The 273,890-nt window shown below is 40.2% G+C and overlaps 13 protein-coding genes, 12 non-coding genes and 1 pseudogene across 33 annotated transcripts; 15 read left to right on the top strand and 11 right to left on the bottom strand.

The window, feature by feature from the left end:
* The first annotated feature begins 10,852 nt into the window (after positions 1-10,852).
* On the top strand, positions 10,853-10,958 carry LOC121973884. The gene has a single exon (XR_006109794.1). It is a non-coding gene; the product is annotated as a small nucleolar RNA R71 (small nucleolar RNA).
* A 21,973-nt stretch (positions 10,959-32,931) lies between these two features.
* LOC121971038 (ethylene-responsive transcription factor ERF105-like) lies at positions 32,932-33,800 on the top strand. Its single transcript, XM_042522109.1, has one exon. The coding sequence runs from the start codon at positions 32,976-32,978 to the stop codon at positions 33,762-33,764; it is 789 nt and encodes a 262-aa protein (XP_042378043.1). The 5' UTR covers positions 32,932-32,975; the 3' UTR covers positions 33,765-33,800.
* A 27-nt stretch (positions 33,801-33,827) lies between these two features.
* Positions 33,828-36,001, bottom strand: LOC121971037 (pentatricopeptide repeat-containing protein ELI1, chloroplastic-like). The gene has a single exon (XM_042522108.1). The coding sequence runs from the start codon at positions 35,855-35,857 to the stop codon at positions 33,974-33,976; it is 1,884 nt and encodes a 627-aa protein (XP_042378042.1). The 5' UTR covers positions 35,858-36,001; the 3' UTR covers positions 33,828-33,973.
* A 4,163-nt stretch (positions 36,002-40,164) lies between these two features.
* Positions 40,165-47,669, top strand: LOC121971039 (SET and MYND domain-containing protein 4-like). Of its 3 annotated transcripts, none has more exons than XM_042522110.1 (15): positions 40,165-40,395; positions 40,464-40,598; positions 41,023-41,109; positions 41,803-41,874; positions 42,423-42,633; positions 42,868-42,986; positions 43,176-43,577; positions 43,680-43,814; positions 44,463-44,600; positions 45,561-45,716; positions 45,844-46,077; positions 46,161-46,324; positions 46,403-46,517; positions 46,885-46,965; positions 47,282-47,669. In XM_042522110.1, exons 1-15 carry the CDS (start codon positions 40,267-40,269, stop codon positions 47,495-47,497), a joined length of 2,394 nt encoding a protein of 797 aa, XP_042378044.1. In that variant the 5' UTR covers positions 40,165-40,266; the 3' UTR covers positions 47,498-47,669. The 3 variants fall into 3 exon arrangements, with proteins under 3 accessions (XP_042378044.1, XP_042378045.1, XP_042378046.1); XM_042522111.1 differs by having other exon boundaries at positions 47,251-47,389; XM_042522112.1 differs by lacking the exons at positions 40,165-40,395; positions 40,464-40,598 and having other exon boundaries at positions 41,032-41,109; positions 41,803-41,878.
* A 1,058-nt stretch (positions 47,670-48,727) lies between these two features.
* LOC121971043 (thioredoxin M2, chloroplastic-like) lies at positions 48,728-50,864 on the bottom strand. 2 transcript variants are annotated; one of them, XM_042522119.1, is made up of 2 exons: positions 50,519-50,864; positions 48,728-49,210 (listed from the first exon to the last, which is right to left on the bottom strand). In XM_042522119.1, the coding sequence occupies exons 1-2, from the start codon at positions 50,760-50,762 to the stop codon at positions 48,897-48,899; spliced, it is 558 nt and encodes a 185-aa protein (XP_042378053.1). In that variant the 5' UTR covers positions 50,763-50,864; the 3' UTR covers positions 48,728-48,896. The 2 variants fall into 2 exon arrangements, with proteins under 2 accessions (XP_042378053.1, XP_042378054.1); XM_042522120.1 differs by lacking the exon at positions 50,519-50,864 and adding an exon at positions 50,101-50,504.
* Positions 50,865-59,110: 8,246 nt separating this feature from the next.
* Positions 59,111-61,873, bottom strand: LOC121971042 ((+)-neomenthol dehydrogenase-like). Of its 3 annotated transcripts, none has more exons than XM_042522116.1 (5): positions 61,807-61,873; positions 61,490-61,733; positions 60,207-60,272; positions 59,706-59,888; positions 59,112-59,620 (listed from the first exon to the last, which is right to left on the bottom strand). In XM_042522116.1, the coding sequence occupies exons 1-5, from the start codon at positions 61,851-61,853 to the stop codon at positions 59,237-59,239; spliced, it is 924 nt and encodes a 307-aa protein (XP_042378050.1). In that variant the 5' UTR covers positions 61,854-61,873; the 3' UTR covers positions 59,112-59,236. The 3 variants fall into 3 exon arrangements, with proteins under 3 accessions (XP_042378052.1, XP_042378050.1, XP_042378051.1); XM_042522117.1 differs by having other exon boundaries at positions 59,114-59,620; positions 59,706-59,882; XM_042522118.1 differs by lacking the exon at positions 60,207-60,272 and having other exon boundaries at positions 59,111-59,620.
* A 978-nt stretch (positions 61,874-62,851) lies between these two features.
* LOC121971041 (DEAD-box ATP-dependent RNA helicase 6-like) lies at positions 62,852-77,127 on the top strand. Of its 2 annotated transcripts, XM_042522113.1 has the most exons (10): positions 62,852-63,458; positions 66,381-66,441; positions 67,120-67,354; positions 67,759-67,997; positions 68,202-68,453; positions 68,533-68,713; positions 74,968-75,056; positions 75,431-75,504; positions 75,587-75,736; positions 76,735-77,127. In XM_042522113.1, exons 1-9 carry the CDS (start codon positions 63,202-63,204, stop codon positions 75,663-75,665), a joined length of 1,467 nt encoding a protein of 488 aa, XP_042378047.1. In that variant the 5' UTR covers positions 62,852-63,201; the 3' UTR covers positions 75,666-75,736; positions 76,735-77,127. The 2 variants fall into 2 exon arrangements, with proteins under 2 accessions (XP_042378047.1, XP_042378048.1); XM_042522114.1 differs by lacking the exon at positions 76,735-77,127 and having other exon boundaries at positions 68,533-68,718; positions 75,587-75,730.
* A 1,471-nt stretch (positions 77,128-78,598) lies between these two features.
* On the top strand, positions 78,599-82,468 carry LOC121971044 (E3 ubiquitin-protein ligase RMA2-like). Its single transcript, XM_042522121.1, has 2 exons — positions 78,599-78,750; positions 81,671-82,468. The coding sequence occupies exon 2, from the start codon at positions 81,671-81,673 to the stop codon at positions 82,325-82,327; it is 657 nt and encodes a 218-aa protein (XP_042378055.1). The 5' UTR covers positions 78,599-78,750; the 3' UTR covers positions 82,328-82,468.
* A 7,600-nt stretch (positions 82,469-90,068) lies between these two features.
* Positions 90,069-153,330, top strand: LOC121972768. Its single transcript, XM_042524404.1, has 3 exons — positions 90,069-90,375; positions 152,648-152,926; positions 153,009-153,330. Exons 1-3 carry the CDS (start codon positions 90,069-90,071, stop codon positions 153,140-153,142), a joined length of 720 nt encoding a protein of 239 aa, XP_042380338.1. The 3' UTR covers positions 153,143-153,330.
* Positions 150,785-150,858, bottom strand: TRNAI-UAU. The gene has a single exon. It is a non-coding gene; the product is annotated as a tRNA-Ile (tRNA).
* On the bottom strand, positions 151,510-151,590 carry TRNAL-AAG. Its single transcript has one exon. It is a non-coding gene; the product is annotated as a tRNA-Leu (tRNA).
* On the top strand, positions 152,438-152,510 carry TRNAF-GAA. The gene has a single exon. It is a non-coding gene; the product is annotated as a tRNA-Phe (tRNA).
* Positions 153,331-166,591: 13,261 nt separating the features above from the next.
* Positions 166,592-166,665, bottom strand: TRNAI-UAU. The gene has a single exon. It is a non-coding gene; the product is annotated as a tRNA-Ile (tRNA).
* Positions 166,666-167,033: 368 nt separating this feature from the next.
* TRNAL-AAG lies at positions 167,034-167,114 on the bottom strand. The gene has a single exon. It is a non-coding gene; the product is annotated as a tRNA-Leu (tRNA).
* Positions 167,115-167,921: 807 nt separating this feature from the next.
* Positions 167,922-167,994, top strand: TRNAF-GAA. The gene has a single exon. It is a non-coding gene; the product is annotated as a tRNA-Phe (tRNA).
* A 171-nt stretch (positions 167,995-168,165) lies between these two features.
* LOC121971045 lies at positions 168,166-168,938 on the top strand (annotated as a pseudogene).
* Positions 168,939-191,073: 22,135 nt separating this feature from the next.
* TRNAI-UAU lies at positions 191,074-191,147 on the bottom strand. Its single transcript has one exon. It is a non-coding gene; the product is annotated as a tRNA-Ile (tRNA).
* A 295-nt stretch (positions 191,148-191,442) lies between these two features.
* Positions 191,443-191,523, bottom strand: TRNAL-AAG. The gene has a single exon. It is a non-coding gene; the product is annotated as a tRNA-Leu (tRNA).
* An 849-nt stretch (positions 191,524-192,372) lies between these two features.
* TRNAF-GAA lies at positions 192,373-192,445 on the top strand. The gene has a single exon. It is a non-coding gene; the product is annotated as a tRNA-Phe (tRNA).
* A 145-nt stretch (positions 192,446-192,590) lies between these two features.
* On the top strand, positions 192,591-195,800 carry LOC121971046 (probable prefoldin subunit 5). Of its 2 annotated transcripts, none has more exons than XM_042522123.1 (4): positions 192,591-192,857; positions 192,941-193,044; positions 194,695-194,775; positions 195,562-195,800. In XM_042522123.1, exons 1-4 carry the CDS (start codon positions 192,641-192,643, stop codon positions 195,643-195,645), a joined length of 486 nt encoding a protein of 161 aa, XP_042378057.1. In that variant the 5' UTR covers positions 192,591-192,640; the 3' UTR covers positions 195,646-195,800. The 2 variants fall into 2 exon arrangements, with proteins under 2 accessions (XP_042378057.1, XP_042378058.1); XM_042522124.1 differs by having other exon boundaries at positions 192,592-192,857; positions 194,698-194,775.
* A 330-nt stretch (positions 195,801-196,130) lies between these two features.
* On the bottom strand, positions 196,131-198,485 carry LOC121971047 (thioredoxin-like protein YLS8). The gene is made up of 2 exons (XM_042522125.1): positions 198,199-198,485; positions 196,131-196,619 (listed from the first exon to the last, which is right to left on the bottom strand). The coding sequence occupies exons 1-2, from the start codon at positions 198,316-198,318 to the stop codon at positions 196,311-196,313; spliced, it is 429 nt and encodes a 142-aa protein (XP_042378059.1). The 5' UTR covers positions 198,319-198,485; the 3' UTR covers positions 196,131-196,310.
* A 294-nt stretch (positions 198,486-198,779) lies between these two features.
* LOC121971048 lies at positions 198,780-205,060 on the top strand. The gene is made up of 4 exons (XM_042522126.1): positions 198,780-198,932; positions 199,607-199,742; positions 200,710-200,878; positions 201,638-205,060. The coding sequence occupies exons 2-4, from the start codon at positions 199,629-199,631 to the stop codon at positions 204,838-204,840; spliced, it is 3,486 nt and encodes a 1,161-aa protein (XP_042378060.1). The 5' UTR covers positions 198,780-198,932; positions 199,607-199,628; the 3' UTR covers positions 204,841-205,060.
* Positions 205,061-210,542: 5,482 nt separating this feature from the next.
* Positions 210,543-210,616, top strand: TRNAW-CCA. The gene has a single exon. It is a non-coding gene; the product is annotated as a tRNA-Trp (tRNA).
* A 51,803-nt stretch (positions 210,617-262,419) lies between these two features.
* Positions 262,420-264,726, top strand: LOC121971049. Of its 2 annotated transcripts, none has more exons than XM_042522127.1 (6): positions 262,420-262,695; positions 263,105-263,170; positions 263,265-263,369; positions 263,455-263,548; positions 263,824-263,962; positions 264,366-264,726. In XM_042522127.1, exons 2-6 carry the CDS (start codon positions 263,150-263,152, stop codon positions 264,433-264,435), a joined length of 429 nt encoding a protein of 142 aa, XP_042378061.1. In that variant the 5' UTR covers positions 262,420-262,695; positions 263,105-263,149; the 3' UTR covers positions 264,436-264,726. The 2 variants fall into 2 exon arrangements, with proteins under 2 accessions (XP_042378061.1, XP_042378062.1); XM_042522128.1 differs by having other exon boundaries at positions 263,271-263,369.
* Positions 264,727-265,066: 340 nt separating this feature from the next.
* LOC121971050 (ras-related protein RHN1-like) lies at positions 265,067-269,979 on the bottom strand. Its single transcript, XM_042522129.1, has 8 exons — positions 269,800-269,979; positions 269,646-269,723; positions 269,368-269,535; positions 269,193-269,241; positions 269,041-269,114; positions 267,468-267,561; positions 265,909-266,009; positions 265,067-265,311 (listed from the first exon to the last, which is right to left on the bottom strand). The coding sequence occupies exons 1-7, from the start codon at positions 269,836-269,838 to the stop codon at positions 265,909-265,911; spliced, it is 603 nt and encodes a 200-aa protein (XP_042378063.1). The 5' UTR covers positions 269,839-269,979; the 3' UTR covers positions 265,067-265,311.
* Positions 269,980-270,399: 420 nt separating this feature from the next.
* TRNAH-GUG lies at positions 270,400-270,471 on the top strand. The gene has a single exon. It is a non-coding gene; the product is annotated as a tRNA-His (tRNA).
* The last annotated feature ends 3,419 nt before the right edge of the window (positions 270,472-273,890 follow it).

Raw genomic sequence — 273,890 nt, forward strand, 5'->3', positions numbered from 1 at the left:
CCAATCCCTCTTCATCCGCTCGGCGGCTCGTCCACCCAACTTTCTCGTATGCGGTCGATTCATCGCCTGACATCAAACTCCCGTTCTTGAGGTTCCAGAAGGAGGGGCTTACTATAAGTCGAATTCGGGAGATGAAGTATCTGCTTTTGAGGGAAATGGAACTGTGGCAGTCGGTGCTTCCGCTCGGGAGGAGCGTCTGCTCGGAGGGTTTTGCCCTTCCTATGATCCCGAACGGGAGGCTCATCAGATGAAGATCCTTGCTCCCCATGAGCGGACGCGATTTCTGAGGGAGTACGGAAGAGTGCCTGAGGGAATGCGACGGTGGCTTGAGGTGCTTCCGCTCGGTCACCCGACGCAGATGTTGCTTGTTGCTCCGGCCGCTCGGCGGCTGCTTTCTGTTTTAGCTCCATAAGTTTGGCGGCCCTCATCTCGACCAGAGCGTCGAGTTCTTCCGTCGAAAGCGTCACCGTGTGTTGTCGTCCAGCCTCGTCCATTGTTCCCTTTCGGATGCAGGTGCGTTCCCACAGACGGCACCAAATTGATCATGTCCGAACCAAGGGTCAACGAACGCTGGGGACGTGGCGCTCCCTGCTGGATCCTCGAGTGCTCCGGCGAACCTGCAACAAAACCGAGCCGGGGGGGGGGGGTGTCCCGGCGACGGCCCTCCGACGCTCAAGTCAGGCGAGGAATGGATGAAGAAGGTGGCTGCAGAATGAAGACTCGCGTACCTCCGGTGAAGAAATGGAGACCTTATATAGACCTCTCCAAGAAGCCTGGGCGCGCCAATCGAAGCAATCTCCTGCTTTCGACCATGCCCAGGTATGGGTCTGTCAGAAGGGCATCCATGAGGCCATACCACTACTGTATCAACCTCTCCATGATGTGACGGCAAGATCTTCTATCGTGAAATTCTGTGTACGGCATAATCATTAGACATGCCTCTGCTGACATCCCATATCTCGAGCCGAACGAATAGGCCGCTCGGCTAACCTTTGTATCCTCACCCTTATCCTGGCCGAACGGACAACCCGCTCGGCCCCTCGGTTCCAGCCGGGCAGACGCCCCGCTCGGCCATTCAATCCTCCTGCCTTGGCGTCGGAAACCCAAGCCTGGCTGGGTTATCTTTGGTTCCGCTCGGACCTACTCAGCTGCTCGGCGCGGCCATTAACCGCTTAGTCAGCCCTCCATCTGTCCTCAAGCTGAGATCCTTCAGGAAGTGGATCCCCCATTCTTACCGCCGGATCAAAGATCAAGACTTCTCAAATTTGGCACATTTTACTCTTTTCGAAGAGTAAACAATAATCCTTTTCATTTTCAAAGGTTAATAATAACTTTGAAAATGCTCCTTGAGTGTCAATTTCTTCAAAGTTGGGTTAACTACCCTTCTTCTTAGAGTTGACACTCTCTAACCCATCTATGGGGTAGAGAAAATGCTCCTAGGAACCCAACACCTATTGGTGCTTCTTGGATGCTCTAGGTATTTACTAGGGATAACTTCCCTAGATACCTTCCTAGTGACCTTGTTTGGCTTCTTGGAAACCTTGGTCACATTTTCTAGGTCAACTCTAGGGATAGTCTCCCTTGTGACCTTGTTTGTGACTTTCTTAGACTTCTTAGAAGCCTTAGTCACATTTATTGCAAAAATACTCTTAGGGATGACTTCGCTAGTATTCTTGACTTGACCACTAGACCTAGGGTTAGTTCCATAACTATATGGAACCTTATGGTACGAAATTTCATCCTTCTTAGCCTTAGGTTTGTATCCCAAACCTCTATGGCCATTGGATGACTTTGATACTCCTAGACCTAGATTTTTACCCTTAGACCCTTGTGTCATATTTGTGATTTTTCTAAGGGTCTTCTCTAATTTATCAAGTCTTGACCTCAAGACTTGATTTTTCTTCCATAATCCCTCAACCATAGATTTTTCACTAAAATCATGATTTTTCTTCTTCTTAGGTACATACCTAGAATCCTCAGGGTTCTTACCTAAGTTTCTATCTACCTTTCTAACCCTAGATTGAGAGGTTTTGACATGATAAGTTACATGATTTTCCTTAACGCTATCATGCTTCCTATTTTCATGGTAAATAGCATTAAAATAATATAAATTTGACCTAGCATGCTTTTTACCATTTTGCAAGGAAATAGGCTCAATAAAAGATACCTTCTTTTTTACCTTGGAGGCTCCCCCTTGAGTTGAGCTTCCTCCATGAGCCTTGACGACCTTCTTCCCATTAGGGCATTAACTTCGGTAATGCCCCTTTTGATTGCAAGAGAAGCACACAATGTGCTCCTTGCTCTTCTTTGTTCCGGGGATGGTCTCCTTGGGCTTCTACTTGCCCTTTAATGCCACTTGGCCCTTCTTCTTGGCCAATTTAGGGCATTTGCTCTTATAATGCCCATGTTCCCTACATTCAAAGCATATAATATGATTTTTATTATTAATTGAAATGTTTATACCTTTTTGTGTAGGGATGACACTTTCTCCTTTGGATCCGGAGGTAGAAGCTTCCTCTTGATCCGAAGATGATATTCCTCCATTTGATTTTGTTTGACTTGTGGAGGTGGAAGCTTCTTCATCCTCTTCTTCTCTTGACCCGGATGTGGAGGATTCTTCTTGCTCTTGTTCCGGTGTCAATGAAGATTGCTCCCCCTCAATCCTAGAGGTGGAGGCTTCACCTTCTTCTTCATCTTCATCCTCTTGTACATGAAACAAGGAATATACTCTTTCCTTGCTCTTTTGATTGCTCTCCTTTGAGGATGAAGCTTCTTGGACCTCCTCTTTGGAGGTTGAGCATCTCTCAACCTCGGAGTCCTCCTCTTCTTGGTTTTGATCCATTGAGTCGCCCTCTTTGGATTCTCCTTGATTTGGTACAGTGGAGGGGATCTCATGAATCCTTGCCAATTTGCTCCAAAGCTCCTTGGCATCTTCAAACTCTCCAATTTGCTCCAGGATGTTGCTTGGCAATAAATTGACCAAAAGCTTGGTCACTTTGTCATTGACCTCACATCTTTGGATTTGGTCTTGGCTCCACTTGTCCTCTTGAGTACTTTGCCCTTGGAATATGTGGGAGCTTCAAAACCTTCCATGAGAGCAAACCATTGCTCTATCTCCACCATTAAGAAGTTTTCGATCCTTGATTTCCAAAGATCGAAGCTTGTAGATGTGTATGGTGGAGGCACCCTCGTGTCGAATCCGAGTCCATCTCGGAATTCCATTTGAAGTTGAGCTTCTTGTGATGAACTCTTCGACTTGTAGAATTGCTCCAACTTCTTCACCCTCTAGCTTTGCTTGTTTTGTTTGCCCCTTCCGGCGATGATTGCGGTGAAGAGCGGCCTCGCTTTGATACCACTTGTTGGGACCGAAAAGTAGCTAGAGGGGGGGGGGGGGTGAATAGCTCTTCGCGTGCTCGTCGTCGGCGTTGCTCGTTTCTTCAGAGATATGCAGCGGAAATATAAGAAACAAAATTATACAACGCTAACAAGGATGGTTTACTTGGTATCCACCTCACAAGAGGTGACTAGTCCAAGGATCCACACCTACTCACGCACCCTCCACTAATAAAACCCTCCTTTTCGGTAACTACCGAAGGCGGAGAAGCCCTACAAGTTCACACTACAAGAAAAGGGGAAAGGATACAAAATAAAAGCACAAAGCTTACAATGAGTACAAGAAAACCCTAACCCTAGCTTTCTTCCTCTTGCAATAGATCCGCCTCTTGACTTGGAAGAACCTCCAAGAACTTCAAGAACTGGCGTGGAGAGCTCTGTGGAGTCGCTGGTGAAGATCTGAGCTCTGTCGTAGAAGCGATGCCGAAGGAAATGAACGCCTGCGGCTTAAATCGACGCTAACGGTCGAATCCCGATCGATTGGAATGCTCCCAATCAATCGGGGAGGCTTTGGATCGATCCACAGATTGATCCAGAGCGCCTCTGTGCTCTGGAAAAACGCGTGAAGCAGCAGCGTCCCAATCGATCCACTGATCGATTGGGACCTCTGGATAGATCCACCGATCGATCCAGAGGGGTTCTGTTCGCGGGGACTTACCGGATCGATCGGCCGATCGATTGGGCATGATCCAATCGATCGGCTGATCGATCTAGATCTGCTGGATCGATCCACTGATCGATCCAAATCTGCTGGATCAATCGGCTGATCAATCCAGATCTGCTGGATCAATCGGTGGATCAATCCAGATCTTGGTTTTTACCCAAAACCAAGTCCAAAGCCCCCTAAACCAACATCTACTCAACCATGACTTGTTGGTACATAAGACCTAGCATCCGGTCACCCTTGACCAGCTAGGACTCTCTCACCAAGTGTCTGGTCAATCCCTTTGACCCACTTGGACTTTTCTCTTCTTGCCAAGTATCCGGTCAAACCCTCTGACCTACTTGGACTTTTCTCTTCTTGCCAAGTATCCGGTCAATCCCTCTGACCTACTTGGACTTTTCTTCCTCGTGCCAAGTATCCGGTCAATCCCTTTGACCTACTTGGACTCTCACCAGATGTCTGGTCAACCTTGACCCATCTGGATTTCTCCTGCCTGGCTTCACTCACCAGGACTTTCCCAATTGCCTAGCTTCAACCACTAGGTCTTTCACCTGGCTTCACTCACCAGGATTTTCCTCCTGCCTAGCTTCACTCACTAGGACTTCCTTCTACCTAGCTTCACTCACTAGGACTTTCTTCTGTCTGGCTTCACTCACCAGGACTTCCTCCTGCCTGGCTTCACTCACCATGACTTTCACCTAGCTTCACTCACTAGGATTTCCTTCTGCCTAGCTTCACTCACTAGGACTTTCTTCTGCCTGGCTTCACTCACCAGGACTTTCTTCTGCCTAACATCCTAGTTAGGACTTCTCAGTCAAGTATCCGGTCAACCTTGACCTACTTGGCTCTTATTCAACCAACCTGATCAGACCCTGATCAGAGGAGAATTGCACCAAACAATATCCCCAAATGTACAACTGCATTGTCAAACATCGAAACTCAAACCAAGACTCAAGCTTGGTCAACCAGGTCAGCCTTGACCTAAGGGATATTGCACCAATAATAAGGACAAATGAACGATAACAAAGAAAGGTATAAAAGGGTGCGCTAGGTATGAGGAAAGGCAAGATTCATCTATTTTTCAAATATTCATTTTCTCTTTCTGATTCTAACTTCAGCGTCGGAGGGCAAACAACAGGGACCCCTTCCCTAGTTTGGTTTTATTTTGCAAGATTGAGGTCTTCATCTCGTCAGTAGTCACCCCATCCCCGACTTTCCAGCTTCCTTTATTCGGACAGGATCAATAACCATCCATAATTTACCTTCTTCATATTGACTTAAGGATGAATTAATAAGGGCATAAGAGCGAGTGAATGGTCTTATTGCCACATGAAATATTTTTGGACAAATTTCATCGCCTCATCACATTTTTATTTTTAAAAATATTCTCTATTTATTTTTATAGCTACGGAATCATAATTATTAGCATATAGATATTTCAATTTTCATTAACACTAATAATACTAAATTGAAGCAATTATAGTTCATGGTGGCAAAAGGCGAATACGCTCGCCCCTATCGCTCTTGTCAACTCATCTTAGGGCCAACACAGAGGAGGAAAATCACGGGTGGCTACTAGCCTTTAGAATAGTGACTAGCATATAAGGGAGGTATTTATCTCAGCTTTGTCGAGATTTGAACCCCATACCTCATGGTTGTTGGGGTTGCAAAGTTACAAACATAGTCCCACATTGAAAACACATGGGAAAGATCATGAGTTTGTAAGAGAAAGATATCTCCATTTGGTATGAGACCTTTTGGGGAGAGCCCAAGAGCAAAACCATGAGGGCTTAGGCCCAAAGTGGACAATATCATGTAATTGTGGAGATATCTAAATTCTTTTCGATCCAATAATTGGTATCAGAGCCCGGACTGCCAAAAGGTTTAACCATCGACTGTGCACAAGAGATATGATCTAATTGAGTCATATGGGTACAATATTGACCTCGAACAAAGAAAGTGAGGGTTCCTATGTTTAGATCAAGAGGACCAGACACCAGGCAGTAAGTCATAGTTGCGGCTAGGCAAGGAAGTCCTAGTAGATCGGGTGGACCGAGGGGCAGGAAGACCTGGTGGGTCGAGGATTGGACGTGGGAAGCATGTGGTCCTTTGTTTGAGGGGGGATTGTTGGGGTTGCAAAGTTACAAACATAGTCCCACATTAAAAACACATGAGAAAGATCATGAGTTTATAAGAGAAAGATATCTCCATTTGGCATGAGACCTTTTGAGGTGAGTCTAAGAGCAAAATCATGAGAGCTTAGGCCAAAAGTGGACAATATCATGCAATTGTAGAGATATCTAAATTCTTTTCGATCCAACAATGGTGACAACACCTCATGCGCTAGCCACTGGACTATCACGAGGGGATAAAGCAATTATAGTTCATAACCGTAGATCAAGTGGCTACTTCGAATTTGAGATATTATCCTTTCGGCTACTAGGTCGTCGGTGGATGCTACTCAAAGGATAATAGATTGGTTTGAGCATGATGGTGAGGCGGTCAAGGCTTATGACTCGATCTTAAGAAACCCCTCAGTGCGAACGATGTGAAAGCCCTACATTCAGCCCAATCATATAGTTACACTTTGAATGTTGGCTAGAGATTCGTAATACTATCTGGAGAATCGATAGTCGGTTTATAGACAATATTATAGAGGTGGATAACTATTGACAAAGATAAGACATCTTCCTTTATCTTCTTTGATAACTATGGAGGGCATGTAATAGTAATTTTTCTATGAGGGTCAGTTGGAATGTAAGAGAATTTATAAAAGTGTGTGTGTGTGTGTGTGTGTATATATATATATATATATATATATATATATACATGTCATTGGGGGCTGATCCTGTTGGGAATCTGAGAAGATGGAACTGTCGGTGTGACGTGTCTGGAATGTTGACCATATCTCCATGACCCGGATGGTGAGTTGTCTTCTGTGTTGACCAAGTCATCAGAAGTCCTCTGGTCAACAGTATCTGCCACCAGCGATCGAGTTGCCCCCGTCCCTGGTACTCTGATGCTCGAGGCAGATCCCACGAATATATAAGCAGCCGAATAATAGTAGAACAGTGAAATAAATACGGGATGAGTGCGGTGACGTACCCTGGTCCTAGGGGGCGACCCCTGATGGACCGGTATTGTAACGATCTTGCCCTTTGGCCTCTTGGGCGACCCTTGTGGCGGCCCTTATGTCGTCGACCCATTTGGCGGCCTCTCATGTCGTCGACCGACGACCCTTTGGCCGTGTCGTTACTCACTAGGACTTTCCACCCTTGGCAGTGGATTTTTGCCTCCCCCGGGATTCGAACTCTAAACCTCTAGGCTTAAGTATTAGAGTTTATGAATCCTGGTAACCAAGTGAGATGAAGACGACAGTTTCCATTCTTCAGCATCACACATCAGCACCATTCTTGCCGTCTTCAAGTAAGAAAGTATTTAATTTTCTTTTATGCTTTCTATATTATTTGCAGTATAGAGTATCTGCTTATATGTGCTTAGGAAAGAAGAAAATTCATGTTTTAATTTTCTAAGTTTTGATACATATGCTTAGAAAGAATAGAGACACTCATTCTACAATCTTGCTCCTTTAGTCATGATAAAGAGTTATCTGAACTAACCATTACCCTATCTAGAAGAAAGGTTGTCATTAAACAAATATTGTACCAACATTTAGGGTCATCTAGACAGAGTAGAAATCATGCTCAAAATTTATCTAACATTTAACTCTCTTTTCTCATCTTCTAAACTAAACTTCTACTCTGAAGTTACTACTTGCATATCTAAAACACTCACATACTTCTCACCTGTTAAATTCATTACATCACTTCAAATCATCTTTTAGTCTTAATACATGATACTCACCAAAACAACATATTACATATGCTCATCTTCACTCCTTCATCCACACTTCTGCACTAAAGAGATTACACTACCTACTTCATCATAAAATAAACCAAAATCACTGCCGGATCAACCTCCAATTAGCCTAATAAACCAATACTTAATCCAAGTCATTCTGTGTTCATTGCCTATTAGCAGAACAAAGGAAAACTAAAAGCTTAAAGATAAATCTAACTTTATATATACTTGAAATAAAAGGCAGTTCGTTGCATAGATATATATATAAACTAAAACTGAAAATCTACAACTGAAATGTTTTCATGAAATCTGAAACTAACATGCTACAAATTAATCTAACTCGTTCTAAACTTCAAGACTTCCTCAATTCTGTACAAACACAATCAAAAAAGCGTGCCTAAAGACTTCCTTAAAACTTATCATATCATGTAAAGAACATCTTTAACCCAACAGAACCTCACAAATCTACAAAGAAATATACTTGAAACCTCTTAATCTACACCGAAAATTTCCACAAGCAAGGAAAGAACTAAAATGTTTCTTATCTTCTAATTCTTTTATTATAGAATGCCTCGGCATTTCTTCGAGCACATGGCGTGCTGCTGATCCTAAATTCTGAAATTTAGAGATCCTATCAAGATCTTGGTCTTTTCTTACTTATAGCTACTTATAATCTCATAAACTAAGGCTATCTGTTCATGATACATGTATAAATAACCAAAATCAGAATTGATGGTTTACTGAAAATTCTGGAACTGAAACCCACTGAAAAATCCGAATCTGAATTGCTTAAATTACACGATAAGGAGACCTAAAACTGCACTCTATTACTTAATAAAATCTGTACTGCTCTTCTTAATAAAAGTCTGCACTGATCTACTTAATAAAAATCTGTCCACTAAGATGACAGGGAAATCTAAATTTGAAATGCTAACTATAAGGGTTGTTCTTTTCAATGCATGGCACAAACCGAAACAAGTAGTAAGGCTGTTCGTGTTCAGTTAATTGTAAAAGAACCAAATTCAGCAATGCTAAGAATAAACTGAAAGGCTTTAAAAACATGGTTGTTCATGTTCAATAGTTCTACGCCACAACTAAATCCGGTTAAGGTCTCAGGCAACCTATGTAGGGTTCAGATTGTATAATCTATGTAAAACCTACCTATGAAAAACTTACACCTTTAAAGAGCAATAGAGATCTTTAAGCATGTACAGCATGATCTAAACCGGAGTACCAAACCATAAACTCAAGTCAGAAAATTAAATCCTTTTTCATGTTCAGAACCGCAGTAAGGAAACAGGGAAGCTAGTATGCTACACAAACATCCGATCTGACTACAACCCGGAATCCCTCATGGAGCAGAAGAAAAGCATCATCGAAATCAACCTATGAAACCAAATATGTCAATAGATCCGAAAAGCACCTTAATGTAAAACACTTCTTTGAAACTTACAGGTAGAGACTGAACTACAAGGAATTACATCCACATCAGATTCATGGAAACTCAACTACTGAACAACATAAAATGAATTCCTCACTAATACTCTGAAACTATACGAAAAACATCCTTGATCAAACCCGAGAACCCCAACAATCTGACCAAAATCCGAAAGCCTAAAAGGGAAGAACAATCTTCTTTATAAAACTCACGAAAACCTCAAATTGAACCTATACAAATTATCTTCCTTTCCTTAGGGTTCATGGTAGTAAGCATCAAAAACAAAACCCCTTAAAACATGCTTCGAAATCCAAAAGGAAACAAGAATCCGAAACAAAAAAGGAAACTAAAACTCGAAACTAATTCTCCTGTTCTTCATACTTAAACTCAATCAATCCTTCTCTTCTTTCTTTAGGGCTCACGGCAGCAAACAAAACCAAGAAAGAATCAACAACATAAATTAAAATCCCTAGAAGCAAGCTACAAAAATCAACACAGCAGCAAGCTTCGGAATTCATGAACACTAAGATCCGAAACCTCAAATTCATAGCAACAAAGCAGAAAATTTCGGAACTACTCTTACCGCAGGTGAGTGAGCAACTTACCCTTGCTTTTAGGACTTACTGTTGGTGCAATATCCCTCAGGTCAAGGCTGACCTGGTTGACCAAGCTTGAGTCTTGGTTTGGGTTTCGATGTTTGACAATGCAGTTGTACATTTGGGGATATTGTTTGGTGCAATTCTCCTCTGATCAGGGTCTGATCAGGTTGGTTGAATAAGAGCCAAGTAGGTCAAGGTTGACCGGATACTTGACTGAGAAGTCCTAACTGGGATGTTAGGCAGGAGGAAGTCCTGGTGAGTGAAGCCAGGCAGAAGGAAGTCCTAGTGAGTGAAGCTAGGCAGGAGGAAAATCCTGGTGAGTGAAGCCAGGTGAAAGACCTAGTGAGTGAAGCTAGGCAATTGGGAAAGTCTTGGTGAGTGAAGCCAGGCAGGAGAAATCCAGATGGGTCAAGGTTGACCAGACATCTGGTGAGAGTCCAAGTAGGTCAAAGGGATTGACCGGATACTTGGCACGAGGAAGAAAAGTCCAAGTAGGTCAGAGGGATTGACCGGATACTTGGCACGAAGAGAAAAGTCCAAGTAGGTCAGAGGGTTTGACCGGATACTTGGCAAGAAGAGAAAAGTCCAAGTGGGTCAAAGGGATTGACCAGACACTTGGTGAGAGAGTTCTAACTGGTCAAGGGTGACCGGATGCTAGGTCTTATGTACCAACAAGGCTCTCTTACATTTATAGCTTGCACTTTTTGAATATCTGAGGGAAATTCCATCCAACTTTTGTTCGACCATTCATGGAGGTTCAATGTCACTTGATCGATTAACGAATAAGCTTCATCTACACTTTTGTCCATAAAAGAACCTCCAGCTGATGAATCCAATAAAGTCTTGTCTGAGAAAGAAATTCCCCCATAGAATATGTGCAAAATCAACCATTTTTCAAAACCATGATGAGGGCACTGTCTTTGAAGACTCTTGAATCTATCCCATGCTTCAAATAATGATTCTCCATATGCCTGAGAAAAATTTGTTATGCAATTCCTCATATACACCGTTCTACTTGGAGGGAAAAAATGATTCAGAAATTGCTTCTCCAATTGTTCCCAACTTGTGATGCTTTGAGGACGAAGAGAATATAGCCAAGTCCTTGCTTTATCCTTGATACTCAAAGGAAATATCATCAATCGAACTGCATTTGCTGATACTCCTTCACATTTCACCAAATCACAAATCTCTAGAAATGTCTTAAGGTGCAAATAAGGACTTTCTAATACTTCTCCTCCAAATTTATGACCTTGTATCATGAAAATTATCTCTGGGTCTAGTTGGAAACTTTCTACTTCAATTTGAGGTTGCACAATGGGAGATAAAAATCTTGCGAAAAAGGGTGTAGAAAAATTTCTCATGGTCCTGCTTGACATGTTAGTGCTCATGGATATTCAAGAAGAAAAAGAAAATTATCAAGAATCAAAAACAAGAAATAAAATGCAATATGAAAAGCAAGAAAGCAAATGCAGAATTTAAATTGCAAGAAAGAAAGTGCATAATGAAAACAAGAAAGAAAAGATAAAAGAAAAAAGAAAAATGTTTAGAATAATTCATATGCTAAAAATTGCAAGATATGTTTACAAAAGAAAAGAAGAAAGAAACAAGATCAAAAGAGAAAACAGAGAAAAGTTAGATTAGAGTACTAGAAATCAAGAATGCAAAGTTAGAATTAGAATTAGAATTGTAACAAAAAGAATTGTCAAGAATGTTATTCAAGAAAAGAAAAGCTTATAGAAACAGGATTCTAAAGTTACAACTATGAAAATGTAAAGAAAGAAAGAAAAGTTATGTTTAGTCTAACTCCATTGATAATTCCTAATGTTATAGCGCAGTCCCCGGCAACGGCGCCAAAAACTTGTTACTCTCCGCAAGTGTACGGAAATGTCGCAAGTAATATAAAAGATTATCGTATCCACAGGGACTGGAATAAGCACTAGAAATGTCTCAATGCGAATTAGCTAAACAACTATCCAATCGTTTCAAAAGCAAAGTAAAGGTAAACAAATCTAATATTAAAGATCAACAAACAAGAGTTTAGAGTTTTGGGTTATGATAAAGGAAGATTCTAGAAGTTTCAGTTTCTTTGTAAGATTTCTTGAATGTAAATGGTTCACCAATTCTTATCCCTCAATTGCCAAACATGTAGAAAGTTGCCGGTTCCCTCTTGCAATAGACAACCGGCTAAGGACTGAGAAATGTATCTAAATAGGATTAATTAAACATGAACCTATGTTGTCCTTACACAAAAGTGCACCTATTACTATGCCTTCCTCGGATATCAACGTAGAAGCCCACGACTCATTAATCTATCAAGATACAAGAAGCTAATCATAAAATCCATCCTACTCTCTTGAATATCCCTATTTCCTCTTCAAGATTATCTCTCAAACGTCCTTACACGGGCTTGCACCTGTCACGTGGATCCCTCGGATGATCGAGTGAGAGTTTATCTTTACGAAGTCCATAAGAAATCCAAACAATCAATCAAGAATGAGAATTAAGCACAAATCACCATTAATCATTTAAGATCTAATTGATACAAGCAAGATAATGTCATTGAAACAAGAAAATGGCAAATCCATAAGAGATTACATCAATCCATCATACAAATACTCCCTTAATCCTAGAATACAAGATCTACTCCATGAATCAAGGAAGAAAACCCGAAGAAATAGAGATTACAAGCATTCCTTGAATCCCCAATCCAAGAAAACAAGAAGAGGGGGAAAGAGAAAACTTATCTACGAAGAAGCCTCGTCTTCGGATCCAATCCTCGCTCCGGAGTCGAAATCGTCGAGATCTCCCCTTGAATCGCCGAGAAATCCTCCCAAGATTGGGAGGAAACCACCAAATCTTGCTTTCTCCCAAAGGGGGAGAGATCCCCTTTCAATTCATGAAGAAGGGTTTAAATAGAGGAGGGAATCGGGCGCCACATGGCCCCGTGACATGGCCGTGTGAGATTCACACGGCCATGTCCCCCTCTCGCCAAAGCCGCAGGCGGCTGACTCCACACGCCGTAACCCTCTCGCTCTCGAAATGCTACACTACTGTGGTGCACACGCCACACCGCTTGGTCTCTGGAAGTCTCACACGGCCGTGTAGATCCACACAGCCCGTGCGACGCTTCTGGTGGGCAACTTGACACGGTCGTGCGAGGTTCACACGACCATGTCATCTTCCTCTTCTGTTGGTGCCAAACTCCACACGGCCCGAGCTCCATACCAGTGCAGGGTCGTGTGAGGTACACGGCCCGGTGCTTTCTCCCTTCGTTTCCTCCAATGCATGCCCAAAGATGTAGATTCTTCACCAAATCGACTCCTGTGTACAGAAAATGCACAAAAAGCAGATCTCCGAACCAAAAGAGTAAATATGCTAAAAGGAAAGCTGGAAGTATAAAAATGCATAGATCAAGCATGCTCAAAGTATGTAAATGTGCGTAAAAACATGCATAAAAGAGTATATAATCTACGCACATCAGCAGGAGAAATCCAGATGGGTCAAGGTTGACCAGACATCTGGTGAGAGTCCAAGTAGGTCAAAGGGATTGACCGGATACTTGGCACGAGGAAGAAAAGTCCAAGTAGGTCAGAGGGATTGACCGGATACTTGGCACGAAGAGAAAAGTCCAAGTAGGTCAGAGGGTTTGACCGGATACTTGGCAAGAAGAGAAAAGTCCAAGTGGGTCAAAGGGATTGACCAGACACTTGGTGAGAGAGTTCTAACTGGTCAAGGGTGACCGGATGCTAGGTCTTATGTACCAACAAGTCATGGTTGACTAGATGTTGGTTTAGGGGGCTTTGGACTTGGTTTTGGGCAAAAACCAAGATCTGGATTGATCCAGCAGATCTGGATTGATCAGCCGATTGATCCAGCAGATTTGGATCGATCAGTGGATCGATCCAGCAGATCTGGATCGATCAGCCGATCGATTGGATCATGCCTAATCGATCGGCCGATCGATCCGGTTAGTCCCCGCGAATAGAACCCCTCTGGATCGATCGGTGGATCGATCCAGAGGTCCCAATCGATCAGTGGATCGATTGGGACGCTGCTGCTTCGCGCGATAAGCGCTGGATCGATCCGTGGATCGATCCAGGCATTTTTCAGAGCACAGAGGCGCTCTGGATCGATCCGTGGATCGATCCAAAGCCTCCCCGATCGATTGGGAGCATTCCAATCGATCGGGATTCGACCGTTAGCGTCGATTTAAGCCGCAGACGTTCATTTCCTTCGGCATCGCTTACACGATTCACTCCAGATACTCTCCAGCAATTCCATAGCTCTCTCCAAGCTCCAGATCGCCAGTTCTTGAAGATTCTTGGAGGCTCTTCCAAGTCAAGAGGCGGATCAAAAACAACAAGAAGAAGTTAGTGTTAGGGTTTTTATTGCACATCTTGTAAGATTTTGCTTATCTTGTATTTCCCTTTCTTCTTCTTGTATTGAGAGTGTTGTAGGGCTTCTCCGCCTTTGGTAGTTACCATAAAGGAGTGTTATTCATAGTGGAGGGTGCGTGAGTAGGTGTGGATCCTTGGACTAGTCACCTGTTGTGAGGTGGATACCAAGTAAACCATCCTTGTTAGCGTTGTATGCTTTTGTTTCTTATATTTCCGCTGCATATCTCTGAAGAAACGAGCAACGCCGACGACGAGCACGCGAAGAGCTATTCACCCCCCCTCTAGCTACTTTTCGGTCCCAACAAGTGGTATCAGAGCGAGGTCGCTCTTCACCGGAATCATCGCCGGAAGGGGCGATCAAAACAAGCAAAGCTAGAGGGTGAAGAAGTTGGAGCAAAATTCTACAAGTCGAAGACTTCATCAAGAAGCTCAACTTCAAATGGAATTCCGAGATGGACTCGGATTCGACACGAGAGTGCCTCCACCATACACATCTACAAGCTTCGATCTTTGGAAATCAAGGATCGAAAACTTCTTAATGGTGGAGATAGAGCATTGGTTTGCTCTCATGGAAGGTTTTGAAGCTCCCACAAATTCCAAGGGCAAAGTACTCAAGAGGAGCAAGTGGAGCCAAGACCAAATCCAAAGATGTGAGGCCAATGACAAAGTGACCAAGCTTTTGGTCAATTTATTGCCAAGCAACATCATGGAGCAAATTGGAGAGTTTGAAGATGCCAAGGAGCTTTGGAGCAAATTGGCAAGGGTTCATGAGATCCCCTCCACTGTACCAAATCAAGGAGAATCCAAAGAGGGTGACTCAATGGATTAAAACCAAGAAGAGGAGGACTCCGAGGTTGAGAGATGCTCAACCTCCAAAGAGGAGGTCCAAGAAGCTTCATCCTCAAAGGAGAGCAATCAAAAGAGCAAGGAAGGAGTATATTCCTTGTTTCATGTACAAGAGGATGAAGATGAAGAAGAAGGTGAAGCCTCCACCTCTAGGATTGAGGGGGAGCAATCTTCATTGACACCGGATCAAGAGCAAGAAGAATCCTCCACATCCGGGTCAAGAGAAGAAGAGGATGAAGAAGCTTCCACCTCCACGAGTCAAGTCAAATCTATTGGAGGAGTATCATCTTCGGATCAAGAGGAAGCTTCTACCTCCGGATCCAAAGGAGAAAGTGTCATCCCTACACAAAAAGGTATAAACATTTCAATTAATAATAAAATCATATTATGTGCTTTGAATGTAGGGAACATGGGCACTACAAGAGCAAGTGCCCCAAATTGGCCAAGATAAAGAGCCAAATGGCAAAAAGGGGCAAGGAGAAGCCCAAGGAGACCATTCCCGGAACAAAGAAGAGCAAGGAGCACATTGTGTGCTTCTCTTGCAATCAAAAGGGGCATTACCGAAGTCAATGCCCTAATGGGAAGAAGGTGGCCAAGGCTCATGAAGGAAGCTCAACTCAAGGGGAAGCCTCCAAGGTAAAAAAGAAGGTATCATTTATTGAGCCTACCCCGTTGTGTTATGGTAAAAAGCATGATAGTTCTAATTTTTATCATTTTAATGCTATTTACCATGAAAATAGGAGGCATGATAAAGTTAAAGAAAATCATGTAGCTTTTCATGCTAAAACCACTACACCTAGGGCTAGGAATGTAGATAAAAATCTAGGCAAGAACACTAAGGTCAATAACTGTAAGTCTAGAAATAAAAATGTTCAAGGATTAAATAGAAAACCTAAATCTAGGGATTTGTGGGAAGAAAATCAAGTCTTGAGGTCAAGACTTGATAAAATGGAAAAGACCCTAAAAAGGATGGAAAATATCCTAAAAGGGCAAAATGAGCAAAACCTAGGTTTAGGAGTACTACAAGGGTCATCCAATGACCATAGAGGGTTGGGATACAAACCCAAAGCTAAAAAGGATGTGCCTAGTTATCATAGGGTTCCATATAGGTATGGAACAAACCCTAAGTCTAGAGGTCAAGTAAAGGATACAAGGGAAGATATCCCTAGAAGTATCTTTGCAACCAAAGTGACTAAGACTTCTAAGAAGTCTAAGAAAGTCACTAACAAGGTCACAAGGGAGGCTATCCCTAGAGTTGACCTAGAAAATGTGACCAAGGCTTCTAAGAAGCCCAACAAGGTCACTAGGAAGGTATCTAGGGAAGTTATCCCTAGTGAGTACCTAAAGCATCCAAGGAGCACCAATAGGTGTTGGGTTCCTAGGAGCATCTTCTCTACCCCATAAATGGGTTAGAGAGTGTCAACTCCGATTAGAAGGGTAGTTAACCCAACTTTGAGGAAATTGACACTCAAGGAGTATTTTCAAGGTTTTTGTTAACCTTTGAAAATGAAATGGAATTATCATTTACTCCTTGAAAGAGTAAAATGTGCATAATGGTGGAAAATTGATTTTATCTTAAAATGACATAAATTGGAAAAACCTAGAGAAATACCAAGTTGGGATTTTGGTATTCTCTTAGAAATTTAAGGCAATCTGAGCCTTGATTTATGTGATTATTCTTGAGAAAAAATGGAATATGCCAACATTTGAGGATATGCTTAATTTTTAAGTGGCATAAACAAATCAAGAGAAATATAAATGTCAATTTAGGTTTTGGCATTTCTTTGAAGCATTTAGGGCAATCTAGGTTTAATGTTTTAAGTTAAAACAAGTTGTATATTTTGAGTTAGCTAAGTGGTTAAGGATACTTAGATAGATAATCTAGGTATATTTTATTTATGCTAAACCTAGCCATGATTAGTTGTCCATCATATGCCATGACATCATGTCTATTTTTGCATTCATGTTTTATTATGAAAAATCCAAAAATACCATGTCATGACATTCATACATCATGTAGTTATAGGATATTTTCTTTTGAAAATTATTTCCTTTTGATGTATGCCATAACATAATCATGCATTAAGTTTAAATTCCTTGTAATTAAGGACAAATGACATTTAACAACACTTATTAACAAGTGACATCCTAGGTGGATGTCTAATATCTCTAAAATGCCTAGATAGATATGCATGATCCCTAGAATAGGGCAAAACCAAAATCTCACATCTCACAAGGACCATAAGGTGACTTGTATGTGTTTTAGTGCACATTAGATACAAGTGAGATGTTAGGAAGATGAACAAAACTCAAGATGTTGATTTAGTGCATTTTTTTGAGTTTTAGGTTCATCAGAACACATAGTTATGTGTTTTCCCATCATTGGGAAAGCTAATGTACAAGTCATGTGCATTAAGCCCAAGGAATGTGATGGGATATTGGTTTTGAAAATTATTTTAAAATGCTTTTGAAAAACCTTGGTGAAGGCTATCTTTTGATAGTAATCACCATTGAATAGTTAGACACAAACTTGAAGAAAACGCTAAAGTTATAGCAAGTTTTCAATCTTGTGTCAATCTTTGAAAATATGATGTATTTTCATAGAAAACTATTTTTCCATGATAAAGTATGCCCTAAATAATGTTTACACGAAATTTCATGATTTTTGGATTTTTGTAGAATTTTCTAGGGGTTCTGAAGTTGGCTGAATTTGAAATTCAGCAACTATCAGAGCTCGATCGATCTATGGATCGATTGGAGTGTCTGAATCGATCAGTGGATCGATTCAGAAGGCAATTCTAGCGAGCAGAAGCTCGCTGGATCGATCAGCCGATCGATCCAAGAAGACTGAATCGATCAGTGGATCGATTTAGCAGGGTTAAATCTATTGGAACCCAACTCCAATCGATCGAAGATGCTGATTTTGACTGGGAAAGCTTATTTTCAGCATATTGAACCTATTTTAGTCTAGGTAACCATTCATGACCCCTCAAAATACATTTGTATACATAAAAATGGTGTTTTCATGTTGAAAACAAGGATGGATTGGTTAAGGACGACTAAATTGAAGTTTAGGTTGAGGTTTGTTTCAAATTTTGAACATTTGAACCTCAAAACTTCTAAATTTGGGTTTCCTAAAGGTTTAGGGATTCCAAGTCATTGTTGGTGCAATGACAGAAGTTACCACCATGTCTTTAGGGGGAGAGACTCTTTAAAGACATGAAAACTATTTTTCATGAACCTTGGAAGGTTGGTCAACCTTCTTTTCAGAACATGCTCAAGGTTGAGCGTTTGAACTTTAATGGGGAGTGGATATCCTCATTGTTCAAGTGGTTAAGTTAAAAATGCTCAAGGATGGGCATTTGACTACATTAATGAGAAAATGTAGGGTTGATAATGAAGGGTATGGGACCTTCATTATCGTGTTGATCACAACGAGTGAAGTTGTGGACAACGATGAGCAACTCTTCAGGGGGAGAATGTTCAACATGTGAATTTGTTGATGTGTGCCCAAAGATAGGTCATTTGTTGATGTGTGTCAATAGGGGGAGAATGAAGGGTTTAAGTTAGGACTTCATTACCTAGAGGGAGTTTGCCCTCTTAGGAGGAGAATGAAGGGTTTAACTTAGGTCTTCATTACCTAGTGGCATGAAGGAGGTTGAGGCTATGAGATTAGCCTAACTTAAATGTGGTATTGTCAAACATCAAAAAGGGAGAGATTGTTGGTGCAATATCCCTCAGGTCAAGGCTGACCTGGTTGACCAAGCTTGAGTCTTGGTTTGAGTTTCGATATTTGACAATGCAGTTGTACATTTGGGGATATTGTTTGGTGCAATTCTCCTCTGATCAGGGTCTATCAGGTTGGTTGAAGAAGAGCCAAGTAGGTCAAGGTTGACCGGATACTTGACTGAGAAGTCCTAACTGGGATGTTAGGCAGGAGGAAGTCCTGGTGAGTGAAGCCAGGCAGAAGGAAGTCCTAGTGAGTGAAGCTAGGCAGGAGGAAAATCCTGGTGAGTGAAGCCAGGTGAAAGACCTAGTGAGTGAAGCTAGGCAATTGGGAAAGTCTTGGTGAGTGAAGCCATGCAGGAGAAATCCAAATGGGTCAAGGTTGACCAGACATCTAGTGAGAGTCCAAGTAGGTCAAAGGGATTGACCGGATACTTGGCACGAGGAAGAAAAGTCCAAGTAGGTCAGAGGGATTGACCGGATACTTGGCACGAAGAGAAAAGTCCAAGTAGGTCAAAGGGCTTGACCAGATACTTGGCAAGAAGAGAAAAGTCCAAGTGGATCAAAGGGATTGACCAGACACTTGGTGAGAGAGTCCTAACTGGTCAAGGGTGACCGGATGCTAGGTCTTATGTACCAACAAGTCATGGTTGACTAGATGTTGGTTTAGGGGGCTTTGGACTTGGTTTTGGGCAAAAACCAAGATCTGGATTGATCCACCGATTGATCCAGCAGATCTGGATTGATCAGCCGATTGATCCAGCAGATTTGGATCGATCCAGCAGATCTAGATCGATCAGCGATCGATTGGATCATGCCCAATCGATCGACCGATCGATCCGGTGAGTCCCCGCGAACAGAACCCCTCTGGATCGATCGGTGGATCGATCCAGAGGTCCCAATCGATTAGTGGATCGATTGGGACGCTGCTGCTTCGCGCGATAAGCGCTGGATCGATCCGTGGATCGATCCAGGTGTTTTTCCAGAGCACAGAGGCGCTCTGGATTGATCCGTGGATCGATCCAAAGCCTCCCCGATCGATTGGGAGCATTCCAATCGATCGGGATTTGACCGTTAGCGTCAATTTAAGCCGCAGGCGTTCATTTCCTTCGGCATCGCTTACACGATTCACTCCAGATACTCTCCAGCAACTCCATAGCTCTCTCCAAGCTCCAGATCGCCATTTCTTGAAGATTCTTGGAGGCTCTTCCAAGTCAAGAGGCGGATCAAAAACAACAAGAAGAAGTTAGTGTTAGGGTTTTTATTGCACATCTTGTAAGCTTTTGCTTATCTTGTATTTCCCTTTCTTCTTCTTGTATTGAGAGTGTTGTAGGGCTTCTCCGCCTTTGGTAGTTACCATAAAGGAATGTTATTCATAGTGGAGGGTGCGTGAGTAGGTGTGGATCCTTGGACTAGTCACCTGTTGTGAGGTGGATACCAAGTAAACCATCCTTGTTAGCGTTGTATGCTTTTGTTTCTTATATTTCCGCTGCATATCTCTGAAGAAACGAGCAACGCCGACGATGAGCACGCGAAGAGCTATTCACCCCCCCCTCTAGCTACTTTTCGGTCCCAACACTTACAACCGGAAGGGAGAAATCTAGGGTTCGGGTGAAGCTTCAAATCCGGTGATCCTTCTGTGCTCGCGTGCTCCCCTCGACGAGCCGACCTCAAGGAGGTGAAGAAAACCTCTCGGAAACCCTGGCCGGCGCCGGAGACGATCCCTAGTTCTATCACCTCTTTCGCCCGAGAGCACCGCCACGTGCCGTCACGAGCGTGAGAGGAGAAGAGGAATTTCAAGAGAAATTTTTAGGTTTTGAGAAATAAAATTTAAATCCTATACTTAAGGTTTGAATCGGTTCCAATTACTATAACTTAAATATTTTGAGATCATCTCACTTGGTTACCATGATTTATAAACTCTAATACTTAAGCTTGGAGGTTTAGAGTTCGAATCCTGGGGGAGGCAAAAATCCACTGCCAGGGGTGGAAAGTCTTAGTGAGTAACGGCACGGCCAAAAGGTCGTCGGTCGACGACACTAGAGGTAACCAAATGGGCCGACGACATAAGGGCCGACGGTCGACGACCCAAGGGTCGCCAAATGGGTCGGGTCGTTACAATAAAAAGGCGCCTTTTGTTGTAACGACCCGACCCTTTGGCCTCTTGGGCGGCCCTTGTGGCGGCCCAACTGGTGGCCCTTATGTCGTCGGCCCATTTGACGATCTCTTATGTCGTCGACCGACGACCCTGGACCGTGTCGTTACTCACTAGGACTTTCCACCCCCGGCAGTGGATTTTTGCCTCCCCAGGATTCGAACTTTAGACCTCCAGGCTTAAGTATTAGAGTTTATGAATCCTGGTAACCAAGTGAGATGAAAGTCCTAGTGAGTAACGACATGGCCAAGGGTCGTCGGTCGACAACATTAGAGGTCGCCAAATGGGCCGACGACATAAGGGCCGACGGTCGACGACATGAGAGGTCGCCAAATAGGTCGCCAAATAGGCCGACGACATAAGGGTCGACGGTAGACGACATGAGAGGTCGCCAAATGAGCCGCCAAATGGGCCAAAAGGGTCGGGTCGTTACAATAAAAAGGCGCCTTTTATTGTAACGACGCGGCCCTCTTGGCCCATTTGGTGGCCCATTTGGCGACCCTCGGGTCGTCGACCGTTGGTCCTTATGTCGTCGGCTCATTTGGCGACCTCTCATGTCGTCGACCGACGACCCTTGACCGTGCCGTTACTCACTAAGACTTTCCACCCCTGACAGTGGATTTTTGCCTCCCCCAGGATTCGAACTTTAAACCTCCAGGCTTAAGTATTAGAGTTTATGAATCCTGGTAACCATAAGGGCCGACGGTCGACGACCCGAGGGTCGCCAAATGGGCCGCCAAATGGGCCAAGAGGGCCGGGTCGTTACAGGTATACTGGTTGTAACGCTTAGTTTGTTACAGCGGGTAGATATGATAATGTGTCTTAGGTTAGCCTCCTTCGATATAAAATATAATGACGAATATGAACATCATATATAAAAGGGGGAGCGATAACCTCCCTGTACCTTGGCCTGCGGGGGTGAGCCTTTCTATAGCATGAGGGATCGGATTAGATGGAGAGCTGAGTCGACACAGAATTGGGGGTGATGCAAGTTGGAGGTACCATAGGGATAAGGAGCAGGAACATATCAGCGGCTCGAAGGCCGGAATCATATCGGCTCGCAGGCTGAACACCCTATCGGTTCGCAGGCCGAACACCCTATCGGCTCGCAGGCTGAAGTAGATAAATCATACAAAGCCTAAGCACTTGGGAGGTAACTGCCTGGAGGGTGATGGTTGTGGATGAGGTGGTGACGACTGCCGCTGAAGGCGGTGAGGGTGGCTGTTGGAGGCGACTGTGGTAGTCGCTGGAGGCGACGACGGCGGTGGCCGCTGGAGGCGACGACGGCGGTGGCCGCTAGAGGCAGCTGTGGTAGTCGATGGAGGCAACGACGGCGGTGGCCGCTGGAGGCGACGATGGCGGTGGTCGCTTAAGGCAGCTGCAACAACTGCTAGAGGCGACGACTATGCTCCTCAGCAGCATCAATGTCGGAGGGAGGAGGAGGAGACGGCTGTGTTGTGTATCCTTGAACGATGGCAGTGGCTGCTAGTGAAGGAGGGGGACGTGGCATGCCTCCCTCACGGCGACGATGAGTGTCAGCCGATGGCACCCACCTGGATCTAAGGGGAGGAGAAGGGAGAGAAAAGCAGAGGCAATCTCGCTAGCTGAAGATGGTTGGCGCCAGAGATGCGAAGGAGAAGTGACATCGAGGGCGGGGTTAGCGGCGAGCCAGGAAAAGGTGGCGGTTCAAGACCCAGCCCCTTGTGCTTGGCGGTGGTCGAAAACCAAAAAACCCGAAGCCCCCCTCCTTCTCTTGCATATATGAACAGTGCACTTAGAAACCCAAAACTCTTAATATGTTAAATAACGAAAATGCCTTCCATCTACTCCCTTATTACCTTTGGGCCTCATGAGAAAGAAAAGAAAGAAAAAAAGGAATGTAAACGGTTTTTTTCCCTTTTCAATATTGTATTCCTTGTACAATTTTGTATTCATTAATTTGTTTACAGAAGTCATAAGACTCTTAGGGTGCGTTTGGTTCAAGTCATCATGTATACCCTTGGTTATGTGATTACTAGGTAATCACATAACCAAGGTTATAGGGAATAAAACATAACCAAATGTTGTTTGGTTCAACTTAGGTAATGCAACAAAAACTTGTTTGTTTGAAGGTTTTAATGAATACTCTAGTTTAATATTTTACCGTATTACCCTCAGTTACAAAACCAACTATACATAATATTATTATTATTATTATTATTTATTTTTTTTAATGTTTTTTTACTTTTCTTTTTCCTTGTATATTTTTTTACTTTTTTATGTGTTTTTTATTTTTTAATGTTTTTATATTTTTATATTATTTATATTTATATTTTTTTTATTTTTTTACATTTTTTAAATTTTAATTTTTATTTATTTTTTTTTTAATTTTGAAAATTTTTATAATTTTTTTTAATTTTTAAAAAAAAATAAATTTTTATAATTTTTTTAAAATTTTTAAATTTTTTAAAAAAATTTAACATTTTTAAAAAATTTTATTTTTTATTTTAAAAAATTTTATTTTTTATTTTAAAAAGTTTTATTTTTTATTTTAAAAATTTTTATTTTTTAAAAAAATTATTTATTTTTTAAAAAAATTATTTATTTTTTTAAAAAATAAATTTTTAAATTTTTTAAAACATTTTTTTTACTTTTTTTACATTTTTTAATATTTTTTTTATATTTTTTTCTCTTTTTTTCATGTTTTTTCTTATCGGAGGGTATTTTTGGTAAAAAAAATTCGTTAACCCCGGAATCAACAAAAACCTTAGTTTTATGAGGTTTTCCGATTCCAGGCTACATGACTCTTTTGCTGACGTGTCGGGCATGGAACATTACTTGGGAATCATCGAATACCTAAACCAAATAAGGTTTTTGTTGATAACCTTGGATGGATAACCAAGGTTATCAAGAATAACCCCAAACCAAACGTACCCTTAAAGTGAAGTATGAATTCTGAACATCAATTTCCTCCTTTCTTCTCCTTTGTATATCTTTTAATTAAATCAGAAAATTTATTCTCCAATTAAAATTTTAGTTTCATTAATATTATCATTTATCATTATATAAACCTATAATATAAGTTACCTATGTATTTATATTTTTTCTTCTTGTCCAGGGACGGATCCATAATTTTAAATTTGAGAAGGGAGCCACATATTAAGTGTCAAAAATAATTATCATAAAAAATTTGTATACCCTCGAACAATCTCTGAATTCTCAATTTAGGACTGAAATCGAGGTCAAAACTTCCTAGAAATTACCATCCCAAGTTACATGATGGTCAATGAAATAACGAAACAAGTTTGAATGTAGCTCTGACAGGAAACAAAGGCCAACGACCCTTCTCAAGTTGCGATATTACTTCAAGATTTTGGTATCAAAGTATTAATAGAAAGTTTACGTTTTAGACTTTTTAAATATGTAATAAATTATGAATTTTGGCAATCAACGATGGCACAATCAATAAGGAAAGCAACAGCAATATTTTTAAACAATATTTTTGGCGTGAATTGAAGAAGTTGAAGATGCCTAACCAAGAAAAAATATATCATAAATTAGAAAAGATTTCAATATAGTAATAAACTAACAATATTATTACTAATAATATTTTTATGTAATTAATAAATAAATTTAATTAAAGTATTGATCCGACGGTAAAAACAGGGGACCCCCGTTATGGGGAGTCAACGTCACGCGGAAGTCAAATGACCAGGTGACCGACCGGATATGGGTTGGTCGAACGCCCGACCGGTTGACCGGGTTCTAACTGAAAGCGCCCCAGTAGGAAGCTGGGCCCCGGCGCTCATGGTACAGGATCGTAGGGCCGAGCGGAGGGCACGCTTGGCCGAAGACATGAGGTAGCATACTGCTAACAGTCTCCACAAAGCACATTACCGAGAATCTCCCAAGTAGACCACTATAGGTGTCCGGCTGGACGTAAGACATAGGCTGGCCAGCCGGACGCTCGACCGGGAACAAGGGGAAAAAGACAAGGGACGTCTTTCTCTGACAGCGGGCATTTTCTACGTTTAGGTCATATTCCAAATTTTACGACACGGGGTTTAGCTGTCCCATCGAAGACGTGCTTGGACTGTAGCAGTATGGGATCAGGTAAGCTCACTGACAGGCCCTTACTGGGGTATGGGCTGATGACACGTGTACACCTTGGTATGTGTGCACCCGCTTCCCCCCAGCCCTATATAAAGGCCCTTATTCTTCGCCGGAGGTACGCGTTCTACAACTTTGGGGGTTACTTTTTCACTGTTCGCCTGCCTGACTTGAGCGTCGGAGGGTCGCCGCCGGGAACCCCTTCCCAGCCCGACTTCTGTGCAGATTCGCCGGAGTTTCGTACGACCAATCGGAGATCCACGCCAGCGACTCAGAGAGCGCCACGTGCCCAGCGTCCGTTGATTCAGCTTTCGGACAGAATCAAGTATCATTTATTTATTTTTTATTTAAGTTGTTTCTTCACTTCTCGATTTGAATAATTAAAAAAATATGAATAAATGTTTAGATTTTTATTTAATTTAGAGTGATTGAAATCTATTGATGGTGATGATCTTTTATACTCATGTGTCAATCTTCAAGATTCTGTAACATATGATGACACTCTAATATTGATGGATCAGATTTATATCTAGAACTAAATTTGTTAAGACACTCATTATTAAATAATGAGAATAAAAAAAAACGATTGATATATTAAATTATTTAAAAAAAATAAATTATTGTTATCCGAATGTTTATATCATTTATTATTGAATGTGGTTAATCATAACAGTTACAATTACATCTGTCAAAAGAAAATTTTCTAAGTTGAAATTAATCAAAATTTATTTTGATCAACTATATTAAAAAAACTAATATTTTAATTATATTATCTATCGAGAAAAATATAATTAAAAAATTCATTATACAAACTTAATTAATACTTTCACTTTAAAACTGTCAGGCGAGTAATATTCAACTGACTTTATATTAATTTGAAACATGAGTTTTATATTTTGTTTAGATCGCTTGACTTTATTAGTATTTTATTAGTATTTCCTTTGATATATTATTTGGGATGATAAACTTTATCTATCTTTTAGGTTTTTTTAGAACTCATGTTATTAATACTGATGTATTCAAATATATGTATATTAAATTTGGTGGGCACCATTTTCTGTGCTCGCCTCGGTCAAAAAGCACATATCTGACACCGAAGCAATGCAATTGGTAATGAATAAGAATTTGTAGTCATCTAGTACTTTATTATCATTTTTCGTACCTAATTCCTAATAATATTCTAGACAGTAGACAAAAAATTTAAAATTTTAATAATTCTAATAGAACATGTTATTTTAAAAACTAAAACGTAGATATTTTAATTAATTTTAAAAAGATAAGACATTACGGATATCTGCACATCGATTTCATGATTTCTTTAGGTACAAACTATAGATCAGCAGTAGTTTTTTTTTTTTTTAAATTTTAGGTATTATGAGGTTGAATCGGATAGATTAAGATTCTATTAAAATCTCATATTGAAAAGATTTAAAAAATTATGAGTTTAAAAATAATATATATAAGATATCTTCATTGATATAAGATATTTTGAATAAAATCATGATCCAAATCAGATATCATATAGAATGACATTGAATAAAGTTGAGGATAAACTTAGAACAAATCAGGTTAACTAGATACTTAAAGGTAGATCCCAAATAGATTGGATGAGATCTTTTAAATATAACCCAAAAGTAAAAACTTAACCATTTCATTGCAATTCCTTCACATTTGGATACATTCACAAATTACAAGTTTTATTCATTCCTAAAAAGATCTCAGATTTAACAAAGAAAGAACTAGTTTTGAATCTGAACTCTATCACATGTGCTACTTGGTTGTTTCTCCCGTTATTATAATTAAATTTATTGATCCTGGATCCATTCTTCTCGGAGCTTTTCTTCACGTTTTCATACTTTAGGATTCAGAGAGGAGTGACGCCCAATCAAATTCTTGAAATTGTTGTTTGTGGCGATGCACCTCCAGTATCCTTATCTTTTTCTCTTCCATAAAGAGAAAGAAATAACGAGTTGTTTAAAAGAGATTCATTCAGGCCTTTGTTGAGATTCTTTAGGGTAGCCTTCTCCCTTTGCCCACGCATGTGATGGTAACGGGGTCTGTTTAATTCGGATCAGAAGTAGGGTTGACTTGTCAGTGTAAAATTCAAAGTCAATGTAATCAATGTCAAGGAGTCAACGGATTCACCCATAATAATTGAACGGAGATCGAATATAATTATCGATCGGAGCAAGTAATGTCCAATAAACAGATGACTTCTCCGAGCAGAACGCTATGGCCAGATTGTCAGGCGGTTAGTACGGATCGAGGAATGAGACCAGTGCGCTTGTTCGGTCGGGCGTAGACAGTCAACTGGATCCCGTTACCATAGGGAAGAGCAGCCGAAGCCGATCGAGTGGAGGGGTCCCCAGCCGAGCAACTACTGTTGGCTCAGCAGGGCCGGTAAGAGGGTGCATCGTCTGTTAAAGAAAACAAAAAAACTTTCTCTGTTATTCCAACTAAGATTAGTAGAACTATCACAATAATTATAAACTGAAATGAACAACTAATACAATTTAAAAGAGGCTAACAGGTTTAACTTGGTTACAACCTAGGTGGTTGTTAATCCAAGGCAATTGCAAAACTCCACTAGAAATTTCTCCTTCGTGTGGGCGGAGAAGCCTCTTACAATCTTTGAAAAACTCAGGAAAGACTAGAAAATTGATTACAGCAGTTGTTATACATTTCTTAAGTCCAGAGGTTTTTTTATAGCCCATAGAAAATCTCATTCGAAACTTGAGGGCACCTCCAAAGGACTTGGAAGGCGCCTCCAGCAAAATAATAGCGGATAAAGGTTTATTCGCTATTAACGACCACTTTGGCCAGGTCGAGAGCGCCCTCCATACTCATGGAAGGCTTCCTCCATACTTATGGAGGGCCCCCTCCATGCTTATGGAGGGTGCTCGCCACCTGAAGGTGGCGGAGGCGCCTTCAACCTTTGTTGAGGACGCCTCCAGCAGACTTAATAAGCTCTTTTCGTTCTCCTACTATTCCAATCGCTTGGGTGATTGCGGCCAACCGAAATAGGGCTCACCTTCTCCTCAAGCAAGCTTTTCCTCCGGCTTCTGATCCCTCGAACGTCGCGTACGTTCTTCTCATCCACTGGTGTACTCTTCCATACCCCTTTCGTCCCTTGGATGTATCGAACCTATCGGCTCCCTTCCCGTGCCATCCTTCTCGCTAGCTGCGTCTTCTGCTCGACTTCTTGTGCTCCTAAGCTCCTGCAAACTTAGACACAGAGATTAAAATCAAACATAACCTAACATAACTTCGTTGATCACATCAAAACAATCATGGGGTCCAACAATCTCCCCCTTTTTGATGTGCATCAAATCAAGTTCAAGTTAGGGTAATAACAAACAAGTAGTAACAAAAGAATTTGTAAATAAAACATTTTAAGTATAAAATTTGTAATAAAAGAAATTACAACACTAAGTATGAAATAAACTGATTTATCAAAATTCAGACTTATAAAATAGAGTTACTAAAAATTCAGAATTTTGAAAAAATTATAACTCCCCCTACTACCCCTAAACTTGTACATATTTCTTCCTCTTTGATCATATTAAAAAGAGGGTAAAAAAAAATTGAAAATTTTTGAAATTATGTTTTAGGAAAAAAAACTTGATTTAATAGAACAAGTAAGAGAAATTTCAAATAATTACTAAGTTTGTGAAGATTTTCAAAAAAATTGAAAAAAATTAAATCATTATCAGTTTGTCAATTAAATATTTAATTTAGTAATTGACTTCCAGACTGTAGCGAGACACTAGACCTTCTTGGTTATTGGATCATAAACCACTTCTAGATAAAGCCTTTTAAAAAATTTAAACATTTAATTTTTCTGAAAGCCTTAAATCTCAAGAAAAATATTTAATCTAAATAAGATTTTGGAACCCAATATAAATTCCTTCCTACTAGGTCGATTAAGAATTTGGGAGGTATATATCTTCTGAAAATTCTTCTAAGTTGTCCTTAGTGATGTCTAATATACCAATTTAATCTACTATACTTTCCATACTTTGATTTTTGACAACTGTTCAAGCATGCATGATCATTCAAGCTTTTGATTTGAATTTTTAAATTATCATTTTGTGATTTTAAATTATCTAACTGTCTTTTCAAATCAACGTTCTTTTTTTTTTTTTTCTAATTTTACTAAATCCTTCAAAAGTGATTTAATAAACTAAAAAGAATGCTCGGGTGAATGAGCACTTACCTCATTTACCTTAAGTTGTGATGCTTCCCCTTCATCGCTGCTTTATTCCGATGATTGTTTAACTGAGTAATCAGTTCCTTGATTCATGCTTGGAGTTGCGCTACCTTTTCTCCATTGTTTATCCTCAGGTTTGTCAGTCGGGTTCGAAGAATGTCTCGCCTTGCTAACTTTGCTTTCGATGTGCCTTCGTGAAGTTCTAAAAACTTTTCCTAGAGATCTTTGGCGGAGTCGTAACTGCTGATTCGATTGACCTCTTGAGGCGAAGAACGTTGAGTAGATGGAATTCTGCTTTACTGTTCGCCATGAAATCGGCTTGTTCCTTTTTCGTCCACTGATATTCTTTTTTATCTTTTGGAACTATAAAACCATATTTCATTATTAATAGAATTTCGAAATCTGTTTTGAAGAATACCTCCATTCGGTATTCCATTGTGAGAAGTCTCCCTCGAACTTTGGTGGGTGAATGCTTGTACCGGCCATCGTCTTGATCTTGATGCTTCAGTCGACAGTTAGTCCTTCTGAGACGGTTGGGCTCTGATACCACTTGTTGGCTTAGCGGGACCAGTAAAAGGGTGCAACGTTTGTTAAAGAAAACAAAAAACCTTTCTCTTTTTTCCCAACTAAGATTAGTAGCACTATCACAATAATTATAAATTGAAATGAACAACTAATACAATTTAAAAGAGGCTAACAGGTTTAACTTAGTTATAACCTGATTAGTTGCACTATCACAATAATTATAAACTGAAATGAACAACTAATATAATTTAAAAGAGGCTAACATGTTTAACTTGGTTACAACATAATTAGTTGCACTATCACAATAATTATAAACTGAAATAAACAACTAATACAATTTAAAAGAGGTTAACAGATTTAACTTGGTTACAAACTGATTAGTTGCACTATTGTAATAATTATAAACTGAAATGAACAACTAATACAATTTAAAAGAGGCTAACAGGTTTAACTTGGTTACAACCTAGGTGGTTGTTAATCCAAGCCGGTTGCAAAGCTCCACTAGAAATTTCTCCTTCGTGTGGGCGGAGAAGCCTCTTATAATCTTTGAAAAGCTCAGGAAAGACTAGGAAATTGATTGCAGCAGTTGTTATACATTTTCTAGATCTAAGGGTCTTTTTTTATAGCCCCTAGGGAATCTCATCCAAAGCTTGAGTGTGCCTCCAAAGCGCTTGGAAGGCGCCTCCAGCAAGGTAACAGCAGATAAAGGTTTATCCGCTGCTAACGACCACTTTGGCCAGGTTGAGCGTGCCCTCCATACTCATGGAGGGCGCCTTCCATGCTTATGGAGGGTGCCCTCCACCTGAAGGTGGCTGAGGCGCCGGTGCGCCTCGGAGGCACCTTCAACCTCTGTTGAGGGCGCCTCCAACAGGCTTAATCAGCTCCTTTCGCTCTCTTGCTACTCCGATCGCCTGGGTGATTGCGGCCAATCGAAATAGGGCTCACCCGAATCTAATTTTCGACATTCTCCTCGAGCAGACTTCTGCTCCGGCTTCTCGTCCCTCGAACGTCGTGTTCGTTCTTCTCGTCCACCGGTGTACTCTTCCGTAGCCCTTTCGTTTCTCAGATGCACCGAGCCCGTCGACTCCCTTCCCGTGTCATCCTTCTCGTTAGCTACGTCTTCTGCTCGACTTCCTGTGCTCCTAAGCTTCTGCACACTTAGACACAGAGATCAAAACCAAATAGGACATAACCTAACTTGGTTGATCACATCAAAATAATCACGGGATCTAATAGTTATCTCGCTTGACCGAGCAGAGGAATCATTGACATATCTCTTAATATCCTTATGGGAGATAGTGTCGCCGACACAAGGTATGATCAACATGCGAATCGTACGATAAAAGCTTCCACTACCTCATCAGGGATTTGTATGTTTTGTTAAGACATGATGTCAGAGATACTTTTCTGACATATCCTTTCATGAGAGGGTTGGGAAAACGTACTCGTGCCTTGGAGAGCATGCGCATTGCCCATCCGGGCACTATATAAAAGGGGGGTTTATGTATAGGTGGAGATACACGTTATTCACTATTCATACTTGTACTTGTTGTTGCTTTGTTTTCTTCCATTTTTCTGGTGACTGACTTGAGCGTCGGAGGACCAACGTCAAGGAACTCTTCCCTAATTCGGCACTGACGTTTCTTGTACATCCAATCAATACAGAAACCACATCTTTAGCCCGCCATTTCTATAATTTTCGGAGAGGATCACCCACCTTCTTGCCAACCAAGAGCAAGGTGGAGATGCTTTCAGAGGAATTCTTGCATCATTCTCATTTCCAATCATGCAATAATTTAGTTGTTCCTCCTAGTTTCTGCACCTCATTACAAGTTTCCCATCAAGATCATTTGTCGTGTTAGATTTCTGACCTCCATTGGTGTTTGAGACTATGAACTTCCTGACAAGATCATATTCTTAAAAGGTCAGGTCTTCCATGATGATTGTTAGAAAGTTGTATATATCTTCTACCGTCTGCATACTAATTATCGATCGTAGCATGAATGTCAAAATGCACACCTTTTTCCAGTGAATGCAACCTGTTTTAGAGTTTCAATTTAGCCAACCAAGTCATTAATGATGCTTGTAGTTTTTTTTTTTTTTCCTTTCAGAGACTACAACAATGCTTACTTTGCCAAGGTTGGTGGAATCAGCTTGATCGAGATGAACTACTCGGAAGTCGTCTTTCTTCCTTCTTTTCTTTCACTGCGAAACCCTTTCAAATATTGTTAGTCGTCAACTCCCACAAGATATCATCCACTTTTAAATCACAATTCAATGATTTTTATTGGTTTAATTACAATTCTAGCGATGCATCAAATAAATTATTCGATCTTAGTCTTGTAAATTTTGACCAATCAATCAGACATTTAACTTGCTTGTGGGAAACAAATTCTTGCAACTTAATCTCCCGAGCGTTGACTTGGCGACGCCATCGTCAAAGTTGAAATAATATTCCCATTTCTAAAACAAAAGATCCAAAAAGAATCTAATTTAGGATTCAGATTTATATCATTTTGGTTATTATATAATCAAACTATTTGATCTCGCGTTTTCAACGTATGGAGACCAAGCCGATCAACTTGAAATCTTCCCATTTTGCTTCCTTCTCCTCTGTTTGCCCATCAATTGTCAGCTTCTCTTTGACTGATCTTTCAAAACAATATTATTTGTTGATGGACTCATTATCAAGAGACCTAGCTATAGCTACTACCTCTACTTGCTTTATTATCCTAGTTGATAAGTTAGAAAATAAATAAATCTCTACTATATTTTTTCTTGTTTGTCTCTAAAGATGGAGTCAAGTATATATATATAGATTTATGCAAATGTTTATATAATATTTATATAGATTTCAATTTTAAAATTTTGATCTTATCTAATTTACATTCAGTCTTTAAAATAATGTCCTTAATTATTCCATTTCATTAAAAAGAAATCGTTAAAATTTTAAGTAAAAGCGTACCTGAAGATATTCGTCCCTGCCTTTAAATAGCCAGCGCCTCCGCAAGCCTTTTTTTCCATTCGTGTTTCGTGTTTAATTTCTTCCTGCTTTTGTTTCTGTTCCTTGTTATGGAATCACTCCTCGGCAGCGGCGGCTCCACTCTTGACCTCATTCGCGAGCACCTGCTCGCCGACGTCCCGTTAACTCCGCTCTCCTTCGTCCTCCCCCCTCCGGCGCCTGCGGTCGCTCGTCCCCGCGAATCGTCTTTCTGCTTCCCCGCGCCTGCCGCCCCCATGATCCGCTTCGGCCCCGATCCGCCGCTCCCGCTTCCAGATCTCTGGCCGTCCCTCGCCGTCGCCCTCCCCCGGGCTCGACACCCGGACTGGGCCGCCGCGGGGGAAGACCAGGGCCGGCGATATCGCGGCGTGCGCCAGAGGCCGTGGGGGAAGTTCGCGGCGGAGATCCGCGACCCTAAGCGGCGGGGGTCGCGAGTCTGGCTTGGGACCTTTGATACCGCCGTGGATGCCGCCCGCGCGTACGATCGCGCCGCCTTCCAGATGCGCGGCCGCAAGGCCATCCTCAACTTCCCCAACGAGCTCGGATGCTCCGCAGCCGAATCGGATGCCCCCCTTCCTCCTTCTCCGCCTCCTCATCCTCTTCCAGCAGCCCCGGCTGCGACGGCGGCGGCGGCAGCAGCAGGGAAGAGGAAAAGAGGAACGGAGACGGAAACATCAAGCGACATCAAAATGTCTCGATTCTCGGAGCCGGAGGCGGCAGAGGACCTCCTCCTCTGCCCCTTGTCTCCGTCGATCTGGAACAGCCTATGGGACTTGGAGGTAGATGAGATGAAGAGCGGCTTGTTCGCCGTCCCGCCGCTGTCGCCGATGGGCCTGGCGGCCCAATTGCTAGTGAACTGACCGTGGGAAGCAACTCAGAATTAAATTAAAAATAAAATAAAATACCATACATTATTCAGCCTGTAATTTTATCTAAAAAAATAGTTTTAGTGTCTAATAAATTACTTTTTTAAAAAATAAATATTTTAAAATTAAGGTAAAATATTTTTAAATACTTAATAAGTGGCCTATCTCATTCAGAGGCTGAATTGATCTCAACTTTTGGACAACTACCAGTAGTCTTTACAAGAGCATTGCCCCTCTTTGAAATGGTGGAATCGGCTTCGATCACGCAAGACGATCTCCCGCGCGACAATCTTTGAAATAACCTTCATTGCCTGATGGCAATCATCACAAACCCGCAAATTTTTCACGACACGGATGGTGCTGTGATCCTTCGTGCTGATGAGCCCGAAAGCTACTGCTAACTTCTCGCTGTGCATCGAGAGTGCATTCTCCTTCTCCTCCTCGTCTATCCTTTGAGTTACTAACGTTGTGTCGGGCGCATACCCCACTAGCTTCATTCTAACACTCAATGTGCTAACCATTGCGTAAATCTTTTCGGTTTGCGGGTGAGAATGATCGCCCATGAGGAACTCATGTACCGTGTTATCGACCTCAATCCAACTGCAGCCGGGAGTCTTTACCACTCCATTATTTCGCATCATCGAACTTAACTTTGCCGCATCATCAAATCTACCCATCCTATCGTATAAATTTGCCAGATACACATAGCTGCCGGTGTGCTTAGGGTCTAACTCGAGTATGCGCTGAACTACCCGTTCGCCTCTGCTTGTGTCCTTGTAGATCTTGCAACCACCCAACAAAGCACCCCAGACAATTTCATTTGGTGCCACCCGCATCGAATAAACCAAATCCTCTGCTTCATCAAGCCGCCCAGATCGACTGAGAAGATCCACTATGCATCCATAGTGTTCGACCTGCGGCAAAACTTCAAACACCTTGATCATCGTATCGAAATACCGAAGCCCGGCATCCACCAGACCAGCATGAGTGCAGGCTGATAAAATTCCCATGAAAGTAATGTCATTAGGCCTTAAACTTCGATCCAACATCTTGTGGAACATTGAGATTGCCTCCTCTGAATGGCCATGCATGGCCAAGGCAGTGATGATCGTGTTCCAAGATATGACATCCCTTTCCTTCATTTTGCCAAACACTGCTTTGGCCTCGGCGATACATCCACACTTGGCATACATGTCTGCTAGTGCATTGCCAAGGAAGAGGCTTAACCTCATCGATTTCGTCTCGATGAATCGGTCGATGCACCTCCCGTAGTTGAGGGCACCTGAGTGAGCGCAGGCTGAGAGGACACTCACAAGTGTGACTTCATTGGGTTCCACTGAGTGTGAGTTGAGCATCTGGCGAAAGAGTGCGATGGCCTTTGAGAACTTCTGGTTCTGAGCATATCCCGAAATCATGGCATTCCAGCAGCCAACGTTTGTATCAATTGCCTCGTCGAATATCTCACGGGCTGCGTCCAAGTTGCCTGTCTGAGCGTAGCCTGTGATCATCGCGGACAATGAAATCATGCTTCTCTCGGGCATTTCGTCGAACACTCTCCTCGCCGTGGTTAAATGGCCGCGGGAGCAGTATCCTGACAAGAGGCTGTTCCAGGTGACGACGTCCCTTGTGAGCATTTCGTCGAACAGGGATTGAGCATTATCAGGTCGGCCGAACTTGAAGTACATATCGATGAGGGAGTTGCCGACGAAGACGTTGCTGGCGAAGCCACGCCTGAGGACGAGGGCGTGCGCCATCTCGCCGTCCGAACGGGCGAGAAGACCAGCGCAGGCCTTAAGGACCGAGGTGAAAGTGAACTCGTCGGGGGCGGGGGAGCCGGAAGCGAGGAGGCGGCGGAAGTGGTGGAGAGCGGCCGGGTGGAGGCGGTGGAGGGCGAGAGCGCGGAGGAGGGAGTTCCAGGCGACGATGTTGGGTTCGCGCAGGACGTGGAAGACGAGGGCGGCGTGGCGGGGGTCGGACCGTTCGGCGGCAGCGCAGATGAGCTTGACGGCGACGAGGTTGGGGTCGACGGCCTCGGGGGGAGGAGGGGAGGTGATGAGGCGGGCGTGTAGTTGGAGGAGCTGGCTCATGGTGAGAGAAGCGGCACATTTTAGGAGGAGGATAGTCGGGTGGCGGTGGCGGCGTTGAAGGGCCAGCGGTGGGCGGTAGCGGCGTTCAAGGGCCAGCGATGGGCGGTGGCGGAAGGCGCTTAAGCTAAGGTTTGGAGACTTAACCATAGTAATGTTTTTTTTTTTTGATGAAGTTCATTTTATTAGCTATCATTCATACAGAAATACAACAAAGATACAGAAATAGTCCTCCAAATTCACAGAAATTATACAACCCAAGGACAATGTTCAATCCAGGGATGAAACAAATCAAAAAATCTAAAACGAATCAAATTTTGCACATGAAGAAAAATATGCTCAGAGTTAGGAGTTTGTCCCTTAAAAATAACATCATTGCGCTCTCTCCAAATCCAATATACAGTAGAGCAGAAAGCAGCTCGACGAATCTGAGAGCGTCTGGACTTAGAAGAAGCATGCCTGGAAAACCAACTGACTTCTCTATTCCAACGTAAAGGGGCTCTTTGGATAGAACAAGAATGCAGTATCTTAGTCCAAACCATAGCTGAAAGTGGACAATCGAAAAAAAGATGAGGAATAGTCTCCCTATGAATACCACACAAACTGCAAAGATCAGATGAGGTGACCCCCCATCTGAGCAGTCTAGAACGAGTAGCAAGTCTCCCCTTAATTGCAAGCCAAGCAATAAAACTACATTTAGGGACATGAGAAGAGCCCCAAATCAAATTATACCAAGTCACAACAGGCTTTTTAGGCCTGAAATATTCATACGCAGAAGCAATTGAGTATATACCAGAAGTGGTAAGCTTCCAAGAAATAATGTCTGATTCATTAAAACAAGTGAAATGGGCCGTAATAAAGTCCCAAGCTTGAGCAGTAATAGAATCAATAGGATCAGGTAACTGCCAATGATTGTCATGCCAAACATCAGCAACATAAGCCGATTTAGAAATATTAGCATCAACAATACAGATAGATGGGAATTTCTCAATCAATGAAACACCCCGAAGCCATGGATCAGTCCAAAATTTGAAATGCATACCAGAACCAAGGCAGTAAGAAAACAAACCCTTAAACATAGAGCGAAGATCAAGAAGCTTCCTCCAACACCAACTGGCATCAGGGGGCTTGATTATCCCCCAATAACTCAAGGTTCGAAGCTTATTTGCCCTGATCCAAGCAGCCCATAAACTTTCATAAGAGGTTAAAAGAAACCATATATTTTTACCTACTGCAGCACAGTTCCAGATTGACAGTGACTTAAGTCCCAAGCCTCCTTCTTTTTTAGGTAGACAAACATTATGCCAAGCAACAGGTCTAGATTTGGAATTGGAATTGCCATGCCAGAGAAAATCCCGACAAAGCCTGTCAATAGACTGAATAATCGATTTTGGAAGCATAAAAACAGAACACATATAGACATAGAGACTTTGTAAAACAGAAATCACCAATTGGATCCTACCCCCATAAGAGAGAAGACGAGAAGTCCAGCAAGTAATTCTAGCAGTGATTTTATGAATAATTTTGTCACAATGCTCTTTTTTCAGACCTGAGGATATTAAAGGAATCCCCAAATAAGTCACAGGGAGGGAACCTTCCTTGAAGTTTAACATGGTCAAGATTTCAGCTTTGATATGATCAGTAACACCAGAAAAGAAAACGAGACTTTTGCCCTCATTGATATGGAGCCCAGAAACTTGTTCAAAATGTTTAAGAATGGACATAACTTGAGTGACTGAGTTAAGACTACCACAGCAGAATACCAACAAATCATCGGCAAAACAGAGATGAGTAATTTGAAGAGTACGACATCCAGGGTGAAACCCAAAGTCAGGTGGGATCAAATGGTGAAAACAGCGAGAAAGGTATTCCATAGCAATAACAAAAAGAAGAGGGGAAATAGGATCACCCTGTCTAACTCCCTTTTTCCCATGAAAGTAGCCCTCCAAACCCCCATTAATAACAATGGAAAAGGTGGCAGTTCTAACACATGTCATAACCCAATCGATAAATTGAGAAGGAAAACCTAGATTCAAAAGAGCTTCTTCTAAAAAATCCCATGACACTGAATCGAAGGCCTTCCGTAGATCTACTTTCAGGGTAAGCCTTGGGTTACCATTATTTCTATGATAGTTGTGTACAAGTTCATGGGCCAATAAAATGTTGTCTGCTATTCTGCGACCTTTGACGAAAGCAGATTGGTTCAAAGCTATGATAGAGGGCATAACCTGAGACATTCTAGTAGCAAGGATTTTAGTAATGAGTTTATATATGATAGTGCAGCAAGCAATGAGCCTGTAATCAGTAAGGCCAGAAGGGTTGGGAGTTTTTGGAATAACCACAAGGGCAGTGGAATTGAATTGCTTCAATAGACGCCCAGTTCTGAAAAATTCATCAATTGCAGCAAAAACTGAAGGGCCAACAATATCCCATTCTTTTTTGAAAAAGTAAGCATTAAAACCATCCACACCAGGGGCTTTGTTACTTCTCATACCCATAAGAGTGGATTTGACCTCATCATAGCTTACTGGCCTACAAAGATAGGTAGCTTGCTCAGAAGAAAGAAGCTTACCAGCCTGCCAAATAGAAGAATCAGAATATACTCGAGCATGAGACTCAACTCCCAATAAGTCCTCATAAAAGTCAATCATAGCACGAGAGATAGTAGGATGATCGGAACACATAGAGCCATCCTGAAGACGAAGAGATACAATGTTGTTTTTAGCATATCTAAGTTTAAGGGATTGATGAAAATATTTAGTGTTTTGGTCACCCAACTTTAACCAATCAGCACGAGCTTTTTGTCTGAAATAGCTCTCTTCACAGAATTTTAGAGATCTATAATGAATAACCAAAGCTCGCTCTTGGTCTAAAAGATCTTGATCAAGAGGAGCTTGGTGAAGATTTGACTGCAAATGATTCAAAGAAGCTTTACAGTTAGCAACACGAACAGAGACATCCGAGAATTCTACTCTATTAAGAACACGGAGCTCCTTAGCTAGCAACTTGAGTTTAGACCAGAGCACAAACATATGAGAGCCAGAGATAGGGGATCTCCAAACTGCAGAAACAATCTGGTTGAAATGAGGATGAGTGGTCCACATATTAAAAAATTTAAAAGACGAGGCACGTCGAGGAATCAAATTCCTAATATGAACAATAAGAGGGGAATGGTCAGACAATCCTGGACTAATGACCTCATAATCAGACCCAGGAAACACATCTAACCAATCAGAATTGATTAAGCATCTATCCAACTTTCGCCAGATACGAGACTTGGCGTCCTGGTTGTTTGTCCAAGTGAAAAATGAACCATGGTTGCTGAGCTCAGAAAGACCGCACCTAAAAAGACAAGCCTCAAACTCAGCTCCACAATTTGTTATATGGGCACCTCCAATTCTCTCAGAATTATTCAAAATGGTATTAAAATCTCCCTGCACTAGCCAAGCACCAGAAGTAGAAAGAGCAAGGTCAACCATAGTAATGTTAACTTTATATTTTATGTTTACTTTATTCCAATTTTCATTGCTTAATTTTAATTTAAAAAATAAAAATACAATGTTTTTTAAAAACCATTAACATTTAACAATAATGATAGTTGATTAAATCATTAGTTTTATTTCTATGTTGTGTATTATTATTATTATTTATGTTTGTTTATTTCACTTAGTTTTGAGGACAGTCAAGGCATTAATATATTGTTATTCATTAAATGTTATTTGTGTTCACAAATTCTTTCAATTGGAAATGTTTTTAAGCATTCGACAAGATTAAAACAACTTAAATCGATTAGTTCAATTGTATATGATTGCATAATTTTGTATGGATTAAATTATATTTTAATTTAAAGAATCAATTGTATTGAAAAAATATTGATGTTTTTGCTTGGGAAAAAGTATTTGATAAATAATATGATGATTTGATATTTTTAATTTTAATAAAAATATTATATATTTATAGTACCGTCATTCCGTATACCTATTTTAGGTATACTTTATTTTATTTTTTAATATAAAATTCTCTTCTTATAAATTACTATAATTCTAACTAAAATTATTATGTGGAAATACTTCTATAACTTGATTAATTATATTTTTTTATTTTAATTAGTATATTTTTTAAAATTATTTTAGATTTAATTATATAACTGTCAAAAGTATTTTAATTTTTAAAATATATTTTTAAAATAATTTTATTTAAAATAACTATAAGTTAGAGCAGTGGACATTTTTATATTTACTTTTTATAAGAATATCCTTTTAATAGTAAAAGAGTTAATGCAATTTAGTAGACTGTTTTTGAGCATTTTCTTATCTTCTATTTATTGGCTTCAGTCAAATCTCTTGCGTTTCGCGTGGTAGTTTAGGGATTTTCGCAATGTGCATTTGTATTGTTTGATCGCCGTAGCAGGAATGGAGAGGCTGAAATCCCTAATCCCGGACGACTTGAAGCGGATGATCGGCGAGAGCACGCCGGAGAATTTGACGATCTCTTCTTCTCTGATTCTTGACTTTTTACGCTCCTCGCCTCAGTTTCAGCAAGTAATTTCAGCATCCTCGTCTATTTCTTGAAATTTGTGGAATTTATTTCTGTTAATTCCTTGGTTTAGGTTATTAGGGAATTGACAGATCCTGAACTGGCACTCTGTCGGAAGAACAAGGAAGCTGCTTTGGATTCGAAGCAGAAAGGAAACGAGTGTTTTACCCAGGGACAATACGCTAAAGCTTTGACCTTTTACTCACAGGTCTGTTCTTTTTCCTCAATTCTTTTCTTATATATGATTAATAACGTCATTTTTCTTCGTTAGAATAGTATGCGTGTCTTCTTTCCTTCTTATTATTTTTTAGAATAGTTATGATAGCCCTCGAACACTCACATTTGGGTGAAAACAGATTTTAAACCTAAGAACTATGCAAAAATTTTCAAAGGCCATTACCAATTGAGTGAGCTAGTTGGCACCCTCTTCCTTCCCTCTTATTGTTGAATCAGGGCGGCGTGCAACGTTTCAGCCAATAAGCCATAGGACAGTAACTAAAACTCTTGGATGTGTTACTTTATAATTCAAACTCCACTGAGTATGTTTTGATTATAAAAATAATTTTATTTGATGATATTGATGTTTTTTTCTGAATTTTCCTATTAATACTTTTATTATATTTGGGAAAAAGGCATTGCGTCATGCCCCTGCAAGTTCCTCTGAGATGGATGCAAGTTTGGTTGCCACTTTATATGTAAACAGGGCTTCTGCTATGCATGTAAGTTCATTTTTCTCTCCTTCATTTTAATTGAAGCAAGTTGATGCTGTTAACTTAATAGAACCGTCACATTCAATTTTTAGTTGTGTAGAGTAATATCTAAAAATAACTGCACCTTGTTTTTTATCTATTTGGCTGTCAAGCTTCACTTTCTATGCTATAGTTGTAAAGTTTGTTATATCAAATTGGTTTGCACTGTCTTCTATGGTCATTTTATCATGTCTTAGACCTTGTTATACATCTTACAAGATAGGAAAATAACTGATCCATGGGGCGTTTTTGAACATTTGACTTGTGGGACGAAGGATCCCCTCGAAGAATCATAGTACCACCTGATCAATACTTCTCACCAATTGAATTTGAAGTGTGATGAAATGCTTGGTTCATATGAGAATACTATATATTCATAACAATATTGTCAGTTGAAGCACTCTATGAAATATTCCAATAAAAAACCCAAGGTTAGGCTTATTTACCTGAAGTGTGAACCTTGGAAAAGTTGCCTTTATAGTATTCCTAAATTTTGTTGATAGATTGGTTCAAATCTACACCAGGCTCCATGTTGTATGGACAATCATGATGAAAATAGCCATACATTTTGCAGACATTCATATCTTATGAGCTACGACTAGTTTAATATCCTATCTCATATCTGATAATTTCTTATATCTCTTGATTTTTTTTTCCATGCAGAATCTAGGCCTTCTAAAAGAGTGCGTTCGAGACTGCAACCGAGCCATTGCGATTTTCCCTACTTATGTCAAGGTTGGTGAGTAGAACATGCTTTTATTCTATTTCTTTTGGAGGAAAGTTTACTTTTTCAAAGGATTATGTGCAATAAGGAAAGGTTCATCTAAAATAAATTGCAAATTTTTGTTCCTTCAATAAGTTGTTACTTTTTATATTGTATTATTGTCGGGCATATACATGTATATTTTCATCTATTGCATATTCTGTCATTTTCTGACAGCGCATGTGTGCATTGATGGGTTTAGTACAGTACAACAATTTCACTGCAATAAGGAATCAAGATATAGAAAGAGTCTGATAGATAAGTCATGTCACAGTTGTTTCCTTGTGACCCATGGCATGTTATATGCTACAATGTTTTGCTGAGATGGATATTTTATTGTAGCTACAAGAGCAACATTATCAAATAACCGAATGCTGTCTTTCCTCAGATTCATATCTTTTAATTGCATCAGCATGCAATTATTTAATTTTACCATTGCACTGATGGCCTTGTGGAACTTAGGTAGCAATTTGCTTTTCTGTTTCTATCTTTTCCCTTTTCACTTGTTCTGTGTTAGCAGGCATGGTACAGAAGAGGGAAGGCAAATGCTTCTTTAAAAAATTATGAACATGCCAAACATGACCTAGAAGTTGCTGCCAGTTTGGAAGAGAACTTGTTTAGGAAGAACCAAATTAAAGGCGAGCTGGGTATTGTGTTAAAAGAATCTGATAAGTCAAATGTGACTGCAATGGCAAACAATGGTGGAAAAAATGAGAATGTAGACTCCTCAGGTAAGCATATTATGTTCATTGTGATTTCAACTTTATTTTATTGTATGAGTATCATGCTTACTTGAGATCAGATCATGGTAGTGCAAAGTTTACCCAATGATTACTGCATTGGCAATATTGACGTCATAACAAAACCAATGTAGCATTCAATATTACTTTGTTGATATGTTAGTTTCTAGGAATCTGATTTTTATTTTTATTTTTCAAGGAGTGACAATATTGGCTTTGTGGCAGCTCAGTTACAATCTCTATCACTTCAATGTGTATCAACACCAGATAAAGGAAGAGGACTAACTTTTGGAAATGACATTCCTCCAGCTTCCTTAGTTCATCATGAACAACCTCTTGCTGCGGTAGGATCTTGGTGTTTTCATCTAACAATCATTGGTTATCATGTTTTATTGATTATTCAATTTTCCATGTTCATATTCCTTGATTAAAATAATATGCAATGGTCCTTAGTTACCTATGCACTAACCCATAGAAAAATTCTGATGATGAAGTACTATTGCATCTTCACTGAATATTGACTTGATATACAGATTTTGCTGAAGGCTTACCGTGAAACTCGCTGCCACTTTTGCTTTGAAGGAGTACCAACTGATCTCTTGTTCTGCCCTTCTTGTACCATACCAGTGTACTGTTCTAATTGTTGTTTGGAACAAGCTGTTGGGGAAGAATCATCAAGTAAAGCTGACAATCATTCTCCAAAGAAAAATGTGTATGTAGATCTTGAGAAATCTATGGATAGATTTTCAAGTAATGCCAGAAGTATCGGAGTTAACATGCCCAATAATCACATTCCAGAACATCATCATGAATGTGGTGGTCTGCACTGGTCTGCTGTATTGCCACCTGACATTGTTTTAGCTGCCAGAATAATTGCAATTTCTGTTGAAAAATGGAAGGCTTTTGGGAGGAACTCTAGTCCCTTGGATTATTTGGTGAGTGTTTTTATTAGCACTGTTTTTTTTTTATTTCTCCTATTACTATCTTAGAGATAGTTGTTATCTTGTCTAATTCCTATATTATATTTGTTTCTGTAGGACTTTGTCCACCATTATGCTCAAAATTCTATAATTACTAAGTTGGAGTCGCATGTCTATGCAGTTGTCTTGTTGCACTGTTTGCATCATTTTTATAATTCAGATTTCCCATTCAGTGCGGCTTCTGTTGCCCAGGTGATAAAATGCAACTTACTCATGGTTCTGAATTTTGATTAATATTTTCTGGTGATTGGCCTTTTGAAATATCTGCCAAATTAGATTTGCTATTCAATTGCTAAATAAAGGTTATTTCGGATCACATTCTCAGTGCCAGAACTGGTTCTTTGTTTATTCTACTTGTTTTATATATAAAAACTATTTAATTTAATTCGTAGGTGTAAACAAATATCCTTTTTCAGTAAAAATGTAAATGATGAGCGCTAGTTTGACAATCAGTATGCCTTCATTTGAGCTGAGTAGGATTCCTGGATAAAGAGGAACACAGATTAACATCTTGAGACATTCAATGTGGTGTTTCTATGTATATATAATTGTCTAATATCCTGGAAAAAGGGATACATGAACCAGAATTTAAATCATTTTAAAAAAGGATGACTTGAATCCTAAAATTCAGGAAAATTTGTAAGGATTCTAATCCTTTAATTTTTGGAGACTATTACATCGTGCTGCGATGCTGATATGCAATTTGAGTAGTATGTTTCTTGCTTACCTTTTACCAGTGTATAATGAACAGTTTCATTATTCTAACTTATACAACACTTGATCTTGCTTATTGGATTGAAACCATTTATACCTTTTTGAAACTTCTTTTCATTGGTGCAGTTGGTTCTGGTGATATCCCAGGTTAAGGTCAATTCGATGGCGGTTGTCCATATGAGATCGTTATGTGGAGATGAGGCTTTAGGGAAGTTTACAAATGCTTCAACCTCCAAGAATTATATTACTCAAAGTACTGAACAGGTTTGCAGATTAAATATCCTTGCTATTATTTGCCCCTTATTTCTTGGTTATGAGCTAACTTGTGACCCTTCTGTTCCTCTGTTCAATATAGGCTTCAATGTTCAATCACAATGTGTTTTATTTTTTTCTCTCTCATAAATACAGTTCTGCTTATGGGCAGACATTGTGCCATATTGACATTTGATTGCTCTAGTAAACTCTTTTCAATTATATCATCAAGCGCCTATTCTACTCTGAAATGTTTGAAGTTGTCTAATGGTGTCTACTCTGCTCCACTGGTAATACATCTGCTTACTAATGGTGTCTATCAAGTGAGTTAGCCTACTGATGGAAATTCAGTGATTGTGTGGAAGCATCTTTGAAGAGTTGGTTATGGCCGAACAGATTATGGCCATCCTTAAATCATTCTTATAGAATTTGTTTTTTAGTTACTGATATCCACATTGATTGTAACTGGTCTGTTTAATACATCTGCTTATTTTATTGTGTGTAGTTTTTATTTGTATCACCTATGTGTTACATGGTAAGCATATATGTGCTTAATTGATACTGATATCTCATAGTTCCCTAAAAGTTTGGATTGTTTCTTAAGACAATCAACACAAGCATTATCGGTTAAGCCTTCACTTCAAATGGCCTTAGCCCAGTGACTGAGCAGCTCTGTGTCTGTCAGTTGTAGCAAAAAGGTGATTACAGTCACCTTAGGCGCCCCTCACAGCCCGTCCCTAGGTTATGTGAAGGGAGGTAAATCACGGGGTTAGCTTATAAGCTATGTGTTTGTCAGTAATCTTTATCAAGGATGTTATTTCTGCGAACGAGAAGCAAACATCAGAAAGTATTTTGGTCGATGTTTTATCTTATGTAGTATATTTGCCAGCCACTCGATGCTTGTGTGTTTGGCTGTTTGCAATGTTATTGAATGTTCCTCTTCTCGTACATGACAAACTATTCATTTGACAGGTTAGAGTAGCGCAAGCTATATATACAAAGGGCAGCTTGTTTAACCACTCGTGCCAGCCTAATTCTCATGCTTATTTTATTTCCCGTACGCTCTTTGTACATTCTATAGAACTTGTACCAGCATGGAGTCCACTTGAGCTGTCTTATGGTCCTCAGGTACATTTTAATTTTTTTCCCCTCTTGAGCAATATTCACATTTCCATCCCAGTGAATTTTCAGTGTAATTTATTTTGCTAGCGAATTGATACCGAGAAAAAACTTTGCTACTAACTATTTTCTACAGGTGGGACAGTTAGATCTTCAAGATAGGCAGAAGTTGCTCGAAGAGCAGTACTCCTTCCAATGCCAATGCTTTAGTTGCTCCACAGTGAGCCTTTCAGATCTTGTTATTAATGCTTTCAGATGCATTCAGCCTCATTGTCTCGGTGTGGTCCTAGAAGCTGCTTATGACAAACTGCTCGAGGACAAGTCCTTGCAAGTTTCTAATGGACTTTGCAATTTTAAAATTTCTTTACATGTATGTCGAATCTTCTAGTACTCTAGCCTATAATTCTGGTTGAATTTGTCAAATATGGTTTTGAAGCCTTTTCAACTTGTCAGTTGCCGAGCCATGAAAAAGAAGTATATAGTGTTGCAAGAATGTTGCTTCGTGAAAGAGGTGCCAAGAGTCACTTTGCTGTTGGCCGGTGTTTGAGTTGCGGTTCCTATCGAAATTTGAAGGATTTATCTGCAGCATCTAAAAGCTATGCAGCAAAAATTCAGAGGTTTGACATGTAGCCTCCCTCTTTAATTTTCATATCGACATGCATCTTGGAAAATCTGAAATCCTCAAATTCATGCAGGTTAAAGGATTCTTTGGATTCAGACGAAGTTCCTGATTCTTTTGTTCCAGATATGCTGAATTCTCTTGTTCAGCTCAGATCAGTAAGGCATCCATATAGTAAGATTGTCGCAGAGGTTTGTTCTTCCCACTGACATTTTCTTTCTTCCTCTTTTTTGTACTCGTAAATTTTCCTAGCTACTCGATTTCCGGAATTTTCAAGAATATATCTTCAGCAAAATACTCTAATTGTGTGGCCGTGGAATTTTTTGACATATTAATGTGTAAGAATTTTTCAAATTACTAGCAGAAACATCAGAATGAGTAAATCAAAATCTATCTTTAGCAAAATACTCTAATTGTGCGGCTGCTGAATTTTTTGACATATTAATGTGTAAGAATTTTTCAAATTACTAGCAGAAACATCAGAATGAGTAAATCAACTAAACCATCGGTATTAGGATTAACTTTGTGCTGATAGAAGGAATTTGCACCGTGATGCAGGCTGAGGATAATGTTGCAGAGGCATTTGTTAGAATTGGAGAATTCAAACTGGCAGAAGAACACTGTATCGCTTCCATTAAGGTATTATTTTTTATCCTTGAATATATGATTAACTTGGATACTCTGTCACTCTGCATTACTCAGCAAGATAGAAAATTTCTCAAGATTTTTGATGTTTCAGTTCCTACATGAGCTTGAAGTGACCACAGCAATTTAGTTAGTGTTGTGAAATACTAGATTTAGTTGTAGCTGTTTCAGTTCGACAAGCTCATAATTAGGTCGCTACTTAAACATGTCTCATAGAAAACGTTCTATATTGCTGTAATGTAACATACAATTCAAAGTGATGCGGATCTATATTTCCAGGAAATATGAACCTTGTGTACTCGTTTTTTAGATCCTCGAGAAGCTTTACCCTGCGAATCACGTCGTCATGGGACACGAGCTGATGAAGTTGGCCTCCGTTCAACTCTGCTCCGATGATTACTCTGGTGCATCAAGCAGCGTTGAACAAGTAGAATCCATTCTCTCGCTTCATTACGGATGTCATTTGGATCGTATGTTTCCACACCTGAAGCTCCTCAAGAGAGAGGCTGAGAGATCTGCTTCTTAGACAGATGTCCTTGCTACAAATCCTGTTTTTTAAGGGAATTAGGTGGGGGATATTATCTTGCACAGGCCATTTATAAGTATCATTTTTGTAGATTTTTGTTGAACCAATATTTGTATCTTAAAAAATGGTTAATTGGGTTGGATAACATCGAGTCTGGGTGATCAGTCTCATTAAAATTTTTCATCGGCTACCAGGATAAATCGGCGAGCACTTGTGGCAGGTGATTTAGAAGTGCAGCATGTTTTAGTTGCAAGTAGGGGTGTAAATGAATCGAATCGAGTCGAATATGAAGAAAAATCTAAGGTTTGAATTTGACTTGAATTAGTTATATTTGAGTTCGAGCTTGATTCGAAGTTTGAAAAGTTTAAAATTTTTAACTTAGATTCAGCTCGAATCAGAGTTCGGATTTGAGTTGGGCTTGGAAGATTTAAATATGAACTGGCTTGGAAGATTTAAATATGTTCATGAGCTATTTGAGTTATTGTTCAAAAATAAATATTCTAAAGGCTCAAAATTATTTTATTTAATATATAATTATATTATATTAATAAAATATTAAGATTCCGTGAATTATCGAACTAAATAATTTGGGTTTAAGTTTCATTAAAAAAAAGTTCGAATATGTTTAAGTTCAACTGGAATTCTATTCACGAACTAAATAATTTGGGTTTAAGTTTCACTAAAAAAAAGTTCGAATATGTTTAAGTTCGACTGGAATTCGATAAGTTCAAATATAAATCAAATATTTATCGAGCCGATTTAAAAAGCTCGCGAACTGACTCGATTCGTTTACACCCATAGTTGCAAGCATCCCTTAATTATAAATCTCATTTGAAGAAAAAATCTTTGTAAATACATCGTAGTTAAAAATCGAACTGTGAATGTCTACGAAACAACCGAGCACTCTTAACATTGCACTATAAGCCCGGGCTAATACTTGTAAAAATCTATGCCATCTGAATCAATTTTTTCATTGAAATAAATATGAAAAATTAATTAATTTGATCAATTATGATTTTTTATTGAGCATTAGATAATGTATTAATATTAGTTTGATTAATGTGTTTAGATATATCAATAGATTGATTATAATATATCAATTAACTGATAACATTTTGATTTAATTGATCTGTAGAATTTAAAACTGAAACGAATTGAATAAATTGATTTTTTTTTAAAAAAATGAATTTTTGAATTAGGGGAACCGAACTTTAGAGGAAAACCAGAAAATTGCAAAGCAGAAATTTAGATTTCAGCAAATGCTTCTTACAGCAGTGAGCAATATAACCTGGTTGAAGGGTAAAAGCATAATATATACAGCACAGAGAGCTGAATGCAAAAATATTAATGAAACTAAGAAAAAGACTCCTTGAACCAATTTCAATCCTTGTAGTCCTCTCTAGATGAACTTTTCTATGGATGTGGCCAGAGTAGATTCCGGCACAGCTCCAATCACAGTATCCTTCTTCTCTCCACTTTTGAAGATCATTACAGTTGGGATGCTGCGAATCCCGTATTGATTAGCTATTTCAGAGTTTTCATCAGTGTTGAGCTTATAGCATTTCAGCTTGCCTTCATAAACTTTTGCTAATTTGGCAACCGTTGGCTCGATCATTCGGCATGGTCCGCACCAAGGAGCCCAAAAGTCAACCAGAACTGGAACGTCTGAACCCAGAACGAGTGTCTGCCATGTATCTTTAGATACATCTGCAACTGCAATGTTTTGAAAAGCGTGCTTCATTATAGATAAAAAAAGAAGTAAACATTGTCCATGCATCTTTATGATAACTAGGCACGAATGAAGATGAATTGTGAACTGAGTTCTTAATCCAATTCAACAAGTCTACAAATTTAGCATCACAAAGTTGTATTCTAAAATAAATGATAATTCACATAGGCGTAAATTTGTGCGCGAGTTGGCAATGATAAAAAACCAAGCCTAATCCCCCTAGGTGGGGTAAAAACCATCCTAAAGGTTTTATATAAGGTCAACACCCAGCTAATGAAGAATTCTATGTTTGGATCACCATAATAAAAGGTATCCATTGTACCAAAATACTCTTCTCTAGCCATCAAGTTGTTTCACAAAGCAACTAGATAATCAATATTTTGCATCAAACTTTTCAGAAGTTAACCTAGACAATATCAACACGCTTAAATATGACGACAAACTATCAAGATACCAGATAGGCATATTTCAGTCCGAGTCGTTCCACCAAACAGACAGATAAACAATATTTTGTATCAAAATTGTATCAACTTCAACTTGGAGTATATATACAAAGACACTAAAACATGTCAACTTATAATTTTGTATCAAAATTTTCAGAAGTTAACCTAAGATGATATCAACCCACTTAAATATGCTGATAAACTATCAAGATATGAAATTGGCATATTTCAGTCCAAGTTGTTTCCCCGAACAGTTAGATAAAGAATATTTTGTATTAAAATTGTATCAACTTCAACTTGGACTATAAATACAACGGCACTAAAACATATCAACTTATAATTACATAAGGAAAAGCTGTCAAGAATGAGAAATTGGCAAATTTTTAATCCATCAAGTTGTTTAGGTTAAAGATCTTTTTGAAAAGGAGTACCTGAACTAGAAAATATTCATCACCAGGGAAGGCAATATGTCTATTTGCTTTAGCTATGGAGTAGGAGTTAAGACCAAGAAAGCACCTAAAGATCTTAACAAAATGGTGTGGCATCTTAATGCTGCTTCTGAGTAAGGAGTCAAGGAAGAGGGCAGGAAGCGTCTGCCATGTTCATCTTCCTCTTCGTTCAAGATACGACTTGTGGGAAGCACAAGCACCTGACGAGGAGTACATTACTTCCAACTGCTTCAATCCTCTACTTTAGTTTTTATCAATTTGGTCATCGAGTTCGAGTATAGAATACCAAAAACCTCGCTGAACTTGATAAAACCCTTCACATCTAAAAAAAGAGCTAAACTTTCGAAACCACGACACCGTAATCCAAACCCTATAAGAGAATCGGGAAGGAAAACATTACGCTGGACGGCGGTCTCCTGCGCCTCACAGACGACTGCGCCGGCCGCCCTCCTCCCGACCATCCTCGATCTGGACGCGGCGGCGGCCCTCAGGGGAAGCGACGCGCATCTAAGTCCGCGGAACCTGGGGATGAGCCCCAACCCACGGCCGCCGGCGAGTGGGAAGAGCGCGGCGGCAGCCCTCGGCGCGGTGGTGTGAGGAGGGTGGGAGGGGACGACCAGCGACTCGAGGACTGTAGCGGCCATGGGATGAGGTTCGAGTGCACGGTCGAGGGCTGGAGGCGGAGGAATCTGGGGAGGACGCAGGGTGATAAGACTGGCGGAAGGAAACGCACGGACAAAATGAATGGATGCAGTTTTGGCACCGAAACGAGTGGCGGAGATTGAATCTGCAATATCTAAAACAACCAATCGAAAAGATAAGGAAAATTCTATCAGAAAGTGAAATAATAATACTTGTAAATTTATCTGCCAATATAAAATATATTGACGGGGTGATAGCATGTGGCCTACACATAGTCGTTCGATTTCGCTACCTGATCAAAGGTCAAGCAAGTCGATGTAGCCTAGCACCAGCTCCTTCAGTCAAATCTACACCGACACCTTGACTCGGCTTACTGGATTCCTCCAGTTTGATCTATCCAACATCTTCGATTCAACTTGCTCTGACTCCTCTAGTCCAATCTACTCCAACATCTTGGACTCGGCTGACCTGACTCCTCTGGTTCAGCCTATCTCCACCCCAGAGATTTGGCTTATGTAAATCTCCTTGGACAGCATTTACGATCTTCTCCATGACAATTGTTCTTCGTTGACTTATAAGACCGTGATCTCATCTTTATTGACCCAACTCGACACATTACCCTGTTCAGTTTAGTTATACTTATCCGACAGGTCAGTGCCATTCGGCTCGTCTCTATCGACTCGATCCGACACTCTGCACATCTCCATTCAGTCCTACCGATCCGACAGTATCCTTTTGCATAACTAGGATTCAACGATCTTGCTTGGCTCAACTCCACTGACCCAAGACACTGTGATGTTCAACTCAACTCTTACTAACCCGATGCTCAAGTCTATCTAGCTCAATTATGTAAGCCTGACATCCTATAACCTAATATGATCAAATCCTCTGACCCCATAGGCCAATAACTTGTGATGCCTCACGTATGTCAAAGTTTGTGAAACAAGATGGTGCACCTGCAGCTCAAATCTTCTGTCCCGAAAATTTGCCTGTCCCTCTGTCCCATGCAGATAACGACAATGTTACACAGTGTTTCTCGTGAGAAACACGTGACGCAGACGAACAAGTTACTTTCGCCGAAAACCTCTTTTGCGAAAACCTCTTCGCGACTTGACTTGTCCCTCTCTGTGCCCTAACCTTCCTCCCTCCCACAGTCCCGCTGTACCTCCGAAGCCCTGTCGGTGCGAAATCCCGGCGTCTTCCAAGTGTAGACGGCAATAGGGAGCACCCTCGAGGCCCCGCCCTTCAACTTCCAGTCCATCTCTGTGCCCTAACCCTTCCTCCTCTTCGCGACTTGACTTGTCCCTCTCTGTGCCCTAACCTTCCTCCCTCCCACGGTCCCGATGTCCCTCCGAAGCCCCGCCGGTGCGAAATCTAGACGTCTTCCAAGTGTCGACGGCAACAGGGAGCACCCTCGAGGCCCCACCCTTCAACTTCCAGTCCATCTCTGTGCCCTAACCCTTCCTCACTCCCATGGCTCCCTTGTCCCTCCGAAGCTCCGCCGGTGCGAAATCCCGACGTCTTCCAACTGTCGACGGCAACAGTGATCCCAACGAGGCGTCGCCCTTCTCCTTCCCACCTTCGACAGGTGCAGGCAGCACCCCACCCCACCTTCGAGGGGAGAAGGCAGCACCATCGACGACCTCCAGCTTCATCTCCGCCTTTCCAGTTCGAAGATCCTGCTTCGTCTCCACCTTTCAGGTATGATGGTTCTAGCAAATTCAAATGTATTGCCACAGTTCTTTACTCGATTTATGGCACGTTACAGTGCATCCATTTCTTAATAAAGACTTGGGATCACTCGTGCAATTTCAAGATTTAAGTGCAAAATGAAATAACTTTTCAATGTCATGGGTGCATATGCCAAAGGAATTCAATAGAAAGGCTTGCCAACTTTAGATGTTGCTTGATAAATGCCACACTAATACTTATATCTGTCTTGTCAAAGTAATCAGTTATATTTACTTGATAGATCATCAGTATTTGATTTTGCTAGAAATGTGGTCGGTTCTATGCCATTAGAACATAGAAAGAGCTTAATATGAGATTTTTATTTTGTTTGATTGAGTGACAACATACAAACAGTTTGTTTATACATTTTTATACATCCTTTCCTCTAGGCTATAGCTTCTAGGAGACAAAAATTTGACACTATTGTTGAGGATGTACAAGTTTTTGTTTTTCATATCCGTGCAATGTAAAATTCTCTGAAAAAAATATTGATTTTGAAAAAAATTAAGGATTCACTGAATGGAATAGTTGAGCTCACTGAAAACACTAGCATGCTTACCATAATGAGGTACATCATTATAAGTTGTACATAAATTAGAAGATATTTTTTCCTTTACTTTGAAGATTCAATTTGTCTAATTTCGGACTCTGATGGGGTTCTCTTAATTAGCTCTAATTTGGTTTAATTTTATTTTTTAGGTTGTTGTTGAATGGCATCATCAAGTAACAGTAACATCGACCATACCAAATTTGAAAATGTATAATGCAGGTACTGCGGACTAAGAATATTGGTGCTAGTCTCTAGATCAATCAATAACCCAGGAAGACTATATTATGGATGTAAGCAACATGGATAGTTAAAGTGGGTGAGGTCTGATACTAGACTCAATGAAGACACCAGTAATATACATTCAAGGATGTTGCCAAGAGTGGAGCCAAGGGTAGGAAGTGAATACATTGCTTATCCTGGACACAATATGAGAAATTGGAATGTACCGCTTATCGTCTGGATATTAGTGATGGTGGACTTATTTCTTTTTGTTGTATATTTGTTTTGTTTGTTAGTTGGTTTGGTTTAGTAGTAATGTGACAAAGAAATATAATTATGGATGATATTGACATGTATATTTTTTTGTTTATGGATGAATATTAGTGATGTATTCTTGAGTTAACTTCGTATGTCAACAAATGATGTTATGATATTATCTTTGCTTATCCATGTCTAAATCAGTACTTGTTCTCATTATAGTATTGTATTTTCTAAACTTGTTTCGTTTGAGTGGGGTTTCCTTCGCCTATAGTAATATGTTGCCACTCAATCTAACGATGACAAGCTGTGATTGCCAAGGATATAAATGTATGCAAAATATAGGGTAAACGTTTAAAGTGCTATCACAATTGACACTGAGAATGCAGTGATAGCTTAAACTCGGATGCAATCATCTGATGGTATTGATCAGATTACAACCAATGCAAACTAACATAATGTGATCCTATACAACCATGATACTTATACAATGTAAATTATGCAACCTTATCTTAGTATATTATTGGGACCCAACTCATTGTATTAATATGACACTACATTTTATATCAATGGCTATAACTTATCATCATTATTACTTACGTCTCACCACAACACACTTCAATCTTCATGCTACATGCACTATTCTATCAGATAATAAGATCTGTGACTCTCTCTACACTACTGATACTACAGAGAGGTGCATGCCATCTCAAGCATTGGTAGCTTTCGTCCATATATGCTATACACACTATTCTATCACAAGGTAAATGAGAGTATAAGACCATACTTTCTATATTGACTATGATACTTCTGAAGACCTCGGAAGATGATAGCAAGAAACACTTTAGTTCCACACATCCAACGGTATTTTTTTTTTGATGTACATACTATTGCTATCACTAACTTTCACACAAATATAGAGAAACACGATTCAATCACAACCAAAATTGCGAACTCATAGTTCACGAAATAGCAAGAAATATGTATATTTTACATATGTCGTTTTAGTTACTAGAACACAGTTTCACATGCTTTAGAATGGCAAGAAGACATCAATCACTCTTTGTTGCGTAAGAATAACTCTGCTCCGGCCCGCGAGGTGCAAAAATAAGATATTCACAATTAGGAAACAATTATCTTTGTATACATCAATGCATGCTAATATAACATAATAGAAACATATACCTAATTTGACATCAATCACTTTTTGTTGACGCACATTCCATGTAGTAACATCCACACAATTGATGTCCCTAGAGAGAAAAAAAATAGATGGAAAACAATATAAGCCATATATGGTTCAAAATCAATAGCATAATATCATAAACAATGTTGACTTTGCAAATGCAAAATGGAGCAAAGGATGAAATGCAAAGGGAACAGTTGTTGATGAGATATAAAAACCATAATAGGCTATTTATAGAGCAGAAAAAGGATATACTTTTTCCTTAGATACTCTCTAAATCCATTTAAATTATAAAACAATTAAATATCCATTAGAAGAGTTAGTTTCTTACCATCATTCCCGGTCATTTGTCTGAAAATAACTAATATCAGAGTGAACCTGAGATAATTGTGTTGACAAAAGTGGTTGAAATTGAGTTTCGGCCATACTCAAACCTTCAACACTAGGCATGCTGGATATACTTTCATAATGCTCTTCTATAGCCTAGTATAAAAAAAAAATGATTTAATTCTATATTTTTTCTCATATGAAATGACAACAAATAAACAACACTTTAATAAGAAAGGGGGTGAAACCTTAACAATTGTTGAAGTCTGGTTATTTTTCCTCGCCGCTTTTCTTTTCTTTGAAATCTTATCTAAGCCACTTTTCAATCTCTTACCTGAAACCGATTTCTTATTTGTTTTAATTCCTTTGACTCCAAGAGAGTTTCCTTCGGCAATTTCAACAATAGAGTGTTGAACAGTTGATTCATTAAATTGTAACCTCTCATCCACCATCTGAAACATACTCAACAAATCATCTTTAACAACCTTGTAAGTGTCTTCCCTCTCTGCTGCCTTGGTAACCAGTTAAACATAGAATCCACTCAATTCTTTATATCGCATATTATTGCAAGTTTTTGGATCCAAACTACCTTTGTTTGCAATTGAATCAATAACTCCAAAGTATCCATCTTTTGCTTTTCGGGTCCACCTTTTCAATATATACTCACTTGGGATTTCATGATATTTTTCATCGTAAATACTTTCAAAATATGAGAATACAAAATCCCAGCAAAATCATATTTTCTACAATTGCACTCAATCTTTTGACCCCATGAATAAAGTGTAACTATATGATGGTAACTCTTTTTGTGAGAAGTAACTTTGTATTTTGTATGTGATCCAACATTCTCACAAATTTATATAATAGAATCATGAGATTTGTACCACTCTTGTTCAAAACACTTGTATGCCTCAGGAGTATAAATACTACATGCATGCTTTAAAATTTCAATTGGATACAATAGACATGGAACACTTGTATTTGATCTAAAATAAGCTTTTAACTCCTCATATCGACGATCATCAAGCAGTCTTTGGAAGTGATTGAAAAAGTCTTAAAACTTGTGTTGATAAGTGACGTACCTTTTCAGAATAGTATTCATGCTCTTACTTCTTTGGGTTGTAGTCATATCTGCACAAAACATATGTCGTCCATATACTAAAGCTCATTTTTCTTTTATGCAAAACATACGTCTCAACCAATCACTTGGTCAACATCATGTTCCAAGCTGAAATAAAATCCTCTTCTTCGTCAAAATCATATATACACGAGGCAAAATCTTTAGTAAACTCTTTGAACTCAGAAAAAACTCCACTCAAATGTATTGCCGCATTTTGATAAATGTGCCAAATACACAAACGATGATGTGTTTCAGACCATCTGAAAGTTAAAGCCTTTGCCATTGCTACATCTTGATCTGTAAGAATAGTTATTGGTTTTTTCTCACGCATAGCTTTGGTAAATGTATCAAACAATCACTCGAATGTCAAAGATGTTTCATCATATAATAAAGCTGCACTAAAAATTATGGATTGCTTATGATGATTAACACCTACAAACAACGCAATTGGACGACCTTCATTGTTCTTCCTGTAGGTTGTGTCAAAGCAAACAACATCTCCAAAATTGCCATAATCAACTCTCATCTTAGTATCACATCAAAAAATATTAGTTATCAAATCATCTTCATCAACTTGAATAACATAAAAAAAATTAGGATCATCAAATTACATTTTCTGCAAATATTCCAATACACCTCCTGTATCACCAACTCTAATATTTCTTGTTCTTTTGGATCGCAAGTAGTTGTTGTAATCTTGAGGAATAAAACATAAATTCTCCCTCCCACCAACTTGTTTTACCATAAGATCATGAGATGTTTTTGGGGGGATTCCCACATTACTTGCCATCTCAATTTGTATTGCAGCAGAAGAAGATATATTCCTATGACTTCTGTAGAGGTGAGTTTTGTTTGGACTTGAAAGATAATGATTATGCTCTTTGACAAATTGCTCCACACTCAAGTTGTCATTTTTTCGACAACTAATTTCATTTTAGCCTCACAACCAAATCTTGTTTCAGGACGATGAGATTTCATATAAACATCTCGTTTGTCTTTTCCCCTTTTTCCTTGTGCACAACAACAAAAAAATCCTGTCAACTAATTTACCCGATTTATCATTATGGCTTTTACTCCTTATGCCAAATCCAACTTGTTTAGCATATTTCAAATAAAATTCATAGGCATCCTCTTCTGTCTTAAATTCCATACCGATTTTTGGCATCAATTCTTCTATGATAGATGTGTCAAAATTCATCAATAACATGGTAGAGTCTGTACCCTCATCAATAACATCAAACTCATTATCCCGATAGTCTTCGTTTACATCAAAATTCAACCTACGACAACTCGTAGATTCAACCAACGACAACTCCATGATAATTACCTTGATCCTGAACAAAAAAAAAACAATCAAGAGATGTATATATTTGTTTACACATATCACAATGCAAATTCTACAATGTGATGACAAAATGGTTATAGATAATGGTTACACATCATATTGTAGGGCCATCATGTCAAGAAAACACTGGCTAGAACCAATCAATAATATTTACATGCTATTATTATTCCAATCAGCTCTATGTTACTGATCCAAGATGGGTCGAAATTTCCTATCAATATCTCTGCTTGTAGTAAACCCTTGAGAATTTTAAAAAATGGTGTGGACTCATTTTTTTCAAGCAACACACACAAGATCTAAATTATCAATTAAAGAGAAGTGTGTATGATATATATATAGTATCAGAAGTTCAAATCTCAAATTATAATCTCTCTACATAATTTTGAGACCCTTCTCTGAACATACCTGAAAGGCGGAGACGAAGCAGGATCTTCGAACTGGTGGGGTGGGGTGCTGCCTGCACCTGTCGAAGGTGGGAAGGAGAAGGGTGGCGCCTCGTTGGGATCACTGTTGCCGTTGACAGTTGGAAGAGGCCGGGATTTCGCACCGGTGGAGCTTCGGAGGGACAGGGGAGCCGTGGGAGTGAGGAAGGGTTAGGGCACAGAGATGGACTGGAAGTTGAAGGGCGGGGCCTCGAGGGTGCTCCCTGTTGCCGTCGACACTTGGAAGACGTCGGGATTTCGCACCGGCGGGGCTTCGGAGGGACAGCGGGACCGTGGGAGGGAGGAAGGTTAGGGCATAGAGAGGGACAAGTCAAGTCGCGAAGAGGTTTTCGCAGAAGAGGTTTTCGGCGAAAGTAACTTGTTCGTCTGCGTCACGTGTTTCTCACGAGAAACACTGTGTAACCTTGTCGTTATCTGCGTGGAACAGGTAAATTTTCGGGACAGAAGATTTGAGCTGGTGCACCTGTGTATGATAACTCACAAAGGATGGTCTTCTTTTCTAAAACGATGGTGACATGACCAAAGATACGATGTGACACTTACTTTATCGGAGTATGACTGATATCCCATCATCAATTAATACCAAAGAGGTACTAGACAGCTGTGATATAAAAGGAGTGCACCTGCAATGGAGGTACACGCACACACTCAAAAATCCCCGCATCTTATTTACTGTTCTTTTTCTCCATCTCCCCTATCGGAGATTTTACTTAAAGATCAGAGTGGCTGAGCGAAGACATCCCCTAACCTCCATTCAAATACTCTCTTTCTCTCTTTCCAGCTTTGCGAGCTTTCAAGGCGATCAACCCTCCCTCGGCATTCAGTGACTTCATCAACCTAGAAGACAGTAGACAAACAAACTGTCTGATGACTCGTTCGTCAAAGATCTCATGTAGGAACATATATAATAACTAAATTGTCCCCTCGGATGGGTCTAGTGGCTAGCACATGAGGTATTGCCATCATAAGGTCTGATGTTCGAATCTCGGCAAAGCCGAGGTAAATGTTTCCCTTATATGCTAGTCACTATTCCAAAGGCTAGTAACCACCCGTGATTTACCTCCTCCGTGTTGGCTCTAGGACGGATTGGTGGGGACGCTGGGGACGAGCGTATTCGCCTTTATGCCACCACATATAATAACTAAATAATTAAGGTACATTTTTTTTATGATAATCCAAATATTCAACTATTATGACCAGTTTGGCCTTATGGAAAATTTCCATCAGCCAACAAAGTACATTTGCTCTTGCAGAGAAAACAAGAGTTTTAAGTGTTTCAACATTTGAGTTAATCATTTCATTCAAAGGAGGAAACTTCTTTCAGATCATAAAAAAGCCCTGAGGGGCTTCCATCAGGGAGAATGGCTAGAAGCACAGGTCCCTCAGCTCCTTCTTCAACAGGCAGAACTCCAAGGTTCCAGTTTAGATCTGTCTTAACAAAACCAGGATTGACACAATTGATGCAGAATTTTGGGTACCTCTTTGCGAGGATTCTTGTGTAAGCACTCAAAGCAACTTTAGCGACTTTGTATGCCACCATGTTTCTCGTTGGCCAGACATTTTGGTCCAACTTCCCTTCCTTGAAATCATTCATGAAGGCCTGCACCAGTTGATCCAATCTATCTTCTGAAAGAGTATCCACATTCCTTAGCTCTTCTTTGATTCTTTCGCTGCGGATGTACTGACACGGGGAAGAACAATACAGTAGAGTAAGTTGCAGATTGGAGAAGGGAAAAAGATTGTATATTTCATAATGGACATTGTACCTGCAGTTTCCCATAGAGTGAGGATACATTCACTATCCTTGGTGATTGGGATGACTGAAGCAGAGGGATAAATGCCTCTGTCACTCTTTTTGGACCATAATAGTTTGTGTTGATGCAATCTTCGGCTAATTCATAAGTCTCTACAATTGCATTTGCCAGGCCTGATGAGCTAACTGGCTGCATCTATAACGTTTTCCTCAGAGAAAGAATCATACACAACCAAAGTAAAAGAACAAATGCTCAGAAATAAAAGAAAAATACAGTTCAACAAACCACTTTCAATAATGTTTCTATTTCTTTTCTCTAGTCAATCTGGGGGTTTTATTTCCCTTTCCATTGGAAGACTGAAATTGGTGGTCTTTTGTGTTTTAAGGGTTTTATTTCTATATTGAATTTAGGAAATAAAAAATAAAATATGAAACATAGTCCTAATTGTGTTCCAGTAGTGTCCTGTGTACATGCTTGAGGTGCCTTATGTCTCAAGATATTGATTTGGTTTACCGCTTGCTTGGAGGAATCCAGTAGCTGAGTATTCGATGCTATTCCCCCAATAGCTGCATTATTCACCTGGAAAAAACAATGTCACCAAGATAGTCAAAGAGGAGATATGAAATTCCACCCTTTCAATTTTCATGTTTTCCAAACAGTATTCTTTCAGTAGTGTAAGGGTCAATTCTTCCCTTGGACACGACATTATTTGGCCATCTTCTAACATTAGACTCTACAGTAAAGGGTAAGCGTTAGACAGATTTGATAGATGAATCCCACTTTTTTATACTGTTTTTCTTAGCTTGAATTCCCCTGATGGCTTGGTCCTTCTTCCCATGGGGAATGCCTCCAATAACGCAACGTTTATCTAAGCAAGACTTCCTCATGGGTGACAGATAACCTTTCCCTAAGCTGAACTTTAGCTCCTAAGCATATGCGGATCCTTGGGAGCTTAGCACTCTAGTAGACGACTTTGATTGGTCTACTGAGCTGTCCATTTCTACTGATCCTTGGGAGCCCTCGTTATTGTCCTCTCAGACAACTCCCTGCTTGCTATTTACAACAGCCCTCGTTGTCGTCCTCTCAGAGCCAAAAAATTGTGGCTTGAGCATCCCTAGTTCAGGAGTTTCTTTGAACACAGTTTAGGTGCAAATGTTGCATCCTGGTGGAGAAGCTAAAATGTCTATAGGGCTACCTCAAAGATTCAATACCTGCAACTCTATCAGCAACTACTACTCGTAAAATTGTACGACAGAAATGAAGCTGAGAGAAAGAAGCTCAAAACTCTAAAAACAGAACTTGACAGTAACTGCCAAGTTACAAATGGCTTTATGGACGTGATGCAAAGAACAAAGGTTCTTTTATACAGTTGCTAATAAAGGGAGAAGGAATGCAATTCATACTGAAATATTGAGCACTACTTCTATCTTACTCTACAAGTAGCTATTAGGATGTTCTAAGGTAAGTCCTATGATTATATCACCTTTTCTAATATCCGCTGGCGAGCTAAAAAATTAACTCTGGAGCAAATTGCTGTGGCTACTTTCTGGGTTTTGTTAAGGAGGATATGACAACGCTGAGCTAATAATGTTTCAACTACATATATCAATGCTAACAAAATCCTTGATGACTATAGTACCAAATATACAGTCTAAAATCCTGGCCAATCAGTGGAAGCGTGGGTGTCTCTGCTAATGAGCATGGAAACCCCTAATTGTTCTGATTACACATTTAATTAAAATTTCAGATGATGAGTAACCATCAGATTACAGTAAAACAGTTTTTCTTCTTCTTACCAGTATATCTAGCTTTCCAAATCGGGTATGGATGAAATCCCCCAAAGAAGCGATGCTAGCGGATTTATTGACATCCAGTTGATGGAATACCACATCGGCAGCGCCGGAGGCCTCGAGCTTGCGGACGGCCGCGAGACCCCTCTCCTCGTCTCTGGATGTTAGCACCACCGTGACTCCTCTGGCGGAGAGCTGCCTACATATTTCGAGCCCGATTCCTTTGTTGGCCCCCGTCACCACTGCAACCCTGCCGGAGAAGGAAGTAGAGGGGTGAGATCCAAAGCAAGGATCGAATGGGATTGCAAGGGAGCGATTCAAACTTTTGCAGGGTTGGGTTGTCCATCGCATCGCTTCTTCCGTATCGCATCAGAGTCGCTAGAACTACAAATAGTTGACATTTTTAATTTTTAATTCGAATAAATAAATTTCACCTAATATTTTTTTTTAAAAAATATTCAAATTCAGATAATCAAAAATTTTAAAATTTTACTTTTTCAAAATCAAAATTTAAATTTAAAGTTTATATTAAATTATTATATATTCTAAATTCACCTCAACAATATTATAAAGATAAAATTATAATAATATTTAAAAATTATGACCTTCCTAACAAATAATAAGAGGATCAAAATGATTGCCTCTTAGTACAGAATTTTCAATTGGTATTATTTTATTGGGCGTCTGGTTCTCTTATACAAAATGTTAATGTGAGTAAATACTTTCCATTATTTATTTAAAGTGATCAAAATACCCTATGAATATATAGTATAATAATAAAAAAAATTCTTATGATATCGGGTCGTTTAGTGTGAGCGGTATCATCTTTATAATTATGCCACATAATAATGAAAAAATTATCTCAAGATTGATACAATTGGTACATACATAATTTACTCTAATATATCTTAAAGTTAATTTTTAACCAGTGCAAGCTATCATATTAGATGTTTGACCTCCTCTATATAAAGGGTCTTTGTCATTGTACTAGGATAAAAATCCCTTTGTGATTTACTTATCTATATTTTAACATAGGGTCAATGATATTGGACTACTTGAGATGAACATATTCGATAATAAAATAGTTAACAAAAATTTCTATGGAATTAAATCAATCACCATAAAATTAGTCGATGTAAACTATATATGCGAGATCAACTAAAATAAAAAATTAGGAAAAATTAAATTTGAAATAGAATAAATATTTTAAAGATTTTGAATATGTATTTAAAAATTATTTAATATATGAATTAAGTAAAAATAAATTAAAAAAATATAATTTAAAATTTAAATAGAATAAATATTTGAAAGATTGATTTAAGGGACATTTATATTTTTAAAAAATAGTCTCATTAAATGATGTACAAGGGCATATGTGTCATCCACTGGTCTTCATTCTGGAAGACCTGCTTCGCCATTTCCTTTCGCGGCCTCGTCTTCAGTTCGATTCGAGAGGGATCGAGAGGAAGAGAGATCACTGCGTTAGCGCAGTAAACCCTCGATCTGGAAGCTATTCTTCTCTCGCTTTCTGCAAAATCAGATAATTCCTCCCTTTTCGCGTTTTTTTGGGAAGTTCCCCGATCGCAAAACCCTAGATTTAGTCGTTGCTTTCTGGTTTTTAAGTGTATTGTTCATCTCTCGATTTTTAAGGAGAGATCTTTTGTTGGTTTGCCTTTGATTCGTCCGTCTTCGCGCGGGAGGATTGCTTTGTGTAGAAGATGAATCCTCGTGGTAGATTTCCTCCGCCTGGGATGGGGAATGGCCGAGGAGGTAGCGGAAGTGCAAACCCTGGTTTCTATCCGAGGACTCCTCAGCAGCAGCAGTACGTGCTGCGGAGCCATGTGCACGGGCAGCCGGGCCCGCAGTTCCAACATCAGTATCAGCAGCAGCAGTGGTCGAGGAGGAACCTTCTGGCAGGTGACTCCGGTGATCGGGAACCAGCACAATCTGTTCAATCCGAGGAGATTGATTCTAGGTAAACTAGAAAGCGAGCATTTATGTTTTCAATTCTTTTTTCTGCAATTTGCCAGTTTCAACACTCGCAACTCTTTTGAAGATCTAGATAAATCAATTAGAAGTTACTTCTTTTAGTTCAGTAATTGCTTCCACTGATGATAAGCATATATGTCAGCTATTGATTTTGGTGATTTCTTTGATACTTCATGTGGTATATGCTAAGATTTTGTTTCTATTTGTGCTAGGATATCTTGGAAAGTGTCTGTCACGTGTTTATGCAGTTATCTCGGAAGTTGTATCTTCTCGAGTTGGTAGGACTAGTGTGAACAGTTCATGAAATTAAGTGTTTACTAAACTGGGATCATCGATCAATTCTTATATGATTTGAAAAAAAATTATCTTTTCTGGATAATTGGTAGATCTACCTCAGGAGTCAGGCCTTATGCAATTGATATGATCGTATATAGTCTATAACACTACATAGTTGATTGAAAGAACCCAACAACTATGTGTTGGCCTTCCAATGGATAATCAAGGGATCTAAGGTTCGAGTCTCAGCTATGGCACACTGGGGAGAGTGAGAAGCAGATCCAAGAATGTTGGCTATTTGAATGGGCCTCTATAGCCGGTGGAAAACTTCCGTGGGGCCGGGCCGGTCACCTCCAGGATTAGTCGGTTCAAAGAGCTAGATACCTTAATTAGAAAAAAAAGAACCCAACAAAGTGTGAAAGTTAGGATTTTTTTAGCAAAGGTATTCCTATTTAACGAGTACATAGCTTTATGAATAAGCTCACACTTGATGCTCCAAAATTAGTAATTGACAACCCTTTAATCTTTCTATAAATATTCAGGAGTGGAACAGGGAGTAAATGTCAAAATTCTAAAATTATAGAGGCAATGAACTGTGGAAGATCAAAATTTTTGAAGAGTGGAACAAGGAGCAAAGAAAAAATAGATGTTTCTTCTAACCTATTTCTTTTACCTCCTATTAGTGGCTAATCTCATTTGTAGAGAACTCAGAGAGCGTGAAACATTCTTCTTTATGTCTAGAAGCTCCTTTTCATTTCTCCCCTTATTTATATTGCATTTTCCCATGTTTTCAAATGCTACATTAGTGGGAAAACTTGATCTAGAGAACTAAGAGAAACCAACAAATTCTTCTATATCTCTAGAAGCACCTTTTCATTTTTCTCCCCTTATAATATTCTATTTTTCCTTTCTTTCAATTTTTTTTCTGTGTTTTGAATTAATCAACTGAAATTCGTTTTTTAGTTTGTTGATCTTTGAAATCAAACTTCTTCCTAGCCAACATAATCAAATTGATTTGGATTTGTTATACTTAAATTCAATGCTAATTGATTAATCTGTAATAGTACATTTATTTGTCTACTATATTTGAAAATTGAAATCAAATTCCATGTAGTTTGCTAACATCAGCAATGACTTGCCTAAAGACGTTAGTTACTGAGTTGCTTGTTATATTGTCTAAAATCTAATATCATTTAAAAAGTAAAGAATTTCAGTGGAAGTATACAACAACAACAACAACTAAGCCTTATCCCATTAGGTGGGGTCGGCTATATGGATCCTTTTACGTCATTGAGCTCTATCTCCGACTATATCATTATTTATACTTAAATAAATTTTATCTTATTTTATTGTTACTAATCAAGTATTTTTTAGTCTTCCTCTTTCTCGTTTGATATGCTTGTTTGTCATAGTTTCACATCGCCTAACTGGAGCATTTATTGGTCGTCTAAGTACATGCTCATACCATCTTAAACGTCTCTCGGAGTTTTCCCTCAATAGATGCAACTCCGACTTTCTCTCTAATGCTCTCATTTTCTTATTCTGTCCAATATGTCCACACATCCACCATAACATCCTCATCTCTGCAACTCTCATTTTCTGCTAATGTGCTCGAGTTATAGCCCAACATTCATCTCCATATATCATAGTAGGTGTAACTGCCGTTTTGTAGAATTTTTCTTTAAGTTTTAGAGGTCTTTTATGGTCACATAAAACACCTGACGCTATCCTCAATTTAAGTGGAAGCATATTGGTAGGAATAGAATTTATATGAGTTCATGTAGACTTGCATTTGATGTAAAATGAGTAAGAATCATTTAAAAAGCAAATGAATTGATATTTTCCCTTCACGGTCCACTTATTTTTTCAACATACTTAAAACCAATAGAATTACATTACACTAAAATAAGTATTTTGGTTTCACTAAATGATCCAATATTGACAATCCTATTTGCAATTTTCTAAAATTAGAATAAAGTTTCCAGTATCATCTTCAATCTGGGTTAGCCCCAACTATTTGGTGTTGGGTACATTGATGATAAAACTTATTTCCTTCCAGAAATTATGTTTTGAAAAATTTACTTTATATGGACAAGGACAGTTGGCCTTGACTGCATTTTGAGAAATTGTGAGTTTAAGTGAAGTTAAATATGCAAATTATTTTTAATTTTAGCTAAACAAGCGGGCCTGATTTGCCATTTTTTCTATTTGAGATATGGAAAGTTGTACTGAGATCATTAACAACTTCGACATTTAAGGAAACTAAATATGCACATTCATGACTTAACTAAACAAAACATGATCATATGCTATTTGAATCTCATTTGATCTAATAAGCTCTCAAAATTTCTCAGCTCCTTATTTTTAACTTATGAGCATAATGCTAGAGCATTCTAAGAAACATAAACATCATTATCATGCCATATTTGTCCCAATTTTTTGTGATTGTTTAGAGCATCATTTGTAGCTTATTTTGGTAAGTTATAGTGACTATGGATGGTGGTATCATATAGTTAAGAATTTTTTTCACTTATTTAGTTCAGTTAGGAAAGTCATTGTGTCACTGTCACAACATCATTTCAACACATATTTTCTTTACATTTTAAACTAATTTTATCCTTGTTGATTTCAGTTCCCAAGATTGGAAGGCACAATTGAACATACCACCTTCTGATACACGCTACAAGACAGAGGTAAAGTTTATGTTTTTCTAGATGTATGACTAGGCTAAAGGAATATCATACTGGAAGTTGGTTTCCATGTTGATTTCTAGTTAATGAATACAATGAATTGCTACTATGGTTTTACAAAGTTGAATAGGTATGGATAGTGAAGCTAGTATCTTAGCTAGGTATCCTCAAGCGTTGTCAAGTTAGTATGATAGTTTCCATATTGTAATTCTAGATGTGGCAAGACTATCTGTGTGCTTTTGACACCTGGAGAACTCACAAGAAAAGCCAGCTTGATCTTGTGTTTTGTTGGAGCAGCCAATTGCTGGAACGCCTCATGCTAATGGATCTCCAGTTATTTCAAATATATAAACATAAGTAATAATCTAAACAAGTTGAAGATTATGTATTACATATTAGATGTATTTCTGTACTAATCTATAAATTCTTTTCCTCCCTGATGTAACATATTACTGAATGCATGATTAAAATGTATGATATTCTCTATTCTGCCAGTATATGATATGCAGCACCTTTCTATAATTTTCAAAGACACTCCTCCATCTTGTTTGTTAGAATTGTTTGACTGCCCACATCACCTCATCTGTCAATGAAGCAGACCATGAACTATACATTATGTTATCTTTTGGTTGGTCTATAAGACTATTATGTTAGCAATAATTGTGGGTATATAATTGCCAGGATGTAACTGCAACTAAAGGGAATGAGTTTGAGGACTATTTCCTGAAGCGAGAACTTCTTATGGGCATATACGAGAAGGGTTTCGAAAGGCCTTCACCTATTCAAGAAGAAAGCATTCCTATTGCACTCACTGGCAGCGACATTCTTGCTAGAGCTAAAAATGGGACAGGAAAGACTGCTGCATTTTGTATTCCTGCACTTGAAAAAATTGACCAAGATCTTAATGCAATTCAAGGTCATACTTTTTTTTGCACTGTAGTAATTGTAACTGCAATTGGTTTATATTTTGGCTCAGATATGAGCATTTGTAGTTGTGATCATTAGTCTTCTCCTTGCTCATTTTTCTTACTAGTTGCAAGTTCATATTTTCTATGTTCTCATTAACATCATAGTTTTAAAGTCGTTGTCTATTCTTTATGCTGTCCACCATTTTTGTTACGTTGTTGTGCATTATCTATTCTTTATGTAGTGTGCTTGATCTCCAATCTCCATTGTTGGCACATGAAGGAAATAAAATGCTACACAGAGCCACCTATATATCTCATTAATACCATGAAGCCCTTCATGTACTATACACTAACGTTAGTTGTGTAGTCTGAATGTTTTTTCATCCAATAATTGACAACTTTTGTTATTCAGTTGTGATATTGGTTCCCACTAGAGAATTAGCTCTTCAGACATCGCAAGTTTGTAAGGAACTTGGAAAGCATTTGAAGATTCAAATTATGGTCACTACTGGCGGGACTAGCCTGAAGGATGACATTATGCGTTTATATCAACCTGTCCAGTTGCTGGTTGGAACTCCTGGTCGAATACTTGATCTTACAAAAAAAGGGGTCTGTGTCTTGAAGGACTGCTCAATGCTTATCATGGATGAGGTAATGTTTTGAACTTTGATCGCTAGATTAATTGAGGAATTTTGATTGTTTGAAGATATTATTTTGTTCTATATTCCCTTATCCTTAACGACTATGCTATTTTTCTCAGACATCTTTCTGGTCAGTTTCTTGCAATAACAAATTTTGGATTTTCCCTGTTCATTCCCTTTTCTTATTGGCAAGTCCAAATTTCTTATTTTACAGGCTGACAAGCTTCTTTCTCCAGAGTTTCTGCCATCAATAGAACATGTTATTCAGTTTCTTCCTGCTAATAGGCAGATTTTAATGTTTTCAGCGACATTTCCTGTAACTGTTAAGGATTTTAAGGACAGATACCTTCCAAAACCATATATTATCAATCTCATGGACGAACTCACACTGAAGGGAATAACACAATACTATGCTTTTGTTGAAGAGAGGCAGAAGGTTCACTGCCTCAATACCCTTTTTTCAAAGGTTTATCCTTATTTGGACTATTTTGTTGTTTCAAAATTTTCCTTAGTCTTTGAATGACGGGTTTATCTGTTTTTTACAGCTTCAAATTAATCAATCTATTATTTTCTGTAACTCTGTTAACCGGGTGGAGCTACTAGCAAAGAAAATTACTGAGCTGGGTTATTCTTGCTTCTATATTCATGCTAAAATGTTGCAAGATCACAGAAATCGTGTTTTCCATGACTTCCGCAATGGTGCATGCAGGAATCTTGTTTGCACTGGTATGGTAATGTTTTACTTTGAGTTGCCATTTGTTTTGGTTTGGAATCAAGCATGTTCATTGTTATGATCATAACTGCTATTATCTCTCAGTTTTTTGGCAACTCCATGCACAACCAGTGAAATTTTTGGCTTTATAATTTTCTGCATTGGTCATTGTTGAATCATGTTATCTCGAGTGATGCACGCATGATTTTAAGATCTAGACAAAGGGGAGCAAGAAAAGTACCACCTTGGCTGAAAAAAAGAAGTTTAATGGGAGTGGAAGGAAATTAGGGGGAGCCTTATTCTAATTGTGTTTTGTCCAATATCATGTCTTGCTTTCCCAAGTTTAATGCCTTATCCTCATTTGTTGTCTTCAATTGATCCGGCAGTAAGAATGGGGGACCCACTTCCTGAAGGGTCTCAGCTTGAGAACCGATGAAGGGCTGACTAAGCGGTTAATGGCCGAGCCGATCAGCCGGGTAGGTCCGAGCGGAGTTAGAGCTAACCCATCCATGGGTTTGGGTTTCCGACGCCAAGGCAGGAGGATCGAAGGGCCGAAGAACCGAGCGGGCAACCCGCCCGGACAAAATAAGGGCGAGGGGACAAAAAGGTGGCCGAGCGGCCTATGCGCTCGGCTCGGGATATGGGATATCGGTAGAAGCATGTCTGATGATTAGGCCGTACACAAGATCGCACGATGGAGGATCTTGCCGTCACATCATGGAAAGGTTGATACAGTAGCAGTATGGCCTCATGGACGCCTTTTCTGACGGATCCATATCTGGGCATGGCCCTTCTGACAGACCCATGCCTGGGCATGGTCAAATGCAGGTGATTGCTTTGATTGGCGCGCCCAGGCTTCTTCGAGGGGTCTATATAAGGCCCCAATTTCTTCACCGGAGGTATGCACGTCTTCATCTTGAGGCCACCCTTTTGTCATTCCTCGCCTGACTTGAGCGTCGGAGGACCGTCGCCGGGACACCCCTCCCGGCTCGGTTTTGTTGCAGGTTCGCCGGAGCACTCGAGGATCCAGCAGAGAGCGCCACGTGCCTAGCGTCCGCTGACTCTTGATTCGGACAGGATCAAATTGGCGCCGTCTGTGGGAACGCTCCTGCATCCGATCGGAGACAATGGACGAGGCTGGACGACAACACACGGTGACGCTTTCAACAGAAGAACTCGATGCTCTGGTCGAGATGAGGGCCGCCAAACTCATGGAGCAAAAACAAAAAGCATCCGCCGAGCGGGCGGAGCAACAAGCAACATCTGCGTCTGGTGGCCGAGCGGAACCACCTCTAGCCTTACCGGGCGGGGTGAAAGGTGTATCACTGTAATTCACCTTGTGTATTTTATTTTTTCGACTAAATACTTGAAATGCAGAGATGAAAAGTCAAAGGAGCGAATATAAGGCATTATCATCGTAACGCGAAGGCCCCCGAGCCGACCGGCCGGGAGGTTTATATGGTTACTTGTAAGCAAATAACCCGCGCCGTTCGGCCGGAGTAAATTGGTCGAGCCAAGCGCTCGAGGAACGAAGGCCCCGCGCCGTTCGGCCGGAGGTAAATTGGTCGAGCCAAGCGCTCGAGGATCGAAGGCCCCGTACCATTCGGACGGAGGTATATTATCCGAGCCAAAATGCTCGACGAAGTAGACCCTGAGCCGTTCGGCCAGGAGGGCATTATCCAAGCTGGGTGAAAGGCAAAGAGCTACGCCGGACGGAAGCGTCAAAATTAGCCTTAACGGCCGACGAGCACCGTCGTTAAAAATCGAGAGCCGCGCCGATCGGCTATAAACATCCGCGCCGACGAGCACCGTCGTTAAAAATCGAGAGCCGCGCCGATCGGCTATAAACATCCGCGCCGACGAGCACCGTCGTTAAAGATCGAGAGCCGCGCCGATCGGCTATAAACATCCGCGCCGACGAGCACCGTCGTTAAAAATCGAGAGCCGCGCCGATCGGCTATAAACATCCGCGCCGACGAGCACCGTCGTTAAAAATCGAGAGCCGCGCCGATCGGCTATAAACATCCGCGCCGACGAGCACCGTCGTTAAAAATCGAGAGCCGCGCCGATCGGCTATAAACATCCTCGCCGACGAGCACCGTCGTTAAAAATCGAGAGCCGCGCCGATCGGCTATAAACATCCCGAACGGAAGAACGAATATCAAAGCAGGATACGTGCAAAGTGAGTAGGCTACCTCGCTCGGACTCTATGCAATGTGCCAAGCCGATCGGACGCGTGAAAGAGAACCCTTAAGAGTAGGACTGACTCTAAGTATCAACGTTAAGCAAACAGAAGAATATTATGGACAATGAGTAGGAAAACAAGCAAAGGAGCAGCGTTTCTTTAGAAGAAGAATTTTGCCGAACGGCACGCACAAAAATTTTACATCCGTCGAGCGGATGAAATACAGAAGGTACTCGAAATAACCCGCCTCACTCAGGGTCTTCAAAGCTGAAGAAGGCGTCAGGAATATCATCAATCATGGTCGCCAGGTCGGAGGCGGGAATATGCATTCCCTCGGGAAGGTGGCCCCCTTTCTTCAAGTATGTCATGGTGACCTTGACCGCTTCGGCGAAAGTGGAAGAGACGTTGCCACCGAATTTTAGGCCGAACCTCTCCGAGTGGAGGTATTCCTGGCGCGCGGCTGCTAGGCGACTCGGCTCTCCCTCTTTATATTTTCTGAGTGCCGCTCGGGAAGCGGTTAAGGTGTCTTGAACAGCCTTCAAGTCCACCTCGGCCTTTGTGCGCTCTGCCGAACGGATCTCTCGCTCGGCATTCAGCTCGGCCTCTAGCTTCTTAGACTGCTGATCTAAGGCCCGGACTTCGACTTTCATTTTATCCAGATCAATCGCTCGCCTCTTCCGCCCTTGGCGCTTCACGTCCCGTCCGCTTCTTCACCAAGTCTTGAGTCGGGCCACCTCCATGACGGATCGGCCTTCTTGCTCGGCCTCGGGGTTTGTTTATCCCGCTAACGGACCCCAAACAATTGAAGTTTTCAGGAGACCCTCCATTTCGGCTAGCCCGGCTAGTGGCGATTTGCTCAGAGTAAAGGAAATAATGAAATCGGGAATCAAATAGTGGCATGGAACAGGAAGAAAAATGAATACCGAGTGGCTGCTTGCATGTTGTTGTCGTCAGTTGGGCGTCATGAGGGCGCTTGAATCTGCGGCGTCCTCAAAAGCTTAAGCGGGCCCGTCGAGGTTATTTCGTGAACGGGCTTGAGGGCCGATCGTGGACGATAAATATTCCTCCGATGGGAATCGGAGGTGGTCTGATGGTAGGGTGGCCGGACGGCGCTTCTTCATCGCGGCCGCCTGGCGAGGACTCCCCTATGGTGGAAGTTTCGCCCAACCGACGTAAGCGGCGACGAGTCCGGGGAGGAGAGTCGGTGGGCTGCGCAGGAGGCGATGTCACAGGAGTCCCGATCTGCGACGGCGTGCGATCGGGCGAAGTTACGCCGATCGGCTCATGTGGTTCCCCCTCTTGGGGTGGCGGAGGACCGGAGTCTCTTCGACGTTTTCGCCGAAGTTCTAGCGGTGGATCCCCGGACGGGGGAATTCCCAGCTCGGCGGGAGCCGAGGAAACAGGATCCGCCTCAACCTCTGTTGAAGCGGATGGGGCAGCATCTGTTTCAGGGGCGGACTGCGCCCCCCCTGCCGGGCGGCTGGGGATGAGACCCCGCTCGGCGAGCTCCTTTTTGGTGGCCGCCTCGATCTCCACGGCCTTCAGTTTCAGATGAGCGGTAGCTTTGGAGCGCCACATGACTTCAGCTGCAATAGAAGAAATTAAAATCAGTTAGATAAAAAAGGTGAAGGGGGTAAAGAGTCTCTTACCCATACGGTAGGGAAGATTGGCCCGAACGGGAGATAACCCAAAAATATACAACACCCCCTTGAGAAGCAACTGGTCTATCTTGTATCGCTGACCGGACAACCAGTTCGCTGCATGGAGATATGCCGGGTTGCTTCTGAATTTGCCGAGCTCCGGCTGAGTCGGCACGGCGGTTTGCCATTTGGTTCGAAAGGCTGGCCGCTCAGGAAGTCGGATATAAAAGAAAAACTCCTTCCAGTGTTTGTTGGAGGTCGGCATGTTATCAAAAAATTTAAAGCCTATTCTACTTTGGAAAATGAAAGTGCCCGGCTCGGATTGTTTGGGATAGAAGAAGAAGTGGAATATTTTGGGGTCAAGAGGGATACTGTGCAGCTTGAAGAGGACGACCATCCCGCTCAGCAGCCTAAAGGAATTCGGCACAAGTTGACCGAGCGGGATGCGAAAATAGTTACAAACCTCTACAATAAAGGGATGGGTAAGAAATCTAAGGCCACCTTGGAATTGGTCTAAAAAGAAACAGATTGTGCCGATCGGCGGATCATGTGGTCGGTCAGTCGGGTCGGCTATAATTATTTCATAGTTGTTGGGAATCCCATACGTCCGAACAAGGCGCCGAGCACCCTCCTCATCAAGCCGACTCTCCATGGTCATATACCAGGGACCGTGAACGTAGGTGGCGGGTTCAGAGGAACTTGCCATCTCGGAAGGGCAAGAGGATAGCAAGAAATCGAAAGAAGGGGAGCGAAAGAGGCGAAATGGGCAGGGAAAACCTAGTAAGTGAAGGAAGAAGACTCACTGAGAAGGAAACGGGCGGAAAAGATCACCGGGGAAAAGGTAGCAGCCGGAAACTGGGACTGGATCGTCGAAGGCTACAGCGGCAGAGGAGGTAGACGGAGGAAGCACGAGCAAGCATGCGGCGAAGGGAGAAGACGGAGGCTTTATACTGCCGAGGTTGGTCGGCCTCCGCCGTCGGATGCAGGTCACGAAAGACGAGGCCATCATCCGACCGTCTATTTCAAAGCAATCGCGTCCCATCGTACTAAGCATCGCCGCCACGTGAGAAGAGCCACGTGGCGCCTTGCCACTAGGCGCAATTAATGCGCGTCATACCGCGCATGCTGCGACTTAATGGGAAGGATTTGCGCGATTTTCGAGAAGATTTAGGCAAGCAAACATCCACGTTGAACAACAAGGCATCCGAAACGAAGAGCCGAGCGGCCGAATCCGGCATAAGGGCCGAACGGCTAAAAGGAAGATTATGGAAGCGGCGACCGCCCGCTCGGACACATATAGTCCAGTCAGTCGGACTCACTGCCTCCTTCGACTAGACTTGAAGGGAAGACAATTGATCCGGCAGTAAGAATGGGGTACCCACTTCCTGAAGGGTCTCAGCTTGAGAACCGATGAAGGGCTGACTAAGCGGTTAATGGCCGAGCCGATCAGCCGGGTAGGTCCGAGCGGAGTTAGAGCTAACCCATCCATGGGTTTGGGTTTCCGACGCCAAGGCAGGAGGATTGAAGGGCCGACCGGGAGCCCGAACGGCAGGGGCCAAAGAGCCAAGCGGGCAACCCGCCCGGACAAAATAAGGGCGAGGGGACAAAAAGGTGGCCGAGCGACCTATGCGCTCGGCTCGGGATATGGGATATCGGTAGAAGCATGTCTGATGATTAGGCCGTACACAAGATCGCACGATGGAGGATCTTGCCGTCACATCATGGAAAGATTGATACAGTAGCAGTATGGCCTCATGGACGCCTTTTCTGACGGATCCATATCTGGGCATGGCTCTTCTGACAGACCCATGCCTGGGCATGGTCAAATGCAGGTGGTTGCTTTGATTGGCGCGCCCAGGCTTCTTCGAGGGGTCTATATAAGGCCTCCATTTCTTCACCGGAGGTATGCACGTCTTCATCTTGAGGCCACCTTTTTGTCATTCCTCGCCTGACTTGAGCGTCGGAGGACCGTCGCCGGGACACCCCTCCCGGCTCGGTTTTGTTGCAGGTTCGTCGGAGCACTCGAGGATCCAGCAGAGAGCGCCACATGCCTAGCGTCCGCTGTCTCTTGATTCGGACAGGATCAATCTTGTTATTCTTCTTGAGAAAGTTGTGGTTCAATTACGTTGAGGCAGGAATCTAAAGTGATGTGGTTTAAAATTAAAAACTTTTGGTTTGGAAATATTTTTACATGGAAATTTTAGATTTTACAAGTTTTTTAAAAGTTCTTGGATAGGTTAATATTGTGCATCATAAAGATTGATACACTGTGTGAAATGTTTTATTGATTATTGGAAAACATGCTAATATTTGACTGGAAAACTAGATTGAGCATATTTCTTAAAATGCTAGTCAATACTGAGAAGTTGGACTAATTTTTCATGTTCAATATCTTGGTCTGAATATGCTTGTCTCTTTTGACATGTTTTGGCTGCTGTTGCAGATCTCTTTACAAGGGGAATTGACATTCAGGCTGTTAATGTTGTCATTAACTTTGATTTCCCAAAGAACGCGGAAACATATCTTCACAGAGTATGATCTTGATACTGTGTTTATATTAGCTAACTATAAATGCCACCAATTCGTTTAGAGATATTATAGGGAACATGAACTACTTGTCATTTATTTATTGATTCATCTGAAAACATAAATAAATTACAGACGAACTATCAATCTAAGATGACATTTTTATGTGGCCTATTTCATTTATTTATTTTTATTTTATTTTTTATTTTTAAAGAGAATGACATTTGGCCTTAATTTTCTCCAAAAATACGAGGCCCCAAGTTAGACATTCATGTTTGAATTGATTCATCATCAAACTGGTCGTGCTACTTGACTGTGTACACAAGTTTTTCTTTTGTACTGGAATATGTTCTGCTAGGCTAACAGTTGGGTGATTTCAGGTTGGCCGTTCAGGAAGGTTTGGTCACCTTGGTTTAGCTGTCAATCTTATCACCTATGAGGACCGGTTTAACTTGTATGGTTATTTGTCAATGCACAAGATTCTAATGCATTTTTTCCATTTTATTTTCATGACATGAAAATCAATCTGACTACAGGCATCGGATTGAACAAGAACTTGGAACAGAAATAAAACAGATTCCTCCACAGATTGATCAGGCTATATACTGCCGGTGATCTGCAACAGTTATGAGTGACATTTTCACGGCGAATAATTAGAGAGCTACCTTTAGACATTGGCACATCAAGTATGGAACTTTAACTCTGATATTTCCTCATTCAGATTAAATTAGTGTAGAATACATGTGTCATATGGCTTTCTCCCAAAATAAAGTGATGCAATATAATATAATCCCACTAAAATTTTACAAAAGAGTGATGAAAATTTTACAAACTAGCATACTTGTTTGTGTTACTTTTGAGCTATTGCATTCACGTCCCACTACTTCCATATCATCATATTTTACCTTTAGCAAAATTCATATCTAAAGGCTATTTAGAGGAGCATGCATGTTTGTGGTTGTTGATAGTTAAAACTATCTTGCCAGTGAAAGATACAACTTCTACATAATTGGCTTATTCTATCTCAGTAAATCTCTTTTATGTATTATCAAACATAAAAGATGTCTTAGTTTCCAGAACTCGTTAATTATATCTTAGTCAGCATAATTTATCCAAAGTGGATGATGATTCTGGCTGAGAATATCCCATATTGTTTAGCTAGTTGAAAGTTGCTGAGATTAGACTAAAAACAAAGCTTTTTTTAAGATTTTTAAGTATTAGATAATAAGTAAAACACTAAAGAAATGGAATAAATATTTCACGTTTGAACAACAATTCAATTTTTGGAAGTTCCATGTTTAAACATTGAGGTTCATAATGCAAAATAACATCAAATTCAATTTTATTATATTCCATCTTGGTTATTTAGTTAGTTATTTGTTTCTCTGGAGAATTAGCTTATAATCTGATGCATCTCATATCAACATATCTCAAATTTGCAGCCTATGAATCTTTCTTGGGTTCATTTTTAAGTTTCGCATTGCATTCCCTAGATCTATCCTATTTCCCACTAGTCCTAGTTATCTTATATATGAAGGTGCAACACTCAATTAACTCATTGCTACTACTTGTGCATCATGAATCATGCATTATTGATAGTCTCTTTTTGATGACTTTTGCGATTAACTTTGATAACTTCGTCTTCATGTCCACTTTACCTGACTCATTCTTTGCGCACGCACAGGGTTTCTTTTGTCACCTTGTATTGCTGCCCTAGTTGAATCTGATGGCTAAATGGCGATACTATGCCCCCTCGTAGTTTTGGCTATTTGGCAACTTTCATCATGGCCATTATTAACTTAATATGTTGTTGTATTCAGAAATAGATTCTCTTAGCTCACAGTTTAGGAAAAGGCATTAAACTGTTGTGCATATACTGGCAAAGAGTTGATTGTTGCTTCATGTTATCTGTCAAATGCAGACAGTTAAAGACCGCCAAGTTGTGGATTGAATGGGTAGTGTGTTAAATCCTGAATACCGAAACACTAGAATATTATCTTGCTTTGTAGGATTATGACATAAACCCTTGTTTGAACCTGTTTTTGTTTTGTATTTTGAAGTCCTGTATATTATTTTACTGTGTTTTTTTTTTCCTGCTGATAGGTTAATTGCTTTTTTGTGTCTAATATTCCAAGGAATTGCTTGCTGGGGCATGGGGAAGAAAAATAGGTTTAAGCTATTTTTGTTGCTTTCGAAATTGATTCGACTTGAAATTTCAGATTTCGGAATTGGTTTCACATCTTATAGAAGTTCGAATTCAGGCAACAATCAAGTTTTGTGTGTTTGAACTCTCGATTTTGTATAAGCTAAGGAGTCAGGTCTTTGAGCTCTTGCTTTTGTAAGTTCTAACAAGAGAAATGAAAGAATACGCTGGTATGTTTTCATCACTTGACCAGGTATTTTACTATCATGCCATTCTATCTAACGCAAGGCAATGCAAAGCAGAAGGGTTCAGATACCAAAAACCTTAAATTCTTTCATCATATTTTAAGATAAAATTGCTGTGCGGAGGATATGCCGCATCTCTATTTCACGTTAGCTATGAAATAGAGGTGTCGACATGCAACCTCAGGATGTATCAACTCCGCTTTTGTCTTATTTGGTTTGATCTAGTAGAGTTGTGTCATGCTAAGCACAGCCTGCAGTGTTGACATTAACTTCCCAGAAAATTATAGAATTTTAAAAAACATATGAATTCGATCGAATACATTAATCAATTAGTACACAAACCACTCTCAAATAACCATCATATGAATTCGCTTCAACAGTATGATGTTTGATATTACTTGGATTCAGTTAGGTGCCGCTGCGTACTGGTAAGACTGGCGAGGGTTGGCAACCCAACTAGCCTCCTTTTGCAGGATTTTTCAGTTGAAATGGGAGAACATCCTGTTCAACTGGAAAAACATTGCCCAACAGTTTTTTTTTCCATTATGCCTCAGATCTAAACCAAATTATAACCCACCAAATCAAACCAAGAGGAACTAAACCCAGAAGCCGTGGAGAAATTGGAATCCAGATCCATTCTTTTGGGCGAAGAAGCGAATTAAAGAAAAAACAAGGGAAAATAAAGATTTCGTCTCACCTGTGTCAAGTCTTTGCTTCCTAGGGCTACTACGAAGGGAGCTACTACCAAGGTGATCCTGTGGTCGAGAGATGTACCGTCTAATGCCACCTCGATAGAGATCGGGGAGAAGAAGCGGAGCGAGAAGGGGGAGAAATTGGAAACGGCTTAGGGTTCCGATCGAGGATCGGGAAGAAGAGTAGTCGATGTTCAAGAATCGAGACCGCATTCTCCGTCGCCGTCTTCCTCTTTCCCGTTGACAGAGGCGGTTCTGCGCGCTTCGTTGAAGTGGAACGGGTTTTTATAGCCACAGCTGGATGCGTTAACGGGCCGTATGCAGGTAAGGCACGCTGAACAAAGCCCGGCCCGGCCCGGCCCGGCCCGGCCCGATATTTATATATTTTTAATATTATTTTTTTTAGAAAAAAAAACATTAAAACCTTTAATTAATCAGTTATCTTTATTGTTATTATCGTGTGTAAAGCGAAGCTGGCAAAGAACCGGCCCGCATCCTATCAACCACTCTTCTCCTCATCTCCCATTCGCCGCTTCATTCATCGCCGAATTTCGAACCCTTTTCCTTCCTGTTATCGTCGCACTGTCACCTCTTCTGGGAAATCGAGGAGGAGGAATAAGGTTAGAGATTTCGCATACCCATGACGGAAAAAAAATTCCCAAATTTGAGCTTTTCCGTCATTGTTCTATCATTTTTCTTCAAGAGCAGTTTTCTCTGCGGGTTTCTTATGATGAAGTTATCTTGTTCTTAATACATGGATTTGATTTCTTTGAGGCTGTCGTGTTTTCTTCTGATGATGTCTCTGGGATTCAAGCTCTCTCGTTTGTGTCTCAAATCTCTAACTGCGTAGATTATTTCTTCTTTCAAAAGAATGGGAAAGTTAATATTTCATTTTTCTTCAAGAGCAGTTTTCTCTTTGGGTTTCTTTTGATGAAGTTATCTTGTTCTTAATACATGGATTTGATTTCTTTGAGGCTGCCGTGTTTTCGTCTGATGATGTCTCTGGGATTCAAGCTCTCTCGTTTGTGTCTGAAATCTCTAACTGCGTAGATTATTTCTTCTTTCAAAAGAATGGCAAAGTTAATATTTCAGTATCTGGATTTGTAAATTAAGAGATGAAAATGAATTCAAATCCAAGTGGTGGAAGTCAGTTTTGGTTTCCCATTGTCTTTCAGATCTTCCTTTACGGTGGAGAGCTGCTTTATTGGTTTTGGTGATAGACTTTGATATGATCCAGAAACAAATTTATTCAAATTAATCTTTTCCACTTGAAATTATCTTCCTCGAATGAGTCATATTAGAAATTAAAGCTTATCTTTTCGTTGTTGATAAGACATCTTTCGAATGCCTATATCATGTAGTCCAGCAATCAATCAGTGAATTAATTTAGTAAGTGAATAAATTAAGACCTTTTGCTATTGGAGATCGATGCTTTCAAAATGGTCATTCCCTTTTATCTGATTTCCTAGATGCGTCTTTAGAAGTGACTGATTGTAAATTTACATGAAGAATTTCAGCTAAATAATATTCACAGTTGACTATATTCTTCCTGCATGCTTCAATCTAGATAAGTTCATAGTTTTTATATTTATATCTAAGAATTTTCTTCATTGATGTTGGCAATTTTCTCCTCTTCGATTTGTTTTATTAATCTGTCCTTGAGTGATACAGTATGTACTCATTTTAAACAAAGTTGCTGTCCCCGGGGCTATGGTTCCGCGGTATGATATCTAGGTTGTCATTCAGGCATCCGCGGTTCGATCCCCTGTATTTGTAGGAATTTTTCCTCCAAATGAGGGGCGCAACCAAAGGATATTGGGCTTTTGGGCTGCCGCCATGTGCGCTTCCCGATTTACCTTGGTGGCCAATGGAAAACTTCCGTGGGGTTGGGCCGCTCACCCAGAGATAGTCAATGAAACTAAATAGAACTAACTGAGTTTATTATTTTAAACAAAGTTGCTATCAAGACTAGAAATTAGTAAATTTACCATTCTTTATTTCCCTTGACTAAACGTAACTTCTTTGGATTTTTCTTTACTAATTTGTTTGCCGTAAAGAAACAACTGTTTTCATTAGCTGGGTCTGTGTTAACAACGATGCATTACTTGTTATTGTCTCCGGCACATCAACTTCTCATCTTCCTTGTTCTTATTAGCATCTTTGTTAAACATGATGCTGAGGTCTGATAAGGAGCTAATCCTGTTCTTATTTATGCTTGCTCAGGATTTTTTGGTGAAACAGTTTGATGAACTTAAGATTTAGGAATTTCACACTCTTGACAATTTGTCTTTATTATATTTGAGTGTTTTGGTAAAATCTACTTTATGAACCAAAAAAATTGTGGGATTCACTTTCCTGATAGGATGTCCTCATGTTTGCGTGTCTCAGTATCATCTAGGCCAATTTTAGCACAATTTGATCCACAATATTGTTCCTCAAGCATATTTCTGGTGAAACAACTGACGAAGAATAATAGTTTGGTATACCGAATGGGAGTGGATCCAAATAGGCTGAACTCAGAATCCTTAGAAGGGTCCCAAGTTAGGTATTCGCCTTGAATTCAACTGTTGATTTGTACAAAGAATCTATTCCTTTTTCTCCCTACTTTGATGGCACAAAGCACTGGCTTGCTTGGATTTTGGCCTGTCTAATCCTTGTTCTTGTGGGTGGTAATCCTGATTTTGCAGTCCAGTGGATAGAATTGAATAGATGGCGTTTTTTTTTAATCTATCTCCTTATATAGGCCATTGAACATTGCATACGTTAAGCTCTCCTACCTTTCTAATAGCCTTTCCCATCACTCCATCTTGCCCTCATCAGCCTATCGCTTCTCCTCATTATGATCTCCATTAAATTTTGTCCTAGTGCAGGTCGCTCTCACCTCACCCATTATTTTGCCAATTTAATGTCTTTTCTAAAAATATAGCTGTTTCATGCTGTAAGAAAACCCCACTTGTTTGACTCTTATCTTGGTTTCTAGTGGTGGATATGGTTGATTATCAGTTCAGTAAGAAATTTAAGTTAGGTTTTAACTGAGTTTGAAACTATAGTGATAAAATAGATAATCACAGAGAACCTACTAACATTTACCAATTTTTATATATATTTATGCTAAACCTTAATATTTTGGCTCGGCCAGAACAATTTGTATAGGTTTAAACTGAAGTTGAAGGTAATACTTTTACCTAGCTTGTCAATTAGAAAATCAAATTGATAAACTAATAATTCCATAAAATGATTTTTTTTATTTATTCTTTTGGGTCTGATTCATAGATTTTGAGTTATAAATGCTTACCCCACTTCTTTCATTATTGTCTGATAACTGAGCATCTTCTTGTTCTTATCATTGTTCCATATGTTTCAACGACTTTTCTTTAAGCTAGAAATAGTAGAAGTTAGATGTATGTGACACTTCTTGTTCATCTTTTAACAATTTTTTTTATTTTGCAATTAAAATGACATTTTTGATAGCAAAAATGAGAATATTTAGGGAGTTGATAATTTTCCATAAATTTGAGATTGAGAGATCATACGCTTCAGATGGCAGTGAACAGAGCGAGTGCGAGTTGTGGCCATTGGGAGCAAAAGATGGAGCCAGAACGCGCAGCAGAGGAGCAGCAGGGCGATGACACCGGCACCGACGCTGCCGCCTCGATCGGCGGTTGCTTTGACTGCAACATCTGCCTCGACTTCGCCGCCGACCCGGTGGTGACCCTCTGCGGCCACCTCTACTGCTGGCCCTGCATCTACCAGTGGCTGCAGCAGGACGACGGCGCTGCCCCGCGGCAGTGCCCGGTGTGCAAGGCCGTGCTCCTCCCGAGGAGCTTCGTCCCGCTCTACGGCCGCGGCAGCCACGTGCCCACCGCCGCTCACCGGAACCCGGCATCAAGCGACGTGCCCCGTCGGCCCTCCTTTCGTCACGAGGCCACGGCCGTCAGACTACAGCAGCAGCAGCAGCGCCGTGTTCCGTCTCCGACTCCGCCGCCGCCGCTGCGGGCGATGCACTCGACGTCGGTGGAGGTACTGTGGGGGATGGCGGTGGCGGTGCTGCCGTGGGTGTGTCGTCGGGGCTACGAGAGCCCGTACGGCGGCGGGAGCGCGAGGGCGAGAAGGCGGGAGTTGGCGGTGGAGCGGACGCTGCACCACATTTGGGTCTTCCTCTTCTGCTGCGTCATGCTGTGCCTGTTCTTGTTCTGAGAGCACAACAACCCTCCAATTTGCTCAGGCTTTTGTACATTCACAACCAAAAAAAAAAACAAGCTGAATCTATCTATATGTTCATCTTGATGTATCAATCAAATATTATGTTCTTGATCCAGAATTGGATAGCCTTTCTCATTGCATATATCAACTAGCTTGCAGACTCGACCAACACCAGATAGAGATGACGGACGGGTTGAGAGTCTTGAGAGTTGAGACAGCATGCCTGGCTCTATCGCATTGCGTCGTGCCCGACATAGATTCAGCATGCTTCTCTGTCTTGTCTAGCTCATATAGTTTATCAGGTTGTGTCCTTCAATCGCTATAGATAATTTCACTCGACGCATCAAGTTTATTCATCGAATCCATCACTAGCTTGATTAGCAATTCTATTTATTCAATTCATTCATTCTTTTCTTTTCTTTTATTTGTTTTTTACTTTCTAATTTTTTCCCAACGTTTTAAAAATGTTCTATGTTCATTTTAGCATTTCACTATTATTAGTTAGATCATCCACCTCAGTTAATTTAAACAAAAATTTTATTTTAAATTTTATAATTTACATAAAAAAAATTTATAGTCCTATTCATTTCCTAAATTTATATTTTATAAATGGTAATTTTTTAAATTTAGAGAATAAAAATAAATCTCTAAATATTCAAATATTATTCCCACCCCGTCTCTTCTTCTCTGCTCAATCCTCGATTTTTTATATATGGACAGCTATTTGTGGAAGAGCATTATGAGTTTTTATTTTTTTCTCTCTAGGATTTTTAGCATTTTTAGGTCGATTTCATATTCTGAGTTTGGCGTTACTGGATCATTGATTGGAAACATGTAAACTTTCTGCCGATCTTACTTTGTATTTTTCTTGAAATTTTATTTTTGGTTATATCATTGTTACTTTTTGTATGAAGGTGCAGGTTTTACAAAAGATGTTTTTTTTTTCATTTTTTTTAGAGTTTGTTGACACATCTGGTTCTTTTGCCATTTTCCATTATTTTTGTTATGCTTTGAAGAGTCGTGCTTGTTACGGTTGTGAGGTGTTTATGGAGAGTTTTTATTGTGTGATTATAAAGTTGATCGATTGTGATTTTTAATCCTAATGTAGGTGATCCTGTCCAGAAATTATGTAAGAGGGATCGTCGGATGAGATGGATGGAATGTTGATCGAGTCACGGCGTCCCGAAGGGAGATATGCTGAGATGACTTCTATGTTGATCAAGTCGTCAGAAGTCCTCTGGTTAATGCTACCTGTAGCTAGCGACCGGATCGTCCCGGTCCCTGATTTCTAGGGGTGTAATCGAGTCGAGCCGAGCCGAGTCGAACTTTTGAATGTTTGAGCTTGGCCCGTTTATAATCGAGTCGAGCTTAAGCTTTATTTAAAGAATATATTCATGCCTCACGAGCTTATTCGAACTTTTATTGAGCCTAAACAAGTTTAATAAGTATAAATTATAAATTTAAATATTCATTAAAAATTAAATTATATATTTAGATAAAATTATAATATTCTTATTAAAATTTATAATTTTATTCTAATAAATAAATTTAATATATTTGTCTATATTTTTCATAAAGAGAGGGTAAAATCTATAAATTTAATATCAAACTTATTATTTTTTTTAATTTAAAAATTGATTCATGAGCTTAACGAACGTGTTCACGAGCTAACGAGCCGAGTATTGCGAAGCTTGAGCTTGGGTTGTTTATCTTAACGAGCCTCATTAAACGAGCTCAAACGAGCTTTTATCGAATTGAGCTTCGAATAGCTCACGAGCGGCTTGGTTCATTTACACCCCTACTGCTACCTCGATGCTCGAGGCAGATCCAACGAATATATAAGTAACAGACTAGTACTAGAATAATCAAATGAAGGGAGAGTGAGTATGGAGAACGTACCCTAGTCTAGGGGACGCCCTCAGATAGGACGTTGCTCGAGTTGTCGTGACCGGGAAGAGCAGATGACTGTAAGCAGGCTGAAAAGATGGATCTAACGACGAGGAACCGTACGCGGTGTCATGAAATCGGATGCGACCTCGGCACGCAGACCGAGATAAGATATCAGCACGCAAACTGAGATAGAATACCAACACGTAGGCCGGGATAAGACTTCGACCCGTAGACTAAGAAATGACTTCGGCACGCAGGCCGTGATATGACTTCGGCACGTAGACCGGGATATAACAGCAACAAGAAGGCTAGATATACAAAGCACACAGTCTGAAATGCAACCCTGACTTGAATGTCGGAACACAACACATGAGCGGGATCAACGCATAGGTTGGAACACAGTGCACAAGCCAGATCGCTGCAAATGTCGGAACATAATAACGACATGGATCGAAGGGGCATGCGCCAACGAGAATGGTCCGGAGGACATCGACAACCGCCGGAGCTGGTATCGCCCGGCTGTGGACGGAGTCGACCGCCTGTGAGCAGCGTCGACCATCTGTGAGCAGCATCAGCCGCTGAAGGCAACGTCGGGTAGCAGTGGCGCGAGGAGGAAGGAGGCGTATGGGTCGTCGGCGAGTGTGAGAGGGAGGGAGGTGGTGCTGGACAGGGGGAAAGCGGAGGCGGCAACCCCCTCCCTTGGGCGGTAGCGTGTAGGAGGGAGGAAATGATAGTCGTCTGCGTGGAGAAGGAAGGAGACGACTCGGAGGTGGTCGTCGCCGGCGGTCGTCGCTCGAGGGGGCGACGAGAGAGGGAGAAGAAGCCCCTGGTTCGTGGTGGTGGCGACGAAGTCGTCGAGCAGAAGTTCCCCCGGCGGCAGCGTGTCTTGCGGGAGAAGAGAGGAAGAGGGAGGCTATGGCCGACGTTGAGAGGAGAAGGAAGAGGAAGAAAGCGGTCGTCGCCAACGACCGTCGCTTGGCGGCGAGAGAGGAAGTTGCCCCCCTTTTTTTCCTGTTGGCGGCGAAAAAACCTCCTTAAACCAAACCCATGAAGCCCCCTTTAAGCCCTAAACAGTGGAAGGACGAAAATGCTCCTCCTTCCCCTCTTAATTACTCTTCTGCCCCTAAACCATATTCACATCACAAGTCTCCCCTTCAAGTCTAGTCGAAGGAGGCGCGAGTCCGACTGACTAGACCCAGCCAAACGAAAAGTGAAATCAGTCCTGAATGCAGAGCCCAATCACTAGACTTGTTGTATAACATCAAACGAATGGCGACGAACAGTAAGCACCTAGTAGAGCAACGAATGAGGTGCAAACGATGAACGCTGGGCAGAGCGACGAAAGGAGGTGGGAGCGATGAATGAGTGTCGGCCAGGCCATAGAGAGAATATCGAGTGAATCGAAAGATGATGATCAAAGGTTTCCGAGGGCACAACCAAAAAAATGTCGACCGATTGACAGTAAATCACGACCGAGAAAAATGTCGACTGAACGACGGTAAATCGTGACCGGGCAATCGAATAATGTTGATCTGGTAATCAAAAAATGTTGACCTGGCAATCAAAAAATGCTAAGCGGGTCGAAAGACAATGGACGAGCGGTATCAAACGCGTGACCGATAAGATGTCGACCGAGCGACAGTAAATCACGACCAGACAATCGAACAATGCTGACCTGGCCATCGAAAAATGTTGAGCGAGTCGAAAGACGAAGGGCAAGTGGTATCAAACGCGCGACCGAGAAAATGTCAATCGAGTGACAGTAAATTACGACCGGGCAATCGAATAATGCTTAGCTAGTCAAAAGACGAAGGGCGAGTGGTATCAAACGCGCGACCGAGAAAATATCGACCGAGCGACAGTAAATCACGACCGGACAATCGAATAATGTTGAGCAGGTCGAAAGACGATGGGTGTGGTATCAAACGCACGATCAAGAAAACATTGATCGAGTGACAGTAAATCATGACCGGCCAATAAAGAGAATGATGGACAAGCAGAGCCGTGAGCGCAAGCTAGAAAAATATCAACCAAGCAGCAAATGCGGGGCAAAGCGATGAGTGAGATGCGAGGGACGAGTTCTGGGCAAAGCGGCAAGTGAGGCAGGAGCGATGAGTGTCGAGCATAGCGGTGACTGAGACGCGAATGGTGGGTGTCGGGCAGAGCAACAAGTAAGTCGCGAACGATGAGTGCCGGGCAGAGTGGTGATTGAGACGCGAATGGTCGGTGCCGGGCAGAGCGGTGAGTGAGCAGTAAGTGCCGACCGAACAACAGCGGTGAGCCAAAACGCGAATTGAGAGTACCGGGCAGAGCGGCGAGTGAAGCAAGTGTGATGAGTGTTGGGCAGAGCGGCGAGTGAGGCGAGTATGGTGAGTGTCGGGTAGAGCAGCAAGTGAGCAGTGAGTGTCGACCGAGAGGTCATTGGGCGTGAGAGCATGCTTACTTATAACTCGCGCTGGGGAGAGAGTTTGGAAGCGTGAGAGCATGCTCACTTATAACTCGTGCTGGGGCAAGAGTCTGGAGGCATGAGAGCATACTCACTTATAACTCACACTGGGGCGAGAGTCTGAAATCCCGACCGAGAAGTCGTTGGTCGTGAGAGCAAGCTCACTTATAATTCGCGCTAAGCCGAGAGTCTGGAATCCCGACCGAGAGGTCGTTGGTCGTGAGAGCATGCTTACTTATAACTCGCGCTGAGGCGAGAGTCTGGAAGCGTGAGAGCATACTCACTTATAATTCGCGCTGAGGTGAGAGTTTGGTGTAACGCCTCGGCCCGGCCGGGCCCCACCCAGACCAAATCGGGAACGCCACCAGAATTGCTCATCGGGTTGACGACTAGCTCTACAGACCATCGAAGGTCCTTTTAGCGTGCTTTGTCCTCACTCGCACGCACCCTGGAAAACTTCCTAGGAGGTCACCCATCCTCAGATTTCTCCAAGCCAAGCATGCTTAACTTTGGAGTTCTTAAGTTTGAGCTTCCGAAAAGGAAGATGCACCTTGGTGATATAAATAGTACCATCTAACCTTTTAAGTCATACTTTACCAGAATCTCAGAATCAGGGTATTACAATCACCCCCACTTAAAGACACAACGTCCTCATTGTATAACCACGGATCACACCACAGACAAATCCCAGGATCTCCCTCGCTAGGTAGTGCCCTAGGTGCTCCTGCCATAGGCGTACTCACGGTCGCAAGGTCGCTCTGACGCCTCGGCCCCGGTGGGCCCCACCCGGACCGAACGGGGAACGCCACCAGAATTGCCCAGAATCTCAGAACCGGAGTATTACATTTAGAATCCCGACCGAGAGGTGATCTGGAGGCATGACTAGTACTTGATCTAGAGACATGACCAAGAAGCAATCTGAAGGTCTGACCAAAAAGCAATCTGGAGGCCTGATCAGGAATTGATCTGGAGATCTGACCAGGACTTGATCTGGAGACCTGACCAGGAATTGGTTTGGAGACCTGACCAAGAAGCAATCTGAAGGCATGACCAAGAAGCAATTTGGAGGCCTGACCAGGAATTGATCTGGAGATCTGACCAGCACTTGATCTGGAGACCTGATTCAGAATTGGTCTGGAGACCTGACCAAGAAGCAATCTGAAGGTCTGACCAAGAAGCAATCTGGAGGCCCGACCAGGAATTGATCTAGAGATCTAACCAGGATTTGATTTGGAGACCTGACCAGGAATTGGTCTGGAAGCCTGAACGAGAATTGGTCTGGAAGCCCGATCGAGAGATCGTTAGCGATACTCCGATCTAAGACCGGTTGTGATACTCTGGTCTAAGACCAGTGGTGATAGCTCGACCCCGAATGGGGGAGATGAAGCCCTGAAGTCCATAGAAGCGGAGCCCGTAGCAATATGAGGGAAGAGAGCTTTTATCATACCTGACTGTGGAGTGGTGTCGACCGACCGAGGATCTATCTCGATCCCTCAACTCTCGAATACCCGTGGAGCGAGGGGAGAAGATAATAAACTGAACCCTGATCATCAAAGGAAGTGAAGCCCATAGCCATATAAGGGAGCAGAGTCTGTAGCATTAGAAGGAAGTAGAGCACCGTGGGTGAAAAGAGCGAAGCCTGTAGAGATAAGAGAATGTAAAACAGATGGAGAATGTAGAGCATATATCAGTGATAGAGTGCAACGCCTAGAGTAGTAAGAGGATGCAGAGCCCCATGGTGAAGGGTGTAGACCCTACAGTAGTAAGAGGATGCAGAGCCCGTAGCACTAAGAGGATGCAAAGCCACATGGTGAAGGGTGCAGAGCCTCATAGTAAAGGGTGTAGAGCCTGTAGCACATTTGACTGAGGAGCTAGGCCCCTAGTCCCTGATCGGAGAGTAAAACTCCTAGCCTGTAATCAAAGAGCGAGACCCCTAGATCCTAATCGGGAAGCTGTACTATGTCACTGATTGGGAAGTTGTGTCCCTAGTGTCTGATCGGGGAGCTGGGCCCCTAGTGTCCGATCAAAGATCGATGACCCTAGTCTTTGATCAAGGAACTAGGATCTTACACTTATTAGGGAGGTATAGCAGATCCTATAATCATAAAAAGAGAGCAGAGCCCATAGCGTACCTAATCGAGGTGTCGTGCCAACCGGTTGAGGGTTGGTCTCAGTCCCTTGACTCCCGAATACTCATGTAGTCACGGAAAAAATATAATGGAAAATCTAACATGTCGGTCGACTGAAGCTCCAATTTAATTTCTTGACTCCCGAATACCCGTGGAGTGAGGGTAGAAGATAATATGTTCATCAGGATCCTTCGAGACTGTGATAATGGCAGAGAACCTTCTAACGTCATCCATCTTCACATTCCAGAAAAGGTGGAGAAGATTCCCATAGACGATGTCAAATTGATCCTGTCCGGAAACTGAGTCAGAGAGACCATCGGGTGAGGTGGATGGAATGTTGATCGAGTCACGACGTTCCAGAGGGGGTATACTGAGATGACTTCTATGTCGACCAAGTCGTCAGAAGTCCTCTGGTTAATGCTACCTGCAGCCAGCGATCGGATCGCCCAGGTCCCTGATACCCCGATGCTCGAGGCAGATCCAACGAATATGTAAGTAACATACTAGTACTAGAATAATCAAATGAAGGGAGAGTGAGTATGGAGAACGTACCCTGGCCTAGGGGAGCACCCTCAGATAGGACGCTGCTCGAGTTGTTGTGACTCGAAAGAGCAGATGATTGTAAGCAGGCTGAAAAGATGGATCTAACAATGAGGAACCGTACGCGGTGGCATGAAACCGACTGTGACCTCAGCACGTAGACCGAGATAAGATATCAGCACGTATACCGAGATAAAATAACGACACACAGGTCGGGATAAGACTTCGACCCGTAGACTGAGAAGTGACTCGGCATGCAGATCGAGATATGACTTCAACAGGTAGATCGAGATATAACAGCAACAAGAATGCTAGATATACAAAGTACGCAGTCCGAAATACAACCCTGACTCGAAGGCCGGAACACAACACATGAGCGGGATCAACGCATAGGTTGGAACACAGTGCACAAGCCAGATCGGCGCGAAGGCCGGGACATAATAACGACATGGATCGGAGGGGCATGCGCCAACGAGAATGGTCCGGAGGACATCGACAATCGCCGGAGCCGGTATCGCCCGGCTGTGGACGGAGTCGACCGCCTGTGAGCAACGTCGACCATCTGTGAGCAGCATCAGCTGCTGAAGGCAACGTCGGGCGGCAGTGGCATGAGGAGGAAGGAGGCATATGGGTTATCGGCGAGTGTGAGAGGGAGGGAGGCGGCGCTGGACAGGGGGAAAGCGGAGGCGGCATCCCCCTCCCTTGGGCGGCAACGTGTAGGAGGGAGGAAATGGCAGTCGTCTGTGTGGAGAAGGAAGGAGACGACTCAGAGGTGGTCGTCACCGGCGGTCGTCGCTCGAGGGGGCAACGAGAGAGGGAGAAGAAGCCCCTGGTTCATGGTGGCGGTGACGAAGACGCTGAGCAGAAGTTCTCCCGCGACGGCGTGTCCTGCGGGAGAAGAGAGGAAGAGAAGGTTATGGCCGGTGTCGCGAGGAGAAGGAAGAGGAAGAAAGCGGTCATCGCCGGCGACCGTTGCTTGGCGGCGAGAGAGGAAGCTGCCCCCTTTGTTTCCTGTTGTGACGAAAAAGCCTCCTGTTGTGAGATGTCTTGATTCTCTTGGCTTGTAAATGAATTGAAGTCATTTAATGAGAACGATTAATATTTGTGCACATCTATAATTCTACATGTTCATTTACTTTTAGTGATTTTAACTTTTTTTTTTCATTTGCTCATTCTCATGTTTATATGTTTAATTTTGTAGTTGAGAGTTGACTTAACTAAAAATCATGAGAATCGATCAAGAGTTATGTGTGTGTGAGATTCAACGTTTCGCTTGTGGTATAAGATTCTTTGAAACAATGATATTTTGAATAGTAATGTCCCATGCAATGAGTGAAAGGAGCTAAATGGTTTTGTTGCATGGAAGTTTAAATAAAGAAGGGGAATCTAGATCAGCATCTTCTGTAAAATTTTTTGATCAACATATATCTCAATTATTTCTCTAACTGGTAAATATATTTGTACACATTGATTATATGACAAATTATTTAATTTTTTACATTATGGATCCTTAAAGTCGTGATGAAATTTTCACTCACCTTTTTCAAGATAGATATCCAAATCATGATTTCATGACCGCTATTCTGACTCCTCAAACTACCATGGAAGACATTGGTAAAAAAAACTAGAGGTGTGAATTTCACTCATGAAGAAGATAAAATATTAAATTTGTACTCTTTACAGATTAAGCTGGCCAAAGCTAGCTACAAAGAGAATGAAAACAATGAGTTCGCATTTGGGCAGTGTTGGGAAATATTAAGATATCACTTGCGCTTCTCCTTCTACCCAAGAGACTATACATATGGGAGATGAAGACTTGTCTTCAATGTCTCCTCATTGGGATAGACCATAGGACAGGAAGGCTAAAAAAGATCAAGAGAAGAAGAAAAATCATAAAGAAAAAATATCGAAACAACTAGAACAATGATTGAGAGAATAACCAATCACAAAAATCAACTCCATATTAGAAGATGGCCAAAATAGATATATTGGTAAAAATTAAAAAGGAGAAGATTAGGCTGAAAACAAAAATTTAAAAAGAAAAGATGAAGCAGAAAGACCATTTAATCACGATGGCAGACGAATAAAAAAGAATGTAAAGATTATATTGATGGATATTAGTGGATTGGATGAAGTGCATGTCAATTTGAAATGCATGATATAGTAGCTTGTAAAGATGTACAATGATCTCATGCTGATCTCGATTCTTCTTGCTTGTTCTCGTTTGCACTTGCTGTCACAAAGATGATTACAATGAATTGTCCTTGAAGGTTTCACGAATCAAATCCCTCATGGTCTCGAACTTGAATGTTCTTCTTCGTCATACTTTTCATCAACCCATTTTTCTTTACTTGGACTCTAGAATATATATAGATGAAGGCTGCACGTAGCAGCGGTTGTGGGCAATCTTAGTGTACAGTTGCAAGGCAACTGCGCAACCCATGCACGACTTGTGCACGTGCACACCCCACTACTAACATCTCTCATTTGTCCAAGTCAAGCCACAAAGACCAAATTAGAATAATATCACAAATATCATATTAGAACATCCAACTTATACTTAAGGAAAAGTGATTTGTGCGACAACAAACATACTGAGCGATTGATGCTAAGAAGGTTGTTACACCTTACATAGTCACTTTCTAAACGATCAATGATAATAAAGTTGTTACACTTTATTTAGCTGCTCTTCTAGTGGCATATGACCGCTCTCTAAAAGATATCAATGTCTTGCTATTTACCTAGATTAAATCATTTTTATTAATATGCACATCTCTAATCCCTTATAATTACTAATATGTCAAGAGTATGTTCAACATCTCTAATCAATATAATACAATTATTCACAATCACATTTTAAGTATTCAACAAAAATATGACTGGTCGACCAGTGAATAAATGTCAAAGATATAAATCAATATTAATTCTTCTGTTTTAGTTAGAATCTATTCATTTAATTAGTCGTTTTTCTAATTATGTTCCATTAACCGAATCATCCATGGCCAATAGGAAACAAGCTAAAGTAGTAGACACCGATTAGAACTTTAAGTAGATATCTAAATAGTCACTTAGGATAAGATTAAGATTAACTTATAATCTCAAGAGTTTCACATAGTAGAGAAATAATGATCTATTCTTCTACTACTCTTATTATCGTCATAACACATGTGGTATGAATCATATGGTACGATATTATTCTCTTTACCAAAAAGAGTGCATGCCCTTTTAAATTTCAACATTGTATATATTTTGATCTAGACATACCTAATATTTAATCCTGAATTTAACTTATGAATTCTAATATGACCTTTAGCAGATTCAGTAAATAGTGGGTTCATTGACTTCGCTCATTATTAATATATAATTGATCTCATCTTGACATAATTATCAAGGCGACCCTAACATATGAGTATGTCTCTATTCACAGCTACAAAATTTGTCCTCTAAATAATTGTTTTACCTCTATTTATACTTAATAAATAAAGATGATTATATTAATCCCTTGACGGTCGACAAGAGGGGGTGAATTGCCTAAAATTATAAAAGTACCATTCTCAAAACTTTTGATTGGAATTAAACTAACACCTAATCAAATTAGAATGAAATAAAAAGAGAGTACGAGACAATCAGATTTACTTGATTTGCAATCATAAGATTGATACTCCAAGACAAAGAAACCTCACTACTATTGGTGCAACCTTAGGTCAAGGTTGACCTGGTTGACCTGACTCGAGTTGACCTGACTCGAGTTGTATTTTGATGTTTGACAAGAATAGAAAAGTTCTATTCTGATGTTTGACGAGAATATTGGAAAACTTGGGAGGTTATGGGTGCAACCCTTGGTCAAGGTTGACCTGGTTGACCCGACTTGAGTTGATCTATTTCAAGAAGTCCAAGCAGGGAGCTTGGCACGGGATGTTAGTTAGAGCCCTAGAGCCAATCATTTGATAATTGTATGGACTCATGTATATCATATTCTTGTATATCAATAAAGGCATTTGTTTGGTTATTATACTTATTTATATTAGTGTCAAATAGACTAAGTATAATAGCGTCCTTGAGTAGAAGGTTCATACCTATATCAATCGATTAGTTGAATCGATAGTGAGATGATATAGGGAACACTACTCTAAATCATTCCTAGTCGAGTATTAGCATTCAGGGACAATGTTAATACAATAAGACTAGCATGTAGGTCAGCTCGATGACTTGATCTCACAAGTCATGGATATAGAGATATCAAGCTGACACATGGGTATGCATTAGAGAATGTATACTGAATGACCCGCCATGAGAAAGTATCATGGATCGTTATATGAGTGTCATATACTTTCTCATGTGGCTATTAGTATGACTATTAGTCCTTAGACCTGAAGTCACCATGGATCCCTACATAAGGAGTTATGTACTTTAGTTTCGTCAAACGTCACCCATAACTGGGTGGACTATAAAGGCGATTACTGGGTATATAACGAATTATGTAGAGGGATGTGAGTGATGTAGATGGAATCTATCCCTCCCATATGACGGGAGCGACATCAGTATTCTTGATAGAGTGAGACCACTAAGTGCATGGCCATGCCCAAATGAGTCAACATTAGATGTTGAGCTCATTTGATCGAGTGAGTCTACTTGGAGTTCAAGATTTAGATTGATTAGAGGATGACACGGTCTATGCCTCACATTGATCAATCTAGATGTCTAGGATAGAAGGACACTTGTCATTATTTTGTGAGTAGTCACAATTGGTAGTCACAAGGTGATGTCGGATCTCGACATTCTTGTAACTTGGGTAGTAATGATGTGTTGCTAGATACCACTCATTACTTATGCTCCTAAATGGGTTTAGGGCATTGCCAACGTTACAAGAACCTATAGGGTCACACACTTAGGACAATTAGGTGGAGATTAGGTTCATATGATGAACCAAGAGGATTAGATTCATTTGATGAATCAAATTGGATTAAGAGTAATCCTAATTGGGCTAACTTGAGTTCGACTCAAGTTGATTCATGTGTTAAATGAGTCTAATTTAGATTTTGACTCATTGAATCAATTTAATTTAATGAATTAGATTCATTATATTAAGTTGGCTCGAATCAAATGGTTGGATTAGATCCACCATGGTAGAGATGGAGTCAAGTTTGACTTGACTTGAGAAGGAAGACCAAAGGTCAATTTTGACTTGACCTTTTTGCCACCTCATTGGTGAGTTGACATTAGGTGGACCAATAATGATGTTCCACATCATCATGGGTGCCACCTCATGGAAGTAACAAAGCCACTCTCTTAATGGTTTCATATTAATTGCAATTAATGCAATTAATGTGATTTTATGTTTTCATATTAATTGCAATTAATGCAATTAATGTGAATTTTGAAATGTGGCCGACCACTTGGTTTTTGGGTGGAAAAATTCATTTTTCATTCACTTGTGTGCATCTTCCTCCTTCTCTCTCTCAAGCTCTCCCTCTCCCTCTCCCTCTCCTCCCTTGGCCGAACCACATAGGTGCTAGCACACCTTGGTTTTTGGTCATCTCCATCTAGTGTGTCCGTGTGGATACTTCTAGAGGACCGGCGCTTGACGGTCTTGAGATCCGGCATCATTTGGACGAGCGGGAACGCGAAGGGCATCACATCAAGGGTAAACACTTTTTCCTCATAGATCTAAGTAGTAGATCAGTTTTTGAACTCGTACAAGAAATAGTTTTTCGAATTTTTTATACGAATCTTTGCACGGATCTACGGCTTTGGGTCCTTCTGTAACACCCCTAGAAAGCCTAGATAAGAAAGTAAGGATAATGAGAGTACGAATGAAAAGGTGTAAATATTCTAAGTTAAATATTAAGATGGATTTAGATGATTAAAACTTTATGAAAGAAAAATAAAGTTGAGAGTATAAATCATCTATGCATGATTTAAAATGTATGGAATTAATATGGACAAAAGGAAGAAATATGAGATAATATATATATGTATGAAATATTTATGCATAATGCATAATATAGTAATATACGAATTATTATGTACAAAAGAAAATAAAATGTTAGAAGAGAGATTGAACCTTGGATCTCTTGTAAGGAACATGTATAGGATACCAAAGGGGATAGGAGAATTATTGATAAGGAGAGAAAGGATTAAGTAGTTAAGAATAAGAAAGGATTCTTTCTACTTAAAAGGAAAAGGAAGTAAAAAGAAATAAAAATATACATAAACAAGTTTTGATCCTTGGTTCTCTTGTGGATGCATGCATGTGTTAACCAAGTGGGATAGGAGAGGATATTGTAAGAGGAGAGATAGGAATTTTAATTAAAGGAGAGAAAAGAGAGAAATTAAGGGAAAGAAAAGAGAGAACTCAAAAGGCATTTCTCTAGAATATTCTTGTCATTTAAGGGAGAAATGAATAGGAGGATGGATCAAGTCAAGTTTCCTCCCTCATTTTAGTATAAATAGGCATGGAGGGGTGACTTCAACTTCATCCCCACTCATTCTCCTCCTCTCCTCCCTTTTGTGCCGAGAACCCTCTCCCTTCCTCTCTTCTTCTTCTTGTTGCCGAGCAACACAAGAGGAAGAACCTCTTCTTCCTCTTCACTCTCTCCTCTTTCTCTCTTGTTGTTGCCGAGCAACACAAGAGGAAAGAGAAGCCTCTTCTTCCTCCTCCTCTCCACCAAAAGACCTAGCCACTCCTCTCCTCCATTGGTGCCGAGCAAAGCAAGCAAGGAAGAAAGGTCCAAGCAAGTTCTCAACTCTAGGAAACTTAAGCGAAGAAGGTAAGCTTCCCCTCACCTGTGGTACAAGGCTTTTTATATATTTTTCAGATTTTATGAGGATTTTAAAACCTAGAAACAAGTTTGAGAAAATTCGGTTAAGAAGAGCTTTCGAAATCTAGTGAGGTTTAACTAAGTCTACACTACATGATAGATTTTCTATGCCATAGAAAAGGGATCTTCTTCATGTTTTTACACCTATATGATGCTTGATCAAAGGAGTACTTAACCCTAGAATTTCGGCCAAAAATATTTTTAAGAGGCTAGGGAAATTATTGTTTTACCCAACTAGTACGAGGTTCTCCCTATGAAATGTTAAGGATCATGTATTTGTTTTCTTGTTTAGAAGATAATTGAAAATAAAAGAAAAAAAAAAGAAAGGAACCTAGGAAGTGTTATACATAATGAGAAAGAATGAAATTTATGCTATGTATATGCCATGATATGTGATAGCATAGGAAATGCTATACATAATGAGAAAAGAATGAAATTTATGTTATGTATATGTCATGATATGTGATAGCATAGGAAATGCTATACATAATGAGAAAAGAATGAAATTTATGTTATGTATATGCCATGATATGTGTTAGCATAGGAAATGCTATACATAATGAGAAAAGAATGAAATTTATGTTATGTAAATGCCATGATATGTGATAGCATAGGAAATGCTATACATAATGAAAAGAAATGAAAAATGAAATGCATGAAAGATTGTTAGGGATATGATATGATAGTTATGCATGATAAATTATTTTTGTATGGTTTGTACCAAGGGTGGGCTCCGTAAACGCCCCGGGGTCGATGGAATAAGACTCGGGCCTCGTCAGAAATGGGCTTCTGAATGCCCTAGGTCGATGGAGTAAGACTCGGACCTAGTATGTATGTATGGTAGGGTTCAAGACTTGCTACCTTGGACCTACTTAAGAAGCGCGCGCATTATGTATGTTACAAACCGGGATCCCCTCTAATGATGATATGAATTTCAAGTACTTATAAGTATAAGTTTTCAAATTCATGATGCATTGCCTACATATGTGCTTGAATTATCTGATGATTAGATATTATGTCACGTGATATTATGATATGACTATGAATATGATACCCTTGTATGTCGTATGCTTATGATACCTCGCATGATATTGATATGCAATGATATGAATTCGGTTTTAGTGAGTAGGAAAGGAACTTACTGAGCCATGAGTGCTCATAGCTTACTTTCCTTGTACCGCAGATAAAGAAGCTGGATGAGCTAGAGGAGCAACAGGAGGAGCAGATAGTGATGTGTGTGGTGGTGGCTCGGCAAAGAACGATCCGGACAAATTAATATGATTAGTTATAGAATCAACATATGCACATTTGAACAAATCAGAATATGTGATATTATGCTTAATAAATTAAATTCTTTAAAGTTTTTATTCTTCCGCTGTTATAACTAAAGCATGTACGTAAGTAGTATAAGAACGTAGCGCCACCTTTGGTTGGGTAAGAAGGGTGGGCGTTACACCTTCGGGGTTTCCGCGACGCGAAAAAGCGGTTTTCGCGGCTCGAAGAACCCAACAGTGGTATCAGAGCCACGTGCAAAGACTTGTACGAGTTAGTTTTTGGTTTTTGGAAAACAAAAAGCTTCTGTGATTTTCTGTAAAAATTCAATTTTTATGTTTTTATGGGTAATTTTTCCTTATAGGCGAAGCACAAGTGTCTCGGCACTTGTAGGCTTCGGCTATCGGGAAGAATTTTCCCAAACGGCTTCGTTTCGACCCAAAATCTTTTGGGACAGCGGACTCGGGTGCCTTTAGATCACAACGGAGCAACTCACGATGGTTAGATCGTGGGTAGGGGCACTGCCCCTAACCTCGCAAGGGGATTTGCTCCGCGATCGCACCCGAAATCGCTAAAAACGAACCCGTCGGGAAGATTTTTCCGAAACGGTAATGTCTCGGCCCAAATCGTTTTGGGACAGCGGGTTTAGGCGCTGTTGGATTGCAAAGGAACCCTCGCAATGGTTAGATCGCGGGTAGGGGCGCTGCCCCTAGGCCCCGCAAGGGGATCCGTTCCGCGATTGCGCCCGAAATCGCTAAACGGGACCGCTGGGAAATTTTACTTGTAAAATTGTAAAAATTAATTTTAAAATTATAGAAAATTATGAAAATATATAATTTTGAATTATATATATTAATTTGTGATAGTCATGGCCCAAAGCCCAATATGATTGGTTGTGCTGTAATTCATAATACGGCCTGCGTGCCATGATGTGTTTTCGCGTGTTGTATTTATTTTATTATTCGCGACCTGCGCGTCGTGCCTCGTCTTTTATTCTTGTTGTAAATTAGATTTAGACTCGAATGTAACTCGAGTTTCAAATTGTAATGTACAAATTGGAGCGGTGGAGGGTCCACACGAGACGGAGTTCCGAGGCAGGCACGAGCAACACAAGGTGGTCAAAGGGAGGCGCTTGGAGAAGCTGTTGACCCTAGGTTGACCAATCGATCTTCTCATTGGCTTGAGAAGATCGTAGTAGGGCCATGACTAAATCACAAATAGATTAATTAATTAATTATTATGTATTTGATGCATGTTTAATAATTAATTAATTAATTAGTGCCTTAACGATTAGATTAGATCTAAGTCGTGCACATGATGCACCCTTGCGATTAGATTAGATCTAAGTCGTGCACAAGATGCATTCTTCTCGATTAGATTAGATCTAGATCGAACCAACTCTAAAATGCCTAACCGTGCCGTGATACCTATCACTACCTCGATCACATGTATTGTTGAATCTGCCAAAGCAGAGCAATACATATTATCTTGGTAGGGTACGGAGGGACAATCTTGGTCCCGTCTATCAACGCATGGGTGAATAAAAACTCAATTAGATTGAGTATTCATAGTTACTCGGTTGGATCGAGTCAACTATAGGCATTTTTCCAATAGTTGGAAAGATAGGTCAAAATCACATCTATATTAACTCTCGGGCGTATTAGCCAAAGCTAACTCGAGTTTTAATATAAATGCGGATATTGATTCTATAAACAAGAGTTGCAAAGAGATGTAATTGGTAATCGTTACCTACCGATCATACTAAGCCTTGGGCGTATTAGCCAAAGCTAACTCAAGGGTTAGTATGATGTGGATCTTGTCCCACAAGAATTATAGAATTCAGTGGGAGCATCATTTAATTAAAAGGCCTAATTAAATGATTTTTAAAAGAATATGATATTTATTTCTGCAAATTTTTCTGTTGTAGATAACCATGACGTCAAATACGAACATTTTCTCTCTGCGATCTGCCCTTAAGAAGGACAAGCTCAACGGAGCAAATTTCCTGGACTGGTACAGGAACCTGAGAATAGTTCTCACCCAAGAACGTAAACTGTACGTTCTGGAGCAGCCCATTTCGGAGGCTCCTCCTGCCACTGCCACGCGAGCAGACCGAGATGCTTACAAGTGGCATCAAGATGACGCATTAGATGTGTCCTATCTTATGCTCGCGACCATGAACTCTGAGCTTCAGAAGCAACATGAGTTGATGGGCGCTTACGATATGGTTGAACATCTTTGTCATCTATATCAAGGACAAGCAAGGCACTGGAAGAGGAACTCCAAAGAATACCTGGAAGATCTTAAGAAGAAGAGAAATAAGATTTCTACTTCAGGTATAAATGTTATAGAAGTCAACCTCTCTATTTCTTCATCGTGGGTATTAGATACCGGATGTGCTTCGCACATTTGTACTAATGTACAAGCGCTGAGGAATAGCAGGGCATTGACGAAGGGTGAGATAGACCTACGAGTAGGCAATGGAGCACGGGTTGCTGCTGTTGCTATAGGAACTTATCAGCTATCTCTGCCCTCTGGGCTTGTACTAGATTTAGATGATTGTTGTTATGTGCCTGCTCTTACTAAGAACATAGTTTCAGTTTCTTGTTTAGACAAGAAAGGATACTCTTTTATAATAAAAGACAAATGTTGTTCTGTTTATTTGAAAGATATGTTCTATTGTAGTGCACCACTAATAAACGGACTCTTTATTCTAGACCTTGAGAGCCCTATATATAACATTAGTACCAAGAGGTTCAAGTCAAATGACATGAACCAAACATACCTCTGGCACTATCGCTTAGGTCATATAAATGACAAGCGCTTATCCCAGCTCCATAAGGATGGTTTGCTGGACTCATTTGATTTAGAATCATATGAGATATGCGAGTCATGCCTACGAGGCAAGATGACCAAGACCCCCTTTAGTGGGCATAGCGAGAGAGCAACTGATTTGTTAGGACTCATACATAGTGATGTATGTGGCCCTTTCAATGTTGCTGCTAGAGGCGGTTATAGATACTTCATCACATTTACTGATGATTTTAGTAGATACGGTTATGTGTACTTGATGACACATAAGTCTGAATCCTTTGAAAAGTTCAAAGAATTCAAGAATGAAGTACAGAACCAGCTTGGCAAGAGTATTAAGGTACTTCGATCAGATCAAGGTGGTGAATACTTAAGCCATGAGTTTCGTGACTACTTAGCTGAGTGTGGGATTTTATCTCAACTCACTCCTCCTGGAACACCACAGTGGAATGGTGTATCCGAAAGAAGGAATCGTACCTTATTAGATATGGTACGATCTATGATGAGTCACACAGATCTTCCGACATATTTATGGGGATATGCTCTAGACACGGCAGCTTTCATACTCAACTGAGTTCCATCAAAGGCCGTGATAAAGACACCATATAGGATATGGATTGGGAGAGATGCCCAGGTGTCTTTCATGAGGATTTGGGGTTGTGAGGCTTACGTTAGACGTCAAGTCTCAGACAAGTTAGGACCCAAATCCGACAAGTGCTATTTCATCGGATATCCCAAGGAAACTAAGGGATATTACTTCTACATTCCCAGTCAGCACAAGGTAGTTGTGGCAAAGACTGGGGTCTTTCTAGAAAGGGATTTTGTTTCTAGAAAGACTAGTGGGAGCACGTTCGATCTTGAAGAAGTTCAAGATGCGAACAATAGCACTGATGCCTCGATGGAAATTGAATTGGAACCACAAAGTGTTGTGGATGATGTTGTTCCACAAGGAGTTGAGGAACAACAACCAGTTCAAGTAGACATACCTCTTCGCAGGTCTGATAGGGTACGTCGTCAGCCTGAGAGATACTCATTTCTCTTGTCTGACCATGATGACATTGTGCTCATAGAGGATGAGCCTACCACCTATCAAGAAGCTGTGATGAGACCAGATTCTGAGAAATGGCTAGAAGCCATGAGATCCGAGATAGAATCCATGTACACCAACCAAGTATGGACTTTGGTTGATCCACCTGAAGGGGTAAAACCCATTGGGTGCAAGTGGGTCTTTAAGAGAAAGACTGACATGGATGGACTTATCTATAAGGGTCGCTTGGTAGCTAAAGGTTTCAAGCAGATTCATGGTATTGACTATGATGAAACCTTTTCTCCAGTGGCGATGTTTAAGTCCATTCGGATCATGCTTGCTATTGCAGCCTACCATGACTATGAGATATGGCAGATGGATGTCAAAATCGTGTTTCTGAATGGAAACCTACTCGAGGATGTGTACATGACACAACCTGAGGGTTTTGTAGATCCACAGCATACTAGTAGAGTATGCAAGCTGCATAGGTCCATTTATGGACTAAAGCAAGCTTCTCGGAGCTGGAATCTTCGATTCGATGATGCGATCAAACAGTTTGGTTTCATCAAGAATGAAGATGAGCCTTGTGTCTACAAGAAGGTTGTAGGGGACATAGTTGTCTTCCTCATACTGTATGTGGATGACATACTACTCATTGGGAAGGACATCCCTATGCTTCAGTCTGTCAAGACATGGCTAGGGAGTTGCTTCTCAATGAAGGACTTAGGTGAGGCATCTCGTATTCTTGGGATACAGATCTATAGAGATAGATCTAAGAGATTGCTTGGCCTAAGTCAGAGTACATATATTGACAAGGTACTCCTTTGGTTTGCCATGCAGAATTCCAAGAAGGGATTTCTGCCGATGTCACATGGCGTGAGTCTTTCGAAGACTCAAGGTCCCTCTTCTAGAGAGGAGAGAGACCGCATGGATCAGATCCCTTATGCCTCAGCCATAGGATCGATCATGCACGCCATGCTATGTACTCGACCTGATGTCTAGTATGCTTTGAGCATGACGAGCAGATACCAGTCAGATCCAGGTGAAAGTCACTGGATAGCGGTTAAGAATATTCTTAAGTACTTGAGAAGGACTAAAGAATATTTCTTGATATATGGAGGCAATGATGAGCTAACTGTAAAGGGTTACAGTGATGCCAGCTTCCAGACCGATCAGGATGATTACCGATCGCAGTCAGGGTTCGTGTTTTGCTTAGATGGTAGTGTTATGAACTGGCAGAGTTCACAGCAGTTCTACAACGTTTCCATCTCATTCGAGAGATTATCGATAGAGGAGATGTGAAGATTTGCAGAGTACCTACAGAGGCTAACATCGCAGGTCCCTTGACCAAGACTTTGGCACAGAGGAAGCATGATTGTCACACTAGGTCTTTAGGCCTTAGAGCCTATACTGATTGGCACTAGTGCTAGTGGGAGATTGTTAGTTAGAGCCCTAGAGCCAATCATTTGATGATTGTATGGACTCATGTATATCATATTCTTGTATATCAATAAAGGCATTTGTTTGGTTATTATACTTATTTATATTAGTGCCAAATAGACTAAGTATAATAGCGTCCTTGAGTAGAAGGTTCATACCTATATCAATCGATTAGTTGAATCGATAGTGAGATGATATAGGGAACACTACTCTAAATCATTCCTAGTCGAGTATTAGCATTCAGGGACAATGTTAATACAATAAGACTAGCATGTAGGTCAGCTCGATGATTTGATCTCACAAGTCATGGATATAGAGATATCAAGCTGACACATGGGTATGCATTAGAGAATGTATATTGAATGACACGCCATGAGAAAGTATCATGGATCGTTATATGAGTGTCATATACTTTCTCATGTGGCTATTAGTATGACTATTAGTCCTTAGACCTGAAGTCACCATGGATCCCTACATAAGGAGTTATGTACTTTAGTTTCGTCAAACGTCACCCGTAACTGGGTGGACTATAAAGGCGATTACTGGGTATGTAACGAATTATGTAGAGGGATGTGAGTGATGTAGATGGGATCTATCCCTCCCATATGACGGGAGCGACATCGGTATTCTTGATAGAGTGAGACCACTAAGTGCATGGCCATGCCCAAATGAGTCAACATTAGATGTTGAGCTCATTTGATCGAGTGAGTCTACTTGGAGTTCAAGATTTAGATTGATTAGAGGATGACACGGTCTATGCCTCACATTGATCAATCTAGATGTCTAGGATAGAAGGACACTTGTCATTATTTTGTGAGTAGTCACAATTGGTAGTCACAAGGTGATGTCGGATCTCGACATTCTTGTAACTTGGGTAGTAATGATGTGTTGCTAGATACCGTTCATTACTTATGCTCCTAAATGGGTTTAGGGCATTGTCAACGTTACAAGAACCTATAGGGTCACACACTTAGGACAATTAGGTGGAGATTAGGTTCATATGATGAACCAAGAGGATTAGATTCATTTGATGAATCAAATTGGATTAAGAGTAATCCTAATTGGGCTAACTTGAGTTCGACTCAAGTTGATTCATGTGTTAAATGAGTCTAATTTAGATTTTGACTCATTGAATCAATTTAATTTAATGAATTAGATTCATTATATTAAGTTGGCTCGAATCAAATGGTTGGATTAGATCCACCATGGTAGAGATGGAGTCAAGTTTGACTTGACTTGAGAAGGAAGACCAAAGGTCAATTTTGACTTGACCTTTTTGCCACCTCATTGGTGAGTTGGCATTAGGTGGACCAATAATGATGTTCCACATCATCATGGGTGCCACCTCATGGAAGTAACAAAGCCACTCTCTTAATGGTTTCATATTAATTGCAATTAATGCAATTAATGTGATTTTATGTTTTCATATTAATTGCAATTAATGCAATTAATGTGAATTTTGAAATGTGGCCGGCCACTTGGTTTTTGGGTGGAAAAATTCATTTTTCATTCACTTGTGTGCATCTTCCTCCTTCTCTCTCTCAAGCTCTCCCTCTCCCTCTCCCTCTCCTCCCTTGGCCGAACCACATAGGTGCTAGCACACCTTGGTTTTTGGTCATCTCCATCTAGTGTGTCCGTGTGGATACTTCTAGAGGACCGGCGCTTGACGGTCTTGAGATCCGGCATCATTTGGACGAGCGGGAACGCGAAGGGCATCGCATCAAGGGTAAACACTTTTTCCTCATAGATCTAAGTAGTAGATCAGTTTTTGAACTCGTACAAGAAATAGTTTTTCGAATTTTTTATACGAATCTTTGCACGGATCTACGGCTTTGGGTCCTTCGGGGTTTCCGCGACGCGAAAAAGCGATTTTCGCGGCTCGAAGAACCCAACACGGGAAAAGTCCAAGTATGGAGACTTGGCACGGAAAAGTCCAAGCAGGGAGCTTGGCATTGGAAAAGTCCAAGCAGGGACTTGGCACGGAGAAGTCCAAGTATGGAAGCTTGGCATGTGGAAGTCGGAGAGGGCTTGGTAGCTCGTTCTCCGGAATGTGGTCAGAGAGGGCTCGGTAGCTCGTTCTCTGGACCTGATGGAGTCGGAGAGGGCTCGGTAGCTCGTTCTCCGGACTATGGTCAGAGAGGACTCGGTAGCTCGTTCTCTGGACTGGATGTGGAAGTCGGAGAGGGCTCGGTAGCTCGTTCTCTGGACTAGGTTAGAGAGGGCTTGGTAGCTCGTTCTCTGGACCGGACGAAGTCGGAGAGGGCTCGGTAGCTCGTTCTCCGGACTATGTCAGAGAGGGCTCGGTAGCTCGTTCTCTAGACCAGGAAGGCAGATAGAAAATCCTGGTGAGTGAAGCCAGGTGAAAGTCCTGGTGAGTGAAGCCAGGCAGACGGAGAAATCCTGGTGAGTGAAGCCAGGTGAAAGTCCTGGTGAGTGAAGCCGGGCAAGGAAAAATCCAGATGGATCAAGGATGATCGGACATCTGGTGTTGAGAAGGTCAAGTAGGTCAAGGGAGTGACCGGATACTTGGCACGAAGAGAAAAGTCCAAGTGGGTCAAAGGGATTGACCGGACACTTAGTGGGGAGTCTTAGCAGGTCAAGGGAGTGACCGGATGCTAAGCATGATGTACCAACAGGTCAAGGTTGACCAGATGGTGTGGGAAACTTGGGACTTGGTATTGGGAAAAACCAAGCTCTGGATCGATCTAGGGACCGATCCAGTAATACGGCTGATCGGTCTGGTGACCGATCAGTAACCAAACAGAATGCTTCTGTGGATTATCTGATCGGTCTGAAGACCGATCAGGAAGCAAACAGAAGAGAAGAAGGAGAAAGGCTGATCGGTCTTGGGGACCGATCAGACTCCTCCTGGACCGATCAGGACATAGCCTGATCGGTCCAGGCTTAGCCTGATCGGTCCCCAAGACCGATCAGGGACAGGGTGGACCGATCAGGTTGGAGCCTGATCGGTCCAGACCTAGCCGTTGTGAGTGACAACGGCTAGATCTCGGTCTTCTGTGTCTTCTTCTGCCTTCACAGGTTTGCAGGTTCAGCTATATAAAGAGTCGAGCGACTCTACAGGAACTACTTCTTGCTTCTGCAAGTTCTTCCAGGTTCCTTCTGCGAGCTTTGCTGAGCTCATACTTCTTGAAGCTTTGCGTGAGCTTCCCTGCTACTGGCATCCGTGAAGCTGCTGCTTCATCAACGGACTCCAGACGAGAAGGCAAGCTTGTTTGTTTTACATTCATATTGTCTTGTGATTCTTTGTATTTTGTGTACTTTTATCTTGCTGTTGCAAGAGTTATTGTGGCGAGGTTTCTCCACCCAGAAGGAGTTCATATTAGCCGGTTTTCCGGGGTCTCATCCACCGACGGATTGATAGGATTCGTCCACCTTACGGACACGCCGAGGAGTAGGAGTTTCATCTCCGAACCTCGTTACATTGCTGTGCTTGAGGTTTGAATTCCCCATTTACGTTTTTGTTGTTATTTTTCCGCTGCGCTAACTTGATTTGTAGAAAGAAACGCGAATTTGGGGTCGGCTATTCACACCCCCCTCTCTAGCCGCGACCGTCGGTCCTAACAAGTGGTATCAGAGCAAGGTTGCTCTTCGTCGGATTAACACCCAAGGGAGCACAAGCTAGAGAATGGATGGACTCGGAGAAGACGTCACGATTCCTCCCTTCTACGATCGCGACGACTTCGCGTTTTGGAAGGTAAGAATGAAGTACTTTCTTATGACTAACTTAGTTAATTGGAATTGTGTACAAGTAGGTTTTGTTCCTCCAAGGGATGGAGAAGGAGAAATTCTTGAGAAGAAGAGGTGGACGAAGGAACAAATCCACCAATCCATAATCAACGACGAGGTAACGAAAATCCTTGAATTTTCATTACCTAGTGATATCTTGTGTAAGATAGGTGGATACAACAATGCCAAGGAGTTGTGGAACAACTTAGCTAAGTTCCATGAGGAGAGCACCAATTCAAGTCATGAAGAGGAGTCAAGTGAGCCAAGTAGCTCACATCATGGAGGGAAGGAATTAGAAGTTGAGGGCTACTCAACATCTATGGAAGAAGAGGAGGAGAGTTCTTTTTCAAGATTGGAGCAAGAAGAAGAAGCCTCTACTTCCGGAAGGGATGAAGAAGAAAGCATACAACCATCCTCAACCCTAGGTAACTCACGCAATTTACTTTCAAGTAAATTACATATAATGTGCTTTGAGTGTAGGGAATTTGGGCATTACAAGAGTAAATGTCCAAAGAGGATTAGGAAGACTCCACCGGCACCAAAGGTCAAGGAAGCCGGAGTCCCGAAACGCAAGAGCAAGGAGCACGTGGTGTGCTTCCAATGCAAGCGAAGGGGACACTATAGGAGCCAATGTCCGAGGGGGAGGCAATCTCACAAGGACAAGAGATTGAGCACGTCTATAGGGGGAGCTAAGGCAAACCCTAAGGTAACCTTCAAGGCACATTCTTGCAATTTGAATAAGACACATGTTAATAGTAGTTTTGTTGCAATTGTCAATAATGATAAGCATGATAACAATAGAAATCAATACATGTGCTTAGGTGCCAAACATGTTAGCCTAGGTAAGGACAATTCTAGAAATGCTTACCCTAGAATTAACTCATCTAAGGCTAAGGAGAACCTAGGTAGAAATCCCAAAACAACTAGACATATGCCTAGGAATACCTCAAAGATAAATGACAAATTAAAACTTGAGGTATTAGAGAAGGAAAATCAAGTCTTGAGGTCAAGACTTGACACCTTATAAAAGACCCTTAAGAATTTGGAGAAGTCAACTCTAGGGTCTAAGGGTCAAAAACAAAAGCCCAAGGACATGAGAGGTTTGAGTCACAAACCTAAGTCTCAAGTGGTCAAACCCACTTATCATAATGTTCCATTCGATTATGGAACAAGACCTAGGGCTAGGAAGACCATCACCAAGGTCACAAGGGGAGTCACCCCTAGAGTTGATCTTGATGAGTCCCAAATGGCCAAGGCTTTAAAGCCTAAGAGGGTCATTAGGAGGGTTGCTAGGGAAGTCATCCCTAGTGAATATTTAGTGAACCCAATGAGCTCAAATAGGTATTGGGTTCCTAAGAGCATGATTCCATCACGCTAGATGGATTAGAGTGTGCCAACCTTAATTGAATAGGTAGTTAATCTATTCATGACAAAAGGTGGCACTTTAGGAATTTTCAAGGTGTAATCAAGCCTTGAAGATGAAATTAAAAGTTATTCCTAAGGTGAATAGGATGTGCCAATCATATTTGAGGAATTCTCTAGGGTCAATCTAATTGGCACATAGTGATTTAAAAATCTTTAGTATATGATTTTAGGTCTATTACACTTAGGAATATGGAATTTATGGCAAAATGATCAAAATTATCAAAAATGGCAACTAAGGCTAGAATTAGGTATTTTCTATACCTTTATATATTATTTGCCATGTATTGTTTGCCATATGGCATGTCATGACATCATATTTAATTTATTATCATTTGAAATGTCATGATAGTACTTAGGTTAGCTATATGTCATGCTTTATTTAAGTTTCATACTTTATGACATGACATCATGACATTGACACATGTTTTCACTTATGATATTATTGTATGTCATGTCATCATCTTTTGCATTTATAATCAATTATTTTGATTTAAGGACAAAAACACAATTTGATATGGAGATCAAATTGTTGTTTAGAAAATGCATGAGAACTTAGCCTAAGATGACATAAACCCATATCTCACATCAAAATTAACTTAGATGTGTTTGATACACCTTAGATGTGTGTGAGATATTAGGATCATGAGTTAGGATCAAGGTGCATAGTTCTTGTACCTAGATGAGCCTAATTCGAAATTGAGGATCATAGGGAAAGCTTGTGTACAAGTCATGTACATTTAGCCCTAAGATTGTGGTCCTAAATTAAATGGTTTAAAATCATTTCAAAGTTGATTTGAAAAATCTTGATGAAGCTTTTCTAGTGATAGCATTCATCATTGAGTAAGTTGATACAAAGATTGATTAACTTTGAGTTATTTCAAAATCTTTTGAACTTTGTATCAAGATTTGAAAATGGAAGTTATTTTCATAGAAAACTATTTTTTCTTGATAGTATATGTTATGAGGAATGTATCCTCAAAGTTTTACAATTTTTGGAATTTTCTGAAATTTTCTAGGAGTTTCTGAATTTCGGGAGGAAAATCAGAAATTCTGATATCAGTCTTGTGGACCGATCAGAGAGGATTCTGATCGGTCCAGGAAAGTGTGGATCGGTCACTAGGACCGATCCAGGAGAGTATGGATCGGTCTGGTGGCCGATCTAGTGAAGGCTGATCGGTCTGGTGACCGATCAGAGCGTGCCAAATGCTGATTTTTCGACTGTTGACTGAAATTTCAGCTATGGAAGTTGGTGGTTTAGATTTCTAAAGGTTTGAAACTCTCCAAGACATTGTTGGTGCAATGGTCAAGGGGGAGTTGACCTTTAGGGGGAGTTTTTACTCCTAAAAACTTGAGTGATATGGGATTATCACTAAGTTAATTGTTGACCTTAGTATCAAGGGGGAAATTAAGAGTTTCAATGAAAGGTATGAGACTCTCATTAGGAAGAAACTCTTGACCTTGATTCACTCTTTTTGATGTGTGTCAAAAAGGAGGAGAATGGGAGAATGTCCAAAGAATGTTCAAGGAAGAACATTGGAAAACCTAAGTTAGGTTATCGGTTTAACCTAACTTGATTATGGTTTTGTGAAACATCAAAAAGGGGGAGATTGTTGGTGCAACCTTAGGTCAAGGTTGACCTGGTTGACCTGACTCGAGTTGACCTGACACGAGTTGTATTTTGATGTTTGACGAAAATAGAAAAAATCTATTCTGATGTTTGACGAGAATAGAAGAGTTGTATCTTGATGTTTGACAAGAATATTGGAAAACTTGGGAGGTTGTGGGTGCAACCCTTGGTCAAGGTTGACCTGGTTGACCCGACTTGAGTTGATCTATTTCAAGAAGTCCAAGCAGGGAGCTTGGCACGGGAAAAGTCCAAGTATGGAGACTTGGCACGGAAAAGTCCAAGCAGGGAGCTTGGCATGGGAAAAGTCCAAGCAGGGACTTGGCATGGAGAAGTCCAAGTATGGAAACTTGGCATGTGGAAGTCGGAGAGGGCTCGGTAGCTCATTCTCTGGACTAAGTCAGAGAGGGCTCGGTAGCTCGTTCTCTGGACCTGATGGAGTCGGAGAGGGCTCGGTAGCTCGTTCTCCGGACTATGGTCAAAGAGGGCTCGGTAGCTCGTTCTCTGGACCGGATGTGGAAGTCGGAGAGGGCTCGGTAGCTCGTTCTCTGGACTAGGTCAGAGAGGGCTTGGTAGCTCGTTCTCTGGACCAGACGAAGTCGGAGAGGGCTCGGTAGCTCGTTCTCCGGACTAGGTCAGAGAGGGCTCGGTAGCTCGTTCTCTAGACCAGGAAGGCAGATAGAAAATCCTGGTGAGTGAAGCCAGGTGAAAGTCCTGGTGAGTGAAGCCAGGCAGACGGAGAAATCCTGGTGAGTGAAGCCAGGTGAAAGTCCTGGTGAGTGAAGCCGGGCAAGGAAAAATCCAGATGGATCAAGGATGATCGGACATCTGGTGTTGAGAAGGTCAAGTAGGTCAAGGGAGTGACCGGATACTTGGCACGAAGAGAAAAGTCCAAGTGGGTCAAAGGGATTGACCGGACACTTGGTGGGGAGTCTTAGCAGGTCAAGGGAGTGACCGGATGCTAAGCATGATGTACCAACAGGTCAAGGTTGACCAGATGGTGTGGGAAACTTGGGACTTGGTATTGGGAAAAACCAAGCTCTGGATCGATCTAGGGACCGATCCAGATGTCCCGATCGGTGCGGTGACCGATCGGACGTACTGAATTTGCTGGATTATGACGTGGTCCGAGAGAAGAAGAAACAAGAGAAGAAGGAGAAGGCGATCGGTCTTGGGACCGATCAGACTCCTCTGAACCGATCGGGGACCGATCGGTCCGGCCTGATCGGTCCCCAAGACCGATCAGGGGCAGTGGACCGATCGGGTTGGAGCCTGATCGGCCGTTGTGAGTGACAACGGCTAGATCTCGGTCTTCTCTGTCTTCTTCTGCCTTCACAGGTTTGCAGGTTCAGCTATATAAAGAGTCGAGCGACTCTACAGGAACTACTTCTTGCTTCTGCAAGTTCTTCCAGGTTCCTTCTGCGAGCTTTGCTGAGCTCATACTTCTTGAAGCTTTGCGTGAGCTTCCCTGCTACTGGCATCCGTGAAGCTGCTGCTTCATCAACGGACTCCAGACGAGAAGGCAAGCTTGTTTGTTTTACATTCATATTGTCTTGTGATTCTTTGTATTTTGTGTACTTTTATCTTGCTGTTGCAAGAGTTATTGTGGCGAGGTTTCTCCACCCAGAAGGAGTTCATATTAGCCGGTTTTCCGGGGTCTCATCCACCGACGGATTGATAGGATTCGTCCACCTTACGGACACGCCGAGGAGTAGGAGTTTCATCTCCGAACCTCGTTACATTGCTGTGCTTGAGGTTTGAATTCCCCATTTACGTTTTTGTTGTTATTTTTCCGCTGCGCTAACTTGATTTGTAGAAAGAAACGCGAATTTGGGGTCGGCTATTCACACCCCCCCTCTCTAGCCGCGACCGTCGGTCCTAACAAGTGGTATCAGAGCAAGGTTGCTCTTCGTCGGATTAACACCCAAGGGAGCACAAGCTAGAGAATGGATGGACTCGGAGAAGACGTCACGATTCCTCCCTTCTACGATCGCGACGACTTCGCGTTTTGGAAGGTAAGAATGAAGTACTTTCTTATGACTAACTTAGTTAATTGGAATTGTGTACAAGTAGGTTTTGTTCCTCCAAGGGATGGAGAAGGAGAAATTCTTGAGAAGAAGAGGTGGACGAAGGAACAAATCCACCAATCCATAATCAACGACGAGGTAACGAAAATCCTTGAATTTTCATTACCTAGTGATATCTTGTGTAAGATAGGTGGATACAACAATGCCAAGGAGTTGTGGAACAACTTAGCTAAGTTCCATGAGGAGAGCACCAATTCAAGTCATGAAGAGGAGTCAAGTGAGCCAAGTAGCTCACATCATGGAGGGAAGGAATTAGAAGTTGAGGGCTACTCAACATCTATGGAAGAAGAGGAGGAGAGTTCTTTTTCAAGATTGGAGCAAGAAGAAGAAGCCTCTACTTCCGGAAGGGATGAAGAAGAAAGCATACAACCATCCTCAACCCTAGGTAACTCACGCAATTTACTTTCAAGTAAATTACATATAATGTGCTTTGAGTGTAGGGAATTTGGGCATTACAAGAGTAAATGTCCAAAGAGGATTAGGAAGACTCCACCGGCACCAAAGGTCAAGGAAGCCGGAGTCCCGAAACGCAAGAGCAAGGAGCACGTGGTGTGCTTCCAATGCAAGCGAAGGGGACACTATAGGAGCCAATGTCCGAGGGGGAGGCAATCTCACAAGGACAAGAGATTGAGCACGTCTATAGGGGGAGCTAAGGCAAACCCTAAGGTAACCTTCAAGGCACATTCTTGCAATTTGAATAAGACACATGTTAATAGTAGTTTTGTTGCAATTGTCAATAATGATAAGCATGATAACAATAGAAATCAATACATGTGCTTAGGTGCCAAACATGTTAGCCTAGGTAAGGACAATTCTAGAAATGCTTACCCTAGAATTAACTCATCTAAGGCTAAGGAGAACCTAGGTAGAAATCCCAAAACAACTAGACATATGCCTAGGAATACCTCAAAGATAAATGACAAATTAAAACTTGAGGTATTAGAGAAGGAAAATCAAGTCTTGAGGTCAAGACTTGACACCTTATAAAAGACCCTTAAGAATTTGGAGAAGTCAACTCTAGGGTCTAGGGGTCAAAAGCAAAAGCCCAAGGACATGAGAGGTTTGAGTCACAAACCTAAGTCTCAAGTGGTCAAACCCACTTATCATAATGTTCCATTCGATTATGGAACAAGACCTAGGGCTAGGAAGACCATCACCAAGGTCACAAGGGGAGTCACCCCTAGAGTTGATCTTGATGAGTCCCAAATGGCCAAGGCTTTAAAGCCTAAGAGGGTCATTAGGAGGGTTGCTAGGGAAGTCATCCCTAGTGAATATTTAGTGAACCCAATGAGCTCAAATAGGTATTGGGTTCCTAAGAGCATGATTCCATCACGCTAGATGGATTAGAGTGTGCCAACCTTAATTGAATAGGTAGTTAATCTATTCATGACAAAAGGTGGCACTTTAGGAATTTTCAAGGTGTAATCAAGCCTTGAAGATGAAATTAAAAGTTATTCCTAAGGTGAATAGGATGTGCCAATCATATTTGAGGAATTCTCTAGGGTCAATCTAATTGGCACATAGTGATTTAAAAATCTTTAGTATATGATTTTAGGTCTATTACACTTAGGAATATGGAATTTATGGCAAAATGATCAAAATTATCAAAAATGGCAACTAAGGCTAGAATTAGGTATTTTCTATACCTTTATATATTATTTGCCATGTATTGTTTGCCATATGGCATGTCATGACATCATATTTAATTTATTATCATTTGAAATGTCATGATAGTACTTAGGTTAGCTATATGTCATGCTTTATTTAAGTTTCATACTTTATGACATGACATCATGACATTGACACATGTTTTCACTTATGATATTATTGTATGTCATGTCATCATCTTTTGCATTTATAATCAATTATTTTGATTTAAGGACAAAAACACAATTTGATATGGAGATCAAATTGTTGTTTAGAAAATGCATGAGAACTTAGCCTAAGATGACATAAACCCATATCTCACATCAAAATTAACTTAGATGTGTTTGATACACCTTAGATGTGTGTGAGATATTAGGATCATGAGTTAGGATCAAGGTGCATAGTTCTTGTACCTAGATGAGCCTAATTCGAAATTGAGGATCATAGGGAAAGCTTGTGTACAAGTCATGTACATTTAGCCCTAAGATTGTGGTCCTAAATTAAATGGTTTAAAATCATTTCAAAGTTGATTTGAAAAACCTTGATGAAGCTTTTCTAGTGATAGCATTCATCATTGAGTAAGTTGATACAAAGATTGATTAACTTTGAGTTATTTCAAAATCTTTTGAACTTTGTATCAAGATTTGAAAATGGAAGTTATTTTCATAGAAAACTATTTTTTCTTGATAGTATATGTTATGAGGAATGTATCCTCAAAGTTTTACAATTTTTGGAATTTTCTGAAATTTTCTAGGAGTTTCTGAATTTCGGGAGGAAAATCAGAAATTCTGATATCAGTCTTGTGGACCGATCAGAGAGGATTCTGATCGGTCCAGGAAAGTGTGGATCGGTCACTAGGACCGATCCAGGAGAGTGTGGATCGGTCTGGTGACCGATCCAGTGAAGGCTGATCGGTCTGGTGACCGATCAGAGCGTGCCAAATGCTGATTTTTCGACTGTTGACTGAAATTTCAGCTATGGAAGTTGGTGGTTTAGATTTCTAAAGGTTTGAAACTCTCCAAGACATTGTTGGTGCAATGGTCAAGGGGGAGTTGACCTTTAGGAGGAGTTTTTACTCCTAAAAACTTGAGTGATATGAGATTATCACTAAGTTAATTGTTGACCTTAGTATCAAGGGGGAAATTAAGAGTTTCAATGAAAGGTATGGGACTCTCATTAGGAAGAAACTCTTGACCTTGATTCACTCTTTTTGATGTGTGTCAAAAAGGGGGAGAATGGGAGAATGTCCAAAGAATGTTCAAGGAAGAACATTGGAAAACCTAAGTTAGGTTATCGGTTTAACCTAACTTGATTATGGTTTTGTGAAACATCAAAAAGGGGGAGATTGTTGGTGCAACCTTAGGTCAAGGTTGACCTGGTTGACCTGACTCGAGTTGACCTGACACGAGTTGTATTTTGATGTTTGACGAAAATAGAAAAAATCTATTCTGATGTTTGACGAGAATAGAAGAGTTGTATCTTGATGTTTGACAAGAATATTGGAAAACTTGGGAGGTTGTGGGTGCAACCCTTGGTCAAGGTTGACCTGGTTGACCCGACTTGAGTTGATCTATTTCAAGAAGTCCAAGCAGGGAGCTTGGCACGGGAAAAGTCCAAGTATGGAGACTTGGCACGGAAAAGTCCAAGCAGGGAGCTTGGCATGGGAAAAGTCCAAGCAGGGACTTGGCATGGAGAAGTCCAAGTATGGAAACTTGGCATGTGGAAGTCGGAGAGGGCTCGGTAGCTCATTCTCTGGACTAAGTCAGAGAGGGCTCGGTAGCTCGTTCTCTGGACCTGATGGAGTCGGAGAGGGCTCGGTAGCTCGTTCTCCGGACTATGGTCAAAGAGGGCTCAGTAGCTCGTTCTCTGGACCGGATGTGGAAGTCGGAGAGGGCTCGGTAGCTCGTTCTCCGGACTAGATCAGAGAGGGCTTGGTAGCTCGTTCTCTGGACCGGACGAAGTCGGAGAGGGCTCGGTAGCTCGTTCTCCGGACTAGGTCAGAGAGGGCTCGGTAGCTCGTTCTCTAGACCAGGAAGGCAGATAGAAAATCCTGGTGAGTGAAGCCAGGTGAAAGTCCTGGTGAGTGAAGCCAGGCAGACGGAGAAATCCTGGTGAGTGAAGCCAGGTGAAAGTCCTGGTGAGTGAAGCCGGGCAAGGAAAAATCCAGATGGATCAAGGATGATCGGACATCTGGTGTTGAGAAGGTCAAGTAGGTCAAGGGAGTGACCGGATACTTGGCACGAAGAGAAAAGTCCAAGTGGGTCAAAGGGATTGACCGGACACTTGGTGGGGAGTCTTAGCAGGTCAAGGGAGTGACCGGATGCTAAGCATGATGTACCAACAGGTCAAGGTTGACCAGATGGTGTGGGAAACTTGGGACTTGGTATTGGGAAAAACCAAGCTCTGGATCGATCTAGGGACCGATCCAGTAATACGGCTGATCGGTCTGGTGACCGATCAGTAACCAAACAGAATGCTTCTGTGGATTATCTGATCGGTCTGAAGACCGATCAGAAACAGAAGAGAAGAAGGAGAAAGGCTGATCGGTCTTGGGACCGATCAGACTCCTCCTGGACCGATCAGGACATAGCCTGATCGGTCCAGGCTTAGCCTGATCGGTCCCCAAGACCGATCAGGGACAGGGTGGACCGATCAGGTTGGAGCCTGATCGGTCCAGACCTAGCCGTTGTGAGTGACAACGGCTAGATCTCGGTCTTCTGTGTCTTCTTCTGCCTTCACAGGTTTGCAGGTTCAGCTATATAAAGAGTCGAGCGACTCTACAGGAACTACTTCTTGCTTCTGCAAGTTCTTCCAGGTTCCTTCTGCGAGCTTTGCTGAGCTCATACTTCTTGAAGCTTTGCGTGAGCTTCCCTGCTACTGGCATCCGTGAAGCTGCTGCTTCATCAACGGACTCCAGACGAGAAGGCAAGCTTGTTTGTTTTACATTCATATTGTCTTGTGATTCTTTGTATTTTGTGTACTTTTATCTTGCTGTTGCAAGAGTTATTGTGGCGAGGTTTCTCCACCCAGAAGGAGTTCATATTAGCCGGTTTTCCGGGGTCTCATCCACCGACGGATTGATAGGATTCGTCCACCTTACGGACACGCCGAGGAGTAGGAGTTTCATCTCCGAACCTCGTTACATTGCTGTGCTTGAGGTTTGAATTCCCCATTTACGTTTTTGTTGTTATTTTTCCGCTGCGCTAACTTGATTTGTAGAAAGAAACGCGAATTTGGGGTCGGCTATTCACACCCCCCTCTCTAGCCGCGACCGTCGGTCCTAACAAGTGGTATCAGAGCAAGGTTGCTCTTCGTCGGATTAACACCCAAGGGAGCACAAGCTAGAGAATGGATGGACTCGGAGAAGACGTCACGATTCCTCCCTTCTACGATCGCGACGACTTCGCGTTTTGGAAGGTAAGAATGAAGTACTTTCTTATGACTAACTTAGTTAATTGGAATTGTGTACAAGTAGGTTTTGTTCCTCCAAGGGATGGAGAAGGAGAAATTCTTGAGAAGAAGAGGTGGACGAAGGAACAAATCCACCAATCCATAATCAACGACGAGGTAACGAAAATCCTTGAATTTTCATTACCTAGTGATATCTTGTGTAAGATAGGTGGATACAACAATGCCAAGGAGTTGTGGAACAACTTAGCTAAGTTCCATGAGGAGAGCACCAATTCAAGTCATGAAGAGGAGTCAAGTGAGCCAAGTAGCTCACATCATGGAGGGAAGGAATTAGAAGTTGAGGGCTACTCAACATCTATGGAAGAAGAGGAGGAGAGTTCTTTTTCAAGATTGGAGCAAGAAGAAGAAGCCTCTACTTCCGGAAGGGATGAAGAAGAAAGCATACAACCATCCTCAACCCTAGGTAACTCACGCAATTTACTTTCAAGTAAATTACATATAATGTGCTTTGAGTGTAGGGAATTTGGGCATTACAAGAGTAAATGTCCAAAGAGGATTAGGAAGACTCCACCGGCACCAAAGGTCAAGGAAGCCGGAGTCCCGAAACGCAAGAGCAAGGAGCACGTGGTGTGCTTCCAATGCAAGCGAAGGGGACACTATAGGAGCCAATGTCCGAGGGGGAGGCAATCTCACAAGGACAAGAGATTGAGCACGTCTATAGGGGGAGCTAAGGCAAACCCTAAGGTAACCTTCAAGGCACATTCTTGCAATTTGAATAAGACACATGTTAATAGTAGTTTTGTTGCAATTGTCAATAATGATAAGCATGATAACAATAGAAATCAATACATGTGCTTAGGTGCCAAACATGTTAGCCTAGGTAAGGACAATTCTAGAAATGCTTACCCTAGAATTAACTCATCTAAGGCTAAGGAGAACCTAGGTAGAAATCCCAAAACAACTAGACATATGCCTAGGAATACCTCAAAGATAAATGACAAATTAAAACTTGAGGTATTAGAGAAGGAAAATCAAGTCTTGAGGTCAAGACTTGACACCTTATAAAAGACCCTTAAGAATTTGGAGAAGTCAACTCTAGGGTCTAGGGGTCAAAAGCAAAAGCCCAAGGACATGAGAGGTTTGAGTCACAAACCTAAGTCTCAAGTGGTCAAACCCACTTATCATAATGTTCCATTCGATTATGGAACAAGACCTAGGGCTAGGAAGACCATCACCAAGGTCACAAGGGGAGTCACCCCTAGAGTTGATCTTGATGAGTCCCAAATGGCCAAGGCTTTAAAGCCTAAGAGGGTCATTAGGAGGGTTGCTAGGGAAGTCATCCCTAGTGAATATTTAGTGAACCCAATGAGCTCAAATAGGTATTGGGTTCCTAAGAGCATGATTCCATCACGCTAGATGGATTAGAGTGTGCCAACCTTAATTGAATAGGTAGTTAATCTATTCATGACAAAAGGTGGCACTTTAGGAATTTTCAAGGTGTAATCAAGCCTTGAAGATGAAATTAAAAGTTATTCCTAAGGTGAATAGGATGTGCCAATCATATTTGAGGAATTCTCTAGGGTCAATCTAATTGGCACATAGTGATTTAAAAATCTTTAGTATATGATTTTAGGTCTATTACACTTAGGAATATGGAATTTATGGCAAAATGATCAAAATTATCAAAAATGGCAACTAAGGCTAGAATTAGGTATTTTCTATACCTTTATATATTATTTGCCATGTATTGTTTGCCATATGGCATGTCATGACATCATATTTAATTTATTATCATTTGAAATGTCATGATAGTACTTAGGTTAGCTATATGTCATGCTTTATTTAAGTTTCATACTTTATGACATGACATCATGACATTGACACATGTTTTCACTTATGATATTATTGTATGTCATGTCATCATCTTTTGCATTTATAATCAATTATTTTGATTTAAGGACAAAAACACAATTTGATATGGAGATCAAATTGTTGTTTAGAAAATGCATGAGAACTTAGCCTAAGATGACATAAACCCATATCTCACATCAAAATTAACTTAGATGTGTTTGATACACCTTAGATGTGTGTGAGATATTAGGATCATGAGTTAGGATCAAGGTGCATAGTTCTTGTACCTAGATGAGCCTAATTCGAAATTGAGGATCATAGGGAAAGCTTGTGTACAAGTCATGTACATTTAGCCCTAAGATTGTGGTCCTAAATTAAATGGTTTAAAATCATTTCAAAGTTGATTTGAAAAACCTTGATGAAGCTTTTCTAGTGATAGCATTCATCATTGAGTAAGTTGATACAAAGATTGATTAACTTTGAGTTATTTCAAAATCTTTTGAACTTTGTATCAAGATTTGAAAATGGAAGTTATTTTCATAGAAAACTATTTTTTCTTGATAGTATATGTTATGAGGAATGTATCCTCAAAGTTTTACAATTTTTGGAATTTTCTGAAATTTTCTAGGAGTTTCTGAATTTCGGGAGGAAAATCAGAAATTCTGATATCAGTCTTGTGGACCGATCAGAGAGGATTCTGATCGGTCCAGGAAAGTGTGGATCGGTCACTAGGACCGATCCAGGAGAGTATGGATCGGTCTGGTGGCCGATCTAGTGAAGGCTGATCGGTCTGGTGACCGATCAGAGCGTGCCAAATGCTGATTTTTCGACTGTTGACTGAAATTTCAGCTATGGAAGTTGGTGGTTTAGATTTCTAAAGGTTTGAAACTCTCCAAGACATTGTTGGTGCAATGGTCAAGGGGGAGTTGACCTTTAGGGGGAGTTTTTACTCCTAAAAACTTGAGTGATATGGGATTATCACTAAGTTAATTGTTGACCTTAGTATCAAGGGGGAAATTAAGAGTTTCAATGAAAGGTATGAGACTCTCATTAGGAAGAAACTCTTGACCTTGATTCACTCTTTTTGATGTGTGTCAAAAAGGAGGAGAATGGGAGAATGTCCAAAGAATGTTCAAGGAAGAACATTGGAAAACCTAAGTTAGGTTATCGGTTTAACCTAACTTGATTATGGTTTTGTGAAACATCAAAAAGGGGGAGATTGTTGGTGCAACCTTAGGTCAAGGTTGACCTGGTTGACCTGACTCGAGTTGACCTGACTCGAGTTGTATTTTGAAATTTGACGAGAATAGAAAAGTTCTATTCTGATGTTTGACGAGAATAGAAGAGTTGTATCTTGATGTTTGACAAGAATATTGGAAAACTTGGGAGGTTGTGGGTGCAACCCTTGGTCAAGGTTGACCTGGTTGACCCGACTTGAGTTGATCTATTTCAAGAAGTCCAAGCAGGGAGCTTGGCACGGGAAAAGTCCAAGTATGGAGACTTGGCACGGAAAAGTCCAAGCAGGGAGCTTGGCATGGGAAAAGTCCAAGCAGGGACTTGGCACGGAGAAGTCCAAGTATGGAAGCTTGGCATGTGGAAGTCGGAGAGGGCTTGGTAGCTCGTTCTCTGGACTAAGTCGGAGAGGGCTGGGTAGCTCATTCTCTGGACCTGATGGAGTCGGAGAGGGCTCGGTAGCTCGTTCTCAGGACTATGGTCAGAGAGGGCTCGGCAGCTCGTTCTCTGGACCGGATGTGGAAGTCGGAGAGGGCTCGGTAGCTCGTTCTCTGGACTAGGTCAGAGAGGGCTTGGTAGCTCGTTCTCTGGACCGGACGAAGTCGGAGAGGGCTCGGTAGCTCGTTCTCCGGACTAGGTCAGAGAGGGCTCGGTAGCTCGTTCTCTAGACCAAGAAGGCAGATAGAAAATCCTGGTGCGTGAAGCCAGGTGAAAGTCCTGGTGAGTGAAGCCAGGCAGACGGAGAAATCCTGGTGAGTGAAGCCAGGTAAAAATCCTGGTGAGTGAAGTCGGGCAAGGAAAAATCCAGATGGATCAAGGATGATCAGACATTTGGTGTTGAGAAGGTCGAGTAGGTCAAGGGAGTGACCGGATACTTGGCACGAAGAGAAAAGTCCAAGTGGGTCAAAGGGATTGACCGGACACTTGGTGGGGAGTCTTAGCAGGTCAAGGGAGTGACCGGATGTTAAGCATGATGTACCAACAGGTCAAGGTTGACCAGATGGTGTGGGAAACTTGGGACTTGGTATTGGGAAAAACCAAGCTCTGGATCGATCTGGGGACCGATCCAGTGATACGGCTGATCGGTCTGGTGACCGATTAGTAACCAAACAGAATGCTTCTGGATTATCTCGGCCAAGACCGATCAGGACAACAAGAGGGAAGAAAGAAGGCTGATCGGTCTTGGGGACCGATCGAGCTCCTGGACCGATCAGGCCATAGATCGGTCCAGCTTAGCCTGATCGGTCCCAAGACCGATCGAGGGGGAATGGACCGATCGGTTGGAGCTCGATCGGTCAGTTCTGCCGTTGTGGTGACAACGGCTAGATCTCGCCTTCTCTCTTCTTCGCCTTCACGGTTTGCGAGTTCACTATATAAAGAGTCGAGCGACTCTACAGAACTACTTCTTGCTCTTCTTCTTCTTGTTCTTCCTGCGAGCTTTGCTGAGCTCATACTTCTTGAAGCTTTGCGTGAGCTTCCCTGCTACTGGCATCCGTGAAGCTGCTGCTTCATCAACGGACTCCAGACGAGAAGGCAAGCTTGTTTGTTTTACATTCATATTGTCTTGTGCTTCTTTGTATTTTGTGTACTTTTATCTTGCTGTTGCAAGAGTTATTGTGGCGAGGTTTCTCCACCCAGAAGGAGTTCATATTAGCCGGTTTTCCGGGGTCTCATCCACCGACGGATTGATAGGCTTCGTCCACCTTACGGACACGCCGAGGAGTAGGAGTTTCATCTCCGAACCTCGTTACATTGCTGTGCTTGAGGTTTGAATTCCCCATTTATGTTTTTGTTGTTATTTTTCCGCTGCGCTAACTTGATTTGTAGAAAGAAACGCGAATTTGGGGTCGGCTATTCACACCCCCCCTCTCTAGCCGCGACCGTCGGTCCTAACAACTACTATCTCCTTCTATGAGTAAATCCTCGAAGGCGGAGAAGTTTCGTACAAGCATTGAAGAAAAGAAATGAAAGTACAATGTGTGAAAATGAAAGTATAGTAAGTGTTGTGTTCAAACTAAGTGAATCACGACTCTATTTATAGTGCTCTGGTCAAGTTTATCCATTGCTGACGTGGCAAACTCCGGGCGCCTAGATGGTGATCCTGACACCTCTAGCGAGGCAAACTCTATCTCCATGTAACAACTTCGCAATGGCTAGAAGATAGAATTATTTCATGTCCGAGTGCCTGGACCATTGCTAACGTTGACCTGAAACCTGATCCTGAACCCTGGTGGTCCGGGCTCCCGGACGGTCTAGGCCCCCGGACTAGTCAACCAGGTGCTGACTGTCCGACGCCTTCTCCGATCGTTGGCTTCTTCTCTGATCTCTTGGGTGATGCTCCGACCTTCCAAAGTTGAGCTCACCCGAATCCAACTTTGACCTTCTCCTTGAGCAGTCTTTCGCTCTGGCTTCTCGTTCCTTGGAAGTGTCGTGCACATCTTTCTGACTCCACTGGTGTACTCTTCCGCAGCTTCTCGTCTCTCAGATGCACCAATCCCTTTGACTTAATTCCCATCTCTTCCTTCTTGTCCGCTGCGTCTTCCGCTTGACTTCTTACATTCCTAAGTTGCACACTTAGACACAAGAATTAAAAGACTACATAACCTAACTTAATCTGGTTGATTATATCAAAACTTACTCGGGGTACTTACAGATTATCCATGTGAGCAAACTAATCTTTATGTGCCAACATACTCATCGAGACTTTATCTAAAGTTGTAACAACATATACACTGAGTAGATTATGACATTTTCATACATTCAATTTTCTTTATAATATGTTACATTTACGAAGTTCCAAAGATTCATCTTTAAAATGACTCTTTAAACAATGATTTAGTAAAAGGATCTGTAAACATAGTATGCGTAGGGATATACTCAAGAATTATTTTTTTTCTTGTCAACAATATCCCTTATAAAATTATATTTAATTTCTATATGCTTCCCTTTGCTGTGTATTTAGGATCTTTGGAAAAGCTTGATTGTCACAGTATACTACAACTGGATTCCCACTATACTCAGCAATCTTCAGATACTTTAGGAAGCTTCTTAACCGGACAGCTTTTTGCATAGCTGCTACGCAAGCCACATATTCAACTTCTATTGTCGACATCGCTACACAAGTCTATTTCTTATTGTTCTATGAGATGACACCACCATTTAAAAGAAGATATAGTCAGATGTGGATTTTTTGTCATCAAGGTCTCTTGCCCAATTCACATCTGTGTAGCCCCTTCAAACTCATATTTGATCTTTGCAAACATAGACAATAATATGTTGTTTCTTTGAGATATCTAAATATCCTTTTTACCACTTTCTAGTGTCTCGACTTGGATTTGATTGAAAATGAATAACTAAGCTAACAACATAGTTAATACTTGGACGAGTACAATATAATATACATCAAACTACCAATGACATTGACATATAATTTTTTCTTTATTTTGACTATTTTTTCAAGAGTCTTGGGATATATATTTTTGCTCCAAATAATATCTCTCGCTACAAGTATTTGTTCAATGTTGTAATATGATATATTGAAGTGCTATAACATCTTAGTATATAAGATGTTTGAGATAAATTCAAAAGTCCTTTATATCGAATTATTTGGACAACCATACCCTTACTTCTGACAACATTTTGATATTGTTTCCAACTACCAAAAATGTTATCTACATATAGTACAAGAAATACCACCACGCTTCCATCACACCTTTTGTATACACAAGACTTATCCAGTTACTAAATAAATCCATAGATCTGGATTACTTTGATAAACCAGATGTTCCAAGACCTTGAAGCTTTGCCTCTGTCCATAGACTGATTGAGCTTACATAAGATGCTCTTAGCCCTTTGCAATGAACCCTTCTGGTTGCTTTATATGGATGCTTTCTTCAAAACTTCCATTAAGGAATGCTGTCTTGACATCCTCTTGCCAAATAGATAGAAGAATCCGGATAGACTTAAGCATGACTACCAGTGAAAAAGTTTCCTTTTTCATCAAGCCTTGCTTTGAAAGTTACTACCTTCCTGTCTATCCCTCTTTTCCTATTATAGACATTTTTATACCCAACGGCTTTTACACCATTTGGTGATTCTACAAGCTTCCAGATTTTATTAGAATACATATATTCTAATTCTTTTATTCATTACTTTTTGCCAAGATGCTGCATCTTTATCTTGGAGTGCTTCATCATATGACCGGAGATCAGGTTCATGCCCTCCAGGGACCGAGTCCAAAAACTTTCCCAAAACATGAACCTATTTAGGTTGCATAACAACCCTCCCACTACAATAAGACACTTTCTGTAATTGTGTATCAATTTGTGATACGTGTTGCAGTTTTCTTGTGGTATCTCATCTTGTACAGATGGTACTAGGTTAGACATGTCCTTTATTATTTCCTTAAAAACAAATTTACTTATGAGCACGTGGTTCATTATATAGTCCTTTTCTAAAAAATCAGTCATTGATGCTAACAATTACCTTCTGATTTTTAAGACTATAAACCTACTTTTGTTTATCTAGGATAACTTACAAACAAGTGAAATCCTATCCAACTTATCATTGTTTCTCTTTAATATATGTGCTGGATTACCCGAATCCGAATATGCTTCAAAATAGGTTTTCACCTATTCAGCAATTCTATATGAGTAGAGAGTTCTAACTTGAAAGGTACTATGTTCACTTTAGTTATCAGAGTTTATCTTTAAAACAAATTTGGTAATTTTCTAAATAACTCATCATCTATCTAATTATTTCATAAGAGTCCTTTACCTTCTTTCTACTACACCATTCTGTTGGGGTGTACCAGGTGCAGTTAGTTGGGATTGAATCCCTACTTTTGATAAGTGACTCCTAAATTCTCCCAAGAGGTACTTGCCACTACGATCTTACCATAGTGACATTTACTTTAACATTTCTCCGCATCAGCCTTGTACTCTTTGAACTAATCAAAGTACTTAGTCTTGCGGTACATTAAGTAAATTTATTTGTATCTTGAATAGTTGTCTATTAAATAGATGAAATATTCAATACTACCTCTTGTCTAGATAGTCATAGGATCACACAAATCAGAATGAACTGATTTCAACATATCTTTGACTCCATACCCCTTGGACTTAAAAGCTTCTTGGTTATTTTCCTTCCAAGTAAGACTCGCAGGTTGGAAAGATTTCCACTACTAATGAACCCAAAAGTTCATCAGCTACCAATGAATCCTACTTAAGTTAATATAACCTAGCCTTAGATGTCAAAGATATAATTGGTTCATTTTCGAAGGTTGCTTTCTCTTAAGTTAGAAGATGTGTTATTAATTTCCATTTGTTGCATCATGGGAGTTATTGGATTATAAATTGTCAACCAACATACCAGAATAGATAACTTGCCTATTTTTCTTGATAACAACTTTGTTATCAAAATAGACACAATATCTATTCTATAATAGTTTAGAAACTGAAATCAGGTTCTTTCTAAACTTAGTATGTAAAGACAATTCCTAATAATCCAAATTTTATTCCTATTAGAGAATAAACCTCTCCCACTGCAACAGCTGCTACTTTTGCAGTAGTGCCCATGTGGACGGTGTTTTTTATTTTCATTTAGTTATCGGGTTTCCTGGAACCCTGCAATGAATTGCAGACATGATCAGTGGCTCCCATATCTACACACCAGGTACCGGTAGATAACTCCACTAAACATGTATCAACTAATGAATAAAATACACCTATATTGTTCTTAGTTCTAAGAGGACATCTACCTTAATGTCCAAATTCTATTTCCAATCAATTATAATTGGGACCACTAAGTCTATCCTAAAGTATATCAGCTAGGGATTGACCATCTTCCTAAGAATCACAAAAATATTTGGTTAAGACCAACTCCTTAAAAATCCCCATGAATTTTGTATGCCACGTTAGTGTGGACGTATACAAATTCAAAGAGGAAATTTTATCATTTAATTTTATTATCTCGTCAACCTTACTTTATGACGAATAAAATTAATAGTTGGTCTATCTTTAATCAAATATTTGGTCAAGACTCTAAATTTAAAATAATATTGATTCCTCTAACAATACTATTTAAATTTACCAACACCTCAAAACACCGTGAATTTTGCATGCGACGTTAGTGTGGACGTATACAAAATCAACATTTGTAAGAGGAGGGTTTTACCCATTAACTATCTTGTCAACGTAACTTTATGACAAATAAAATTATCTCAAACACTGGTAATTTTGTATGCCACGTTAGTGTGGACGTATACAAAATCAATCATTTGTAAGAGGGGTTTTAACCCTTTAATTTTATTATCTTGTCAACCTAGTTTTATGACAAATTAATAGTTGGTTTAATTTGGTCACACAAATAATAGCAGTGACTCCGATGGGAAGGATACTATTAGATGTGTCTAAGTGTATACCATTACTTGACACTAAGTCCATTAATAAGATTATGCCCTTTCCGTTGGGGAAGATCACACGCTCTTAATTAACTTCCTATAGTCATCCAAAAATGGAAGTCTGTTCTAGTGATCCGCAAACAAGCTCATCCGTTATGGAGGAAGGCACTCAGAGCCAACGCGCAAGCTTGTTTGCATCACTTACAAACCAGTAATGGAGACCATGGGATTTACTTAAAAATCTCTCTCCCACTTAGTTATTTATTAATGAGGAATTTTAACTATGCTAGCCTACTAAACTTGTAAACTAACATGCAGCACAATATAAAAGCAATAAATAGAAAATCTAATTTTCAACTATTATGGCTTTTATCTCTAGTTATCCTCCGTGTGTTGTCATCCCAAGTGCTGCCATATTTGGCCACCGCCACCGGCTGTCGCATCCATCTTGCTCCTTGTTCCGCTGCGCCTCTGGTCCTTAGAAGGTTCCACGCTTTGCAAGATTCGATCCGCGACATAAATAGAATTTTACAATTTTGATCCTATATTCCATAAAAGGAATGTACATGTATCTAGATCAAAATAAAATCCTAATAAAACTAAATACCTTGTATTTTATAATACAATCATGCACACACATATAAATGCCCTTGACATGTCCAAGGGTCCAATCACACATAAAACTATAAGCCATAATAGTTGGATCCTGCATCCACAAAGTTAGCACATCCTACTATTATCCTGCCTAAATTATGTATGACATGTGCATAATTAAACTAATACCAAATACACAGAGGCAAAACCCTAGCTCTGATACCAATTGTTGGTTGCTACTCGGAAAACCTAGAGGTTCCACTGTACAAAAATTTTGTACAAAGGTCTGAACCTTTTCCTAGCTACCATGTGTTCTTTTAAATTAAATTTTGGATCGCCTGCGGAACTTAACACGTTTGATCCAAAACTTAATCTATTCGTTCTTTTAGGTTTTGACTTGGGTCTCCTGCGGAACTTAACACGTTCGACCCAAATCACCTTAAGTTATTAATTCCATTAAATATTAATTTCCATAATTGGTTCCCAGTACTGACGTGGCGAGGCACATGACCTTCTTGGATATGGGAGCAACCACCACCGACTAGACAAAACCTTTTATAGAAAGGTAATATTTAATTTTCTAAAATAACTTTAGGTTAACCGAAAAGAACAATCAAATCACAAGGAAAAGAAAAAACAAAAGAACACAACATCGAAAAACATATTCGAAATTCTAGAATCGTAAGCCTCTTGTATTTGGTATTATTTCCATAAATAACTAGCATGATGCGGAAAGGAAAAATTACTAGTTATACCTTATAAAAGACCTCTTGATCTTCTACCGTATTCCTCTTCTAACCTCGGACGTTGTGTGGACAACGATCTTCCGAGATGAGAACCACCAAGCACCTTCTTCTTCCTTACAAGTTTCGGCCACCACAATTCTCCAAGAGAAGTAGAGGTCCGGCCACCACCACCAAGCTCCAAGGGATGCAAGAAATAAAACCACCTTTCTCTCCTTCTTCTCCTAGCTAGAACCGGCCACCATCAAGAGCTCCAAGAGAGGTTGCCGCCGGCCATAAGAAGAAGAGAAGAGGAAGAAGCTAGGGCCGGCCATCAAGGAGGAAAAGAGAGGAGAAGAATAATAGAGTTGATCACCCATGAAGGCACCTCTACCCCCTCTTTTATAATCCTTGGTCTTGGCAAATAAGAAAATTTAATTAAAAACTTCCTTAATTCTTTTGCCATGAAAAAGAAAAATTTATTTAATTAAAAACAATTTTCCTATTCTCAATTTACATGGTCGGCCACCATCAAGCTATAAACAAGGAGAGTTTTAATTAATTAAAACTTCCTAATTTGTCTCCATAAATTTATAAAAAATTTCTCCAATAATTTTCCCTTCATGGTGGTTAAGGAAATTTTATAAATTAAAATTCTTCTTTTAAACATGTGGATAATTTCCAAAAGGAAAGTTATCTCTAAAAATTAAAATCTCTTTTCAATCTACAAATAAGGAAAGATATCAAATTTTTTCTTAATCTTTTGTAGAAACTAATAAAAGAGAATATTTAATTTTTAAACCTCTCTTTTAAATTATTATCATGGTTAAAAAGGAAAGTTTTTCTTAAAAATAAAATCTCCTTTCAATCTACAAATAAGGAAAGATTTCAAATCTTTTCTTAATCTTTGTAGAAAGCTTTAAAAGGAAAGATTTAATTTTTAAACTCTCTTTTAAAACTATGATATCCACATAAGAAATAATTTTAATAAAAATCCTTTTTAATATGATGTGGCCGGCCACCTAAGCTTGGGCTCCAAGCTATTGGCCGGCCACCTTAAGGCAGGCTTGGCCGGCCCTAAGCTTGAGCTTCAAGCTTAGCTTGGCCGACCCTATTGGTTGGGTAAGAAGGTGGGTATGTGGTGGGTATAAATCTCTATATACAAGAGGCTACGATAGGGACCGAGAGGAGGAATTGGTTTTGGTCTCCGATAAAATTAAGCATCCCGTGCTCGCCCGAACACACAACTTAATTTTATCAATAATAATTCATTCCACTAGAGAACTATTATTGAACTACGCACCAATCCCAAATTACATTTTGGGCTCCTTCTTATCATGAGTGTGTTAGTCTCCTGTGTTTAAGATATCGAATGTCCACTAATTAAGTGAGTTCTGACAACTCATTTAATTAATATCTTAGTCCAAGAGTAGTACCACTCAACCTTTTCATCATGTCGGACTAGGTCCACCAGGGTTTAACATGACAATCCTTATGAGCTCCTCTTGAGGACATTATCAACCTAGTATCTCTAGGACACGTTTCCTTCTATAATCAACAACACACACTATAAGTGATACCATTTCCCAACTTATCGGGCTTATTGATTCATCGAACTAAATCTCACCCATTGATAAATTAAAGAAATAAATATCAAATATATGTGCTTGTTATTATATTAGGATTAAGAGCACACACTTCCATAATAACCGAGGTCTTTGTTTCTTTATAAAATCAGTATAAAAGAAACGACCTCAAATGGTCCTACTCAATACACTCTAAGTGTACTAGTGTAATTATACAGTCAAGATAAACTGATACCTAATTACACTACGACCTTCTAATGGTTTGTTCCTTTCCATTTTGGTCGTGAGCTACTGTTTATAATTTATAAGGTACTGATAACATGATCCTCTGTGTGTGACACCACACACTATGTTATTTACAATATAAATTAATTGAACAACTACATTTATCATAAATGTAGACATTTGACCAATGTGATTCTTATTACTAGATAAATGTTTATACCAAAAGCTAGGCTTTTAGTATACACCCTAACAATCTCCCACTTATACTAAAAGACTAAGCTGCCATATCTGCTGCCATACATCTGATTCCTAACCCTTCAACATGTCCATCAAAAGCTCTTGCCTTAAGGACCTCTGTGGAAGGATCTATAGGTCATCACCTGATGCAATCTAGGCAGCAACAACTTCTCGTTTATACGATTTCTCGTATTGGGTGGTACTTGCGCTCTATTGTGTTTACTTGCCTTTATAAACTTATGGTTTCTTCGAGTTTGCTACTGCACCAATATTATTACAATAAATTGTAATAATCTTTGGACAAACCAGAAATCATATCTAAGTCTATCTTGAGATTATTGAGTCATTCAGCTTTTATAGCTACCTCAGAGGCTTGCCATATACTAAGCTTCTATGGTGGAGTCCAGAAAATCACCTATGCTTATCACTCTTCCATAGTTATGACTTTACCTCCTAAAGTAAACACAAAACCCCGAGGTTGACTTATTATTGTCCCTATCCGATTGGAAGTCAAAATCCATGCAACCCACAATGACCAAATTAACTGTCTTGTAAGCTAGCATATAATCTCTAGTGCCTCTAAGGTACTACAATATATGCTTTACTGCAGTCCACTGTCCTTGTCCAGGGTTACTTTGATATCTGCTAACTATGCCTTTGGCAAAATAGATTTCTGATCTCGTACATAGCATACATTAGGCTTCCAACAGCCGTAGCATAAAGAACTGCCTTTATTTCCTTTATCTCCTTTGATGTCTACAGAGACATATCTTTAGATAAAGTTACACCATCCTTAAAAAGTATGAAACCTTTCGAGGAGTTTTGCATGCTTAAAACGAGCAAGGATTTTCCGATGTATCAAGCTTGGGATAAGTAAAATATATTTTTCTTTCGATCCCTTATTATTTTGATCTCAAAAATATATACATTCTCCCAAGTCCTTTATATCGAATTATTTGGACAACCATACCCTTACTTCTGACAACATTTTGATATTGTTTCCAACTACCAAAAATGTTATCTACGTATAGTACAAGAAATACCACCACGCTTCCATCACACCTTTTGTATACACAAGACTTATCCAGTTACTAAATAAATCCATAGATCTGGATTACTTTGATAAACCGGATGTTCCAAGACCTTGAAGCTTTGCCTCTGTCCATAGACTAATTGAGCTTACATAAAATGCTCTTAGCCCTTTGCAATGAACCCTTCTGGTTGCTTTATATGGATGCTTTCTTCAAAACTTCCATTAAGGAATGCTGTCTTGACATCCTCTTGCCAAATAGATAGAAGAATCCGGATAGACTTAAGCATGACTACCAGTGAAAAAGTTTCCTTTTTCATCAAGCCTTGCTTTGAAAGTTACTACCTTCCTATCTATCCCTCTTTTCCTATTATAGACATTTTTATACCCAACGGCTTTTACACCATTTGGTGATTCTACAAGCTTCCAGATTTTATTAGAATACATATATTCTAATTCTTTTATTCATTACTCTTTGCCAAGATGCTGCATCTTTATCTTGGAGTGCTTCATCATATGACCGGAGATCATGTTCATGTCCTCCAGGGATCGAGTCCAAAAACTCTCCCAAAACATGAACCTATTTAGGTTGCATAACAACCCTCCCACTACAACAAGACACTTTCTGTAATTGTGTATCAATTTGTGATACGTGTTGCAGTTTTCTTGTGGTATCTCATCTTGTACAGTTGGTACTAGGTTAGACATGTCCTTTATTATTTCCTTAAGAACAAATTTACTTATGAGCACGTAGTTCATTATATAGTCCTTTTCTAAAAAATCAGTCATTGATGCTAACAATTACCTTCTGATTTTTAAGACTATAAACCTACTTTTGTTTATCTAGGATAACTTACAAACAAGTGAACTCCTATCCAACTTATCATTGTCTCTCTTTAACATATGTGCTGAATTACCGAATCTGAATATGCTTCAAAATAGGTTTTCACCTATTCAGAATTCTATATGAGTAGAGAGTTCTAACTTGAAAGGTACTATGTTCACTTTAGTTATCGAGTTTATCCTTAAAACAAATTTGGTAATATTCTTAATAACTCATCAATCTACTTATTTCCATAAGAGTCCTATACCTTCCTTTTCCTACACCATTCTGTTGGGGTGTACCAGGTGCAGTTAGTTGGGATTGAATCCCTACTTTTGATAAGTGACTCCTAAATTCTCCCAAGAGGTACTTGCCACTACGATCTTACCATAGTGACATTTACTTTAACATTTCTCCGCATCAGCCTTGTACTCTTTGAACTAATCAAAGTACTTAGTCTTGCGGTACATTAAGTAAATTTATTTGTATCTTGAATAGTTGTCTATAAAATAGATGAAATATTCAATACTACCTCTTGTCTGGATAGTCATAGGATCACATAAATCAGAATGAACCGATTTCAACATATCTTTGACTCCATACCCCTTGGACTTAAAAGCTTCTTGGTTATTTTCCTTCCAAGTAAGACTCGCAGGTTGGAAAGATTTCCACTACTAATGAACCCAAAAGTTCATCAGCTACCAATGAATCCTACTTAAGTTAATATAACCTAGCCTTAGATGTCAAAGATATAATTGGTTCATTTTCGAAGGTTGCTTTCTCTTAAGTTAGAAGATGTGTTATTAATTTCCATTTGTTGCATCATGGGAGTTATTGGATTATAAATTGTCAACCAACATACCAGAATAGATAACTTGCCTATTTTTCTTGATAACAACTTTGTTATCAAAATAGACACAATATCTATTCTATAATAGTTTAGAAACTGAAATCAGGTTCTTTCTAAACTTAGTATGTAAAGACAATTCCTAATAATCCAAATTTTATTCCTATTAGAGAATAAACCTCTCCCACTGCAACAGCTGCTACTTTTGCAGTAGTGCCCATGTTGACGGTGTTTTTTATTTTCATTTAGTTGTCGGGTTTCCTGGAACCCTGCAATGAATTGCAAACATGATCAGTGACTCCCATATCTACACACTAGGTACCGGTAGATAACTCCACTAAACATGTATCAACTAATGAATAAAATACACCTATATTGTTCTTAGTTCTAAGAGGACAGTCTACCTTAATGTCCAAATTCTATTTCCAATCAATTATAATTGGGACCACTAAGTCTATCCTAAAGTATATCAGCTAGGGATTGACCATCTTCCTAAGAATCACAAAAATATTTGGTTAAGACCAACTCCTTAAAAATCCCCATGAATTTTGTATGCCACGTTAGTGTGGACGTATACAAATTCAAAGAGGAAATTTTATCATTTAATTTTATTATCTCGTCAACCTTACTTTATGACGAATAAAATTAATAGTTGGTCTATCTTTAATCAAATATTTGGTCAAGACTCTAAATTTAAAATAATATTGATTCCTCTAACAATACTATTTAAATTTACCAACACCTCAAAACACCGTGAATTTTGCATGCCACGTTAGTGTGGACGTATACAAAATCAACATTTGTAAGAGGAGGGTTTTACCCATTAACTATCTTGTCAACGTAACTTTATGACAAATAAAATTATCTCAACACCGGTAATTTTGTATGCCACGTTAGTGTGGACGTATACAAAATCAATCATTTGTAAGAGGGGTTTTAACCCTTTAATTTTATTATCTTGTCAACCTAGTTTTATGACAAATTAATAGTTGGTTTCATTTGGTCACACAAATAATAGCAGTGACTCGATGGGAGGATACTATTAGATGTGTCTAAGTGTATACCATTACTTGACACTAAGTCCATTAATAAGATTATGCCCTTCCGCTGGGGAAGATCACACGCCTTAATTAACTTCCTATAGTCATCCAAAATGGAAGTCTTGCTCTAGTGATCCGCAAACAAGCTCATCCGCTATGGAGGAAGGCACTCGAGCCAACGCGCAAGCTTGTTTGCATCACTTACAAACCGTAATGGAGACCATGGGATTTACTTAAAATCCCTCTCCCACTTAGTTATTTATTAATGAGGAATTTTAACTATGCTAGCCTACTAAACTTGTAAACTAACATGCACAGACAAGACAATATAAAAGCAATAAATAGAAAATCTAATTTTCAACTATTATGGCTTTTATCTCTAGTTGTCCTCCGTGTGTTGTCATCCCAAGTTGCGCCATATTTGGCCACCGCCATCGGGTCTAGTCGCATCCATCTTGCTCCTTGTTCCACTGCGCCTCTGGTCCTTAGAAGGTTCCACGCTTTGCAAGATTCGATCCATGACATAAATAGAATTTTACAATTTTGATCCTATATTCCATAAAAGGAATGTACATGTATCTAGATCAAAATAAAATCCTAATAAAACTAAATACACCTGCCGTATTTTATAATACAATCATGCACACACATATAAATGCCCTTGACATGTCCAAGGGTCCAATCACACACATAAAACTATAAGCCATAATAGTTGGATCCTGCATCCACAAAGTTAGCACATCCTACTATTATCCTGCCTAAATTATGTATGACATGTGCATAATTAAACTAATACCAAATACACAGAGGCAAAACCCTAGCTCTGATACCAATTGTTGGTTGCTACTCGGAAAACCTAGAGGTTCATGCAAAAATTTGGTACAAAGGTCTGAACCTTTTCCTAGCTACCATGTGTTCTTTTAAATTAAATTTTGGATCGCCTGCGGAACTTAACACGTTTGATCCAAAACTTAATCTATTTGTTCTTTTAGGTTTTGACTTGGGTCTCCTGCGGAACTTAACACGTTCGACCCAAATCACCTTAAGTTATTAATTCCATTAAATATTAATTTCCATAATGGGTTCCCAGTACTGACGTGGCGAGGCACATGGCCTTCTTGGATATAGGAGCAACCACCACCGACTAGACAAAACCTTTTATAGAAAGGTAATATTTAATTTCCTAAAATAACTTTAGGTTAACCGAAAAGAACAATCAAATCACAAGGAAAAGAAAAAACAAAAGAACACAACATCAAAAAACATATTCGAAATTCTAGAATCGTAAGCCTCTTGTATTTGGTATTATTTCCATAAATAACTAGCATGATGCGGAAAGGAAAAATTACTAGTTATACCTTATAAAAGACCTCTTGATCTTCTACCGTATTCCTCTTCTAACCTCGGACGTTGTGTGGACAACGATCTTCCGAGATGAGAACCACCAAGCACCTTCTTCTTCCTTACAAGTTTCGGCCACCACAATTCTCCAAGAGAAGTAGAGGTCCGGCCACCACCACCAAGCTCCAAGGGATGCAAGAAATAAAACCACCTTTCTCTCCTTCTTCTCCTAGCTAGAACCGCCATCAAGAAGGAGAGGTTCGGCCATAAGAAGAAGAGAAGAGGAGAAGATGGCCGGCCACACCAAGGAGGAAAAAGAGGAGAAGAATAATAGAGTTGATCACCCATGAAGGCACCTCTACCCCTCTTTTATAATCCTTGGTCTTGGCAAATAAGAAAATTTAATTAAAAACTTCCTTAATTCTTTTGCCATGAAAAGAAAAATTTATTTAATTAAAAACAATTTTCCTATTCTCAATTTACATGGCCGGCCACCATCAAGCTATAAACAAGGAGAGTTTTAATTAATTAAAACTTCCTAATTTGTCTCCAGAAATTTATAAAAAATTTCTCCAATAATTTTCCCTTCATGGTGGATTATAAAAAGGAAATTTTATAAATTAAAATTCTTCTTTTAAACATGTGGATAATTTCCAAAAGGAAAGTTATCTCTAAAAATTAAAATCTCTTTTCAATCTACAAATAAGGAAAGATATCAAATCTTTTCTTAATCTTTTGTAGAAACTAATAAAAGAGAATATTTAATTTTAAACTTCTTTTAAATTATTATCATGGTCAAAAAGGAAAGTTTTTCTTAAAAATAAAATCTCCTTTCAATCTACAAATAAGGAAAGATTTCAAATCTTTTCTTAATCTTTTGTAGAAAGCTTTAAAAGGAAAGATTTAATTTTTAAACTCTCTTTTAAAACTATGATATCCACATAAGAAATAATTTTAAAAAATCCTTTTTAATATGATGTGGCCGGCCACCTAAGCTTGGGCTCCAAGCTATTGGCCGGCCACCTTAAGGCCAACCTTTAGGCTTGGCCGGCCCTAAGCTTGAGCTTCAAGCTTAGCTTGGCCGGCCCCTATTGGTTGGGTAAGAAGGTGGGTATGTGGTGGGTATAAATCTCTATATACAAGAGGCTACGATAGGGACCGAGAGGAGGAATTGGTTTTGGTCTCCCGATAAAATTAAGCATCCCGTGCTCGCCCCGAACACACAACTTAATTTTATCAATAATAATTCATTCCACTAGAGAACTATTATTGAACTACCGCACCAATCCCAAATTACATTTTGGGCTCCTTCTTATCATGAGTGTGTTAGTCTCCCTGTGTTTAAGATATCGAATGCCCACTAATTAAGTGAGTTACTGACAACTCATTTAATTAATATCTTAGTCCAAGAGTAGTACCACTCAACCTTATCATCATGTCGGACTAGGTCCACCTGCAGGGTTTAACATGACAATCCTTATGAGCTCCTCTTGAGGACATTATCAACCTAGTATCTCTAGGACACAGTTTCCTTCTATAATCAACAACACACACTATAAGTGATACCATTTCCCAACTTATCGGGCTTATTGATTCATCGAACTAAATCTCACCCATTGATAAATTAAAGAAATAAATATCAAATATATGTGCTTGTTATTATATTAGGATTAAGAGCACACACTTCCATAATAACCGAGGTCTTTGTTTCTTTATAAAATCAGTATAAAAGAAACGACCTCAAATGGTCCTACTCAATACACTCTAAGTGTACTAGTGTAATTATACAGTCAAGATAAACTGATACCTAATTACACTACGACCTTCTAATGGTTTGTTCCTTTCCATTTTGGTCGTGAGCTACTGTTTATAATTTATAAGGTACTGATAACATGATCCTCTGTGTGTGACACCACACACCATGTTATCTACAATATAAATTAATTGAACAACTACATTTATCATAAATGTAGACATTTGACCAATGTGATTCTTATTACTAGATAAATGTTTATACCAAAAGCTAGGCTTTTAGTATACACCCTAACAATAAGTCACTTGGTTCAATATATAGCTTATAACTAATAATACATCTCTCCAATAGGAAATTAGTAAATTAAATTGAGCTACCAAAAACCTAACCATATATAGAAGAGTTTGATTTATTCTTTCATCAACCTCATTTTGCTGTGGAGTTCCAGGGATAGCTAGTTATCTAATAATTCCTTTCTCATTAGATATTGTCTTGAACTGATCAAACAAATATTTGTAGGATCGTAGTGCATGTGAGGAGGGGGGATGAATCACGTGATTTTAAAAACTCTATTTTTTGGTTTTACAAAAATGAGTACGCAACGGAAAAGATAGAAACAAAAAAAAAACAAGAACTCGATCGGTTACTTGGTCCAGTGCTTTCGACGACTCCTATTCCAAGACCCATGATCCCTTAGACCGTATCAATTGTTGGAACACTCCAGAGCTAGAAGAGGGGGGGGGTGAATAGCTCATCTCGCTTCGTAAATGTTGTTGCAACGATAAACTTGAAGCGACAAACTCCCCAATGTTAACACTGAGATTTACTTAGTATCCACCTCAAGAAGAGGTGACTAATTCAAGGATCCACACCGAGCACACTCTCCACTATCAAAAACACTCATTCTCAAAAATAATCCGGAGGTGGAGAAACCTTTTACAACTCACACATGCAATACAACTCAAAACAAGAAGTAAATACACAAATACAAATGAAAAACCTTCTTGTGTGATATCTTGTTGTTTGTGAATGCCTCTTATAAGCTTGGAAGGCAAGCAACACCTCCCTAACCTTCCAAGAACTGGCGGAGAAGATGGAGTGAAGCAATTGTTTTGTTTGAACTCATCATCGCCTTTATATCTGTGCTTTTAAGGCTCCCAATCGATTGAGCTTGCTCTCAATCGATTGCCACATCAGATCCCAACGATCACAGCTGTCCAAAGCTTGTAACCTGTGCAACGGTCATCTCCCAATCAATTGACCAATCGATTGGGAGCAACTGGATCGATCGGCTGATCGATCCAGCAACCTTCTGCGCTCTCACAAAAGACTCCAGAGTTGATTGCCCAATCAATTTTAGCTTTCTCGCGTAATCATGAGAAAACCAGTCTCAATCGATCAACTTATCGATTGGAGTAGCCCAATCAATCGGATCATCGATTGGAAAGCACACTATGCTCTTTGCACGAATGACCACCAATCGATCAACTAATCGATCGGTGTAGCCTCAATCGATCAACTGATTGATTGAGCTATCATTGCTCATGCAAACCTCTCAATCGATCAACTGATTGATTGAGCTCTGGTTTAATCGATCGACTGATCGATTGATCAACCCTAAACTCAAGTTAGGGTTCTCAACCCAAATATCTATTCAATAGTGATCTGTTGGGACTCCCTCATATCTAGCTTCTAGTCAACCTTGACCTGCTGGGACTTCGTCACTAAGTGTAGGACTTTCACCTGACTTCACTTGCCAAGATTTTTCAACTGCCTAGTTTCACTCGCTAGGGCTTTCACCTGACTTCACTCATTAGGACTTCTCATCACCTGGCTTCACTTACCAAGATTTATCACCTGCCTAACTTCATTCATTAGGACTTCTACGCTAAGTGTCTAGTCAACACTAACATATTTGGACTTTCATCTTCTGCTAACCTTCATATTGGACTTTTTCCTTGTCTAACCTCCAATTAGGACTTCTCATCACCTGACTTCACTTACCAAGATTTTTCACCTGCCTAACTTCACAGGACTTCTACGCCAAGTGTCTAGTCAACACTGACATATTTGGACTTTCATCTTCTACTAACCTTCATATTGGACTTTTTCCTTGCCTAACCTCGAATTAGGACTTCCCAGTCAAGTATCCGGTTAACATTGATCTACTTGACTTCTGGTCAAACCTTTGACTATCAATCTCCATATATTATCAAACATCAACTCAAACATCAAGACTCAAGCTTAAGCCAACTCAAGTTTACTCAACCTGGTCAACCTTGACCAAGGAAAATTACACCAATATCGATGTACAATCTGTTGGATCGAAAAAATTTAGATATCTCCACAATAGCATGATATTGTTCACTTTGGGCATAGACCCTCATGACTTTGCTCTTGGGCTCTCCCCAAAAGGCCTCATGCTAATGGAGATATCTTTTCTTTTATAAACTCATGATCTTTTTGCAACCTTGCAACCCCAACAATCCCCCCTCAAACCCCCCTCAAACAAAGGACCATAGGCTTCCCACGTCCGATCCTCGACCCACCAGGTCTTCTTGACCCTCGGTCCACCCGACCTACTAGGACTTCATTGTCTAGTCGCAACTAAGACTTCCTGCCTGATGTCTGGTCCTCTTGATCCGAACATAGGAGCCCCCACTTTTTTTTGTTCGAGGTCAATATTGTACCCACATGACTCAATCAGACCATACCTCTTGTGCACAGTCGGCGGTTAAACTTTCTGGCAGTCCGGACTTTGATACCACTTGTTGGATCGAAAAGAATTTAGATATATCAACAATAGCATGATATTGTCTACTTTGGGCCTAGACCCTCATGACTTTGCTCTTGGGTTATACCCAAAAGGTCTTATGTTAATGGAGATATCTTTTCTATTATAAGCCCATGATCTTTCCCATATGTTTTCAATATGGGACTATGTTTGCAACCTTGCAACCCCAACACAATTTACTATAATCCTCTTTCGGAACCGTCGGAAGAGGGAAACGAGTATAATAGACAAATTAGGATAAGTGTAACAAGCTACACTTTCCTTTATGAAGTAATTAAGTACATAATTAAACTTTTGTTACCCAACACTTTTGAAGATGATTGGATCGAGCTTGGTATTGGATGACTTTTAAGCAGTAGTCGAGTGCAGCAGCGTCACAACACAGTAGACGAACGAAGTCGAAGTAATAGGAAACTCGAAAGGTCGCGTATTGAAATTGTAATTGAGTTATCTTGAAAGCTTTGTTGAACCCTTCTTTTATAGGTTATTTAGGGCGGCTCTAAGCCTCGTCCACGGTGCCTCCAAGAGCAAACTTTATCCCATAAACCTCGACCATGATAAGCTCCGCAACCTTCAGTTTTTATCCTTTATAGGGCGTCTTCAACGCTCTCCCAGGGCACCTCTAGCGCCAAGCTAAGGCGCCTCCAAAGGCATGCGAGGCGCCTCCGTGCCCTCTCGCGTGGAGTCTTCGACCAGCATCCGAGGCGCCTCCACTCGCACAAGAGGCACCTTCGCGCCACTGTCCAAGGTGCCTCCAATCGACCAGGAGGCAGCTTGAGCACTATTCACCGAGGCTGATTTTTCTCTTTAATTCTTGTAAAAATATGTTAGTCCAAAAATAAAGTATAACTTGCAAAATGGAGTTAGCATAATAATAAAATAGTATTATTAATTAGACCATGTTTGTCCAAGATCAGGATTTAGTCAAGGTCTCATTTTAGGGATCTAAAATGAACATTAACTGGACCTGCGCCTAAAGTCCCTAATTATCACTCATCCTCATTGAAACACTCTCCTCTAGTGCTTATCTCCACTTACCTGCCAAACATCTGGTCCTCCAGACCTATTTGGTCATTCTCCGGTCTTGCTTAGTATCTGACCAAGTTGATCTACTAAAACTTACCTGCAACATTGAGTTAACACAATAGATATAAAATAGTAAAGAACAACAGTGTTAGTATTATTAATAATTCACTGGTCGAATCGACCATGCTCCTCCAAGACTTTTCATTACCTAGGGTTACCTTTCATTAGGTTGCCCAGCTTCACTCACTAGTACTTTCATCACCTAGCTTCACTTATTAGAGCCCGACTTTACTTACTAGGACTTCCACCACCTAGCTTCACTCACTAGAGTTCAACTTCATTCACCAGGACTTTCACTACCTAATTTCATTCATTAGGACCTGACTTCACTTACCATGACTTCCCCTTTCCTAATCTCCAGTTAGGACTAGTCACTTAGTAGACTTCTCATTTGTCTATCTTTTAATTAGGACTTATCCTTGCTAGTCATCTAATCCTGATTAAACTTCTCTCTTTCAAATATCAAGTCCTATTTAGATTAACCGTTGGTCAAACTGATCAGACTTAGCTACATTATCAAATATCGAAACCCTAGAGGTTAATTGTACCAAGAATCTCTTCATTTTTTATGTTTGACAATTTTCTTAAGTTAGACTTGGGTCTCTAATTGGGGTTTCTCTCAAAGTTTAAGAGATTTGAAAAGTTTGGGAGATTTAGAAATATTTCTAATTTTTCTAACTTAAGATTACTCCCCCTTTGATATGCGTCAAAAAGACATAAACTTAAGGTCACTCTCCATCATGTCTTGTACCAACTATAATTTTAAAAAGATATAATTAAAACATATATTTATTTTTGAAAATATTTAGAGCATTTGAGATAAAACATTCTTTTCAAAAATCTTTTAAAGTGCTTTAAGGATTAAAAAATTGTAAGGTATAAACAAGACCAAACAAAATATAAAACAAAAAAACAAAGTACGAAAGCAAAATATAAGATAAAGGAAAGTAAGCAAAGGAAAGGAACGAGCATCCCTTTATTCTTGACAATTGAAGACGGTTCAAAAGTAGAAGCCACGCCGATAGTAGGATGGTACGAGTAAAGGTGAGGACCTTCTTTATGTTAGGACCAAAAGTAGCTAGAGGGGGGGGGGGGGTGAATAGCTCGTCGCGTTCGCTCGTTGCTCGGCGTTGCTCGGTGTTGCTTGTTTCTTCAAGAATATGCAGCGGAAAATACAGAAACAAATACAACAACGCTAACACGGTTGGTTTACTTGGTATCCACCTCACAAGAGGTGACTAATCCAAGGATCCACACCAACACACACACCCTCCACTAAATAAAACTCTCCTTTATGGTAACTACCAAGGGCGGAGAAGCCCTACAAGACTCTCGGTACAAGAAGAAGGAAAGGGAAACAAAATACAAGCGCAAAGCTTACAATGAATGCAGAAAACCCTAACCCTAGCTTCTCTTCTTGCCTTTGATCCGCCTCTTGACTCGGAGAGCTTCCAAGAACCTTCAAGAACTGGCGATCACGAGCTTTGAGAGTGCTGTGGAGGAGCTGGCGAAGATCTGAGATGAAACCGTAAAGAGATGCCGCAGCCATCACACGCCTGCAGCTATAAACGACGCCAACGGTCGGATCCCGATCGATTCGAATATTCCCAATCGATCGGGGAGGCTTTGGATCGATCCACGGATCGATCCAGAGCGCCTCTGTGCTCTGGAAACGCGCCTGGATCGATCCACGGATCGATCCAGCGCTTATCGCGCGAAGCAGCCGCGTCCCAATCGATCCACTGATCGATTGGGACCTCTGGATCGATCCACGGATCGATCCAGAGGCTCTCTGTTCGCTGGGACAGGTCTGGATCGATCCACTGATCGATCCAGAGCCTGGATCGATCCACTGATCGATCCAGCACTTGATTTTTGTCCAAAACCAAGTCCCAAACCTCCCAAACCAACATCCGGTCAACCTTGACCTGTTGGTATGTCATGCCTAGCATCTAGTCACTCCCTTGACCTGCTAGGACTCCCTTACCAAGTGTCCGGTCAATCCCTTTAACCCACTTGGACTTTTCTCTGTGCCAAGTATCCGGTCAATCCCTTTGACCTACTTGGACTTTTCTCTGTGCCAAGTATCCGGTCAATCCCTTTGACCTACTTGGACTTTTCTTTCATGCCAAGTATCCAGTCAATCCTTTGACCTACTTGGACTTCCCAGCACCAGATGTTCGATCATCCTTGATCCATCTGGATTTTCCCTTGCCTGGCTTCACTCACCAGGACTTTCACCTAGCTTCACTCACTAGGGTTTTCCATCTGCCTAGCTTCACTCACTAGGACTTTCACCTGGCTTCACTCACCAGGATTTCCATCTGCCTAGCTTCACTCACTAGGACTTTCACCTAGCTTCACTTACTAGGGTTTTCCATCTGCCTAGCTTCACTCACTAGGACTTTTCTTCTGCCTGGCTTCACTTACCAGGACTTTCCTTCTGCCTGGCTTCACTCACCAGGACTTTCATACTGCCTAGCTTCACTCACTAGGTCTTTCATTTTGCCTAACATCCCAGTTAGGACTTCCCAGTCAAGTATCCAGTCAACCTTGACCTACTTGACTCTTCTTCAATCAATATCTTATTGTCAAACATCTAAACCCAAACCAAGACTTAGCTTGGTTACCCAGGTCAACCTTGACCTGAGGGATATTGCACCAACAATCTCCCCCTTTTTGATGTTTGACAATACCACAATAACACTTACAATCCCATATGTAAGTTAGGCTAATCTCATAGCCTCCTTCTTCATGCCACTAGGTAATGAAAGCATAAATTAAGCTCTTCATTCTTCCCCTAAGAGGGCAAACTCCCTCTAGGTAATGAAAGCCTAACTTACTCCCTTTCATGAGTCCTTTCATTCTCCCCCTATGACCTTCCCATAGGTAATGAAGGCCTAAGCTTAACCATACATTCTCCCCCTATTGGCACACATCAACCCATCGTTGGACACACATCAACCTATGCTCCAATTCTGGGCACACTTCAACAAATCCATTTGTTGAAGACTCTCCCCCTGAAGAGTTGCTCATCGTTGTTCACAACATCACTCGTTGTGATCAACACGATAATGAAGGTCCCATACCCTTCATTTATCCTTAACTTCTCCCTCAATGTAGACAACTACCCAACCTTGAGCATTATCTACCACTTGAGTGTCCACTTGAAATAATGAGGATATCCACTCCCCATTTCTCCCCATTTCAAGTTTAAATGCTCAACCTTGAGCAAGTTCACAACAGAAGGTTAACCACCTTCCAAGGTTCATGAAAAATAATTTTCATGTCTTTAAAGAGTCCCTCCCCCTAAAGACATGGTGGTAACTTCTGTCATTGCACCAACAATGACTTGGAATCCCTAAAACATTAGGAAACCCAAATTTAGAAGTTTTGAGGTTCAAATATTCAAAATTTGAAACACACCTCAACCTAAACTTCTACTTAGTCTTCGTTAACCAATCCATCCTTGTTTTCAACATGAAAACACCCTTTGTATGTATACAAATGTATTTAAGGGGTTTGGAATGGTTACCTAGACTAAAATAGGTTCAAAGATGCTGAAATCAGGCCTTCCCAGCCAAAACCAGCAACTTGGATCGATTGAAGTTGGGTTCCAATTGATTGAACCTTGCTGAATCAATCCACTGATCGATTCAGACTCCCTGGATCGATCGGCTGATCGATCCAGCGAGCTTCTGCTCGCGGGAATTGCCGTTTGAATCGATCCATGGATCGATTCAGGAACTCCAATCGATCCATGGATCGATCGGAGCTCTGATAGTTGCTGAAATTCCATTTCAGTTAACTTCAGAAACCCCTAGAAAATTCTACAAAAATCTAAAAATTATGAAATTTCGTGTAGACATTATTTAGGGCGTTTACTATCACGAAAAAATAGTTTTCTATGAAAATACTTCATATTTTCAAATATTGACACAAACTTGAAAACTTGCAAAAACTTTAGTGTTTCTCTTCAAGTTTGTGTCTAACTATTCAATGGTGATTACTATCAAAAGATAGCCTTCACCAAGGTTTTCCAAAAACATTTTAAAAACATTTTCAAAACCAATATCCCATCACATTCCTTGGGCTTAATGCACATGACTTGTACATTAGCTTTCCCAATGATTGGAAAACACATAACTATGTGTTTTAATGAATTTAAAACTCAAAGGAATGCACTAAATCAACATCTTGAGCTTTGTTCATCATCCTAACATCTCACTTGTATATAATATGCACTAAAACACATACAAGTCACCTTATAGTCTTTGTGAGATGTAGATTTTGGTTTTTTGCCCTAATCTAGGGATCATGCATATTTATCTAGGCATTTTAGAAATATTAGACATCCACCTAGGATGTCACTTGTCAATAAGTGTCGTTAAATGCCATTTGTCCTTAATTACAAGGAATTAAACTTAATGCATGATTATGTTATGGCATACATCAAAAGAAAATAATTTTCAAAAGAAAATATCCTATTACTACATGATGTATGAATGTCATGACATGGTATTTTTGGATTTTTCATAATGAAACATGAATGCAAAACTAGACATGATGTCATGGCATATTATGGACAAACAATCATGGCAAGATTTAGTATAAATAAAATATACCTAGATTAACTATCTAAGTATCCTTAAAGTCTTAGCTAAACTTACAACTTAAACCTATATTGCCCTAAAGTGCTACAAGAGAATGCCAAAGCCTAAATTTGGCATTTCTAATTTCCTTGATTTTAATGTATGCCAATTGAAAATAAACATATCCTCAAATGTTGGCATATTCCATTTTTCCTCAAGAGTAGCACATTTAAATTAAGGCCCGGATTGCCTTAAATTGCCTGAGAACATACCAAAATCCCAACTTGGTATTTCTCAAGGTTTTCCCAATTTGTGCCATTTTAAGATAAAAACAATTTTTCACCATTAGGCACATTTTACTCTTTCAAGGAGTAATCAATAATTCCATTTCATTTTCAAAGGTTAACTAAAACCTTGAAAATGCTCCTTGAGTGTCAATTTCCTCAAAGTTGGGTTAACTACCCTTCTAATCGGAGTTGACACTCTCTAACCCATCTATGGGGTAGAGAAGATGCTCCTAGTAACCCAACACCTATTGGTGCTCCTTGGATGCTCTAGGTACTTACTAGGGATAACTTCCCTAGATACCTTCCTAGTGACCTTGTTGAGCTTCTTAGAAGCCTTGGTCACACTTTCTAGGTCAACTCTAGGGATAGCCTCTCTTGTGACCTTGTTTGTAACTTTCTTAGACTTCTTAGAAGCCTTAGTCACATTTATTGCAAAAATACTCTTAGGGATGACTTCCTTAGTATTTTTGGCTTGACCACTAGACCTAGGGTTTGTTCCATAACTATATGGAACTCTATGGTAAGAGGGCACATCCTTCTTAGCCTTTGGCTTGTATCCCAAACCTCTATGGCCATTAGATGACCTTTGTGCGCCTAGCCCTAGGTATTGCTCATTTTGCCCTAATAGGATATTTTCCATCCTTTTTAGGGTCTTTTCCATTTTATCAAGCCTTGATCTCAAGACTTGATTTTCTAACACTAAGTCCTTAGTTTTAGATTTTTCATTTGATTCATGAGCATATTTGTTCTTGGGCTTGTATCTAAAATCTTTAGAGTTATTGCCCAGACTTTTACCTACATTCCTAGCCTTAGGTGTAGTGGTTTTAGCATGAAAAGCTATATGTTTTTCTTTAACGCTATCATGCTTTCTATTTTCATGGTAAATAGCATTAAAATGATATAAGTTAGAACTACCATGCTTTTTACCATAATGTAAAGGGGTAGGCTCAATAAATGTTACCTTCTTCTTTACCTTGGAGGCTCCCCCTTGACTAGTGCCTCCTTGAGCCTTGACCATCTTCTTCCCCTTGGGGCATTGACTTCGGTAATGCCCTTTTTGTTGACACAAGAAGCACACAATGTGCTCCTTGCTCTTCTTTGTCCCGGGGGTGGTCTCCTTGAGCTTCTCCTTGCCCTTTTTTGCCATTTGGCCCTTCTTCTTGGCCAATTTAGGGCACTTGCTCTTGTAGTGCCCATGTTCCCTACATTCAAAGCATATAATATGATTTTTATTATTAATTGAAATATTTATACCTTTGCTAGTAGGGGTGGCATCTTTTTCTTTGGATCCGGAGGTAGAAGCTTCCTCTTGATCGGACCTTGATTCTCCTCCATTTGATTTTTCTTGACTCGTGGAGGTAGAAGCTTCTTCCATCTCTTCATCTCTTGACCCGGATGTAGAAGCTTCTCCTTCTTCTTGATCCGGTGTCACCAAGGATTGCTCCCCCTCAATCCTAGAGGTGGAGGCTTCATCATCTTGAATATGAAACAAGGAGTATGCTCCCTCCTTGTTCCCTTCGTTGCATTCCCTTGAGGATGAAGCTTCTTGGATCTCCTCTTCTTCGGAGGTTGAGCATCTCTCAACCTCGGAGCCCTCCTCTTGGTCTTGCTCCAAAGAGTCACCCTCTCTGGATACTTCTTGCTCTTGTACAGTGGAGGGAATCTCTTCATGAAGCTTGGCCAATTTGCTCCATAGTTCCTTTGCATCTTCAAATTCTCCAATTTTGCAAAGGATGGTGCTTGGCAATAAATTGACCAAAAGCTTGGTCACTTTGTCATTGGCCTCGCACCTTTGGACTTGCTCTCGGCTCCACTTACTCCTTTTGAGTACTTTGCCCTTGGAATTTGTGGGAGCTTCAAAACCTTCCATGAGAGCAAACCATTGCTCTATCTCCATCATAAGAAAATTTTCGATTCTTGATTTCCAAGAATCGAAGCTTGTAGATGAATATGGTGGAGTCACCCTTGTGTCAAATCCAAGTCCATCTTGGAATTGCATCTTGAAGTTGAGCTTGATAAAATCTTGAACTTGAAGAATTTGCTTCAACTTCTTCACCCCTCTAGCTTTTCTTGTTATGCTTGACCCTTCCGGCGATGATTCCGGTGAAGAGCAGCCTCGCTCTGATACCACTTGTTAGGACCAAAAGTAGCTAGAGGGGGGGGGGGGGTGAATAGCTCGTCGCGTTCGCTCGTTGCTCGGCGTTGCTCGTTTCTTCAAGAATATGCAGCGGAAAATACAGAAACAAATACAACAACGCTAACACGGTTGGTTTACTTGGTATCCACCTCACAAGAGGTGACTAATCCAAGGATCCACACCAACACACACACCCTCCACTAAATAAAACTCTCCTTTATGGTAACTACCAAGGGCGGATAAGCCCTACAAGACTCTCGGTACAAGAAGAAGGAAAGGGAAACAAAATACAAGCGCAAAGCTTACAATGAATGCAGAAAACCCTAACCCTAGCTTCTCTTCTTGCCTTTGATCCGCCTCTTGACTCGGAGAGCTTCCAAGAACCTTCAAGAACTGGCGATCACGAGCTTTGAGAGTGCTGTGGAGGAGCTGGCGAAGATCTGAGATGAAACCGTGAAGAGATGCCGAAGGAAATGAACGTCTGCGGCCTTTATCGACGCCAACGGTCGGATCCCGATCGATTCGAATATTCCCAATCGATCGGGGAGGCTTTGGATCGATCCACGGATCGATCAAGAGCGCCTCTGTGATCTGGAAACGCGCCTGGATCGATCCACGGATCGATCCAGCGCTTATCGCGCGAAGCAGCCGCGTCCCAATCGATCCACTGATCGATTGGGACCTCTGGATCGATCCACGGATCGATCCAGAGGCTCTCTGTTCGCTGGGACAGGTCTGGATCGATCCACTGATCGATCCAGCACTTGATTTTTGTCCAAAACCAAGTCCCAAACCTCCCAAACCAACATCCGGTCAACCTTGACCTGTTGGTATGTCATGCCTAGCATCTAGTCACTCCCTTGACCTGCTAGGACTCCCTTACCAAGTGTCCGGTCAATCCCTTTGACCCACTTGGACTTTTCTCTGTGCCAAGTATCCGGTCAATCCCTTTGACCTACTTGGACTTTTCTCTGTGCCAAGTATCCGATCAATCCCTTTGACCTACTTGGACTTTTCTCTGTGCCAAGTATCCGGTCAATCCCTTTGACCTACTTGGACTTTTCTTTCATGCCAAGTATCCAGTCAATCCTTTGACCTACTTGGACTTCCCAGCACCAGATGTCCGATCATCCTTGATCCATCTGGATTTTCCCTTGCCTGGCTTCACTCACCAGGACTTTCACCTAGCTTCACTCACTAGGGTTTTCCATCTGCCTAGCTTCACTCACTAGGACTTTCACCTGGCTTCACTCACCAGGATTTCCATCTGCCTAGCTTCACTCACTAGGACTTTCACCTAGCTTCACTCACTAGGGTTTTCCATCTGCTTAGCTTCACTCACTAGGACTTTTCTTCTGCCTGGCTTCACTTACCAGGACTTTCCTTCTGCCTGGCTTCACTCACCAGGACTTTCATACTGCCTAGCTTCACTCACTAGGTCTTTCATTTTGCCTAACATCCCAGTTAGGACTTCCCAGTCAAGTATCCAGTCAACCTTGACCTACTTGACTCTTCTTCAATAAATATCTTATTGTCAAACATCTAAACCCAAACCAAGACTCAGCTTGGTTACCCAGGTCAACCTTGACCTGAGGGATATTGCACCAACACTTTATGTGATCAGTGTAATGGAGCACCCCTCCCATACTTATTATCTTATCAATGACATTCTCAGGTGGTTAGAGACGGTTTTGATGCATAATCCACTTTGGAAGTGGAATTATCTGAGCTGGAGTCAACACTTCTCCTACCACCACTTGCTCTTTAAAAATTTCTCCTGAAGGTCGAAGACGATTTAGATGGAGCAACCAATTTTGAAGCCTACAATGACCTACAAAGTCAAAGAAAAAGAACACCTACTGTACGCAAACGAAGTAATTAGAAATAGATGAAATAATACCAGTCTCTATAAAGCATGTATCAAAATATATATCACATCCAATAAAATCAATAATAGATACACCACATCTAATTCAAATCAAACTTCAAACCAAGTCCATTTGAGTTTGAACCTGATCTGGTTCAAGTGAACTAAATATAATGTTTCAAGTGTAGTTCCAATTAATTACCCAAGTCAAATTAATGCCCAGGATAACGATCGAAGAACGGAAGAAGCATGCATTAATAAAAAAATAAAAATAAAACTAACGTTTCCTTTCCTTTTATTATTATTATTTTTTTTTTATCTGCCGAGGCACTCTAAACCTAATCGCTTCATTTTTTTTTTCTTTTTCAAAAATCAAAATTTTCCACACTTCCATTGGCGTTGACCAGCCGACGGAGAAGGCTCTCTTCTACTGTGATCTAGTCGCCGACCACATAAGGAATCCGTGACACACAATCGTGATTTACTGACGATTGCAAGCGATGCGCGACTAAATAGGGTTCGTGATGGCACCCCATTCCTCTTCTCTACGGCTTGGACTTCAGCGGCGACTACAAACATGGCAAACAAGGGTCAAGAGGTGTGAAATCTTCGTCGCATAGGGATTTCAACAGAAAGATAATTTTATTGTGGTAAAAGATAATTTACTTGTCCTCAACGCCCCTTTCAATTTGTCGCTAGACTAATATGCTCAGACGTGCTAAATTTCGATCCTAAAACCTAATGCGACAATACTCCATGTTTTCAAAGTGCGCTGTATCATTTTAACTACAACATGCATTGTGATTACAAACTCGAAGATACATTTCTAAACTACTCTGATACAATTCTTAATTTGAAATGCATGATAAATAAAACACAAAGCCATACAATGAATTCCAGTTCTCGTTTGCACTTGCTGTCACAAAGATGATTACTACGAACTGTCCTCAAAGATTTCACGAATTAAATCCCTCACAGTCTCGAACTTGGATGCCCAAATATCTATCGATGGAGGCTGCACGTGGCAGCACAACAATCTCTGTGTGCAGCACGTCCCAGGCACGCCTCACTACTAATCGTTTTTTACCATATAGAAGATGTTCATTTTTCATATGCTGATGAGGGTGTATCATCCTCATCTATTTTACAAATGAAGGTCATCTATTTTATAAAAGGAGACTATACATTTCTATCAATATATACATATAAAAATAATATTCTCTGAACCATAAAAGTAATCCAGAGGATCCATACTAACAATGCAACAAAAGTGCATTATTCGTAAGAAGATTACAAATCCTTCACGGAGAATTAATATATCAAAATTTATATGTATTCTATTTTTTTTTTAATTTTGGATCGGAATTTTATTATGATTTGTAAATATGCTACTTCATATCACATTATTTCATACAACATTATATCAAAACCAACTTAAATTTAAAAGTATAGTAAAAAAATTTATTTTAAATTTTAGAGAAACCGTGGTAGACTTTCTCTGCTGACATTATATAAATATATATATATATATATAAAATTAATTGTAGACTGATGAATTTTTTAAAAGTGATATTTAAATAAAAAAAATTTATTCTAAATTTTAGAAAAACCATGATAGACTTTCTCTGCTGACATAATATATATATAAATACAATTATAGACTGATGAATTTTTTAAAAGTGAGGGTTATGGTCCCGGCGGGGCTCGAACCCGCGACCTTCGGCTCATAAGACCAACGCTCTAACCAACTGAGCTACGGGACCATATGGATAATGATAAAGATTATATTTAATATCCTAAACAAGTAAAACCTGTTAACTATTGTTATTTCATGTAATTATTTGTTATACTATACGACTCCTGGCACCGCTCAGCATATTAACAGTTTACTTAACTACGATTCACTCAACAAACTAACACCCTGTTTGAAAATAATTTAAGTCATGGATTGAATTGAATTCCATAAGAAATTAAATTCAATTCTCATGTTAAAAATGAATTACAACTTAAATTATGGAATTCTTATGTTTTATCATTTTATCTTTCTCTTTTTTTTTTTCTTTTTTTTTATGAAGAAGAGAGAATGATGGTACAATGAACATAATATAGAGAATTGAATTCTCTATCTAAATTATACATAAAGAGGTGTGATTTACTTTAACTTGTTTGATGAAATTGAAATTGAATTTCATATCAATTCTCATGATAAATCCAGTAAAATCAGTAAGGGTTTTAGCTTCAATTTTTTTTTTTTTTCACTTAAAAAGCAAGACAACGTGAATCCTCCCACTTTAATTCTCATATCAGTATTTCAATTATATATAAAATAATAAAAAACAAACTAACAGCACCAAACTCTATTTTCATCTTTTCCTTTTAATATTTGTTATTTTCTAAGTATAAAAATAAAACAGTGTTGAGAGTGGGATTTGAACCCACGCCCTTTCGGACCAGAACCTTAATCTGGCGCCTTAGACCAACTCGGCCATCTCAACACTACGATTTGTCCTTCCATTTATATTTTATATTAAAATTACATTTTACAATTTAAAAACAATTTTCACTAACAGCCACAGCACGGTAGTGAAATCTGGACGGAAAACCCACAAATAACAGGAAGAATGAACGGTGAACTTGAAGTTATCTAGTGACACAATCAATCACTTTGTACCTCTCAAGAGAATATTGCAAGTAAACTGGCATTGCGATGGTGAGGGAAGAGCAAGAAAGCTTCTTTCATTTCTCACCTTTTCCTTCTTAGTTCCTTGAGCTTTGGGCTCTGCTTGACCTCAGAACTCTCAAGAATTAGAAGGCCAACGCTCACTCTTTCACCCTCCTAAGCTCTTTGAGATTGGGGAAAGACACCAATGGCCTGCGCCTTCAGATTCTTGTTCATCTTCATGCTTGTTATTGGCTCACTTTGCTGATGATGATATATCGGATATCTGCACAGGGTGTTTGTTGTATTATGCGATGTAAAACTGATCGAGCTCTATACATTCCTGGCCGTGAGCTGTTGTTATAGAAGATCTCCATTACTTTCTGACAAATAGCGTCTTCTAAGCCACTCTGTTCTGTACTTCTCCCAGTTTCCGATCTTGTTATTTGAATTTGGCAATTAGCTTTTGAAAGAGCTGAAAGCAGGTTGTCATGTAACGGGTAAAACGATCATTAACTCTTGCAATTCAGTGAATGATCTACACTGTTGTTTTGGTTCAAATCGACTGTCTATAACTAGCATCTATTCTTGTTTACGGTGTCTTTTTCTCATATATTACTGTTAGAATGCTAAATTGATAGAAATTAAACATTAATATTATAAAATGCAATCCTCGATAACTTGCGGGGATAGCTCAGTTGGGAGAGCGTCAGACTGAAGATCTGAAGGTCGCGTGTTCGATCCACGCTCGCCGCAAATATATGTTTTTTTTTGAAATTGCGTTATGTATTATTAATTATAATTACGTCCTTTGAGTTCCTAATTTTACATTTATCATGAAACTTGCAAAAGACTTTGTTAAAATGGCAATAATATAAAATTACGGGGCAAAGTAATTTTTTCGTCGCACGCTTATTTTGCGCAAAGAGCTCGGGAAGAGGACAAGGTTCAACCATGGCGAGCCCGAGGAGCGAAGGGAGCCGGCGCTGCGGGTGGCCTCCTCAAGGCCTCCGACCTGAAGAAGTTGAGCCTGGATCAGCTCAAAGCCGTCAAGGAGCAGTCGGATCTCGAGGTCAATCTACTCGAAGATAGCCTGAAGAAGATTAGCGTCGCCGCCGCCCGCCTGGAGGCGGCGGCGTCCGCCCTCGATGATCTCTTCCTCCGACCTAAAGGTAACTCTTTAGGCCTCCTCGGTTCGCTATCGGCCCTGATCTCCCATTTTTTGTTGAGCGAGATCATACTATCGTTTCTTAGGGAAGAAGACGCTGGTACCCCTCACCGCGTCGCTCTATGTTTCCGGAACTCTCGACGATTCTGAGAAGATCCTCGTCGACGTCGGCACTGGATATTTTATCGAGGTTCTTCCTCTTCTCCTGCTATTCTGCTAATTGATAAGAATTGAGGCAAAATCCTTTGTTGGGTTTTTATCGATAAATGTGAAATTTTGGGTGTCCTTGGTGCGTTTGCGAATCACTTTGTCCTGTTTAGAAGCCTCTCTCGTAATGTTGATCAAGTTTTTCTCCTGAAAGATTTAATCTTCAGTCCTTTCAAGCTTAGTAACAACACTCTTACCTTATTGCCTGTAGTATTACAATACTTTAGCTAAGTGTCTTGAAGAGCCTGGGAAGTTTGATTTCTGCTTTATGCCTGTGATTTGATCAATATAATATTTTAGAAACCACTTAAGGTTTCTCCTAGTTGTCCCAAAATCTCAAAATAAAATAAAATAAAAACTATATTACTTCTCTGTCTGAGAAAAGAAAAGTGAATTCCTAAAGCACAATTCTTTTCACAATCTAGATAATGTTCTACTGATCCAAAGTCCATACAGTATTCGCATGCCTTTAGGTTCAATGCTTTCCGGTTAACTGATGACCATTAGTTTTTAGCTCCTGAATCATATTCGTCATTTCTCTCAAATGTTGGCCCATGATAATATTCAAGCACTTTTGATGGCTATCAAACTTTATTGTTAGCTAACGAAGTTTGTGTTGGACCGCTGGGATCGACTAGAAGGGGGTTGAATAGTCTGCAAAAATAAAAACACAACCCTTCTCGACTTTTCTAAAACTAACACTTGCAAAATATAAAAGTAGTAAATTAAAACAGAAAAGAAGAGGCACACAGGGATTTACTTGGTTACAACCGGAGAGATTGTTAATCCAAGGAAGATGTCGCACTAGTATCTCCTTCAAGCGGAGAAGCCTCTTACAATGATGAAGCATAAAAAGAAAGAAGCTAAACTCTAAAGCAAGCACACAAGTGTTGGAATTACAATTCTTGAGTTCGTTGAAAGCTTCTGGACCAAAGCTGTATTTATAGTCTTGGTCGGGGTGCCCCGAAGGGTTCCAGGCGCCCTGAGGGGATAAAATTTTATCCCCTACGCACGGATCATCGTTTTGATCACGATCTAGATAAAGTCCAACTCCGAACGCTCGGATGATCTAGGCGCCCGGAATGGATCCGGGCGCTCGGACCACTAAGTCAACCAAGTTGACTTTCTGGTCCACTTGGGTGATTTCAGCCATCCGGAATAGGGCTCACTCGAACCCAACTTCTGGTCTTCTCGAGTCGGCTTCCGCTCCGGCTTCTCGTCCCTCGGAATTGTCGTGTGCTTCCTTCTCGTCTGCCAGCGTACTCATCCGCAGTTTTCGCCCCTCGGTCGCACCCCGTGGCGACCTTCTCGCTAGCTGCGTCTCTTGCTCCTCGAGCAGTCTTCCGCTCCGGCTTCTCGTCCTTCAGAACCACCGCACACTTTTTTCTCGTCCGCCGGTGTACTCTTCCGTAGCGTCTCGTCCCTCAGACGCACCGCGTACCGTCCTTCTCGCTAGCTGCGTCTGCCGCTCAACTACCTGTGCTCCTAAGCTCCTGCACACTTAGACATAAGGTTAAAAATACACATGACCTAACTTAACTTGTTGATCATATCAAAACAACCTTGGGATTCCAACAATCTCCTCCTTTTTGATATGAGCAACCCAAGTTAAGGTAGGGTAAATAGACATAACAAGTAAACTAACTAATTTTACAAATAAAGTGCAAAAAGATAGAAAATTTTAAATTTTGGTTTACCTCCCCCTAAACTTATATTTTTCCTTCTCCCCCTTTGATCACATAAAAATTGGAGATCCGAGAAAAAAATCTAAGGGTTAAAATTTAAAAGATTTTGAAAATAATTTCAATAAAAAAATTTCTAAGTTACATAAATTCTAAGTTAGAAAATTCGCAAAGGAAATATTAAAAATTTCTAACTTAAATTTTTGACTTTTCTAAGTAAAAACTTTAGGTTAAGAAAATTTTCTGAGTAAGAAAAATTTAAGTAATAATTTCTAGTTTTCAAAATAAATTTTAACTTAGGCAAAGATAATTTTCGAGAATTTTTCGCACGAAAATTTTTCTAAGTATAAAAATATTTTTAGAAGGATTTCCAAAAAAAATATTTGAAAAAAAACTTTTTAAAGTATTATTAAATTTTAATGCTTTATCATAAAGTTAATTAAACATTTTATTTCAATATTTTGACTTCCAGGTCGTGGCGAGGCACTAGGTCTTCTTGGTTATTTGAGCAACAACCACTTCCTTAAACAAAGTCTCATAAAGAAATTGACTGTTTAATTTTCTTACTGAAAACGCTAAATCCGATTAAAAGTTCAATTTAAACATGACTTTGGAATCCAATAAAGGTTCCAGCCTACCGAATTAACTAAGAATTTCTTAGGGATATATCTTTTTGAGATATTCCTAATTTATTCATGGTGATATCTAAAATACCAATTTAAATTAAATTTTCTAAAATTAGATGAGCATGCACGGTTTTTCAAGTTATCTACTTGTAGGGATGTAAATCAACCAAACGGTTCGCGAGTTATTCGGAGCTCGATTCGGTAAAAAGCTCGTTCGAGTTCGTTCGTTTATCTTATCGAGCCGAGCTCGAGCTCGATTTCGAGCTCGACAGTTTTATCGAGCCGAGCTCGAGCTAAAGGATATTCGACTCGTGAGCTCGCGAACATGTTCGTTTATAGGTCCGCGAGCCAAAAAAAATGAGTCTTAAAACGAGCCAAAAAATGAGCTCTAAAACAAGCTAAAAAAATGAGCTCTAAAACAAGCCAAAAAAATGAGCTCTAAAACGAGCCTTAAAATGAGATTTAAAATGAGCCAAAAAATAAACTCTAAAACGAGCAAAAAAACGAGCTCTAAACGAGTCCGAAAATGAGCCCGAGTTCGTTTAACGAGTTAGGCTCGTTACCTTTGATAATCGAGCTAATAACGAGTCGAGCTCGAACTGTTCGTGAGCTTGATAATTCTAAAACGAGCCGAGCTCGAGCCTTGTGATAAAAGCTCGAGCCCGAATATAACTTAAACGAGCCAAGCTTGAGCTTAATATTGTTGGGATCGGTTCGGCTCGTTTACATCCCATCTACTTGTACTTTTAGACTATCATTTTCTAATTTCAATTTCTCAATTTCTAATTCTAATTTTTTAAAATCTTCTGCCAGACAAGATTTATTAAGAATTAATTTCAATTCTTTATTTTCTTTTTCTATCATGTAACAGTCTTTATTTAATAACTTTACAAATTTGAACATTTGATCAGGTGGTAGGGACTTGTAGGATCATAGCATACGTTTGGGGGGGGGGGTTAAATCATATGTATTTTTAAAATAGAGTCCTTTTTTAAAACTTTAATAAAAAGTGCAACAAAAAAATTAAATAAAAACTAAAACATAAGACTCGGTCGGTTTACTTGGTTCGGAGCCTTCGTCAACTCCTACTCTAAGACTCGGTCCCCTTAGATTTATTGATGGGCAATCCACTAAATTCTTTTCCAGAACCACCAGAAGAGTAATCCGAATACAAATGATCGGAGGAAGTGTAACAATTCTGCACTTCCTCTATTCAACAATAAACAATAAATAATTGCAACTTAAATTAAAATATAATGACTCGTAGTAAATGAAAGTCAAGGCTTGGAGTCGGTGTCATGACGTCGTAGTAGGGTAGTAGTGCGGTCGAAATAGTAGAAGAATAGTTTGAGCTCGAATATCAATTCTGTGTTGAAGAGTGGTTCCTGTAAGAGGAAGAATAGGGAGAGAGGAATGAATAAGATGAGAATAATAAAATCTATTGTTCATTGATATTTGTCCTAAGGACATTACAATATATAATGTTCAAAAGTACTTGGTCAAATAACTAATTAATAAATAACAGAATTATTCTAAGAATAATTCTGAGAATAATTATAACAGAATTATTAGAATAATCCAAATACTAATATGATTTGATTTGATAATTTAATCCGGTTAATTTGGATAATTCTGTTATATCTCTTTTACCCCCCGACAAACTCAGCGGGAGATCTCTGACGTTGAGTTTGCTTGCTAACTTGTTGAAACGTTGTCTGGATAGTGGCTTAGTAAAGATGTCAACGATTTGATTTTCAGCAGAAATATAAGAGACGGATAACTGCTGAGTTGCCACACGTTCACGAACAAAATGAAAATCAATTTCCACATGTTTTGTACGAGCATAGAAGATTGGATTTGCTGTAAGATATGTTGCTCCAATATTGTCGCACCAAATTTTTGGTGCAATATTTGATGCAAGATGAAGTTCAGAGAGAAGTGATTGAAGCCAAATAATTTCTGACGTTGTATTTGCTATAGCTTTATATTCTGCCTCAGTGCTTGAACGAGATACCGTAGGTTGCTTTTTCGAATTCCATGAGATAAGATTTCGTCCAAGAAATATTGCATATCCACTAGTAGAGCGTCTATCTTCAGGAGAACTTGCACAATCTGCATCACTATATGCATGTAAATCTCGAGATGATTGGCGATATAAAAGAAGACCATGTAGAATAGTGCCTTTGAGATAGCGAAGTATTCTTTTTACATTATCCCAATTTTGTTCGGTTGGAGCATGCATGAATTGACAAGCACGATTTACCGCAAAAGTAATATCAGGACGTGTGATAGTGACATATTGTAAGACCCCAACAATACTTCGATAAATTTGTGGATCAGATAGAGCAAGAGAGGATGAAGTTGGAGAGTTGTTTATAGCAATTGGCGTAGAGACCGGACGTGCTCCATCCATTTTGGCTTTTTGAAGAAGTCCAGTAATGTATTTGCTCTGAGAGAGAAGATAGCCATCCTCATGTGGAACAAGCTCAATACCAAGAAAAAAACGAGCAATACCCAAATCTCTAGTAGGAAATTCTTGATTGAGAAGACTTAATAAAGTTGTGATACCCTTGTGATCATTGCCGGTTATCAGAATGTCATCCACATAAATAAGAAAAAATATCATGTTTTCATCATTATATTTGTGAAATAGAGACGAGTCATTCTTTGATCCAGAAAATCCTTGAGCTTGTAACCAATTAGATAGTCGATGAAACCATGCACGAGGAGCTTGTCGAAGACCATATAAGGATTTCTTGAGTTGGCAAACATGAGATGGAAATTGTGGATGAATGAAACCAGGTGGTTGCTCCATAAATATAGTTTCCTCAAGATGACCATGGAGAAATGCATTTGAAATATCCAATTGTCGTACAAGCCAATTAGAACTAACAGCTATTGTTAATAATAGTCTGACAGATGTAATTTTGATGACTGGGCTGAAAGTGTCATTAAAGTCAATACCTGGTTGTTGACTAAATCCTTTAGCTACAAGTTGAGCTTTGTATCTTTCAAGAGAACCATCAGCTCGATGCTTAAGACGGAATACCCATTTAGAGCCCACAACATTCATTGAGGGAGTGCGGGGAACTAGAGTCCATGTTCCATTGCGAAGAAGTGCATCAAATTCTGTAGCCATTGCACTACGCCAGTTTGGATCCTTGTTTGCTTGTGTAAAACAGGTTGGTTCAATAGATTTGGAAGAAACCACTAGAGCTCGTAGAAGGGGATGTCGAGTTGCATTTGGTGGACAACGCTCATAAATATCACTAATGGGAAGCATGCGACGAGGAGCATTATCATCTGAATCACTTGTTGATGACAACGAGGAAGTAGGCTGACATGGTGATGTAGATGACGGACTTGCATTATCCGAGGAACCAGAGAGCATATTATCTTCGATCGGCGAGACTTCTAAGATTGGAGCAGCAACCGGAGGTGATTCTGATGGTATAGGAGAGTTATTAGAGAGCTCCGGAGCAGGACCTAGAATTCCATCACTTCTGATAATATTAGGTGGCATTAAGAAGGTGCCACTTGTATCTGGAGGAGAGATTGAAGAAGCTACCGAAAAAGGGAATAAAGACTCATCAAAAGTAACATGTTGTGAAATATAAATTCGTCCTGTTGGTATATGCAAGCAACGATAACCATGGTGCAAATTGCTATAACCAAGAAAAACACATTGTAGTGAACGAGAGTCAAGTTTGTGTTTAGAATAGGGGCGTAACCATGGATAACATGCGCAACCAAAAATTCGAAGGAAACTGTAATCAGGGGTTTGATTATAAAGTGTTTCAAAAGGACATTTATGATTGAGCAATGGTGTAGGAAGTCGATTTATGAGATATACTGCAGTGCTAACAGCTTCATCCCAAAATTTGCGCGGAAATGATGCATGATGAAGAAGAGCTAAGGCAGTTTCAATTATATGTCTATGTTTTCTTTCAGCAGAGCCATTTTGTTCTGGAGTGTGAGGACAAGAAACTCGATGAACAATTCCACAAAAGACAAAATGACGATGGAGAGCTTGATATTCGCCTCCCCAATCAGAATGAAAAGAGAGTATTTTACGATTAAAAGATCGTTCAACTTGAATTTGAAAATTACAAAATATATCAAATAAATCAGATTTCCTTCTCATAGGATAAAGCCAAGTATATTTACTAAAATGATCAATGAATGTAACATAATATTGGAAACCTTGATTAGACAAAATAGGTGCAGAGCCCTAAATATCAGAATGGATTATTTTAAGTGGAAAATTAGAAATATGATCAGATAAAGAGAAAGGTAGCTTATGACTTTTAGATTCCATGCAGGCCCTACATGAATAAGATGGAGAGGAGGTAATAGAAGTAGGTAAACTATACCTATTGATGATTGACTGAACAATACAAAGGGAAGGATGACCAAGTCGAGCATGCCAAGCTGGTTTATTTGTGCGTTCACCAACAAAAGCTTTGATTGAAGAACTCTGAAGACAATAGAGGTCATTTTTGATTCTCCCATAAAATACAATAGCATTTGTTCCTCTATCCTTTATAAGATAATGATTATGATGAAATTCAAAAATGACATTGTTATCAAGACAAAACTGGCGTGTAGAAAGTAAATTTTTAGTGATAGATGGAACATGAAAGATATTGCGCATGTGAAAAGTTCGATTAGATAAATGAACATATGTGTTTCCAAGATTAGCAATTTGTAAACCTGAACCATCACCTACTTACATCGTATCTAAGCCATAATATGACATTACGTCTGTAAGGATATTACAATCTGATGTGACATGATGAGTTGCTCCAGTGTCAATATACCAATCAGTGTTGGTTAGTCTTAGGAAAACGTACCGATTCCACTGTACAAAAATTTTTTGTACAAGTGTCGAACCTTTCCTTAAATAACCTATTGTGTTCTTTAAAAATTAAATTAGAAATCGCAGACGGAACTTAACATCATTGATTCCAAATTTAACTTATCTGTTCTTAATGGTTTAGATTTGAATCGCAAGCGGAACTTAACACTATTGATTCAAATCTACCTAAGTTATTAATTCCATAAATATTAATTTCCAAAATTGGCTTCCAGGACTGCATGGCGAGGCACATGACCTTCTTGGATATGGGAGCAACCACCACCGCCTAGGCAAAGCCTTTTAAGGAAAGCTAATATTTATTTCCTTAAATAACTCTATGTTAACCAAAAAGAACAATCGAATCACAAATTCGAAAAAGAAGAAAAACACAAACTCGAAAAGAAAATTATTTCGAAAACTCTAGAATCATATGCCTCTTGTGTTTGGTATTTCCATAAATAACTATACAAAGAAAAACTAGTATGATGCGGAAAACAATTACTAGTTATACCTTTCTTTGTAAGCAAAAATAACCTCTTGATTTTCTACCGTATTCCTCTTCTAAGCTCGGACGTTGTGTGGGCAACGATCTTCCGAGATGAGAACCACCAAGCACCTTCTTCTTCCTTGCAAGTTTCGGCCACCACAATTCTCCAAGAGAAGTAAAAGTCCAGCCACCACCACCAAGCTCCAAGAGATGCAAGAAACAAAACACCTTTCTCTCCTTCTTCTCCTAGCTAGAACCGGCCACCATCAAGAGCTCCAAGAGAGGTTGTCGCCGACCATAAGAAGAAGAGAAGAGGAAGAAGCTAGGGCCGGCCACCAAGGAGGAAAAGAGAGGAGAAGAATAATAGAATTGTTCACCCATGAAGGCACCTCTACCCCCTCTTTTATAATCCTTGGTCTTGGCAAATAAGGAAATTTTAATAAAAACTTCCTTAATTCTTTTGCCATGAAAAGGAAAATTTATTTTAAAAAATAATTTTCTTCTCATTAAAATAATGGCCGACCACTTCTAATTCCAAAACAAGGAAAATTTAATTCACACAAGAATTAAAACTTCCTAATTTGTTTCTAGAAATTTATAAAAATTTCTCCAATAATTTTTATCCCTTCATGATTGGTTAATAAAAAGGAAATTTTATAAATTAAAATTCTTCTTTTAAACATGTGGATATTTTCCAAAAGGAAAGTTATCTCTAAAAATTAAAATATCTTTTCAATCTACAAATAAGGAAAGATATCAAATCTTTTCTTAATCTTTTGTAGAAACTAAGAGAATATTTAATTTTTAAACTTCTCTTTTAAATTATTATCATGGTTAAAAAGGAAAGTCTTTCTTAAAAATAAAATCTCCTTTCAATCTACAAATAAGGAAAGATTTCAAATCTTTTCTTAATCTTTTGTAGAAAGTTTTAAAAGGAAAGATTTAATTTTTATACTCTCTTTTAAAACTATGATATCCACATAAGAAATAATTTTAATAAAAAATCCATTTTATTGTGATGTGGCCGGCCACCTAAGCTTGGGCTCCAAGCTATTGGCCGGCCACCTTAAGGCCGTCGGCCCTAAGCTTGAGCTTCAAGCTTAGCTTGGTCGGCCCCTATTGGTTGGGTAAGAAGGTGGGTATGTGGTGGGTATAAATCTCTATATACAAGAGGCTACGATAGGGACCGAGAGGAGGAATTGGTTTTGGTCTCCCGATGAAATTAAGCTTCCCGTGTTCGCCCCGAACACACAACTTAATTCCATCAATAATAATTCATTCCACTAAAGAACTATTATTGAACTACCGCACCAATCTCAAATTACATTTTTGGCTCCTTCTTATTATGAGTGTGTTAGTCTCCCTGTATTTAAGATGTCAAATGCCCATTAATTAAGTGAGTTACTGACAACTCATTTAATTAATATCTTAGTCCAAGAGTAGTACCACTCAACCTTATCGTCATGTCGGACTAAGTCCACCTGCAGGGTTTAACATGACAATCTTTATGAGCTCCTCTTGGGGACATTATCAACCTAGATCACTAGGACACAGTTTCCTTCTATAATCAACAACACACACTATAAGTGATATCATTTCCCAACTTATCGGGCTTATTGATTTATCGAACTAAATCTCACTCATTGATAAATTAAAGAAATAAATATCAAATATATGTGCTTGTTATTATATTAGGATTAAGAGCACACACTTCCATAATAACTGAGGTCTTTGTTTCTTTATAAAGTCAGTATAAAAGAAACGACCTCTAATTGTCCTACTCAATACACTCTAAGTGTACTAGTGTAATTATATAGTTAAGATAAACTAATATCTAATTACACTACAACCTTCCAATGGTTTGTTCCTTTCCATCTTGGTCGTGAGCTACTGTTTATAATTTATAAGGTACTGATAACATGATCCTCTGTGTGTGACACCACACACCATGTTATCTACAATATAAATTAATTGAACATCTACATTTGGTATATACAAATGTAGACACTTGACCAATGTGATTCTTATAAATGTATATACAAAAGTTAGACTTTTAGTATACATTCCAACAATCAGTAGATGAGAACTCTGGGTTTTTACCACAAGTAGGCACAGACGAAAGAACTTTAGGATATACTTGTGAAATAGATGGTTGTCTTGAGGCTGTAGGACCACCAATGAAATTTGAATCAAATGGACTAGGACATTGAATACCAAAATGTCCAATTCCAAAATAAATTTGATATTTTACCCTAGACCAATTAAGTCTTTTAGGGCATATATTTCCAGTATGACCAACGATGTGACAAATTTGACATCGGTCTGGACTTTGCTTTTGTCCTCTTTGATGTCGTCGAGTATTTGACATCTAAAGTAAAAAATAACTTGTCCGGTGGTAGTGGAAAAAAATAGAGATTAAGGAAGAGGAAAGAGAAGCAAAGGGGTTGGCAGCGGAAGAAAATAAGTATTTTTCGTTTGTTCTGAAAAATAGAGAAGAATAAGAAAATTAAAACACGTAGGAGAAAATAAGAGGCTTGAGGGAAAAATTTAAAATTCGCCATTTATACGATCTCCGCCTCAAGAAATTGAGGGAAGATAAAAGAGAGAGAGAGAGAGAGAGAGAGAGAGATGGCTCTGATACCATGTAAAAGGAAGAATAGGGAGAGAGGAAGGAATAAGATGAGAATAATAAAATCTATTGTTCATTGATATTTGTCCTAAGGACAATACAATATATAATGTTCAAAAGTACTTGGTCAAATAACTAATTAATAAATAACAGAATTATTCTAAGAATAATTCTGAGAATAATTATAACAGAATTATTAGAATAATCCAAATACTAATATTATTTGATTTGATAATTTGATCCGGTTAATTTGGATAATTATGTTATATCTCTTTTACTTCCAATGCCACTAGAGGCGTCTTCAACCCCAAAGTATATCCCTGCAGATTCGTCTTTTTATCGTTGACGAAGCCTTCTACCTTATCTGATCGAAGGCACTTTCAAAGCTCTTCGAGGCACCTTTAGCACCCAGTTTCAAGGCGTCTTCCTTCGCATGGAAGGCGCCTCCGTGCCCTTGTGCACGGAGCCTTCGATCAAGCCTCCGAGGTGCCTCCATAAGCACAGGAGGCGCCTCGAGTACTATTCACTCGAAACTTTTTTTGTCCATTTTTGCTCTTGCAAAATATGTTGGCTAACAGAAAAATATCTAACATATAAAACAAAGTTAGGACAATTTATAAAATAGTAGTATTAATTAAACCCTATTTGTCAAAAGTTAGGATCTAGTCAAGGTCTCAATATAGGGATTCAAAATGGACCTAAATTGGATCTGCGCCTAAATTCCCTAATTGGGACTCGTCCTCACTGGAACTCTCTTCTCCAGTGACTTACCTTACTTACCATGTAGAATCATTTGACTCTATCTTGGTCCACTAAATCTTCCCATCAATTGTCAGGTCCATAGACCCAACTGGATTTTGGCTAGCTGTTAGGTTCCTCAGACCTAGCCAGACTTTCCGTCAGATATCATGTTACTTCTTGACCTATCTGGACTTCTACACCAACTATCATGCCCTCCAGACTTATTTGAATTTCAGTATGATGTCAGATCAGTCAAGTTCTGCACACTTAGTAAAAAGGTTTTATTACACAACACATCTAACTTTAATCCACTTATCATTTATCAAAATTTAGGTTTGTCCATTGGTGCCAACTACACCAACAGTAGCTCCACATACATCTCTGCATATGAGATACACCCTTTAGAGAGCCCCTATAAATGGTGTGCTACCACCTTGGAATACTTCGATAATGATCAAATTAATGCCCAAATCTTGTATTATCTAGGATCGGAAACTCCTCTTGTTCGAATCGATCAAGGCATCCAATATGTTCCCAAACTCCATGAACCAAGTCAAACTCTATCTCCTCAATTGTCTCCCTTAGCTTATTCCATCGCACATCACAACGAGTCATCGTGTATATCATCCTCGGCATCTAAAATTGAAAATAATAATATCAGTACAAAATCAATAAACGAGTAAAAAAACTAGTTTAATTCAATTCACATATATATACAGAAAAATACACTGAATCCATAAGCAAATAAAAAAAAATTATTTTGAGAAGCTCCAGTTGACTAACACACTAGACCAGTTAATTGGAAAATTGAATCTTAAGTATTAGCTTAATCTATTATCCTTTGTTAGAACTAATCTAACTTGACAGGGTTGTCTTACCTATGTTGTTCTTGTTTAACCTAAGTCCATTTAAGTCAATTTCAAATTTATTGATTAAATCTAGATCCGTTTGATGAAATCAATACCCATTGAATTAAGTCTAATATATTATAATAAATCTAATCCATATGATTAAATGTTACCCAATCGAACAAATCATAGCCCAAGCCAATTAATTAAATCAGTCAGGTTTGATTTAACCAAACTGATCTAATTCAAATCAGACTTCAAACCAAGTCCATTTGAGTTTGAACCTGATCTGGTTCAAGTGAACCAAATATAATGTTTCAAGTGTAGTTCCAATTAATTACCCAAGTCATATTAATTTCCCAGGCTAACGATCGAAGAAGCACGCATTAATATTAATAAAAATAAAAATAAAAATAAAACTAACGTTTCCTTTCCTTTTATTATTATTATTATTTTTAATTGCCGACGCACGCTAAACCTAGTCGCTTTATATTTTTTTTTCTTTTTAAAAAATCAAACTTTTCCACACTTCCATTGGCGTTGACCAGCCGATGGAGAAGGCTCTCTTCCACTGTGATATAGTCGCCGGCCACATAAGGAAACCGTGACACACAATCGTGATTTACTGACGATTACAAGCGATGCGCGACTGACTAGGATTCGTGATGACACTCCATTCCTCTTCTCTACGGCTTGGGACTTCAGCGGCGGCTACAAATAGGGCAAACAAGGGCCAAGAGATGTGAAATCCTCGTTGCATAGGGATTTCAACAAAAAGGTAATTTTCTTGTGGTAAAAGATAATTTGCTTATTCTCAACGTCCCCTTCAATTCGTCCTTAGGTTAATATGTTTGGATGTACTAAGTTTTGATCCTAAAACTTAATGCGACAATACTCTATATTTTCAAAGAGCACTGTATCATTTTAACTAGGATATGCATTGTGATTAGAAACTCGAAGATACATTTCTAAACTACTCTCATACCATTCTTAATTTGCAATGCATGATATATAAAATACGAAGCCATAAAGACTTACAATGATTTCCATAAAATACGAAGATACATCTTGATTCTTCTTACTTGTTCTCGTTTGCACTTGTCGTCACAAAGATGATTACTACGAACTATCCTTGAAGGAACTAAATCCCTCATTGTCTCAAACTTGGACGCCAAAATATCTATCGATGGAGGCTGCACATGGCAACGGTTGTGGACAATCTTTATGTGCAGCACGTCCCACTACTAACAGTGCAACAAGAGTACATTATGCAAAAGAAGATTACAAATCCTTGATGGAGAATTGATTTATCAAAATTTATACTGTTGGTATGGTATTGTATTCTATTTTTTTTTATTTTGGATCATATTTTATCATGATTTGTAAATATGCTACCTCTTACAACATTATATCAAAATCAAATTAAATTTAAATACAATAACATTCTACATTATAGAGGAGATAAATAATATATATAATAAATTATAGAAAAAGTAGAGTAAAAAATCGATATTTAAATAAAATAATTTTTTATTATATATAATTGTAAAAATAACACTAAATCATGAATTTTTTTAAAAGTGAGGTTTTATGGTCCCGGCGGGGCTCGAACCCGCGACCTTCGGCTCATAAGACCAACGCTCTAACCAACTGAGCTATGGGACCACAAAGTTTTGAAATAAATATTATTTTTAATATATTAAATAGTAAAACCTGTTAACTATTTCATTAATTATTTGTTATACTATACGACTCCGGCATCGCTCAGGATATTAAACGTTTACTTTACTACGATTCACTTAACAAACTAAAAGATGATAAATCCAGTAAGGGTTTTAGCTTCAATTTTTTTTTTTCCACTTAAAAAAGCAAGAGAACGTGAATCCCCCACTTTAATTCTCATATCAGCATTTCAATTATATATAAAAAAAATTATATATATAAAATAATCCAAAACAAACTAACAACACAGAACTCTATTTCCATCTTTTCCTTTTAATATTTGTTATTTTCTAAATATAAAAATAAAATACTGTTGAGAGTGGGATTTGAACCCACGCCCTTTCGGACCAGAACCTTAATCTGGCGCCTTAGACCAACTCGGCCATCTCAACAAGACGATTTGGTACATTTGATAATTTGATACAATTTTGACTAACAGCCACAGCACGGTAGTGAAATCTGGACGCAAAACCCTCAAATAACAGGAGGAATGAACGGTGAACTTGAAGTTATCTAGTGTCACAATCAATCACTTTGTACCTCTCAAGAGAATATTGGAAGTAAACTGGCATTGCGACGGTGAGGGAAGAGCAAGAGAGCTTCTTCCATTTCTCACCTTTTCCTTCTTAGTTCCTTGAGCTTTGGGCTCTGCTTGACCTCAGAACTCTCAAGATTTAGAAGGCCAACGCTCACTCTTTCACCCTCCTAAGCTCTTTGAGATTGGGGAAAGGCACCAATGGCCTGCGCCTTCAGGTTCTTGTTCATCTTCATGCTTGTTATTGGCTCACTTTGCTGATGATGATATATCGGATATCTGCACAGGGTGTTTGTTGTATTATGCGATGTAAAACTGATCGAGCTCTATACATTCCTGGCCGTGAGCTGTTGTTATAGAAGATCTCCATTACTTTCTGACAAATAGCGTCTGTTCTGTACTTCTCCCAGTTTCCGATCTTGTTATCTGAATTTGGCAATTAGCTTTTGAAAGAGCTGAAAGCAGGTTGTCATGTAACGGGTAAAACGATCATTGACTCTTGCAATTCAGTGAATGATCTACACTGTTGTTCTGGTTCAAATTGACTGTCTATAATTAGCATCTATTCTTGTTTACGGTGTTTTTTTTCTCATATATTCTTGTTAGAAAAATGATATATGTTTAAAAAAACATTAATATTAAAAAATGCAATCACTGATCACTTGCGGGGATAGCTCAGTTGGGAGAGCGTCAGACTGAAGATCTGAAGGTCGCGTGTTCGATCCACGCTCATCGCAAATATATACTTTTTTTTTTAAAATTGCGTTATTTATTATTAATTATAATTACATCCTTTGAGTTCCTAATTTTACATTTATCATGAAACTTGCAAAAGATTTTGTTAAAATGGCAATAATATAAAATTACGGGGCAAAGTAATATTTTCGTCGCACGCCTATTTTGCGCAAAGGGCTCGGGAAGAGGACAAAGGTTCAACCATGGCAAGCCGAGGAGCGAAGGGAGCCGGCGCTGCGGGTGGCCTCCTCAAGGCCTCCGACCTGCAGAAGTTGAGCCTGGATTAGCTCAAAGCCGTCAAGGAGCAGTCGGATCTCGAGGTCAATCTACTCGAAGATAGCCTGAAGAAGATTAGCGTCGCCGCCGCCCGCCTGGAGGCGGCTGCGTCCGCCCTCGATGATCTCTCCCTCCGACCTAAAGGTAACTCTTTAGGCCTCCTCGGTTCGCTATCGGCCCTGATCTCCCATTTTTTTGTTGAGCGAGATCATACTATCGTTTCTTAGGGAAGAAGATGCTGGTACCCCTCACCGCGTCGCTCTATGTTTCCGGAACTCTCGACGATTCCGAGAAGATCCTCGTCGACGTCGGCGCTGGATATTTTATCGAGGTTCTTCCTGTTCTCCTGCTATTCTGCTAATTGATAAGAATTGAGGCAAAATCCTTTGTTGGGTTTTTATCGATAAATGTGAAATTTTGGGTGTCCTTGGTGCGTTTGCGAATCACTTTGTCCTGTTTAGAAGCCTCTCTCGTAATGTTGATCAAGTTTTTCTTCTGAAAGATTTAATCTTCAGTCCTTTCAAGCTTAGTAACAACACTCTTACCTTATTGCCTGTAGTATTTCAATACTTTAGCTAAGTGTCTTGAAGAGCCTGGGAAGTTTGATTTCTGCTTTATGCCTGTGATTTGATCAATATAATATTTTAGAAACCATATAAGGTTTCTCCTAGTTGTCCCAAAATCTCAAAATAAAATAAAAACAAAACTATATTACTTCTCTGTCTGAGAAAAGAAAAGTGAATTCCTAAAGCACAATTCTTTTCACAATCTAGATAATGTTCTACTGATCCAAAGTCCATACAGTGTTAGCATGCCTCTATATTCAATGCTTTCCGGTAAACTCATGACCATCAGTCTTTAGCTCCTGAATCATATTCATCGTTTTTCTCAAATGTTGGCCTATGGTAATATTCAAGCACTTTTGATAGCTATCAAACTTTATTGTTAGCTAACGAAGCATGTGTTGGACCACTGGAGCCGACTAGAAGGGGAGTTGAATAACTTGTAAAAATAAAAGCACAACCCTTCTTGACTTTTCTTAAACTAACACTTGCAAAATATAAAAGCAGTAAATTAAAACAGAAAGGTAGAGACACACAGGGATTTACTTGGTTACAACGGGGAGGTTATTAATTCAAGAAAGATGTCGCACTAGTATCTCCTTCAAACGGAGAAACCTCTTACAACGATGAGTGCAAAAAGGAAGAAGTTAAACTTTAAAGCAAGCACACAAGTATTGGAATTACAATTCTTGAGTTCGTTGAAAGCTTCTGGACCAAGGCTGTATTTATTGCCTTGGTCGGGACGCCCCGAAGGGTTCCAGGTGTCCTAGGGGTGATCAACAAGTTAAGTTAGGTCCTATGTGTTTTTAACCTTGTGTCTAAGTGTGTAAGAGCATAGGAGCACAGGTAGTCAAACTCTATCTCCTCAATCGTCTCCCTTAGCTTATTCCATCGCACATAACGACGAGTCATCGTGTATTTCATCCTCGGCATCTGAAATTGAAAATAATAATTTCAGTACAAAATCAATAAACGAGTAAAAAAACTAGTTTAATTCAATTCACATATGATGTGGATATAGGTTGAGGGGTAGAGAAGAAATTAGGAGGAGGAAGGAGGGCATTTTGGTCTTTTCGTTGGTTAGAGCTTTAAGGGGGAAGGAGCACTGTTCACCGGGGTGGGGGGCGCTGGTGCGTTTTCTCTCCGCCGCCAACAGAAACAAAAAAAAAAAGGCCTTCTTCCTCCTCCCTTGCTTTTCGCCGGCCGCCATCTCTTTTCCTCTCCCTCTCCTCCTTGCGACGCCATCGCTGGACCGACTCGTCGCCGCCACTCTTTCTCCTTCCCCTCGCGACGCCGGCTACATCCCTTCTTCTTTTTCCTCCTCCGGTCATCTCCTCTTCCCTTCTCTCCAACTCTGTTGCCGTCGTCGCACGGGCGCAGGTCGCGATCGTCGCCCGGGAGCACGCCGCCGGTGCGAGGGACCGCCACCAACATCCACAGCGGCTCTCCGACAATGCTCCCACTTGTTTCCTCGTCGCAGCGACCAACCATCACTACCGGTGAGGCATGCCCCTAGCTCTCCTTCCCGCCGAGCTCTTGACGCCTCATCTTCTCCACGCCGACGCCACCTAGTCGCCTTCGTCGCTCGTCGGTGACCACGCCAACGCGCTACACATGACGTCGACACCTCTTCTCCTCTTCCTCTTTCCCTAGCTACTGCCAGCGCACCAGCGCATACAGCGGCGAAGTGCTGCTCCCCACCTCGTCTCCTTCGCCGTCTGCACCTCTCAGCGCCATATTCGGCAATCTCGATCCGCTCCAGCACGTAGGAGCACCATGGTTGTCCACTACAGTTGTGTTCTTCATGCCGCAGCAGCGGCCCCTGCTGCATTACGGCTAGTTGTCGCCGTCTTTAATACTCCGACGCTGATATGGAGCAGCTTCCTCGTCGTTGTATGCCTCCGACCTGTGTGTCACTATTGTGTTCATGGTCTTGGTGCTATTATTGTGTTCCGACTTCGCGCCGATCTGGCTTGTGCACGGTGTTCCAACCTATGTGTTGATCCCGCTCATGTGTTGTGCTTCGGCCTTCGAGCCAAGGTTGTATTTTGGACTATGTGCTTTGTATGTCTAGCCTTCTTGTGTGTCATATCTCGACCTGCGTACCGATATCATGTTCCGGCCTTCGTGCCCCTCTTGTATGTCAGCCTGCGGGCCGATGCCTTATCTCGGCCTTCGTGCCGATGTTTTCGCCCTACCTGCGTGTCGAGACGCGTCTGGTTTCGTGTCGTCGCTTCCAGCTCTGTGATGCATCCGACTCCGCTTCATCAGATCCAGCTCTTCATCCGGCTTATCCATCTACGCTTCCAGGTCACGATAACTCGACCAGCGCCCCATCCGAGAGCGCTCCCTGGGCCAGGGTACGTTACCGTACTCACTCTTCATTTATTTCACTATTATATTATTGGCCTGTTATTCATATGTTCGTTGGATCTGTCTCTAGCCTCGGGGTTCAAGGGACCGGGGGTAAGCCGGTCACTGGTTGCAGGTAGCGTTGACCAAAGGACTTCTGAAGACTTGGTCACCATAGAAGCCATCTCAACATACCCCCTCCCTCCGGGACGTCGTGATTCGGTCAATATTCCATCCACCTCACCCGATGGTCCGTCTGACTCAGATTTCGAACAGGATCAATTTGGCGTCGTCTGTGGAAATCTTCTCCACATGTTCTGGAACGTGAAGATGGATGACGTCGGGAGGTTCTCTACTATTATCACCGTCCTGGAGAATCCCGATGAACATATTATCTTCTACCCTCACTCAACGGATATTCGGGAGTTGAGGAATTGAGTTGGAGCTTCAGCTGGCCGACATGTTAGTTTTTTTCATTATATTTTTTTCTGACTCCACGGGTATTCGGGAGTCAAGGGACCTAGACAGACCCTTTGTCGATTGGTACGACTCCCCGATCAGGCACGTTACAGGCTCTGCTATTTTTTTATGATTATAGGAGCTGTTATAGCTCCCTGATAAGAGAGTAAGATCCTAGTTCCTTGATCAAAGACTAGGGCTTTCGATTTTTGATCGGACACTAGGGACTCAGCTCCCCGCTCATACACTAGGGACCCAACTCCCCGATCTTACACTAGGGACACAGATCCCCGCTCATACACTAGGGACACAACTCCTCGATCATTGACTCGTAGTACGACTTCCCGATCAGGATCTAGGGGTCTCGCTCTTTGATTACAGGCTAGGTGTCTTACTCTCCGATTAGGGACTAGGGGCCCAGTTCCCTGATCAGGTGTTATAGGCTCTGCACCCTTCACCATGAGGCTCTGCATCCTCTTACTACTACAGGCTCTGCACCCTTCACCATGGGGTTCTACATCCTCTTACTGCTATATGTGCTTCACTCTATTATTATTATATGCTCTACATCCTCCACCTATTTTGCATCCTCTTACGTCTACAGGTTCAGCTCCCTTCACCTGCGGTGCTTGCTTCCTTCTATTGCTAAGGACTTTGCTCCCTTATATGACTATGAGCTTCACTTCCTTTGACGATCGGGGCTCAGATTATTCTCTCCCTTACTCCGTGGCCATTTGGGAGTTATGGGATCGACACTATTTCTCTCCCTAACTTCACAAGTATTTTTGAGTGGAGGGACCAAGACAGATCCTCAGTCGGTCGACACCACTTCACGATCAGGTATGATAAAGGCAATACTCCCCCATATTGTTACGGGCCCCGCCTCTATGGATTTCAAGGCTTCACCTCCCCCATTCGGGGTCGAGTTATCGCCACTGCTCTCGGACTATAGTATCACCACTGCTCTCGGATTAGAGTATCGTTAATGATCTCGCGGTCGAGCTTCCAAACCAATTCCTTGTCAGGCCTCCAAAGCAATTCCTGGTCAGGTCTCCAGATCAAGTCTTATTCAGGCCTCCAAATCAAGTCCTAGTCAGGCCACTAGAGCAATTCCTGGTCAGGTCTCCAAATCAAGTCCTAGTTAGACCTCCAGATCAAGTATTGATCGGACCTCAAAATTAATTCCTGGTCAGGTCTCCAGATCAATTCTTGGTAAGGTCTCTAGATCAAGTCTTGGTCAGGTCTCCAGATCAATTCTTGGTAAGGTCTCTAGATCAAGTCCTGGTCAGATCTCCTGATCAAGTACTGGTCAGGCCTCCAGATCACCTCTCGGTCGGGATTCCAGACTCTCGTCCTAGTGCGAGTTATAAGTGAGCATGCTCTCACGCCTCCAGACTCTCGCCCCAGTGTGAGTTATAAGTGAGCATGCTCTCACGTCTCCAGACTCTCGTCCCAGTGCGAGTTACAAGTGAGCATGCTCTCACGCCCAACGAGCTCTCGGTCGGGATTCCAAACTCTCACCCCAGTGCGAGTTATAAGTGAGCGTGCTCTCACGCCTCCAAACTCTCGCCCCAGTGCGAGTTATAAGTGAGCATGCTCTCACGCCCAACGACCTGTCGGTCGGGATTCCATACTCTCGCCTCAGTTTGAGTTATAAGTGAGCATGCTCTCACGCCTCCAGACTCTTGTCTCGGCGCGAGTTATAAGTGAGCTGCTCTCACGCTTCCAGACTCTCGCCTCAGTGCGAGTTATAGATGAGCATGCTTTCACACCTCTAGACTCTCGCCTCAGTGCGAGTTATAAGTGAGCATGCTCTCACGCCCAATGGCCTCTCGGTCGGGTCCCAGACTCTCGCCTCAGTGCGAGTTATAAGTGAGCATGCTCTCACGCCTCCAGACTCTCGCTTTAGTGCGAGTTATAAATGAGTCTGCTCTCATGCCCAACGACCTCTCGGTCGGGTCCCAGACTCTCGCCTCAGTGCGAGTTATAAGTGAGCATGCTCTCACGTCTCCAGACTCTCGCCTCAATGCGAGTTATAAGTGAGCATGCTCTCACGCCCAACGACCTCTCGGTCGGCACTCACTCCTCACTCGTCGCTCTGCTCGACACTCATCACACTTGCTTCACTTGCCGCTCTGCCCGACACTCTTAGTTCGCGTTTTCGCTCACCGCTGTTGCTCGGTCGGCACTTACTGCTCACTCGTTGCGCTGCCCGACACTCACCGCTCCTGCCTCACTTGCCGCTTTGCCCAGAACTCGTCCCTTGCATCTCACTCATCGCTTGGCCCCGCATCTGGCACTCGGTCGACATTTTTTCAGTCGCGCGTTTGATACCGCTCGCCTATTGTCTTTTGACCCGCTCAGCATTTTTCGATTGCCAGGTCGACATTATTTGACTGCTCGATCGTGATTTACTGTCGCTCGGTCAACATTTGCTCGATTGCACGTTTGATACCGCTCGCCCATCGTCTTTCGATCCACTCAACATTTTTTGATTGCCAGGTCAGCATTTTTCGATTGTCAGGTCAACATTTTTCCAATCGCTTTATCGCAATTACTATCGCTTAGTCAGTATTTTTTTCGGTCTCGCTCACGGCTATGCTCGCCCATCATCCTCTCTATTGTCCGGTCGTGATTTATTGACGCTCGGTCAGTATTTTTCTCGGTCACGCTCACGGCTATGCTCGTCCATCATTCTCTCTATTGCTCAGTCGTGAGTTACTATCGCTCGATCGACATTTTTTCGATCGCTCGGTCGTGATTTATTCTTACTCGATCGCGCGCTCGTCACTGCTCGCCCATCGTCATTTGACCCGCTCAGCATTTTTTGATTGCCAGGTCAGCATTTTTCGATTGTCAGGTCGATATTTTTTCAATCGCCTTATCATAATTACTATCGCTTGGTCAGTATTTTTTTCGGTTGCGCTCACGGCTATGCTTGCCCATCATTCTCTCTATTGTCCGGTCGCGATTTATTAACGCTCGGTCAATATTTTTCTCGGGCGCGCTCACAACTATGCTCGTCCATCATTCTCTCTATTGCTCGGTCGTGAGTTACTATCGCTCGATCGACATTTTTCGGTCGCTCGGTCGTGATTTATTGTGGCTCGATCGCGCGTTTGACACTGCTCGCCCATCGTCTTTCGACTCGCTCGACATTCTTGATTACTCGGTTGACACTTTTTGATCGCTCGGTATTGATTTATTGTCGCTCGATTGTTTTACTCAGCATCTCTCGACTGTCTGCTCGATATCGCTCGACATTCATCAGATCGCTCTTTCGACACTCGCTCGGTATTGCTTTTGCCGCTCGGTCGACACTTATTCTTTTCTTCGCTCTGTCGGGCGCTCGCCGTTGGCAACTACTCGTTCGACGTGATAAGATGAGTCCAGTAATCTGATTCTGCGTTCGGTAGCGATTCTGTTTTGGGTTTGGTCTAGTCAGTCGGACTTGTGCCTCCTTCGACTAGACTTGAGGGGGAGGCTTGTGATGTGGATATAGGTTGAGGGGTAGAGAAGAAATTAGGGGGAGGAAGGAGGTCATTTTGGTCTTTTCGTTGGTTAGGACTTTAAGGAGGAAAGAGTACTGTTCACCCGGAGGCTGATGTGTTTTCTCTCCGCCGTCAACAGGAACAAAAAAAGGCCTTTTTCCTCCTTCTCCCTTGCTCTTAGCCGACGCCGACGTCGGCCGCCGACCGCCACCTCTTTTCCTCTCCCTCTCCTCCTTGCGACGCCATCACTGGACCGACTCGCCACCACTCGTCTTTCTCCTTCTCTTTGCGACGACGGCTACAACCCATCTTTTTCCTCCTTCAGTCATCCCCTCTTCCCTTCTCTCCACCTCCGTTGCCGTCGTCGCACGGGCGCAGGTCGCGGTCGTCGCACGGGCGCAGGTCGTGGCCGCCGCTCGGGAGCACGCCGCCGCGCGTGAGGGATCGACACCAACATTCACATCACCTCTCCAACAATGCTCCCACTCGCTTCCTCGTCGCAGCGACCAACCGTCAATGCCGGTGAGACATGCCCCTAGCTCTCCTTCCCGCCGTGCTCTTGACTCCTCATCTTCTCCATGCCGACGCCACCTGGTCCCCTTCGCCGCTCGTCAATGACCACGCCAACGCGCTGCACATGACGTCGACACCTCTTCTCCTCCCTCTTTCCCTAGCTACTGCCAGCGCATCCAGCGACGAAGTGCTGCTCCCCACCTCGTCTCCTTCGCCGTCTGCACCTCTCAACGCCATATTCGGCAATCTCGATCCGCTCCAGCACGTAGGGGCACCACGGTTGTCTACTACAGGCGTGTTCTTCATGCCGCGGCAATGACCCCTGCCGCATTACGGCTAGTTGTCGCCATCTTTAATACTCCGACGCTGATCTGGTGCAGCTTCCTCGTCGTCGTATGCCTCCGACCTGTGTGCCACTATTGTGTTCCCGGCCTTGGTGCCATTATTGTGTTTCGACTTCACGCCGATCTGGCTTGTGCACGGTGTTCCAACTTATGCGTTGATCCCGCTCATGTGTTGTGTTTTGGCCTTCGAGCCAAGGTTGTATTTCGGACTATGTGCTTTGTATGTATAACCTTCTTGTGTGTTATATCTCGGCCTGCGTGCCGATGTCATGTTCTGGCCTTCGTGCCACTCTTGTATGCTGGCCTGCGGGCCGATGCCTTTCCCGGCCTGTGTGCCGATGTTTTAGTCCGGCCTGCGTGCCGAGGTCGCGTCTGGTTTTGTGTCGTTGCTTCCAGCTCTGTGACGCATCCGGCTCCGCTTCATCAGATCCAACTCTTCATCCGACTTATTCCTTACTCACTCTTCATTTATTTCACTATTATATTATTAGCCTGTTATTCATATGTTCGTTGGATCTGCCTCGAGCCTCGGAGTTCCAGGGACCGGAGGCAACCCGGTCACTGGTTGCAGGTAGTGTTGACCAAAGGACTTCTGAAGACTTGGTCAACATACAAGCCATCTCAGGATACCCCCCCTCCGAGACGTCGCGATTCGGTCAACATTCTATCCACCTCACCCCGCGGTCTGTCTGACTCAGATTCCGGACATGATCAACATATATACATAGAAAAATACACTGAATCCATAAGTAAATAAAAGAAAATTCTTTATTTTGAGGAGCTCCAGTTGACTAACACACTAGACCAGTTAATTGGAAAATTGAATCTTAAGCATTAGCTTAATCCATTATCCTTTGTTAGAACTAATCTAATTGGACAGGGTTGTCTTACCTATGTTGTTATTGTTTAACCTAAGTCCATTTAAATCAAGAAAAATGATATGCTCAAGGAAAAAAACTCAAGGAAAAGCTCAAGGATAGACACATAAAGTTATGGGGCCCACAAAAAATGAAATGGTGGGCTATGACTTTATGAAAAATGATATGCTCAAGGAAAAAAATTCAAGGAAAAGCTCAAGGATAGACACATAAAGTTATGGGGCCCACAAAAAATGAAATGGTGGGCTATGACTTTATGTGTCTATATTTGAGCCATTCCTTGAGTTTTTTTTCTTGAGCATATCATTGCTCTTAAATCAATTTCAAATTTATTGATTAAATCTAGATCCGTTTGATGAATTCAATACCCATTGAATTAAGTCTAATCTATTATAATAAATCTAATCCATATTGATCCGGTGGTAAGGACGGGGGACCCTCGTTGACGGGAGGTCAATGGTAAGAGGGTCAACCCCAAGGTCGTGTCGATCGGACAGAGGTCGTACCTAGCGGAGCGGCTGGCCGATCGAGCACTTGGCCGACCGGACATCCGACCAAGGGTCCCCCGGGCCGGACGAAAGACAGCCCGACCAAGGGTCGGGTTTCCAATGCTCAAGGAGAAAGAGTCTATGGGCCGGGCGGACAGGCCGCTCGGCCGAGCCGCAGGACAATAAAGCGCAATGCCATCCGAACACATGAGCAGGGCTTCTCGGAGGCCACGAGCGCCGAGCGGCTGGTCCGCTCAGCCCGGGAACAGTAAGAGCGCTAGGAGACAAAAAGGACAACTAGTAACTTCGTCCTCGAGACGCCTGCCGCCGACAAACAGCATGGTCGACGGCCGGAGCGGACAGAGTAACATACGATGGAAGCTTCCACCGTTACATCCTGGATATGCTCGGACGATTGCGGAATGGCGTCAGGCAAGCTTTTCTGACACAACCCTACTGAGGTATATTTGGGGAAGCGTGCACGCATCGAGGAGCGTGCCCGCGCCTCCCCGGGGTCCTATATAAGGACCCCTAGACTTCGACGGAGGTATGCAATCTTGATCACTGTAGTCACAGTAGCGTTACTTTGCTCTTCTTCTTCGCTGCCTGACTTGAGCGTCGGAGGGTCGTCGCCGAGAAACCCCTCCCGGTTTAGCTTCTTTGCAGGTCCACCGGAGGTCCACATCACCAGTCGGAGACAGCGGAGAGCGCCACGTCCCCAGCGTCCATCGACTCAGCGCTCGGACATGATCAAATTGGCATCATCTGTGGGAACGCACCTGAATCCGAGCAGAGATGATGGAAGAAGTTGGACGTCAACTCATGGTGACGCTCTCCCCCGAAGAATTAGACGCGCTCATCCAAGCGCAGGCGGCCAAGATAGTCGAGCAGCAGCAAAAGGCTCAAGCCGATCGGTTAGCGCAACAGGCAACGTCGGCATCAGGCGGTCGGGCGGCACCAGACGCCGTCGGAGGTCGCTCAGGCCAAGGTCGACCGAGGAACTCGTCAGTGGAAGCCCCCGCCCCGGACAATAGATCGGGCTTTATTCCAAACGCCGTCAGAAGTCGCTCAGGCCAACCTCGACCGAGGATCTTCGTCAGACGAAGCCCCCGCGCGGGACAATAGAAAAGGCAAGGCGCCACGGACAGACTCGTCCCCCGAGCGGATCAATAGACAGTTCTCCGAGGCCATCCTACGCGACCCACTACCAAGGCATTACGCGCCCCCGGCGATCGGCGAATACAATGGGACCACTGACCCGGACGACCATCTGGGTAAGTTCGACAACACCGCCACTTTACATCAATATACAGATGGGGTGAATTGCCGAGTGTTCCTCACCACCCTTTCTAGGTCGGCGCAACGGTGGTTCCGGAGGCTGCCAGACGGATCGATAACAAGCTTCAAAGAGTTCCGCACGACCTTTCTCCACCACTTCGCAAGCAGCAGACGCTATTAGAAAACCAGCGTCAGTCTATTCGCCATCAAGCAAGGATCGAGGGAGTCGCTCCGAGCTTACATCCAACGCTTCAACCAGGTGGCCATGGACATCCCGACGGTTACCTCGGAAACTATGATGAACGCGTTCACACAGGGGCTTGTGGACGGTGAGTTCTTCCGATCGCTTATCCGAAAGCCGCTTCGCAGCTACGACCACATGCTGAACAAAGCCAATGAGTACATCAATGTGGAGGAAGCTCAGATGACAAGGAAAAAACAAATACCCTCCGAGCCACCATCCTCAGCCGAGCGGAAGCCACTCACTACTCACCAGCCACCGAGAGGACCACGGGCAGAAGCAGCCCGTCCTCATCAGCACACAAGGTCGCACGTCGTCCAACAGGTGGCAGCCGATCGACCCAAGCCCAAGGGGAAGGTATGGACTCTCATGTTTTGCTCGCTCCATCAGTCAGCAACCCACAACACCCGCGACTGTCGGAACCTCCCCCCAATCGCTCATCCTACGGCGAGGAGCTATCGCCGTCGATCACCTTCGCCGAATCGGCGACATCAACACCGAAGTCCCACCCGGCGTACAGAAAGAAGATCTCCCGAGCGGCAACATAACCCGCAGCACAGGGTCATTCCTCGGGCATCGCATGAAAGACCCCGACAATCCGCTCGGGAGGAGGAGAATAGGGGCAATGTGTCGAGGGGTGAAATCAACATCATCGCTGGAAGGCCGACCGGAGGCGACTCCAACAGGGCACGAAAAGCGCATGCAAGGGAACTCACGATCCATGCAGTTGGCTGTAGTCAGGAGCAGGCGAACGGGCCCGAGATCAGCTTTGGGCCTAGGGACCTCGAGGGAGTCGAAGTCCCACATGATGACGCCCTCATCATCCGAGCGATAATAGCTAACTACACTATTCACCGCATCTTTATTGATACAGGCAGCTCGGTCAACATAATCTTTCGGAAGACCTTCGACTAATTACAAATCGACCGAGCCGAGTTGCTGCCGATGACAACCCCCCTCTACGGGTTCACCGGTAATGAAGTTTTGCCGATCGGACAGGTCCGGCTGGCTATCTCGTTGGGGGAGGAGCCACTCAGAAGAACGCGGACCACCAACTTCATCGTGGTCGATGCTCCCTCCGCGTACAATGTTATCGTGGGACGACCGGCTCTCAACGAGTTCCGAGCGGTCGCCTCCACCTTCTGCCAGAAGATCAAGTTCCCGGTGGAAGACCAAGTTGGGGAGGTCCGGGGAGATCAGCTTGTCGCTCGGCGATGCTATGTAGAGATGGTCCGAGCCGAGGCTAAATCCGCTCGGAAAATGCCACTAGTCGAGGTAAACGCTATAACCGAAAAGTCACCTTCTCTAGTTTATGAAGAAAAGGAGGAGGTATAGATCCACCCTGCCCGATCGGAGGCCACGACTTTCATAGCATCCGACCTGGAAGCAAGCTAGAAAGAGAAGCTGGTCAAATGCCTCCAGAAAAATTACGACGTTTTCGCTTGGTCGACCCACAAGTTGCCAGGAGTCTCGCCGAGCATAGCGTGTAAGGAATAGGTGGCCGGCTAGAAGGGGGGGTTGGATAGCTAGGTCACCCCCAACTTCTTTTCTTCTCTACAAAAGATTAGTGCACACGCGGAAATCCAACTAACTAATGAAAACAATAAAGAAAGAATACCAAATCGCTAACAAGCCCGATGTAACGTGGTTCGAAGATTGCTTGCTCCTACTCCATGGCGTGTCCTTGAGGTGGACGAGCCCTTGATCCTTCGGTGGATCAATCCCCGGCAATCTCCGGCTAGAGCTTTCTCCTTCTCGGTGGAGCAAACCTCTCACAAAGGATCTCTTCCTCTTTACAATGATGAACTTAGGTTTAGGAGGAAGAGAGTAGGCTTGGAAGCTTTTGGGCAATGACAAGGAGTTATTCAATAAGCATGAGTAAGTTCCTTCAAGCCCCAAAGCCTCCCTTAAATAAGAGGAGAGAGTTGATCATCATATCAACTCATCTCGACACCAGTCGACTGGCAAAACCATCAGTCGACTGGTGTTACCGTCAGAGGTAGCCAACGGCTACTTTCCAGCACCAACGGTCATTTACTAGTCGACTGCTAAAACTAGCAGTCGCACCAGTCGACTGCTAAAACTTGTAGTCGACTGATCCACACCGACCAAACGAACAGAACCATTCTGTTCGCGCCCAGTCGACTGCGCAGTCGACTGCACCAGTCGACTGCTAAAACATGCAGTTGACTGCTACAGTACTGCTACAGTAACCCCTAAACCTTATGCTTTTACTCCGAGTACAATCTCTCGTGCACTCGTACCCTCACCCTTACGACTCTTTTGACGCTTCCTTTGCAGCTTTAACAGAACCTTCAAGCATACTTTCTTTGGCTCTCGTCCATCGGATGCATTCAAGCCTACGGCTCGTCCCCAATGTCATCCTTCGCGTATGCCTCGAAATTGCTTCCCTCGGCCCTTGTCCTCGCTGCCTTGTCCACGGTCCATCGGATGCTTCATCCTTCACCGGACCCGAAGCCATCAACCTGAGTCGCATGTGTATCCTGCGAACCTGCACAACTCAAATACACATATCAGATACAAGGGTGAACCTAACTTAAACTCTTTGACACACACATCAAAACTATGATCGTACCGATCAAAACCTAGGTCGATTGCACCAACATAGCTCACCACGAGCTTCACATCCGACCGGATGCTCGGCCGGTAAAGCAAAGGAAGAGGGACTTCAGTGCCGAACAGAATATCATCATCCGAGCGGAGGTGGAGAAGCTCTTGGAGGCCGGCCACATAAGGGAGGTATAGTTCCCGAGCTAGCTCGCAAACGTGGTGCTGGTCTCCAAACCAGACAACAAATGGAGAGTTTGCATTGACTTCCGGGATCTGAATAAGGCCTGCCCAAAGAATTTCTACCCTCTGCCCCAGATCGATCAACTAGTAGACTCCACAACCAGGTGCAAGCTGATATGCATGTTGGATGCTTATCAGGGCTACCATCAAGTGCCACTCGCCCGAGGAGACCAAGAAAAAGTCAGTTTCGTCACTGCAGACGACACTTACTGTTACAACGTAATGTCGTTCGGGCTAAAGAACGCAGGAGCTACCTACCAGCGGCTGATGGACAAGGTATTCCGGGAGCAAATCGGGTGCAACTTGGAAGTATATGTAGATGATATACTCATCAAATCCTTCTGAGCGGCGGACCTTTATACGGATTTGGAAGAAACTTTCCAGACACTGAGGAGATATGGGGTCAAGCTGAACCCCCAGAAGTGCTTGTTCGGAGCAAAAAGGGGGCGCTTCTTGGGCTATATTGTAACCGAGCGGGGCATAGAGGTGAATCCCAGCAAGGTGAAAGCATTGCAAGATATGTCGCCTCCCAGAAATCTTCAAGAAGTACAGCGCCTCACAAGTCGGATAACGGCGCTATCACGATTCATCTCCCGAACGGTCGACCAAAGCCTCCCTTTTTTCAAGATTCTGCGCAAAGCTACCAAGTCTCGATGGGATGAGGAATGTGATCGGGCGTTCGAGGAGTTGAAGACTTATCTCAATTCTTTGCCCGTGCTGGCCAAACCGGCTGTAGGAGAGCCATTCCGTATTTACTTATCTTCGACCGAGCATACTGTGGGCTTGACATTAGTGAGGCCGAACAGCGAAGAGAAACCCGTGTACTTTTTAAGCCACATTTTAAAGGATGCTGAATCTCGCTACACTGGTCTCGAGAAATTGGCTTTTGCCTTGATCCTTGCAGCGCGGAGATTGCGCCCTTATTTCTTGGCGCACACAATCATCGGGATGACGAACAACCCGTTGGGAAGGGTGCTCCTGAATCCAGAAGCGTCCGGGCGGCTCATCAAGTGGACAATAGAGCTGAGCAAATTCGACATTCAGTATCAACCCCGCTCGGCGATTAAGGTGCAGTCCTTGGCAGATTTTGTGACCGAGGTGCAAAATCCTGAGCCCGAAGCTATGTGGAAAGTATTTGTGGACGGATCTTCCACTCGGCTCGGAAGCGGAATTGGTATCCTGTTACTTTCCCCTCAAGAAGAGCGGATGCACCTGTCCGTCCGGCTGGACTATCGAGCAACCAATAATGAAGCGGAGTATGAGGCCCTCATAGCCGGCCTGCAGGCCGCGCGGCACGTGGGAGCCAGCCGGGTGACGCTATTTTCAGACTCCCAGTTGGCTGCTCAGCAACTCTCAGGGTCCTTCGAGATAAACAACACGAGGCTCAGGCTCTACGCGGAGGCCTTTGAAAAGCTCAAGACCAACTTCGTCGAAGTCGTCATACAGAAGATCCCCCGAGCCGAAAACCAGTCTGCGGACGAGCTAGCCAAGCTTGCTAGTTCGATATCGCCGGTCGTCATCCAACAACCAATCGAGCAAGTGTCCCTGGTGGCGCACATCGATCGGATGGAAGGCCTCACATTCTCGAGCGATTGGAGGACATCCATAATAGAATTTTTGTGATCGGAGGCCACGCCGTCTGATCGGGAGGAAGCCCAGCTATTGAGGAGGAGAGTCGGCCGGTTCACACTCATCGGGGATCAACTTTACAAGAAGGTATTCTCCCGGCCGCTGTTAAAGTGTGTCAGCTTGGAGGACGCAGAGTACATTCTTCAAGAGGTACACCAAGGATCTTGCGGAGGTCATCCGGGCGACTGGTCTTTGGCTAGGAAGATCCTACTAGCCGGATACTTCTGGCCAACTCTACAGGAAGACGCCGCTCGGACCGTCGCTACTTGTCTTTCCTGTCAGAAGTTCCACAACTTCTCCCATAGGCCAACGGAGGAGATGAAGGCGTCTGTTGTGTCCTACCCGTTCGACCAGTGGGGAATGGATATAGTGGGACCTTTCCCTATGGCAACCGGGCAACGAAAGTTTTTATTGGTGGCGGTCGACTATTTCTCCAAGTGGGTCGAAGCTGAACCACTGGCCAAAATAACCGAGCAGATGGTCAAAAAGTTCATCTGGCGGCATATAATCTGTCGGTTCGGCATCCCTCATCGGCTCATTTCGGATAACGGGCGGCAATTCGTCGATCAGGAGGTCAGAGAATGGTGCAAAGGATATGACATCGAACAACACTTCACTTCCGTGGCGTATCCTCAAAGCAACGGTCAAGCCGAAGTAGCCAATCGGGAGATCTTGCGAATACTTCGGGTTCGGCTCGATCACATGGGAGGAAGCTGGGTGGACGAGCTGCCCGGCGTACTATGGGTCATCCGCACAACCCCAAAGGAGGGAACGGGCGTAACACCGTTCCACTTGGTGTATGGAGGTGAGGCGGTCGTCCCAGTCGAGGTCGGAGTAGAGTCCGATCGGATCCAAAGCTACGATGAGGACAATGCCGAGCGGAGGCAGCTGGAGTTGGACCTGGTGGACGAAGCAAGAGCTAAAGCAGTCGTTCGGCTGATGGCGTACAGGCAGAGAATGAAGCAGAATTACAACAGGCGTATAATTCCCAGAGCATTCCAGGTCGGTGATCTTGTGTGGAAGAAGGTGAAGTCGGTCGGCAATGTGAGCAAGATGGCAGCTCACTGGGCGGGGTCCTTCAGAGTTGTCGAGAAGCTCCGATCGGGTGCATATTACTTGGAAGATGAGGACGGTCGGCGGCTAGATCGACCATGGAGCGCAAATCACCTCCAGTCGTACCGTGCTGGATAAAAGGTGCACCAGTGTAATTCATTTCATGTATGTTCCGTTCGTCTGTATCCTTTGACTGCAGGATTGAAGATAAGAAAAATTACGAAGAGTCTGAGCGTCATTCGCCCAACGGCAAACTACATGAAGACCGTCGAGCGACGACATTAAACTCTAGAGTCGGACCGGTGACTATAAACCCCCCGGTCGGAAGGAAGACCGTCGAGCGGCGATGTTAAACTCTAGAGTCGAACCGGCGACTATAAACCCCCCGGCTTGAAGACCGTCGAGCGGCAACGTTAAACTCTAGAGTTGGACCGGCGACTATAAACCCCTTGGTCGGAAGGAAGACCGTCGAGCGGCGACGTTAAACTCTAGAATCGAACCGGCGACTATAAACCCCCCGGCTGGAAGAACGTCGAGCGGCGACGTTAAACTCTAGAGTCGGACCGGCGACTATAAACCCCCCGGTCGGAAGGAAGACCGTCGAGCGGCGATGTTAAACTCTAGAGTCGAACCGATGACTATAAATCCCCCGGCTTGAATACCGTCGAGCGGCGACGTTAAACTCTAGAGTCGAACCGGCGACTATAAACCCCTCGGCTTGAAGATCGTCGAGCGGCGACGTTAAACTCTAGAGTCGGACCGACGACTATAAACCCCCCGGTCTGAAGGAAGATCTTCGAGCGGCGACATTAAACTCTAGAGTCGAACCGGCGACTATAAACCCCCCCCGGCTTGAAGACCGTCGAGCGGCGACGTTAAACTCTAGAGTCGGACCGGCGACTATAAACCCCCCGGTCGGAAGGAAGACTGTCGAGCGGCGACGTTAGACTCTAGAGTGAAACCGACGACTATAAACCCCCCCCGGCTTGAAGATCGTCGAGCGGCGACGTTAAACTCTAAAGTCGGACCGGCGACTATAAACCCCTAGGTCGGAAGACCGTCGAGCGGCGACGTTAAACTCTAGAGTCGGACCGGCGACTATAAACCCCCCGGTCGGAAGGAAGACCGTTGAGCGGCGACGTTAAACTCAATAGTCGGACCGGCGACTATAAACCCCCCGGTCGGAAGACCGTCGAGCGGCGATGTTAAACTCTAGAATCGGACCGGCGACTATAAACCCCTCGGTCGGAAGACCGTCGAGTGGCGACGTTAAACTCCAGAGTCAGACCGACGACTATAAACCCCCCGAACGGGACAACGTCGCGCCGATCAACGAAAAACTGACGGAAGTTCCATTTGGAATGAAGATTATTTGACCAAGCGGCGCAGTTGAGAAAAATACTTCTAACGAAAAACTAATGGAAGTTCCATACGGAATGAAGGTCGTTTGACCAAGCGAGGAAGTTAAGAAAAAACATGCGAAAAAAAAAAGTCGAGCGACCGGTCGACACAGTTATAAGGAGCACTCAAATGAAAGGCTAACAGGGCAAAAATTGGCATTCCAAAGTTACATTTAAAAAGTTTGCCGACCGGGGGCAAAGTTACAGATACAATTCATTAAAATTAAGGTTAGCTGATCGGGAGAATTACAGAAAATACTTCATGCAAGGTAATCGAAAACGTGCTTTGGAATGGTGGTGAGAAGCGCCGCATGCTCCGTAGTAGGGATAACCACGGATTCGGGAAGATGACCCTTGGACTTCAGATAGTCCGCCGTGGCGGTGATGGCCAACTCGAAGGCGATGACCAGCCGATCGCAAACCTTCTCCACAAATTCCGCCGAGCGGATGTAGTTTTGTCTCAAGGTGGCGACGCGGCCTGACTCCGCCTCTTGGTACTCTTTGAAGGCGGCACGGGAAGCGTCGAGAGCCTCCTGCAAGACCTTCAAATCGTTCTTGAGTTTAGTCACCTCCTCCGAGTGGCCTTTCTGCTCTCCTTCTAGCAGCTCGGCCAGCTCTTCCGCTCGGCCTCTAACAGGTCCTTCGTTTTTGTGAGCTCCTTCTGCAGCTTGGTATAAGAAGGGCCTCGAGAAGAAGACGGGTCGCCCGGACTCTTCAGCGTTTTCAGCTCCTCCTCCTCCACCATAGCCAAGCGGTTGGCGACAACAATCTCTTCCACCCATCTCTGATGTACGCATGGGTGTTAAAATGCCGACCGGGAAGACTACATAAAAGAACAGGAGTGAAGCTTACCCCTGTGGACTGCTGCATGTGACTGTCAGCCAGTTTGTCAAGTGGTATCATAGCTACGCGGGCTCGGGCGTCCGCCCACATCTCAGCAAGGGGCCCCTTGATAGTGATCATATGTTCAGGAGCCGTCGGCCGATCTGATTCAGCCATAAACGCCTCGGTAGGGAGGTGCAGGGTGGTCCTAATAGTGCGGCACCGGCCAGGAGTCGTGTGAGCGGACGCCAAAGGATCGGAAGTCGGGCTGGACATTGTGGACAGAATGCCCGAGCGGCAGACTCGGCGGGGTACAGGAGGAAGGGAGCTGACCGGCACCGCTTCGATGGGGGCTGCGGGTGCATCCAATTGAGAGGGGGTCCGGTCGGAGGAGAGCATCTCGACCGATGGCGCCTTGTCGCGGGGAGATGTGGGGCCCGCCCGCTCGGACGCTTGCACTGCGGAGGTTGCCGAGCGGAGTGTCATCTCAATGCGTCGTCTTTTCCTGTCGAGCGGGAGCTCGTCCTCTGGATCGGAGTCTTCCTCCCCAACGGTCATTTCCTTGCTGGAGGTTGCACCACCAGTCGCCTCCGCAGGCGATGCCTGAGCGGCCGACTCCCCTGCATTCGTCTCGCTCTCACCCTCGTGAGAGCTGATCGGAGCGATGCTCAACTGCTCCATTTCCTTGGCCGCTGCCGCCTCGAGCGCGGCCGCTTTCTTCTTCAAAATCCCGAACAACACGGACTCCATTACGATATTCGCTGCAAGAAAAAGAGAAGAAAATCAGTTAGAACTCAAGGCAAATGTACTAGTGAAATTCTTACCAAAGCTGCTCGGGAGCGGAGTCCGGCTCGGACTCAAACCGAATATATACATCACTCCTTCAGGTAGGAGCTTGTTGATGTCGAGCTTCAGACCGCGCGAGCAGATTCGCTGCTTGAAGATAGTCCGGTCGAGTCTTAAACTTCTTCAGCTTGGGGGAGGTGGGTGGTCCGACCTGCCATTTGGTCCGGAAAGGAAGCCGACCGGGGATACGAAGAAAAAAGTAGTTCTCCTTCCAATGTTTGTTGGAAGATGACAGTTTATCAAAAAAGACAAAACCAGGCCGAGCCTGAAATAGATAAGTGCCCGGCTCGGGCTGCTTGGGATAATAGAAATAATAGAGAACTTCCGGGCGGAGGGGAATGTTGTGTATCTTAAATAAGACCACAACTCCTCACAGAAGGCGAAAAGTGTTTGGAACCAATTGGGCGAGCGGAATGCCAAAGAAGTTGCAAACTTCAACGATGAAGGGGTGGAGGGGAAACCACAGACCGACAACGAATTGGTTGCGGAAAAGACAAAAGGCGTCGTGCGGAGGTCGGTGTGGCCGAGCGGAGGGTGAAGGTAAACTCAATTCGAAATCAGAAGGGATGTTGAAAGCGTTAATCAGGCTCTTGGCACCGCGCCGATCAAACCGCGACTCCATGGTAGTATACCATGGGCCGAGGGCGGGGTCCGCGGGCTGAGAAGAACTTGTCATCGCCGGAACAACAGAAGAGGCAGAAGTCGAAAGGGAAAGCAAAGGTGCGGGTGAGAAGATGAGCAAAGCAGTAACCAGAAGACGACACGTGGCCAAAAGCGCAAAGAAAACACAGGAATCGAAGAGAGAAAGGCAGAAGAACCTTACAGACAAGAAGTTCGAAGGAAGAATACGAGGGTTCGCCGGAGGGCCGATGGGCAAGGTCACCGGAGAGAGGAACGCAGTGAGAGCTTTGCGAACAAGAAAGCGGAGGTGCGGCGAAGGAAAAGGGCGAGGGCTTTATAGGTTATGCCCGATCGTCCTAAACCGTCGGATTCAGGTCACAGGGACCTAGGCCCACATCGCGCCGTCCATTTCAAACCGACGGACGTCGCATCAGGCGTAAGGCGGCGGTCGTACGATATGACGTCAACAGCGCCACGTGACACTCGGTCAGAGGAAGGCATTTAATGAGCCCCATCACGAGGCAAAACCCCGCGTGCTCAACCATAATAGCGGAGATTTGCACGCATTCCGAGAAAATCCCGAGGACATCATCACAGGCCAGTGGGGCAGCCTTGGCAATTAGCCGACCGGCTCTATTCGATCCCATAGGGGCCGAGCGGAGGTATACTTTCAGGAGTGGCGGATCGGCTGTCGCTTGGCCAGACTCATAGTCTAGTCAGTCGGACTTAGTGCCTCCTTCGACTAGATTTGAGGGGGAGGCATGTGATCCGGTGGTAAGGACGGGGGACCCTCGTTGACGGGAGGTCAATGGTAAGAGGGTCAACCCCAAGGTCGTGCCGATTGGACAGAGGTCGTACCGAGCGGAGCGGCGGGCCGATTGAGCACCTGGCCGACCGGACATCCGGCCAAGGGTCCCCCGAGCCGGACGAAAGACAGCACGACCAGGGGTCGGGTTTCCGATGCTCAAGGAGAAAGAGTCTATGGGCTGGGCGGACAGGCCGCTCGGCCGAGCCGCAAGACAATAAGGCGCAATGCCATCCGAGCACATGAGCAGGGCTTCCCGGAGGCCACGAGCGCCGAGCGGCTGGTCCGCTCGGCCCGGGAACAGGTAAGAGCGCTAAGAGACAAAAAGGACAACTGGTAACTTCGTCCTCGAGATGCCTGCCGCCGACAAACAGCATGGTCGGCGGCCGGAGCAGACAGAGTATCGTACGGTGGAAGCTTCCACCGTCACATCCGGGATATGCTCGAATGATTGCGGAATGGCGTTAGGCAAGCTTTTCTGACACAACCCTACTGAGGTATGTTTGGGAAAGCTTGCACGCATCGAGGAGCGTGTCCGCGCCTCCCCGAGGTCCTATATAAGGACCCCTAGACTTCAACGGAGGTATGCAATCTTGATCACTGTAGCCATAGTAGCGTTACTTTGCTCTTCTTCTTCACTGCCTGACTTGAGCGTCGGAGGGTCGTCGCCGGGAAACCCCTCCCGGTTTGGCTTCTTTACAGGTCCATATCACCAGTCGGAGACAGCGGAGAGCGTCACATCCCCAATGTCCATCGACTCAGCGCTCGAATAAAATCACATATGATTAAATGTTACCCAATCGAACAAATCTTAGCCCAAGCCAATTAATTAAACCAGTCAGGTTTGATTTAACCAATCTGATCTAATTCAAATCAGACTTCAAACCAAGTCCATTAGAGTTTGAACCTGATCTGGTTCAAGTGAACCAAATATAATGTTTCTAGTGTAGTTCCAATTAATTACCAAGTCAAATTAATTTCCCGGGCTAACGATCGAAGAAGCATGCATTAATAAAAATTAAAAATAAAAATAAAACTAACGTCTCCTTTCCTTTTATTATTATTATTTTTTTTTAATCTGCCGACGCATGTAAACTTAATCGCTTCATATTTTTTTTTTCTTTTTAAAAAATCAAACTTTCCCACACTTCCATTAGCGTTGACCAGCTGACGGAGAAGACTCTCTTCCATTGTGATATAGTCGCCGGCCACATAAGGAAATCATGACACACAATCGTGATTTACTGACGATTACAAGCGATGCGCCATTGACTAGGGTTCGTGATGACACCCCATTCCTCTTTTCTGCGGCTTGGGACTTAAACGGTGACTTCAAATAGGGCAAAGAGGGGCCAAGAGATGTGAAATCTTCGTCGCATAGGGATTTCAACAAGTAGGTAATTTTCTTATGATAAAAGATAATTTACTTGTCCTTAACGTCCCTTCATTTCATTCCTAGGCTAATATGCTCAGACGTGCTAAATTTCGACCCTAAAATCTAATGTGACAATATTTCATATTTTAAAAGTGCGCTGTATCATTTTAACTAGGAATGCATTGTGATTACAAACTCGAAGATACAGTTCTAAAGTACTCTGATACCATTCTTAATTTGAAATCCATGATATATAAAATACGAAGCCATAAGGACTTACAATGATTTCCGGTATATCTTGATTCTTCTTACTTGTTCTCGTTTGCACTTGCCGTCACAAAGATGATTATTACGAACTGTCCTCGGAGGAACTAAATCCCTCACTGTATCAAACTTGGACGCCAAAATATCTATCGATGGAGGCTGCACGTGGGCCGTGGCAACGGTTGTGGACAATCTTTTTGTGCAGCACGTCTCAGGCACGCCCCACTACTAACAGTGCAACAAGAATACATTATGCAAAAGAAGATTACAAATCCTTCACGGGGAATTGATTTATCAAAATTTATAATGTTGATACGGTATTGTATTCTGTTTTTTATTTTGGATCGAAATTTTATTATGATTTATAAATATGCTACCTCATACAACATTATATCAAAATCAACTTAAATTTAAATACAATAACATTCTAAATTATAGAGGAGATAAATAATATATATAATAAATTATAGAAAAAGTAGAGTAAAAATTAGATATTTAAATAAAATATTTTTTTTATTATATATAATTTTAAAATAACACTGACTGATGATTTTTTTAAAGTTGAGGTTTTATGGTCCCAGCGGAGCTCGAACCCGCGACCTTCGGCTCATAAGACCAACGCTCTAACCAACTAAGCTACGAGACCACAAGTATTTTAGGTAAAGCTTATATTTAATATATTAAATAGTAAAACCTGTTAACTATTTCATGTAATTATTTGTTATACTCTACGACTCCTGGCATCGCTCAGTAAGGGTTTTAGCTTCAAATTTTTTTTTTTCACTTAAAAAAGCAAGAGAACGTGAATCCCCCACTTTAATTCTCATATCAGCATTTCAATTATATATATAAAATAATCCAAAACAAACTAACAACACCAAACTCTATTTTCATCTTTTCCTTTTAATATTTGTTATTTTCTAAGTATAAAAATAAAAACTTGTTGAGAGTGGGATTTGAACCCACGCCCTTTCGGACCAGAACCTTAATCTGGCGCCTTAGGCCAACTCGGCCATCTCAACACTACGATTTGTCCTTCCATTTATATTTTATATTAAAATTACATTTTACAATTTAACACAATTTTCACTAACAGCCACAGCACGGTAGTGAAATCTGGACGGAAAACCCACAAATAACAGGAAGAATGAACGGTGAACTTGAAGTTATCTAGTGACACAATCAATCACTTTGTACCTCTCGGGAGAATATTGGAAGTAAACTGGCATTGCGACGGTGAGGGAAGAGCAAGAGAGCTTCTTCCATTTCTCACCTTTTCCTTCTTAGTTCCTTGAGCTTTGGGCTCTGCTTGACCTCAGAACTCTCAAGAATTAGAAGGCCAACGCTCACTCTTTCACCCTCCTAAGCTCTTTGAGATTGGGGAAAGGCACCAATGGCCTGCGCCTTTAGGTTCTTGTTCATCTTCATGCTTGTTATTGTCTCACTTTGCTGATGATGATATATCGGATATCTGCACTGGGTGTTTGTTGTATTATGCGATGTAAAACTGATCGAGCTATATACATTCCTGGCCGTTAGCTATTGTTATAGAAGATCTCCATTACTTTCTGACAAATAGCGTCTTCTAAACCATTCTGTTCTGTACGTCTCCCAGTTTCCGATCTTATTATCTGAATTTGGCAATTAACTTTTGAAAGAGCTGAAAGCAGGTTGTCATGTAACGGGTAAAACGATCATTGACTCTTGCAATTCAGTGAATGATCTACACTGTTGTTCAAATCGACTGTCTATAACTAGCATCTATTCTTGTTTATGGTGTTTTTTTCCTATAAATTACTGTTAGAAAAATGATAGAGGTTAAATTGATATTAAATAAACATTAATATTAAAAATGCAACCATTGATCAATTGCGGGGATAGCTCAGTTGGGAGAGCGTCAGACTGAAGATCTGAAGGTCGCGTGTTCGATCCACGCTCACCGCAAACATATTTTTTTTGAAATTGCGTTATGTATTATTAATTGTACTTACGTCCTTTGAGTTCCTAATTTTACATTTATCATGAAACTTGCAAAAGACTTTGTTAAAAAGGCAATAATATAAAATTACGGGGCAAAGTAATTTTTTCGTCGCACGCCTATTTTACGCAAAGGGCTCAGGGAGAGGACAAGGTTCAACCATGGCGAGCCGAGGAGTGAAGGGAGCCGGCGCAGCGGGTGGCGTCCTCAAGGCCTCTGACCTGCAGAAGTTGAGCTTGGATCAGCTCAAAGCCGTCAAGGAGCAGTCGGATCTCGAGGTCAATCTACTCGAAGATAGCCTGAAGAAGATTAGCGTCGCCGCCGCCCGCCTGGAGGCGGCGGCGTCCGCCCTTGATGATCTCTCCCTCCGACCTAAAGGTAACTCTTTAGGCCTCCTCGGTTCGCTATCGGCCCTGATCTCCCATTTTTTTGTTGAGCGAGATCATACTATCGTTTCTTAGGGAAGAAGATGCTGGTACCCCTCACCGCGTCGCTCTATGTTTCCGGAACTCTCGACGATTCTGAGAAGATCCTCGTCGACGTCGGCACTGGATATTTTATCGAGGTTCTTCCTGTTCTCCTGCTATTCTGCTAATTGATAAGAATTGAGGCAAAATCCTTTGTTGGGTTTTTATCGATAAATGTGAAATTTTGGGTGTCCTTGGTGCGTTTGCGAATCACTTTGTCCTGTTTAGAAGCCTCTCTCGTAATGTTGATCAAGTTTTTCTCCTGAAAGATTTAATCTTCAGTCCTTTCAAGCTTAGTAACAACACTCTTACCTTATTGCCTGTAGTATTACAATACTTTAGCTAAGTGTCTTGAAGAGCCTGGAAGTTTGATTTCTGCTTTATGCCTGTGATTTGATCAATATAATATTTTAGAAACCACTTAAGGTTTCTCCTAGTTGTCCCAAAATCTCAAAATAAAATAAAATAAAATAAAAACTATATTACTTCTCTGTCTGAGAAAAGAAAAGTGAATTCCTAAAGCACAATTCTTTCACAATCTAGATAATGTTCTACTGATCCAAAGTCCATACAGTGTCGCATGCCTTTAGGTTCAATGCTTTCCAGAATAATTTCAAAGTTTTCTGCCCTGCCAAAATTTAATTACATCATTCTTGTCTAGCAGTGAGTTATGTTTAATGAATGTCAATTGTGGAGTCAAGTGATGCAAATTATAAGTGTTTAAATCGTCTTGATGTTGGTCATAAGGTCATATGTAATATTCCATAGCATTGTCAATGGTCATATTCTGATAATACTCAAACTGTCTATGCATCACATTCATCTTCATATTCTGATCCACATGAAAGAGGTAAAATAATTCCTTATTTTTTATGTAAACAAAATAAAATTGTATGATGCTGGAGCCTGGATGCAATCATAATTACTAAAAAACATAAACCCATGAAGGACATATCTTTTTCATTTATGCTTTTGTTGTTGGTGTTTCTCTTCTTCAATTGAAAATGGGTCGTCGAGTTAATCCTTTCAAGTTTTTCCTCTCATTATTTTTGTCAATATTATGCTACCATTGTCAATATTCTTTAGCAAATTATTATCACTTGAAACCATACGTGGCAGCTTTTAGTTCATAACTTTTGTTTTCTTCACTCCAAAACCAAAAGTGAATTTGATGATCCCTACTTACATTTTCCACTATTTCTATTTTTGCATCATTCTTGGTGTAGTGTCTCACATTCTTAATATTATGAGTGGTGATAATCATTAATTCATTCAATAATAATTTTACTTCTCATTGCCAGGATTTTATAGTTATGGACAAGAAGTATAGGGTTTTGGTTCCAATGTATTATACACAAATAAATTTTTGATGGTTTTTTGCGATCAGCTTTTCAACAATTATTCAATCTGCCATTGGAGCATGATCCTATCCTGGTACTTCAAAACCACATTCCAAATGTAATGATGAATAGCATAACAAATTGCTAAGTTTGATTTGCTATGAAGCACCTGTATCAAAAAAAAAAAAAACCTTGTTGGAGGTTTTCAGAAGTGGAACAGTTTGTCTGATTTTTCATGTTCTTGTCATGATATCCATTGATTTGATGAAACTTCCTCCATATTCCCTTGCTTTTCAGAAAAACGACAGATTATCCATATGTTCTTTTATGTATTTGACGTGTTATTATTTGATTTTCTTAATCAGAATAGCAATACTTTTTGTAATTTTTTGCTTTTTTTATTCATAGCAGAAGACCATGGCTGAAGGCAAAGATTATTGTGTCCGGAAGCTTTCCTTGTTAAAATCAAACCATGATGAGCTCTCAGAGGTATTTTCTTTAAAAAGGGAGAACTATGAAGTTCGACTCAAACTCTAATTTGCTAAAATGAAAAACCTATTTACATAGAGATAGCTTAAATCACATGTTTTGCCCATTAAACATAGTTCTCTCTAGTTTAGGTTTTATATAAAGCTATATTAGTCATGATCTTTTATATGACCTGATTTGATCCGGAACACAATTTATAGAGATAAAACCCGATGCCAAAATGACACGACCCAAATATATTATGAAGATAATTCATTTTAGAAACACCAATAACTTTTATGTGATATAACCTAATCCTTTAAAGAGTTAATCTTATATCTTATTAAATTATCTTTAATAGAATATATTTTTTCATATCATCAATATAGGTTTTGATTGATCCAAATGGCACAACCCGATTATGATACGATTAACACTACATGGATTGCCACCCGTAATACCAAACACAACTGTCTTAGAGTTATCTGATTGCTGTAAATTCTGTAGTATGTAATATAAGCAAATTCTAATTATGAAACAGGCCTACCTGAGTTATCAACTTGTTCGTTTTTTTTTGTGTGCGTGTGTTTTACAAGATCTTATTATATTGATACCATACTATTGCTATTTATCATAACTTGTATCTGGAATTTCAATATTAGTCCATGTAGTAGTTCCTAAATTGTTTAGATATATTGCTTAGTCTATTTAATTGGTTATTAACATGACATTCTTTTCCTCATTAGTTTATATTCTGTCGTCGCTTAGGGCAGTCACCGAAGCAATGTTCTTTTTCTTGTTATGCAGATGGCGGCTAAGAAGAAAAATGTAGCTGATGAATCAGGACTACTATTACAAGCCAAAATCAAGCAGGCATCCGCAAGTGCATAAGTTTTAGTTTTTACGACCTACAAAAGACTGTTAAAATCTGAACCTTTTATTCATGATGTAGTTTGAAGATGTTAGGAAGTTTTTTGTGGGTATGTAATGTTTCCCTTGAATTCGTTCTACGACTAAATCTCATTGTTATACTTGTGTTGGCGTTCTGGTTCATGATCTTATGCTCTTTGTAGATGTTTTGTTTTGAATTAAATCCAACATTTGAGCTATTTGGTAGAATCTTATTCTTCTTTTAGAGCATCACAAATGTAAATCTCACATTCTTGTTTCAATGGATCGCCATTCTCCTCTCCTTCACTTTTCTCTTCTCCCTTCCTCTTTCGATCGTTTTGAGGAAGGCGAAACGCTGCTAGTGATACAATATTCGTTTGTTTTTAAAGAGTGTGAAGGTGGTGAGAGCACAAGGAAGCGGCAATTGAAAGCGAAGCAAAGGGAGGTTGCTTTATTTAGTTCCTACAGATTGAGCTCATACTTCCTTAAGATGAACATATCCACACAATTTCTTTGTTTAAAAGGAAATACTTGAATCATAATTTTAGTTTTAGTACAATAAGTCTCCTAATCTTCTGAATCATACAAGATCGATGTTCTTTTATTCTCATCACAACTTAGAAACGTATAGTAATAGTTAAAAGCTACGATTCATTGCAAATCCATTAGTAACGATACTTGGTGGAGTAGTCTTTTGGAGCAATCACCAGACCGCGGCCCTTCCTCGCTCCCCGATACACAGTCTCAATGATATCGATGAATTCTTGCTTATCCTTCATTGCCCAATTGATCTTGTTGTTGTTACCAGTACCAAGATCAATCATGATATGTTTGTTCCTGAAGAAGAACATCACGGTTGAAGGATCATAAAGCTCATACATGGTGTTGAAGTCAGGCACCTCCGTGATATCGACCAAGTAGATCACCGCAAAGTTTTTAATAGTCTCTGCAACAGAACTCAAAACTTCATCCATCTACAAGCAGTAAAGCCAGGTCATGATTAAGTTCCACAGAAGGACCAAAGAAAAGAAGCTTAACATATGTGCTTGCAAAAAAACCTGGCAAATTGCACATGTCGACAAAAATTACCATATTCTTTCTTTTGAAGGGACATTATGTTTCAGCATATGACATCAGACATTCTTTCACAATAGAGAATCCCAGTATAAGCATAATCTAAAAATGATAGGAACAGCTGGTTCTTACTAGCCTGAAGTTCTTGAGAAGAAAAGCTTCAGGCCAGTAAACAATTTGGAAATGAAAAAAAATTACAAAACATTATGCTTTTTCTATTATTCTAATGAATGAAATAATCCATAAAGGTGAAATTCAAATTTTCAGAGGTGTGCGTGTTATGAAGTGTTCTAGAATTCACAAAAGGATTATAAATATGCTGGCCTTTGCATTTGGAATTGTCTCTTGGATCAATTAAGGATTTAAGAGCTCTTGTCTTTCATGATGTCTAAGAATAGAGCTTTCAACAAACTTAAACCAGGAAACAAGTAATCAAAGATCAAAATTTAACGAAATTTCTGCTACCTTTTTTAAAGAAAAATTGGATGGAGGAGGATCAAAATTACACCTCAGCAACTTTGAACAGAAAGTTGATAACAAACACACGAGTAATCCATTGAATTAAAATTAGAAACTGTAATCTTGATTCCTTTACTAGGATTTTGAATAAGATTATTAGAATTGATTTTTTTTACCAGGTTTCTGACATCTGATAAGCCATCAAATCCCCAAAATACACAACCAGAAAACTACCAATGCTAATGCAAAATCTCAGGATGACCATCTGATGAGGTACATGGAAGTCAAACCATCTCCCAGGAAAGATTTTACAGCCTTTTAAATCCAAGAGGGCATACAAGAAATGCAAGCAAAGTGATAACGGCTACTCGTGTTCAGGAACGGCCATCTAGGAGAGAGAGACATTTTGGCAACTGAAATTTTTATCTGTTCATATTTGCCAACCATATTGGAAGATAAATCAAGGTACACAAGCTGACAAACCTGATAATGCCTGATGCATAAATAACCCACATCTCTACATTTGGTAATTCTATGGTGTTCGCAGACAAGAAGAGGTTGTTGTTCATAATGTTGCTCCACTTTTAATTTATAGTATATTAAAGGATTAAGAGTTTATCTAACTCTTTTGTCAAAGATTAGTAATCTTTCCTTATCTGACAATGCTAAAAGTCCGAAATTTGGACTTGCCTATGACAATAACAATAAAAAAAAAAAAAGCAAAAAAAAAAAAAAATGCCATATAAATAAACAAACAAACAAGCATAGCTTGGAACCCCAGTCTTCTCTGATGGAGCAAATACGTGACCTGAAGCAAGAAGGTAAAAAAGTGCTATTGTGCAAGTAGTAACAGTAAATCCAACATCGATATTCCCAACTAGGGTTCCTCACATGAATTGGGAACAATTCGAAAACTTCAAAATTCAGGAAAGCAATGAGCAAATAAATGAAATTCACCGCGCAAATTCTACGAGCAGCTGAAAAATACACATCCGGAGAATCAAAAAGAGGAAGAGGTACCTGCATACAAGTCTCGTCCCAGTCGTGTCCGAAGCGGATGACGACGAGGCGCTCCTCCTCCGCCAGGATCGCCTGATCCACCGCCCAACCGGAGTGGAGATGCGGCAGAAGGTACGACATCCTCACACCGCAAGGATGATCTCTTTCTCCTTCCTCCTCTCTCGAACGCCGACTTCTTGATCGTCGAGATAGGGCGAAGCCGATACCCAAATCGAATAAATACACTTGTAACAATGGGTCCTATAAAATAGGCCAATCAAAAACTAGGTCGTGGGTTTTTCTTCTAATTGATTTCGATACAAACACCAAGTTTTTGGTGGAATCATATGGATTTTTTTCCCATAAATATTAAATTAAATTTGCATATAAATTTACAAATAACACTTTATTAAATTGTTTTGTAATTAATTTATTTTTAAAAATAAAAATTGATTAAACTTTGTTTGGTACTAAGAGTGCGAAATGCTCATAAATCTTTATCTTTACACATATGTATACCTCCAAAAAGGCCCCCCGAAAATACATGGGCCCCAAGGCTGATGCCCAACCGTAGCGCGTGTAGAAACCGTTCACTGACAGCAATTTCATGGTCTTCGTCGAAGACCAAGCCCTCACCTTTTTCCGTGATATGGATCCGTCGTCTCCCCCAAATCCTAACCCCTCCTCGCGCTTCCTCTTCCCGTCTATCTACCTGCGATTCTCAATCTCCGCTCGCCATCTTCGACTCCCAGACCGTAAGCGCTTCCCTTTTAATTTTTTTTTTCCTTCTGTCTAATCTTTTGCTAAGCTAGATCTTTTGATTTTTGTCGTTGCCTTCGTTTGTCTATTTTGGGATCGATTGATAAAAAGCGGCCTTTCGTGGATTTAATTCTACAGTTGATGTTAAATCTTAAATATACCAGGTTTTGGTTTGTGAGGATTCGAAGTTCTGAACTTTGAGGCATTTCCTTCGGGGTAGCATCAGCATGGCAATCGTTCGATATTATAAATTTGCATAGCGAGGGACAATTTTTGTTGGTATTGACGTTAGATCAGAACAGTAAAGCAAGTCATTGGGGTTTATATTCATAAACTTACGGATTGCCTAGGTTTCTTTGGGTTCATTTTCAGCTTTCGGTCTCTTCTTTGAAATTCTTCGTGTTATTAGTTAAGCAAGTGGCTAGAAATTCAGGAAAAATAACTTAAGACCATCCAATCTTATGATATTTACTTGTAATTAGGGATGCCAGTTTTTCCCTCATTCGATTAGGGATCTCAATTATTGTCACGCTCTGTTTTATGTGCTAACCTAAATCATCTTGCCAAAGTATTTTTTAGACAGAGAAAAATAACTAATGCAGAATCATGTTGACAGGTTGAATGCTAGTCTAAACGGTACTAAGAGTGTGTCTTTTGCTTTTATCTTTAGTTTTTCTGTTACACCAAAAAGGATGTTAGAGAAGATTGGGTTGCCAGCAAAACCCTCAATGCGAGGAGGAAGTTGGGTGGTTGATGCATCCCATTGTCAGGGTTGTTCATCGCAGTTCACCTTTATAAACAGAAAGGTATGCTCCTTTGATGTATTTTTGTGAGCCACTAATAATTTTCTCTCTTGGAAATATTCTTAAATTAGTCATTGCCAGTGCGCCACTCAGTCATACTTATATAATTGATTAAGTCTTCATTGTTCATATTATTAAAATAGTAACACTCTTTCTTTAATTTTGTGGTGCTACAATCCAAGTTATCATCCTCCCATCTCCATTAAATTTATAACAACTTAGTTTATCCTTTTAACCAGAACCAACACTTAGGAGCATGGCATATGCCCAGATTTCTTTCTTTTATTCGTCACTGCATCCCCATCTTTTTAAACTATTTTTTGGTGATAATAGATGATTTATTTCTTGTCATAAACTTCTATATCACAATTGATTCAAGTTCTTGAATAATAACTTGTAGTCAGTGAACTAGCCTAGCCTTGTTCCAATATTGATTGGTAATTTAAGTAATTCATGCAAGTTAGTTCTATGCATGATACAGGTGCACATTTGAGATCAAATGATAGATATGGTGCTATATCTTTTTTATGGATAAATCCATTCATTGGATTTGCATGTTAAATATTTGGCTTTATCAAAATACATTCTTGCAGTACAAAGTGAGCTGTTATCCCTATTTATAGTTTCATTTTACCTACTGGTCTTTTGTTTTTGTTATAAATGTTTCCCTGTTGGTACCTTCCGATAACTTTTATTGGTAGGATATTCTTCCATAATTCTTATTCTTCATAGCAAACTACTTTTTGATTTATTTTCAGTTTCCATTGTATAAGTTTTTAGATACTGGAAGAAGCAATTTTCTTACAAGATGGGCAATGAAGGCAACATTCCAAGTCAAAAACCCTTGGGAACTAATCATTCGTTTTGTTAAAATCATTCATTTCTTGGCATTGTTATTTAATCATTTTCATAATGTCTTGGACAAGGACAAACTTTTCTTCAAAATGGATTTTTATTTTTGCTGCTGCAGCATCATTGCCGCAGATGTGGAGGCATTTTCTGTAACAATTGCACTCAGCAGAGAATGATTTTACGTGGACAAGGGGATGCACCAGTCCGAATATGCGATCCTTGTAAAAAGATAGAGGAAGCTGCTCGATTTGAATTGAGATATGGAAATAAAAAAAGAACTTCAAAAGGTCAGTGCTTTGCTTTTCAGTGATTCTTATTGATTGTCCATGTCTTCTCTCTACACCACCTGCTTGTTAAATAATATTTTAGTTAAAAACATCTATTGTTATCAATTATCAATGGGCAAAAATCAAAAGGGTGCCCTTTTTATTGAATCGTGGACGCCCCATTTTGATTTTTTATCAAAAGGATGGCCCACCCCCTTTAAAATGGCACAAATACCCTCTAACACACTGCATGCTTATGACACGTGCACTCCCACCTATATTCTCGCCTAGATTGGATCATGTTGTAGCCGTTACAAAACCCTAGTCGATACAACTACAAGTTTAACTTTAAGAGACCATAACTTTTGATTCACCATGGGACACATAATATATCAAATTATAGTTCATTCAAAGATCTTCTAAACCCTAAACCAGAGTCAAAAATTATGCCCTCTTAAAGTTTATCCAGTATACACGTTGTTGCAACACGATTTTGTAGCTACTACAACTGTGTGGCAACTCAATTAGAGCAGCTACGATTTCATAGCTGCTCCAACGTGATCTGATTTAGGCAAGAATATAGAGGGAGTGCGCGTGTCAGGTTTCTGTGTCATTTTGCAGGAGATGGGGCGCTCTTTTGATAAAAATTCAAAGTGGGGTGCCCTTTTGAAAGGGGGGCTCTTTTGAATTTTGCCCATTATCAATTGCTAAGAGAACATTTGAAACAATCCTTGAAAAAAATTTTATGGAAATATTTTTTTTGTTTATTTTATTTTCCAGTTAATACAAAACAGGCCCTGCATGAGGATGAAATTCTTAGCCAGATCCTTGGAACTGATGAGAAACAACAATCACAACATGAAGTAGACCATGTTGCAAGCCTTGTCCTTGAGAGCGTATCAGGCAGTTCATCCTTCTCTAGTGTTGGAGAAATATCTGCTGCCTCAGGCAAGGAAGCTGATATTCTTAGAACCGCATCCGTTGATGTGCACAACCATAGTACTTTGGATGTGTCGCTAGGTAACCCAGAGGAATTACGTCAAAAAGCAGTTGAAGAGAAGAAAAGGCATAAAATATTGAAGGCAGAAGGAAAATCTGAGGAAGCACTTCAGGCTTTTAAACGTGGTAAAGAACTTGAAAGGCAAGCTGGAGCTTTGGAAATTGCACAAAGAAAGAATCGACGAATGGCATCAAGAGCAATACATGCTGTTGGTATCCAAAAAATTGATGGTCATGAAGAGTCTGCTGTGGCACCAAAACTAAGCTCCCGAAGGGGTAGAGATGCAAAGGATGATCTCGCTTTGGAACTTAGAGAGTTAGGATGGTCTGATGCAGATGTACGTGAATCTGATAAGAAATCAGCAAAGCTTAGTCTGGAGGGAGAGCTGTCGAATATTCTAGCAGAAACCATTCAAAGGTCTTCTCAAGGTTCCAAAATAGGTGGCGGTGTAGATAGGTCTGAGGTTATTGCTCTTAAGAAAAAGGCACTGTTATTGAAGAGAGAAGGTAAACTTGCTGAAGCAAAGGAGGAGTTAAAGAAGGCTAAAATACTAGAGAAGCAAATCGAAGAACAAGAACTTTTGGGAGATGCTGGAGATTCTGATGATGAGCTCTATGCTCTAATCAACAGCATGGATGATGACAAGCAAGAGGAGTTAGAAATCGGACATGCATCAAGAGTTGAGTTCGGACTCAACACTTTTCTGTCAGATGATCTCCCTAATGATGGTAATTTTCAGGTGACTGAGGATGATATGCATGATCCAGAAATGGCAGCCGCCTTAAAATCATTTGGTTGGTCTGAAGAGGAGGAAGAACCACTAGCTGGTAAAGGTGAAAAGTCTGTTGCTTTTGATATTCAATCAATGCAAAACCAAGTCCTTAGTCTGAAAAGAGAGGCACTCAACCAAAAACGAGCTGGCAATGTTTCAGAAGCCATGGATCTTCTAAAGAAAGCTAAACTACTTGAGAAGGATTTGGAGAGTCTTCAGCCTAGCTCTGCAAAGCTTTCATCTGAACTTAAACCTGAGAGTGCTAGCCCTCATGTTGACGCAGCTGCAATTCAATCAGTTGAAAAGCAAAATGTTGATGAAACATTAACCTCTCCTTTTAAGCCACCACCGAAAAGTAAGATAATGATTCAGAAAGAACTCTTGGCTTTGAAGAAAGCAGCACTCTCATTGAGAAGGGAAGGTAGAATGGATGAAGCTGATGAGACATTAAAAAAAGGAAAGTTTTTAGAGAAACAACTAGAAGAAATGGAAAGTGCGCCCAAAAAGCTTGTAGAAGAAACTACAAAAGGGAATATTTTTGAACAACAGGAAAATCTTGAAATTGATCCCAGGAGAGCTGTGCATAAGGTGGGAGGCAAGAATATGTTGAACTTCACCCCCCTTCATGAGGGTGATGATAGGAGCTTGGATCTCAGAGAGGAACTATTTGAAAATGACGTAACAGAGCAAGATATGCACGATCCTGCAATGTTGTCCCTTCTGAAGAACTTGGGTTGGAGTGAGGATGATAATTCTGAATCTGCAAGCATGATGAATACAACCACGAAAAACATGTCTAAAACCAATAATGCCCCTCTTGTAAGCCATCCTAAGCCTAAGAGAAGTAAGGCTGATATTCAGAGAGAATTGTTGGCCATAAAAAGAAAATCTTTGGCTTTGAGACGCCAAGGAAAGACTGAGGAGGCTGAGGAAGAACTGGAAAAAGCAAAAGCTTTGGAAAGCCAAATTGCTGAAATGGAAGTTCCAACTAATGCCAACTTCATGACAGTGGATTCAGATGGTTCTGGAGTTCTGATTCCTCAAAAGATCTCTAGCAGAGAGCAGGCTTCTGGTGATGAGCAAATTTCCTTTGGTAGTCTAGTACCATCATCAACATCGAAAAGAATATCAAAGTATGGATCTGTTCAATTAGTGAATGACTCTGACATTGATTTTGCAGGATCGCAAACTCAGACCTCTATAGAAAAATTAAGTCTGACATTTGATGAAAGTCCTGTTGGAACCCATTTGCATCAGTCGCAACAAACTAAAGACATGCTACAATTGCTTTCCAACAAAGGCGATGAAACCTTGCACTCATTGCTAGGTCATCCAGTGAAAAGCAATGACACAGATGTCAAAGTTTCACCGGTTAAGTCAGATAGTGAGGGTGTTTTCAAAGAGAAAATCAACAATGAGGAATCGGATTCCATTTTAATTAGTAGCTTCAGATCACAAGAGCAGAAGTTAGCTCATGGTGTTGATGCTCTTAAGGATGAGATTCTTTCACGCAAGAGAAAGGCTGTTGCACTAAAAAGAGAGGGGAAGTTAGTAGAAGCCAGGGAGGAACTTAGACAGGCAAAACTCTTGGAAAAGAACTTGGAAGATAGTCAGCAATCCATTTCAGTCCAAGAGGAAGCTTCAAGATCTACTTCTGACAATACTTCTATCAGGAAGGAGAACAAATCCAGCCCATCAGAGAAACCACCATCTGGCCGTGATCGTTTTAAAATTCAACAGGAGTCCCTTTCTCACAAGCGTAATGCTCTCAAGTTACGCAGAGAGGGAAAGACCGACGAAGCAGAGGCAGAACTTGAATTAGCAAAGGCTCTAGAAAAGCAACTGGAAGAATTTGAGCAAGGTTCAACTGCTGCTAACGTGCCCGACAGCATGCCACAAGTGACGGATGATGTAGTTGTAGAGGATCTATTTGATCCTCAACTTATGTCTGCCCTTAAAGCTATAGGTTTGCAAGGTACAATTGCCACAACCAGCCAACCACATAAGAAAACTGAACCACATGCAAGTTTTGACAGCAGTAACAGGAAACAACACCAAGGGAAAGCTGATCTGGAAGAACAAATCAAGGCTGAAAAACTCCAAGCACTCAATTTTAAACGACAGGGTAAGCAAGCAGAAGCCCTGGAGTCTCTTCGGGTAGCCAAACGTCTTGAGATAAAACTTGCTTCTTTGGCGCAGCATTCCAACTGAGAACAATTCCAGTGCATGCTCCTCGCTGGGTGGGTGCCAGTAAATAAGTGTAGGAAGGATTTTGGCAGATGTAAATTCTCTGCAAACATGTATGAAAACTGTGCCAAGGAGTAAGATAAATTGCAGAAATGTATGAATTGAATCATTCTCCAAGTACTTTTATGATATGTTTCATTCTCCAAACGGAAAAAGACATGAAATTAAGTGATTGTTCATGGCATACTGTTAAGTATATTTTTAGTTTAGTTTATAAATGAACTCTTGCTTCCATGTATTATCCACTCGATCTATCTCTCTGGCTTAATTGATACATGTGCTTGCTTTGTTCTCAAAATATAACACATTATAACATTAGTTTATCATATGAAAGCAATGACATTTTTTTAAAAAAAAAAACTAAGAAAAATGCATGAGATGAATTGCCTAATTTATTGGCAAATCAAGTTACGTTGAACATACTAATTTGCCACTACCCTTAAAAATAAAGACAATTGCAATTGATATTTTAGCAAAGTCAATTATTATTATTATGTTGCAAAAAAAACTTCGAGATTTTTCACAATGATTAGTTGATGAGAAAGCTAGTGAAAGCAACAAAGAGAGAAGGTCATAAGGGAAGCCTTAAGACGTGTGATTAGGGGAGTAGGATTAGTAAGTTGATTGTGATTAAACTTTTGGTCGCTTCTTTGAGATTCTTCGTGTTATCAGTTAAGAAAGTGACCTAGTAATTCAAAAAGATCTTTTAGATCATCCAACCTTATTCTATCACCTTTCTGAGCTACACTGAACAGCTGATGGATGAACATGTACGTTGGAGATACATGCAAACTTATACATAATTGTGTCAATACTTTTCTAATCTTCTTTTTCATTTGCATGTGCTCTTTCAGGATCTTCATCTACTCTTGTCTTAGACAACTAGATTCCTTGGGGCAATAAGTTGTTTCTATTGTAAGATTCACCTTCACTGTACATCTGAGCAAGGATATTCGTTTTCATGATTTTTTTCTTCCTTTTGATACTAATGCATGGCTTCCGGAGCTCATCTGATAATGATCCTATTGTGTTTAGTACATTTTACAAATCCTGCGGCATAAGAAATAGAGCAATCTACCCAGTGGCATAGCACGGATTTTCAATCAGGAATGATGATTTTTGAAAATCCAAATATTAGTATAGGTCTATTTTTACGATCCAAAATCTTAAATTTCAAATTTAAGGATATGAAAACTAACTTAAATTTGAAAATTTCAACATTAGCCTTTAGTTCTTGTTAAAATAATGATATGTCAATCCCCAAAATTTATTTATGATTTAAAGTCAAAAAAATTAGATCTCGTTTCCTCATAATATTTAACATAAGATCGTTACTTTTGAAAAAAAAAAATAGAAAAAATAAGGAGGAAGAAGCAAAAAAGGAGAGCTTTACTGTCTTTCTTAATAATCTCGACTGACGACAGCAAGGTAAGACAAAATAGAGTTATTCTTACAGTGCCAATAAAACCCCTAGAAAACACGAGAAGAGGAAGACAAGGGCTGAGAGATGCTCTTATTATTGGAAGAGGGTAGCAGTTGATATTGCATTTTTTGCTTACTAGAGAAGAAAAAGAGCTCTTGTACTTAAGAACAGAAGAGGAAAAACTAGAGGTTAACCGTTGTGGGAGAAGAGAAGGAGAAGAAAGAAATGAGGAAAAGGAGGAAGAGACAAATAAAAGAAAGCAATGGACGAAGGGGGTTGCAGCACGAGTAGGGAGAAAAGTGAGGAAAAATAAAGAGAAGATTACCTCGGAAATACCCTAGCTCATTTTAAATCGATCGAACTCATTTAAACTTTAAATTTAATTTGGTTATAACTTAATCAAATGAACTCCAAATCAATTCTGATTTAAACCAATATAATCTTTATCTTCGCACCTACTAGTTGGATTTAATTTGAATTCAATTCAATTTTAATTTAGCACTCTCACATTATGTTCTGCAATTTAATTCATCTATTTATTATTATCTATTTTATTTTTAAAATTAGTACTTAATCTAGGTTGCTATATTTTCTCGTAAATGTAATACCAATTGATAACTTAGATAAAGGGCAGATATATGATTAATTTAATTTTTTTAGTGATGAATGGTGATGAATGGGCGATGAGGGTTTTAAAAATATATAGTATTATTCAAAAAAAAAAAATTATGGTGATACCCCGTCCCCACCCACATGGCTACGCCACTTAATCTACCTATAAAACTCTATATTTTGAAATGTAAATTTACCTTGAATTATCCCTTCATTTAAGATAGTGTGTTAAACTAGATTATGTACTTGATTATGTTATCGTTCCAAGATCCATGACACTAATAATATCGGACGCTGGGGGCGAACGTATTCACCTTTTGTCACAATGACACTAATAATATCATTCACTCTATCCAATCATAGAGATTTTATTTATACTTCCGCTCCAGCTTCTCATCCCTTGAAAACATTGCAGGTTCCCTTTGTTGGGACTGATGTGACCGGGGGTGAATAGCGTTTCTTCGCGCTTGCGTTGATTTGCTTCGTCTTAATATGCAGTGGAAAATAAAAACAAACACACAACAAACCAACACGCTAACTCCTAGGGTTTACTTGGTATCCACCTCAAGAAGAGATGACTAATCCAAGGATCCACACACTCGAGCACTCTCCACTAGTAAACAACTCCTTCTCGGTCGCAGTCGGAGGCGGAAAAGTCTCGTATAAACACACACAACACTACAACACTCACACAAGAAGAAGATACAAAAATACAACTGAAATACACTCTTCTTCTTGCTTACTTGTTGATTGTTGTTGCCTCTTGAACCTTGGGGATGCACCCCAAGAGCCTTCAAGAACTGGCGGAGAAGCTCGGAAAAGATCGCCGAAAAATCGTTGTGAGTTCGCAGGAAAAGATCGCAAAAATCTACGGAGAAAACGCTCTGCCAAGGCTTTAAACAGTGCTCCCAATCGATCCAAATCATCCTCAATCGATTGCCACGACAGCACCGCTCCATCCCAGCCATCCATCACTCATTTCCTGCGCAACGGTCACTTCCCAATCGATCGACCGATCGATTGGGACTGCCTGAATCGATCGCTCGATCGATTCAGAGCCTTTCTGTGCTCTCGCATCCACGCGAGAGCTTCTACTGCCCAATCGATCGACCGATCGATTGGCAGCTCCCAATCGATCGTCCGATCGATTGGGAAAACCTCTGTGCTCCCGATTTCACATCCCAATCGATTGGGTCTTCCCATAATCGCAGCACACTCCAATCGATCGACCTATCGATTGGACCCTGGTTCAATCGATCGCCCGATCGATTGACCAGCCTGGACTTGACTCAAACTCAAGTCCAAAATCTCCAACCCAACTCCTGGTCAACCGTGACCTGTTGGGTCTCCATGCCTATCATTTGGCCACACCCGACCAACCTCGAACTAGCCTTCTAGCCTCCTCCATCAGCCTTGCGTCCCTCGGATATCTCCCATCCTTCACGTCTTGCCTTCAGGAGCTTCCTTCAGCCTCATCCTAGTTATCACTTACCTTGCCAAGACCACATGCTTGTGTAGGATCGAAAAGAATTTTAGATATCTTCACAATGACATGATATTGTCCATTTTGGGCCTAAGCCCTCATGGTTTTGCTCTTGGGCTCTACCCAAAAGGCCTCATGCCAATGGAGATATCTTTCTCTTTATAAACCCATGATCTTTCCCATGTGTTTTCAATGTGGGATTATGTTTGCAACCTTGCAATCCCAGCAGCTTGGACTTACAACCTTTTCCAAGATCACACTTGGACTTTCCCATTGTCTGGCTCCTCACCAGGACTTCCCAAATACTTGGCTCCTCACCAGGACTTTCTCCTTTGCCAAGATCACACTTGGACTTTTAGTTGCCTGGCTCCTCACGAAAACTTCCCAAATGTCTGGCTCCTCATCAGGACTTTCTCCTTTGCCAAGATCACACTTAGACTTTCCAATTTGCCTAACCTCCAGTTAGGACTTTCATACACCTAACCTCCAGTTAGGACTTTCACCACTGCCTAAACTCCAATTAGGACTTCCATACACCTAACCTCCAGTTAGGACTTTCCATATGCCTAACATCCAGTTAGGACTTTCCATACGCCTAACCTCCAGTTTGGACTTTCACCACTGCCTAAACTCCAGTTAGGACTTCCATACACCTAACCTCCAGTTAGGACTTTCCATATGTCTAACCTCTAGTTAGGACTTTCACCACTGCCTAAACTCCAGTTAGGACTTCCATACACCTAACCTCCAGTTAGGACTTTCCATATACCTAACATACAGTTAGGACTTCTATATGCCTAACCTCCAGTTATGACTTCCCAGTCAAGTCTCCTGTCATTCCTGACCTACTTGACTTGTCTTCTTATCAACCTGGTCAACCCTTTGACCATCTCCACAATCGGGCGATTGCCCTAGCAATCTCCATATATTGTCAAACATCAAAATTCAAATCCCGACTCAAGCTTGACTCAACTCAAGCTTAGTCAAGATGGTCAAACTTGACCAAAGGAAATTGCCCCAACACCCTTCTCGTCCGCCGATGTACTCTTCCGCAACACCTCGTCCCTCAGACGCACCGAGCCCGTCGGCTCTCTCTCATGCCGTCCTTCTAACTAGTTGTGTCTTTTGCTCGATTTCCTGTGCTCCTAAGTTCCTGCACATTTAGACACAGTGTTAAACACAACAGGACCTAACCTAATTTAGTTGATCACATCAAAACCACATTGGGGTTCCAACAACCTCCCCCTTTTTGATGTTAGCAACCCAAGTTAAGATACGGTAAACCACTATAATGCTAAAATAATAAATTTTGTAATTAAGTGCAAAAAATAAAAAATTTTAAGCTACCTCCCCCTAGACTTAATTCTTCCTTCTCTCCCTTTGATCACATAAAAAATGGGGTACCATAAAATCTAAGAGTAACTTTTATAAACTTTTATTTTCAAACAATTTTGAAAAAAATTATCAAGATTGAAAATAATTTTGATAACACTAACAATGCAATAATTTTAGAAAAAAAAATTAAGTAAAAAATTTAAAAAACAATCAATAATTTTCTCAGTTAAACAAATTTTCAAAAACTAATTTTGTAGAAATTTTTGTAAACTAAAGCTGAAGCCAAAAAAAAAAAAAAACTTTAAGTCTTTTTTTAAAAAAAAAATCTAAGTAAAAATTTTCTAAACTAAGGATACTGTAAAATATTTAACTATTTAAGCATTATTTTACAATTAAATACTTTATCAATTAGTCAATTAAATATTTTATTTCAATACTTGACTTCCAGACTGTGGCAAGGTACTAGACCTTCTTGGTTATTGGAGCAACAACCACTTTCTAGACAAAGCCTCATAAGGAAATTAAACGTTTAATGTACTCTTTGAAAACCCTAAGTCCAATTAAACTTTAATTAAGACAAGCTTTTGGAATCCAATGTAGGTTCCTTCCAACAGGGTTAATTAGAAATTTCTTTGGCATATATTTTTGAGGAATTTTCCTAATTTGTCCTTTATGATATTTAAAATACCAGTTCAAATTATATCTTCTAATACTTGTACATAATTTTTCGTTTTTTATACTATATGTATGCAAGATACATTGGGGTAGATTTCTTTACAGTATAGTTGTATCCCTTGTCATAAACATAAGAAAGCGCTCTTAGTTCAGTTTGGTAGAACGCGGGTCTCCAAAACCCGATGTCGTGGGTTCAAATCCTACAGAGCGTGAGTCAGTTTATTTGATGTCAAATCACAATAAAATATTTGAACAAAAAAACAAAAAAGTCCACCTAAAACTGCAGAAATCAAAACCTGAAGTAGATCAGAGACAAGGACAGATTAATTGGTACGGAAGTTGAAAGAAAAACTCACGCCGGTAATTTGCCTAGTGTGGCTGTCCGCTAATACACCCGGGGGCGCGGCCGCCGCCCGAGCGCGCGCATCTTCCCACACCTCGGCCAAATGGCCTCGAATGATGATCTGGTGTTCAGTCTGACCGGTCGAGCCTCCCGTTGTCGAAAGCTCTTCGGTAGGAAGGTGGAGGGTGGTTGTGACATGTCTCTGGCCGGCCGGGGCTTAATGGGAAGAAGTCGACCGGCCCGCGCGGGAGGAAGAGGGCGCAGGGTTGATGCTTGACCTTAGGATGCGACCCTGACCCGATAGTGGCAGCAGGATGGTGTTTGGAGAGGCGACAAGAGGGTCGGAGGGTGTCTGATCGGAGGAGATATTGGCGGCCTCCGGCAATATCGGTCCAGAAGCACCAAGCCGATCGGCGATCCTCACCATTGAGGACACGAATCGGGTAGTTTTCTCCGCTCGGCGCCTCTTACGCGTATTCTCCAGCGGCGCTTCCGATTGGGAGCCCTCTTCTGGAGCTAGCTGATCTATCGGAAGCTCTGCGATCGGCGCACCAGTCGCTGCTCCTTCGATCGGCACCTGGCCCGACTCCCCACCGGCCTCCTGAATAAGCTCGCGCTCGGGGGGTATCTGCTCTGGAAGATCTTCCTGTTGAAATCCCCGCTCGGCCAAAACTTCGACCACTACTTTGTCAACTTCGGTACTGGTAAGTTTTGATTGCCCAACCAAGCGTGCCCTCATCATGATGTCGGCTGCAAAATAAAGAAAGAAATCAGTTAGACAAAGAGAAGAGAAGTAAGTGAACAGTTTACCTAAGTCGATCGGCTCGGAGGGACTGATCGGGCTAAGGCCGAAGAGTGCCAGAACTCCTTCCTCCAGCAACTTGTGAACATTGAACTTCTGACCAACTAGCATGGAGGCAGCATGCAAGTAGTCCGGAGCACTTTTATAGCGGGGCAGTGAAGGTTGAGGCCCCAACGAAAGTTGTCAAGTGGTTTGGAAGGAGGGTCGGTCGGGAAAATGAACAAAAAATAAATATTCTCTCCAATGTTTGTTGGAGGAGGGTACCTTGTCAAAAAAGACCAGACTAGGGCGAGCTTGCAAGAGGAAAGTGCCCGGCTGATCGGAAAGCTTTGGGTAATAAAAGTAGTGGAAAATCGAAGGGGTCAGAGGGATGTGATGCAAGCGGAACAAGATAATTACCCCGCACAAAAGACGAAAGGAATTTGGGACTAACTGGGAAAAGGATAAATCAAAATATTTACAAACATCTATGATAAAAGGATGAAGGGGAAGTCGCAGGCCGACAACAAATTGGTCTCGGAAGAAGCAGACACAGCCGCTCGGCGGAACGGAAGGCCGATCGGTGGCCAACGGAACGTGGATTTCATAGTCGGGAGGAAGTTCAAAGGTATTGGCGAGGGAGCGAGCATCATCCTCGTCGAACCTGGACTCTAATGGTGTCGTACCATGGACCCGGGGCGGAAGATGAAGGCTGAGATGTACTAGCCATAGTCGAAGGAATAACCGAGAAGAATCGGAAAGAAGTGCAAAAGAAAAGGAGGCAGAGGTAGGTGGAGAAGTTCACGGAAGGATTATCGAAGATAGCAAAGTAGAAAATTGTTACGAGGGGAAGTAACGAACTCACTGGAAGCAAGGACAACAAGAAAAGCAAGATTCGTCAAGGCACAGGGGATCGCCGGCAACCAGGACGCTAAGTGAAGAGGGGAAGAAAGAGGCGGCCTCAAGCGTATAAACATCAGAGACAAGGCTAGGCCGTCCGATCGGCGGTGCGAATACCTAGAAGTAAATCTGGCCGTCGAAATTCAAATCGCCGGAGGTCACATCCCCTCCTGTCTGTTGAGTTTTTCGGGCCGCGAAAACCGCTATTTTCGCGTCGCGGAAACCCCGAATCACCCTAGCCAACGGATCTCGTGCGAAGAAAACTTTTCAAAAACGATACGAGTACGAGTTTACAACTTAGATCTACTCCTAGATCTACATAAAGAAGAATTATACCTTCGAAGCGTGCCTTTCGCGTATCCCGCTCGTCCAAAACGCCGGATCTCATGAGTATCAAGATAGATACCCCTCTAGAAGTATCCATACGAACACGTAGGTGGAGAAAAACACACAAAGAGGTGTGCTAGCACCTATTTGTGGTTCGGCCAAGATGAGGAGGAGAAGGAGAGGAAGAGAGCTCCAAGAGGAAGAAGGAAGAAAATGCACACTTGAATGAAAAATTGAATTCCCATTCAAAACCAAAAGTGGTCGCCCACTTCCCATAGTGTAACCTCCCATTAAATGCAATTAATGTGAAGTTATTAAGAAAATGACTTTGTAACTTCCATGAGGTGGCACCCATGATGATGTGGAGTAACATCATTGGTCCACTTCAATGCCAACTCACCAATGAGGTGGCATAAAGTCAAGTCTAACTTGACTTTTCATCTTCCTCTCAAATCAAGTCAAACTTGACCAAATCTCTTCCATGGTTGATCTAACCATTTGATTCAAGTCAACTTAATATAATGAATCTAATTCATTAAATTAAATTGATCTAATGAGTCATAATCTAAATTAGACTCATTGTATACATGAATCAACTTGAGTCTAACTCAATTAGCCAAATTTGGATTACTCTTAATCCAATTGGATCCATCAAATGAATCAAGTCCTCTTGGTTCATCATATGAACCTAATCTCCATCTAATTGTCCTAAGTATGTGACCCTATAGGTTCTTGTAACTGTAGGACCGTTAGATTCGATAGAGGGGGGTGAATATCGATTCGAAAACTCAGAGTATAAACGCAGCGGAAAAGTAAAATAGACACAATGGTTTTACTTCGTTCGGAGCCTGTGACGACTCCTACTCGAAGGCCCGTGGTCCTTGACCACTTTCGTTGGGCAATCACTAGCAATTCGAAATGATGATTACAAAAGATAGTACAATGAATGCTAATGAAAATGAAAAACAAATACCGACAATAAAGACAAGAAAGGAGCGTAGTGTCGGAGCTTTGTTAGCGTCGCAGAAGTGCAGAGCAGTGGAAGACTTTTCTTTTCGTTGTTGTTCTGAAGCTCTCCTCTGACCCTTCTTTTATATGAGGCTCGGGGCGCCCTGGATGCCTTCCGGGCGCCCTGGTGAGACGTGGCAAGTCCAACCAGCGAGCTCCACGTGGCGACGCGCGATCAAGATGAAATTTCCCTCCCGGGCGCCCGGATCCCTTCCGGGCGCCCGGACCTCCGGGCGCCCGGACCCTGTTTTCCCGCAGAATCCGTCCTGCAAGACAAACATTAGTCTGGAGGCAAATTTACCCTGCAACACAGATTGTTAACAAAAGCAAAGTGAGTATGAATTAGCAAAAATAGTATGACTTAGATTCCGTCTTTCCGAGACCGAAATCTAGTCACGATCTCGACTTAGATATCCGAAATGGATCTAAGCCGGATCAACGCCTAATGTTGCCTTCCCGGAAACGCGTCCTCGCAGTCACTCCCCTCCAGTGACTTACCTCACTTACCTGCCAGACGTCCGGTCAGCCCTGTTAGGATCTCTTCGTACGACTAGAGAGGGGGGTGTGAATAGCCGACCCCAATTGATCGCGTTTCTTTCTACAAACTAGGGTTAGCGCAGCGGAAACTAAATGCAGAAAGAAAACAGGAGAAGAAATCAAACCTCTACGCAAGGATGTAACGAGGTTCGGAGATGAAACTCCTACTCCTCGGCGTGTCCGTAAGGTGGACGTAGCCTATCAATCCGTCGGTGGATGAGTCCCCGGAAAACCGGCTAAATCAAACTCCTTGTGGGTGGAGAAACCTCGCCACAATCACTTGCAACAGCAAGCTAAGAGTACAAGAGAATAGCAAGAACAAAATACAACAGGAATGTAAACACAGTAGCTTGCCTTCTCGTCGACTGGGGTCCCGGATGAAGTAGCAACTTCACGGACAGATGCAACAAGCAACTCAGCAGCAGCTGATCCAGTCGTGGAATGAAGCTCACGCGAAGCTTCGACAAGGAGGAGCTCAACAAAGCTCAAGCACAACAGCACTTCGCAACAGGAATGAAGAATAAGAAGTTGCACCAAAGCCTTGATCTCCTTTTATAACCAGCGAACCTGCACAGCGAAGACAGAAGCCGGCGGAGAAGACGGAGCGACCCATTGTGACTCAACGGTCGAATCGTGGACCGATCAGGCTCCACCCTGATCGGTCCAGGACCCTTCTGATCGGTCTGGGGACCGATCAGGCCCTGGGCTAATCGGTCCCTAGACCGATCAGATTGCTCCACAGAAAGTGCCCAACTTTCTGTTCGTTTCCTGATCGGTCTGTGGACCGATCAGGCCACAGATGGATCGGTCCACAAACCGATCCCACCTCTCTCGGCTGCGTGTCTGATCGGATCGGTCGTGGAGACCGATCAGGCTTCATGCTGATCGGTCCCCAGACCGATCAATAAGCTCACAGAACTGCGCTTTGCCTTTGTTTGTTATCTGATCGGTCACCAGACCGATCAGATATACAAACGTATCACTGGATCGGTCTGCAGACCGATCCAGAGCTTGGTTTTTGCCCAAACCAAGTCCCAAGTCTCCCAAGCCAACATCCGGTCAACCTTGACCTGTTGGTACATCATGCTTAGCATCTGGTCACTCCCTTGACCTGCTAAGACTCTCCACCAAGTGTCCGGTCAATCCCTTTGACCCACTTGGACTTTTCTCTTTGTGTCAGGTATCCGGTCACCCTTTGACCTACTTGACCTTCTCAACACCAGATGTCTGATCATCCTTGATCCATCTGGATTTTCCCTTGCCCGGCTTCACTCACCAGGACTTCCCAACTGCCTAACATCCCAGTTAGGACTTTCTCACCGTCTGGCTTCACTCACCAGGACTTTCCAACTGCCTAACATCCCAGTTAGGACTTTCCCACTGCCTGGCTTCACTCACCAGGACTTTCCAACTGCCTAACATCCCAGTTAGGACTTCCCAACTGCCTAACATCCCAGTTAGGACTTTCCCACTGCCTGGCTTCACTCACCAGGACTTTCCAACTGCCTAACATCCCAGTTAGGACTTTCCCGCTGCCTGGCTTCACTCACCAGGACTTTCCACACTGCCTAACATCCCAGTTAGGACTTCCCACTTGCCAAGCTCCCTGCTTGGACTTTTCCGTGCCAAGTCTCCATACTTGGACTTTTCCAGTGCCAAGTCTCCATACTTGGACTTTTCCCGTTGCCAAGTCTCCATACTTGGACTTTTTCCCGAATCAGGTCAACCAAGTCAACCTTGACTTACGGTTGCACCAATAATCTCCCAAACATCTATTCTTGTCCCATATCAAGAATAGAACTCTCTCACGAGTGTCAAACATCAACATGCAACTCAACTAGGTCAACCTTGACCTAAGGTTGCACCGACAATCTTCCCAAGTCAAACATCAAAATACAACTCGAGTCAAGTCACCTCGAGTCAGGTCAACCAGGTCAACCTTGACCTAAGGTTGCACCAACAATCTCCCCCTTTTTGATGTTTGACAAAACCCATAATCAAGTTAGATTAACCCGATAACCTAACTTTGGTTTTCCAACCATCTTCCAATGTCCAATGTTCTTTCCTTGAACATTCTCTGGACATTCTCCCCTTAGGTTAACCCGATAACCTAACTTGGGTTCTCCAATAATTCTCCCCCTTTTTGACACACATCAAAAAGAATTCCAATGTTCTTCCTCGAACATTCCTTGACATTCTTCCCCTAGCTTAGGTTAATCTGATAACCTAACTTGGGTTCTCCAATAATTCTCCAATGAACACTCTCCCCTTTTTGACACACATCAAAAAGAAAAAGGAGAGTATCAAGGTCAAGAGTTTCTTCCTAATGAAAGTCCCATACCTTTCATTGAAACTCTTAATTTCCCCCTTGATACTAAACTTAACAATCAACTTAGTGATAATCCCATATCACTAATCCTCAAAAGTCTTAAGGAGTAAAAACTCCCCCTAAAAGTCAACTCCCCCTTGACAATTAGTTAAGACTCCCCCTAAAGATCAACTCCCCCTTGACCATTGCACCAACAATGTCTTGGAGAGTTTCAAACCTTTAGAAATCCGAAAATCCACTTCCATAACTGAAATTTCAGACAACAGTTAAAAAATCAGAAATTCGGCACGCCATGATCGGTCCCCAGACCGATCAGCCCTTCACCAGATCGCACTCGTGCTACTGGAACTCACTGGATCGGTCTACAGACCGATCCACAATACTCTGGATCGGTCTGCAGACCGATCCAGCCACTGAAATCAGAACTTCTGATTTCCCCTTCCGGAAAATCAGAAACTCCTAATAAATTCAAGAAAATTCCAAAAATTACGAAACTTTGAGGATACATTCCTCATATCATACACTATCATGGAAAAATAGTTTTCTATGAAAATAACTTCCATTTTTCAATCTTGATACAAAGTTCAAAAACTTTGAAATAGTTCAAGTTTAACTCAACTTTGTATCACAATGTTCAATGATGAATGCAATCACTAGGAAAGCTTCATCAAGGTTTTTCAAATCAATTTTAAAATGCTTTTAAAACCATTTGAATTTAGGACCATAATCTTAGGGCTAGATGTACATGACATGTACACAAGCTTTCCCTATGATCCTTAATTTCTTGAATTAGGGTCATCTAGGTACAAGGACAATGCACCTTGATCCTAACTCATGATCCTAATATCTCACACACATCTAAGGTGTATCAAACCACATTCAAGTCAATTTGATGTGAGATATGGGTTTAGGTTATCTTAGGCTAGATTCTCATGCATTTTCTAAACATCAATTTGATCTCCATATCAAATTGTGTCTTAGTCCTTAAATCAATTTCATTGATCATTAATGCACAAGATGATGACATGGCATATAATGATTTCATAAGTAAAAACATGTGCCAATGTCATGATGTCATGGCATAAAGTGTGGAACTTAAAAAAAACATGACATAAAACTAACCTAAGCATTATCATGACATTTCAAAAGATAAACTTAAATATGATGTCATGACATGTGAGGGCAAACAATCATGGCAAGATTTAACATGAATAAGACATACCTAGATTACCTATCTAAGTATCCTTAGCCTTAGCTAATACTTAAGCTTTAACCCTTGATTGCCCTAATATGCCAAAATCCTAATTTTGACACTTCTTGAACTCTAGATTCATTCATGCCACTTAAAGATCAAATTTATCCTCAAATCTTGGCATGTTTCATTTTTCCTCAAGAGTTCTCTAGATTTTCCCAAATTGTGCCAATTGAAATTAACATCATCATTTTCCATGATGGCACATTTTACTCTTCCAAGGAGTAAATATTCCATTTCATTTTCAAAGGTTCCCAAAAACCTTGAAAATGCTCCTTGAGCGTCAATTTCCTCAAAGTTGGGTTAACTACCCTTCTAATCGGAGTTGACACTCTCTAACCCATCTATGGGGTAGAGAAGATGCTCCTAGGAACCCAATACCTATTTGAGCTCATTGGGTTCACTAAATATTCACTAGGGATAACTTCCCTAGCAACCCTCCTAATGACCCTCTTAGGCTTTAAAGCCTTGGTCATTTGGGACTCATCAAGATCAACTCTAGGGGTGACTCCCCTTGTGACCTTGGTGATGGTCTTCCTAGCCCTAGATTTTGTTCCATAATCGAATGGAACATTATGATAAGTGGGCTTGACCACTTGGGACTTAGGTTTGTGACCCAAACCTTTCTTGTCCTTGGACATTGGTTTTTGACCCTTAAACCCTAGAGATGACTTCTCCAAGTTCTTAAGAGCCTTTTCCAAAGTATCAAGTCTTGACCTCAAGACTTGATTCTCCTTCTCTAATATCTCAAGTTTTAATTTGTCATTGTTCTTTGAGGCATTCCTAGGCATGTGTCTAGTTGATTTGGGATTCCTACCTAGGTTTTCCTTAACCTTAGATGAGTTAATCCTAGTGTTATCATTTCTAGCATTGTCCTTACCTAGACTAACATGCTTGGCACCTAAGCACATATATCGATTCCTAAGATTATCATGCTTGTTATTATCGACAAGTGCAATAAAATTCCTAGCATGCATTTTATTAGAATTGCAAAAATGAACCTTAGAGGTTACCTTAGGGTTTGCCTTAGCTCCCCCTATCGATGTGCCCGGTCTCTTGCCCTTGTGAGGTTGCCTCCCCCTCGGACAATGGCTCCTATAGTGTCCCCTTTGCTTGCATTGGAAGCACACGATGTGCTCCTTGCCCTTGCGTTTCGGGACTCCGGCTTCCTTGACCTTTGGCGCCGGTGGAGTCTTTCTTACCCTCTTTGGACACTTACTCTTGTAATGTCCATGTTCCCTACACTCAAAGCACATAATGTGTAATTTAATTGAACTTAAATTGCTTGAGTTACCTAGGGTTGAGGGTGGATGCGAGCTCTCTTCTTCATCCCTTTCGGAGGTAGAAGCTTCTTCTTCTTGCTCCGAACTTGAAGAAGAACTCTCCTCCTCTTCGTCCTTAGATGTTGAGTAACCCTCAACTTCTAATTCCTCTCCTCCATGATGTGAGCTACTTGATGACTCACTTGTCTCCTCTTCATGATTTGAAGTGGAGCTCTCCTCATGGTACTTGGCCAAGTTATCCCATAATTCCTTGGCATTGTTGTAACCTATCTTACACAAGATGTTAGTAGGCAATGAAAATTCAATTATTCTCGTTACCTCTTCGTTGATTTCGGATTTGTGAATTTGTTCTCTGGTCCACTCCTTCTTCTCAAGAGGTTTTCCTTCCTTATCCACCGGAGGAGTAAAACCTTCTTGTACACAAAACCAATTCATTATGTTAGTCATAAGAAAGTACTTCATCCTTACCTTCCAATACGCGAAGTCACCGCATTCGTAGAAGGGTGGAATGGTGACATCTTCTCCGAGTAGATCCATCCTCTAGCTCGTGCTCCCCGGGTGTTAATCCGATGAAGAGCAAACCTTTGCTCTGATACCACTTGTTAGGATCTCTTCGTACGGCTAGAGAGGGGGGTGTGAATAGCCGACCCCAATTGCTCGCGTTTCTTTCTACAAACTAGGGTTAGCGCAGCGGAAACTAAATGCAGAAAGAAAACAGGAGAAGAAATCAAACCTCTACGCAAGGATGTAACGAGGTTCGGAGATGAAACTCCTACTCCTCGGCGTGTCCGTAAGGTGGACGAAGCCTATCAATCCGTCGGTGGATGAGTCCCCGAAAAACCGGCTAAATCAAACTCCTTGTGGGTGGAGAAACCTCGCCACAATCACTTGCAACAGCAAGCTAAGAGTACAAGAGAATAGCAAGAACAAAATACAACAGGAATGTAAACACAGTAGCTTGCCTTCTCGTCGACTGGGGTCCCGGATGAAGTAGCAACTTCACAGACAGATGCAACAAGCAACTCAGCAGCAGCTGATCCAGTCGTGGAATGAAGCTCACGCGAAGCTTCGACAAGGAGGAGCTCAACAAAGCTCAAGCACAACAGCACTTCGCAACAGGAAGGAAGAAGAAGAAGTTGCACCAAAGCCTTGATCTCCTTTTATAACCTGCGAACCTGCACAGCGAAGATAGAAGCCAGCGGAGAAGACGGAGCGACCCGTTGTGACTCAACGGTCGAATCGTGGACCGATCAGGCTCCACCCTGATCGGTCCAGGACCCTTCTGATCGGTCTGGGGACCGATCAGGCCCTGGGCTAATCGGTCCCTAGACCGATCAGATTGCTCCACAGAAAGTGCCCAACTTTCTGTTCGTTTCCTGATCGGTCTGTGGACCGATCAGGCCACAGATGGATCGGTCCACAGACCGATCCCACCTCTCTCGGCTGAGTGTCTGATCGGTCGTGGAGACCGATCAAGCTTCATGCTGATCGGTCCCCAGACCGATCAGTAAGCTCACAGAACTGCGCTTTGCCTTTGTTTGTTATCTGATCGGTCACCAGACCGATCAGATATACAAACGTATCACTGGATCGGTCTGCAGACCGATCCAGAGCTTGGTTTTTGCCAAAACCAAGTCCCAAGTCTCCCAAGCCAACATCCGGTCAACCTTGACCTGTTGGTATATCATGCTTAGCATCTGGTCACTCCCTTGACCTGCTAAGACTCTCCACCAAGTGTCCGGTCAATCCCTTTGACCCACTTGGACTTTTCTCTTTGTGTCAGGTATCCGGTCACCCTTTGACCTACTTGACCTTCTCAACACCAGATGTCTGATCATCCTTGATCCATCTGGATTTTTCCTTGCCCGGCTTCACTCACCAGGACTTCCCAACTGCCTAACATCCCAGTTAGGACTTTCTCACCGTCTGGCTTCACTCACCAGGACTTTCCAACTGCCTAACATCCCAGTTAGGACTTTCCCACTGCCTGGCTTCACTCACCAGGACTTTCCACACCGCCTAACATCCCAGTTAGGACTTTCTCACTGCCTGGCTTCACTCACCAGGACTTTTCAACTGCCTAGTTCTTTCCACTTCCCAGCTTCACTCACGGGACTTTCATACGCCTAACATCCAGTTAGGACTTTCCATTACTTGACTTCCACACCACTTCCCAGCTTCACTCACGGGACTTTCCACACCGCCTAACATCCAGTTAGGACTTTCTCCTTGGCTTCACTCACGGGACTTTTCAACGCCTAACATCCAGTTAGGACTTTCCCAGCTTCACTCACGGGACTTTCCAATGCCTAACATCCAGTTAGGACTTTCCATTACTGGCTTCACTCACGGGACTTTCCACACCTGCCTAACATCCCGTTAGGACTTCCCACTGCCAAGCTCCTGCTTGGACTTTTCCGTGCCAAGTCTCCATACTTGGACTTTTCCAGTGCCAAGTCTCCATACTTGGACTTTTCCCGTTGCCAAGTCTCCATACTTGGACTTTTTCCCGAATCAGGTCAACCAAGTCAACCTTGACTTACGGTTGCACCAATAATCTCCCAAACATCTATTCTTGTCCCATATCAAGAATAGAACTCTCTCACGAGTGTCAAACATCAACATGCAACTCAACTAGGTCAACCTTGACCTAAGGTTGCACCGACAATCTTCCCAAGTCAAACATCAAAATACAACTCGAGTCAAGTCACCTCGAGTCGGGTCAACCAGGTCAACCTTGACCTAAGGTTGCACCAACAAGCCCGTCGACCCGTCTGGACTTCTCGCCAGCTATCCGGTCAGCCCGTTGACCTAGCTGGACTTCTCGCCAAGCGTCCGATCAGCCCGTCGACCCGCTTGGACTTCTCGCCAAGCGTCCGGTCAGCCCGTCGACCCGCTTGGACTTCTCGCCAGCTATCCGGTCAGCCCGTCGACCTAGCTGGACTTCGTGCCAGACATCCGGTCAGCCCGTCGACCTGTCTGGACTTCTCCTGCACACTCGATCAAAGTGTCAGATAACAATAAAACTAACTTAACCTATTTGTCATTCATCAAAACCTAGGTTAGACCGTTAGTGCTACCCGCACCAACAATCTCCCCCTTTTTGATGGAATGACAACCTGGTTAAGTTAGTGAAAGAACGGAAAAAACAGGTACATCGATTTTAAAGTTAGTTTTAGTGTTTTCAATTTGGTTTATCTAACTTAACCGCCTAACCCTCCCCCTTTGACATTCATAAAAAAAACAAGGGTAAACATAGTGTAGAGTTACTGTAAAAATAATCACAGTTAATCTTGAAAAGAATATATGAGTTTGGTTCAAAATTCAAGTACAATTTTTAAATCCAAGGAAAAAAATAGTCAAGTTGACTTGGGGGAGACAAGTTGAATTTTGAAAAGTATAAATTTAGAGTTAATCAAGTTTAACTTTTCAAGCGTGTAAAATTTTTCAAATTAGGTTTTTCAAATTTAGTTTTCAAGTTTAAGTAACAATTACTATTCAAAAAGGTAAGTTTTCAACTTCGATTTTTCAAAACAAAGCAAAAATTAGACAAGTAAGATTAATTTTTCAAGACGTAAAATTTTTTTTACCAAAATAAACTTTAAACACTTTTAAACTTCCAAGTTTAATATTCAACTTTTAAAATCATGTTTAACAATTAGGTGGAACTTCCAAGTTTTTCAAACACTTAGGTAAATTTAACTTTTTGTAAACTAATGTTCAAACATAGATTAATTTTAAAAGGCATTTTTTAAACACACAAAGTTTTAATTAGTTTCTCCCCCTGAACTTGATACTCCTTTAATTTATTACTCGCCCTTAATTTATTAATTCTTCTAGGGGATTTAAATAGAAAGTTTGATAAAAAGAAAAAATTGAACCTCCCCCTGAATTTGTTACTCCCCTTAATTTAATATCTCCCCTTTAAGTTAATACTAAGGTTTAGTTGTGTTGAATTTCAAAGCCCTAACACATTTGTCTAATTTAGTAACACTTATGTTATTATCTCTGTATCCTTGGTATAACTGTTTATTTGAATTTGATTAATCAATTATTAATTAATTTTAGATTACGCTTAACTTTAGTTTAAGGTCAAATAAGATAAGATTTTATTAATTCAATAACAGTTAAGCATTATCAATAATTTATTGATTAGTTTTTACTTGATTTAATAATTTAATACTTAGTGAAATAATTTAAATTTCATATTACCTGATTGAGTTGGTCAATGAAAGTGTTAGTTATTATTATTATTTTTATTTATTTATTAAATATATATATATATATTTTAAAGGGATTTCTAGAACAGCATTTAGAAAGAATTTAAAATGATTTTTATAATATGTTTTATGTCAATTAACATACGTTTGATTCAGTTTTGATTTTAAATTAATATTAGTGGTTAATTTAAGTTTAAGTTAAATTTAAGTTTAAGTTAAAATTTTTAATTTTAATTGTAATTTCAATATTAAATTTTGATTTAAGATTTAATTTTCAGTTAAGTTAAATTAAAAAATAATTTTAAGGTTACAATGATGTTTAAGATTAAAAATGAGTTTAAAGTCAAAATAATAATTTCTATAGAAATAATTTATTATTATTACTATTTTTTTAAGTTAATAGAATTTTATTAAAGAATTTTTAAAAGAGTTTTCAAAGAATTTTTTAAAAGAATTTTTAAATAATTTTTAAAGAATTTTTAAAATAGTTTTTAAAGAATTTTTAAAAGAATTTTTAAAGAATTTTTAAAAGAGTTTTTAAAAGAGTTTTTAAAGAATTTTAAAATAATTTTTAAAGAATTTTTAAAAGAGTTTTTAAAGAATTTTAAAATAATTTTTAAATAATTTTTAAATAATTTTTAAAAGAGTTTTTAAAGAATTTTTAAAATAATTTTTAAAGAATTTTTAAAAGAGTTTTTAAAGAATTTTGAAAATAATTTTTAAAGAATTTTTAATATAATTTTTAAAGAATTTTTAAAGAATTTTAAAATAATTTTTAAAGAATTTTAAAATAATTTTTAAAGAATTTTTAAAGAATTTTAAAATAAATTTTAAAAGAGTTTTTAAAGAATTTTAAAATAGTTTTTAAAGAATTTTAAAATAATTTTTAAAGAATTTTTAAAAGAGTTTTTAAAGAATTTTAAAATAATTTTTAAAGAATTTTTAAAATAATTTTTAAAGTTTTGAAAATGATTTTTAAAAGAGTTTTTAAAATAATTTTAAAAGAATTTTTAAAGTTTTGAAAATGATTTTTAAAAGAGTTTTTAAAATAATTTTTAAATGTTTTAAAATAATTTTTAAAAGAATTTTTAAAGTTTTGAAAATGATTTTTAAAAGAGTTTTTAAAATAATTTTTAAAATGTTTTAAAATAATTTTTAGTTTTAAATTCGAAATTTAGTTTTTTTTTTAATTAATTCGAAATTTAATTTTAATTTGAAATTCAATTTGAAATTTAATTTTAATTAATTTGAAATTTAATTTTAATTAATTTTAATTTAATTTGAAAATTAATTAATTTAATCCTTATTCATCTCACCCGATCTAGATTATCAATCAGGGAACCCTATAATTTTGTGAGATGAATTTGATTTTATTACAGAGTTTAGTTTAACTTGTGTTAGATTCAGGTTTAGCTTTGGTCTTAACAAATAGCCATTCTTCGGATAAACTTCTAAGCTTGGTGAGTCACTTGGACATCATTAGAAGTAACCAACCTTTCGAGATTTTCCGAATAGTCCTATCCACGGAGCTTAGTACTAAACCTTGGTCTAACTAGTTAGGATCCATTTAAAGGTAGCTTCGGTCGGTTCCACTTGGCCAAATGCACCAGATTGAATCCATATCTTTCTAGACATGCGATGCCCAAGCTTCCCCAACGTACTATCATCAAAAAACTTCACCAGTATCATGATTCAAGTTAAATACAAATGATATCTAATTTTTCTTTCAAAAAGTCCCCCCTTTGCCTGATTAGTGGTTGCACCAAATCAGAGCGGTACCTGCTCTGATACCACTTGTAGGACCGTTAGATTCGATAGAGGGGGGGGGTGAATATCGATTCGAAAACTCAGAGTATAAACGCAGCGGAAAAGTAAAATAGACACAATGGTTTTACTTCGTTCGGAGCCTGTGACGACTCCTACTCGAAGGCCCGTGGTCCTTGACCACTTTCGTTGGGCAATCACTAGCAATTCGAAATGATGATTACAAAAGATAGTACAATGAATGCTAATGAAAATGAAAAACAAATACCGACAATAAAGACAAGAAAGGAGCGTAGTGTCGGAGCTTTGTTAGCGTCGCAGAAGTGCAGAGCAGTGGAAGACTTTTCTTTTCGTTGTTGTTCTGAAGCTCTCCTCTGACCCTTCTTTTATATGAGGCTCGGGGCGCCCTGGTGAGACGTGGCAAGTCCAACCAGCGAGCTCCACGTGGCGACGCGCGATCAGGATGAAATTTCCCTCCCGGGCGCCCGGATTCCTTCCGGGCGCCCGGACCCTGTTTTCCCGCAGAATCCGTCCTGCAAGACAAACGTTAGTCCGGAGGCAAATTTACCCTGCAACACAGATTGTTAGCAAAAGCAAAGTGAGTATGAATTAGCAAAAATAGTATGACTTAGATTCCGTCTTTCCGAGACCGGAATCTAGTCACGATCTCGACTTAGATATCCGAAATGGATCTAAGCCGGATCGACGCCTAATGTTCCCTTCCCGGGAACGCGTCCTCGCAGTCACTCCCCTCCAGTGACTTACCTCACTTACCTACCAGACGTCCGGTCAGCCCGTCGACCCGTCTGGACTTCTCGCCAGCTATCCGGTCAGCCCGTCGACCTAGCTGGACTTCTCGCCAAGCGTCCGGTCATCCCGTCGACCCGCTTGGACTTCTCGCCAGCTATCCGGTCAGTCCGTCGACCTAGTTGGACTTCGAGCCAGACATCCGATCAGCCCGTCGACCTGTCTGGACTTCTCCTGCACACTCGATCAAAGTGTCAGATAACAATAAAACTAACTTAACCTATTTGTCATTCATCAAAACCTAGGTTAGACCGTTAGTGCTACCCGCACCAACAGTAACGTTGGTAATGCCCTAAACCCATTTAGGAGTATAAGTAATGAGCGGTATCTAGCAACACATCATTACTACCCAAGTTACAAGAATGTCGAGATCCAACATCACCTTGTGACTACTAATTGTGACTCCTCACAATATATGACAAGTGTCCTTCTATCCTAGACATCTAGATTGATCAATATGAGGCATAGACCGTGTCATCCTCTAATCAATCTAAATCTTGAACTCCAAGTAGCCACACTAAATCAAATGAGCTCAATATCCTATATTTACTCATTTGGGCATGGCCATGCACTTCGTGGTCTCACTCTATCAAGAATACCGATGTCACTCCCGTCATATAGGAGGGATAGATCCCATCTACATCACTCACATCCCTCCGCATAATTTGTTACATACCCAGTAATCGCCTTTATAGTCCACCCAGTTACGGGTGACGTTTGACGAAACTAAAGTACATAACTCCTTATGTAGGGATCTATGGTGACTTCAGGTCTAAGGACTAGTAGTCATACTAATAGCCACATGAGAAAGTATATGACACTCATATAACGATCCATGATACTTTCTCATGGCGGGTAATTCAGTATACATTCTCTAATGTATACCCATGTGTCAACTTGATATCTCTATATCCATGACTTGTGAGATCAAGTCATCGAGTTGACCTACATGCTAGTCTTATTGCATTAACATTGTCCCTGAATGTTAATACTCGACTAGGAATGATTAAGAGTAATGTTCTCTATATCATCTCACTATCGGTTCAACTAACCGATTGATATAGGTGAGAACCATCTACTCAAGGACATTATTATACTTATTTTATTTGGCACAAATACAAGTAAGTATAATAACCAAAATCCAAATGCCTTTATTTATACAGAATATGATACAATAAGTCCAAAATACAATCATCTAATGATTGGCTCTAGGGCTCTAGCTAACAATCTCCCACTAGCACTAGTGCCAATCAGTGTAGGCTCTAAGCCCAAATGACCTAGTGTGACCATCATGCTTCTTCTGTACCAAAGCCTTGGTCAAGGGATCTGCGATGTTAGCCTCTGTAGGTACTCTGCAAATCTTCACATCTCCTCTCTCGATGATCTCTCGAATGAGATGGAAGCGCCGTAGTATGTGTTTGGTCCGCTGGTGTGAGCGAGGTTCCTTCACCTGTGCTATAGCTTCATTGTTGTCACAATAGAGCTCAATGGGGTCAGCAATGCTATGAACCACCCCAAGTTCATTTATGAACTTGCGAATCAAACTGCCTCCTTTGCTGCCTCTAATACAGCAATGTACTCAGCTTCTGTTGTAGAATCAGCTACTGTGTCATTCTTCGAACTCTTACAGCTGACAACACCACCATTAATGCAAAATATGAACCTTGACTGCGATCGGTAATCATCCTGATCGGTCTAGAGTCTGGCATCACTGTAACCCTTTACAGTTAACTCATCATTGCCTCCGTATATCAAGAAATATTCTTTAGTCCTTCTCAAGTACTTAAGAATATTCTTGACTGCTATCCAATGACTTTCACCTGGATCTGACTGGTATCTGCTCCTCATGCTCAAAGCATACGAGACATCAGGTCGAGTACGTAGCATGACGTACATGATCGATCCTATAGCTAAGGCATAAGGGATCTGATCCATGCGGTCTCTCTCCTCTCTAGAAGAGGAACCTTGAGTCTTCGAAAGACTCACGCCATGTCACATCGACAGAAATCCTTTCTTGGAGTTCTGCATGGCAAATTGAAGGAGTACCTTGTCAATGTATGTACTCTAACTTAGGCCAAGCAATCTCTTAGATCTATCTCTATAGATCTGTATCCCTAGTATGTGGGATGCCTCACCTAAATCCTTCATTGAGAAGCAACTCCCTAGCCAAGTCTTGACAGACTGAAGCATAGGGATGTCCTTCCCAATGAGTAGTATGTCATCCACATACAATATGAGGAAGACAACTGTGTTTTCTACAACCTTCTTATAGACACAAGGCTCATCTTCGTTCTTGATGAAACCAAACTGTTTGATCGCATCATCGAATCGAAGATTCCAGCTCCGAGAAGCTTGCTTTAGTCCATAAATGGACCTATGCAGCTTGCATACTCTGCTAGTATGCTGTGGATCTACAAAACCCTCAGGTTGTGTCATGTACACATCCTCGAGTAGGTTTCCATTCAGAAACGCGGTTTTGACATCCATCTGCCAGATCTCGTAATCGTGGTAAGCTGCAATAGCAAGCATGATCCGAATGGACTTAAACATCGCTACTGGAGAAAAGGTTTCATCATAGTCAATACCATGAATCTGCTTGAAACCTTTAGCTACCAAGCGACCCTTATAGATAAGTCCATCCATGTCAGTCTTTCTCTTAAAGACCCACTTGCACCCAATGGGTTTTACCCCTTCAGGTGGATCAACCAAAGTCCATACTTGGTTGGTGTACATGGATTCCATTTCGGATCTCATGGCCTCTAGTCATTTCTCGGAATCTGGTCTCATCACAGCTTCCTGATAGGTAGGCTCATCCTCTATGAGCACAATGTCATCATGGTCAGACAAGAGAAATGAATATCTCTCAGGCTGACGACGTACCCTATCAGACCTGCGAAGAGGTATGTCTACTTGAACCGGTTGTTGTTCCTCAACTCCTTGTGGAACAACATCATCCACAACACTTTGTGGTTCCAGTTCAATTTCCATCGAGGCATCAGTGCTATTGTTCGCATCTTGAACTTCTTCAAGATCGAACGCGCTCCCACTAGTCTTTCTAGAAACAAAGTCCCTTTCTAGAAAGACCCCAGTCTTTGCCACAACTACCTTGTGCTGACTGGGAATGTAGAAGTAATATCCCTTAGTTTCCTTGGGATATCCGATAAAATAACACTTGTCAAATTTGGGTCCTAACTTGTCTGAGACTTAACGTCGAACGTAAGCCTCACAACCCCAAATCCTCATGAAAGACACCTGGGCATCTCTCCCAGTCCATATCCTATATGGTGTCTTTATCACGGCCTTGGATGGAACTCGGTTGAGAATGAAAGCTGCCGTGTCTAGAGCATATCCCCATAGATATGTCGGAAGATCTGTGTGACTCATCATAGATCGTATCATATCTAATAAGGTACGATTCCTCCATTTTGATACACCATTCCACTGTGGTGTTCCAAGAGGAGTGAGTTGGGATAGAATCCCACACTCAGCTAGATAGTCACGGAACTCATGGCTAAGGTATTCTCCACCTCGATCGGATCGAAGTATCTTAATACTCTTGCCAAGCTGGTTCTGTACTTCATTCTTGAATTCTTTGAACTTTTCAAAGGATTCAGACTTATGTGTTATCAAGTACACATAACCATATCTACTGAAGTCATCAGTAAATGTGATGAAGTACCTATAACCTCCTCTAGCAGCGACATTGAAAGGGCCACATTCATCACTATGTATAAGTCCTAACAAATCAGTCACTCTCTCGCTGTGCCCACTAAAGGGAGTCTTGGTCATCTTGCCTCGTAGACATGACTCGCATACCTCATATGATTCAAAATCAAATGAGTCCAGCATACTATCCTTATGGAGCTGGGATAAGCGCTTGTCATTTATATGACCTAAGCGATAGTGCCAGAGGTAGGTTTGGTTCATATTATTTGACTTGAACCTCTTGGTATTTATGTTATAGATAGGGCTCTCAAGGTCTAGAATATAGAGTCCGTTTATCAGAGGTGCACTACAATAGAACATATCGTTTAAAAAGACGGAACAACATTTGTTCTTCATTATAAACGAGAAACCTTTCTTGTCCAAACGAGAAACCTTTCTTGTACAAACAAGAAACTGATATAATGTTCTTAGTTAATGTAGGCACATAACAACAATCGACTAACTCTAGTACAAGCTCAGAGGGCAGAGATAGAAAGTAAGTCCCTACAGCAACAGCAGCAACCCGTGCTCCATTGCCTACTCGTAGGTCCACCTCGCCCTTTGTCAATGCCCTGCTATTTCTCAGCGTCTGCACATCAGTACAAATGTGAGAAGCACATCCAGTATCTAATACCCATGATGTAGAAATAGATAGATTGACTTCTATAACATATATACCTGAAGTAGAAGTCTCATTTCGCTTCTTCTTAAGATCCTCCAAGTATACCTTGCAATTCCTCTTCCAGTGCCCGGTCTGACCGCAGTGGAAGCAGGTAGCATCCTTGGCGACCCCTCCTTTAGACTTCAGTGCCTTGCCTTTGCCCTTGGCTTGGGACTTTCCCTTGCCTTTGGGCTTGCCCTTGCCCTTATGTTTCTGAACCATCAGAACAGTGTTGGGCTTAGCCTTCTTAAGGTTTAGCTCAGCAGTTCTTAACATGCTAAGCAGCTCGGGCAGTGACTTGTCAATCTCGTTCATATTGTAGTTTAGAACGAATTGACTGTAGCTATCCGGCAAGGATTGTAAGATCAAGTCAGTGGCCAGCTCATGGCCAAGTGGGAACCCCAACCTTTGTAGGTTCTCTATGTACCCAATCATTTTGAGTACATATGGGCCTACAGGAGCCCCGTCTGACATCTTGCACTGAAACAGTGCCCTTGAGATCTCAAATCTCTCATGCCTCGCTTGACCTTGATACAGTTGACGAAGATGTTCAACCATATCGTAAGCGCCCATTAACTCGTGTTGCTTCTGAAGCTCAGAGTTCATGGTCGCGAGCATTAGACATGACACATCTAATGCATCATCTTGATGCTTCTTGTAAGCATCTTTGTCAGCTCGCGGGGCATTGGCAGGAGGAGCCTCCGGAATGGGCTGCTCCAGAACGTACGTTCTGAGTGAGAACTATTCTCAGGTTCCTGTACCAGTCCAGGAAGTTTGCTCCGTTGAGCTTGTCCTTCTCAAGGACAGATCGCAGAGAGAAGGTGTTCGTATTTGACGTCATGGTTATCTACAACAGAAATAAAAGCAGAAATAAATATCATATTCTAAATCATTTAATTAGGCCTTTAACTAAATGATGCTCCCATTGAATTCTATAATTCATGTGGGACAAGATCCACATCATACTAACCATTGAGTTAGCTTTGGCTAATACGCCCAAGATTTAGTATGATCGGTAGGTAACGATTACCAATTACATCTCTATGCAACTCTTGTTTATAGGATAAAATCCACATTTATATTAAAACTCGAGTTAGCTTTGGCTAATATGCCCGAGAGTTAATATAAACGTGATTTTGTCCTACCTTTCCAACCATTGGAAGAATGCCTATAGTTATACTCGATCCAACCGAGTTAACTAGGGATACTCAATCTTATTGAGTTTATACTCGCCCCATGCGTTTATAGGCGGGACCAAGATTGTCTCTCCGCACCCTACCAAGATAGTATGCGTTGCTCTACTTTGTCAGATTCAACAACATCATGCGATCGAGGTAGTGATGGGTATCACGGCATGGTATGTATTTTGAGTTGTCGTGATTTAGATCTAATCTAAATGATGATGTATCATATACTCGAAATAGATCTAATCTAATCGATAGAGTGCATCTTGTACACGATGTAGATCTAATCTAATCGTAAGGGTGCATCTTGTGCACGATTTAGATCTAATCTTAATTGCTAGGCACTAATTAATTACTTAATTAAACATGCATCATATACACAAGTAATTAACTAAGTTTTGTGATTAGTCATGGCCCTACTACGATTTTCTCAAGCCAATGAGAAGATCGGATGGTCAACCTAAGGTCAACTTCTCAAGCGCCTTCCTTTTGACCACCTTGTGTTGCTCTGCCCTCCTCGTAACTCCGTCTCGTGTGGACTTCCACCGCTTCAAAATTACATTACAATTTTTGAAACTCGAGTTACATTCGAGTCTAAACCTAATTACAACCAGAATAAAAGGAAGGCACGACGCGCAGGTCGCGAAAAAAATAAAAAATAAAATAAAATTACAAGCACGCACAACACATAACGGCACGCAGGCCGTATTATGAATTACAACACAATATCCAAATCTAATTTTGGGTCATTTGGGCCATGACTATCACAAAATTAATATATAATTCAAAATTATATATTTCTGTAATTTTTATGTAATTTTTCATAATTTTACAGATTTTATGAGTAAATTTTTCCCAGCGGTCCCGATTAGCGATTTCGGGCGCAATCGCGGAGCAAATCCCCTTGCGGGGTTAGGGGCAGTACCCCTACCCGCGATCTAACCATCGTGAGTTGCTCCTAAGCGATCCAAGAGTGCCTTATCCCGCTGTCCCAAAAAGATTTGGGTCGAAACGATGCCGTTTCGGGAAAAACTTCTCGGTAGTCGAAGCCTACAAGTGTATAAACACTTGTGATTCGCTTCTACGAGAAATATTACTCTTAAAACTATAAAACCCATAAATTTACAGAAATGTACAGAAGCTTTAATTTTTCATAAAAATCAAATTAAACTCGTACGAGCTTCGCACGTGGCTCTGATACCACTGTTGAGTTTTTCGGACCGCGAAAATCGCTTTTTCGCGTCGCGGAAACCCCGAATCACCCTAGCCAACGGATCTCGTGCGAAGAAAACTTTTCAAAAATGATACAAGTACAAGTTTACAACTTAGATCTACTCCTAGATCTACATGAAGAAGAATTATACCTTCGAAGCGTGCCTTTCGCGTATCCCGCTCGTCCAAAACGCCGGATCTCAAGAGTATCAAGATAAATACCCCTCTAGAAGTATCCACACGAACACGTAGGTGGAGAAAAACACACAAAGAGGTGTGCTAGCACCTATTTGTGGTTCGGCCAAGATGAGGAGGAGAAGGAGAGGAAGAGAGCTCCAAGAGGAAGAAGGAAGAAAATGCACACTTGAATGAAAAATTGAATTCCCATTCAAAACCAAAAGTGGTCGGCCACTTCCCATAGTGTAACCTCCCATTAAATGCAATTAATGTGAATTTATTAAGAAAATGGCTTTGTAACTTCCATGAGGCGGCACCCATGATGATGTGGAGTAACATCATTGGTCCACTTCAATGCCAACTCACCAATGAGGTGGCATAAAGTCAAGTCTAACTTGACTTTTCATCTTTCTCTCAAATCAAGTCAAACTTGACCAAATCTCTTCCATGGTTGATCTAGTTTAACCATTTGATTCAAGCCAACTTAATATAATGAATCTAATTCATTAAATTAAATTGATCTAATGAGTCATAATCTAAATTAGACTCATTGTATACATGAATCAACTTGAGTCTAACTCAATTAGCCCAATTTGGATTACTCTGAATCCAATTGGATCCATCAAATGAATCAAGTCCTCTTGGTTCATCATATGAACCTAATCTCCATCTAATTGTCCTAAGTGTGTGACCCTATAGGTTCTTGTAACGTTGGTAATGCCCTAAACCCATTTAGGAGTATAAGTAATGAGCGGTATCTAGCAACACATCATTACTACCCAAGTTACAAGAATGTCGAGATCCAACATCACCTTGTGACTACTAATTGTGACTCCTCACAATATATGACAAGTGTCCTTCTATCCTAGACATCTAGATTGATCAATATGAGGCATAGACCGTGTCATCCTCTAATCAATCTAAATCTTGAACTCCAAGTAGCCACACTAAATCAAATGAGCTCAATATCCTATATTTACTCATTTGGGCATGGCCATGCACTTCGTGGTCTTACTCTATCAAGAATACCGATGTCACTCCCGTCATATAGGAGGGATAGATCCCATCTACATCACTCACATCCCTCCGCATAATTTGTTACATACCCAGTAATCGCCTTTATAGTCCACCCAGTTACGGGTGACGTTTGACGAAACTAAAGTACATAACTCCTTATGTAGGGATCTATGGTGACTTCAGGTCTAAGGACTAGTAGTCATACTAATAGCCACATGAGAAAGTATATGACACTCATATAATGATCCATGATACTTTCTCATGGCGGGTCATTCAGTATACATTCTCTAATGTATACCCATGTGTCAATTTGATATTTCTATATCCATGACTTGTGAGATCAAGTCATCGAGTTGACCTACATGCTAGTCTTATTGTATTAACATTGTCCCTGAATGTTAATACTCGACTAGGAATGATTAAGAGTAGTGTTCCCTATATCATCTCACTATCGGTTCAACTAACCGATTGATATAGGTGAGAACCATCTACTCAAGGACATTATTATACTTAGTTTATTTGGCACAAATACAAGTATGTATAATAACCAAAATCCAAATATCTTTATTTATATAGAATATGATACAATAAGTCCAAAATACAATCATCTAATGATTGGCTCTAGGGCTCTAGCTAACACTGTCACCTCAAGCATGCATTGGCAGATGCTTGACACATGGTGCACGCTCATAGGTCGGTTATCAGAAGAATTAATGAGACATGCTTTGCATTAACGCCTCAAAGTGATGCGGTTTTCAAGAGATTCTTAGGGAAGAGGAAGGGTCAAGACAACAGCTTCGAGGGCTGAGCACACAAGAGTTGCCGACTCATGATCAGGCGATCCCTCATACTGGCCGATCGGCCCGCTGAAGGTCTCACCTCGTAAAGAAAACTTAGGCCAAGCGGTGGGTCTCCCACTAAGAAGCATAGCCGACCAAAGCGCTAAATAGGAAGTAATATTTTCTCACCATTTTGTCAAGTCAGTTAGACTTACAACCTCATTCGACTAGACTTAAAGGGGAGGCATGTGATTCGGTGATGATCCAGAAGGGCCCACCTCCAAGGAAGTTCAGCGCTTTGGTAGACGTCAAAGTCAAGGGGTGGTCAACCAAGAGACTAACCGGTCAGAAGGCCCCTCGTCCCCGTCCGATCAGAAGAGTTCGGAGGGGGTTGGCCAAGCCTACAACACACCGAGGCAAGGGACTGCACGCTGAGCGGCCAAGACTTAGGCGCATGAGGCCAAAGGAGAGGCCTGTCGGACCGATCAAGGTGGAGTCCAGCGAGGCAAAAGACATTCACGTCGATCGGCCAGGGCATAGGCGCATGAGGCCAAAGAATAGGCCGGTCGTTCCAATCAAGGGGAATCCGGCCAGACGGATAGCCGAAAAATAAGACGGGGGTACATGCCAACATCCTTCTGGGAGTCAGTGCTGCCGATTAATGGTGCGTATGGATAGAATATCCTTTTGGGAGTCAGTTTCCCCGATTGATGGCGAGAAAGGACAGAGGATCGTACGGAAGAAGATCCCGCCGCCGTGGCAGAGATACGCTTCCCCCGTTATGGTAAGATGTCAGGGATCCTTTCTCAACGTTAGCTTTTGGGGAAAGTTTGGGAATACACATCCGACCGGGAAGCGTGTAGTCTACTCGCTGAAGCCCTATATAAGGAGAGAAGTAGCCCCCCCTCCGCGGAGGTACACATATACGTCTTTGGGAGTCATTGTTCTCTACTTCTTCTTTACTCTGTTTTCCTCGCTTGCCGGTGTGTGACTTGATCGTCGGAGGGCCGTCGCCTGGGACCCCTTCCTGACTTGGCACTAACGACTTGTGGTTGCAGGAACAGAGGAGCACCAGCGAAGACGAAGAGCGAGTCATCTCAGTGTTGCTTCGCGGTTGCCATCTACTCAGCTTCAGGGCAGGATCACTATGTTTTTGAAAATTTTAACCCATAGATTTTTTTTTTGTACCCCATTTTTTATGTGATCAAAGGGGGAGAAGGGAATATTAAGTTTAGAGGGAGGTAGTTTAACCTTTTTAAATTTTTGCACTTTAATTGCAAATTTAAAGCTTTTACTTTATGTTAGTTTACCCTAACTTAACTTGGGTTGCTCACATAGAAAAGGGAGAGATTGTTGATACCCCAAGGTTATTTTGATGTGATCAAACAAGTTAAGTTAGGTCCTATTGTGTTTAACCTTGTGTCTAAGTGTGCAGGAACTTAGGAGCACATGGAGTTGAGCAAAAGACGTAGCTAGCGAGAAGGACGACACGGGAGAGAGCCGACGGGCTCGGTACGTCTGAGGGACGAGGTGCTGCGGAAGAGTACATGGGTGGACGAGAAGAAGGCACACAACGTTTCCGAGGGACGAGAAGCCGGAGCGAAAGCTTGTTCGAGGAGAAGACTAGAAGTTGGGTTCGGGTGAACCCTATTCCGAATTGTCAAAATCACCCAAGCGAGCAGAGCCGGAGCGAAAGGTCCGGATTGGAAAAAGTCAACATAGTTGACTTTCCTGGTCCGGGCGCCCAGAATAAAGTTTTATCCGAATCATGTTTCATCGTGATCCGTTGAGAAGGAGATAAAATTATATCCCCCTCCAGGCGCCTGGAACCCTTCTAGGTGCCCCGACCAAGGCTATAAATACAGCCTTGGCCCAAGAAGCTAAATACAACAAGCATTCTTGTAACAACATTTGTACGCTTCTAGTTTTCATTTAGCTTCTTTTTTTGTGTGATCATTACTGTAAAGAGGCTTCTCCGCCTGAAGAAGATACTAGTGCTACTCTTTTCTTTGGATTAATAACCTCCCCGATTGTAACCAAGTAAAATCTCTGTGCCTCTGCTTTTCAGTTTATTTATTATTTAATGCAAGTATTATTTAATTAAGTTATTTGTCCGAGAAAGGTTATTTTGTTTTGATTTTGTGCAGGGGTTATTCAACCCCCTTCTAGCCCGCCTCTAGGGTCTTAACAGTAGATACTATCGTTATGTCCAAATAGTTTTTTTTTGTGAAAAAAATGTTATGTGTTAACAATCTTAAAAAATGATTAGTTCATTTAAATAATGAGTTTATTCTATAATTTATTCAATTAATGATTAGTTCATTTGATGGAATGTGTATAATATAACTGATCAATGTCTATTAGATTAGAACATATGAATGATGAGTGGAAATATAGTTACCACTTAATTTTGTAAACTAATTCTAATTTACATTGAGTCGATCATTAATTACATATATATAAATTATACTGAATAATTAAATAATATGTTTATTTATGATAAATTATGACTACTAAGAACATTATAGCTGAACTCAATAAGGAAGAGAAATTATATGAGGATAGTTATAAAATATGACATCTAAAGATACAATATGTTTTTGAGGAATAAGAAGTTCTAGAGACTGTAAATTACTTTATAGATGAACCTGCAGATGGTTCTACAACACAACATAAACGTGATCTTGATGCCTATAAGGCATGGAAGAAAAAGAATTCCACTACTAAGAGGATATTAATTAGTTCAATGGTAGACAACCTAGTATTTGAATATGAGTCATTGCCATCAGCTCATGTCATCTGGGTTGCCCTAAGAGAAAAATATAGTGGAGTTAGCTTAAGTAAGCTTAGTCAATTGACAATAAAATTTGGCAGCTATAAAAAATGTCTGAATGTCTCCATGGCCTAACATCTGAGGGAAATGATGAATATGATTCGGGATCTAAAGACTGCTAGTCATGAGTTGACTGATGAATAACATGTTTAGGCAGTAATCTGTTCCTTTCCTGATTCTTAGAAACAATGAAATAGAATCTTACACACATAGTGAAAGTATCAAGGTATTCACTGATGTCTCACGTTATGTTGAACTTGAGGTGAAGAGAATTGAATTAGCAAGGATTTCTAGATAAACTTTTGTAGTTGAATGTTTTGTTGGAGCATCTATATCCAAGAATAAGAAAAGATGGTTCTCGAAAGGAAATGGAAAAGGAAAAGAAGTTGGTGTTATTTTTGGACAAGGCCCAATCAAGAAGAATTTTAAGGAAAATAAGAATGAAAAGAAACCTAAAAACAAGCTGACTTGTTATACTATGGCAAGAAGGTTCACTTTGCTCTTAAATATACTGAGCCGAAAAGATAGATCCATGTTTATCTTCTTTTCATGAGAATTATATTGCTAGTTTAGTGTTGTTAGCTGATTTTTATCCTTTGTGGATTATAGATTCAGGAGTAACAAACCATGTAACTCGTAATCAAGTTACAAACATGGAGTATCATCGGGTACAACTAGAAACAAATGAATATATGTGAGAAACAATACAAGAATTGAAACCAAAGGAGTTGACACTTGCAAACTCAACTTATTGTAGGATCGAAAGAATTTAGATATCTAGACAAAAGTATGATATTGTTCACTTTGGACCTAAGCCCTCATGGTTTTACTTTTAGATTCTATCCAAAAGGCCTCATACCAATAGAGATATCTTTTTCTTATAAACTCAAAATCTTTTCCATGTGTTTTCAGTATGAAACTATATTTGTAACCTTGCAACCCCAATAATCTCCTCCTCAAACAAAGGACCACAGGGTATCCTCTCAATCATCGGGTCACTTTTGACCTGCTCAGGATCTCCCCTACTTCATTTAAGGTTTCACCCACATAGTTCGATCTTGGATCATGACTCTGGCTTGTGCTTCTTCTAACGGTTAGTCTAATGAAGAGTGACCTAACTTTGATACCAATCGTTAGGACCAAAAGGATTAGAGATCTCCATAATGACATGATATTTGTTGGTTGCTACTCGAAAAGCCTAGAGGTTCCACTGTACAAAAATTTTGTACAAAGGTCTGAACCTTTTCCTAGCTACCATGTGTTCTTTTAAATTAAATTTTGGATCGCCTGCGGAACTTAACACGTTTGATCCAAAACTTAATCTATTCGTTCTTTTAGGTTTTGACTTGGGTCTCCTGCGGAACTTAACACGTTCGACCCAAATCACCTTAAGTTATTAATTCCATTAAATATTAATTTCCATAATTGGTTCCCAGTACTGACGTGGCGAGGCACATGGCCTTCTTGGATATGGGAGCAACCACCACCGACTAGACAAAACCTTTTATAGAAAGCTAATATTTAATTTCCTAAAATAACTTTAGGTTAACCGAAAAGAACAATCAAATCACAAGGAAAAGAAAAAACAAAAGAACACAATATCGAAAAACATATTCGAAATACTAGAATCGTAAGCCTCTTGTATTTGGTATTATTTCCATAAATAACTAGCATGATGCGGAAAAGGAAAAACTGCTAGTTATACCTTCTAGAAAGACCTCTTGATCTTCTACCGTATTCCTCTTCTAACCTCGGACGTTGTGTGGGCAACGTTCTACCGAGATGAGAAACCACCAACCACCTTCTTCTCCTCCAAGCAAGGTTCGGCCACAAAAGAAAAGCTTCACCAAGGAAGAAAACCAAAATACTAACCAAGCTCCAAGAGATGCTAGCTTTCTCTCCTTCTTCTTCTTCTTCTCCGAGTAGTATCCGGCCACCACAAGAGCTCCAATGGAAGAGGGAGGTTCGGCCACCACAAGAGGAAGAGAGGGAGAGGATGATGATGGCCGGCCACACCAAGGAATAAAAGAGGGAGAGAAATAATAGAGGTTGTGTCTCTTGAAGGCACCCTCACCCCTTCTTTTATATTTCTTGGCCTAGGCAAATTAGGAAATTTAATTACAATAAAATTTCCTCAATTTCCTTGACATGATTTAATTGAGAAAAATAAAATAAAATTTCCCCAATTACAATCTTATGGCCGGCCACATCATTGGAGAACAAATTGGACAAGTTTCAATCAACAATTAAAACTTCCTAATTTGTTTCCGGAAATTTTAAAAATAAAATTTCTCTTTAAAAATCTCTTCATGGTTGATAAAAAGAAATTTCTATAATTTTAATTTTATCAACATGTGGATAATTTTAAAGAAAAAATAAAATATCTCACCAATCTACAAATAAGGAAAGAGATCTAATCTCTTTCTTTAATCTTTTGTAGATCTTTTACAAGAGAGATATTTTAATTTTAATTCTCTTTAATAAATTATTTCTTCCACATAATAAAAATTAAAATTAAAATCCCTTTTAATTTAATTTGGCCGGCCCCCACTAGCTTGGGTTCAAGCTAGGGCCGGCCACCCAATTTTATTAGCTTGTTCCCAAGCTAGCTTGGCCGGCCCCTATTGGGTGGGTATAGAAGGTGGGTATAGGTGGGTATAGAACTCTATAAATAAGAGGCTACGATAGGGACCGAGAGGAGGAATTGGTTTTGGTCTCCCGATAAAATTAAGCATCCCGTGTTCGCCCTTAACACACACATTAATTTTATCAATAATAATTCATTCCACTAGAGAACTATTATTGAACTACCGCACCAATCCCAAATTACATTTTTGGGCTCCTTCTTATTATGAGTGTGTTAGTCTCCCTGTGTTTAAGATATCGAATGTCCACTAATTAAGTGAGTTACTGACAACTCATTTAATTAATATCTTAGTCCAAGAGTAGTACCACTCAACCTTATTATCATGTCGAACTAAGTCCACCTGCAGGGTTTAACATGACAATCCTTATGAGCTCCTCTTGAGGACATTATCAACCTAGTATCTCTAGGACACAGTTTCCTTTTATAATCAACAACACACACTATAAGTGATATCATTTCCCAACTTATCGGGCTTATTGATTTATCGAACTAAATCTCACCCATTGATAAATTAAAGAAATAAATATCAAATATATGTGCTTGTTATTATATTAGGATTAAGAGCACACACTTCCATAATAACCGAGGTCTTTGTTTCTTTATAAAGTCAGTATAAAAGAAACAACCTCAAATGGTCCTACTCAATACACTCTGAGTGTACTAGTGTAATTATACAGTCAAGATAAACTGATACCTAATTACACTACGACCTTCCAATGGTTTGTTCCTTTCCATTATGGTCGTGAGCTACTGTTTATAATTTATAAGATATTGATAACATGATCCTCTGTGTGTGACACCACACACCATGTTATCTACAATATAAATTAATTGAACAACTACATTTATCATAAATGTAGACATTTGACCAATGTGATTCTTATTTCTAGATAAATGTTTATACCAAAAGCTAGGCTTTTAGTATACACTCTAACAATCTCCCACTTATACTAAAAGACTAAGATGCTATATCTGCTGCCATACATCTGATTCCTAACCCTTCAACATGTCCATCAAAAGCTCTTGCCTTAAGGACCTCGGTGGAAGGATCTATAGGTCATCACCTGATGCAATATAGGCAGCAACAACTTCTCCTCGTTTATACGATTTCTCGTATTGGGTGGTACTTGCGCTCTATTGTGTTTACTTGCCTTTATAGACTTATGATTTCTTCGAGTTTGCTACTGCACCAATATTATTACAATAAATTGTAATAATCTTTGGACAAACCAGAAATCATATCTAAGTCTATCTTGAGATTATTGAGTCATTCAGCTTTTATAGCTACCTCAGAGGCTTGCCATACACTAAGCTTCTATGGTGGAGTCCAGAAAAACACCTATGCTTATCACTCTTCCATAGTTATGACTTTACCTCCTAAAGTAAACACAAAACCCCGAGGTTGACTTATTATTGTCCCTATCCGATTGGAAGTCAAAATCCATGCAACCCACAAGAACTAAATTAACTGCCTTGTAAGCTAGCATATAATCTCTAGTGCCTCTAAGGTACTACAATATATGCTTTACTGCAGTCTACTATCCTTGTCCAGGGTTACTTTGATATCTGCTAACTATGCCCTTGGCAAAACAGATTTCTGATCTCCTGCATAGCATTCATTAGGCTTCCAACAGCCGTAGCATAAAAAACTGCCTTTATTTCCTTTATCTCCTTTGATGTCTACAGAGACATATCTTTAGATAAAGTTACTCCATCCTGAAAAGGTAATAAACCTTTCTTGGAGTTTTGTATGCTTAAAACGAGCAAGGATTTTTCCGATGTATGAAGCTTGGGATAAGTAAAATATTCTTTTCTTGCGATCCCTTATTACTTTGATCTCAAGAATATATACATTCTCCCAAGTCATTTATATCGAATTGTTTGGACAACCATACCCTTACTTCTGACAACATTTTGATATTGTTTTCAACTACCAAAAATGTTATCTAAGTATAGTACAAGAAATACCACCACGTTTCCATCACATCTTTTGTATACACAAGACTTATCCGGTTACTAAATCCATAGACCTGGATTACTTTGATAAACCGGATGTTCCAAGACCTTGAAGCTTTGCCTCAGTCCATAGACTGATTGAGCTTACACACAAGATGCTCTTAGCCCTTTGCAATGAACCCTTCTAGTTGCTTTATATGGATTTTTTATTCAAGACTTCCATTAAGGAATGCTGTCTTGACATCCACTTGCCAAATAGATAAAAGAATCCGGATAGACTTAAGCATGACTACCAGTGAAAAAGTTTCCTTTTTCATCTAGCCTTGCTTTGAAAGTTTCTACCTTCCTGTCTATCCCTCTTTTCCTAATATAGACATTTTTACACCCAAAGGCTTTTATACCATTTGGTGGTTTTAAAAGCTTCCAGATTTTATTAGAATACATATATTCTAATTCTGTTATTCATTACTCTTTGCCAAGATATTGCATCTTTATCTTGGAGTGCTTCGTCATATGTCCGGAGATCAGGTTCATGTCCTCCAGGAATCGAGTTCAAAAACTCTCCCAAAACATAAATCTTTTTAGGTTGCCTAACAACCCTCCCACTACGATGAGGCACTATCTGTAATTGTGTATCATTTATGATACGTGTTGCAGTTTCTTGTGATATTTCATCTTGTTCAATTGGTACTAGATTAGACATGTCCTTTATTATTTCCTTAAGAACAAATTTACTTATGGGCATGAGGTTTATTACATAGTCCTTTTCTAAAAATCGGTCATTGATGCTAACAATAACCTTCTGATTTTTAAGACTATAAACCTACTTTCATTTCTCTAGGATAACCCACAAACAAGTGAATTCCTGTCCAACTTATCATTGTCTCTCTTCAGCATATGTGCTGAACTACCCGAATCCGAATATGCTTCAAAATAGGCTTACACCTATTCAGCAATTCTATATGAGTAGAGAGTTCTGATTTTGGAAGGTACTATGTTCACTTCCATTTCCAGAGTATATCCTTAAAATGAATTTGGTAATTTTTCTAAATAACTCATCATCAATCTACTTATTTCCATAAGAGTCCTATACCTTCCTTTTTCTACACCATTCTGTTGGGATATACCTAGGTGTAGTTAGTTGGGATTGAATCCCTACTTCTGATAAGTGACTCCCAAATTCTCCCAAGAGGTACTTGCCACTACGATCTCACCGTAGTGTCTTGATACTTTTACCTTGACATTTCTCCACATCAGCCTCATACTCTTTGAACTAATCAAAGCACTTAGACTTGTGGCACATCAAGTAAATGTATCCGTATATCAAATAGTTGTCTATAACATAGACGAAATATTTGAAACAACCTCTTGCTTGGATAGTCATAGGATCACACAAATCAGAATGAACCAATTTTAACATATCTTTGACTCCATATCCCTTAGACTTGAAAGCTTCTTGGTTATTTTTCCTTCCAAGTAAGACTCGCAGGTTGGAAAGATTTCCACTACTAATGAACCCAAAAGTTCATCAGCTACCAATGAATCATACTCAAGTTAATATAACCTAGCCTTAGATGCCAAAGATATAATTGGTTCATTTCCGAAGGTTACTTTCTCTTAAAGTTAGAAGATGTGTTACTAATTTCCATTTGTTGCATCGTGAGAGTTATTGGATTTATAAATTGCCAACCAACGTACCAGAACAGATAACTTCCCTCTTTTTCTTAATAACAACTTTGTTTAAAAGAGGCAGAATATCATGTTCTTTGAATAGTTTAGAAACTGAAAACTAGTTCTTTCTAAACTTAGTGCGTAAAGACAATTACTCAAAAATCCATGTTTTATTTTTATCAAAAGATAAACATCTCCCACTGCAACAGCTGCCACTTTTACAGCAGTGCTCATGTGGACGGTGTTTTTATTTTCATTTAGTTGTCGGGTTTCCTGGAACCCTGCAATGAATTGCGGACATGATTAATGGCATCTGTATCTACACTCCAGGTTCTGGTAGATAACATCACTAAACATGTTTCAACTAATGAATAAAATACACCTATATTGTTCTTCGTTCTAAGCGGGCAGTCTACCTTAATGTCCAAATCCTATTTCCAATCAATTATAATTGGGACCACTAAGTCTATCCTAAAGTATATCAGCTAGGGATTGACCATCATCCTAAGAAACACAAAAATATTTGGTTAAGACCAACTCCTTAAAAATCCCCATGAATTTTGTATGCCACGTTAGTGTGGACGTATACAAATTCAAAGAGGAAATTTTATCATTTAATTTTATTATCTCGTCAACCTTACTTTATGACGAATAAAATTAATAGTTGGTCTATCTTTAATCAAATATTTGGTCAAGACTTCTAAATAATATTGATTCCTCTAACAATACTATTTAAATTTACCAACACCTCAAAACACCGTGAATTTTTGCATGCCACGTTAGTGTGGATGTATACAAAATCAACATTTGTAAGAGGAGGATTTTACCCATTAACTATCTTGTCAACGTAACTTTATGACAAATAAAATTATCTCAAACACCGTTAATTTTGTATGCCACGTTAGTGTGGACGTATACAAAATCAATCATTTGTAAGAGGGGTTTTAACCCTTTAATTTTATTATCTTGTCAACCTAGTTTTATGACAAATTAATAGTTGGTTTCATTTGGTCACACAAATAATAACAGTGAATCCGATGGGGAGGATACTATTAGATGTGTCTAAGTGTATACCATTACTTGACACTAAATCCATTAATAAGATTATGCCCCTTCCGTTGGGGAAGATCACACGCTCTTAATTAACTTCCTATAGTCATCCAAAAATGGAAGTCTGTTCTAGTGATCTGCAAACTAGCTCATCCGTTATGGAGGAAGGCACTCAGAGCCAACGTGCAAGCTTGTTTGCATCACTTACAAACCAGCAATGGAGACCATGAGATTTACTTAAAAATCTCTCTCCCACTTATTTATTTATTAATGAGGAATTTTAACTATGCTAGCCTACTAAACTTGTAAACTAACATGCACACACAGCACAATATAAAAGCAATAAATAGAAAATCTAATTTTCAACTATTATGGCTTTTATCTCTAGTTGTCCTCCGTGTGTTGTCATCCTAAGCTGCTGCCATATTTGGCCACCGCCACCGGGTCTAGCTGTCGCATCCATCTTGCTCCTTGTTCCGCTGCGCCTCTGGTCCTTAGAAGGTTCCACGCTTTGCAAGATTCGATCCGCGACATAAATGGAATTTTACAATTTTTGATCCTATATTCCATAAAAGGAATGTACATGTATCTAGATCAAAAATAAAATCCTAATAAAACTAAATACAGCTCCTGCTGTATTTTATAATACAATCATGCACACACATATAAATGCCCTTGACATGTCCAAGGGTCCAATCATACACATAAAACTATAAGCCATAATAGTTGGATCCTGCATCCACAAAGTTAGCACATCCTACTATTATCCTGCCTAAATTATGTATGACATGTGCATAATTAAACTAATACCAAATACACAGAGGCAAAACCTTAGCTCTGATACCAATTGTTGGTTGCTACTCGGAAAGCCTAGAGGTTCCACTGTACAAAAATTTTGTACAAAGGTCTGAACCTTTTCCTAGCTACCATGTGTTCTTTTAAATTAAATTTTGGATCGCTATGAACTTAACACGTTTGATCCAAAACTTAATCTATTCGTTCTTTTAGGTTTTGACTTGGGTCTCTCTCGGAACTTAACACGTTCGACCCAAATCACCTTAAGTTATTAATTCCATTAAATATTAATTTCCATAATTGGTTCCCAAGATGGCGTGGCGAGGCACATGGCCTTCTTGGATATGGGAGCAACCACCACCGACTAGACAAAACCTTTTATAGAAAGCTAATATTTAATTTCCTAAAATAACTTTAGGTTAACCGAAAAGAACAATCAAATCACAAGGAAAAGAAAAAACAAAAGAACACAACATCGAAAAACATATTCGAAATACTAGAATCGTAAGCCTCTTGTATTTGGTATTATTTCCATAAATAACTAGCATGATGCGGAAAAGGAAAAACTGCTAGTTATACCTTCTAGAAAGACCTCTTGATCTTCTACCGTATTCCTCTTCTAACCTCGGACGTTGTGTGGGCAACGTTCTACCGAGATGAGAAACCACCAACCACCTTCTTCTCCTCCAAGCAAGGTTCGGCCACAAAAGAAAAGCTTCACCAAGGAAGAAAATCAAAATACTAACCAAGCTCCAAGAGATGCTAGCTTTCTCTCCTTCTTCTTCTTCTTCTTCTCCGAGTAGTATCCGGCCACCACAAGAGCTCCAATGGAAGAGGGAGGTTCGGCCACCACAAGAGGAAGAGAGGGAGAGGATGATGATGGCCGGCCACACCAAGGAATAAAAGAGGGAGAGAAATAATAGAGGTTGTGTCTCTTGAAGGCACCCTCACCCCTTCTTTTATATTCCTTGGCCTAGGCAAATTAGAAAATTTAATTACAATAAAATTTCCTCAATTTCCTTGACATGATTTAATTGAGAAAAATAAAATAAAATTTCCCCAATTACAATCTTATGGCCGACCACATCATTGGAGAACAAATTGGACAAGTTTCAATCAACAATTAAAACTTCCTAATTTGTTTCCGGAAATTTTAAAAATAAAATTTCTCTTTAAAAATCTCTTCATGGTTGATAAAAAGAAATTTCTATAATTTTAATTTTATCAACATGTGGATAATTTTAAAGAAAAAATAAAATATCTCACCAATCTACAAATAAGGAAAGAGATCTAATCTCTTTCTTTAATCTTTTGTAGATCTTTTACAAGAGAGATATTTTAATTTTAATTCTCTTTAATAAATTATTTCTTCCACATAATAAAAATTAAAATTAAAATTCCTATTAATTTAATTTGGCCGACCCCACTAGCTTGGGTTCAAGCTAGGGCCACCATTTTATACCTAGGCCGGCCCTAGCTTGGTTCCCAAGCTAGCTTGGCCGGCCCCCTATTGGTGGGTATAGAAGGTGGGTATAGGTGGGTATAGAACTCTATAAATAAGAGGCTACGATAGGGACCGAGAGGAGGAATTGGTTTTGGTCTCCCGATAAAATTAAGCATCCCGTGTTCGCCCCGAACACACAACTTAATTTTATCAATAATAATTCATTCCACTAGAGAACTATTATTGAACTACCGCACCAATCCCAAATTACATTTTGGGCTCCTTCTTATTATGAGTGTGTTAGTCTCCCTGTGTTTAAGATATCGAATGTCCACTAATTAAGTGAGTTACTGACAACTCATTTAATTAATATCTTAGTCCAAGAGTAGTACCACTCAACCTTATTATCATGTCGGACTAAGTCCACCTGCAGGATTTAACATGACAATCCTTATGAGCTCCTCTTGAGGACATTATCAACCTAGTATCTCTAGGACACAGTTTCCTTTTATAATCAACAACACACACTATAAGTGATATCATTTCCCAACTTATCGGGCTTATTAATTTATCGAACTAAATCTCACCCATTGATAAATTAAAGAAATAAATATCAAATATATGTGCTTGTTATTATATTAAGATTAAGAGCACACACTTCCATAATAACCGAGGTCTTTGTTTCTTTATAAAGTCAGTATAAAAGAAACGACCTCAAATGGTCCTACTCAATACACTCTGAGTGTACTAGTGTAATTATACAGTCAAGATAAACCGATACCTAATTACACTACGACCTTCCAATGGTTTGTTCCTTTCCATTATGGTCGTGAGCTACTGTTTATAATTTATAAGATACTGATAACATGATCCTCTGTGTGTGACACCACACACCATGTTATCTACAATATAAATTAATTGAACAACTACATTTATCATAAATGTAGACATTTGACCAATGTGATTCTTATTTCTAGATAAATGTTTATACCAAAAGCTAGGCTTTTAGTATACACTCTAACAATATTATCCATTTTGGGCCTAAGCTCTCATGATTTTATTTTTAGGCCAAAAGGCCTCATACCAATGGAGATATCTTTTTATTATAAACTCATGATCTTTTCCATGTATTTTTAATGTGGGACTATGTTTGCAACCTTACAACTCCAACACCTACAGGGTGGACTTATCTTATTTCTACATGATGTCATGTATGCTCTTGAGATTCGATAAAATCTAGTTTTCATTACTAGTTTTCTTGATTTAGGTATTGTATAAACTTTTACAGTCATTGTATGGAACTCAGTATTAACTCTGTGTTAATAGTGTATGGTTATGTATCGAATGGTTTCATGGTCATTGATGTAGAACCAGATATTAATTATGATATATTAATGGTTGTTTCCAAATATTGCTCTTATAGTGACATATAGGACAAGGATGAATAAATAGATTAGCTAAAGATGGTCTGCTCAATAATCATGTTAAAGTTAACTTGTCTATATGTGAGCATTATTTGTTGAAAAAGCAACTAGAAAATCATTTGATAAGATTATTAGAGTTGAATCATCATTATAATTAATTCATTTGGATATTTATGGTCCGATAATGTTAAGGCTAGATATGGAAGTTCATATTTCATTACATTTATTGATGATTTCATATGTTTTAATCATGTGTATTTAAAATTTCATAAATCTGAAGCATTAAATTACTTCAATCATTATTTGAATGAAGTTGTGAATCAATTGGAATAAGGTTAAAACCTTACGCACAAACTATGGAGGTGAATATTTGTCTGATCAATTAAAGATAATATGTAATAAAAAAAGGGATGATTAGACAACTAACTATCCCAAGAACTCTACAGCAAAATAGGGTTACTGAAAGAAAAGATAGAACTCTTCTAACTATGGTTAGGTCTATGATGACTCAAACTAGTTTGTCAGTATCCTATTAGGGAGATACGTTATTAGCAACAACATATATACTTAACTGAGTGTCTTCTAAATCTACTCCATCTACTCCATATGAATATTGGACAGACAGAAAATCAAATTTGTGTAATCTGAGACCTTGAAGGGCAGCTGCTTATGTTCATGATAAGACTCACAAATATAAAAAAAATTAGAACTCAGGCGTAAGAAGTATATCTTTATAAGGTATTCTCATACCTCTAAGGGTTATGTTTTCGTTGGTGACCAACAAGATGGAATCATCTCTAAAATAAAGTCAAGAGATGTTACTTTGCTCGAAATTGAGGTTCCAACAAGAGATGAAGTTGATAAGACAATTCCTTTATTTGCAATAGAGGAGGAGAATGTTCTTTTATCAATGGAAGAGGTATTATGAGAGATGTCTGAATCTAGTCAACCTAGTGGGAGTGATTTATCGATGAATGAGTTAATTTCTAACCGTCTAACCTATGAAGTAGTGTTAGATTATTACTCGAAGAAGATTTGACATTGAGAATGGGACATTAATGATTCTCTTAAATGACGATGAAGAACCTCGAACGGTTGAGCAAGCATTGAGATACTCAGTCAGAGAAAAATGGAAAGTTACAATGGATACAGAAATGTAGTCTATGAGAAATAATCAAGTTTGAGATTTAGTTAATCTTCCTCCAGGCCGAAGGGCTATTAGGAATAAATAGATTCTCAAAATTAAAAGGAAAAAGATGGGTTAATTAATCGATACAAAGCTCATTTAGTTGCCAAAGGATATACTCAAATAAAGGGTATTGATTTCGAAGAGACGTTCTCCCTGTTGGTACCTGTGATAGTTTTGATATGATTAACCAAGTTAAGTTAGGTACTGCATATTTGAACCTTGTGTCTAAGTGTGTAGGAGCTTAAGAATATAAGAAGTCGAGTGGAAGACGTAGATAGCGAGAAGGATGGCATGGGAATAGAGTCGACGGGTTCGGTGCATCCAAGGAATGAGGTGCTGAAAAAAGTACACCGACTGACGAGAAGAACACGCGCAGCGGTTCGAGGGATGAGAAGTCGAGGAGGAAGACTACTCGAGAAGAAGGTTGAAAAATGAGTTCGAGTGGCAAAATACAAATAGAGGTGAGACTATTACTTATGGAACAGTTAATGAAGTTGTGAGAATGGATCTATGCACTCTTTATTAGTAAAGAGAAAAACATTGTAACATGTGATTCATACCATATGTGTGCGATGATGAGGGTAGTAAGAGAATGGATCTATGCTTCTCTATTATGTGAGACTCTTGAGATTATAAGTTAATCTTAATTTTACTCTAAGTGACTATTTAGATCTCTACTTGAAGTTATAATCAGTATTTGCTGCTTTAACATGTATCTTATTGGTTATTAATGGTTTAGTTTATGGAGCATAACTAGAAAAGTGAATAATTAGAAGGTATAGATTCTAGCTAAAAAGAAACATTAAAATATATTTACATCTTTGATATTTATTCACTGGTCAATCAATTATATTTTTTTGAGTACTTAAAATGTGATTGTAAATAATTATATTGAATGGAAATATTAAACTTTCTTTCGATATAATTGTTATTATGAGGGATTAAAGATGTTCATATTCATGTAAATGATTTCATATGGGATAAAGGCAAAATATTGATGTCTCTGATTCATTTAATTGAGCGGCTAAGTTACATGTTACAACTTTCTTAGCAGTAATTGTTCAGTGTGTTTGCTATCGTACGAATCATTTTTCTTAATGTATGAATTGAGGGGGCGTTTGGTTCTTTCCTAGGAATAGGAATCGGAATGGGAATCATTATATTGTGGAATGGGAATGAGTATGAGCATGGATATTACTCTTAAAAGCAATGTTTAGTTAGTTGTATATCTTCTATCGGAATAAATCAAAGTTTCCTTTTTTACCCTTAAAGGAAAATAAGAGAAAAAATTAGATGTGAGAGAAAGATGAATGTGAGAGAAAAATATGATGAAAGAGAATGATGAGAGAGAAAGTATTATGAGAGAGAAAGTGTGATAAGAAATAATGAAGAGAGAGAAAGTGTGATGAGAGAAAATAAAAAAAAGTGTGATTGGAGAGAGCATGATGAGAGAAAATATAATGTGAGAGAAAGTATGATAGGAGAGGATGAAGAGAGAGAAAATATAGTGAGAAAAAATGAGGAGAGAGTGTGTCATGAGAGAGATTGAGGAGAGAGAAAGTATGGTGAGAGAAAAAGAGAACAGTGAATATGTGGAACCGCCACATCAGCGGCCCCCTAGAGCCGGTCCCACGGATATGGAGGGAGGTAAATGCAGGTACACAGGTGGAAAGTGCATGGCAGAGACGTTAACCCCAGGCAATGACACCCCGAGGATCGACCCCTGGACCTTTCGGCCACAGAACCATGCACTCCCCATCTGTGCTACGCCCTGGGGACAAAGAGAATAGTGAATATGATGGGAGAGATTGAGGAGAGAGAAAGTGTGTTGAGGAAAAAAGGAGTAAGTGTGATAAGAGAGATTGAGGAGAGAGAAAGTATGATGAGAGAGAAAGTGTGTTGAGGAAAAAAGGAAGAAGTGTGATAAGAGAGATTGAGGAGAGAGAAAGTATGATGAGAGAGAAAGTGTGATGAGAAAAAAAGAGTGTGGTGGGAGAGATTGAGGAGAGAGAAAGTGTGATGAGGAAAAAAAGAAGGAAGAGAGTGCGATGGAAGAGATTGAGGAGAGAGAAAGTATGATGAGAGAGAAAGTGTAATGAGAAAAAAAAGAGGAAAGAGAGTGTGATAGGAGAGATTAAGGAGAGAGAAAGTGTGTGATAAAATGATGAGAGAGAAACTATGATGAGAGAGAAAATATAATAAGAGAGAATAAGGAGAGATAAGTGATATAAAAGAATAAATAAATATATTTTGATATTTGATATTAATGGAGAAAATTTTAGTTTTAAGTCAAGGGTATTTTTGGAATAAGGGAATATTTTGATTGATGAAAATAGGGTAATGGCTCATTGAAGGGGGTACATGGGAATGAGTTATTACCCAATTTCAAGGATTCATTCCCTTATTTGTATTCCTATTCCTATAATCCAAACATTAACAATGGGAATCAATGATTCCCATTTTCATTCCCCACTCCTATTACCCTAAACCAAACGCCCCCTGAATATTCTTACATGGTCTTTGTAATTAGATGACCTTTATGAATTGATTTAGATGAAAGGGAGAAGTAGGATACCATGTTGGACATGTGCAATTACTGCACACGTTACCGAGAGAGTGGGTGTTACTTGCCTACTCCTCTTCCTTTATTATGTGTAATTATTGCACACGTTACAAAAAGAGTGGGCAAGTAACATCCACTCCTCTGCCTACATAATTGTCCAAGGAAATCAGAGAAAACGATACATATAAACAAGAGATGTTGGCTCATTCAGGGATTTGATTCATAGAATTATGAAAGACGGTTCAATCAATGATCACTCTTTCGACAATAAACACGAAGAACACACAAAATGTCATCGTCGATCCACTATAAGTGTTTACCATTTACACATTTTGTTTCTATATTTTTAATGCTTTAAAACAATAATAATTTCTGTATTAACTCACTATTTCTTATTCTATTCATTTCATGCAATATTTAGTAGGTTTGTAAGCTCTTATTTATTGTTTGTTGTTTTTTATCTCATGTTCCTTGTCTAGGAAGGTCGGTCGGCTAAGCTGAATAAGTCTCTATGATTTATCCCCTTCTAAAGTATATGAGGCTGCCTTTAAGGGGTTGTTAAAGTGACAACTTTATCTTTTGCCATCAATTTATGTTTCTTCCTTTCATGTTGAGATAATTTAGAGAATTTGAGAGTATCATAGAACAATTCAAGAAACAAGCAACTGGTTCTACTGCCACTTCAGGTGATATGAAGGCTAAAGATGATGACAATGTCCCAAAATTTATTCTCGGAGAGATATTTGAGGCTGTTGCGGAGGAGAAATAAGCTTGTCGTAACTTGAGACCTAAAAATATTGATATTTGAATTTGAGTTTAAAAAATATATATGATATTTGAATTCGATTCAAAACTTGAAAATGACAATAATTTTGACTCAACTTCAATTCGATATTGGATTCGAGGTCAAGTTCAATCCGAATTATTCGAAGTTCAATTTAAATAGAATTAAACTAAAACTTGAAATATCTTAAATTTGAGTTTGATTCGGATCATTCAAATATTAATTATTCAAATTAATATTAAATTTTAAAAATTAATATCACTTTGATATTAGTTAATAAAAATTAACACCAAATGTTGATTTAAAAATCAATACCGATATAGACAAAAGTGTTGGATCGAGACCGCGCTAGAGGGGGGGTGAATAGCGCTCGTGGCTAAATTTTACGTTTAAATTACCAGAATCGTTTGATTTAAAACGTACGAGTAAATGCAGCAGAAATAGAAAAGACAATCACACAAACACGGAGGATTTACTTCGTTCGGAGCCTGTGACGACTCCTACTCGAAGGCCCACGATCCTTGATCGCTTTCCGTGGGCAACAACTATAAGCAAGTAATTGTTACAAGAATGTTATAATTAGAACTATAAAGAAAAACAATACCGACAGTAAGTATATATCAAAGTCTGGAGCTCCGGGTCGTCGGTATGTCGTAGCAGCACTTCGGGATGACCTTGTTAGCAGCACGTTGAAGAAAGGAAGTGTGGAAGTCGTTGTATTGAAGTGATGGTCGAAACCCCCTTATAAAGGGTGTTCAAGGCGCCTTGAAGGCTGTTCAAGGCGCCTCCATGCTGCCGAGTCCTCCGCGTGGATCAAGCTTGAACTAGTCGAAGTTCATCTGCTTAAGGCGCCTTAAAAGGCGCCTTCTGCCTTCTTCAAGGCGCCTCCAATGGTGCTTCATAGCCAGCTCAGCTTTTGCACCCGAGGCGCCTCCAAGCTCCATGGAGGCGCCTCGGACACTGTTCATCCGAGGCTTTAAGTTGCTCCTTTGCACCTGCAAGATACGTTAGTCCCAAACACTATCCTGCAACACAAAGTTAGCACAATAAATATGATAAATGAAGTATAGACAGTCTCCAGACTGTCCGAGTCTGACTTCGGGTTTCCAACCGGAAACCCTAGGTCGACCCGACGCCTACTGTTCCCTCTACGGGGAACGCGTCCTCACCTACTCCCCTCAGGAGAGATTACCTGATGTCAGTCCGGTCCTCCAGACCGACTGGACTTTCCGCCTAGGGTTACCACCCCCTAGGACCTAGGGTTGCCGCCCCCTAGGATTTTTCTCCACCTAGGGTTACCACCCCCTAGGACCTAAGGTTGCCGCCCCTTAGGATTTTCCTCCACCTAGGGTTACCGCCCCCTAGGACCTAAGGTTGTCGCCCCTTAGGATTTTCCTTCACCTAGGGTTACCACCCCCTAGGACCTAAGGTTGCACCCCTTTAGGATTTTCCTTCACCTAGGGTTACCACCCCCTAGGACCTAAGGTTACCCCCCCTTAGGATTTTCCTTCACCTAGGGTTATCACCCCCTAGGACCTAAGGTTACCCCCCCCCCCTTAGGATTTTCCCTTGCCTAACCGCAGCTAAGACTTTCCTGAAGCCTTATTTAACCACGTTAGATAACAAGGAATCTTAACTTTGAATCCCTTTGTCATTATCAAAACTGAGGTTCGATCGTTGGATGCTTACTACACCAACAATCTCCCCCTTTTTGATTATGGCAACCGAAATTCAAAGTTAAGTAAAAATGCAATAAAGATACGCATAAATAAGCACAGGCATAAATAAAGCATAGGCACATTCACAACAAAATTTTCGTTTTAATTTATAATATTCTTTGAATTTCTTCCTACTCTCCCCCTTTGACATATATCAAAATACCCAAGAGAGTGAAGAAAATCTGGGCCTTAGCTTAACTTTCAAAGATAATTTTCAATCTTATCTTCCAATCTTTTAATTTACTTTTGATAAACACTTAGTTTTTCTTGTAAGACTTTTAGATAGGTGAAATCATAATTTTGAAAGCAAAATTCTTCCTTTAGTTTGAGAGATACTTTTAGCTGAGATAAAGTTATTTTGTCTTTAAACAGTAACTTAGCAAATTTTTGTGATTTCAAAAAGATTTAGTTTTTTTTAAAAAAAATTGTTTTGATGAAATTTTGAGAATGCTTTGGAAAATACTTAGCATTTTCAGCAGAACTTAGCATTTGAAAACAATTGCTTTGAGAGATACTTAGCTAAATTTCTTTTTTTTTTTGTTTTAAACACTTTAAAAAGTACTTAGCTAAATGTTTTTGAAAAAAAATATTTAGCTATATTTGAAAATACTTAGCTATGTTTTCAGCGTAAAAATGATTGCGTTGAGAAAATATCTTGCCAAGTAGCTAAGTTTAGAAAATAATTTAACTAAGTTTAGTTAGAGAAAACTTAATTAAGTACTCAGCTTTGAAAACATTTAGCTTATAGAGGAGTTATAATTTAAAAGTCAGGTCATAAATAATTTTAATTTTAAAGCTAAGTTAAAAATAGCTTGAATTTTCGAAGATATGCCAAAAATAGTTTTTAAGGTCAAGTTAAAAATTTTAAAGAAAAACTAATTTTAAAATCGACTCAAAATCACTCCCCCTTAATTAATGCCTTAATAAATTTTTGAGTTCAGGAGTTCAAGCATGAGAGGTTAAAAAATTATTTTCCTAATTTTCCATCTCACTCATTCTAGATTAATAAGCATGTTTAGCATATGAGTGAGTGTGAGATGGAGTTTACTTTAATTTATAACATTGAAAATATCAGTTAACTTTTAAGTTTTAAAAGATTTTTAAAATAATTTTTACAAGATTCTTCAAATAATTAAGTTTTAAAAGATTTTTTAAAATAATTTTTCAAATATTTTTCTAATAATTTTTAAATGATTTCTTAAAAGATTTTTCAAATAAATTTTAAAAGAATTTTGAAATTAAGTTTTAAAGATTTTGAAAATATTTTTTTCAAATAAATTTTAAAAGAATTTTGAAATTAAGTTTTGAAATGATTTTGAAAAGATTTTTCAAATAAATTTTAAAAGAATTTTGAAATTAAGTTTTAAAGATTTTGAAATGATTTTGAAAAGATTTTTCAAATAAATTTTAAAATAATTTTGAAATTAAGTTTTGAAATGATTTTGAAAATATTTTTCAAATAAATTTTAAAAGAATTTTGAAATTAAGTTTTAAAGATTTTGAATTGATTTTGAAAAGATTTTTCAAATAAATTTTAAAATAATTTTGAAATTAAGTTTTGAAATGATTTTGAAAAGATTTTTCAAATAAATTTTAAAAGAATTTTGAAATTAAGTTTTAAAGATTTTGAAAAGATTTTTCAAATAAATTTTAAAATAATTTTGAAATTAAGTTTTAAGTGTTTTAGAATTTTTTTTTTAAATAACTATCAATTTGAATTTTTTTTTTTAGATAACTATCAATTTGAATTTTTTTTTTTTTAATTCCTTAGTCATCTCACCCATCTTAGTTTTCAATCAGGGAATCCTATAATTTTTGTGAGATGAATTGAGGTTCAATTTAAGGGTTTGATTTAACTTTGTGTTAGATTCAGGTTTAGCTTTGGGTTCAACAAGTAAGCATTCTTTGGATAAACTTCTGGGCTATGGTGAGTCACAAGGAACTCATTAAAGTAACCATGCCTTCGAGGTTTCCCAAATAGTCCTACCCATTGAGCTTAATACTAAACCTTGGTCTAACTAGTTAGAATCCATTTAAGGGTAGCTTCGGTCAGTTCCACTTGGCCAAATGCACCAAGTCGAAGCCATATCTTCCTAGACATGCGATGCCCAAGCTTCCCTAACGTACTATCATCCAAAAACTTCACCAGTACCGTTGGTTAAGTTAAACCTAATCCATTTTAATCTAACCTAAATTACCCTGCCGGGTAATCTACTCTTGTTTACCCTTATCGGGTGGATTAATTTCGGAGGTGCCAGCTATTCTGGAGCCTCCTCCTATGTTATTGATTTACGTTTTATTAAGTTAAGTAAATAAAAGGTACTTGATTATAACTTGGTTTGTACTGTTTAAGTTTTACTTTAGATTTATAACCCAAGTCTAGATTTCGTGATTTGACTAAATTATTAACAATCTTCTCTAATTTATCAATTTTATCTTTTAAAATATTATTTTGTATTCCTACTTTTCTAAGAGTTAATTTCTTATTTTTATTTGAATTAATTTTGTTCATTATTAGCATGCATATCTAATTTTGAAGAGAAATCTATACTAGAGCAAGCAGGATTAGTTAAGCTAGTGTGATCATGTGTTGCAAAAACTGGATTTTCATATAATGTAAATGTACTAACCTTGATTTCTCCCTCTGGATTCTCGGGTCTTCTTTCTGGGCATTGTCTTTTGCAGTGACCCATTAGTTTGCATTTGGAGCATTTGATGTATTTCTTCCCTCTCCTGATCATTTTCTCCTTCTCCTCCGATTGTGTCGGTCGAGTCTTACGAGTGGGGCAGTAGTTTCTATAGTGCCTCTCTCCCTACACTTAAAACAGATTATGAGAGATTTACAATTTGAATTTACAATTTTACCTTTTAGATCCGTGATAGGATCCTCCCCCTTGACTGTTGTCATTTCAAATTCTGACTCAGATTCAGATATCTCGTCTTTGGCCATCAGTGCTATGATATCGGTTTGCTCTAATTCTTCTGAGTCTGGTTCGAAGGTTGACTCTGAGGATTCAATTTCAAATTCGGACTCAGGTTCTATTCGATCTTCTAACTCTGAAGGGATCTCATAAAGCTTGAGCACTTTCTCCCAAAGCTCCTTAGCATTGTTGAACTTTCCAACTCGATCAAGATCTGAATTTGTTAGTCCGCATAGGAGAATGTAAGTTGCTTTTGCACTTGCCTCGAATGTCCTTATTGTTTGTGCATCCCACTTGTCACAGGTGATGAGTACACCTTCTTTGGTGGGGAGAGTGAATCCAATATGGACTATGGTCCATATTTCTGCTTCGGTCTTTAATTGATGCTCCACCTGGTCTTTCCAGTATCTGAAGTTCTCGTCAGATAGCAGTGGTAGGCATGTGGAGTTGTACCCATCTTTGTAGGCCATTAGAAGGAATCTCGTAAAATAAACACAAAAAAACTTGTTCCAAGACTTAGTCTTGGATTAGTAGTGTGGGAGAGAAATAAAGATAGTAATTCAGGAATTTCGAAAAAAAATAATAAAATATTATTAAAATAATATTAAAAAAAATATTACCACAAATTTTTGAAAACGCAATATTTCGCTAATTCCAACCAATGGTGAAAAGATGAAAATTAATTTTTCAAAAGCAGTTTTGGAGGGAAAAAAATGAAAGGCGTAAGGTTTTATTTTTAACCTATACAAACGACAAAGCCACGAAAAAAATGCTTGAATGGTGGTTGCACCAGTTCAAAGCGACCCCGCTCTGATACCAATTGTTGGATCGAGACCGCGCTAGAGGGGGGGTGAATAGCGCTCGTGGCTAAATTTTACGTTTAAATTACCGGAATTGTTTGATTTAAAACGTACGAGTAAATGCAGCAGAAATAGAAAAGATAATCACACAAACACGGAGGATTTACTTCGTTCGGAGTCTGTGACGACTCATACTCGAAGGCCCGCGATCCTTGATCGCTTTCCGTGGGCAACAACTATAAGCACGTAATTGTTACAAGAATGTTATAATTAGAACTATAAAGAAAAACAATACCGACAGTAAGTATATATCAAAGTCTGGAGCTCCGGGTCGTCGGTATGTCGTAGCAGCACTTCGGGATGACCTCGTTAGCAGCACGTTGAAGAAAGGAAGTGTGGAAGTCGTTGTATTGAAGTGCTGGTCGAAACCCCCTTATAAAGGGTGTTCAAGGCGCCTCCATGCTGCCGAGTCCTCCGCGTGGATCAAGCTTGAACTAGTCGAAGTTCATCTGCTTAAGGCGCCTTAAACCTCACTCAAGGCGCCTTCCAAGGCGCCTTCTGCCTTCTTCAAGGCGCCTCCAATGGTGCTTCATAGCCAGCTCAGCTTTTGCACCCGAGGCGCCTCCAAGCTCCATGGAGGCGCCTCGAACACTGTTCATCCGAGGCTTTAGGTTGCTCCTTTGCACCTGCAAGATACGTTAGTCCGAAACACTATCCTGCAACACAAAGTTAGCACAATAAATATGATAAATGAAGTATAGACAGTCTCCGGACTGTCCGAGTCTGACTTCGGGTTTCCAACCGGAAACCCTAGGCCGACCCGACGCCTACTGTTCCCTCTACGGGGAACGCGTCCTCACCTACTCCCCTCAGGAGAGATTACCTGATGCCAGTCTGGTCCTCCAGACCGACTGGACTTTCCGCCTAGGGTTACCACCCCCTAGGACCTAGGGTTGTCGTCCCTTAGGATTTTCCTTCACCTAGGGTTACCACCCCCTATGACCTAAGGTTGCCCCCCCTTAGGATTTTCCTTCACCTAGGGTTACCACCCCCTAGGACCTAAGGTTACCCCCCCTTAGGATTTTCCCTTTCCTAACTGTAGCTAGGACTTTCCTGAAACCTTATTTAACCACGTTAGATAACAAGGAATCTTAACTTTGAATCCCTTTGTCATTATCAAAACTGAGGTTCGATCGTCGGATGTTTACTGCACCAACAAAAAACTCATGAGCAACTCATGAATACTCAAATAAAATATTATAAATTTAAATTTACTCAAGCAGTAATTGAACAAGTTCAAGTTTAGTTCAAATTTAAAAATATCGAATAGGAATCAAACATTATTCAAACTAACTTGAAAAAGCTGATAAAACTATCTTGAAAAAGCTGATAAACCAGCTCAATTTATTTACAGTTTTATCAAAAATTTTGTGATAAATTTTATCGGTTAGAGTATTTGTAATAATATTAAATATTTCTCTTAAATATTTATGATCCTTATGTGTATATTATCAATCAAATATTTTACTTTTTAAATATCCAAATTTCATAATCAAATATCTCCTCAATTAAATATTTATAAGTTCCATCTATCAAATATCTTACTCTCAAATATTTCTAATTATATAATAAAATATCTTAATAAAATAATCATTATCTTTTCTAAGGTCCACTTACATGTCATCTATCATGAAATCATCGAAATATCCGATGATTTCTATTCACCTCTTAAATATTCTCATGATAAAAAATAGTTGAGAGAGATATTTAAAGAAATACCTCCGTCAAATATTTATTATTGGAGATGTCCTTATGTCATCTACATCTCTACTGAGAAGATGTGCAGTTAATTACTTAGTGTTAGATTTCATCAAATATTTAATTTATTCTTATTTCTTTATTTTATTTTAAAAATAACTATTCAACGAATAGCATTTTTTCTTCGTGCCTAACCAAGCCCACAAGCATTACTGAAACCATACAACTGCCAAGTTCGGACCGCCCGTTGGATCGAAATCAGACGGTCCCTGAGAGCTCTTCTCCTTCCATCTCCTGCAAAGGGACCCACCATTTCGGTCCGCATACGCAGCAGGGCCCCGGAGTAGTTGGACCGTTCGATCGACCGCCCGATATGGCACGTGACCCGAGGGAGAGGTCCCGTCACACCCCCGGACCGGCTGGCCGACAACACGTGAAGGGTAGTTTTGCGGATATTCTCACCGGAGAGTGACGGGATCGAGACAACCGTGATGCCGGTGACCGCTTTTTGTCGGATACCGAATCAGATGTCGGTGCTCATCTGTAAGCAGCATTTTTTTTAAACAATGGAAATAAATTTAACTATCGATTAAATTATATTTAAAAAAATAGATCAATTTATAATAATCCGGTATGAATATTTTTAAATTCACATATAAAGGCGGATGTGATAAACTTGTATTTATATTTTATCTGTTATTTGATAAATAAGAACAAAATTTACTTTATTTTTTTTTATCTTTAAAAAAAATAGTTTGTTTTCTTATTCGGTCACCAATTTCAATGGTATCTCATCTATTTTCTACTAGGAATCCTCATGAAGGAGTGCGAGATGAGAATATTGAAATAATTTTTTTTAAAAAAAATTAGATAATAATAGGATGATAAATAAAGTATGAATATATGATCTTAAATAGTATAGTAATAAGAATGAAAATTAAAGATACCATATGGGTATAAAGATAAATATAATAATTAGGGATGAATATGAATAATATAAAACCCTTAAATCTGACTAAGGAGGATAATGATTAAGATTTAAGTAAGATTTAATATCTTTTCGTATTTATTCTTATTTATTATATTTATATTCATATTTATTTTTATATTTATCGGATATTTAATTTTCATACTCATTCTCATACCCATCGGAATTTCAGATATCCATATTCTACCCATCCTTCTATTACTCTTTATCATTCTCATTTTTTTAAAAAAATATTTCAATGTATCAATTCTTCCTTGTCTCGAGCTCTTTGGATGAATATTTCCCATAGAAAAGAAGATAGATACGTGTTGATAAACAGATAAAGAAACAAACTAAGGTTTTTTTTAGACAAAAAGCGAGTTAAAGTTTATATATATATATATATATATATATATATATATATATATATATATATATATATATATATATATATATATATAAAGGATATCGGGTAGAATATAGATAAAATTTTACCATATCTATCTCTATATCTATATCTATACCTAAAATATCTATATTCAAATATCTATTTTATTAGAATTGAATATAAAAATTTCTTTCAAATAGAATATAAGATTATTCATCGGATTGAGATGAAATTAACAGATTATCCTTCTTAATCAATGTAACTAAATGGTTTATTCATTTATTTATTTATATTTTTACTAGGGAATCATCATTCACGTGCAGAGAATCCGTGATAATTTTGATTTAAGCGACTTGCAACAGACAAGTTCATGATTGTCCTATAACTCACTGTTTGGCTGTCCGGTTGCATACTCTTATAAAAATAAATTAAAAAAAAAATCGATTATAAAAATAATCGTATAATTTATCTTACCTCATGTAATTTAAATAACTCTCATAATTAAAGAATATTGACCTTCTAAATTATCTATTTATGACCGATGAAAAAATTTAATAAACCTAACTGAATATATCATTATCACTTTCTACTTAGATCTATAACTGACTGTTTGGAATCAGTATTCTATTTTATTTTTGATTATCTGAAATTTTTGAAGAATTATTCAATTGTTTGGAAAATTTTAAAAATAATTTTTGTACAGTGAGTTGAATTTTATTGAATTAATTTTATTATTTTATTCTTAGCTTAAAAATAGAATCGCATCGTTTGTAAATTTTTAAAATTGTATATTTGGTAAAACTTAATTTTTATGCAGCTTCTTTTTATAGAAACGCTCGCTGTTAAAAGGGCAAGTTGGCGACAGCAGCGGAGCATCGGCGAAGGGTTCATTTTCTCGCTCTTCGGGACACTCGTTGCTTTGTTGCGGTGCTCTCTGACACATCTTTCTCGTTTCCTGAGGAGGAACAATGGCTAGAAAAGGGCTTGATCGTCTCGCATTTGTTCTTCGTCGGCGATCGCCCTCAAACTGAAGAGGAGAGAGCCGCCACTTCGCGACGGCTGCTCACTTCCCCTTTCTTCCTCCTCTTCCGCTCCTGGTTACGATCTACTTTCCCTTTCTTGTATTCTTGTACAAATGTTGCTCTCCGTAAGGGAAAAAATAAGGGTTTTGTGGAAGCGATTTATGATTTCTGCACAGTATTTCTTGTAGGCGGGAAAAAAAGGAGAGGATTTCTCCCCCTCAAAACGAGTTGCTTTTGCTTTGATTTTTTGTTTTTCTGTCGATGTTTTGTTTTTAGAGAAAAGGGATTACTTCCCTAAAATCTGCCCTTTGATTGTGTTGATGGTTAGAAATCTCTTTTCTTCCCTAAAATCTGCCATTTCCGTTTGCAGTTTCGTTCCTTTAATCTACTAAGCAACTAAGGTTTATTAACTTATCAACAGTTTGATTAAACAAGCTCACATTGGCTATTTGAGATCCAATCTCATGGAGCTTTTACTTTGCAGTGATACTTGTTGACTGTTTCTTGGTAGATCATTGAAACTATCTGAATGGAGGGTATTTTGATGCAGGTAGATTCTTGTTCTAAACAAGAAAAAAAAAGATACTTTTCCTAATTGGATATTCATACATCTATTAGCACTTTTTCAGTAATATTTCAATTAGTCGCAGAATGATGCTAAAGATTCCGATAAAACAGAAAGTGTAGTGTTAGATATTGAGAGCCTTACTCAGTCATCTGACAAATGCTCCGGAAGCCCCAAAATGACTGTAATAAATCTACCATCTGCTTTGATTGTGCTTGAATTGTTAGTTTCTGAATGTATCTTGTAAGTGAGGCTGTCTTTCCGCGCAGAAAGCTTTGTCTCGTAAAGGATCATCACGGATGGAAAAGCGAAACGGTGAAGAGCAAGATGCAGATGATGCAACCAAAAGAGTTTCTATTAAAGGTTACCTACTGATGCTATTTGAGGATAAAAATAAATCTAAATGAGGTGGATGATGCTTTAGTTTCTGTCTGTGATTATATATATTACATCAAGATTGCAAAAGACAAGTGAAGTAGCTGCTAATTGTTGTTCCAATATTCCACTGCATGTGATGTTTGAATTGAAGCTTTGTATTTTGAATATGATTAAATATGATGGTTCACTTAACTTTTTCATGATTTTGAATGGTCTGAAGACTAGATCTAAGAATGAACTATCTGTTTCTTCCTTGACAGTGGCATGTTCTCAAATGGAGCATTTTAAACAATCTTCAGTGCCGAACGCTATGTCTGATGTTTGCGATGCAAGGCTAAGGAAATTGAACCACTTAACGACCATCAATCCCAGGAGAATCCTTCTCCTCTTTGCTTCTTTGTAAGTATCGCCAATTTCAATGTGCGTTCAAATCTACAATTTTTCACATGATCTTGTATGCCTATCTTTTCAATTTCTTACTGATTAAGCACGAAGTGTTCTAACCAATAGTCTGCCTAGATTTATCATCAGTCTTGAACAGTTGATCTCATTCCATGCCGAAATTTTTATTCCATTGTTTGTAGTCTTTTAGCAAAATCATCCTGAATCTAGAAACTAAAAATGGATAACACAAAAACGAGTTCAATTATGATGTGATCTTGTTCAAAGTTCATTGTTTTCCATCAAACAATCTCAATTCTAAAACTTTGATTTATGCATATAAATATTCATTTCTTTTCTATACGATTGTGCCTGTGTATTTAAAGTGTATAAAATTCTCTCTTTTCTTGTAATATTTCAGGTCTAGCTTGGGCACAATGATTCTTATATATTTCACGCTTGCTATACACCACCGACAAAGTCATTCCTGATGGAGCACTTGCGCATTAGCGCCCTGTCTAGATGATTTTCGATCAGTAAGCCATACCGGATATCTGTGGCTGGAGTATCTAGAGCAACAGAGGACTATCTGTATTTTTTGTATGAACAATGAGTGGCTAGTTATGAAGTTTTGAAATGGAATGGATTTAAATTGTTTTCATGAAATAGAATGCAGTGGCTTGGATTGAGAAATGTTTCTGAATTAAGTTCATGCAGCAGACTAAATCTTGTAGAATGAAATGGCATTTTTATTCTCCTGTCAAAAATTTAGAAACCAAAAACTGGAAGAGCAGCAAAATTCAAGCAGTTTTTGCCAAAGATTCTTCAGGACCAGGTCATTATGTTCTAAAATTAAAAGACCTGGAGACATACTTTAGTGCAAAGCGTCAATACCAATGACATGATACCATCAATTTGCTCGACGATTCCATATATATAAACTAACAAATATGACATAGTACAATATAATTCCAATTGAATCAAACTTTTCAGAATCTGATTTGGTAAAACTATATGATCATGCCTGAAGAAGAGACGCTATGATTTAGTGTTTGCCTTGTTACCAAGGCATCCAATGTTCTAGTTAGTTACAACAACTAGATAATATACACCAGAAGAGAATAAGAACAGAAAACATACTAGTGTTCAATACTTTAATCAGTAGTATTCCATCAATTTGGAATGTGACTGGACACACTATTACAAGTATCATGACAGAAAGTACATAACAATGCAAATTTACATGGTCTACAAACAAGCAATTGAAGTTTAAAATGCCTTGAGCTGGGGGTAGGGAATTCATGAATAGACTCGTTGCATCTCCACCGATTTAATAACCTTCACTTCCATAATAAACTACAAATAACCTGCAAAAGTAAATGGAGAATCTATAAAAGGAAGAAAGTGCTGAAATATAGTTAATCAGGAATAAGGATTGACACTATTGAAAATTAAAACATGATGTATATTCAAATATCTTTTTATAGCTAATTTATATGATATAGATTGGTTGAAGTTCCTAAATGTGTGTTCATAATATGTAATATCTTTCACGTCACAACTTTTGTATTGCGTATCTTCATGGTGGTCATGTTGTATCTAAACGACCTACATTACTATCATAAGATTGTCAGAACTCAGGGGAGTTATAAAATCCAGGAGACAGCCCCAAAATATTTGAAATACCAGCCTATTTTTATGTTAGCAGATGAGTAGTTGTGTTGTATTCAAGTCATGACATTGGGTTGACTTTATTGTCAGCAACAAATGAATTAATACTAAAACAGGATGCGATGTCAAAGATGAAGGCACCAGTTATTTTCATTATGGATTCTAATTTTCTCTTTCAAGCATAATCTTGTAAGTTTTGTTTGTACATGCTTGACGTATCTAAGATAACTTTTATTCCATGACCAGATAACCTAACTGAAAAATTATTGTGAAATAGAAAATGATGCTCACACCTAAGAACAACATGTTGAAGCTGTTGATCGTTCAGCTGGCCTATCTGAAAGAACCATTCCTGCTGGCTGTTGAGCTGGTTGAGCCCGGGGTAATCTTTTTGCTGTAAGCAGCATTACAAAATTACTCTTAATTAGTATTGATGTAAAACTTAGAAAAATGTAAAGAAGCTTAGAGAAACTAAACTGCAAAAGAAATAATAGTTTTTGAGTATCTATAAAATTCAGCAATTAGAATATTGAACCAAGTAGAATGAATATATTTAAGAATTAGAGCATGGCCCAAGTTTTGATGACAAAAGGACTTTAAGCAACATGGACTTGGCGTAGAAGAAATATAAGCATTTTTTTTCCTTTGAAAACCCAATTAGAATTGATATGCCATCAATTAGAAGTAGCATAAATCAAAATAAACACTCAATTCAAGACAGGAAGTGGCTGCTAAAATTTAAACCACGATAAAAATTCAAGCACTAGCTGATGATATTAAACACATCCTCTGAACAGAATTGTTCAAAGACATGGAAATTTTTTTTCTGCTATTCAATATTTGGTTCTTTTTTGGATTTGATTAGCCGTGCTTCAGGCCATGGAATTTTCCACGCTGAGTTATTCCATGTGCACATAACATTTTGCTGAAGAAAATTATAGGAACATCATTCTGCTTTCTATTATCAAAATGGTATCATGATTTGGCAGGGTAAATATCTTATCCTTGGTTCTAAGAAATATTGTAAAAGGCTATTCACAATTTGAGACTCTCAAATGCTCGTCTTACATTGATAATTGAGATAATTGTTTTGCCTATGATCTGGCAAATAAAACCAGAGAGGAAAATAATAGCTTTCGGTTTGTTGTGAGGCTATTTTAAAATTTTTGATATTAAACAAAATTCTACTATCTTGTTAGAAAAAAGGATTTTGTTTTTTTTAGCAAACCTCATGATGGCACAAATACTGAATTAGTAGATGCAATAAGGTGAATGAGTGTATCTAGCATCTATACTGCCTTAGCACAACATAGGTCTGAATGCCAACATAATGCCATCCAAGCGATCAATTCTATGAAAAGTAAAGAAAGGTGTCATTCAAATTTATTAATACTTGAATCATATGATCAATGAAATTCCATCACCACCATTCATCACAAGGCCATTAATTTAATACATGTCCTACATAGCTCATAGGGTGAGGAAATGCTACAAGACACATTATTATTAAGATCAAATAAAAAAATATGATACAATTCCTTGACATCTGCTATGGATCTTAGTATCTTACATCAGTGCATTACTTATATATTTTAGAACAACTTGTAGAACACCCGGTTAACACAATGCAATGCCACAAGTATCGAACATGATTTGTTGTCAAATAAAACAACTATCATCTACAAGATTATTATGTAGATGAAACTTGATTATGAGAACATGAAGCTGGTGAGATTCAATTCTCACCTAAATACACAAACCCAAAGTCTTAATTATATTTATAGGTGAGCATACCATACAGCTAACAGCTTCATCCATCACAAGTAGAAAGATAAGATAACAAAGATTGTACCTATTTCATAAAATATGTCATTCACATTGATGGCAGTTTTAGCCGAGGTTTCCATGAAGAAAAGACCATTCTCCTCGGCATATGCCTTCACTTCCTGCAATGCAGAGAAGAAAAGCCTCTGTGACATGTTTTATGAATGAAAGTTTATAAACTTGTTGCTGATCAAGAACTTGGAAACATTTTGTAGATTGGACACATAAAAGGAAGCATATTACGAAAAATAACTATGAAAAGATCAAATGCAACGGTATCCCGACCCGTTGTTGGCACATGTCAAAAGTGGAAGAATAGTCATGGAACAAAATTGTGCATTACACAAATCCAATAAACAATTCCAAACAATTGTTGATGTAACTGCATTATGGTTAATGAAAAATGAGAAAAACCAAAAACTGTTGAGTTCTAAATGTCGCAGCATTACAGAATCTGAACATGTTAAATTCATATTGCAGAAGTGAAAAGTAATTACTTATAAAAGGATGTCCTAGTATCTACTTGAGAGTTTAGCATCTTAAAATACTCAGTTTTCTAATTCCAAAAGACAGTCTCTTGAACAACTCAAATAAGCTAGAAGTGATCAGGTGAAGGGCTTAATCTGGAGTTCCAGTTCCTGCATCTCCTGCATGTAGCCTGAAGCTCTAGAATAAATATAATAAATTAAACAACAAGAAAATATCTAGAATCCAAGTAATTTAAGTCTCTTCTTCATGGAGCTGCATAAAGTCCAGGCCAGAAAGTAAAACTGTTTTCTCAGTATAAAGAAGAGTAGAAAACCAAAGTGTACATGTTAGATAGACAAATAAGTAGAGGTAAATTACAACAAAGGCTAGTATTGGTTGAGTGAGTTGAGGTAGAAATCTAGGGTTCCAGATTAAAAAAATAAATTACTTTGGTCACAGCATTAATCAAAGTCAATTGCACGAAGGAGTTGGTTGTCATAACATGCTACAGCAGCTTGTTCAAGCTTCCCATTGAGCTTCAACAGATTTCTTTAAGAAAAACAGGGAAAAAATTATGCAGAGTATTTTATATTTAACAATCAGAATAACAAATATAGGATAAATGAACGAGGAAATCCTTTCCCCAATAATTTCTAGCAGGAAGGCAATCAAGTGAACTTATATTAGTGGCTGATAAAGAATTTTAACAGTTTTAAGCTTGCTAACAATCCATGGTTCGAAGATCCATGCATGCACACAGCTTCTCATAGTAGTAACAGACCATGCAAGTTCAACATCATACTCTATCTATAAAACTACCAAGTAAGCACATCCATTGCTACAAGCAAGTTAATATTGACATGGGGCCTACAATAGTTTGATGCATAATATAGAGCACCAATTGTCTACAGCAACACTGAAAAGCATTAAAAACAATAGAGAAATCCTAACAATTTAGTCAGAAATCCAAACTTGATAAGAATTACTATGCATAACACTGACATAGTGCCACCGGACTTAAAATAAGAAAATAAATACACCGAAGGTGCATTCAACACGAGAGACATCTTGCCAATATAATAAAAAAAATTAAGCTCGATAGAATAACTACTAAGCATAATACTAGAACTTGCCTCCGTTGGAACCTTCCGTTTCTCCTCCAAATCACATTTATTCCCCGCAAGAGCAGTCACCATATCAGGATTACCTACAATTGTATACCTCGATAGATTAAATTGGTAATAAATCCAACTGGAAAAGCTCAAAGGATCCACCTTGAGGTTACCTTGTTTCTGAAGCTCTTGAACCCACTTCTTAGCCCTCTCAAATGAATCCTAAACGCAGAATTAGAAAATAGAGATAAGAAACCCACGATAAGAAGCAGGAACAAACAGATATTCATCCGCCTAAATTTCCTGGCACATTTATCAGTGAAAGAACCAGGACAGTATAACACCCACCATTCTTGATATATCATACACAATTATCGCGGCTGATGCTCCTCTATAATACATGGGCGCTAAGCTGTGATACCTCTCCTGCCCCGCTGTGTCCCAAATCTCAAGCTTCACCGTCGCATCGCTCACCGCCAGCGTCTGTGAGAAAAAAGCCGCCCCGATAGAGGACTCCTGTAAACAATTCAAATTGCAACAACAACAACAACAACAAACAAAACAGTCATAAAACCCTCAACTTTCAACTTCAAATGGTTCAAACACCACACTAGAGCAAGCAGAACCTGGAATTCAAAGAATTGGCCCTTGACGAACCGAAGAACGAGGCTTGACTTCCCGGTTCCCATGTCGCCTAGCAAGACCTTCGGTAGAAGGAGATCCGGAGTTCAGATGCGAAAACAAGGCACAGAAGAAGGGGAATCGGAGAGTTTGACTCACGAGTTTCGCGTTGATGCTGTTTTTACCGATCGTCGCCATGACCGCGAGGGGATCAAGAACAACTCCGATCGGATCGAAACGAATCGAATAACGATTTTTCGCTTCACAATCGCCGATGAAACAAAGACGCGGTGTCGGAGGCGAGTCGAGTCCAGACGCGTTTCATTATATTAGAAAATAAGTTGCTGGTTGCGATACTGACCGCGACGTTGAGTAAACGTTCCGTTGAGGGCCCGTCATGGAAACTCAGCTGTTTACATCAAATAAGAAACAGGTTTTCTACGAGTCTTCCTTTGACATTTGGCATCCCACTATCCGGCAATATCAACTGTAGGCTAAAATCCTGAATGCCTCAGAGCCAGAGGATCCTCAGACTTCTCTTCGTACTTGGCTCACTGTCGGTTAAGTTTGTGGGGCCGTGGACTCCTCCAATCATGGTGAAGCTACGGGTTTGTTTGTACAAGAAGGTAAACAGCGGATCCTGATATGGGCCACTGCTAGATTCACCGCTGTCACATTGATTTACAAATATATCTTCTTTATTCAACTTTTTCTATTTATTTTAGAATATCAATAAACATATGAAACACTAATAACAAAGTGGCTGTAGTTTAGTGGTAAGAATTCTACGTTGTGGCCGTAGAGACCTGGGCTCGAATCCCAGCAGCCACATTTTGTTGTATGCGTTATTTCTCATTTATTTTTTTAAAAATCCAAAACAAAATCGCAGGGCATATCTCACAGCCTATTTAAAGGCATCCCTCCGCTACGCCTCTCTCAAGGGACTGCCACGCTCTCCGCCGGCGGTTACATCTCCGGCGACGCCTCCATGAACTCGGCCTTTCGTATCGTAAAAATGAGCCCCGGTCCAGTTTAATTAACTGGGTTGGCGCGCTTAGTTTAGTCTATATATATATATGTAAAACGGTCGAAATCTGAGATAGATACCGAGTTCTTATAATAGCTTTTACGGAGCTCTCCTCCTTCCCTGCCTTTGTTGACATGGACTCTTTCTTTGTTCAGCGATAGATCAAGTACCAGTAAGGTATGAATCATATCACTGATAGCCCCATTCACAATCTATCATGAGCTGAGTTTGTAAGTTTCTGTAAAACCTAAGTAATTTGTTTCTGATTTACCTGAAACCCAACATTTGGTTTATTTACAGACTTACAGTGATCTAACATTTTCTAGGAATGTTTATTTGTTGATTGTATCATCATGAATGAATCTTTAGCTTACCATGATGCATTAAGATGGACCCAAAAAAAAGTAAAGATTTTGTAGAATATTCTTTTGAAAACCAGCCAAGAGAGCAGTACAATGCAGATGATCACACATCGCTTTAAAAGAAAACAACACTTGTGATCAAATAATTGAACTCGATGGAGACACAACTCCAACTCTCAATCACCATCAAACTTTGTTCTTTCACTGCAAAATGATCAATTAATCACTTTGTTTTTAGGTTTTCAGTTTCCATTTTGTTAGAGTTTTGCTTCTTTTTTTTTTTGTCAGTTTGATTGAATCAAATGAATATAAAACTTATTGTGGTCCAAATATGATTTAATTAATGAAAATCATAGAAAATTGACGCTAGAGATACCCAGCCACTAAGGCTATGTTTGGATGGGGTAAGAAAATGTTCATTAACGGGAAAGAAAAGGGAGAGGAAGAAGGGAAAATGAGAGGAACTAAAGTATTTATGTTTCTCTTAATTGGGAAAGAGCAAAGGTCCATCAATATAATGTGTTAATTTTTTTTTTTTTTTTTTTTTTAAGGAAAGAGAGGGAAATAAAGATTAAATTTATAAATTTATAAAAATACTTTCACTTTTGAAAATAAATCTACATGTGAAAAAAATATAGTCCATTAAACATATAGGACTATAGTAAAGGACATATGGAAAACTTTAAAATTCTGCAAGTAATTGATATTTTTATTTTTAACTTTGCTTAAAAGGTTTCATATTAATAGAGATATCTTATATTCTTTTAAATTTATAATTTTTTTCACATATTTTCAATGTGAGATTTTGATTGCATCCCCAATAATCCTCTTCTCAAACTAAGGATCACAATTACTCTCATGGTCCGGGTCTTCCCGCGTGCATCCGGTCACCTTGACATGATCATTCTTGACCTATTTCGAGCCTCCCTAAGAACATCTGGTCACTCTGACCTGCTTTGAGCCTCCCCATAAGCATCGGGTCACCTTGACCTGCTCCAGGCTTTCCCGCGAGTATCCGGTCATTCTGACCTATTATGAGACTCCCCTCGAATATCCCGTCACTCTGATATGCTTTGGGCCTTCTCGCAAACATCTGGTCACCTTGGCTTACTTAGGGTCTTCCTGCAACTTCATTAAAGGTCATCTTGTATGATATCTAATCTAGATCATTACTCTTATACCAATTGTTGCGCAAATAGAGGGGCAACACCTCTCAACATCTAAAGTAGAAAAAGAGGAAGAGAGAAAGAGATCGCGCTGAGCAACGAGATAAAGACGCACAAGAAAGATCAAACATGAGGAAGAAGAAGAAGAAGAAAAGGAAGAAAAAGAGGAGGAAGAAGAAGAGTTATCATGGTTCGGCGGCGTGTCAACTCTACAAAAATGGCCGAAACTTTATTAAAATTATTTCTATACAAGAGAATCATATTCAATGATTATCATAATATAATAAGTTTACAATGATCCCTATAAGTAGTTCCAAAATCCTAGATCTGATAAAACCGTAATAGAATTCTATTACGAAAAATTATAATAGAATTCTGTTATGATTAACAGAATTTCTCTTATAAAAAAATCTTAATAGATTTTTCTTTCATGACATCCCTCTTATTAACTTTCATTCAGATATGAGTCATCCGTCAACAAAACTAGGATATGGAAGGTCCTAAAAAAGACAACTCATGCTCTTTGGACAAGTCCATGTTCTCGGAGAAGAAGAAGAAGAAGATTATGGTTATTTGTTCTTGTTCTCGAAGAGATTTACAGCAAGGGCGGGCACTAACATTGTGGAGTGCGAGCGGTTAGATGTTGGGTGATGATAGCATGCGCTACGTGAGGAGCGACGACATAAAGATGAGATACCTAAACATATAAGTTTATTTGGAAATTAAAATGTTAAAATAAAGATAAAATTGAAACAAAATATTTTTGAAATTCCTTTCTCCTTCCTTACACCCAAATCAAGGTATAAGAAATTGTGCCGATTTATAAGCATACAAGGGGTAAAAGCTTGCCCTTTTCTCCCCTCCTCTTCTTAACTCACTCCATTCCAAACAAGGATCAAAATTTCTCATTCCCTTATTTCCCCTTCCCTCTCCTCCTCTCAAACACAGCTAGCTAATTTGATTAGATATAAATAATTGTATATTAAGTTGGTAAAATATTTTAACATAATAATATTGCATATATTATAATTTTAACTGAATTAGAGTATTTTTCTCTATAATTGTCATAATTAGAGTTATAGTTAATTAATAAGAATATTTTTAAAGCAAATTACCCCCCCCCCCCCCAACAAAAAAAACAATCCCTCTCCCTCATATTTTATCTCCCTTTCAAATGACATTTATACCCCTCTTTCTTCCTTGTATTTTTTTCAATTTTATTTAATTTTTATTTAGTTTTATTTTAAAATCAATTTTTTTAATTATTTTTTTTCATCAATACTTGTATTTTTTTTCAATTTTATTTTTAATCAATTTTATTTATTATTTTTTCATCAATACTTATATTTTTCTAATTTTTTTATTTTTTATTTAGTTTTATTTTTTAATTAATTTTGTTTATTAATTTTTATTTTTTATTTTATATAATTTTTAATATATGTCGGAATCTCTCTCTTCCTTTAAATTATTTATCTAATTCGATATTTAAATTACCCCCATCCAACCCTTGACACATGTCAGAACTTCTCCTCCCTTTAAATTACCTCCTCCAACCTTTGACACATGATGCATGTCAGAACCTCTCACTCTCTTTAAATTATACACCCTCCAACTCTTGACACCCTATCAAAACACTCCCCCTCCCTTTAAATTACCCCTCTTCAATATTTGACATATGTTAGAACCTCCCATCCC

Source organism: Zingiber officinale, chromosome 4A (genome assembly GCF_018446385.1).
Source record: "Zingiber officinale cultivar Zhangliang chromosome 4A, Zo_v1.1, whole genome shotgun sequence".
Taxonomy (NCBI): Eukaryota; Viridiplantae; Streptophyta; class Magnoliopsida; order Zingiberales; family Zingiberaceae; genus Zingiber; species Zingiber officinale.

Coding starts and splice junctions, on each gene's coding strand:
- LOC121971038 (XM_042522109.1), top strand. CDS start 32,976: ATGGAATCACTCCTCGGCAGCGGCGGCTCCACTCTTGACCTCATTCGC.
- LOC121971037 (XM_042522108.1), bottom strand. CDS start 35,857: ATGAGCCAGCTCCTCCAACTACACGCCCGCCTCATCACCTCCCCTCCT.
- LOC121971039 (XM_042522110.1), top strand. CDS start 40,267: ATGGAGAGGCTGAAATCCCTAATCCCGGACGACTTGAAGCGGATGATC. Junction 41,110..41,802: donor ACAGGGCTTCTGCTATGCAT/GTAAGTTCATTT, acceptor TTTTCCATGCAG/AATCTAGGCCTTCTAAAAGA. Junction 43,815..44,462: donor GTGCGGCTTCTGTTGCCCAG/GTGATAAAATGC, acceptor TCATTGGTGCAG/TTGGTTCTGGTGATATCCCA.
- LOC121971043 (XM_042522119.1), bottom strand. CDS start 50,762: ATGGCCGCTACAGTCCTCGAGTCGCTGGTCGTCCCCTCCCACCCTCCT. Junction 49,211..50,518: donor GCAGGAGACCGCCGTCCAGC/GTAATGTTTTCC, acceptor AAAACATTGCAG/TTGCAGATGTATCTAAAGAT.
- LOC121971042 (XM_042522116.1), bottom strand. CDS start 61,853: ATGCGATACGGAAGAAGCGATGCGATGGACAACCCAACCCTGCAAAA. Junction 61,734..61,806: donor GACAACCCAACCCTGCAAAA/GTTTGAATCGCT, acceptor CTTCTCCGGCAG/GGTTGCAGTGGTGACGGGGG. Junction 60,273..61,489: donor TTGGAAAGCTAGATATACTG/GTAAGAAGAAGA, acceptor TGTTTTTTCCAG/GTGAATAATGCAGCTATTGG.
- LOC121971041 (XM_042522113.1), top strand. CDS start 63,202: ATGAATCCTCGTGGTAGATTTCCTCCGCCTGGGATGGGGAATGGCCGA. Junction 63,459..66,380: donor TCCGAGGAGATTGATTCTAG/GTAAACTAGAAA, acceptor TGTTGATTTCAG/TTCCCAAGATTGGAAGGCAC. Junction 75,057..75,430: donor CGGAAACATATCTTCACAGA/GTATGATCTTGA, acceptor GGGTGATTTCAG/GTTGGCCGTTCAGGAAGGTT.
- LOC121971044 (XM_042522121.1), top strand. CDS start 81,671: ATGGCAGTGAACAGAGCGAGTGCGAGTTGTGGCCATTGGGAGCAAAAG.
- LOC121972768 (XM_042524404.1), top strand. CDS start 90,069: ATGGCAGTCGTCTGTGTGGAGAAGGAAGGAGACGACTCAGAGGTGGTC. Junction 90,376..152,647: donor TGACGAAAAAGCCTCCTGTT/GTGAGATGTCTT, acceptor TACGGGGCAAAG/TAATTTTTTCGTCGCACGCT. Junction 152,927..153,008: donor TCTCTTCCTCCGACCTAAAG/GTAACTCTTTAG, acceptor ATCGTTTCTTAG/GGAAGAAGACGCTGGTACCC.
- LOC121971046 (XM_042522123.1), top strand. CDS start 192,641: ATGGCGAGCCGAGGAGTGAAGGGAGCCGGCGCAGCGGGTGGCGTCCTC. Junction 193,045..194,694: donor GCACTGGATATTTTATCGAG/GTTCTTCCTGTT, acceptor TTTTATTCATAG/CAGAAGACCATGGCTGAAGG. Junction 194,776..195,561: donor ACCATGATGAGCTCTCAGAG/GTATTTTCTTTA, acceptor CTTGTTATGCAG/ATGGCGGCTAAGAAGAAAAA.
- LOC121971047 (XM_042522125.1), bottom strand. CDS start 198,318: ATGTCGTACCTTCTGCCGCATCTCCACTCCGGTTGGGCGGTGGATCAG. Junction 196,620..198,198: donor GGGACGAGACTTGTATGCAG/GTACCTCTTCCT, acceptor TACTGCTTGTAG/ATGGATGAAGTTTTGAGTTC.
- LOC121971048 (XM_042522126.1), top strand. CDS start 199,629: ATGTTAGAGAAGATTGGGTTGCCAGCAAAACCCTCAATGCGAGGAGGA. Junction 199,743..200,709: donor TCACCTTTATAAACAGAAAG/GTATGCTCCTTT, acceptor TTGCTGCTGCAG/CATCATTGCCGCAGATGTGG. Junction 200,879..201,637: donor TAAAAAAAGAACTTCAAAAG/GTCAGTGCTTTG, acceptor TTTATTTTCCAG/TTAATACAAAACAGGCCCTG.
- LOC121971049 (XM_042522127.1), top strand. CDS start 263,150: ATGGAGGGTATTTTGATGCAG. Junction 263,370..263,454: donor CCGGAAGCCCCAAAATGACT/GTAATAAATCTA, acceptor CTTTCCGCGCAG/AAAGCTTTGTCTCGTAAAGG. Junction 263,549..263,823: donor CAAAAGAGTTTCTATTAAAG/GTTACCTACTGA, acceptor CTTCCTTGACAG/TGGCATGTTCTCAAATGGAG.
- LOC121971050 (XM_042522129.1), bottom strand. CDS start 269,838: ATGGCGACGATCGGTAAAAACAGCATCAACGCGAAACTC. Junction 269,536..269,645: donor GCCAATTCTTTGAATTCCAG/GTTCTGCTTGCT, acceptor AATTGTTTACAG/GAGTCCTCTATCGGGGCGGC. Junction 267,562..269,040: donor AACGGAAGGTTCCAACGGAG/GCAAGTTCTAGT, acceptor TCTGCATTGCAG/GAAGTGAAGGCATATGCCGA.